The sequence below is a fragment of the Pleurodeles waltl genome, chromosome 6, assembly GCF_031143425.1.
Source record: "Pleurodeles waltl isolate 20211129_DDA chromosome 6, aPleWal1.hap1.20221129, whole genome shotgun sequence".
In the NCBI taxonomy this organism is placed as follows: domain Eukaryota; kingdom Metazoa; phylum Chordata; class Amphibia; order Caudata; family Salamandridae; genus Pleurodeles; species Pleurodeles waltl.
Genome location: NC_090445.1, coordinates 677,494,773 through 677,783,130, shown reverse-complemented (window position 1 = coordinate 677,783,130; position 288,358 = coordinate 677,494,773). Strand labels below are relative to the sequence as shown.

The following is a 288,358-nucleotide window of genomic DNA, read 5'->3' as shown; positions in this document are numbered from 1 at the left end:
GAGTCGCAGAGGTGTCGCCCGCAATTTGCAACCTCGCTAAAAGCGAGATCGCAATTTGCGAGAAGGATGTCGCAAATTGCGACTGACTCGCAAATTGCCTGCAGGTGCAGCACAACAGTTGGGAAAACCACTTCCTGGCTCTTGGTGATGACATCAGAACCAGGAAGCCATCAAATAGACCTGGGAAGAGGGAGGACCACACCCATTTCAAACTGCAGAGCCACACCCAAGGGAGAGGAGCTGCAGCAACCATGGAGGAGACAGGCAGTGCTGGCAGAAGGAGGAAGGTGAAAGTTTCTGACAAGGAGTTGGAGGTGCTGACAGAAGAATTCTGCCTGCATCATGATGAACGTTTTGGAAAGGCAGCAGTGAGTGTCCCAGACACTCAGAAGAAAAGGATATGGCAGCAGATTCAGGAGAAAATCAATGCCATAGGGGTGAGCCAGCACACCCTTGAGGAAATCCGCAAAAGGTGGTATGACCTGCGCTCCAGGACCAAGGAGAGGGTTGCGGAGCGCTTGAGGGAGATGAGGGGCATCGGTGGAGGCCTATCCACCGTTCCACCACCCACAGCCCTGGAAAGCATGGTGGAGCAGACACTGGAGTCAGAGGCCGTACTGGGAATGGGAGAACTGGACAGTTCAGCACCTGGGACATCAAAGAGTGAGTACCATGAGATATGCTTTGACACCCACAAATGCAATATACACAATCACAGTACACAGCAGCAGGCACCTCCAGACTAGCTCCATACCAGTCTAGCAACCTCTAGAATAGTGCATTATGGGCAATGTAGTACAGTAGTCCAAATATAGGCAAATGTTTATTATGAGGCATAAAACAGATGTGCGTGACTGACAGTGTACCCCCTATGTCCCACAGGTCTCCCACAAGACATCCCCAGCAACAGGCAGGGAGAGGAACATGGGCCAGACCCACTGCAGAAGGCTGCCGGTGACATTGCAGGACCCAGCAGAACATCACCAGGGTCCATTGAAGACCAAATGCAGGACATGGGGGCAGCAGAAATAACATCAGGGCCCAGCACCACAGAGAGGCGCACAGAGCCAGCAGCTGGACCAGTGCGCAGACGCCGGCGCAGAGTTCAGTTGGTGCCCCAGGAGAGGCAGAGTTTGTGGGCTTGGAGGCATCGCTCATTTAGGGTCAGCGCGAAACAGACAATTAAGGTCCATCACCAGAACCCTCAATAGACTGCAGACAACAATGATACATGGGATGGCAAATGTGGACAGTCAGTTCAACCGCATGAATCAACATCAGGGGGCCATTCAACATTTGGTGACTGAACTTGTGGCAGACAGAGCACATGCAAGGCGCAGGGAGCGCCACACTGCCGCACGCTTTGACCGACTGGCAGCATCTATTGGGCGTCTTGCCACAAATACAACATGCGTGTCAAGGCATCAGTCAGCCTCTAGGTGGAACTTGGCCACTTCGCAGGGGATGTGGCGCAAGGATTTGGCCCCATCAGCCATGCGGTGGATCTTATGGAGAGCAGGCAGGCTGCAAGGGGCACAGGGGAGACACCTCAGGACAGCGAGGAGGGGTCGACCATTAGTAGTGTGTCTGCCAGCGAGTCCCGTGTGCTATGGAGTAGCAGTTCATGGCAGGGATCAGGAGACCCACCAGGGATGAGCCATGGTGGCCGCACGAGGAGGAGGGTGTGAGCCATCCAGACTGTACTGTAAATAAGGCACATGATATTAATATGTCTTAAATGCAAATGGACAATTCCAGACTGTGACATTCAGCAATATTCTTTCTTTCACATAGTTTAGAAATAAAAAGGTTTTGTTTGTTTCACTACATAACTGGGTTATGTGTGTCTGACATTAGTGAGTGTGGTGACGGTTGCCACGTAACTGCCAAAGTATTGGGTTGCAATGTGGTTCCGTCTCTGTCTGCCCTCATTTGCGATGCTTCTATCCCCAGGCTGTCGGTGTGGTAGCTCTTCCTCCTCATCCTCTGTGTCTGTGTCTTCAGGGGTGAGATGTAGCCCACGTCTGGTGGCAATGTTGTGTAGGATGGCACAGGCGGCAACTATCTTGCATGCTGTTTCTGTTGCATACTGGAGTGCACCTCCACTTTTGTGGAGGCATCTGAATCTTGCATTTACCAAGCCAAAGGTCCTCTCCACAACAGTTCTGGTCCGCCGATGTGCACTGTTATATCGCCTCTCGTTCTGATTGCCAGGTGTTAGGTACGGGGTGAGTATCCATGGTCTCAGGGCATATGCACTGTCACCTGTTTGACAAAAAAGCCAAATTTAGCAGGGCATGAATGGTTTACACAGTGACCTGTATGTATGGCTTCAGGGTGTAGTCAGCAATACCTAATAGATATCCGTCTCCAAACTCCCCACGTTCTAGGCGTTGGTGTATCCCACTGTGCCTGAATATGTATGAGTCATATGTACTCCCTGAATATTTAGCTACAATGTCAGTAATGACATTATGGGCGTAACATACTACCTGGATGTTTAGTGAGTGGGTACATTTCCAATTGCGGAACACATATTCCAGATTAGCAGGAGGGCAAATTTGTATATGTGTACCATCCACACACCCTATTACATGGGGGAAGTTGGCAATTCTGAAGAAGTCCAACTTGATGCTGTTAATTTCTGCCTCATTCCTGGGAAGGTATATATATCTGGACATGTGTGTGAGTATGGCATCTAGGAAACATCTGAAGAATCGTCACAGTGCACTTTGGGATGCCCCACCTGCCACAGCAATCACCCCCTGATAGCTACCCAAGGCCAAGAGGTGGAGTTAGCATAGCACTTGCACATGTGTAGGGATGGCGCTGCCGCGCATTGTCTGTCATTCAAGCTGAGGATTCAGTAGTTCAATTAATTCTAAGATTGCTGCACTGCTCAGTCTATATTAGTCATATATCTCCTCCTCAGTTTGTTGAAATAGTGTCTGCCTGGTTCGGTATATCCTCTCCTGTCTCTGCCTCCTCCTCCTCTGCTGGGTGGCCTGGACTCTCCTCCTCCATGCTATCACGTACAGTTCAGCCATTTTGAGTAACCCAGATGCCTTCTGGGTCTCCTTTTATACTTTGGTTCTGGTTACCACCTGCTCTGAATCAGTGGTAATCTGGATGTGCAAAATGGGCTTTTTGCGACTAGTCGCAATTTGCGACTGGCTTTTGCAAATGGTTTGCGTCTCGCAATTTGCGACTTCCTATTTGTGGGTCGCAAAATCAGGTCGCAATTTTTGCGAGTCGATAATGGGTTGCATCGCTATTTGCATTTCAGAAATGGGATTTTTGCATCCCATTTCGGATTTTGCGATGTCACAAATAGCGAATCGGGCCATTAGCGACTCGCAAAACTTTGCTACATCTGGCCCTTAGTGGCAATATGGTAGTGTTATTCTTGTGTGTTACTCTCCTTGTCACAAGTTTAATCTTCTTGTGCTTTGTCATCCTAGTTATTGCAATACATGCCTTATTATCCAAGATGCAGTTACTTCAATAAAACCTTATTGAATTATACTCTGCCTCTGATTGTCCTTGCATACGTGAAGCCAATGTAACTGAGAGAAACAAATGTGATCTGAGTGACCATGATTTCCCTGAGGAGTCATTTATGTCATGCACCCAGTTGCCCATCATCTCTGCTCTTGGGTGGAGATGAGCTAGTTAGCCGGAAAAAAAAACAGATTAGGCCGACAGGTGTCACATGGTGTGGGATCAGACTCAGTCCCCTGCAGTACATGTGATTCTGCCACCCGAATCCAGTAGTCTCACTAGGATAATGAGAACCTACGCAACACTGTATATGACCTGTGCTACTGTCTGCCTTGTACCATGCTGCTACCTGGTGTCTGTAATCACTGTATGGATGGGGTGCAGCTCTGACTCTTGGTGGCTTGGGGGGGGGTTAACATGTGCCCATGAGTTGGTTCCTTACTGTGCACAGGTCAGTGCCATTCTGTACCTGCTGCTGTGTAGCTGCACCAGTGACATCTATGTGCATGACCATTGTTGCCTGCACTTGCAGATTCAGTGCTCCATTTGTTTTGCACTAGGTGGATTCCTCTGTATAACATCCTCTCCTGAAGATCGATATTGGAGGGCTGTGCAACATCACTGTGTGTGCCAGTGGGAACTGCCTCATGTCTGGATCTGTTTGGTGTGGGGGAGGGACCATTGAGGAGGTATGTTTTGGGAATGTGGATTTGCGATGAGTATATGTTTGGGGACTTGTGTCGCCATCTCAGCTTTGGCTTCTTGTACTTACAGTGCATGTGTGCAGACTAGGCATATGTGACTCCTGTAGTTATTGGTGTCCCTGTCTTCTTCTATTTACAGGGCACTTTGTGGTGCACTCTGGTCCCTGCCTCACCTGTTGCCTCCAGACAAATGTCTCCAGCCACTGGCTGCTCCCCTGTATTCGTTGCTGCAAGTTGTTCCCCTTTCTGTCACTTTCACATATGTTGACATCACAATGGGCTGCCTGTTGCACATGTAATGGCAGTATATTTCGCACTAATGACAAATATAGACATATACAGTAACTGTGCTCAATGGTGTTTATTTGGGAGGTACAAGTGCAGGGGGTGAAGAGTGGGGTCATGGCAGGTGGGTTCATCCAAGTATATAGGCCAGCAATGGGTAGTCGCAGTCCAGTATGGTGGCCTCGGGAGAACAGAGATATGACAGTGGACAGACAAAAGTGTCTCCGTGACACATAGGGGAGAATGATCAGGAGAGGGTCACTTCCTGTCGGTGGTCTTGGTCTTGGTCTTGGCATCAGTTCCGTCTGGATGTCTGGTTTGACGTCCTCTCTTGCATAGGGTCTCCTTAGCTGTAGGGGAGGGGCGCTGGTGTCCTGTAGGTCCTGGGGAAGGGCCTCCATGCCACTATCTCCCACTGACGTGGAGGGCTCAGATTGGTTTTGGCTATTGGAAGGGGTCTGCTGGTGGGAGGTGTACTGATACTGGGTTCCTTCAGCACCCCTGCTATGGAGGCCATGGTGGCATTGTGGGTCTGCCACTGCTGCATTGCCTTCTGATGGTGTGCAGTCTGCAGCCTCTGGGTCTCCTGCACGGTGGCGAGGAACTGCGCACTGGTGTCCTGGGTTTGGTGGTATGCACCCAGAACGTGGGTGAAGGCGTTCTGGACAATCTGCTGTTGTGCTGGCCTGTCCTTTGGACCAATATAAACCTCCCACTACCCTTAGCCTCCTGTGCCCCTGGCACATTGTGCCAACTCCCAGTGGCTCTATACACTTCATTGTCTGGGGTGTGTGCCCTAGACACTGGCCCCTCTGTTGTGGTGCACACTTTTGATTGAGAGGTCCCTGGGCCACAGGTTGTTGGTCTGCTGGGAGTGGACTGACCAGTCCCCCCATATGGCCCAGGCATGTCGACTCCATCCAGATGTCCGCTTGGGCCTTCATCCTGGTGAGGGCTGTCTGACCCTGGGCTTCTCTGCAGGGTGGCAGTGGTAGGGTCACCTGTGGATGGAAAGGTAAAGAGTTTTATGTGGATGTGTAGTAGTAATTTCCTTGGTGTGATGCATGCAGTGGCCCAGTTTGCTTCCCAGTGATGGAATTGAAAGCAGCAGCACTGCACACATTGATTTGGGAAGGGGATTGTTGCGATGGTTACCTGTGCCATGGTGGGTTGTGGATTGCTGTCATTGCTGTATGTTGGGACCAGTAGGAGTGGGCGGTGGTATGGTTGCCATGAAGCTATTCCACTTTGATGTAGGATTTTCTTTTTGCTGTGTGAGGATTAATGCATTGTGGGAGTTGTGGTTCTACACTTTGTGATTGTCATCTTAGCATGGAGATGGTGTGTGGGGATGGTGGGGGGTGGTTTGGCATGCAAGTGAAAAACATGGGGTGCATAGGAGGGGTTCTGTGATATGTGATGGAGTGGATAGGGAGTGGTGAGGAGGCAAGCTGGACAGGATTGTTTTGTGCCTTTGGGGGGAATTGAATGGCCTAACAGAGTTGAGACCTCCGCTGATACCAGTGAGGCCCTCCGGATGCATGATGTCCAAGACCTTCGCCTCCCAGGATGTCAACGCAAGCAGAGGAGGTGGGGGTCTACCACCAGTCTTGTTGAGGGCGTTCTGGTGTCTGACACCACAGAATGGACCTTCCCACTGAGGTAGTTCCACCTCTTCCAGATATCCTCCCTTGTGCGTGAATAGGTGCCAACTGAGTTGACACTGTCGACGATCCTCTGTATAACTCTGCTTTCCTGGCCAAAGATGTTCTCTGGACTTGGGCTCCCATCAGTTGTGGCTCTACTCTGATGATCTTGTCCACCATGACCTGCAGCTCATTGTCTATGAACCGTGGGTGCTTCTGGCATGACATGTTGAGGGAGGTGTGCTGAGGGGATTGGTGATGTGGTGGTTTGTGAAAGTGGGTGCAGGTTGGTGGTGGTGTTGGTGTGTGCTAAGTGTGCAATGTGAAGGTGTTTGTAGTGTATGGGATATGCTTTGTGGCTTGTGTATCTGTGGCTGGTCGTGGGAGTCGCAAGGGATTGTGGGTAGTGTTTTATAGTACCATAAGCAGGTGTGGGGTGTGTGTATGTGTTTCAGGTGTGGGGGATTTGAACTGTCAAATGTGGTATGCAATACTATTGGCGGTGCCTTTTTGTACCGCAGCGGTGTGAACCGCCAATGGTTTACCACCGTGCAAGTGCCGCTGTTCTGGGAACTGTCTTGTAATGGGGTGGTCCGAATGTTGTCAGCCTGGCGGGACCAGCGGTTGGTCAGTCACTCTTTCACCATAGGTCGGCCTGGCGGTGTTGGTTTTGTGGTTGGATTTGGGTGTTTACTTCTTTCTGACTCGTAATATGGCAGACACCGTACCTCCACCACTGGTGGCATGGAGGCAGCATTTTGCATGGCAGTGCCATGGCAGGCACCATAATGAGAGCCTTTGTTTCAATGGGAAATGGATATGCAGATCAAGTCGCAAGGATTTGCGCTTTGAATTGTATATCCTTCAAAGACAAATGGGAATTTTTACCCTAAACATTGAGCAGAAGTTGCACTGTAGTTACCACCCTGAAGCATCAGGACTTGTAGAGCAAATGAATGGTACCTTTAAGTCAAGACTTTCAAAGATGTGTGAATCCCCAAATTTTAAATGGACTGACGCACTACCGTTAGTTCTGATGAGTATGAGAAACGCACCCAACAGGAAGACTGGATTGTCACCGCATGAAATCCTCATGTGGCGAGCAATGAGGTTGGCAGCGGTTCCTGCCAATGCTCTTGTGAACATAACAGATGATATGGCTTTGGGCTACTGCAAGGGTCTGGCTGATGTAGTTCTCTCTTTCTCTCATCAGGTAGAGGCCGTCCCAAGATCAAAGCCACAACCTGAGAGCTGGAGACTGGGTTGTGATCAGAAAACGGTGGAAACGACTTTACCTAGTAGTACTGGTTACTACTACTGCTGTTAAGAGTGCAGGATTCCCGAACTGTATTCATCCAGCCAAACTCGAAAAATACCCTGTCCGTTGGACAATGAAGAAGAATTTTTGAGAGTACCAACAACATCTGGACAAACTCCAGCATCAGAAACGGAAGCTGGAGAATCAAAGACAGACTCTGAGCAGACCTAAGACAATCCAGACACTCCAGTCAGAGACGAAACGGAAGACCTACAGGAAGGTGACATCGAACTGACCTCAAGAGAGGTAGCAGGAGTCAGAGGAGGGCTCTCCCAGAAGCAGATGCGCTTGAAAGACAAGTAGAGCAACACACAAGGAGTTGAGTCAGATCAAAGTCAAGCCGACCTGATCCCTCTAAAGGAAATCACAGGTATATCAAGTTGAATACGACAGAAGAAGAAGCTGAAAGTCCAACACTTAAAAGAGCAATAACTAAGGGTTCACTGAAATGAGATAAGTGGCTGGAATCATAAGCTAAAAGAAAATAATCAATTACAGTGTCAACAATCGAAGAAGCAGACACCACAAGATTTGAGTGATAGAGAGTTAAATGGAGATAGAAGGCTGAAAAGAAAGAGAATTGCAAATCGAAGATACAGAGGTCCTGAATGGGCGTATGCCACAACTAGTGATTGGAAAAGTGAATTTTTGTCTTTTTGTTTTGATCGTGAAATCCCAGGTCAATATTTTGGCACATGAAGTTGGTCAATGCCACTGAAAGAAAGAAAAGAGACATTGAAAGTAACCTGAAAAGACTTTTGACAAGTTGCTAAACTGATTTTTACAGTTTGCCGATTTTTGTGACAGAATTTCTGGAAATGAGACTGAAAGCTGTAGGTAACTGCCACGAAGATTTTTGTTGTTTTGCTTCATAGTTACATATATATAGCAAATAATTCACAAGGAGATCGTTCATCTAATGTTTTCTATTGGTTAGTGCAGGAGTATGTTGAGACAATGGATGTGAGAGAATGTTGTTTGCACGCAAATTTCTTCATCGGTAGAAGAAGGGATTCTGTGTTTTCTTTTGTTCCTCTTATAAGATACCTGAGTCGAGTAGTGAGGAAAAATAACATAGAATTTGTGAGAGGTTTCTTTGAATCTACATTGAACTTTGGCACAGCTTAGGCTCACAGGAACAATCTCACATGCTTGCTTACACCAGTAGAAAATAATTTTCTAGACCAAACTGATGACAGGAGAAAGGCATTGAAGGAGAAGTTAGGTAAGGGCTTAGTGAAAAGGACATTTAGGAATGATTATGCATTTAGTGAAACTAAAACACAAGGGAATTTAGCATTGGATGCGCAACACATAGGGAAGCATTCTATATACTGGCCAAAGTCTAAAACTGATTGCACATAATATGTAGGGACGAGTAAATGCAGACATGTGTTTCTTTCCAGAGTAAATGGACGTTTATGTTAAATAGATCCAGCAGTTTACTACATATGTGGACCAAATGATTATTACAATCTTCCGAGAGGATGGTATTGTGACACCGCTCTCTACTGTGGTGTCCCTTGTTCGGGCTGCGGTCGGGACGCCGGCATCACCGCGGCCCACATTTTTGTATTTCAATTTTTGTGTTTCTATTTTTGTGGCACCGCCCAGAAAGCACATTTCGTGCTCCAGGTCGCTCCGCTGCCCCAGCCTGCCTCCCTGATATTTACCCTTACTTACCTGGGGAATATCCTCTTCTTCTTTCTTCCTTTTTTCTTCTTCTTTTCTTCCAACTTTGTTTCTTTCCTTATTCTGGTGTCCATTGAGGTACTGGGTTTTTCAGAACCGGTACTGATCCGGTAACCCAGCGGTGCCAGGGTACACCCAAAGACCTCGGGTAGTTTCCTGATTCAGACCACAGAAACTCAGAGTCTTCTAGGTGAAGTCAAAGATCGAATTTATTGGCTGCAGCCAAGTAACAAGCGTCCTAGAAGTACAACAGCACGGTTTGTATGTTCTCAGGAGACTGTGTTTCAATGCAAAGTCAGGTTTCCTTATATACAGTTTTTTAAGCTTCAGGCAAACATTCTTGACATTTTGGTTGGTCATTCACATGTTTTCACTACAAGGAAAAAAACAGTGTCATGATGAAACCTCATATTTCATGTCATCCAACCCATAATAAATTACCCGGCAAGGCCTAGTATTTTACATCAGATAAGTGTGGACCCCCAATAAAAACGGGCACCTCCCCCTCGTAAAGTAAGAAGAAGAAAAGAGCAGGTGCAGGTGTGAGCAAGATTAGGCAGGGTGTGTGAGCGATAATAAGGGTTTTATGGCATGATGTGCCTTGATGCTAACTGATTCGGCCACTGGGAGAGGGACTGACCAAACAGGTTTGGCCTGAGGCAATGGTTCCAGCTTGCCCAGGTCAGAGAAAAGTCAATCAAGGTGTACGTGTCCTTGGAATCAAATCTGACTGTATTATAAGCCTATGTGAGGGCAACTTTTAAAAATGTCTGCCGTGTATAAAATGGGTGCAGGACGAAAATGGCGATTTCGAGGTGAAAACGCTGCTGGAATTGAGCGAAAATGCTCATGCTTAGTGTACTAGTCATTATCGGTCTTTTGATACTAAAATCGTACTGCTGTGGCAAAGTAAATTACATAGGTCCAGAATTTTTAGAACCACACCATGTTGCCTTTCTTCTTGATGTTCTTTTTCCCAGCATGCCTTTTTCTTTTTCCTTTTCTACTGGTACTTTTTTCCTTTTCTTTTCTATTGGGCCTTTCCCAATCCAATATGGTGTCTCTCTTTCTTCCTGTTTGTCACTTCCTGTTTCTTGGTATATAAGCCCTTCAGTTCTTGTCTTCCTTGCGTTGCAAACACTTCTGCTTGGGGGTGATCCTCGCTCCTGTTTCTCTGTGTTTTCCCCCGTTCCTGTTGCTCTTTGCAAGAGATCATTCAATTTTTTCCTTTTTTCATTATTTTATTTTCCTGTTTTTCAGGAGTTACGGTGTAGACGTTTTTTCCCACATTTTGGGGTTTTTTCTCCGGAGGGTATGGTCTGCTTTGGCATGCCCAGTCAAGCAGCATCATGGCTACTAGAAAGGGACACCCCTATCTTGGTCTGTCCAGAACGAGTAGAAGACCGGGTGCTCCTTCAAGTTCTTCAGCCAACGGTGATAAGTGACGTGCAGACCATGACAGGTATGGCACATGTTATTTGGGAATACTTTTCCCAAAGATTTATCAACTTGAGAACTTAAATGAGACACCTAAACTGAATGAACTACACCTTGCTAGACCAAAGAGAGAATCCTACTCTTGCATAGTTAGAGATATATTTGGATCAATGATTCCCTCAGTGGGAGTTATCCTAAATTCTAGAAAATTCGAAAGTTGTCTACTATTGTGGATAACATGCTGACTAGTTTTTTCAGGAGCCAGGATCCTGATGGACACTGATGGGCTGTGGTACGATCTATGACTCTTCAGAGCCGTCTTGCGTTAGACATCCTTTTAACAAAGGAGGGCTGAGTTTGTAAAATGCTGAAACTGCAAGATTGTTGCACATTTATACCTAATAGTAGTAGAGAAAATAGGGGCTTTATTAACAATTTGACTGACACTAACTCTGAATTAGAAGTTCTGAAAGAACCAGGAGTTTGAGAAAAGGTGGGCAGAGGTTTTGCTTCTGTGGGAAATTGGCTGTCAACCTAGGGAAAGGTATAATTATGAAAATAATACAGATAATGTTGATTATTCTAATTAATGTTGTTGGATTATGGGGAAATTGTAAACTGTATACTATGATTAAAATACAATAGTTGAAAATTATCAGAGGAGGGAAGAAAGACACTTTAGGGAAAATCAGGGAAAGAAAAGAAATGTAAAAGATTATCTTGTGTCAAAAGTTTAGGTAAACAAAAATTGTCTTAGAGTGATGGAAGGTGTGATGACACATTTAGTCATCAGAGGAGGGATTGTGAAAGCTGAATTAATTTCTAATACATTTATACTGATTAATGTTAAGAATTTACATGAATTAGGCTAACGTGTGAAAAATAATGTGCCTTGGAGAATGCGCCCACTTGAGTGGCCACCATGACGCGACTAACAACTAAGGAAGAATTCATACTTGAGGTTTAACTAATGTGCATATGGAGAATAAAATATATTAGTGGGTCATAATAACGTATTTATATTACGTAATTGCAGATAATACTTGAGCATTGATTAACTATAGGAGTTTTGGGCCTAGTCAACCAAGGTTCATGTTAAGTTTCTGGGCATAATTAAATGCTTAGAATTGCTTTGTGAAAACAGAGAATTAATGTTGTCCATTTTTCACACAGTGCTGACCAAGCAAATTTGTAAATATCTTAAACTTTCTGATGAGAAATGCTTGCAGTAACACTCCGAACTAGATGTTGATACATTGTAATTTCGATGTGGGGGATGCAAAGGTTCTCAGGAGCTGACAAAGGGTGCACTTTAGCAGTAATGTGCAACAAAAGTAACCTGACAAAGTTGATGATGGGAACGGGAGAAGAGGAGACAATCATAGATGTGTGAAAGACTGTCTAGGTATATTTTAGATTTAGAATTTAGGGACTACTGGTCCTACTGCAAACGTACGGTCTCCTGACCAATGACAGCATGAGAAAATACTTTAGGGAATTTAGTATATCCAGACCATACGTTGCAGAGCAGTTGGCTGTTCTTTTTTATTCATGTCAGAGTCCTGTTCATGGAGAACTGCAGTTCCAGGTGTCTTTATCCCCTTATCCATCTTCATAGAGAGATTGCTTTAATGTCGTTGACGCTGTATACCTACTTCAAAGTTTCTAAAGTGGTTCCGTTAACTTAGAGCCCAACAGTGGCTGAGCCATTCCCCCTTACTGTACTCTTGCTGTAGCTGACCAGATGGATGTCCAGCTGACAAACAGAAATTGCAGCTTGCTGATCTATTGAAGAGAGGTATAATAAATGCTATTGCTTTTGCTAAATGTTTTATTCTTCTCCTAGGTACCGACTGCTATTTTGGTAGAACCCTAGTTATATGTTTTCTAAATTTACTTTTGACTAAATTACCTTCTGCATGAAGTCCAAACATGCCTTTCTAATTGGAGGGTTAGTTAGAGTGTCACACACTTACAAATGTCATTAACTAAGAATTGATTTTGTTCACCTGTCGAATCTAGATGTATCCTATCTCTGTTGTTCAGTTATTGATGCTATTACTTTGTACTGTAACTCTTGAGTGCCTAATTATCAATGCACTGGTAAATCAAATGCTACTAGTGGGCCTGCAGCACTGGTTGTAGCTATGTAATCATGTCTCAGACCTGCCATTGCAGTGTCTGTGTGTGCAGTTTTAACTGTAAATTCGACTTCCCTTTTCTTACATGTCAGACACCCCTAACATAGGCCCTCGGTAGCCCCAAGTGCAGGGTGCAGTGTATGGTTAAGGTAGGACATATAGGTGGTCATTACAACCCTGGCGGACGGTGTTAAAGCTGCGGAAATACCACAAACAGGGCGGCGGACAAAAAAAGGGAATTATGACCCTGACGGTAACCGCCAACAAAGACAGCCACTTTAACACAACGCCCGCCACGGCGGTACAGACAAGCAGCGCGGCGGTCACCGCCAACAGACAGGCGGGAGACAATGTACCGCCCACACTATTACAACTCGCCAATCCGCCACCTTTTCCGGGGCGGATTCTCAGTGGATAAAAACACAGCGGAAACAGCTTTTGCTATGGGAAAACGCTCACCTCAACATACTCCACGAGGAAGGAGGACACCATGGAGGCCGAATTACAAATCCTACCTGCCCTTGTCTTTCTGCTCCTGTACGACCAACAGCTACGTAGGCGCCGAAGACACCGGAAAGTACTGCATCTATGACACGGGGGAGGGGGGAGGCAAAAGTTAGGGGGACACCCACCAAACACCCCCATTCCCACCCTCGCATATTACAACATACACACCAATGCATTCACAAAAATCACAGTAACAACCCACAATCCCCCCGGAAGAATGAAAAGACAATGCAAAATTCGGTCAAACATTGTAATGTGCCAATATACATGTCATACAAAAATATACAGATATATATATATCTCAAAATCACTTTTATTTACACATACAATCCGAGAAGTAGTGCAGATATGTACACAACAATGTCCGTGCACCAACAGTCCAAAAATGCATGGGCGAGGCCCACAAACTATACCTGACCAAAATCGGAGAGAACACTGCCGGGGCATCAGATAGAAACACTACAGGCACCTCAGGGGGAAGGGAAGGGGGGGCACTTCAGCCAGATGAATGCGAAGCCAGATCCACGACGGGGCTCCATGCCCATTGATGTATCCTGGGGAGTGCAAAGCCACAGTCTCTCAAGTCTCTACAGTGGGTGGGTTGTCCACTGTGCCATCCTGGGGAGTGCAAAGCCACACTCTCAAGTCACTACAGTGGGTGGGTTGCCCACTGTGCCATCCTGGGGAGTGCAAAGCCACAGTATCTCAAGTCTCTACAGTGGGTGGTTTGCCCACTGTGCCATCCTGGGGAGTGCAAGGCCACAGTCTCTCAAGTCTCTAAAGTGGGTGGCTTGCCCACTGTGCCATCCTGGGGATTGCAAAGCCGCAGTCTCTCAAGTCTCTACAGTGGGTGGTTTGCCCACTGTGCCATCCTGGGGAGTGCAAAGCCACAGTCTCTCAAGTAGATGCAGTTCTCTACTGGTACTGGGGGGGACTGGTGCCCAGACTGGATGAGTCTCCCCATGAAAGTTCATGTCCGGTCACTGTCCCAGCTGCACATGGGAGAAGGATGCCTGATGTGGCGGCCTTTTCATTCCTACACGGTGCATGCCCTGTTCAGCGGTGCTTTGCCATAGCGGTCTTTGGCCCTGTTCAGCGGTGCTTTGCCATGGCGGTTCTGGACTGTTCAGCGGTGCTTTGCCATGGCGGTCTTTGCCCTGTTCAGCGGTGCTTTGCCATGGCGGTCTATGGACTGTTCAGCGGTGCTTTGCCATGGCGGTCTTTGCCCTGTTCAGCGGTGCTTTGCCATGGCGGTCTATGGACTGTTCAGCGGTGCATTGCCATGGCGGTCTTTGCCCTGTTCAGCGGTGCTTTGCCATGGCAGTCTTTGCCCTGTTCAGCGGTGTTTTGCCATGGCGGTTCTGGACTGTTCAGCGGTGCTTTGCCATGGCGGTCTTTGCCCTGTTCAGCGGTGGTTTGCCATGGCGGTCTATGGACTGTTCAGCGGTGCTTTGCCATGGCGGTTCTGATACAGACATTGGTGTGTGGCATGACGATCTCTACACTGGGCATTGGTGTGTGGCATGACGTTCTCTCCAGTGGGCATTGGTGGGTGGCATGACGTTCTCTACAATGAGCATTGGTGGGTGGCATAACGTTCCATCATTGCCCAGCTGGGCTGTGGCATCCGGGCCCCTCCTGGGCTTTGACTCCGGCGGTGGCGGTGGTCTCCTGACCAGTGACGATACTTGGGCCCTCCTGGGCTGTGACTCCGGCGGCGGAGGGGGTCTCCTGACCAGTGACGATACTTGGGCCCTCCTGGGCTCTGACTCTGGCGGTGGTCTCTAGACCAGTGACGATACTTGGGCCCTCCTGGGCTGTGACTCCGGTGGTGGGGGGGTCTCCTGACCAGTGACGATACTTGGGCCCTCCTGGGCTGTGACTCTGGCGGTGGTCTCTGGACCAGTGACGATACTTGGGCCCTCCTGGGCTGTGACTCTGGCGGTGGCGGGGGTCTCCTGACCAGTGACGATACTTGGGCCCTCCTGGGCTGTGACTCTGGCGGTGGTCTCTGGACCAGTGAAGATACTTGGGCCCTCCTGGGCTGTGACTCCGGCGGTGGCGGGGGTCTCCTGACCAGTGACGATACTTGGGCCCTCCTGGGCTGTGACTCTGGCGGTGGTCTATGGACCAGTGACGACGGTTCTGGCGGTTGTGTCTGGACCGCCGGAAATGATGGCGCACTTCTCCGCCGTGACACTCACAACAGGCTGGGCAGACTTCCTCTGGACCTTCTCCACCTTTGTTGGAGTTACAGCTGACTCACCAATCCCCTTCGAACCCATGTCACTTGTTGTCCCACCAGGAGTCTTAACACGGTCCCGTCGTCCACTCTCCAATTTTAGAGCCTTTACAGGGGGTGGGCTGCCAGTGCCTTGGCTTCGGGTCCTACTGCCTGCCCTGGTGGCCGGTGCACTCCACAAACCTTGAACAGGCACCACTGGTATTGGAGGCTTTTTGGCTGAGGCGCTACGACGGGACTGATGAATTGGAGGGGGGAGTGGGGGCAAAAAGGTAAATTTGACATAGGGACAGTTTCTGACGAACACTGGGATGGGTAGCTGGAGGGGGTCTGGGAGTGGAGGAATAGGAGGTGGTTGTAGGAGGTGTCACTTTAGGTGTTTTGGGTGCAGGTGCAGGTACTGGAGGCTGTCGTGAGGTGGATGGATGTTGGGTGAGTGATTGCCGGCGTTTGTGTACTTTGGGAGGGGGTGTCACAGACACACTGGGAGAGGACACAGGGGACGTGTAAGTGGCAGTGGAGGTGGTGAGTGCAGGTGAGCGACTTGTGGTGCTGGGTGTCCTGGTGCGAGTCCTAGTGCCTGTGATGTGGTGCATGCAGGTGTGTGTGTAGACGAGACTGGGAGGGAGGAGGGAGAAGAGGAGGAGGGGGACACAGTGGAGACAGTTGATGTTGCTGTGTCGGTATGTGGGTGAGGCTTGCGTGAGTGCCTGTGGTGTGTGTGGTGCCTATGTTTGCTTGAGCTACTTGTGTGTGTTGACTTGTGTGCATGCTGGTCTGTAGGTGTGCTTGGGATGGGCTGGGGTACAGGAGATTGGGTCTGGGTGGAGGAAGTTGGAGGGGGGAGGCTGGACACAGGGACAATGGCTGCCATCAGTGCTGAGGCCAGAGATTGCAGGGTTCGCTGAAGGACAGCCTGACCAGAATGAATGCCCTCCAGGAATGCATTACCATGTTGCAACTTTCGTTCTACACCCTGGATGGCATTCACAATGGTAGACTGCCCAACAGTAAGTGACCTCAGGAGGTCAATGGCCTCCTCACTGAGGGCAGCAGGGGTGACTGGGGCAGGGCCTGAGGTGCCTGGGGCGAAGGTGATGCCCACCCTCCTGGGTGAGCGGGCACGGGGCGAACGCTGAGGGGCTGCTGGGAGGGCGGTGCTGGTATGGGAGGTGGCGGCTGTAGAAGTGGGGCACACAGATGGTGCCGCCACCACAGGGGAGCTCTCATCAGCGAACGAGTCCGAGTCGCTGGTTGGTTATCCGGTGGCCGACGTGAAGCTCCCCTCGCCCTCCGTCCCACTGGTGCATTCAGAGTCTGTGTTGTGGCCCTCCATGGCCATGTGGGATGCAGCTCCCTCGTGCTCCGGTACCACTGTACCTCCGCCTGATGATGCTGATGTACAAAAGGACAGGGAGAGCAGGAAAAGGGGGGGAGACAGAAGAAAGAGAGTTTTAGTGCATGGTATTCCGCTACCGTTGGCGGACAAGACAGACGCAGCAGCCCTCTGAATTACGCCATGCTCCTGCCCTCTGCACATGCAATTTCTGGGATATGGCCAACATGGCAATGGTGGACATCTGCGCACATGGATGCCACAGGGGCAACTATACCTCAACTTGGCACTCAGGTGAGGTGGGGTAGAGTGCCACATGGCCTACATTACGGAGGGGCTTTGCCTACCAAATTCGCCCTGGCCTAGGGACACCCACAGCTCACCTCCCCCACCCAGACCCCTCCACGGCACGCAAAGTCCACAGAAAGAGGTTGTACTCACCCCCTTGTGTCTGCTGTGATGTCCTCAAGCGCCCATCCAACTCCGGGTAGGCCACCGCCAGGACCCGGAACATCAGGGGGGCTATGGTTCGACGGGCACCCCTCCCACGTTGGGAGGCCATCCCCAGCTGAGCCTCCGCCGTCTTCTTGCTGCAGCGGCGAATGTCCTCCCATCTCTTACGGCAGTGGGTGCCCCGTCTCTGGTGGGCCTCCAGGGTCCGGACCTCCTTGGCGATGGCACGCCAAATGTCCCTCTTCTGGTGTGCGCTGACCTACGTGACATGCACAAGGGAAGAGGTACAGTCATTACCAACTGCACCGTCAATGTGAGTGGCCCCCTCCCTACTCTGGCCATGTGGCCCATTCATTCCCATGCATAACTGTTCTATGTACTCTGCCCCCTTCCCTCTTCCACCCAGCCCTCTCCACCCAGGCCTAGCCCATACAACGTGCTCCCTGTGTACTAACCTGTTGGTCTGGAGGACCATAGAGTAACGTGTACTGGGGGAGGACCCCATCCACAAGTTTCTCCAACTCCTGTGCAGTGAAGACAGGGGCCCTTTCCCCAGACGCAGCAGCCATCGTCGCTTCCAGACCGAGGTCACAGCAGCGCTAGCAGTGTAGGTCCTCTCCTGTTGAAGGTCAGGTATCTAGTGAGTGAACAGATAGAAAATGGCGGTGACGACCGCGGCGGTGACGTCCGCGGCGGTGCGCATCATCACCGCCAGCGCACCTGTTCATTGGCTCCTGGGACCCATAGGGTCCAATGTTAACCAATGCAGCATTGCGCCGCGGTCTATGACCGCCTACCGCGACGGTGTGCAACGCCAGCGCAGTTACCCCACAATCCCATTGTCCCAGTTTAGAGGTCAGACAGCCGCCATTTCAGGGGCCCACATGGCTTCATTTACTACTGCGTCACACATAGCTAGGCCTACACTCAACACACATACAGGAAGGGTTTTGTGTCTGGTGTAGTCTTGTGTGTAACAGTGGGTACATACCTGGAGGATTAATGACTGGTTCTTCGCTGTTGTCCTTCGTAGGCACCGTCAGCTGGGACATATGAGAAGATGGCGGAATCCTCCAGTATACCGACCGCTGGTGGACCTGTTGACAATGGAAGGAAGACATGTCATCGTCACCTACAGGTTTGACCGTGCCACTATCCAGGAACTATGTACCCAGTTGGAGCCAGACCTGACGTCACCGATCCGCCATCCGACTGGAATCCCCCCTGACGTACAGGTGCTGTCAGTGCTCCATTTCCTTGCAAGTGGGTCATTTCAGACAACAGTGGCCATGGCATCAGGGACGTCCCAGCCTATGTTTTCCAACGTCTTGTCCAGAGTGTTGTCTGCCCTGCTGAAACACGTAAGGAGATACATCATATTCCCTCAGGTGGAGGATTTACCTACAGTGAAAGGTGACTTCTATGCCCTTGGACATATTCCCAACGTCATAGGTGCCATTGATGGGATCCATGTAGCTCTGGTCCCCCCCGCAGGAGTGAACAGGTGTACAGGAACAGGAAGAGTTATCATTCTATGAATGTCCAGATGGTCTGTTTGGCAGACCAGTACATCTCGCAGGTAAATGCTATGTTCTCTGGCTCAGTGCATGACGCCTACATCCTGCGCAATAGCAGCATCCCTGATATAATGGGTCAACTCCAGAGGCACCGTGTATGGCTATTGGGGAACTCTGGTTACCCCAACCTTTCCTGGCTATTGACCCCAGTAAGGAATCCCAGGACCAGGGCAGAGGAACGGTACAATGATGCCTATGGGCGGACTAGGAGGGTTATCAAACGCACCTCCTTAAGGCCAGGTTCAGGTGCCTCCATATGACAGATGGATTCCAATTCTACTCACCGAAGAAGGTGTGCAACATCATCGTCGCCTGCTCCATGCTCCATAATTTGGCATTGCGACACCAGGTGCCTTTTCTGCAGGAGGATGATCCAGATGATGGTGTTGTAGCAGCTGTGGAGCCTGTGGAGTCTGTGGACAGTGATGAGGATGAAGATGAGGAAGAAGAAAACGACAACAGGGATTCAGTCATACAGCAATATTTCCAGTGACACACAGGTGAGAACATTTTCTGGTTTAACATTACATTAACTTTCACACGTCTACCTCTATCCTGTACCTACATTTCACTCACTATTTGTTCATTGAGTTGTACCCTTCCATTTCAGTTTCACAAGTGTGGTAACCTACGTGTCAACTGCTTGCATCCTTCAAGGGCTTGTGATGTGTGACATAGGTATGTTAGCCTTACAATGGGTAACCCATTATGACACTGTGATTGATAATACAAAGTACCAAATCCTAGACTGACTCCAGATTTTTTGGTGTTTCAAGGGTGTTTATTTAAGTGCTCAAAAAATGAAGGGGGGTTGTAAAATGGTGATGGTGATGGTGGAGGAATGTCCATGGCAGAGTCCAGTCTATTAGTCTCACAGGTGCACTGCCCATCTTGGCATAGCAAGTGGAGCTGTGGCAGTTTGAATATGGACAGGGTAACAAAGTGGGACAGTGGGAGGACAATCAGGGTGGTCTTATTTCCTGGCGGGGGTCTTGCCATCTTGCTCTGTCCTGTTCCTGGATCTCAGGGACCGCTTGCGTGGTGGTTGTCCGTCTGCAGGGGGTGGGGTGCTGGTGTGGTGGTCCTGTGGCGGGGCGTTCTGTCCACTAGCGCCAGAGGAGGTGGTGGGCAGTTCATCGTACATGCTAGTGTCAGGGGCCTCTTGGAGTGCCACGGTGTCCCTCAAGGTCTTTTGAATGTCCGTCAGCACCCCTACGATGGTGCCCAGGGCGGAGCCGATGGTCCTGAGCTCCTCCCTGAACCGCAAATACTGCTCCTCCTGCAGGCGCAGGGTCTCCTGCAACTTGTCCAGGACCGTCGCCATCGTCTCCTAGGAGTGGTGGTATGCTCCCATGATGGAGGAGAGGGCCTCGTGGAGAGTTGGTTCCCTTGGCCTGTCCTCCCTCTGTCGCACAGCAGCCCTCCCAGTTCCCCGGTGTTCCTGTGCCTCCGTCCCCTGGACCGTGTGCCCACTACCACTGCCCCCAGGTCCCTGTTGTTGTTGGGGTGGTGGGTTAGCCTGGGTGCCCTGTAGTGGTGGACACACTGCTGATTGACCTGTCCTGGGTAGGGAGGTTTGTGCCCGCTGGGTGGGTGCTGTGCTGGTGTTACCAGAGGGTGGCAGCTCGGTGTTGGGCTGTGGCTGGGCAAGGGGAACCGACTGTCCGGAGGCCCACGATGGTCCGGGCTGGTCATCAAGATCCAGTGGGGCAGAGCTGCTGTTGTCACTGTGGGCCTCTTCTGGGGGTGGAGTGGTGTTGTCTGGACCCTCTGGTGTGGTGACGGTCCTTCGGGTTCCTGCAGGGGTATGAGAACATGAATATTGCATGTGTGTTTTTCATGGTGTGCAATGGGTGGGTGTTTGTGTACCCCAGTGCAAGCATTCCTGTATGGGGGCTTGTGTGATGATGGTTGGGGGGGGTGTTCTGGGTATGTGCAGTGAGCATGCTTTAGTGAGGGGTGCCCATGCTTAGTTGTGTCATGCAGGGCTTGGTGTTGGGATGGGTGGTTTGTGTTATGGGTACATTAGTGAGGATTTGGGGTGATAGGGGAGGGTGTGAGGATGGGGGTGTGTGATAGCATGCAGGTAGGGTGGGGGATGTGATAGTTAAGATTTGACTTACCAGTGTCCCATCCTCCACCGACTATTCCGAGGCCCTCAGGATGCAAGATGGTCAAGACTTGCTCCTCCCATGTTGTTAGTTGTGGGGGAGGAGGTGGGGGTCCGCCGCCAGTCCGCTGAACCGCGATGTTGTGCCTGGATACCGTGGAACGCACCTTCCCCCGTAGGTCGTTCCACCTCTTCCTGATGTCCTCCCTATTTCTTGGGTGCTGTCCCACGGCGTACACCCTGTCCACTATTCTGCGCCATAACTCCATCTTCCTGGCTATTGATATGTGCTGTACCTGTGAGCCAAATAGCTGTGGCTCTACCCGTACGATTTCCTCCACCATGATCCTGAGCTCCTCCTCGGAGAAGCAGGGGTGTCTTTGGCGTGACATGGGGTGGTGTGTGTGAGGTGTGGGGTGGTGTATGTGATGATGAGTGTGGTGAGTGTAGTGGTATGTGGTGTTTTGTGCATGGATGTTGTATGGGTGATGGTGTTGTGTGCCTCTGTGTGATGGGGTTGTCAATAGCTGTGCTCTCTCTCTGGCCTTCTCTCAGAATTTCTGATTGTAGGGGTTTGTGAGTGATGTGGATGTGTGTTTTATATTGTGTTGGGTGTGTGGGAGTGTTGTTTGTATGTGTATCAGGTGTGTATCACGACCCACGAATCCACGCGGCGGTCTTTCAACCGCGGTATTCCATTGGCGGTACACACCGACGTGCTCAAAATACACACACATCTCCAAAACACCGCTACATTGGACAATTCAAAATACACACACCTGATACACAAACACACACCACTCCCACACACCCAATACAATATAAAACACACACCCACATCACCCACAAACCCCTACGACCAAAAACTATAGACGAAGGCGACAGACAGAGAGCACAGCAATGGACAACCCCACCACACAGAGGCACACAACACCATCACCCATACAACATCCACGCACAAAACACCCCACACCACCACACATCACCACACTCATCAACACATACACCACCCCACACATCACCTACACCACTCCATGGCACGCCAAAGACACCCCAGGTTTTCCGAGGAGGAGCTCAGGGTCATGGTGGAGGAAATCGTCAGGGTAGAGCCACAGCTATTTGGATCACAGGCGCAGCACACCTCCATAGCCAGGAAGATGGAGCTATGGCGAAGAATAGTCGACAGGGTCAACGCTGTGGGACAGCATCCAAGAAATCGGGAGGACATCTGGAAGAGGTGGAACGACCTATGGGGGAAGGTGCGTTCAGTGGTCTCCAAGCACAACATCGCGATTCAGCGGACTGGCGGCGGACCCCCACCTCCTCCCCCACAACTAACAACATGAGAGGAGCAGGTCTTGACCATCATGCATCCAGAGGGCATCGGGGGAGTCGGTGGAGGAATGGACACTGGTAAGTCAAATCTTATCTATCATATCCCCCATCCTACCTGCATGCTATCACACCCCCCCACCCTCACCCCCTCCCCTATCACTCCAACTCCTCACTAATGTACTAATAACACAAACCACCCATCCAAACACCAAGCCCTGCATGACACAACAAAGCACGGACACCCATCACTAAAGCATGCCCACTGCACATACCCATTACACCCCCCCAACCATCATCACACAAGCCCCCACAGAGGAATGCTTGCACTGGGGTACACGCACACCCACCCATTGCACACCATGACACACACGCACATACAATAATCATGCTCTTATACCCCTGCAGTAGCACTACGTAACGTCACCACACAGGAGGGTCCAGACATCTCCACTCCACCCACAGAAGAGGCCCACAGTGAAGACAGCAGCTCTGGCCAACTGGATCCAGATGACCAGCCCGGACCATCGTGGGCCTCGGGACAGTCGGTTCCCCTTGCACAGGCACAGCCCAACACTGGCCTTCCACCCTCTGTTAACACCAGAACAGCACCCACCCAGCGGGCCCATACCTCCGTACCCAGGATATGTCAATCAGCTGTGTGTCCACCACTACAGGAAACCCAGGATAACCCACCACCCCAACAACAACAGGGACCTGGGGGCAGTGGTAGTGGGCACACGGTCCAGGGGATGAAGGCACAGGAACACAGGGGAACTGAGAGGGCTGCTGTGTGACAGGGGGCGGACAGGCCAAGGGAACCCACTCTCCACGAGGCCCTCTCCTCCATCATGGGGGCATACCACCACTCCCAGGAGACGATGGCTACGGTCCTGGCCAAGTTTCAGGAGACCCAGCGCCTGCAGGACGAACAGTATTTGGGGTTCAGGGAGGAGCTCAGAACCATCAGCTCCGCCCTGGGCACCATCGTAGGGGTGCTGAAGGACATACAAAAGACCATGAGGGACACTGTGGCACTCCAAGGGGCCCCAGACACTAGCCTGGACGATGAACTGCCCACCACCTTCGCCGGCACTAGAGAACAGAACGCCCCACCACAGGACCACCACACGAGCACCCCACCCCCTGCAGACGGAGAACCACCCCACAAGCGGTCCCTGAGATCCAGGAACAGGACAGAGCAAGATGGCAAGACCCCGCCAGGAAATGAGACCACCCTGATTGTCATCCCACTGTCCCACTTTGTTACCCTGTCCAGATTGGAACTGCCCCAGCTCCACTTCCTATGCCCATATGGGCAAAGCACCTGTGAGACTAATAGACTGGACTCTGCCATGGACATTCCTCCACCATCACCCATCACCATTTTGCCACCCCCTCCAATAATAGCACTTCAATAAACACCCTTGAACCACAAAACAATCTGGAGTCAGTCTGTGATTTTAAAAATGTGTATTAGCAATGACAGTGACAAAATGCGATTTTCAAATGTAATATCAACATACCTATGGCACACATCACAAGTCCATGAAGGATGCAAGCAGATGACACACATTGGTAACCACACCTATGAAACCGTAATGGAAATGTACAACTCACTGCTTCAAATTGACAGACAGGATAGAGGTAGAAGTGTGAAAGTGAATGTAATAGTAAAAAAATTGTTCTCACCTGTGTGTCACTGGAAATACTGCTGTATGACTGACTCCCTGTTGTCAATGTCTTCTTCCTCAGCTTCCTCCACATCACTGTCCACAGGCTCCACAGCTGCCACAACACCGTCATCTGGACCATCCTCCTGCAGAAAAGGCACCTGGCGTCGCAAAGCAAGATTGTGAAGCATCGAGCAGGCGATGATGATCTGGCACACCTTCCTTGGTGAGTAGAATAGGGAACTACCTGTCATATGGAGGCACCTGAACCTGGCCTTCAGGAGGCCGAAAGAACGTTCGATCACCCTCCTAGTCCGCCCATGGGCCTCATTGTAGCGTTCCTCTGCCCTGGTCCTGGGATTCCTCACTGGGGTCAGTAGCCATGACAGGTTGGGGTAACCAGAGTCCCCTAATAGCCACACACGGTGCCTCTGGAGTTGACCCATCACATACGGGATGCTGCTGTTCCGCAGGATGTAGGAGTCATGCACTGAGCCAGGGAACATAGCATTTACCTGCGAGATGTACTGGTCTGCCAAACATACCATCTGTACATTCATGGAATGATAACTCTTCCGATTCCTGTACACCTGTTCACTCCTGCAGGGGGACCAGAGCTACATGGGTCCCATCAATTGCACCTATGATGTTTGGGATATGTCCCAGGGCATAGAAGTCACCTTTAACTGTAGCCAAATCCTCCACCTGAGGGAAAATGATGTAGCTCTTTCAGCAGGGCAGATAACACTCTGGACAACACGTTGGAAAAAATAGGCTGGGACATCCCTGATGCCATGGCCACTGTTGTTTGAAATGACCCACTTGCAAGGAAATGGAGCACTGATAGCACCTGCACTTCAGGGGGTATTCCTGTGGGATGGCGGATTGGTGAGATCAGGTCTGGCTCCAACTGAGTACACAGTTCCTGGATTGTGGCACAGTCAAACCTGTAGGTGATGATTAAATGTCGCTCCTCCATTGTCAACAGGTCCACCAGTGGTCGGTACACCGGAGGATTCTGCCATCTCCTCAAATGTCCCAGCTGACGGTGCCTAAGAAGGACAACAGCGACCACAGAGTCAACAAATTCTCAGGTATGTACCCACAGCTACACAGAACACGACACCAAATCCAAAACTTCCTGTATGTGTGTTGAGTCCAGGCGTAGGTATGTGTGACGCAGTAGTAAATGAAGCCATGTGGGCCCCTGAAATGGCGGCTGCCTGACCTCTAAACTGGTACAATGGGATGTGAGGTAACTGCACTGGCGTTGTACACCATCGCGGTAGGCGGTCGTAGACCGCGGCGCAATGCTGTATTGGTTAACATTGGACCCTATTGGTTCCAGGAGCCAATTATGAAGTGCGCCGGCGGTGATGATACGCACCGCCGTGGACGTCACCGCCATTTTCTATCTGTTCAATCACTCGATACCTGATCTTCGACAGGAGTGGACCTACACTGCAAGTGCTGCTGTGACCTCGGTCTGGAAGAGACAATGGCTGCTGCGTCTGGGGAAAGGGCCCCTGCCTTCACTGCTCAGGAGTTGGAGAAGCTCGTGGACGGGGTCCTCCCCCAGTACACGCTACTCTAGGGTCCTCCAGACCAACAGGTAAGTACACAGGGAGCACGTTGTATGGGCTATGCCTGGGTGGAGAGGGCTGGATGCCAGTAGGAAGGAGGCAGAGTTCAGCGAGCATGAAGGACTGTGAATGCATGTGCCACATGGCAAGGGTAGGGATGGGGTCCACTCACTTCAACGGTGCAGTTGGTAATGACTTCTCTTCTTCCCCTGTACATGTCATGTAGGTCAGCGCCCACCAGAAGAAGGACATTTGGCGTGCCATCGCCAAGGACGTCCGGACCCTGGCGGTCCACCAGAGACGGAGCACCCACTGCCGGAAAAGATGGGAGGACATTCGCCATTGGAGCAAGAAGACGACGGAGGCTCAGCTGGGGCTGGCCTCCCCACGTGGGAGGGGTGCCCGTCGCACCATGACCCCACTGATGTTATGGATCCTGGTGGTGGCCTACCCTGAGTTGGATGGGCGCTTGAGGGCATCACAGCAGACACAAGGGGGTGAGTACACTCTCATTCTGCGGACTTTGCGTGCAGTGGAGAGGTCTGGGTGGGGGAGGAGGGCTGTGGGTTTCCCTAGGCCAGGGCGAGTTACGTAGGCTGGCCCCTCCAGAATGAAGGCCATGTGGCACTCCACCCCACCTCTGTAGAGTGCCAAGTACAGGTAGACATGCCCTTGTGTCATCTATGTGGACAGATGACACTCATAGCCATGTAGGCCATATATCAGGAATTGCATCTGTAGAGGCCAAGAGCACGGCGTAGTACAGGGGGCTGCTGTGTCTGTATTGTCCGCCAACGGTAGCGGTTAGCCATACCCTCAACCTGTCTTTCTTCTGTCGTCGCCCCCCCCCCCCCTTTTTGTGGTCTCTCTGTTTTTTTGTGCATCAGCATCATCAGTTGGAGGTACAGTGGCACCGGAGCATGAGGGAGCTGCATCCCACATGGCCATGGAGGGCCACACCACGGACTCTGAATACACCAGTGGGACAGAGGGCGATGGGAGCTTCACGTCGGTCACCGGATCAGCAAACAGCGACACAGACTCGTCTGCTGATGGGAGCTCCCTTGTGGTGGCGGCACCATCTGTGCCCCCCACTTCTACAGGTACAGCCGCCACCCCCCCTACAAGCACCGCCCTCCCAGCAGCCCCTCAGCCTTCACTCTGTGCCTGCTCACCCAGGAGGGTGGGCATCACCTTCGCCCCAGGCACCTCAGCCCCTGCCCCTGTCACCTCTGCTGCCCTCAGTGAGGAGGCCATTGACCTCCTCAGGTCACTCACTGTTGGGCAGTCTACCATTGTGAATGCCATCCAGGGTGTAGAAAGGGAGTTGCAACACACTAATGCATTCCTGGAGGGCATTCATTCTGGTCAGGCTGCCCATCATCACACCCTGCGATCTGTGGCCTCAGCACTGATGGCAGCCATTGTCCCTGTGTCTAGCCTCCCCCCTCCAACTTCCTCCACCCAGACCCAATCCCCTGTACCCCAGCCTATCCCAAGCACACCATGAGACAAGCATTCACACTTCAACACACAAAAGTAGCTCAGGCAAACATAGGCACCACACATCCCACAGGCACTCACACAAGCATCACCCACATACAGAAACAGCAACATCCACTGCCTCCACTGTGTCCCCCTCCTCATCATCTCCATCCTCCCTCCCAGTGTTGTCTACACTCTCACCTGCATGCACTACATCCACAGGCACTAGGACTCGCACCAGAACACCCAGCACCACACCCCGCTCACCTGCACTCACCACCCCCACTACCATTTAACGTCCCCTGTGTCCACTCCCAGTGTGTCTGTGACGCCCCCTCCCAAAGTACACAAACGCGGGCACTCACACACCCAACATCCATCCACCTCACGACAGCCTCCAGTACCTGCACCTGCACCCAAATCACCTAAAGTTACACCTCCTACAACCACCTCCTCTTCCTCCACTCCCAGACCCCCTCCAGCTACCCATCCCAGTGTTAGTCAGAAACCTTTCCTGAGCAACGTTGACCTCTGTGCCACCACCCCCACCCCTCCAATTCATAGGTCCCGTAGTAGCACCTCAGCCAAAAAAAGTCCGGTACCAGTGGTGCGTGTTAGAGGTCTGTGGAGTGCACCAGCCACCAGGGCAGCCAGTGTGACACGGAGCCAAAGCACTGCCAGTCCACCCCCTGTAAAGCACCTTAAGTTGGAAAGTGCCTGACGGGAGAGGGTGAAGACTCCTGCCGGCAAAACAGCTCACAAGGGTCCCGGGGGGAGTGCTGAGTCAGCTGTGACTCCTCCTAAGGTGGTGAAGGGGCAGAAGAAGTCTCCAAAGTCTGGTTAGAGCAGCACGGCGGAGAAGGCCGCCATCCTCCCCGCCGTCCGGGACGCCACTGCCAGCAATATCGTCACTGGTCCGGAGACCACCGCCAGAGTCAGTGCCCTGGAGGGCAGCACTATCGTCACTGGTCCGGAGACCAACACCAGAGTCAGTGCCCTGGAGGGCACCACTATCGTCACTGGTCCGGAGACCACCGCCAGCGTCAGTGCCCTGGAGGGCCCCGGCAGCCACAGCCCCACTGGGCACTGAGGGACCGTCATGCCACACACCGCTGCACAGGTCAGAGACAGCAAAGTCAAGCACCGCTGAACAGAGCAAAGCACCGCTGAAGAGGGCAAAGCACCGCTGAACAGGGCAAAGACCGCCAACTCAAGCATCGTTAGCCCATGTGCAGCTGGGACAGTGACGGAACTGGGACCGTCACGGGGAGTGTGATGCACTCTGGGCACCAGTCCCCCTCCAGAACCAGTGGAGAACAGCATCCACTCCGTCTGTCCTTCACAGGATGAAGCACTCTGGGCACCAGTCCCCCTCCAGAACCAGTGGAGACTGTTATCCACTTGAGAGACTGTGGCTTTGCACTCCCCAGGATGGTACAGTGGGCAAACCACCCACTGGAGTGACTTGAGAGACTGTGGCTTTGCACTCCCCAGGATGGTACAGTGGGCAACCCACCCACTGTAGAGACTTGAGAGACCTTGGCTTTGCACTCCCCAGGATGGTACAGTGGGCAACCCACCCACTGTAGAGACTTGAGAGACTGTGGCTTTGCACTCCCCAGGATACATCAATGGGCATGGAGCCCCGTCGTGGATCTGGCGTGGTGCTGTAATCCGGCTGAGGTGCCCCTCCCTTCCCTTCCCCCTGAGGTGCCTGTTGTGTTTCTATCTGATGCCCCTGCAATGTTCTCTCCGTTTGTGGACAGGTATCTAGTGTGGGCCTCGCCCATGCTTTGTGGGCCCAGTGGTCCACGGACATTGAATTGTGCATACCTGCACTAGTAATCGTGATGTATACATTTGGAATGTGTATATATTTCTGTATAGATGAGCTTACTGTATTTTTATTCATTACAATAGTTATATTGATTCCCTTTTGTCTTTGCATTCTTCCGGGGGGGTTGTGGGTTGTTACTGTGATGTTTGAAAATGCATTGCTGTGTGTGTTGTAGTGTGCGAGGGTGGGGGTGGGGGTGTTGCGTGTGTGTGTCCCTGACTTTTGCCTCCCCCCTCCCTTATGTCGTAGGTTCAGGACTCACCATTGTCTTCGGCGCCGCCGTTGCTGGTGTTCGTAGAGGAGCAGGAAGACAAGCGCAGGGAGTATTTGTAGTTCCGGCTCCATTTTGGCCTCCTTCCTCGTGGAGTGTGTTGAGGTTAGCGTTTTCCCATTGTAAGAGCTGTTTCCGCCGTGTTTTTATCCACGGTGAATATTCCCCGGAAAAGGTGGTGGGTTGGCGGGTTGTGATACTGTGGGCGGTACATTGTCTTCCACCTGTCTGTTGGAGGTGGCTGCCGCGCTGCTTGTCTGTACCGCTGTGGCGGTCGGAGTGTTAAGGTGGCTGTCTATGTTGGCGGTTTCCGCCACGGTCATAATTCCCTTTTTTTTCCGCTAGCCTGTTTGCGGTATTACCGCAGCTTTAACACCATCCGCCAGGGTTGTAATGACCCCCTAAATTCGGAAAAAAACAGAGATCCTCATTTTTAGAAAGGAATCCTCCTTTCTTTTGAGGGCCACTCACGGTGGCCCAAGCCTTGGGCTCCCCTCCAGAGCCTGTCCCCAATCAAGAAACCTTGGGGTAATTTTTGATGCCGATCTAGCCTTTTAAGAGCAAGTTATTTTTGTATTGCTTAGGTCCCTAAGGAAGGTGTTGCCTTTAATCCTTTCTAGCACCAACATCAGTAGCCATTGCTCTGGTTTTATCAAGGATTGATTAGTGTAATCCCCTCTATATGGGCATCTGATAATCTGTACTCACAGCTGCTTGCCTCCGAAAGAAACTTCCCTAATATAAGTTCTAACAGAACTTCAATGGCTTCCTGTAAAGAAAAAGGTAGCTTTTAAAGCACTTTGTATACCCCAAAAGGTCTTGTATAGTACTAGACCTATATGACTTGCAAGTAAAATCAGGTGGTACCAATCAAATAGAAATCTGAGATCAGCCGCATCTTTGTCAGTTTCTGTCCCTAGAATAAACAAAGTCTCCTGGGGCAGCCTCAGTTTTGTCTAAATCACCTGTCAGCTGTGGAATAAACTGCCACTAAACCTCAGAAACCAATCAAATATTGTTAGCTTCCATTAACAGCTGAAATCTTGGTTAGTTTCTTTATCGTTTTAACTTGCTGATCCTCCGATCAGTTTTCCCAGTATGTTTTTAGATTCTTAGCACCAAGGCACCCCAGGGTATTCACGTGCTTTAGAAATAAAATTTATTCAGAAATTAGATTTGTTAATCTTAGTGCTCTTGTGCGATCAAAACCTTACCTCAAAGTTCAGACAACCCAAATATTTAACTGAAACAAACCCCACACATTTATTACAACAGAGACAGTGTTACACCTCAATTTCATGAGGCACAGTGTCTCTGCATTAAGACAAGACAATTCCCCATAAATAAAAAAAAACATGAAAACACTTAATGAAGTAAAGGGGCTCATCCGGTACCTGAGATTTAGATCAGTGAAAAAACAAAGGGTGTTATTACAAAAAAAATCAACAATCAACACTAAGCGGTGCAGAATAAATGCCACAAAGGCTATCAACTGCAGAGGTATACAGAGTATGCCAAAGCTAGAAAAGTGCTAACATTTCCAATGACTAGCCAAATCAGAAACGGAATGGACAGCATTCCTAATAGAACAGGAAAGTCATCTCTAAAATCTGGCCCACCCCCAAAATCAAAGGTTATACATAATTTCTACATATTAAATCAATACCTGTGTATGTTTATTGTAATGTGAGCAAATGTATAATTTCTTCAGCAAATCAGAGCACATAGAAAATGAATGTCTTATTGCCTTACCACCTAAGGTCTAACCAATTTTTAGATTACCATTCAGCAACCTCTATGCTAATGTCATCCAGGGATGTTCAAACAAGATATGAAACATTGACAACCAGCCTTCCTTTCGTTGAATAGGTCGCGTGAAGAAACTGAAGCTGTAGTTATAAGTAACAATGTTACATGTGCACCAGGTAAAGTTCATTTTGAGCAAAAACCATCCAGCAATGAAAATGACTACTACGACCTCAGCTTGACTGTCTGCTGCAGGGACTGTGGGGGGAGGATGTGCCCAGGTGGGGAAGCCCGAGTGAGTGACAGAGACGGCTTTCATCTTGTTCAAAATAACGTTTGCACAGAAATGTGGCATAACTCAAACATATTATTAAATACAGCATTACACATCATAGGAAATTTAATTGAAAGACCAAGACACTATTTCAGTCTGTAGATGTAAAATCATGTGAAGGTGCACAATACACATTATTAATTCACACAAATATAAATCTTTAAAATAATTTTACATTCTGACAGTTTGATATGTGATTTTACTCAGCTTAAGCAATGGACCTGACCACCACTTTACTTAAAATTGTAAAAATATTTCTGTCCCTTCAACAGGAAGTTAACACAGGTTGGTTTGTAGTAGGACCTTCAGTACTACTCCAGTATAAATTGTTTTTTTTAATCTTGCCAGGATGACCTTAATTAAATATTGTTTATACGTTTCATCCTAGATAATTTTAGTTCCTTTCATCCCTACAATGAGATCTCAGACCTCTGGTTGAGTCCATCTTGATGTACAGGTGCTACTCCAGCACTAATTGCTTTTAATCATATCAGGACGACTATTATTAAAGAGTTCATGTGGTTAAACCCTAAATAATTTCAATTATTTCCATCCCTACAATATCAAAGAGCTCCCAAATTTCTAGTTGAGCCCACTCCATGCACAATTATTCTAGTGTGAGGATCCAATCATGAAACAAAGACAAATGTGTCTCCAAATTAATATGGTTTTCCACCCAGATGTCATTTTATACCTATTAATGATTTTGGACCTTAAAGTGGCTTTGCACCTACATTTGTTTGTGCATCCAAAATATGATTTTGTTCCTATACGTGTTTTCTCACTCCTTACCATGTTGCACCAATAGAATTTGTACTTAAATATGATTTTGCACCTAAATGTGTTTCTGCACCAATGTCTTTGCATCTCATATTGATGTTGTATCAATAGTGATGTTATACCTACATGTTTTTACTACTGACCTAAGAACAAAGGGTCTGATTTAGAGTTTGGAGGATGGGGTTACTCCGTCCCAAATGTGACGGATAACACACCTGCTGTACTACAAAGCCCTTATATCCTATGGGAATCAAAATATGGTGGTTAGGATATCCGCCACATTTGTGACAGAGTAACCCATTAGCCAAACTCTAAATCAGTCCATAATCTCTAATCCACTCTTCAAAATGAACTGTTCAACATAAATTTGAAGAGGGATCCCCTGCATAAGATGATGCACATTCTGCAAACCTTATCTCTACTAGAGGCATTCTACTTCCACGGACTACTTTATATCCCTAACTCACTCCACATAACCAAATATGCTGTGATCAGAGATTTGTCAGAATGTAGTACCAATCAATGTTGTACTTGATTGTGTATGACCACTTTACCAACAGCTACAGACACCTTTCCCTGAGAGAAGAATTCATCAAGGTTTGGGGGAGTGGTGGCTGTGGAGAACAGATGCTGCTTTTCAGTGTGTTCTTCATTCAGCTACAATGGAGGAAGATACACTGTTCTGTAGGGGAAATAGACAATTTAGGAAGCGAAACAGTGTGAAATAACACCATGAGTACAGTTATGTTATATGCATGCAAGCAATCATCTTTATTTGGTATATCTTGCATGGCAAACACTATGCTTTACCACACTGTGCATGGCTTTTGACTGTGGTGGTTGCCCTTGTGAGTTATGTTAGGCAGAGATGGTTTAAAGGTTCACATGGAAAACCACTCTTGCCTGGTAAAGTTATGAGTTGATGTGTTATCTTGCTTTCCCTATAATTTGAACTTGATCTTTGGGTTATGTATACCTTTCTTGTTTTGCCACTGCCTCAGTTTCCCTCTTTAGTGAGGTTGCTGTTGTCCATTGTGCTCTCTTTTTCCATTTTCTATTTCCTGTAGGGACCTGATTTAGCACTGAAGTCTTCAGAGCTCTTCCTCAGCCCACAGCAACCATTCGGCCTTTGGTAGGTGAGTTTATTGTTGGTTTCAATTGTAATGTGTTCCCAACCAATATGTGCAGATTTATTTATGTATTCCTTGTTTATACTTTCCAAGAGCTTAAAGTCATCTTTGTGACTTCCTCTGGACCCAGTCTATGCCTCTCTTTCCTTGTTTAGATTCCCTTTTTCCCAAGCACCCTGTGTATCAACGCAATAACTAATTCTTTGCTGGCCATTCAGGTCTAGGGGAGACTGTGGGCTGAGCAGCAGTTCTGGTTCACATAAACTCATTAATGCTTTCCCGAGAAGATCCCACAACATGTTCAGTTACAATTATCTCTAAAGATGGATGTCCTGAACAAAGTCATTGATCAATCTTACCAAACCTTAAGTGAATAACTGCCACTCACGATATGGAAACATTACCTATTTATCACATCAAAACTGCCTCCGATCTATAGATCGGCAGCCTCAAATACAAATTCCATTTCATTCCTCATCTTCTAATCAGATTGTTCTGGAAGATTTCAGTCTTCACTGAGAGAAAGACGAAGACACACAGTTACCCTCAATTTCTTGCTCAAGACAACAACATGCTACAACATTCCCTGCTTTACACCTTGCACGAATAGTTTTACCCTGAAATGAATTTTAAGAAAGAAATACCAGATACAAATCTCTAACTCTCTCCAACTATATTGCTGAAAACACGTCTTCATTGTTTTTTAAGAGCCACTTCTTAATGTACACTCCCCATGCTAACTAAAGGCAGGAATGACAAAATCTAGAGACGTCAAACACAACAAGAAGCATTGGCATTGTTAACAGGCCTGCCTTCAATATGCTAATGTAGGCATATGAAGGCATATCTGTGCAGTGCCCGTGTTGTTTTCTTTAGGCTGGTATTGCTTTTCAGGATCCTTTGTAGGTAATACAACAAACGCTGATAAGGAAAGCCACTGTGTCATTGTCGACGGAATGTTGAACTTGTGGATACACTATTAGTAAGGCACCAGTCCTTAGATTTGCTTTTGTGTGTTTTGGCATGGTCATCACATATGGCAGATTATAATAGTGGAGTGGTGTGATCAGTACAGGATCCTCAAGACTGGCTGACACCTTTGCGTTAGCGGATTGTTGGAGATTACGTAACCATGCTCATAGGGACTATTCATAATTATGGTAAGTACATACTTTTCATGTAAGCTTAGTTAAACTGTTCTTCAGTGAAGATTTAAATAAGTCTGTAAGATATGCAGAATATTCTTGTAAAAGCATTTCACATCACAGTTGTTGGACTTGGCCCTCTCTTTGGCATCACACTCAGTCCTTTTGCCCTCATCCATTCTATTGTGATGAATACATTTTGGCTTTGGGCTCTGTACATGTTACTGTTGTTAACAATGTTAAAATGCTTATGTTGACTCTCTAAAACATGGACAAATTGGCTTACACCTGATTTGGCTTTAGATTTCTTTTACTTATAAGTGACTTGTAAAGTGATATGCCATATACCCAGGGCTTGTAAATTAAATGTAACTAGTGGGCATGCAGCACTTATGGTGCCACCCACTTAAGCAGCCCCTTAAAACATGTCACAGGCCAGCTATTGCAGCCTGAATGCAATTCTAACTGACTTGGCAAAATAATCCCCTTGCCAAGCCTAAAACTCCCATTAGGAAAGGGTGCACTGTAACTAAAAGTTTGGACATGGAAGTGAAAAACCCGGAAGTGAAGAACTCCTCTCATAAGATAACATTGGGTTGCCTTATTTAATTTAATAAGTGCTAACATTTGACTGGGAAAAGTTGAACATTTGATGTTTGGTGTCTGAGAAGTTGTAATTTAAAACTCTCTTTAATGGTAAAGTTTGATTTTAAGTGATCATTTTGAACATGTCACTTTTAGAAAGTTGTCATTATCCTGCCCTATTTGGTGCCTGTAGCCTGTTCCTGGGTCATATGATTGGATGTAGTTGTCAGTTGGCCTTCGGTTATCCCCCCCCCCAAACAGCCACACAATAGAGGGATTTGGTGTGCATGGATGTGTCATCACTGGCAGGATATGGGGGCTGAGCTCAACACAGCTCCACATGCAACTGAAGAACCTATGCCTTGCAGAGGACTTGTCACCACTGCATTGTTCATGCAGCCATTTTGGAGACAGGACACGGCAGAAAGAAAACGTCAAGCACTTCAAAGGGAATTTTCTAGAAACACCTCCTACTTCAAAGAAGGCACTGTCAAGGGGTTGTTTTAGCATTTACACAGGCCCATTATTTTAGCAGTGGGCTTGCGGCCTGTGCCCTTTTACCTAGTTACATTTAATTTTATTCCTCTTATTATTTCAGCAAAGCTTCATTTCAGTGGAGATGTTTTATTATATTTATCTGTTGCCCTTTTGCGCAGAATTTGTTATTAATTTCTTGCACAACAATTTTTTCCTGTGCTCAATCCAAATCTGCAAACAATAGTTCACTGGGTATTGCTGGTACAAAAAGTACAATGTCTACGGTACACAGAAAAATATGTATTGTCTCATCTGGACAGTTCTTAGTACATGAGATGTTTTATTATAAAACACCAAACTGCCCCCATCACTGCAGAGAGGACACTCCAGCCAGCCTGTAATCCCACGTTGCACATTGTTGCAGTTTCTGCTGAAACTCTGTGCCATTTCTTCATTTATGTGGGAGGACTCCCAGCAGACCAACAGACCCCTTCTCTATCTGTAGCACAGGTATGGGGATAGGGTTTCCTTCCATGGACTAGATTGCCAGATTGAGGCTAACACTGCTATTGCACTCATGTCGAATCTTAGTAGTGCAGGCATGGATTTTACGATCACTATTGTGACAGTATTGTGGCACTTTTCCTTTCTTTCACTTTTCTAGTCACAGCTCTAATGGTGTTGTGTTTCATTATCCTAATAATCGCAATTCATGCCTTTTTACCTAGAATGCAGTTTCTTCAATAAATGTATTAAACCAAATCCTACTTCTGTTTGTCTTTGCATATATGAGAGGTGTATAACTGAAAGAAAGGGGTAAGATCTGTTCCACCACTACTTCCCTGATAAGTCTTAGAGCGACATGCAATAGGCTGCCACAAATCACCTTTAATCTTGGGTTCTGGTGAGGTACTGCTAGATAGCTGAAAGGGTTAGGCCGACAGCTGTGACATGGTGTGGCAGTCCCCCACGCTCATGGTGCTGCCACCCAAAATCCAGCAGTCTTGTTCCTACAAGAAGAGTCATTTGACAGCACTATGTATGAAAATAGGATCATCTGACCCAATTTTCAGTTCATTTTCTGGACCTGCAGAGAGAATCTCAGACAACTGCCTGCTGCTGTGGCCTGCTGGGCACTCCGCAAGACTACTTTGCTGCACCTTGAAGAACTGCTATGCTGCCTGGAACCTGCTTTGAACCCTCAGAAGCCTGCCCTGCTGCTTGAGCCCTGTTCCCCTGCTTGAACCCAGGACTACCAGAGTGCCTTCAAGGGCTAGTTAGCTGGCCTCCTGATCAGAGACTTAAGGATAGAAAGGGCTCTAACCATCTTGAACCTTAACCTGCCTGAACCAGCAGGAGTCAGTCCTAAATTCTCAAGTTCTGCCTCTCCATTCCCGGACCCTTGATTGTGGTGTTAAAGGTGACCCGATAGCCAAAGTTTGAAATCTGGGATAAACTGCTCCGAAAACTGCAAGTAGACCAGGACCAACCTCCTTGCCTATCTGCCCAATGTGCATCGCTGATCAGCCTAACTTTGGCAGCTCCCACTAAATATTTCTCTGCAGTAGCAAATCCTGAACCCCAGTCCTTCACCAAAGAGATATCCAGCCTTGTGGAACTCTCATCAGCTACAGCCTCATCCCTTGAGAGATTTTCAATTTCCAAAAGAGACTAAGGTGGTCATTACAACCCTGGCGGACGGTGTTAAAGCGGCGGTAAGACCGCCACCAGGCCGGCGGTAAAAAAATTGGAATTACGACTGTGGCGGATACCGCCAACAAAGACAGCAAGTTTAACACTCAGACCTCCACAGCGGTACAGACAAACAGCTTGGCAGTCACCGCCAACAGACAGGTGGAAGTCAATGTACCGCCCACAGTATCACAACCAACCAATCCGCCACCTTTTATGGGGCGGATTCACCGCGGACAAAAACACGGCGGAAACAGGACTTCGAAGGGAAAACGCTCACCTCAACACACCCCACGAGGAATCCGGACGCCATGGAACGAGAGCTGCACATTTTTCCAGCCCTCATCTTCTTGCTCGTCTACCAGGAGCAAGAACTCCGGCGGCGAAGACAATTGTGAATACTGCACCTATGACACAGGGGAGGGAGGAGGGAAAAAACGAGGACACACACACGCAACACCCCCACCCCCCGGAAGAATGCAAAGACAAAAGGAAATGAGTGTAAGCACTGTAATATATTAAAATCAAGCACACAAAAATATATATATATACACCATAAACAAAATATACACCAATCTTAGTAGTCCAGGTAGTGCTCCAATGAAGTCCGTTGAACACTGGGCCCACACGGTATGGGCGAGGCCCACACAAGATCCCCGACCATGACGGAGAGAACACTGCAGGGGCATCAGAGAGCAAGAAAACAGGCACCTCAGGGGGATTTAAAGGGGGGGCACCTCAGCCGGTTGAGTGCACGGCACCAAATCCACGAGGGGGCCACATGCCCACTGTTCAATCCTGGGGAGTGCAAAGCCACAGTCTCTCAAGTCTCTACAGTGGGTGGGTTGCCCACTGTACCATCCTGGGGAGTGCAAAGCCACAGTCTCTCAAGTCTCTACAGTTGGTGGGTTGCCCACTGCTTTATCCTGGGGAGTGCAAAGCCACAGTCTCTCAAGTCTCGACAGTGGGTGGGTTGCCCACTGCTTTATCCTGGGGAGTGCAATGCCACAGTCTCTCAAGTCTCTACAGTGGGTGGGTTGCCCACTGCTCTATCCTGGGGAGTGCAAAGCCACAGTCTCTCAAGTCTCTACAGTGGGTGGGTTGCCCACTGTTCCATCCTGGGGAGTGCAAAGCCACAGTCTCTCAAGTCTCTACAGTGGGTGGTTTGCCCACTGTTCCATCCTGGGGAGTGCAAAGCCACAGTCTCTCAAGTCTCTACAGTGGGTGGGTTGCCCACTGTTCCATCCTAGGGAGTGCAAAGCCACAGTCTCTCAAGTCTCTGCAGTGGGTGGGTTGCCCACTGCTGCATCCTGGGGAGTGCAAAGCCACAGTCTCTCAAGTGGATGACAGTCTCCACTGGTTCTGGAGGGGGCCTGGTGCCCAGAGTGCTTCATCCTGCTAAGGACAGAGGTAGTGGATGACAGTCTCCACTGGTTCTGGAGGGGGCCTGGTGCCCAGAGTGCTTCACCCTGCTTGTGACTGACTCAGTAGCGTCAGTGCCCTTGGCGCTCATGGGCCAGCAGTGCTTGGAGCGGCAGTGCCCTGTTCAGTGGTGCTTGAGGTGGTGGTTCACTGTTCAGCGGTGCTTAGAGCGGTGGTGCCCTGTTCAGCGGTGCTTGAGGCGGCGGTGCCCTGTTCAGCGGTGCTTGGAGTGGCGGTGCTCTGGTCAGTGGTGCTTGGAGCGGCGGTGCCCTGTTCAGCGGTGCTTGAGGCGGCGGTGCCCTGTTCAGCGGTGCTTGGAGCGGCGGTGCCCTGTTCAGCGGTGCTTGAAGCGGCGGTGCCCTGTTCAGCGGTGCTTGAGGCGGCGGTTCCCTGTTCAGCGGTGCTTGAGGCGGCGGGCTCCTTTGCAGCGACTCAGCTGCTGGCGGTCCTCTCTGTCCCAGCGGGGCTTGTGCTGGAGGTCCTCTCTAGCCCAGCGGGGCTTGTGCTGGCGGTTCTCTCTAGCCCAGCGGGGCTTGTGCTGGCGGTCCTCTCTGTCCCAGCGGGGCTTGTGCTGGCGGTCCTCTCTAGCCCAGCGGGGCTTGTGCTGGCAGTGGCCTCCTGGGCAGCGGGGATGATGGCGGTGGCCTCCTGGCCAGCGGGGATTATGGTGGTCTCCTCCACACTGCTGCTCTTCCCAGACTTGCCGGGTTTCTTGTGGCCCTTCCCCACCTTTGAAGGTGTCGCAGCTGACTCCTCTCCCGCCGAGCACTGGCCAACTTCTGATGCTTGACAGGTGGGGGAATGTCCGTGCTGTGGCTCCGTGCCACACTGGCTGCCCTGGTGGCGGTGCACTCCATATTCCGGTGACTACAGGCACCACTGGTCCCTGAGATGTTGTGGCTGAGGTGCTAGTTTGGGACCTGGAGAGTCGGGACCTAGAAGACGGACGGGGTGGGGGAGGTGTGGGAAAGAGGTCAAGGTTGGACAGGAAATTATTGGGGGAGACACTGGGACGGGTAGCTGGAGGGGGTTTGGGAGTGGAGGAAGAGGTTGTGGTTGTAGGAGGTGTTCGTTTGGTGACTTTGAGTGAAGGTGCATGTGCTGGAGGCTGTCGTGATGTGGATGGCTGTTGGGTGGGTGTGTGCCTGCGTTTGTGTATATTGGGAGGTGGCGTCACAGACACACTGGGAGAGGACACAGAGGACGTGTGGATGGTAGTGGGGGTGGTGACTGTACGTGAGCGGGGTGTGGTGGTGTGTGTGCTGGTGATGGCAGTAGTGGCTGTAGATGTAGTGCATGCAGGTGTGAGTGTAGACGAGACTGGGAGGGAGGAGGGAGACAAGGAGGAGGGGGACACAGTGGAGGCAGTGGATGTTGGTGTGTCTGCATGTGTGTGATGCTTGCGTGAGTGCCTGTGGGATGTGTGGTGTTTATGTTTGCCTGAGCTTCCCTTGTGTGTTGATGTGTGTGCATGCTGGTCTGAAGGTGTGCTTGGGATAGGCTGGGGTACAGGGGATTGGGTCTGGGTGGAGGAAGTTGAAGGGGGGAGGCTAGAGACGGGGACAATGGCTGCCATCAGTGCTGAGGCCAGAGTCTGAAAAGCTCGCTGAAGGGCCGCCTGACCAGAATGAATGTCCTCCAGGAATGCATTTGTTTGTTGCAACTGCCTTTCTACACCCTGGATGGCATTCAAAATGGTAGACTGCCCAACAGTGAGGGACCTGAGGAGGTCAATGGCCTCCTCACTGAGGGCAGCAGGGGTGACTGGGGCAGGGCCTGAGGTGCCTTGGGCAAAGGTGATGCCCACACTCCTGGGTGAGCGGGCACGGGGCAAAGGCTGAGGGGCTGCTGGGAGGGCGGTGCTGGTGGTAGGGGTGGCAGTTGTACCTGTAGATGCGGGGGGCACAGATGTTGTCGCCACCACAATGGAGCTCCCATCAGAGGACGAGTCCGTGTTGCTGGTGTCAGCTCCTGTCCCCGCCGTGGAGCTCCCCTCGCCCTCCGTCCCACTGGTGAACTCCGAGTCCGTAGGTTCGCCTTCCATGAACATGTGGGATGCAGCTCACTCGTGCTCCGGTGCCACTGCTCCTCCTCCTGATGATGCTAATGCACACAAGAACAGGGAGACCACAAAAAGGTGGGGGGGCGACAGAAGAAAAACATGTTGAGTGCATGCATTACCGCTACCGTTGGCGGACACGACAGACACAGAAGCCCCCTGCACTATGCCGCGCTCTTGGGCTCCACTTTTCAATCCCTGGGACATGGCCTACTAGGCTACAGACGACATCTGCACACATGGATGACACAGGGGCATGACTAGGTGTACTTGGCACTCTACAGAGGTGGGGTGGGGTGCCACATGGCCTGCCTTACGGAGGGACCTTTCCTTCTAAACTCGCCCTAGCCTAGGGAAACCCACAGCCCACCTCCCCCACCCAGACACCTCCACTGCACGCTAAATCAGCAGGATGAGAGTGTACTCACCCCCTTGTGGCTGCTGTGATGCCCTCAAGCGCCCATCCAACTCCGGGTACGCCACCGCCAGGATCCTGACCATCAGGGGGGTCATGGTGCGACGGGCACCCCTCCCACGTTGGGAGGCCATCCCCAGCTGAGCCTCCGCCGTCTTCTTGCTCCAGCGGCGAATGTCCTCCCATCTTTTCTGGCAGTGGGTGCTACGTCTCTGGTGGACCCCCAGGGTCCGGACGTCCTTGGCGATGGCACGCCAAATATCTTTTTTCTGGTGGGCGCTGACCTACATGATTTGTACAGGGAGAAGAGGAACTTATTAGCAACTGCACCGTCACAGCCATTGGCCAACATCCCTACCCTTGACATGTGCCACATGCACTCACCGTCGTTTCATGCACGCCGCACTCTCCCCCTTCCTTCTTACATCCACCCCTCTCCACAAAGGCATAGCCCATACAGCATGCTTGCAGTGTACTTACCTGTTTCTCTGGAGGACCGTAGAGTAGCTTGTACTGGGGGAGGACCCCATCCACGAGTTTCTCCAACTCCTCCGATGTGAAGGCAGGGGCCCTTTCCCCAGAGACTCGAGCCATTGTCACTTCCAGACCGAGGTCACAGCAGCACTTGCAGTGTAAGTCCTCTCCTGTCGAAGATCAGGTATCGAGTGATTGAACGGATAGAAAATGGCGGTCACGTCTGCGGTGGTGCGTACCGTCACCTCCGGCGTACATCGTCATTGGCTCCTGGGACCCATAGGGTCCAATGTTAACCAATGCTGCATTGCGTTGCGGTCTTCGACCGCCTATCGCAACGGTATACAACGCCAGCGCAGTTACCTCACATCCCATTGTCCCACTTTAGAGGTCAGGCAGCCACCATTTCAGGGGCCCACATGGCTTGATTTGTAACTGCGTCACACATACCTAGGACTAGACTCAACACACATACAGGCCACTTTTCGGATTATGATTTGTGTTCTGTGTAAGCTATGGGTATGTACCTCTGAGTTAGTTGACTCTGTGCTCGCTGTTCATAGGCACCGTCCGCTGGGACATGTGAGGAGATGGCGGCATCCTCCGGTGTACAGACCGCTGGTGGACCTATCGACAATGGAGAAAAGACATGTGATCATCACATACAGGCTTGACCATGCCACAATCCATGAACTGTGTACCCAGCTGGAGCCAGACCTGATGTCAGCTATCTGCCATCCCACAGGAATCCCCCCTCAAGTGCAGGTGCTGTCAGTGCTCCATTTCCTTGCAAGTGGGTCATTTCAAACAACAGTGGCCATAGCATCAGGGATGTCCCAGCCTATGTTTTCCAACGTGTTGTCCAGAGTGTTGTCTGCCCTGCTGAAACACATGCGGAGCTACATCGTTTTCCCTCAGGGGGAGGATTTGCCTACAGTGAAAGGTGATTTCTATGACCTGGGACATATCCCCAACATTATAGGTGCCATTGATGGGACACATGTGGCTTTGGTCACCCCGCAGGAGTGAACAGGTGTACAGAAACCGGAAGAGTTATCATTCCATGAATGTGCAGATGGTATGTTTGGCCGACCAGTACATCTCCCATGTGAATGCCAAGTTCCCTGGCTCAGTGCATGACGCCTACATCCTGCGGAATAGCAGCATCCCTTATGTGATGGGTCAACTCCAGAGGCACCTTGTGTGGCTATTAGGTGAGCACCTGTAAGCAAGTCAGTGGGAATGGTTGTCTGGGTCTGGGGATATCCCTACAAGTTAGTGTGTGTCTAACAGTTGTCCCTCGCCATTTACAGGTGACTCTGGTTACCCCAACCTGTCATGGCTGCTGACCCCAGTGAGGAATCGCAGGACAAGGGCAGAGGAACGCTACAATGAGGCCCAGGGGTGAACACAGCGGATAATTGAGCGGACCGTCGGCCTCCTGAAGGCCAGGTTCCATTGCCTCCATATGAGAGGTGGATCCCTAATCTACTCACCAAAGAAGGTGTGCCAGATCATCGTGGCCTGCTGTATGCTTCACAACTTAGCTTTGCGACGACAGGTGCCTTTTCTGCAGGGGGATGGTCCAGATGGCAGTGTTGTTGCAGCTCTGGAGCCTGTGGACAGTGAAGATGAGGAAGCAGAAGAAGAGGACATGGACACCAGGAACTCAGTGATCCTGCAATATTTCCAGTGAGACACAGGTAAGAGTACAGACCTGCCTACCACATGTACTTTAACACTACTACCTCTCTACTGACTGTTGTTTTCACCCAGTGTATGGTCACTGAGTTGTCACTTTCCCTTATGATTTCACAGATGTGGGTCCCACTGTGTGACATCTCCTTTGTTTCCTCATGGACTAGAGCTGTGTGACATAGGCATGTTGCCATTACAATTGAAAGAGCATTTTGTCACTGTAATTGTTAATACACAATTTCGAAATCACAGACTGACTCCAGATTGTTTTGTGCTTCAAGGGTGTTTATTTAAGTGGTCAATATTGGAGGGGGTTGTAAAATGGTGAGGGGTGATGGTGGAGGAATGTCCACAAGAGTGTCCAGTCTATTAGTCTCACAGGTGCATTGCCCAAATGGGCATAGGAAGTGGGCTGGGGGAGTTTAAGGATGGACAGGGTGACAAAGTGGGACAGAAAGATGACATTCAGGGTGGTCTCATTTCTTGGCGGGGGTATTGTTATCGTTCTCTGTCTTTGTCCTGGATCTCAGGGACCGTTTGCGGGTTGGTTCTCCCTCTGCAGGGGGTGGGGTGCTGGTGTGGTGGTCCTGTGGCGGGGCGTCCTGTCCACTAGCGCCAGCGGAGGTGGTGGGCAGTTCATCGTCCATGCTTGTGTCAGGGGCCCCTTGTTGTGCCACAGTGTCCCTCCTGGTGTTGAGGACTTCCTTCAGCACCCCTACGATGGTGCCCAGGGTGGAATTGATGGTTCTGAGTTCCTCCCTGAAGCCCAAATACTGTGCCTCCTGCAGGTGCTGGGTCTCCTGAAACTTGGCCAGTATCGTTGCCATCATCTCCTGGGAGTGGTGGTAGGCTCCCATGATGTGGGAGAGGGCCTCGTGGAGAGTGGGTTCCCTTGGCCTGTCCTCCCCCTGTCGCACAGCAGCCCTCCCAGTTCCCCTGTGTTCCTGGGCCTCCGTCCCCTGAACCGTGTGCCCACTGCCACTGCCCCCAGGTCCCTGTTGTTGCTGGGGTAGTAGGTCATCCTGGGTTCTCTGTAGTGGTGGACAGACTGCTGCTTGACGTGTCCTGGGGACAGAGGTATGGGCCCGGTGGGTGCTGTGCAGGTGTTTCCAGAGGGAGGAAGCTCTGTAGTGGCCTGTGACTGTGTGAGGGGAACTGACTGTCCAGGGGTCCCCAATGGGCAGGACTGGCCATCTAGATCCAGTTGGACAGAGGTGCTGTCATCACTGTGGGCCTCTTCTGTTGGTGGTGTGGACATGTGTGGACCCTCCTGTCCGGTGACGTTGGGTAGGGGTGCTGCAGGGGTATAAAAGGATGTTTATTGCATCTGTGTGTGGCATGGTGTGCAATGGGTGGGTGACCGTGTACCCCAGTGCTTGCATTCCTGTGTGGGGGCTTGTGTGATGATGGTTTAGGGGGGTTTATGGGTATGTGCAGTGGCCATGCTTTGGTGATGGGTGTCCATGCTTTGTTGTTGCATGCAGGGCTTGGTGTTGGGACGTGTGGTTTGTGATTTTGGGACATTTGTGAGGAGTTTGAGTAATGAGGGTGAGGGTGGGGGTATGTGATGGCATGCAGGTAGGGTGGGGATGTAATAGTAAAGCTTTGACTTACCAAAGTCCATTCCTCCATCTACTCCTGCGAGGCCCTCAGGATGCAGAATCGCCAAGACCTGCTCCTCTCATGTTGTTATTTGTGGGGGAGGAGGTGGGGGTCCACCGCCAGTCCGCTGAACCGCAAGGTGGTGTCTTGAGACCACGGAATGCACCTTCCCCCGTAGGTCGTTTCACCTCTTCCTGATGTCATCCAAATTTCTTGGGTGCTGTCCCACTGCGTTGACCCTGTCCACTATTCTTCGCCATAGCTCCATCTTCCTAGCTATGGAGGTGTGCTGCACCTGTGCTCCGAATAGCTGTGGCTCTACCCGGACGATTTCCTCCACCATGACCCTGAGCTCCTCCTCAGAGAACCTGGGGTGTTTTTGCCGTGCCATGGGGTGGTGTGGGTGATGTGTGGGGTGGTGTGTGCGGTGATAGGTGTGCTGAGATGTAGTGGTGTGTTGTGTGAGGTGCGTGGAAGTTCTGTTGGTGATGGTATTTGTGCCTGTGGATGCTAGTTTGTTGATGGTGGTGTCTCTCTCTGGCCTTCTCTCTGTGATTCTGGTCGTAGGGGTTTGTGGGTGATGTGGGTGTGTGTTTTATATGGTATTGGGTGCGTGGGAGTGGTGTGTGTATGTGTATCAGGTGTGTGTATTTTGATTTGTCCAATGTGGCAGTGTTTTGTAAAAGTGTGTGTATTTTGAGCGTGGCGGTGTGTACCGCCAATTGAATACCGCGGTTGAAAGACCGCCACGTGGATTCGTGTGTCATGATAGTGTGGGCGTATTTCTGTTGGCGTGACGGTGGAGGTTTTGTTTTCGCCAGTTTACCACTGACCTTTGGTGTGGCGGACTTGTGTGGGTGTCTGAATTTTGGCCGATTCCGTGCTGTGGGTCATAATAGCTGTGGCGGATTTCCGCGGGTGCGGCGGTGTGTTGGCGGTGTTCTGCAGGGCGGTAAGAGGCTTTTACCGCCAATGTTGTAATGACTGCCTAAGTCCGAATAAAAAGTTTCACTGCAACTTCTTCCAGCGGCTCCCTGATGATGAAGCGTCATCCTTCATCACTGCCTGCAGCCTTGCCCCCTGAACTCCTAACTTCTCTGGCACTTTTTTTCAAAATGTCTTTTAATTCTGGAGATAAGCACAGACTGGGCTCAATCCTCTTTTTCTATTGACTCGCACTTGAGCACGGTTGGCCATATTTTGTAGACTTTAACCCGCTTTCATGCAACTAGATGTATGCAGTTGGCACTTTGATCCTATCCTTTAGTTTTTACATTGAACTTTAAAAGTTCGTAACTCTTGTTCTACTGATTGGAGTTTTTCATTTTGGTGTCAAATCATTAATAAAAAATTACTTTATCTTTCTAGATGGGTGTGGGATTTTTCTTGGGTTGTGTTATTACGTGATTATTGTTGGTGTGCTGCATCAACACTTTACACATTGTTTCAAAGTTAAGCCTGACTGCTTTTGTGACAGGCTGTCAGAGTGTTAAACACAGATTAATTTAGTGACTTTTGTGATTCACCCTGACAGGGATTGTAGATGTTTCTTGAGGAGGCTTAGCAGTCCACTCAATCAACAACTCAATTTCTCAAAGCAATCCTTTGCTGCTAGGTGTTGGATGGCAAAGACACATATTAGCCTTCCCAATATGAAGACTATAGATTACTGTGCAGGAGAACCTCTCCTTTAGGGTTACAATATTACTGGAGAGGAAAAACAGAACTATTTCCTTAAAATCAGTGATGCAGTTACTAACTCCTAAGTAGAAAGGGAAGCTTTGAAGGCTCTTACCTGGATACCCTACATTAGAATGTTTGAGGTGAGAAAATAATTAGAGATGGAAATGATGAACCTGGGAATGCATATACAGGATGCAAGATGAATTCACTTGCAAGAGGAGTGAATATGCCTATCTGGTAGGACAGTCTGGATCATAAAACACACATGGTAAAAAGATATGATGAAAGCAATAAAGCTGGTATGCTCTTGGAATGGTTGATTAAGCCTTACTCCATTGAGCCCTGTTTTTTTTCTTATCAGTAACGAATGTGGGGAAGTTGAGTATACTCTATTAAAAGTAATTTTGTAGATAACTGCTGTAATTAATATTAAAACAAGAATGAAATTAATAAAGCAGAGGTGGAAGGATACCTAGATTTGGCATACCTGGATAGAGGTAATGCCACATAACAAACATTCTGCCTTATGAGTTTTACTCGACCTACACATATTCACTAGTATCAACATGTGAAGACGCCAATACCTGGGCTTCAGGGGCTACACTGCAGCAGTCCGAGTTGGGCTCTGGTCACCCAATACGTTACTCCACCAACATTCCTCAATATAAAGAAGACCCAGACTCTCATGGAATGCAATGCAAATTATTTGTTTATTGAAACAAGTTAGTCCTCAACCAACATGTTTTGGCCATAGCCTTGATCACGGTAGGGAGCGGAAAGTGACCAATTTTTTTCATACCCTAGTCAATGACCCAAAGGACAGTCACAGAGAAATCTGAAAAATAAATACCAAAAAGCAGCAGCCATCTTGGTATGTTCTGTGATCACAATAAATCAGGGAGTATAGGTCCTCATAGTTAACAGAGCTCATATAATTAACAGAGCTCATATTAACTTTGCACAGAAACAATATATAAATATGTAACATGATATGACATTCAGATGCTATCTGGTACCTCACATGGTGTGAATGGATATTCAAATGGTGCATTAAATGATAAAACCAGTGTTAGAAAACATTGCATGTATGAATTAATTAAACTACATCGCTCAGACTGTTTCAATACTAGATTCACACTGGACAACATAATAAGGTACATCTCGCTCCCTGTTCAATTGTTAGAAATTTTTCATAACACACGGACAGGAACATTTTGCATGTGCTATAACATCCAAACCAATGAATCATGGGTGCTGTAGCATCTTAAAAAGCTCAGTATCATGGATTGAAGTGATCACAACAATTTGAGTACAGCAGAAATATGGCCTCTGCATTAGAGGCCAGAAAGAAAGAAATGTAAAGAAGTTTATTTTCTGCACAGGGGGCCCCTGGTCACAATGCCCTCAATACTAATAGAAGTACTGACACACACATGAGTGTGCCCATATTTCAAGAGAAATTGGAAAGACTGCATAAGAAGGAAATAGCTAAATGGTGGGACGCTGAGCCTCTTCAGAAGTAGATAGATGCAGAATCCAAAGGGGCAAAAGAATGTACACATTACTGACTTACGAAGATCCAGATCCTGACATGTTGGATGAATGGGCTAATAATTTAAATGAATGCTCAATGACGATGATGAAGATTCTCATAAAATATGCCTTAGAAGATAGCAGTAAATTGTTGGAGGAAATTGCCAAATTGACTGATGAATTGCAGGGTCTAATGTCTAGAGAAGCACTTGACAAATGCTGTTCAAAATTACAAATTCGGTTGATGAAGCGTGAGGAGGAAATAACTAACAAAAAACATCACAAATTTTGTCGGGACGTCAAAGAGTACCAATCAGGCAGAACACTCAATTTCCACAAAAAACATGATTATTTGTTCACTGAAGGATACAAGGAACAACAACCTGTTCAAGGAAAGACAAGCAGGCAACCATTGACTGATCAAGAGGAAAGTGATATATCAGACAGTAATCTATCAGATGTATCAGAGTCACTACTTGCCGGCGGCCTTAATATCAGCATCAGTACCAACAGAAATAATTTTTTTAAGCAATTTCAGTTGCTAAACAAGAAAAGGACAGAACAATCAGAACAGAACCATCAGAGGGGCAGAGAAGGATGTGGATGAGGAAAAATAAGGGAAACAAACAGGCAAAAGCAAGACTCTAGAAAAGAAGAAATCACACCTGTGGGAATGACAAGGGTGAGATAACCTTAAAAATGAATGTGATCAACTTATCCACTAGTGAGTTATTTAGAGACGAAATTGACTTCTGTCACTAGAACTCTCTTTTTCTCATTCTGATAGATTGAATTATGTACAGAGCTGGATTGACCTCCTTTGTTTACTTAGAAAATTTAAGCAGAAGAAATGGTTTCACTTACGACCTCAGAAAATCTCTAAAAATGATTCAACAATGACACTGAGCAATTTATGTAGTCAGGACATTGACACCCCTCACACATGGGCCATACATGATGTGGCTACAGAGAGTCATGAAGATCCCCTTATTAACTTGCACAATTTGAATATAGAGGTTTATTGCTCGTGCTCTAGTCCTTTGCAAATCAAAATCTACATTCATACCATCAATACAGCGTAATACAGTTAAAGTTTTAAAAAAGAGTGTTTTAGGGAATTAAAATAAATGAGATATAGAGCTAAGAGTAACAGGAAAAACAATATTTCAAATGTTCGATATAAAGCCTTGGAAAATCTTTAAAATGGTTCCTCCATTGTCATTTGGCATTCAAACAAAGGGAGCAATGTTGTGATTCTCCTAAAATCTGACTGCTTAAATGGAGGGAAACATCAGTTAAGTCATCCTGAATATGATATCATGTCCAATACCACAGAGATTGCAGTTTTGAATCAAAAGTATTGGGAAATGTTTGGTGACTGAAAAGATAAGGGACTCCTTGAATGGGAGGAGTGCCATTTTCTCAAGGGTGACTATCCACGCACCCTGGTATTGTACTTGTTACCTAAGCTTCACAAAAATGCCCTAAACCACCAAGAAGACCTATAGTATTCTCTATAGGGGGCCTTCTTGAGAATACTTCAAAATATACAGACCATTACCTTAGACCTTTTGTCACTTGCCTGCCAGCTTATGTGAAAGACACCACACACTTCCTTACACTCATTGAGAACGTTCATTGGGAGGAGGATTTAATACTCTCACTCTGGATGTGTGCAGTCTCTATATTAGTATAAAGCTTGATTTGGGCATTTCAGATACTAGGCACTTTTTGAGAGCCAGATCCATTTCACTATTGCTCCACACTGTGATGCTCCTTGACATGATGTTGTATTACAATACCAACAATTTTATTCTCTTTGATTAAAAAGTGTATACGCAATAGCAGGGGACAGCGATGGACACCAGCTATGCCCCCAGCTACATGAACTTGTTCATGGGCTAGCGGGAAAAGCAGGTGTCCAACAAAGTGGTAAGTTTTGATGAACATGTGATAAGGTGGATGAGGTTCATAGATGATATATTTGTTATTTGGAAAGGAAATGAGGTGTCTGCCAATAATTGTATTTCCACCCTCAATAATGATCCCTATGATATTCAAAAGCTACATGCCACATTAAAAGCATTAAGGCAATATTCCTGAATGTGGAGACTGAGGTCAGCAATGGGCAACTTGATACTAGGTTACACTGCAAACCTACAGCATGCAACAGCCTACTCGGTGCTTCAAGTGCCCACCCACCTAACTTGATATATAGCATTCCTTATGGTGAATTGCTTCAGGCTAAATGTAACTGCAGCACCATTTGAGAGAGAGAAAGGAATCATGAGTGACAGGTGCAAAGAGAGAGGGTATAGTACAAAAGTGATAAAGCAGGCAAGTGCGAAGGTAGATCTTGTTTGCAGGATGCAACTGCTATGTCCAGTTAAAGAACTGAAGCTGGAGTCTGACCAAGTAAGATTCATTACCACATACTCACACCAAGCATATCAGATCAGGAAGGACTTTGGTAAAAAATTGGCATATTCTCAAAACTGACATGGTACTCAATAAATACCTCCATGAGACTCCTCAGATCACGTTCAGAAAATGCAGATCACTTTGTGATAGTTTAAGTCAGAATATGGTCACCCAGGTTAAGAACAGAAAGCAAGGTGGGGCAACTGTTGTTTTTTTTTTTGCTGAATGAAATGTAAAGCGTGCACCTATAGTTCCAGTTGTTCGAAGATTAAGATTCCAATCAGTATGCAGAATACACTTTCAAAGGGAATTTCACATGCAATACAGATTATTGTGTCATTGTCTGATTTGTCCTTGTGAGAAAGTAGCCTCTTTCTAGCCTTGTTACCCCCACTTTTGGCCTGTTTGTGAGTGTATGTCAGGGTGTTTTCACTGTCTCACTGGGATCCTGCTAGCCAGGGCCCAGTGCTCATAGTGAAAACCCTATGTTTTCAGTATGTTTGTTATGTGTCACTGGGACCCTGCTAGTCAGGACCCCAGTGCTCATAAGTTTGTGGCCTATATGTATGTGTTCCCTGTGTGGTGCCTAACTGTCTCACTGAGGCTCTGCTAATCAGAACCTCAGTGGTTATGCTCTCTCATTTCTTTCCAAATTGTCACTAACAGGCTAGTGACCATTTTTACCAATTTACATTGGCTTACTGGAACACCCTTATAATTCCCTAGTATATGGTACTGAGGTACCCAGGGTATTGGGGTTCCAGGAGATCCCTATGGGCTGCAGCATTTCTTTTGCCACCCATAGGGAGCTCTGACAATTCTTACACAGGCCTGCCACTGCAGCCTGAGTGAAATAATGTCCACGTTATTTCACAGCCATTTTACACTGCACTTAAGTAACTTATAAGTCACCTATATGTCTAACCTTTACCTGGTAAAGGTTAGGTGCAAAGTTACTTAGTGTGAGGGCACCCTGGCACTAGCCAAGGTGCCCCCACATTGTTCAGAGCCAATTCCCTGAACTTTGTGAGTGCGGGGACACCATTACACGCGTGCACTACATATAGGTCACTACCTATATGTAGCTTCACAATGGTAACTCCGAATATGGCCATGTAACATGTCTATGATCATGGAATTGCCCCCTCTATGCCATCCTGGCATTGTTGGTACAATTCCATGATCCCAGTGGTCTGTAGCACAGACCCTGGTACTGCCAAACTGCCCTTCCTGGGTTTTCACTGCAGCTGCTGCTGCTGCCAACCCCTCAGACAGGCATCTGCCCTCCTGGGGTCCAGCCAGGCCTGGCCCAGGATGGCAGAACAAAGAACTTCCTCTGAGAGAGGGTGTGACACCCTCTCCCTTTGGAAAATGGTGTGAAGGCAGGGGAGGAGTAGCCTCCCCCAGCCTCTGGAAATGCTTTGTTGGGCACAGAGGTGCCCAATTCTGCATAAGCCAGTCTACACCGGTTCAGGGGACCCCTTAGCCCTGCTCTGGCGCGAAACTGGACAAAGGAAAGGGGAGTGACCACTCCCCTGACCTGCACCTCCCCTGGGAGGTGTCCAGAGCTCCTCCAGTGTGCTCCAGACCTCTGCCATCTTGGAAACAGAGGTGCTGCTGGCACACTGGACTGCTCTGAGTGGCCAGTGCCACCAGGTGACGTCAGAGACTCCTTCTGATAGGCTCCTTCAGGTGTTAGTAGCCTATCCTCTCTCCTAGGTAGCCAAACCCTCTTTTCTGGCTATTTAGGGTCTCTGTCTCTGGGGAAACTTTAGATAACGAATGCATGAGCTCAGCCGAGTTCCTCTGCATCTCTCTCTTCACCTTCTGATAAGGAATCGACTGCTGACCGCGCTGGAAGCCTGCAAACCTGCAACATAGTAGCAAAGACGACTACTGCAACTCTGTAACGCTGATCCTGCCGCCTTCTCGACTGTTTTCCTGCTTGTGGATGCTGTGGGGGTAGTCTGCCTCCTCTCTGCACCAGAAGCTCCGAAGAAATCTCCAGTGGGTCGACGGAATCTTCCCCCTGCAACCGCAGGCACCAAAAAGCTGCATTACCAGTCCCTTGGGTCTCCTCTCAGCACAACGAGCGAGGTCCCTCGAATCCAGCGACTCTGTCCAAGTGACCCCCACAGTCCAGTGACTCTTCAGTCCAAGTTTGGTGGAGGTAAGTCCTTGCCTCACCTCGCTGGGCTGCAATGCTGGGAACCGCGACTTTTGCAGCTACTCCGGCCCCTGTGCACTTCCGGCGGAAATCCTTTGTGCACAACCAAGCCTGGTTCCACGGCACTCTAACCTGCATTGCACGACTTTCTAAGTTGGTCTCCGGCGACGTGGGACTCCTTTGTGCAACTTCGGCGAGCACTGTTTCACGCATCCTTGTAGTGCCTGTTTCTGGCACTTCTCCGGGAGCTACCGGCTTCAGAGAGGGCTCCTTGTCTTGCTCGACGTCTCCTCTCTCGGCTGGTCCAATTTGCGACCTCCTGGTCCCTCCTGAGCCTCAGCAGCGTCCAAAAACGCTAACCGCACGATTTGCAGCTAGCAAGGCTTGTTGGCGTTTTTTCGGCGGGAAAACACTTCTGCACGACTCTCCACGGTAAGTGGGATCCGTCCACCAAAGGGGAAGTCTCTAGCCCTTTTCGTTTCTGCAGAAACCTCAGCTTCTTCTGTCCAGTAGAAGCTTCTTTGCACCCGCAGCTGGCATTTCCTGGGCATTTGCCCATCTCCGACTTGCTTGTGACTTTTGGACTTGGTCCCCTTGTTCCACAGGTACCCTAGATTGGAAATCCACAGTTGTTGCATTGCTGGTTTGTGTCTTTCCTGCATTATTCTTCTAACACGACTTCTTTGTCCTTAGGGGAACTTTAGTGCACTTTGCACTCACTTTTCAGGGTCTTGGGAGGGTTATTTTTCTAACTCTCACTATTTTCTAATAGTCCCAGTGACCCTCTACAAGGTCACATAGGTTTGGGGTCCATTCGTGGTTCGCATTCCACTTTTGGAGTATATGGTTTGTGTTGCCCCTATCCCTATGTTTCCCCATTGCATCCTATTGTAACTATACATTGTTTGCACTGTTTTCTAAGACTATACTGCATATTTTTGCTATTGTGTATATATATCTTGTGTATATTTCCTATCCTCTCACTGAGGGTACACTCTAAGATACTTTGGCATATTGTCATAAAAATAAAGTACCTTTATTTTTAGTATAACTGTGCATTGTGTTTTCTTATGATATTGTACATATGACACTAAGTGGTACTGTAGTAGCTTCACACGTCTCCTAGTTCAGCCTAAGCTGCTCTGCTAAGCTACCATTATCTATCAGCCTAAGCTGCTAGACACCCTATACACTAATAAGGGATAACTGGGCCTGGTGCAAGGTGCAAGTACCCCTTGGTACTCACTACAAGCCAGTCCAGCCTCCTACATTGGTTGTGCAGTGGTGGGATAAGTGCTTTGAGACTACTTACCACTCTTGTCATTGTACTTTTCATAAGAGAAAAATATACAAAACAAGGTCAGTGTATATACACATAGCCAAAAAGTTTTGCATTTCCTCTTTTCACTCTTTTCTAAGTGCTGAAAAGTACTTCTAACTTTCTAAAAAGTTCTAAAAAGTTTTAAAAGTTTTTTTTTCTCTGTCTTTCTAAAAGCTCTGACAAACTTTTTATCTTTTAACTATCACTTTAACTCTCTCTAAAAATGTCTGGCACAGGCCAAAATGTTGATCTGTCCAAACTTGCATATGATCACCTTAGCTGGAAAGGAGCAAGGAATCTCTGCATAGAGAGAGGTTTGAGTGTAGGGAAGAATCCTTCCTTAGAACTGTTAATTAACATGCTTAGAGTACAGGATAAGGCCATAAGTGCCCCATCTGTTGAAAAAGTAGCTAATGGTTCTCAATCTGATCCAGGGACTCCCCCAGGAAAAGATTCAGGAAAGAAACTTCCTAGCCTGCCCATTACTAGACAGTCTAGCATAGTTGGTAATGATGATGAGCCACACCATATAAATAGTGTTGTCTCACATCATAGAAAAAGCATTTATTCTCACCATACTGGTAGTGATGTTTCTGTTAGCCAAGCTGTTAGGGTGGCTTCTGTAAGGGACAGGTCTCCTTCTGTCCATTCTCACCATACTTCTGTTTCAAGGCATGTCCCTCCCACCCACCCTGATGACAGATTGTTAGAAAGGGAGCTCAATAGATTGAGAGTGGAACAAACCAGACTGAAGCTTAAAAAGCAACAGCTGGATTTGGATAGACAGTCTTTAGAATTAGAGAAGGAAAGACAGAAGTTGGGTTTAGAAACCCATGGTGGCAGCAGCAGTATTCCCCATAGTCATCCTGTAAAAGAGCATGATTCCAGGAATCTGCACAAGATAGTTCCCCCTTATAAGGAGGGGGATGACATTAACAAGTGGTTTGCTGCACTTGAGAGGGCCTGTGTTGTACAGGATGTCCCTCAAAGGCAGTGGGCTGCTATCCTATGGCTATCATTTAGTGGAAAAGGTAGGGATAGGCTCCTTACTGTGAAAGAAAATGATGCTAATAATTTTACAGTTCTTAAGAAGGCACTCCTGGATGGTTATGGCTTACCCACTGAACAATACAGGATAAAGTTCAGAGAGACCAAAAAGGAGTCTTCACAAGACTGGGTTGATTTCATTGACCATTCAGTGAAGGCCTTGGAGGGGTGGTTACATGGCAGTAAAGTTACTGATTATGAAAGCCTGTATAACACAATCCTGAGAGAGCATATACTTAATAATTGTGTGTCTGATTTGTTGCACCAGTACCTGGTAGACTCTGATCTGACCTCTCCCCAAGAATTGGGAAAGAAGGCAGACAAATGGGTCAGAACAAGGGTGAACAGAAAAGTTCATACAGGGGGTGACAAAGATGGCAATAAGAAGAAAGATGGTGAAAAATCTCAAGATAAGCATGGGGATAAGGGTAAAACCAAAGATCCCACTTCAAATCTTAAACACTCTTCAGAGGGTGGGGATAAAACAAATTCTTCCTCTTCTTCCCAATCTGCACACATTAAAAAGCCTTGGTGCTTTGTGTGTAAAAATAGAGGCCATAGGCCAGGGGATAAGTCCTGTCCAGGTAAACCCCCTGAGCCTACCACCACTAATACATCAAGCTCTAGTGCCCCTAGCAGTAGTGGTACTAGTGGTGGGACTGCTGGCAACAGTCAAGTTAAGGGTGTAGTTGGGTTCACTTATGGGTCCATCATAGAAACTGGGGTAGTCAGTCCCAAGACAGTTTCTGTCTCACCTAGTGGCATTGGCCTTGCCACACTGGCTGCTTGTCCCCTTACAATGGATAAGTACAGGCAGACAGTTTAAATAAATGGTGTTGAGGCCTTGGCCTACAGGGACACAGGTGCCAGTATCACTTTGGTGACTGAAAACCTAGTGCACCCTGATCAACACATCATTGGACAACAGTATAAGATTATTGATGTCCATAACTCCACTAAGTTTCTTCCCTTAGCTATAATTCAGTTTAGTTGGGGTGGAGTTACTGGCCCTAAGCAGGTGGTGGTATCACCTAGCTTACCTGTAGACTGTCTCTTAGGTAATGACCTAGAGGCCTCAGGTTGGGCTGATGTAGAGTTTTATGCCCATGCAGCCATGCTGGGCATCCCTGAGGAATTGTTCCCTCTCATTTCTACTGAAATGAAAAAGCAAAGGAGAGAAGGCCTGAAAACTCAGGATCCCTCTCCATCAACAGGTAAAAAGGGTATCACAGTATCCCCTAACCACCCTACCATTCAGGATACCATTCCTGTGGTGGGAGAAACCTCTCCTGGGGTGGCACCTGTTCCAAGGGAATCATCAGTTGGCAAAACTGTACTCCCTGAGGTGGAAGTACCTCTCTGTGGGATAACTAACATTGGTGAGAAAAAGAGCACCATTTTAGTTAACATGGAGCATCCCTCCAACCCTCCCAGAGAAACTTTAGTGCAGAAACTCTGCACTGCCTCACAACACTTAGGACAGCATCCCTGCCCTAGTGTGGAGCTCATAGGACAGCATCCCTGCCCTGCTCCAACTCAAGAGAAACAGCATCCCTGTTCTCTCTTCCAGCCATATGGACAAAGGTTTTGCCCAGCTATGGCTTTTCTGAGACAGCATCCCTGTCTGGCATTTCCATCACTACAAATAGGTTCAGTGGACAATTCCCACTGCTCTAACCTAAAACTTACTGATAGAACCTCTGAAAATACATCTTCACATTGTTGCTTAGCTAAAAAACTTCAAACAGGGTGGTTTACATCCCCACAGGGCAGTAACCATATAGTGGATGATAAAGGGAGTAACCAGTCTATTGCAGAGCTACTCTCTACTTATCACCACTTAGACAATAAAGTCTCAACTGGCCAAGGTTAGCCTTATTGTCCTTCGTTTGGGGGGGGTTGTGTGAGAAAGTAGCCTCTTTCTAGCCTTGTTACCCCCACTTTTGGCCTGTTTGTGAGTGTATGTCAGGGTGTTTTCACTGTCTCACTGGGATCCTGCTAGCCAGGGCCCAGTGCTCATAGTGAAAACCCTATGTTTTCAGTATGTTTGTTATGTGTCACTGGGACCCTGCTAGTCAGGACCCCAGTTCTCATAAGTTTGTGGCCTATATGTATGTGTTCCCTGTGTGGTGCCTAACTGTCTCACTGAGGCTCTGCTAATCAGAACCTCAGTGGTTATGCTCTCTCATTTCTTTCCAAATTGTCACTAACAGGCTAGTGACCATTTTTACCAATTTACATTGGCTTACTGGAACACCCTTATAATTCCCTAGTATATGGTACTGAGGTACCCAGGGTATTGGGGTTCCAGGAGATCCCTATGGGCTGCAGCATTTCTTTTGCCACCCATAGGGAGCTCTGACAATTCTTACACAGGCCTGCCACTGCAGCCTGAGTGAAATAATGTCCACGTTATTTCACAGCCATTTTACACTGCACTTAAGTAACTTATAAGTCACCTATATGTCTAACCTTTACCTGGTAAAGGTTAGGTGCAAAGTTACTTAGTGTGAGGGCACCCTGGCACTAGCCAAGGTGCCCCCACATTGTTCAGAGCCAATTCCCTGAACTTTGTGAGTGCGGGGACACCATTACACGCGTGCACTACATATAGGTCACTACCTATATGTAGCTTCACAATGGTAACTCCGAATATGGCCATGTAACATGTCTATGATCATGGAATTGCCACATCTATGCCATCCTGGCATTGTTGGTACAATTCCATGATCCCAGTGGTCTGTAGCACAGACCCTGGTACTGCCAAACTGCCCTTCCTGGGTTTTCACTGCAGCTGCTGCTGCTGCCAACCCCTCAGACAGGCATCTGCCCTCCTGGGGTCCAGCCAGGCCTGGCCCAGGATGGCAGAACAAAGAACTTCCTCTGAGAGAGGGTGTGACACCCTCTCCCTTTGGAAAATGGTGTGAAGGCAGGGGAGGAGTAGCCTCCCCCAGCCTCTGGAAATGCTTTGTTGGGCACAGAGGTGCCCAATTCTGCATAAGCCAGTCTACACCGGTTCAGGGGACCCCTTAGCCCTGCTCTGGCGCGAAACTGGACAAAGGAAAGGGGAGTGACCACTCCCCTGACCTGCACCTCCCCTGGGAGGTGTCCAGAGCTCCTCCAGTGTGCTCCAGACCTCTGCCATCTTGGAAACAGAGGTGCTGCTGGCACACTGGACTGCTCTGAGTGGCCAGTGCCACCAGGTGACGTCAGAGACTCCTTCTGATAGGCTCCTTCAGGTGTTAGTAGCCTATCCTCTCTCCTAGGTAGCCAAACCCTCTTTTCTGGCTATTTAGGGTCTCTGTCTCTGGGGAAACTTTAGATAACGAATGCATGAGCTCAGCCGAGTTCCTCTGCATCTCTCTCTTCACCTTCTGATAAGGAATCGACTGCTGACCGCGCTGGAAGCCTGCAAACCTGCAACATAGTAGCAAAGACGACTACTGCAACTCTGTAACGCTGATCCTGCCGCCTTCTCGACTGTTTTCCTGCTTGTGGATGCTGTGGGGGTAGTCTGCCTCCTCTCTGCACCAGAAGCTCCGAAGAAATCTCCCGTGGGTCGACGGAATCTTCCCCCTGCAACCGCAGGCACCAAAAAGCTGCATTACCGGTCCCTTGGGTCTCCTCTCAGCACAACGAGCGAGGTCCCTCGAATGCAGCGACTCTGTCCAAGTGACCCTCACAGTCCAGTGACTCTTCAGTCCAAGTTTGGTGGAGGTAAGTCCTTGCCTCACCTCGCTGGGCTGCATTGCTGGGAACCGCGACTTTTGCAGCTACTCCGGCCCCTGTGCACTTCCGGCGGAAATCCTTTGTGCACAGCCAAGCCTGGGTCCACGGCACTCTAACCTGCATTGCACGACTTTCTAAGTTGGTCTCCGGCGACGTGGGACTCCTTTGTGCAACTTCGGCGAGCACCGTTTCACGCATCCTTGTAGTGCCTGTTTCTGGCACTTCTCCGGGTGCTACTGGCTTCAGAGAGGGCTCCTTGTCTTGCTCCACGTCCCATCTCTCGGCTGGTCCAATTTGCGACCTCCTGGTCCCTCCTGGGCCTCAGCAGCGTCCAAAAATGCTAACCGCACGATTTGCAGCTAGCAAGGCTTTTTGGCATTCTTTCGGCGGGAAAGCACTTCTGCACGACTCTCCACGGCGAGAGGGATCCGTCCACCAAAGGGGAAGTCTCTAGCCCTTTTCGTTCCTGCAGAAACCTCAGCTTCTTCTGTCCAGTAGAAGCTTCTTTGCACCCGCAGCTGGCATTTCCTGGGCATTTGCCCATCTCCGACTTGCTTGTGACTTTTGGACTTGGTCCCCTTGTTCCACAGGTACCCTAGATTGGAAATCCACAGTTGTTGCATTGCTGGTTTGTGTCTTTCCTGCATTATTCCTCTAACACGACTTCTTTGTCCTTAGGGGAACTTTAGTGCACTTTGCACTCACTTTTCAGGGTTTTGGGGAGGGTTATTTTTCTAACTCTCACTATTTTCTAATAGTCCCAGTGACCCTCTACAAGGTCACATAGGTTTGGGGTCCATTCGTGGTTCGCATTCCACTTTTGGAGTATATGGTTTGTGTTGCCCCTATCCCTATGTTTCCCCATTGCATCCTATTGTAACTATACATTGTTTGCACTGTTTTCTAAGACTATACTGCATATTTTTGCTATTGTGTATATATATCTTGTGTATATTTCCTATCCTCTCACTGAGGGTACACTCTAAGATACTTTGGCATATTGTCATAAAAATAAAGTACCTTTATTTTTAGTATAACTGTGTATTGTGTTTTCTTATGATATTGTGCATATGACACTAAGTGGTACTGTAGTAGCTTCACACGTCTCCTAGTTCAGCCTAAGCTGTTCTGCTAAGCTACCATTATCTATCAGCCTAAGCTGCTAGACACCCTATACACTAATAAGGGATAACTGGGCCTGGTGCAAGGTGCAAGTACCCCTTGGTACTCACTACAAGCCAGTCCAGCCTCCTACAGTCCTTGTGACAAACTATATACAGGCAGTACTATTCTTAAGGCCAAAAAATAGATACTGGAACATAGAAGAGCCATACGCACAATGATCACAATATCCTATAGCCAGAGACTTCACGGAGCTACATTTTCAAAATGAGAAGCTTCTGAAATTTGTGGTAATCAATGCTATCCAGCCTGATGTCAGAGGGGCCAACATAGAACATACACTGAATACTAGAACCCAAGTACATTTTAGATTTTGAGACTTTGATACCAAAGGGTCTGACATGAGTGAACAGTTGTCTGTGCATTTAAGTTACCTTTTTATAATTGTAATGTTTTCTCTCCTAACAGCTTCTTATGCGAAGTTATGGTACTGAACAATATTTAATATCACCTGTTGTATTTCTTTCTACATAGGTTTGCACATTGGGAGATTATGCAGGCAGGCAGTTCATCACTTCAGCTTTCTATTTCACTGTGTCTGAGATCAACACGTATGCAGCTAGGTGTGTCATGGAGTATGTTTCGTACAGTGGGTGCATGACTCATCGTCTCTGAACAAATTTAAGACATTTGCCCACTTGGGCAGGACTGTTTTCCTTTTAAGACATTGGTCATCGGCATGCATGGCAGTCATACACTATCATCAGTCTTACGTCTCTGAACCAATGTACGGCATTTAAGGCCACTTTGGCATGATTGTTTAACTATGAAACTGCTCTTTGGGATGCATGGAAATGTCCTATCACAATCAATGTCTAATCATCTGTATTCACTACCCCCGCTTTATAATGAGCGATATGACAATGATTGTCAAAAATACTTGTTATGATGTCTGCTCTATGCTGCTTATCACTCACGCAGTTTAATAATTGTGTGATCACTTTTCGTAAGAATTTTTGAGTTATATTTTTTATATAATGTATGCTTACAATGCTATTGTTACTTTATTGGGCAAATCCCTCATGTCACACATTTTATCAGCAGGATTAAGTTGCAGAGTGTTTTTAGGATACTACAGCACCCATAATTCATTAGTTTGGATGTAATAAAGCGTATGGAATGTTTTTGAATGAATGTGCGTTATAAATAATGTACAACGATCGCATGGGGAGCGAGATGTACCTTATTATGGTGTCCAGTATGAATCTAGTATTGAAACAGCCCGAGCGATGTAGTTTAATTGATTCGTACTTGGCAATGTTTTCATACACTGGTTTTATCATGTAAAGCACCATTTGAGTATTCGTGCACACCGTGGGAAGTACTGGGTAACATCTGAACGTCATATCATGTTACATTTGTACATATTGTTTCTGTGCAAAGTTAATATGAGCTCTGTTAATTATGAGAAGCTATACTCCATGATTTATTGTGATCGCAGAACATACCAAGATGGCTGCTGCGTTTTGCTTTTTGATATGTTTGTTTTACATTTCACTGTTATTGTCAATTGTTTGTGTCATTGACTATGGGTATGAAAAAGTTTAGTCAGTTTTTGCTCCCTACAGTGATCAAGTCTATGGCCCAAAAACGTTTTGCAAGGACTAACTTTGTTTCAATAAACAAAGACTTTGCATTACATTCCAGGATAGTCAAAGGGCAATATTTATTCTTTTTGATGCAAAACTGCGCCGACGAAGTTTAATACCGGCTAACGCCATTTCTTTGCACCGCTCGGGCGTCAAATTTATACTTTGATGTTCGGTGGCACAAACCACTGGTTAGAGTCATTTTTTTTACTCAAAGCAATGCGCCACGTCGTAAAGAAAACTATGTTAACGTGGTGAAAATGACTTTTATCCGGTTTACGAAGTCGCAAACCAGAAATGCGCTGTTTGTTGCCACAATTGCATCAAAAAGCGGCACAAACACAGCAAAATGTGCAATGGAGAGCCAAAATGGATCCCAGAAGCTATGAGAGACCCCAGGAAGGTGACAACCTACAAGGAACCATCCATGAGGACCCACACAAGACCCAGGAGAGGGAGAAGAAGAAAAGGAAGTGTCGGTTCAGTGCAGAGGAGCAGAAAATACTGGTGAAAGAGGTGGCGGAACACCAGCACCAACTTTTTGTCACCTCTAAATTGCCAATTGGGAGGAGAGAGGCATTTTGGCAACAAATTGTCGATAAGATCAACAGTGTGGCAGAAGTACGGAGAACAGTCACTGAGTGCAAGAAGCGCTGGCATTACTGCAAGCGCAGGACCAAGGAAAAGATGGCAAGGAACAGGAAGGCAGCACTGCAGACTGGAGGTGGAAGTCCAGCACCGCAGGAGGCCCTGGACCACATGGAGGAGGTGGTGGCAGCCGTCATCCCTGAGGAGATCATCACAGGAATTAAAGGACAGGACAGCGCAGACTACCAGGATACAACACAGATGCAGGGTAAGTGGCATGGGGAACTAAAATGCCTAATTGTTAACTGCAAGCAGGCCAGGGGACTTACCTACTACACAATGCATGTAAGCCATGATAATCAGGTAGTGAAAAGGGCAAAGGGGCACAGCCCGGGAGCATGGGCTGTGCAGGGCAAACCTGGGGCACAGCACAACACTACACCAACAACCTTTGCATTGGGGTATGCTGCTATGCCAAGGATGATGGAAAAGCAAAGCCAGTCCAGGTGGGTAGGGTACAACGTAAAACTTGCATGCTGTCACACAACAGCTGGTATTGACGCTACATGAACTAGGGCTCAATTAACAGTCTCAGGCCATATTCGCAAGTGGAATTTAACATTGACAACAGTTGCTACTACCACCTCTGCTGTGTGTGCAGGTCAAGTAGCTAATGGAAGTTACGTGCCCATGGATCAAACACACCCAAATTAGAGGGTTCAGGATGACAACGTTATCAATCCCCTGTAGTCAATAAAAAGGTGCTAATCCTGTCAAATGCTAATGTCCATAGTCGCTACAAACATCAGGCATTGTCATAAACGTTATGAGGTACACAGCAGTAATGTCATACCCATGCTGCACATGTCAGGGTCTACCCTGTGCCTTTGGTCACAATAGCTGCAATGCCACCATGCAACATCTCAAGTGTCATAGTGCCAAAACAACAGCATTGAGGGGTAGGACATATGTTTCCTGCTAGTGAAACACACCCGCACAGTCAGAAGAGGAAATGGAACACTGCTAGAACCATCAGTGCAATCCAATTTAGCACACATTCCCCAACATCAACATTACACACTACCAATGCTGACACCTGTATTGTGCCATGCCAATGCTATACATAGTATATGCTAGGTCTCAGCAACATATAGCTGGATGTGAAATATCAGATTCTGGGTCAGTTCCAGATTGTTAAGCGTGGTGCAAGTACCATCAGAACACCCACAGCCAGTGCAAGGCCACAACATGATAATGGAAGTAGATGAAGGGCTGGATAGGACAAGAAGGTGGCAACATACAATTTGGGCAGAACCTACACCTAGAGGATGAGACGCAGACATTTCCCCAAACTGTCCAAACTACATGTGACATGCAGGTGGGGCATAGGCCTGGGAGACTGCTAATCTTAATGACAGGAACAATGAACAGGAACCAAGATCACAATGTGCAACTACTAGGAAGTCAGGCACGTAACATTACAAATGCCACAACACAGACACACTAATTGTACAATATCTCATTGCAGGGGAGGATGGCTCTCCTGGGGATATGCCTGCCCTGGACTTCCCTGATGACATGGATGACGAGCTGACAAACATCAGCCAGCAGACCCCTCCAAGATGTCCTTGGAACCCTCCAGACCCCACCTTCAATCACAAGGAGGAGCACAGAAGTAGCAGCCATCACAGAGGACCCACCCACCACCCCAATGGTACAACCTGCCAGCTTCAACCCAGCTGAGGACTCTGACGACACTGGCACCAGCTTTGAGAGGACTGTAGTTGGCGTACAGCGGGAGCTGGCCAAGGAGGTGAGGGTGGGGATGCAAAATATGGCAGCCAGCCTAGAGGGGGTGCGTTCGTGCATGATGTCATCTGCAGAACAGGCAGCAGCCATGCAAGGGCGAACATGTATCTTGCAAGAACTTCAACAAAGTGTGAAAGAAATCAGCACAGAAGTAAGGGAGTTGCCACAACACCTCGCACACCAAACCTTTCACTGCGTGCACAAATGCAATATTGACCCCCCTCAGGGCCGAACTGGCTGCCTATCATAGTAATGTAGCTGATATACTTAAGAACCAGCAGCTCCTCCTTGCTGCAGTACTGCCCTTAATAGCCCCACAGTTGGCAGCTACCAGGATTTCTGACTTCACGTCTTCAAACACTGAAGTGTGTGTTTCCCCTTCAAACCCACCACCACCAAGGGCAGAGGAGACGACACACATATCAGAAGATGAAGATGTGGAACAGATCACCTTCACCTGTAAGAGTACCCGGTAGCACAAGTCCATGCCAAATGGGAACTTACATCCAAGGTCCTGTGCTTTGTAACATGCCAGTCTTGAAACAGCTGCTCACATGCACTGTTCTCCAGGCCCCCTGTTTACCTTGACAATATGCTCTGTGATTGTCTCTCACTACCTCATTGGCAATTCATGCTCCTCTGCACTGTATGACACCACCCAAGCATGTCCAATTACATGTCCTTTTGCACTAGTGTAGTATCCCAATAGAAGGCGTCACACTATTAGACTCACAGTCCCGGACTATGTAAATATAGCACTAAAGCACTTTAAAATAAATAGCAATTACACGACCACTTTGTCTCTGTGTAATGTGACACATCAACCATGTAGGAGATTAGTGATGTTTGCCTCATGTCAATGGGCATAGAATGTCAATACAACTGCCTTGAAAGATTTTGGGCTGATAACTACTCACTGGGGTCTCGATTGTACCATCATCTGCCCTTCCTGAGGGTTATTTCTAAAGTAAATAGAAAAAGTACAGTATAATGCTGTGTTGGACAGAATAAGTATGCTTAAAGGCAGAAAATCAATGTCTTCAAAATTTTCTTCTAGACAATCTTTAGATATGTGACATCTGTCTCTACAATTTTATCACACACACAACATACAGCAGGAATGGATGTGTACAAGTGTACGGACAAATATGTAACCTGGAAGTACAATGTAAGAAATGAAAGGTGTGAGTTATCTATACAATACTACATAAGATTATACTATCACTCACTATCAGGGTTCACATGAACATCAGGCTCCAGGCAGACATACCACAGTGCCCCAGAGACAAAATCTGGTCTCAAAGTATGACAGATTGAAAACATACATCCAAACATAACAACACGTTGTGAACCATAGTAACCTTGAGTAGTGGGTGCAATGGATGGCAGATGCATAGAGAAGTAGCTTTGGTGTAGCTGCCAATGCGACAGCTCAATTGGGATTTGGATGCAGGATAGAACACAAATGCAAATACTAAATTGACACTGTTCACTCATGCCAAGGCCCTGATCCCCAAGCATACTGTAAAGGAGAACCTAAATATTTATTCAACTGTAAAAAAAAAGATAATAAAACTAGGGGAAACACCTTAACTAACCTAACCTATCCTAACTACACATTGCCCACAACTGGCCCTAACTACTCTAAGCTAAACTCACTTATCACATTTAACTAAACACTCTAAACATCAACCCCCACCCCCCTTATATGACGGGACACATGGAGGACAACATATACACATAAACACATACTATCTTATCTTAAACATATATTTATATATATATATATATATATATATATATGTATCTATATATATATATTAATATATTTTTATTGTATTTTTTTATTTTTTAATACACAAAAACCCCAACATCATCGTCCACCCACCCACCCACAAAAAAACACATGTAAAAATATCATACCCTCCACCCCCCAACCCACTTATACTAACTAAACTAACAGCCTATTCTAACCTAACACTAAGCCCCCTAAACTCTCTAAATATAAGAACCAGGAAAGAGGAGGGAGGGGAGAGAATAATGGCTGAAGGTCTAACAGTTATAAGTTTGCCCTCGGCAGGATCTTTTTTATCCCACGCACTCTCCTGCTAATCTGGGACACCTCCTGCTGCATGCCGGTCCATTCTGCGCAACATCCGTTACATGTCACGTCGCATGTTCATAAATTCACCATTGTCAATGACTGCAGCAGGGGTGGTCTGTGTGCCACTTGAGAAGGGTTGTGCTGGTGCCGGTGCCATGCTTGGAGGGGGAGGCGCAGGGGCTGCTGTCAGTGGTCCAGGAGGGGATGATGTGCGTGGGACCTGCAGTGGTGGCTGTCATCCTTGGTGCCACTTGAGTCGGAGTGGTGGTGCTGGTGGTGGCGGCTGTTGTGGACAGGGATGGGCCCCCTTGGGCAAATGCCCTCCAGACCCCTGTGGCTCTCTCATGGCAATAACACCGTGCCATGTGGCGGAACCCAGACTCAACATCCAGATTGTGGCGGTAACGTATCGCCCTCCTCTGGAATTCTCGCATCTTCTTGGCATCCATATTGGCTCCTGTTAAAAAAGATAAAGCCAAACATTAGTTACATCATTGAGTGATAAAGCTACTGATGATATTCAAAAAAGTCCTCAAAATTAGCTTAAAAAGGCCAAATCACAGTACAGATCACAGATTGTCCCTGAGGAAGTACATGCCAACGCAGCCTACACATGTCCTATCTAACAGCACAGCAATGCTAAAAAAGATGTGTACCTACTTAAATGATCTAAGCATCATTGTTCTGTCATTAGTCACATAACAAATGCTGCAAGTCCTCCACAAGTGACAGGCCAGCTAATGACTATCTTCTGGATGACAATCAAGGGCCACAAGATCTGTGATTTGTAAATGGAATTGGCAGGATGGTATGCAGTTGCTAATCATGAGGGGGTATCCTGGGTTGGAACAAATGAATTTTTGAATTACATATCTGTGTTCTACACTGGGATCCTCACACCTAGTTACACATATCTCACAACCCTAAGCATGTGCCTCGGGGGGGGGATGGACATGCAACACATACTTTGAAACATCAAGGACAGCCAGGAAGCTTTGGACAGCTGTCTATGGTTTTAGTCAGTCCACCACAGATAAGGAGGATGTCCAACTAGGATAGACACAAACATTGTACAATCACATCCACAGTTATGTTCCTAATTGCGGACAATTGTCCACATCATTTGATATCACTAATACCTTTTCTACAACAAGCACATAGATGCAAGCACCCATCTGGGCTTGAGCTGCATGCACACCTATGACATTGTACCACATAAACGTAGCAGAACATGTGGAGCTAGATGCTGCTGGGAAGTCAAACATACAGTCCTACATGTTCATTAGTTAACAGGGAGGCTCAAGTCTGTGGGTAATACTTCGGCATCCCTGCTCTGTGTGATTCAGGGTATGACTTGCTGACTAAATCATGAAAATGGCTACCTCCAAATTTTTCATTACAATAAATGTAACAACAAATGTCACCCTGTTCACCTGCCCATGCCTACAGCGCTGCACTACAATCCCAAATTATGACTCAAACTCCAGTCAAGTCACATATCAGATCATGTGCCAGCACATCATACCTTGCTATGTGTCCAACACATAGGAGTCAGTCACACAACAGCTGCAAACACAACACAGAACTGAAATATCAACACTTACTGGATATGTCTGGGCCCGCAAATCGAGCCACTTCTCCAATTGTGTAGGGGGCAGGCCCACCTGTAAAACATGGAAGGGTGAAATGTGCTAAATGTCTGCACACTGTACACCACTTTGAAGAAAAAATTACTCTGTGTGACATTATGGGGGTCATTATGACCCTGGCGGAAGGCGGAGAAGCGGCGGTAAGACCGACCAACAGGCTGGCGGTCTTTTTTCTTGTATTATGACCATGGCGGTTACCGCCATGGTCATCCACCGGTCCTCCGTTCGGCCCGCCAGGAGATGACCGCCGGGCTGGAGACCTGGGTCTCCAGCCCGGCAGCCGTCACTATACCGCTGGCGGTATTTTGACCCAGCTTACCGCCGTGGATTTCCTGCGGTTGGAACCTCCATGAAATCCATGGCCGTAAGCACTATCAGTGCCAGGGAATTCTTCCCCTGGCACTGATAGGGGTCTCCCCCAACCACCACCCCCACCCTCCCCTACACCCCCCACCACCCCTGCCACCCCCCAAAGGTGACAGGGCCCACCTCCCCACCCCAACCCCCAACATCACAGAACTCACACACACACGACACGCACGCAGGCACCACCAACACACACATGCACACACACCGACATACATGCCTACATCCACACACACAGTCAGACACGCACACCCACATACAAACATACACGCACACATCCATACAGACATACCCACAGACATACATGCACTCATTCCCAAAACACGCAACACCCCCGCACTCACACACCCCCTCTACATACACAGACGCACACCCCCATGCACCCACACAACACACAACACCCCCTTCCCCTAACAGACGATCGACTTACCTGTTCCGTCGATCCTCTGGGAGGGGACAGGAGCCATGGGGGCTGCTCCGCTGACACCACACCGCCAACAGAACACCGCCACGCCGAATCACAGGACGTGATTCGGTGGGCGGTGTTCTGTTGGCGTGGTGGTGAAGGTGGAGCAACCTCCACTTCCCCGCCGCCCGCCAGTATGGCTGTTGGCGGCTCTCCGTCAGAAAAAGGACTGGTTCAAAGAGGGGAATGTTCCTCCTTACACATATGTTGTGCAGGATAGGCACATGTTAAAATGATCTTGCAGACCATTTCAGGTGAATATAAGAGGCTGCATCCGGTGATGTCGAGGCACCTGAATCGTGACTTCAGGATGCCAAAAGTCCTCTCTACTATAGTGCATGTCCTCCGATGTGCCTCATTATAGCCACGCTCTGATGCTGTGCTTGGGTTGGCAAATAGGGTCATGATACATGGCTGGATCCCATACCCGAGATCAGCTGAAAGAGAAAATGAGTGCAAAAATGTTGATGTTGCTTGCATCATGATTATCACTTTGCATGGCAGTTGTTATCTTGTGTCGTCTGTGACTCATCTGTGTTTGTGTTATTGTGTGGAATCCTAGGCTTCTAGGATGTACTATCAGCATTTGGTTGTTTAACTATCTAAACTGGTGTTTGGCTGATTTACCGGATATCAGCGGTATTTTTGTACACTTGCAGTACATTGTGTATCTCCCATGCATTATGTCATGTGAAAGAATTATCCATGTGTCTTCACTGGAGGTGACATGATACTTCCACACACAGAAACAATTCCACAGTGGTGGTAACACGGTTGCACTATGTGGCCTGAAAATCCCATCCAATTCAACATATGTAATAGCATGTGAAAAACAACAGTGAGGCCTTTTGATTTGGCTAGGTGGCAATGTACAACACATCTCCATAAGTTGGCAGCACTGAAGTGTTGACAATTGACAATGCACAAATATCTCATGTGTAACAAGTTTTCTGCAAACCTATTTTTTTGCCCTCACCGAGTTGACTCATGTGCAAACGTGTACCTACACTACTGAACCTGGTCCAGGTAAGGTGGCTAACTTGGTTCTGGGGGTGAAGGTTTAATTGTCAGAAGGTCCATATGCCTGTACATCTGTTGTGTATCTGTGTAATTGTCTCAATCCGTATGTGTAGCAATGTGCACTTTGTAATAATGTCACATCAATATGTGTTCTTAGCACAGTCCACTTCCTTATTGGTAGCAGGCAATGTCACCCCAGGAGTGATGTGAGATGTTGGTACTGCCTCAATGATTCCATGTCCCCTTCATTAGAGTCATCATCATCATGCTATGTGTCTCATGGTGTTTGACCTGCAGCGAAACACATTACACACCCCTTACACAGTACGTATTGCTTGGAAGGGTCCGTGATTGAGTGTTATTGATGTGATGTTGGAAGGTTCATCTCCCAAGCTGTACTGCCAGTTAAGGCCATGTCATTATCACTGTGTGGTTTTAAATTGGTCCCTTGTGGCTCTGGAGGGGCATCTGTTGTTATTTGCATCTGTCATTTGTCCATAGCTGTGAATCCCATTGGGTCAGGATATCAAACATGACTAGCAGTGTCACAACCTCAGTGTCTTCCTGGCCACGTGTCAATGTAGTGGGGTATATGTTTTATGTCCTACAGGGTTGCTGTGCTGTGTGTAAATTCCTAGGTTTCTGTACTTACCAACAAGTAGGCCATTTCCATATCGTCCATCCGGTAAGTGTTGATTGATGGTGCAGTGGCAGAAGATGAAGTGTGTGAAGTGTGTGAAACTGCACCCACAGGCCTTGCAATTGGTCAAGCTTCTGCCCAAATGACCTTCATGGGCAAGTATAATGATTTTGTGTCTCAAACTCACTGGAGGTATTAACTTATCATTTCTGAATACAAAGTTTCCATTTTCATTTATTTCGTACCTTACTTCCCAGTAGCTCTTGATGACCTCATCAAGATCTTTCCTTCTTTGGCTAACAATTTTAGTAAGGATAAAGATTTGTCTTGTTGATATGCAGAAATCCACTCTTCGTTATTGATCAAAGGTGTTGAAACTATCATAACAGGATACTCTGGGGTCTCGTAGTTCTCCCTTACGTCTATCGGAACCCTAGATAGGAAGTCAGCAGCAGTATTTTTATTGCCAGGAAGATAATCAACTTTAAGACAGAGGGGGTTATTACAACTTTGGAGGAGGTGTTAATCCGTCCCAAATGTGACGGATATACCACCAGCCGTATTACGAGTTCCATAGGATATAATGGACTCGTAATACGGCTGGTGGTATATCCGTCACTTTACCGGCACTTTTGGGACGGATTAACACCTCCTCCAAGGTTGTAATAACCCCCAGAAGCTTTCAAGTCCCAAGATCCATCTTGCAATCCTAGGAGTGCTGTTGTAAGACCCTTTTGTGGAGAATACAAAACTAATGGCTTATGGTCTGTGCATATGTCAAATTGCATACCCCAAAGAAAGAACTTAAAATGTTTAACTTCCAAGAAACATGCCAGGGCTTCTCTTTCTGCAACCAAGTAATTGGATTCTGCCTTGCTTAAGGCCCTCGAAGTAAAAGCCACTATTCTCTCCTTACCCTCAATGACTTGAGATAAGGTTGCCCCAAATCCCAACCTTTTGGCATCTGTAGTGGGGATTGTTTTCCTTTTATGATCAAAGTTGAATAGATAAGGTGCTGCCAATATGGCCTTTTTTATCTTTGGAATGCACAGTTGTGGTTTTCCATCCATTTGTAGGGGATGTGATTCTTCAGTAACTCTCTAAGATCGAATGTGATTTCTGAGAAGTTCCTGACACACTTTGCCATGAACTCAGCCAGACCCAGGAACGACTTAAGTTCTTCTTTATTCTTGGGTGCCTCCGCTTTTCTAACTGCTTCCACTAGGGACGTTTTGGGTTTAAACCCATCTTTGGAAATGGTGTGCCCCAAATACTCCACGGAACTTACCCTAATTTGACACTTTTCTTTCTTTAATGTAAGTCCAGCTGTTTTCAGTTTGCTTAGAACTTTCCTCAGATTTAAATTGTGTTCTTCTACCGTGGCTCCGTAAATTAAAATGTCATCTTGGAAGCAAAGAGTTTTGGAAGCACCACCTAAAATATGCTGCATGATCTTCTGGAATACCGCAGTGGCTGACGCAAGCCCAAAAGGCATCCTATTGAACATGAAGGACCCTAAGTGGGTGGTAAATGCAGTAAGCCATTTAGAATCACTGTGTAGTTCTACCTGGTGATATGCAATGGGAAGATCAAGAACAGAGAAACATACAGCTTCGCCCATGGTACTTAAAATATCATGAATTCTAGGAATAGGGTTTCTCTCAACCCAAATACTCCTGTTCAAGTCTCTTAAATCAATACGTACTCTGATGTCATTACAATTATTCGTTTTAGCAATAACAATGGGAGCTAACTATTCAGAACTTTCAATAGGTTGGATTATACCGAGGGACTCCAATCTCTCAAGTTGTTTTCTAAGAGCATCCTTAAGTAAATGGGGTATAGGTCTGGTCTTGTGTACTATGGGTCTAGAATTGGGTTTTCAATTTGATTTTATCTTGGAAGCCTTTCAGTAAACCCAATTTCTCACCAAAAACTTCTGGGAATTCCTGAAAAATTAGTTATTTCGAGTTGGGTGTGTCAATAATCAAAACTTGCTCTGGATTGTTTGGGTCCAACTTAATTCCTAGCTCCCTCTGGTGCTGCCAACCTAATAAACTGGAGCCCCCCTCTAACACATACATTTTTACGAAATAAAGGCTTTGAACATGCCTTTAATGGGGATGGGGTCCTTGTTGTAGCATTTGGGAATAATGTCTGGTTTTAATAACCTGGATACATTTCCATCACCAACTTTGTCAAAGTCCGAAGGATTTATGATAAGTGAAAGGCGAGCATGAATCAGCATACACTTTTATCAGATTATAATCAATGAATATCCTACACTCCGTGTATTGAGAGGTAACAAACCCTTCATTTTTAACTTGTAAGATGATCTTCTTAACTTCTTGAGGGTTCTCATCCAATTTCTTACTGTCAAAGGGACTATCAGATCTGGACAGATCCCTGCAAACCCTAGCAAAGTGGCCTTTTTTGTTGCACTGCCTACAAGTGACTGTTCTGGCTTGGCAAGAGATCGAATTTGCTAGATGGTTGCTGCTCCCTCAACTATAGCACTTCAGACCAGAACTTGAATTAGCGTTTTTAGAAGTAACTTATCTCCACTTCTAATCTTGAGTACATTCTCATCCCCCTTGTTATCTTTGATTTCCATAACCTGTTCGAAGGAAGGTGGTGATCTGATTTCTTGTAAGCAAATAGCAGTATGCTCAATGGATTTTGCAATCTTGATTGCTTCTTGCAAATTTGGTTGCTTTTGCAACAGTTTCTCTTGTATTTTATGTTATTAGTGCAGCGTACTAATTGGTCACGAATAAGAGAATCATTAAGATCCCCAAAATCACATAATGTGCTTAACCCTCTTGAAGCAGCAATATAATTAGTTACACTTTCTTGTTTCCCTTGAGTGCGACAGAAACATTTATGACACTCTAATACAATGTTAACTCTGTCTCCAAACTGTTTTTCTAATTTAATGTATGGAGTGACATATTCATGTTGCACCTGTCCCTCCGGTATATAAGGTTCAGGCAATGAATCATAAATTTTCCTACCATGTGTTCCTAGGTTGTGTAACAATATGTGTTGTTTCCTAACTGGTCTAAATTTGCCCCCTCCCCCGCCATAGCAATTAAATAAGATTTAAAAAAATTCACCCATTCTTTCCATGGAACATTAGGTTCCCCAACTTCATTTAAAAATGGAATTGGTTGGCACATTCTTGCAGCAGCCATCATGAATAAACCCACAATACAATATGCAATATTCCAGATATTAAACAAATTTAATAGACAAAAGGTTTAAGTTTAAGTTATTGCCCTGTTTAAATAAAATGTATCTAAAACAACATGGCATTGAAATTTAGTAACAAAATAATTAAGACACGGTCTAGTCTTTAGAGTATACTAGAGGAAAGAACTTAAAGACAGGCAATCTCCCACCATGCTGTGCCTGTCATTACCAGGTTGTAAACAAACTCAAGAAGGAAGCTGTGCCTGTCAGCGCTTTACGTTCACAGGCTATCTGGATTGCTTCTGAAAGCTGTGCTTGTCAGCGGGTGTTCCGTGCGTTTTGTAATTCATAAACAGGCAATGTGCTTGTAAACGAACTCAAGGAGGAAGCTGTGCCTGTCCTTGCTTTTCTTTAACAAGCTATCTGGATTGCTTCTGAAAGCTGTGCCTGTCAGTGAGTGTTCTGCGTGTTTTGCGATACATAAACAGGCAAGGTGCACTGCTTTCAAAATGCTGTGCCTCTCAGCGAGAGCTCCGCAAGCTGTCCCGATCCGGAAGGCCAGGGAATCGAGCGCTTCAGAGCTGTGAAGAAGTGTGAGGAAAAGGTTCCAACAGCCACGAAGCCTAAGTCAGGTAAACCGGTTAGTCACTAAAGGGGCTGTCCTGAGGGTATATTCCGCTTGGTCCGAACAGTAGGTTTTACTGAGAAGTATTGAAAGAAGGACGTTCTTGGTTATTATAATGCTTTATCTTTTGTACAAAAAAAAAGGAAAAAGGTTAACCGTAGCTGAATTCCTGATGTGTGCCTAGACAACTGCACTCAATGAAGGGTGTTCACTTTATGTCGGTATCGATTAGTATCGCTCTTTTTTTTTCGGAGCTGGGGAAAAGTAAACATTTGTTTAAAAAGTAAACATTCGATTCCTGACGTGTGCTAAAAAATTGCACCAGTAGTCATGAAGCCGTTCTGAAGTGGTTACTCTGTCAGAACACTTTGCGATATGTCCTGCGAAGTGCTTGCTTGTAAAACATGACGAAAAGTTCCCAACTTATAAATTAGCAGAGGAATAATCTTAAGGAAGCTTATGTAGAGCAAAGATTACAAAAATAACAGTACCTTTAGAATCAAGAGAGCAAGTGGACGATGAAGTACCAATAAGGGGTAGAGATGAAAGTGCCCCCTTACGCACTTAACTCATCACCAGTGTTATAAAGAAATCACGCCAACTCTTCAGTGCCAGACTTTATTTTTTATCTCTACTGCTCCATTTCCAAGCTCTCCACATGACCTTATCCTCATGACCATCCCTCACCAACATTCTACTGTCAACTCCTGTCCCTCTGTCAACTGTCGGAATGTTCCACTGTACAGGGGAAAGGGGAAGAAGAACATACTACATTCTATAATAAAACCTACTTATGGAACATACTACATTCTATAATAAAACCTACTAAACTATTCCCATAGACAAACATATTGACAGTGAAATATTCCCAGCATTATTTACACTTCCAAAAAATATGTATATTACAACAGTAGTCCATTTAACTAGGGACTTACAGGTAAATTAAATATGCCAATTGGGTAGAAACCAAGGTTACCAGGTTTAAGGGAGAGGGCATATGCACTTTAGCACTGGACAGCAGTGGTAAAGTCTGCAGAGTCCTGAAACCAGCAACAACAGGTTCAGAATAATAGAGGGAGGCAGGCAAAAAATTGGGCGATGACCACCCTAAGGCTATCACGTCTAACATACCCCATTTCTGCTTTGCCAGAATATAGTTTGTGCCTTTACAGCAAGCACTTCTGAGTACTTCTTTCATTATGCATCATATTTTTGAATTAGGTTAAATGCTAAATATAAGTAGGAACATGAAGATCAAAAGAAGCTTCTTAAGTCAGTGAGTCACATGTTTAAAAACTCTCCGTTTAAAAACCATTTAGGGCCAGATGTATCAAAGGTTTTTACCCACTGTATGTCTATGGGAAAATGTGTTCATACATATGGCCCTTAGAGAGGTGTGAGACATTACAAATGCAAATCTATTTGCAGTCCCTTGATGTCTGAAAAGTGTTAGAATCTTTATGCATCACGTTCTGTAGATTGAAAAATGGATGATGAACTATGAGAGGTCCTAGTGCAGCAGCCAATGCAAATACCTCATCTTCTTTAAGCACCATTCTACAGAAAAACATAGACATTGTTATACGGCCACTATTTTAAGATTGGCAAACTGATTGGTGGCCCTAGTCTCAAAGAAATCAATGAGCCTTATTTCACAAAGGTAAATTTGCAAGTTTAAAATTATTCATATGTAAATTTAGTATTGCATCTGGATATTGTTTATTATTTCTGAGTGTAAATTGACAATGAAGTATTGACTTACATGGTTTCAGGGGGCGGAGTCATCTAAGAGTAAGCTTATGAGTGTAAAGTTACTAAAAATAACTTTTCACACATACTTGGAGATTTCCCTACTGTGGTGGAACCCTCCCTATGGGAAAGTATAGGAACAATTATTAAAGGAACTATTCTTTAACAGCACGTTAACAACATGTTAACTCAATAAATGTTAACTCATTTAATTACATAAATTAAATGGTTTGTATATTAACATTATAATTTACACGTTTTCAATTTGTTAACAATATAATTAAAAAGATCTCAACCACCTTAAGATTTTTATTTTTATGTAATGTAATTTTACATGGTTGGGCTGAATTAATTTACATTAAAAAAAAAATGTTTAACAAAAGTTTAATTTTATTTTTGAATAAAGTTTATTAAATTTTAAAATAATGAAATAATTGTTTGTTTAATAATTATATAATTTTGTAACATTACAAATTAACAATAAACCATATATGCTAGATGGGTGTATGGAGGGATGTATAGATAGATAGATAGATAGATAGATAGATAGATAGATAGATAGATAGATAGATAGATAGATAGATAGATGAAATTCATCCTTTTTTAAACTATATTTCCTATGAGGTGTTATTTTAAGTCTCCACATCCTTTTATAGGAGTGTTTTGCAGTATCGGTAAGGGCCATCTATGATGCTTAACGTCCTCCAAAGACTAGGCTGGAGTGCATTTACTACTGGTTTGTCACCACTAGGAATGTCATAACTTTAGAAGTGTAGTCTATGTGCTTCTCCACCCCAAGCATCTTTCATCATTTGGAGCTTCATCCTCCAAAAATGTCATCATCTAATAAAAGAATTGTGTAATTGTTTATACTTTCTTTTTGTCATTCATATTGCCCTCAGAGCTTACAATTATACATAGAAAGTTCCAGACACTGGCATGTATGACGTTGCCATAAACCAGAGCCCCCCAGAAGCCTCAACCTAGTGCTGAAGAAAAAATGATGGATGAACCAACTGCAGGACCTTCCACAAAGAAATGTTCTTCACAAAATGATAAATCTGTTGTACTTTATGAAATGTAACATGAATAAATACCATATTGCAAACAATTCTTTTTTTCCTAAGAATTACAATTTCTGTTCATGAAGCAGGTTAATGAGACAACAATTATCAAACATGGCAACAGATTATCTAGCATTTTACTAAGTGTATGTTTTCTGGTTATTAAAACCGCAGTTTATTCCCATACACTCACTGATGGTGCAACTCTGTAAAAGAATTTGAAGCCATTGTTGAACTGAACGGGCCACACGGAAGGTCTCCCACAACCAACACAACTGTATTGAACCAATGAGCACAAGTCTGGGTCGAAAAAGTCTGTCTATTGACTCTAAAATTGTTATAGACCTCATATGCACTTTTCAACTCTTTGAAGATTCCTGTAATCGTGACCCCAAATCTAACCCCAATACCAAAATGGGTATAAAAACCCAGAAGCAGGCTTCTGACTTGTGTTGTGATGTAGACCTCAAGACTTAACCTATGCATAAAATCCAGCTCTAAATAACCTTCAATTAGGATTCTGAGCTTTGATGTAGGCCTCAAACCTTTTCCAGAACCAATTCCACTCGTAACCTGTGTGTTAAACCAGATGGTTCTAATCAATCTGTTGCTGTTGATGCTGTGTTTAGACGCAGGTTTTCTTGATGCTATGGGTGTGGTTGCAGCAATAGCTTGAGTTTTCTTGAGAAATCCCCATAGATCCAACTGTTGAAGTGCTTCTCAAAGATCTCCCAGAACCAGGCCCAGACCCAAAACTCTCTGATTCTTCTGCTTTTTTGGCTAAACAGATCATGTCTGCTGGCAGCAATAACGTTTTATGCCCCATGCATACTTCCCTATGATTTCAACTTCGGATGTAGATTTAAAGGCTTTTCTTGAACCATACATCAACATCTCAGTGATATCCCAGGGCAAAACCATATGAAATCATGTCAAACTATTTTACGTAAGGTTGAGGAGAAGATGTCTTGTCAACGGATGGGCCCCTGAACAATATTATCAAGGGGGTGAAGAGAGCAGCTGTCTGGTAGGTTGTAGTCCATATACACCAAACTCCTTTCCACAGTCACAATCTCCAATAAGGTACTAGTAAATATGTAAAAAATAAAAATTGTGGATGAAGTTTGCAATGTAGCAAACGTGTTTGCCTCTCATGTTTTAGCTTTCTGATTCTTAGAGGAATCAGAAAGCTAGAACCAAACTGCATATCTAAATTGTTACAACTGGAGAAGAAACATAATAATGAGAATTTCCCCTTTGACAAAAAGTCATGAAATTGATACAAGTTTACACAATAGCATAGATGGTGTTTTAAAAGCTGCCATATTAACTGCATCAGCTTTGAATGATATTTCAGACTGATGCCAAAAATACAGGTTCGTCTTAAAGTGGGGGCCAGGGATATAAAAAGACTGCTCATAAAGACGAAGCTGCGCCTTCACAACATGACCCACTAGGAACCGCTGCATCACCTCCTGACCCCCAGTCTCCAGATTTAGGAGCTGTTTCCTAGAGAGCATAAGAAGCTCCCAGAGAAATGTTGTGAGATTTTGCACAACAGATTTTATTAAAGAATTTTGGTTTGTCAACTTGGTGTGCATAGATCTACACATCACCTGCCTTATAAGTAAGTGTTCCTCAAGCCATACAGGGTTTTATTGAACATATTTATAGGATGCAGTGTAAAATGACTTTACCCAGATCCATTTCAACGTGCAGGGTCTTGACAGACCTTTGTTAAAAAGACGCTCCCCAAGAGACGTATTTGATGCTATGGATTTGTTGTTAAATCTTGCAAAACCTTTACAAATTAAAGTAGAAGTCTCTACAATGCCACTTTCAGAATAGCATCTATGAGACTAACACATGTCTGGCAGCAGGCATCACTGAGCTGGTTGCAAAATGTAGCACCACTTATGCCCTTGTAGTAGCCAGGGCATCCTAAACCCATGTCGATCTTGAAATACTCCCAACCAAGTAGTAGACTTTAGGGAATCAGATTTCTTTGAAAATGACTTTGATGTAGCCATTAAATTTCTGCACCACAGGATAGCCCTTCATAGAAGTATTTTCTATCTGGAGAAATTATAAGAATTAGTACTGTTACATTGTACACCATAACAATATTTTTTATGGCATCTTAAACCTAGAGGGATATTTAGGGGTGAAATCTGTGTGCCGCCATTGCGACAATTTTTTCAACACAAAGGCTGTTCATTAATCTGTTAGACAGAACAAGATTTGTAGGCCCTGACCACAAACTGGAACGTCTGTGCTGTATTCTCTCTAGTGTTCACAAACCTTGTTCAATAAAATAGGGACAGATTCCAGGCATGGGTCTGATTCAGTGCATCGCAAAAAACAGATTGTTAACAATGCGGCTGATAGAACAGTGTTGCCCACGACCGGAAAGAGATGAAATTACTACATCTACATCTTTGCCCATCATCTAAATTCTGATGAAAACCGGGAGTTTGCAGGAACTAACTTTAAGAACAATTTTCTTAACATCTTCTTACAGACACAAAATGTAACGGCTGTACAGTGTTGGCCCATAACTCTGAAGCTTATAACTCACTCTTCATCTTGCAAAAATGGAATCTTGAGGCTTAAAACGGACGACATTCACAATGGCTGCTTTGTTTTTCGGTGGTCTAAATGTTTTTTCCTACACTTCTTTAGGACCTTGCCAAATAAAAATTAAAAGGGCCTGTTCCTTCACCTGAACACCATGGCATTAATTATAAGTCCCTGCAGAGAAGGAGGTTTTTTTTTTAATGGTATTGTTAAAGCAATGACAAGACTTTGATTTTCAGGCAGAGTTGAAAAAACAAATTCTCCTAAGCAACATTTATAATCTTTTGAGAGACATTGTCATACAAAAGACAAAACGATAAATAGTTCTGCAGTTAGACACTGCTGGGATGATAAAACACATTGAGTACATAGACCCCTTTCAATATGTGATTTTAGCTTCAATGCATATGGGTACTCACAAGCATGTTTTTACAGCTTGAACGCATAGGATTAGTAATGGCTCATTTGTATTTTGGTAAGAAAAGCTTGCTATTTTACCCTTCCACTCAATGGAAAACATTTTTATTCAGCACTCCTTGCAGGATGATGAATTTCATTGAAATTAATGGTGTGCCAACTACCTTTGAATATAATTGTTGTTTTTCTCATGGCTGTACCCTGTGCTACACCTGTATGAGTTTAGTTTGTTGGGAACCAAACTTAAGCCACTGCACCACTGAACATTTAAAGGTTCATTATGGTGAGAACCACAGTATTGTTGTGAAATTCTTGCTGGAGCATGAGTGGTTAGGCATGGTAAAATCAAATTAAGAACTGCCATTCACTAGGAACAGGGATTCCCTGAGCCTCATGAGTCCCACAGTGCCCTAATCAAAAAGTACTATTTCTTTGAAGCTATACAAGATCCTGTGTCCAAATGCGAACACAATGAAAACATACCCTTATGACTACTGTGCAACGTTATAGGGATATTGTTAGAAATGGGGTTTTTGGTTGGCAGTCAGGTTGCCCTCTGTCCAAGCAAGAACCCTCACTCTAGTCAGGGTAAGTCACACACCATCCAAAATCAGCCTGTGCTCACCCTCCGGTAGCTTGGCACGAGCAGTCAGGCTTAACTTAGAAGGCAATGTGTAAAGCATTTGTGCAATAAATCATACAACACCATAGTATAACACCACAAAAATACACCACACAGTGTTTAGAAAAATATAGAATATTTATCTGGGTAATTGTAGGTCAAAACGATCAAAGTTGCAATACGAATTTGTAAAGATATCACTGAAAAGTGATATTAAGTGTCTTTAAGTCTTTAAAAAGCAATAAAGTGTCTTTCAAGCACAGAGTACCTGGTTTCTGGTGGGAAATCTCCTCAGAGGGCCACAGGAGAAGAGATGCGTGGAAAAAGGGGTGTGTGCGTCGATTTCCTCTCAGCACACACAGACTTGCGTCGTTCTTTTCCACGCGGGGAAGTCGGGCGTCGTTTTCCGGCGCGCAGAGAGTCTCTTTTTGTGGATCGCGGGGATTACCAGATGTCCCGGGTCTGTGCGTGGATTCTCCTGCTTATTTTCCGGCTGCGCGTCGTTCTGCGGGGCTGCGCGTCGAAGTTTCGATCTCACGGTAGGCGTCGCGTCGATTTCTCCTTGGAAGTCGGGCGGCGTTGTCCTTGCGAGGCCGTGCGTCGAAATTTTGGTCTCACGGCAGGCGTCGCGTCGATTTCTCCTTGGAAGTCGGGCGGCGTTGTCCTTGCGAGGCCGTGCGTCAAAGTTTCGCACTCACGGTAGGCGTCGCGTCGATTTCTCCTGGAAAGTCGGGCGGCTTTGTCCTTGCGAGGTTGTGCGTCGAAGTCTCGATCGTCCCGAGAGCGTCGCGGTGATCAGCGTCGGTGTGCGGCGTTTTTCTCGCCGCGAAACAAGCTGTGCGTCGAAATTTTCGTCGCACGGAGCGTCCAAGTGAAAGGAAGAAGTCTTTTTGGTCCTGAGACTTCAAGGAACAGGAGGCAAGCTCTATCCAAGCCCTTGGAGAGCACTTTCACAGCCAGACAAGAGTTCAGCAAGGCAGCAGGGCAACAGCAAGACAGCAGTCCTTTGTAGAAAGCAGACAGGTGAGTCCTTTGAGCAGCCAGGCAGTTCTTCTTGGCAGGATGTAGTTTCTGGTTCAGGTTTCTTCTCCAGCAAGTGTCTGATGAGGTAGGGCAGAGGCCCTGTTTTATACTAAGTTGTGCCTTTGAAGTGGGGGTGACTTCAAAGAGTCTCTAAGAAATGCACCAAGTTCCCTTTCAGCTCAATCCTGTCTGCCAGAGTCCCAGTAGGGGGTGTGGCAGTCCTTTGTGTGAGGGCAGGCCCTCCACCCTCCCAGCCCAGGAAGACCCATTCAAAATGCAGATGTATGCAAGTGAGGCTGAGTACCCTGTGTTTGGGGTGTGTCTGAGTGAATGCACAAGGAGCTGTCAACTAAACCTAGCCAGACGTGGATTGAAGGGCACAACAAGTTTTTAGTGCAAAGAAATGCTCACTTTCTAAAAGTGGCATTTCTAGAATAGTAATATTAAATCCGACTTCACCAGTCAGCAGGATTTTGTATTACCATTCTGGCCATACTAAATATGACCTTCCTGCTCCTTTAAGATCAGCAGCTGCCACTTCAACAGTGTATGAGGGCAGCCCCAATGTTAGCCTATGAAAGGAGCAGGCCTCACAGTAGTGTAAAAACGAATTTAGGAGTTTCACACTACCAGGACATATAACTACACAGGTACATGTCCTGCCTTTTACCTACACAGCACCCTGCTCTAGGGGTTACCTAGGGCACACATTAGGGATGACTTATATGTAGTAAAAGGGGAGTTCTAGGCTTGGCAAGTACTTTTAAATGCCAAGTCGAAGTGGCAGTGAAACTGCACACACAGGCCTTGCAATGGCAGGCCTGAGACAGGTTTAAGGGGCTACTGAGGTGGGTGGCACAACCAGTGCTGCAGGCCCACTAGTAGCATTTAATCTACCTGCCCTAGGCACATGTAGTGCACTCTACCAGGGACTTACAAGTAAATTAAATAGTCAATCATGGATAAACCAATCAGTAGTACAATTTACCCAGAGAGCATATGCACTTTAGCACTGGTTAGCAGTGGTAAAGTGCCCAGAGGTCAAAAGCCAACAACAACAGGTCAGAAAAAATAGGAGGAAGGAGGCAAAAAGTTTGGGGATGTCCCTGTCAAAAAGCCAGGTCCAACATGACCCCCCACCAGCCTAAAGCCAGGGGAGAACAATCACTATCCTGATGTACTTCCCTGTTTGAGGCGACAGAACAAGGACCCAGGCCCACAACAGCAGGGGCATGCTCCAGTTCTTCGCCTTCCTGACTCCAATTGGATCACTCTGTCCATACTCTCAGGGCCCACTAAGCCAACCCATGGGGAACCTTTCTCCTTACCTGCGGATCCCATCTGTGCAGCACCTAACCTTACTTTGCTCACAGATGTATCCCAGGAGCAGGATAGTACCACCATGACCAACACAGTGGTGTTGCCCACTCTACTCCTGGGGTGTGACACTTGTCCCCTCCCCAGGGATAACTCTGTCCACCCGGACAGCAAGCCACAGTGATTACTGACAGCTGCCAGGGATGAGAGCCAGGCCCCAGGTCTCTCAAAGCTCTCCAACCACTGTGGCTGTGGAGAGTGGGGGGCGGTAGCCCCAGGTGCTGGGCACCCTTTAACCACTCTCCCTTCCACCAGGTCAGGGATGACAGCCTGAACCTGGTCCTCCCCTCTGGGGCTTTGTACCCTCCCTCCTGGAGCGGTACCCCCAGAGTCCAACATGGTCAGGGGGCTTACAGAAGTCACCCTGTACCATTCCTCCACCAGTGCAGGGCTGTTAACCTGCAACTGGCCCTCCAACCTGGGGCCTGTACCTTCAGGTTGGACTAGGGCCCGGGGTGAGGCTTCCCTCCCCCTGCCCTCCCTTCTGGGGTCCAGCACCCTCCAACTAGGAGTGGCCTCCTCAGAAGACAACATGGTAGGGGCACTGATATCAGTAGCCCCTCCCTCCAGGTCCGGGGGGACACCCTGAACCTGGTCTTCCAGCCCAGGGTCTGTACCCTCAGACTGGATCACTGCCTGGCAAACCAGGACTTCCTGGGGGGCACACCTACCCCCCACCAGGTCAGAGTTTAACCTCTGCACCTGACCATTCAACTCAGAGTCACCACCCTGAAGTTGAACAATTGCCTGGCACGCCAGGACTTCCTGGAGGGCACACTGACCCTCCACCAGGTCAGAGTTTAACCTCTGCACCTGACCATTCAACTCAGAGTCACCACCCTGAAGTTGAACAATTGCCTGGCACGCCAGGACTTCCTGGAGGGCACACTGACCCTCCACCAGGTCAGAGTTTAACCTCTGAACTTGGCCATTCAACTCAGAGTCACCACCCCGAAGTTGAACAATTGCCTGGCACGCCAGGACTTCCTGGAGGGCACACTGACCCTCCACCAGGTCAGAGTTTAACCTCTGCACCTGACCATTCAACTCAGAGTCACCACCCTGAAGTTGAACAATTGCCTGGCACGCCAGGACTTCCTGGAGGGCACACTGACCCTCCACCAGGTCAGAGTTTAACCTCTGAACTTGGCCATTCAACTCAGAGTCACCACCCCGAAGTTGAACAATTGCCTGGCACGCCAGGACTTCCTGGAGGGCACACTGACCCTCCACCAGGTCAGAGTTTAACCTCCGAACTGGGCCATTCAACTCAGAGTCACCACCCTGAAGTTGAATAATTGCCTGGCGCACCAGGACTTTCTGGGAGGCACACCTACCTCCCACCAGGTCAGAGTTTAACCTCTGAGCCTGGTTCCCCAACCCAGGGTCACCACCCTGAGGTTGGGCAATTGCCTGGCACGCCAGGACTTTCTGGGGGGCACACCTACCCCCCACCAGGTCAGAGTTTAACCTCTGAACCTGGTCATCCAACCCAGAGTCAACACCCGGAGGTTGGACAATTGCCTGGCACAGCAGGGCTTCTTGGGAGGCACACCTACCTCCCACCAGGTCAGAGTTTAACCTCTGAACCTGGGTATCCAACCCAGAGTCACCACCCTGAGGTTGAACAATTGCCTGGCACGCCAGGACTTCCTGGGGGGCACACCTACCCCCCACCAGGTCAGAGTTTAACCTCTGAACCCGGTTATCCAACCCAGAGTCAGCACTCTGAGGTTGGACCACTGCCTGGTACACCAGGACTTTCTGGGGGGCACGCCTACCCCCCAACAGGTCAGAGCTTATCCCCTGAACCTGGTTAGCCAACCCAGAGTCACCACCCTGAGGTTGAACCATTGCCTGGCAGGCCAGGACTTCCAGGGAGGCACACCTACCTCCCACCAGGTCAGAGTTTAACCTCTGAGCCTGGTTCCCCAACCCAGGGTCACCACCCTGAGGTTGGGCAATTGCCTGGCACGCCAGGACTTTCTGGGGGGCACACCTACCCCCCACCAGGTCAGAGTTTAACCTCTGAACCTGGTTATCCAACCCAGAGTCAACACCCTGAGGTTGGACAATTGCCTGGCACGCCAGGACTTTCTGGGGGGCACACCTACCCCCCACCAGGTCAGAGTTTAACCTCTGAACCTGGTCATCCAACCCAGAGTCAACACCCTGAGGTTGGACAATTGCCTGGCACAGCAGGACTTCTTGGGAGGCACATCTACCTCCCACAAGGTCAGAGTTTAACCTCTGAACCTGGGTATCCAACCCAGAGTCACTACCCTGAGGTTGAATCTTTGCCTGGCATGCCAGGACTTCCTGGGGGGCACTCTCACCCCCCACAAGGGACACACCGTCCCCAAGGGCCACACAAGAGTCTGGTTGGCGCAGGTCTCCCGACCTCTGCCCATCCGGCAGAGTCTGGGTTTCCCCCAAACCAGAAACGGCTTCACCTGGGTCATTCCTGGGGGGCTCTGCTCTCAGAGCTGTCCCCTGACTCTCAAGGTCCTCCACTGGGGTCTGCAACCCCCTCTCAACCCTCTGTCTGGACTTCTGCACCCCCTCACTAGGAGGGGTACTGCCAGACACCAGAACTGTTGGGATGCTGGCTACAGTCACCCCCCCAAGTTCTTCTGACACTGCGGGGCTTCCCTCAAAAGGTGGCCCTACGGTACAGGCTAGGCTTCCCTCCTGGTGTTCCCTCATGGAACCCTCTAGGACCTGGGACCTACCTGGGACACTACAATCCTTTCCCACCACACTCGGTTGGGAACCACCTAGACCACTCCCTTCAGGAGCACCCCCAAATGCCTCTTCAGACTCTCTGGTACTCACCCAGAAGTCTGCCTCCATTGTAAGTTCCCTGGGGTCAGAGAACTCACACTCCACCTGGTGTTGGCGTAGCTCTGGAAAATAAGGACCAGACATATGCTCTCCAGCAATTACATCACTCTGCCCTTCACATGTATTAACCACAGTACCCTTCACCCAACCACCCAGTAACTCAACCTTGGAAAAGCACTCTACTTCACCCTCCTGAGACTGGTGAGACAGTATCTGTCTGTCCCTGACACTCAACCCAAACTCTTCTGGGATGTCTCTACACTCTATATCCAGGACGTCCACCAGGGGGGAACCCTTTTCTCTGTCACTCTCTGCTAGAGTCAGTAAAGTGTCCCTCCCCCCAGTAGGAATATGACTCCCTGTGCCAGTTCCCCAATCCTTCTCAGGGACCCTGTGCATAACGGGAACTACCTCATACCCTTGAACTGCCTGGGGTGTGTCAACTCCCTTCTTCAAGTTGGGCACCACATCTCTGGGCTTGTGCCCTTCTTCAGCAGTACTAGATGCAAGATTTTTGCTGCCACCATCTGAACTGGACTCAGCCCTTCCGGCCTCCAGTTTCAGCTCTTTACAGCTCAGCTCTTGAGCTGCAATCTTTTCTTCTTCCAGGGCTAAGAGTCTTTTTGCCTCAACCTCTGCAAGATACTCCTCTAATTGTTGCTCCTGTCGCCTTTGACTTCAGAGCCATTCATCTATTTCTGGGTCACTGTCCAACTCTGAGTAGCCTTCCTCCTCATCTGAGTAGTCTTCCTCCTCATCTGAGGGGTACTTAGTCATTTGGTTTCTTGCTGCCTCTCTCTCTGCCCATCTTTCCTCCCCCCAGACTATGTAGTGATGGAGCATCTCCGCTTTAGTAGATCTCCTTGCTACAGGAAGGCCCCATTGTCTGCAAAGCTTCCTTAGGTCAGCCTTAGTGAGGTGGTCAGTACGAACAAAGAATGAGTAGGTAAGCAATCCCATTCTGATAAGATCTTACTAGCAAAAACCAAAATCCAAAGTCCAAAATATCAATAGTATATCCAGGAGGACATCAGAGAACCAAAAGCCAAAAAAGATGAAAAATCAAGTTGACCTTCAACTGTGGGTAGGTAGTGAAATACTTAGCTACTGTATGTCACTGCACAAACACAAGTCCTATCCTCACCGCTGATCACCAATGTTAGAAATGGGGTTTTTGGTTGGCAGTCAGGTTGCCCTCTGTCCAAGCAAGAACCCTCACTCTAGTCAGGGTAAGTCACACACCATCCAAAATCAGCCTGTGCTCACCCTCCGGTAGCTTGGCACGAGCAGTCAGGCTTAACTTAGAAGGCAATGTGTAAAGCATTTGTGCAATAAATCATACAACACCATAGTATAACACCACAAAAATACACCACACAGTGTTTAGAAAAATATAGAATATTTATCTGGGTAATTGTAGGTCAAAACGATCAAAGTTGCAATACGAATTTGTAAAGATATCACTGAAAAGTGATATTAAGTGTCTTTAAGTCTTTAAAAAGCAATAAAGTGTCTTTCAAGCACAGAGTACCTGGTTTCTGGTGGGAAATCTCCTCAGAGGGCCACAGGAGAAGAGATGCGTGGAAAAAGGGGTGTGTGCGTCGATTTCCTCTCAGCACACACAGACTTGCGTCGTTCTTTTCCACGCGGGGAAGTCGGGCGTCGTTTTCCGGCGCGCAGACAGTCTCTTTTTGTGGATCGCGGGGATTACCAGATGTCCCGGGTCTGTGCGTGGATTCTCCTGCTTATTTTCCGGCTGCGCGTCGTTCTGCGGGGCTGCGCGTCGAAGTTTCGATCTCACGGTAGGCGTCGCGTCGATTTCTCCTTGGAAGTCGGGCGGCGTTGTCCTTGCGAGGCCGTGCGTCGAAATTTTGGTCTCACGGCAGGCGTCGCGTCGATTTCTCCTTGGAAGTCGGGCGGCGTTGTCCTTGCGAGGCCGTGCGTCAAAGTTTCGCACTCACGGTAGGCGTCGCGTCGATTTCTCCTGGAAAGTCGGGCGGCTTTGTCCTTGCGAGGTTGTGCGTCGAAGTCTCGATCGTCCCGAGAGCGTCGCGGTGATCAGCGTCGGTGTGCGGCGTTTTTCTCGCCGCGAAACAAGCTGTGCGTCGAAATTTTTCGGCGCACGGAGCGTCCAAGTGAAAGGAAGAAGTCTTTTTGGTCCTGAGACTTCAAGGAACAGGAGGCAAGCTCTATCCAAGCCCTTGGAGAGCACTTTCACAGCCAGACAAGAGTTCAGCAAGGCAGCAGGGCAACAGCAAGACAGCAGTCCTTTGTAGAAAGCAGACAGGTGAGTCCTTTGAGCAGCCAGGCAGTTCTTCTTGGCAGGATGTAGTTTCTGGTTCAGGTTTCTTCTCCAGCAAGTGTCTGATGAGGTAGGGCAGAGGCCCTGTTTTATACTAAGTTGTGCCTTTGAAGTGGGGGTGACTTCAAAGAGTCTCTAAGAAATGCACCAAGTTCCCTTTCAGCTCAATCCTGTCTGCCAGAGTCCCAGTAGGGGGTGTGGCAGTCCTTTGTGTGAGGGCAGGCCCTCCACCCTCCCAGCCCAGGAAGACCCATTCAAAATGCAGATGTATGCAAGTGAGGCTGAGTACCCTGTGTTTGGGGTGTGTCTGAGTGAATGCACAAGGAGCTGTCAACTAAACCTAGCCAGACGTGGATTGAAGGGCACAACAAGTTTTTAGTGCAAAGAAATGCTCACTTTCTAAAAGTGGCTTTTCTAGAATAGTAATATTAAATCCGACTTCACCAGTCAGCAGGATTTTGTATTACCATTCTGGCCATACTAAATATGACCTTCCTGCTCCTTTCAGATCAGCAGCTGCCACTTCAACAGTGTATGAGGGCAGCCCCAATGTTAGCCTATGAAAGGAGCAGGCCTCACAGTAGTGTAAAAACGAATTTAGGAGTTTCACACTACCAGGACATATAACTACACAGGTACATGTCCTGCCTTTTACCTACACAGCACCCTGCTCTAGGGGTTACCTAGGGCACACATTAGGGATGACTTATATGTAGTAAAAGGGGAGTTCTAGGCTTGGCAAGTACTTTTAAATGCCAAGTCGAAGTGGCAGTGAAACTGCACACACAGGCCTTGCAATGGCAGGCCTGAGACAGGTTTAAGGGGCTACTGAGGTGGGTGGCACAACCAGTGCTGCAGGCCCACTAGTAGCATTTAATCTACCTGCCCTAGGCACATGTAGTGCACTCTACCAGGGACTTACAAGTAAATTAAATAGTCAATCATGGATAAACCAATCAGTAGTACAATTTACCCAGAGAGCATATGCACTTTAGCACTGGTTAGCAGTGGTAAAGTGCCCAGAGGTCAAAAGCCAACAACAACAGGTCAGAAAAAATAGGAGGAAGGAGGCAAAAAGTTTGGGGATGTCCCTGTCAAAAAGCCAGGTCCAACAGATATTAAATACTTTAACAAATACTTGTGACTCATTAAATGTGAGGTCTATACTTTTAGGAGGCTTCGTTTTCATGGTTTTCTACACAGAGTTGAAGGGTGACTACTGTCCAGTTTATACCAAACCTGCACTGAAAGCAAACTGACTGACAAGTCCATACACATGATTAGGAAAGGCCAACCACTTGGTACATGGTGTACCATAGAGGTCCTGGCTACCCTGAAAAAGGCTCAAAACTTGAAAAGTCCATGAAAAGTGCCACTATCAGCCAAATATGCTTGAGTTATGTGTACAAAGGCATTCACCTGAAATCAGAATTCATCAAACACTAACTGACACTAAAATCATCACACATCTTGATGAGGTGTAGAACTAGATTTGGGGAGGAGTAAAGAGGGATGTAGGTATGTTTAGGCAGTGGTTTAGGGAGGGACATGCATCCACCCACAAGAGTAAGCCCATTCTTATTCACAACCTGAACAGCTAAAGTTTCTGCTTCGAAAAGGATCCCAGACAGTAGTAAATATAATCCATGTTAGAGATGGAGTAGGTCCACCACAACATGTCCAAATACTGGTATTTCAACACCATCCTACAACACCATCCTTTAGAACATAATGGAGCTTGGGTCTTAACACCCCATAGTAAATAATATTACATTCAATTGTTTAAAGTAGTTATAAAACTGAATAATACATTTCATTTTATGTTAAAATTTAATGGTAACAAAATTATCCAAATATAATTAATGTGCATTATTGTATTTTCAAATATTTTAATAACTTTTATTAATCTAAAAGTTGTAACTTCTTATTAAAACATAAATACATTAACTATACATTTCTCTTTTAATACGTTTAAAAATAATAATAAAATATAATATATTGACTTTTGGTGGGATTTTTTTTAGAATTCAGAAAAAAGAGTTTGAATTGAATTTAATAAATTCAAAAATATATATTTTACATCAAAATTAAGTTACTAGTGCTGCGGCTTTTTAAAAAAAATTGTTATACATTCAATATAAATATATAAAATGAAAGTCAAACATATTATCCTAAGTGTAATAACATAAAAGTAGCATGAATAATCTCAAGTATTATTATGATTTTCCATTAAGAGGTTTATCCAAATAGTCTCTTTTTTTATAGATAAACACCATTACTGACATTTCGCGGTATGCTTCATTATAGGGTTAGTATCTCATCTTAGATATTTTCAACTAGCATAATCACATTGGGGGAGCTCTTTATAGCATATACTGGGATTGAAAATCAGGAAAAAAAATAACGCCCCCTTGCATACATTATACCTGGCGCAGACATAATGTGGCGCATGGGGTTTCAAAGTGGCACAGTGCATGCATTGCGCCACTTTGTAAATATGGTGTGACGATTTTTGAAGCACGCCATATTAGCGTAAAAAATGACGCTAATGTGGCGCTAAAGCATCTTAAATATGGGCTATTCTATGATATAGGCTCTTAATATCTCCGAACTGCAAAGGTATGAGTTTATGCATCACAAAAACTTCTTGCTAAGAATCTTAGCAAGGAAGGTTGGGTTTAAAAGGAGACACGATAGAAGCTAGACCATCGCATTATGATATTGAAAATGTTCAAAATGGCTAGAATCGCTGTTGGAGCAAGAGGAGTTTGGAAATGTACCAGAAGGATTATAATCTTCAGACAAACTGATGATGTTTTTTTTCCACTACTGGTCTTCACTGGCAAGTTTTCATCTGAAGTAATGCGCTGCAGGTCTTTTCTTAAGTGTTAATGGTAAATCTAAAAGAATAAAGACAGACTGATACACTCCTCCGACGGCAAGAAAAAAGTAACAAGGTTTAATGTAGAATTAATTTAAAAAGAAATGCCAGGATGAAACTATTCATACAGTGGATGAACAGAGGTGTATACTGCATATAATAGAGACAGTCACATATATACTACAAGATGCAGGTGTTTTTTGGTGGCACAGAACTCCTGGACCGGTTGTTCCGTTTGAGACCGCAGGAGAAAACGCAGGGAAGCTGGATCCACACATTAGAAAATCTTTGCTCGCAAACAGTTACAGCGAATACACAGAACTGGTCCCCACGGAGAGTGGTAGACCAAATTATCTCTGAAGAAGTAAAGAAGTAGATGGAGAAGTGCTGTCTCCCCGTGTGCAGAATAGGCTTTTGGGTAGGCAGACCTGATGGGTATTTGCGTTTATAAGGACGCCCTTGTGATCATCTTGCTGAGCAGCCGTTTAAAGCAACTGTTGGATCTGCTCGAGCAGTAATTGGTGGGTGGACAGTGCTTATCTGCCTCTGTTGATGAGGCACGGAGACGACGCAAGCTTTAATGTCAGCGGAGGCATGTGGCATTGTGCCCAAGTTGACCCACCTGTCCGTTATGGGGTTATAGCAGTGTACCAAGTGGGAATCTCGGTAGGTATCATGAGAGTAGCCACCTAGGATATACAACTCATCATGTAACACAGCTGAAGCAGCAACAACATGAGCCTGTGTGAGACGTGCAAACTGGGTCCAGGAGTCTGTAGCAGGGCTGTAGACTTCACACACGTACTGATCTTCAAAACCGCACACACCGTGTCCAAGCCCCCCTGCCACATATAACTTCTCCCTGATCGTTTCCATTACGTGGCCAGCTCTGATTACATTCATTGATGAGAGGTATGCTGCATTCTTCACAGGGTCATAGAGGAAGAAGGAATTAAGGCATTGATAGCTGCTGTCGCAGCCCCCAGAAACATAAATCTTGCCATCACAAACGGCTGCAGCATGCCCACATAAAGGCTGGGGAAGTGGGTGTGAATACCTGCAATCATAAAAAAGTAGTTAGTGACAAGTGTCAAGTGTGAACAAACCATCCCACCACAGACTGTTGCAATGGTATGCTTCGGGCAGATTTAAGAAAAGAGGCACTGCACCTAGTGCAGCGCCACTTTTCTTGTGCCCCTCTACCGCCACCATGTGCGTGCCAATTTTAAATACAGTGCAACATGGCGTAGGGTAGGGGGCAATAGTATCACCATTTTTTTTATGCTATTGATGTACTGTTCAGGGGTCGCACCAACCCTGAGCAGTACATTGGGGCCCATTGTAACCAATGGTGTGTTCTCTTTTAATGCCTGCTCTGAGCAGGTGTTGAAAGTAGCCACAAAAAATGACACTGTGCAATCTCTTAGATTCCACTGCACCATTTTTGTGGCCCCACTAATGGAGAAATGACCCCTTTGCATACATTATGCATGGTGCTTGCATAATATGGCGCAAAGAGTTACAAAGTGGCCCAATGCAGGCATTGCACCACTTTATAAATATGGTGTGGCAATTTTTGAAGCCTAACACCACATTAGCGTCAAAACAATGATGCTACTGTGGCACTAGAGCTTCATAAATCTGGGCCTCGGCCTCAGATGGCCAGTAGTGGCACCAATTAAATTTGGTTCTGGTTGATATTTGAGTTTCTAATGCAAAAAGCCTTCCTTAACTAGAGTACAACTGCTTTCATCTATTATCAAGTTTAGGTTTGGCTTTAATCACAGCCCGTGCTACATTAAAGTGGTTGTAGGCAGATTGATTGCTATAAAAGTTCTACAAAATAACCTACTGCTGAGGTGGGACAGGGCCAAAACCTAACAATGTTACTTTGATAGGTGCTCCAAAAATTCTTGCACTGGACTGAGGTGCCAGGCAAATTCGTTCCCTTTGAAAAAAAACATACATGGTCCTTTCAGAAATGGAAACTGGATGCAATTCACTTCCAGTTCAGATGGTTTATTGCATTGTGACTTTTTGACTGGCAGGATTAGGTAATGCACATATAACTGACAGATATTTCTCATGCCTATGGGTTCACTAAATGAGGGGATATGTCTCCATAGCTTACTTCCATGTGTTATTGGCTGGGTTGTAGCACTCCACAGAATTCAGGCACTCTGCGTTAGTGATGTCTGTATTTCCCCCAAGAATGTATATCAGGCCATCTAGACACACCACAGGGAAGTAGCTGTGGCATTCTTTCATTTCAGCTAAAGTGTCCCATGTGTTCTCTTGGGGTCTGTACCTAGAGAGAGAAGAAAAAGACAACTTAAAGTCATGTAATACAGACAGTTCCAAGATCGTCAGCTCGCATGGTTCTGCTAATAATGCCCTTCTAGCACTGATGTCATGTAGATAACTGGTTATTCAGTAAACTTTCTAAAACGCTGAATTCCTGAGCTTAATGCAAAGATACTAGCTCACCTCTGATGAGGGTGAGAAACGCATTCCTAGAAATACAACAGCTTGGGGAGCTCTTGGTAACTGAAGGCCCTAGTCACAAAAGTAACCACATTTACCTCTTTTATGTCTACCAGGAATTCATAAAGAGATTCCTTGTCTGCAAAAGCCCAGTTACACGGGCGGATATCTCAGCCATGATTGAAGAGATCTCTGAACTTGTAATCTCACTCAAGGAGCAGGACATGGCCATTCCAGGAACGTGGCTTGCCAAGGAAGTTGGGAACACCTTCTCATGTATGTGTATGGGCATTCCTTTTCCTCCCCTTTCCACCCTAGAAAAGTTTGTAAATTTACTACATCACAAGGCTGGTGTAAATCCACTTCCAGGGAGGGAAAGGGGGCACAGGATTATATTTCCTCTGTTCAGAGTGCTCAGCATGGAGAAAACAACAAAGCAGGAATAGTATGCCGCTGGGAATGTCACACCACCTTCCCAAAAGAATGCCTGGAAACCAGCACTGGAAAGTTTGTGAAATCTAGAAAGTGGGAAAATTACGTACAGGAAGGGGCAGAGATCTCCACCAATAATTTTCTAACTTTCTTTGTGACTTGGATCCTGAGTGTCCGTCAACCTTCATGCTTCGCACCAAGGTTTCTTTCTATAGAACATTTGGTATTCAAAGCATGTCTGGTCTCTTCGTCTTGTAGCCAGTACGAAACCTGAGCTGAAACTGAGTCCTCATTCAGATGTAAAAACAGAAGTGCCCCCAGACAGAGGCACAAAAATCAAAATGTGTGGCTAATATAGAAAATACATGAATTACTATTTTTAGAAATTCAACTAGTGTTTGTGGATGTGCAGTACAGCACTATTTTGTGTGGAGTTTCAACTGCCAACAAACTCTGATACTTTCATTAAAACTTAATTAGTCACAAAAGAGGTACCTACTTTGACTGAATTCTACAGCTACCTCTGATGACGCAAGCAGTCACTAATCATTCTGGCACATTGCTAGACTGGACGGTTTATGCATGTGATTGTACAAAATGCCGTCTTTTGCTTCTTCTTCCCACGACCGGTTGTCATTTCCTCACTGTCCACTTTTCAGTCGTCACTGTAGTGATATCTGGTTTTATCCTGCCACTGCTGACGGCAGACAACCCCCACCCGTGGTGGAATAGGCCATGGCACTGCAATAACCAAAACCGAATGGGTCATCACAGCAACCTGCAGTTATATAAACTGTCCTTCCTCTAACGTTTTAGTAATTTCCTGTTCGCCTCAATCAGATATTACTTCAAAGAATCGTTGGGAAATCCAATAAATCAGGCTTTGCCTGAATTTGCGCTTGTTTTGTTATGTTTTGTTGGAGGAGTTGGTGGAGCCTTATCAGTAGAAAAAAAGAAAACATTGACTTAAACCAAAAATAGTTTTTGATTAAAAAAACACACATTAGCATAGTAGTCCTTAGCACTTAATGGAACAATTTTATGTAGGGTGGTGCTCCTTGTGAAAGAGTGGAATGCTATGTTTCACAGTGACTTTTTTAATGCAGGCTGACAGATTGCGCAATGCCTAATGCTGTTGTGAGTGAACAAAACAGATGGATGAAGAGGGTTGGCCGGAAGGCCCTCTATGTATGTAATGTACATATATAAAATCAAAAGGTCTTGACTAAAACCAGGCCTACTCATCATTTTGTAAATGGGGCTTGTATCAAGAGCGGGGAAAGAAATGTACATCTAGACTGTGTGGATTATCTTTCTATGTTACTATTTCACTGTATTTATGTTTGTCTTGTCAGAGGCTGACATAGCTGCCAATAGGACCCCATGTTATGTTTGAAATCTTTAACCGGGTCAGGCTTTTCATTCAACGCCACTTAATAATCTAGTTTTTTTTTTCTCAATACATACAATGTTAAGTGTTTGGTTACAATTCCAAAAATGCCATTCTTTTGCCTAAAAAAAAGAGGATTAGTTGATGGGAAAACGCAAAGGCTTTTGGCCAGCACATAAGTGCAACGGTGGCTATCATTTTGCCCCTATCACTTTGGGCTGCACCTCACTATAATAAAGTTATATGCCAAGCATCTGGCATAAGTAGAACTCCCTCTTTCCCTCGGCCCCAGTACTCACCCACACAAGGGTGCACCGTGGACAGAATATGTATTGAGGCCCGTATTTATACTTTTTGACGCTAAACTGCGCTAACGCAGTTTAGCGTCAAAATTTTTTGCGCCGGCTAACACCATTCTGAAGCGCCATGCGGGCGCCGTATTTATTGAATGGCGTTAGCCGGCGCTAGCAGACCGGCGCTGCCTGGTGTGCGTGGAAAAAAAACACGTACACCAGGCAGCGCCGGCGTAGGGAAAAATGGCGTTAGGGCGTCTTAAAAATTGTGCAAGTCAGGTTGACGCAAAAAAATCGCCTCCACCCGATTTGCGCCATTTTTAACGACGCCCAGACGCCATTTACATGACTCCTGTCTTAGTAAAGACAGGAGTCATGCCCCCTTGCCCAATGGCATTGTGGCATGTAGGGGGGCACAAATCAGGCCCCCCTATGCCAAAAAAAATATATAATTTTTTTTATTTTTTATACTTACCTGAACTTACCTGAATGTCCCTGGGGTGGGTCCCTCCATCCTTGGGTGTCCTCCTGGGGTGGGCAAGGGTGGCAGGGGGGGTCCCTGGGGGCATGGGAGGGCAGCTGTGGGCTCATTTTGAGCCCACAGGTCCCTTAACGCCTGCCCTGACCCAGGCGTTAAAAAGAGGCGCAAATGTGGGGTTTTTTGCCCCGCCCACTCCCGGGCGTGATTTTTGCCCGGGAGTATAAATACAACGCATTTGCGTTGCAGTCATTTTTTTGGACGGGAACGCCTACCTTGCATCTCATTAACGCAAGGAAGGCGTTCATGCAAAATAATGACGCTCTTTACTCATACTTTGGCGCTAGACGCGTCTAACGCCAAAGTATAAATATGGCGTTAGTTTTGCGCCGAATTTGCGTCAAAAAAAACGACGCAAATTTGGCGCAAACGGAGTATAAATATGCCCCTTAGTATATGTGATGTCAACGCAGACTGCTGACAGTAGTAGCAGTGACGGTGGATTTGTGGGTCCTGACAAATCTTCTTGAAGCTAATTTGAAAATCTGACTTGAGAGGTAAACGTCCAAAGATGTACCTGGATTTCCAGGTCTGATCTTCTTAAACCTCACCTTATCTAGAGTATGTCTTTGTTTGGCCCTTTTTTCAAATCCATTGCTTCTTCTATAGACACTTCTCTCACATCAGAAATGTCCGAAAAAATAAAGCATAGACAGCATGGAATGTTGGATGAATTCTTCTCTTCTGCCGGCCATCTTTAATCATATATTGCTAACATTTTTACAGAAATTTACAGTAGTGTCTCAACTCTCACATTTTCTACATAGTACTTCTTCACCAACAACTGATAATCGAACATATGATGTAATATGCTTGTAGTCTACACTAAGAATCAAGCGCTAATCACAAATGTAACAGAAATGTACTTCACACCCAATATATTGATAACAAACACTCTCTGAATGGATTACAACAGCTCTTGGAGAGAGCTGTAGCAAAACTTTAATTGTTGTGGTACCTCAAATGTGTGCATCACTCTACAAATCAATGAAAGCTAAGTTCCTGAGTGTGCTAAAACGATAAATATTTATATGTACCACTGCCTTAATAACAGCATATTAAGGAAAGTAAGCATAAGTATTTTTTCTCAAAGGCGACTCTAGAACCTGCCGTGCCTTAAAATTTGGGTAACATGAAACTTATACCACCTTACTGTTTCACCATCTACCTAATTTGCCATTTACAAAAAACGTGCCGGTTTCTTGAAACTGTGGCTAGTAAATGCTGTGTGATAGTAGGTAAAAAACACCTCTTTTTCTCAGGAGACAAACTGTAGGAAAATGCACTCTCCAGTAGAAATTGTATAATACTCTTGTGCATATTTACGTGTTTTTTCCATTAGCTACATGAATATATCTATGAAAGTTTGTTTATGTTAATAATAATAGTGGAGTATCTTCACAGCTAGCATCCTCTTTTTATCCACTTGGCTGCTATGTAATCCCTTGGCTGCTATGGCTCCTCAACCTCCTCCCTGGCACTCATGCTAAGTGTTACATAGTGCCTGCAGCACAGTGCCTCTGCTGCATCTGCCCCTGATTGCTGCCTCCTGTTAGCCTCCTTCGTGCCCTCCCACCCTGCCTGCACTCTTCCCACTTTTTCGTTTGCCCCTGCTCAGGCCCCCTGCTTCCTGCTGTCATTTTCACCACCTTGCTCCCCAACTGCCCCCTGTGCCACCCCCCCAGAACCTACTTAATGAGGGTCGCTGTGCAACCCCATTGAACAGGGCCTTCCAGTTTCTTCCTGGCACTGCTGCTAAGTGCTACATATCACCTGCAGCGCAGTGTCTCTGCCCCAATTTCTGCCTCTAGCTAACTTACTTCAGGCCCCTCGTCCTACCTGTATGCTTCCTGCTTTCTTGTTTGCCCTTGCCAGTTCATGGATTCCGCTGTTGTTTCCCCTGCCTTGCCCCCCTCCTGCCCCCGGGGCCCTGGCCCCCAGGACCTTCTGAATGGCAGTCGAAGTGTGATCCCATTGAGCAGGCCCCTCCAGCTCCTCCCTGGCACTGGTGCTAAGTGCTACTTAGCGCCTGCAGCACAGTGACTCTGCTGCTTCTGCCCCTGATTGCTGCCCCCTGCTAGCCTACTTCAGGCCCCCTGCCCTCCCTGCCCTCTTCCCACTTTTTTGTTTGCCCCCAGCACAGACCTCCCCATGTCCCACCATCCTTTTTTCCCACCTTGCTCCCCTCCTGCCCCCCCCCCCCACCGGTGCCCTGCCCCCCAGGACCTACTTAATTCCAGTCGCTGTGTGGCCATGTGCAGCGGGCGTGCCACTGGTGCACCAAAGGCAAACCCGTCTGTGCCTGTTAGTGTCTGGACCACATCCAGTGTCAGGGCCCCTGGATCTGCAACCCGCCACTGGTACTCCTCTGATGATATCAAGAACCTCAGGCCGAAGACCAAGAACTCCAGCTGCAGCACCTCATCCCCTCGATCCACCAAGGGCCCCTTCTCCTGCCACAACTGATGTTTCTCCTGCAACATTGGAACCGCGGCAGTCTCCTCCCAGCAGACCCCTAGCCACAAACTTCAGCTCCACTCAATTTGCAATCCCTCTGCAAGCATGCCCTTGAAATCTGGGACACTATTACCACCTGCGCACCTAACATTATGTTCGTCACTGAAACCTGGCTCACCTCCGCTTCTGCATCAGACATTACCACTGCCACACCCCCTGGATACAAGATGATCCACCACGACTGCCCCAACAGCCATGGCAGGGGCATCGCCATCATCTACAAGGAGTCCATCCACTGCACCGCTTCGGACAATGACACAACACCCAACATGGAACACCTCAACTTCCACATCAAACCCAATGCCAAAACCACCATCAGAAGAACCCTGGCCCACAAACTCCATGGCCCCCTCCATAGCTTCTGAAACTTCATCCCTGACTTCTTTGCCGCCCTGACAATTGGATCCAACCACTACATCTCCCTGGGGGATCTGAACTTCCACCTAGAAGATCCGGGTAATGCTAACTTTGCCTCACTCCTCGAAAACAAGAGCATCACCGGCCTCTCTCAGCAGGTCACTGCCACAACGCACAGTGCAGGACACACACTAGACCCCATTTTCTCCTCCAGAGACAAAGCCAAGTTTTCCCACACGTCCGAGGTAACATGGACCTATCACAACATCAGCCACTTCACCTAGAGAGACTACCTGGAGCGCCGAGGAAACCCTGCACCCTCCCCCAGTGCAACGGGAGCAAAGTCAATGAAAGTCCCTGGATCGCCCCTCTCAAAGAAGCTAGACCTGTCCCTTCAAAAACATTTGAATGCCGCGTGCAAAACTTCTCCAACTGGATCTCCTCAGCTGCCGACACCATCGCCCCACTGAAGAGAACTACCAGCAGCAAACCCACCAAGCAAGCCAAATGGTTCACCTGAGAACTTCTGACCCTCAAACAACATTGCAGGAAACTAGAGAGACACTAGTGCCCCAACAAGACCACCGCCAACCTCAACTCCTTCAAAAGATACCACCACCAACTCTGAAGAGACCAAGAAAGAAGCAGTCACCACCCGTATCGAGGCAAGCACCAACCACGCCAGAAAACTCTTCAGTATCATCTGAGAATTCTCCTGCCCCTCCGCCATAGAGAACACGATTCACCCCTCCCAAGCCCTCTGTGACCGACTATTGGACTACTTTCACCTCAAGATCACTAACATCTAAAGCAACTTCGACCCCAAACCCACTGACCTTGACCCCTCCGCACCCTATCCCTCCACTCCCCCATAGGATCACCGATAGGAAGCAGCTCTCTACTTAAGACACCATCTCCATCATGGTCTCCATCCACTCCGGATCCCCACAGACCCCTGCTTGAACTTCATCTACAATCTAGGAGGAGAAACAATTGGAGACTCCCTAACAGAACTCATCAATACCTCTATCTCCACAATCCCTGACACCTGGAAGCATGCCTGAGGTCAAGCCCCTCCTGAAGGAACCCTCAGCCAACCCCATCGAGCTCAAAAACTACTGTCCCATCTCGCTCCTCCCATTCATCAAAGTCTTGGAAAAGGCCATCAACCACCAGCTCACTGACTACCTCAAACATAACAACATGCTCGACCCATCCCAATCTGGCTTCTGGTCCAATCACAGCACCAAGACCACCTAGATCACAGCTACCGACGACATCAGGTGCCTCCTCGACCTAACGGCAACAGCAGCCCTCATCCTCCTTGACTTATTGGCAGCCTTGGACATCATCTCACACCACACTTCAATCACTAGACTCCACAGCATTGGCATCCAAGAAAATGAACTCAACTGGATCTCCTCTTTTCTCTCCGCCGAACACAGAAGATCTTCCTCCCTCCCTATGTCTCCACACCCAAAGACATATATGGTGTCCCTCAGGGCTCCTTCCTCAGCCTAAGCCTCGCACCCACAGACTAAACATTGTCTCCCATGCTGAAAACATCCCGCTTGTCCAATCCCTCACAGACGGCACCGCCACCACACAAACTAACTTCCAAACCCCTGTGACTGACATCGCTGCCTGGATGAGGACCAACTGCCTCAAGCTAACTTCAAACAAAATGGAGATCTTCATCTTTGGGAACAAGCCCTCCCCCTGGGAGGGCAAGTGGTGGCCTGCTGCCCTCTGTCCCCCACCCACACCCACCGGTCATGGACACAACCTCAGGATTATCCTAGACACCCAACTGCAACAGATTAACACTGTCTCTTCTGCCTGCTTCCACATCCTCCACATGCTCCACAAGATCTTCCAATGGATCCCCATCTCTAACTGGAAAGCAGTTACCCAGGCCCTCATCTCCAGCTGACTCAGCTTCAGCAGTGTGCTCTATGCCGGAACCACAAAACAGCTCATGAAGTGCCTCATGACCATCCAGAACGCAGCAGCAAGACTCTTCCTCGACCTCCCCAGAAGATCCAGAATCACCTCCCACCTAAGGGCCCTTAACTGGCTCCCCGTTCAGCAAAGATGCCTCTTCAAGTTTATCACACACACGTACAAGGCCCTACACAACGCCGGACCTGCCTACATCAACAACCGCCTCACTTTCCACCAACCAACCAGAGATCTCCGCTCAGCCTCCGTCACTCAGTCCCCTTCCACAGCATCTGCCGCTAATGCTACAGAGTTCGCTCCTTCTCCCACCTCACCGCCAGATCATGGAACAACTTCCCATCCACCTGTGCATCTCCCCTTCCCTGAAGGACTTCATAAAGCAGCTCAAGACTTGGCTCTTTGACTGCCAGGACCAGACAGACAAGGGCCCCCTTCCAGCCCCTAGAGACCCACTGGGGTGACGAGCTTGTGCTATATAAGAATGTGTGATTGATTGATTGTAAGGTCAGATTTCCTTTAGCTCTGGCGTAACAGTTTTCTTGTGTTTAATACACTAAAAGTGGCATTCAGGGCACCCTTCCTTCGAAACATTGTCTTGGTAGAGTGATCCCTCCCCACCCCTTCAGCTACTAGCTTGAGACATTGCAAACCACCTCTTGCACGAAGGCAAGACGTATTTAGTCTCCCTTTCAACCTTCTAGAGTATCTGGGTGTCTCCTTCCACCTCATAGGAAGTGCTTCTTCCTTTGTAATATATGAGAGACTATTTTGTAAATGAAAGGCACACTCAAGTCATCACGTTTTATTATCACATTCAGTTCTTTATCTCATGGATGCATTTTACACAATATGAATCCTTTATTGACATGTTTTCACTGAAGAAAACATTGACTTTACAGCAAACAAATGAATTTCGATGACTGTTTCAATAATTGTTTCCATTTGACGAACAAACTTTTTCGGTCCCTTGAAATCATTCAGCAATTAGGCCACTTTCAAGATTTAGCGTGCCCAGCATCTCCACTGCTTCTGCCTCCAGCCCGCTAGTGACATACAAATCTCGTGCGCCTAATGGCTTTGGAAAAACCTATATGTTTGACTAGTAACTGAAAATGCAAAACTGAGTTATTGGCTTTGCCAGTGATTTTCGGTTTGTATTGCATGTTGGCGTTAACAATGTCAGTGGTGCTAATGTAGAATTGCCTAAAACAGGTACAGACACAAAGCTTGACATTTGTTGCATAGTAACAGAGTGCGTCTTTTGTTACATATTATCTCACAGTTCATATTTGGTGTAAGAAAGGTGCACTGAATTGGGTAAAACAAATGCATTCATTGCATTATAAATGTAACTAGTTATGACATGAAAATGGTAACCAGACAAAAACATTTTTCATAAAGATAGGAATAAAAAAATAGAATTCTAACCGACACATAGAGTAGTGTGGGAGGGGAGCATATGATGCTGATCAGATAAATGCTTAAAGCATGCGTGTTTCTCATACAAGCTAACTTCTTTAATACAAAGCACCATGGGACCTACGGGAAGGTATGCACAGTCTAGAAATAGCCTCTAGGAAACATTATATCTTTGTATATTGTATCTTTGAGTGTATCACTAGTAGCTAATTACGTTTGGTTTAAACCACCTGGTTTGAACCCATTTGTGTCAAACTGTGAGTGGCTTTCATGTCTTTAGTATCACACAGGCAGGGTAGCTCCCTATTCCATTGGTAGCTCTGAAAACAATCTGTATGCTTTGTAATCATTTTCATTCCGTATTTAAACAGAGTGGAGGGGCGGAGTCAGGTCGGGCCGCAAGATGGCTGCTTCTTGAGAGGGATCTGCTGGCTGAATCTACAATCCTCCTACGATACTCCCATAAGTCAGCTCTCTCTGGCCACACTTCGCTGTGGCAGTCTCTCCCTGGTTTGGCGCTCCCCCGGCTGACTTTGGGGACCCGGTAGGCTACTCTTTGGCAACACACACACAGTGCTCTCAATGCAGCCTCCCTGTGTCTCACCCGGCCAGATCGGGTGCTGCTCGGACCTCTGGCCGTTGTGCTGGGGCTGGATCACTAGATGCAGGGTGCCAGGGAGTTTGTGACTCCAGTGCAGGGACCTCCCATTGATTTACTGTGGCGCCAGTGGCCCATCATGGGTCGGGTGGGCTGTGTGGCCCTAGGGCTCAACGCAGCTGTTGCTGCAAAAATCACGAGTGCTCGTGTCTCACGGCTGACACATGCTGCAGTGGCCTGCTGCCTTCTTCCCGACCCTGAAGGGTGGATCTTTATGGAGCTGCATACTGAGCCTACCTCGAGCTGCTCTGGGCTCAGGCCACTGTCCGCTTCCTACCAGACCCCAATTAATCTGGACCTAAGCTGCCTGATGATTGCTGGTTGCCTGCATACTTGACTTGAGGAATATTTACTTGCCCTGCAGCACCTGTTGCCCTTGCTGGTCTCCACGGCATCCCCTAACCCAGGGGGCTTTGACGATTTTACCAATAAAATGTCTGTGGGATGTCTCCACTCTACTCTGGAGGGCTACCCCGGCCCTGCCTCAAGTGAATCTGTGTTGTGTGTGATGTGGGGCTCCTTTTCTCAGCTAACTCACTGACTTGGCACCAACAGAAGGTGCTAGGACTGCCTCTCTTCCTCTGGGTTTCCACCCAGAGTAACCGGGCCTGCTAGTGCCCCCATGATCTAAGCCGGCTCTGAGAGTGGCGAGGCCTGAGGAAGGATGTCAGGGCATTGGGAACAGCTGGCCCACTACTAGCCCTGTGTTGCTGCACCCCCCTGCAATCCTCAATGGATCCCTCCATTGCAATTAATATTTGGGGTTGCTATTGGCCCACAACACGGGCTTCCCATTAAGTCAACATGGGGAAACATGATGTGCAGCAACATAAACTCTTCTTTGAAAGCAGGCTCCAAACTCGGCAAGCCGAACCGGACACATCTGTGGATGAAGTTTCCACCTACTCTGGGGGTGACACCCAAACTGATATCAACCACACAGCACTTCTGGTGAAGTTAAAGTTCAGCGTTAAGTCTACTGATGCAAAGCTAGACACGCACACCTCCGACCTAGACCACATGAACCAGTGCGCAGACACTCACGAGCATAGACTTAATCACCTAGAAACACATGTCTCCAATGTTGAAGTTGAAACCAAGGAGAGTCTGTTACAAATGAACAAGGTCCTCAACGTCATTAAGGCAAAAAAATGAGGATTTAGATGTGAGGTCCCGAAAGAGCAACCTCCGAATCATCCCAGAGTTTACTGCTATCAACAAGATGGAGGATTTCGTGGATGTCCTCCTTCGTCAGCACTTTTGGGAGGCCCTATCGCTGGTCTTCATAGTGGAATGGGCATATTGTTCACTGGGGCTGTCTCCTCCTTCGGGGGCCCCACTGCCCCCCCCTTGTTGGCAAACTGTTGAACTGTAGGGACTGTGACAATATCCTGTGAGTCTCATGTGACAAGAGGACCATCATCTTTCAAGGGATCAGGCTCTCTTTCTAACCTGACTTCACTCCCTCAGTACAGGGGGCATGGTGAGAGTTTCTTGCAACCAAAAGGATCACCCAAAAAGCTGACATATCTTACACTCTCCTGTACCCAGTGAAGCTCTGCATATCCTTTGAGGGGAAGCCACACTATTTCGCCGACGCCAGGTCAGCTTTAAAATTTGCTAAGTCCATCACTGTGGATCACCACAAGAACAAGTGGAAAGTTCCACCAGTGACAATGACTGATGATGAGGGCTCTGTAGATCATAAACGATGTACACAAGCGGCAGGCCAGGAGGGGCCCAGTTGTAAGCACTGCCCTACAACTTGCCAGGGTAACTGTGACCCAATGCTATTGGCTCCTGGGGTGGCGGCAGCAGCCCTCTACTTGATTATCAGCCATTATGGGCCACTTTTCTGACCCTGGGTCTCATCACCCATGTGGCCACCTTGTTTCCTTAACAAGGGTGTTCGCCCCACATCTCTTTGCTTCCAGGGAAGATTCCCAGAACTGATTATTGTTAATTCATTGGAGAGTTGGGATGTAGGGTGGGACTGTTTTTCTCAACCATGTTTTTGGGTTGAAGTAGGTTGCAGGAGACTCTGTGTTGTTGTTTTTTCTTGTTGTTGGCAGCTGTATAGTATCCACTCCACTAACCCACATGGGTCGATGCTACACTCTTCCCCTGTCACAGCAGCCACATATCATGATATTGCTACCCCCACTCACTGCACCCATCCACCACAGCATCATAAAGACCACCTCACTTGGAACACCTGTGGTCTAACCGACTGAAAGAAATCATGTTTTGAACATGTGTAGCTCAACTGGCAACTAGTGTACATTTGGTTCCTTCAGGAGCTCCATCCTACCCAGTCCTCTGCATCGGGTTTGTTTGCATGCTGGTGTGTGGCGATACACGCTTCCCTTTACTCCAGTTACACCAGAGGTGTTGCCATATTGATACAAAGGGGTCTGCAGTGGCAGGAGCGGCACATGCTCTGCAACAATGACAATAGACACATGCTGCTTGCTGGTACCCTGACCCCAAACCTGTTATATTAGCCGCCATTTATAGGCCTACCTCTAACAATCAGATTTTATTCTTCGTGATATGGAGGCTGATTCCCAGTTTGTGTCCAGAAGCCATTATATGGAGTGAGGGGATAATTTAACATCATTCTTGACAAGAAACTTGACAGATCTGGGTCATGCAGGTGCCCCCACCCTCACGCGGCACTGACACTAAACACAATTACAAATGATGAATCCTTGCTAGACGTCTAGCAGCACACACTCACTACAGTTAACAAAGGCACCTGTGTCACGGCCCATCACAACGCATGGTCCAGAATTTATTAATGGCTAGTATTGCAGGATGTTAAGACCTGGCTCACGTAGGTGTCACACCTGCCCCACACTCTCTCTGTCTATGCTCCCCCTGATGCTGGAGCTTCAGATCCTACGATCGCCCTCCCTGGCGTTTGCCTGGCTTCCGTCCCCAGAGGTGCTTCATAACACTGCATTCCCTAAAGAGGTCTGTACAGAGATTGCGGACTTCTTCAAGCAGAACGTGGAAACAGTCACTGCTCTGTTTAAACTCTGGGAGGCCTTCAAGATAGTCATATGTGTGGCATGCATTGCTTAGCAGTCTGGGGCACTCACAGCTATGCGAGGATGGCTCGCTATCCTGGATCGAGAAATCCAAGCCCTAGTAAAGGACTGTTTCCATTCTGGTGATACAAATGTTGTAGGGAAATGCCTCCTTGGCATGGTTACCCCCTGACTTTTTGCCTTTGCTGATGCTATGTTTTGAATTGAAAGTGTGCTGAGGCCTGCTAACCAAGCCCCAGCACCAGTGTTCTTTCCCTAACCTGTACTTTTGATTCCACAATTGGCACACCCTGGCATCCAGATAAGTCCCTTGTAAGTGGTACCCCTGGTACCAAGGGCCCTGATGCCAGGAAAGGTCTCTAAGGGCTGCAGCATGTCTTATGCCACCCTGGAGACCCCTCACTCAGCACAGACACACTGCTTGCCAGCTTGTGTGTGCTGGTGAGAACAAAACGAGTAAGTCGACATGGCACTCCCCTCAGGGTGCCATGCCAGCCTCTCACTGCCTATGCAGGTATAGATAAGTCACCCCTCTAGTAGGCCTTACAGCCCTAAGGCAGGGTGCACTATACCATAGGTGAGGGCACCAGTGCATGAGCACTGTGCCCCTACAGTGTTTAAGCAATACCTTAGACATTGTAAGTGCAGGGTAGCCATAAGAGTACATGGTCTGGGAGTCTATTTTACACGAACTCCACAGCACCATAATGGCTACACTGAAAACTGGGAAGCTTGGTATCAAACTTCTCAGCACAATAAATGCACACTGATGCCAGTGTACATTTTATTGTAAATTACACCCCAGAGGGCACCTTAGAGGTGCCCCCTGAAACCTTAACCGACTATCTGTGTAGGCTGACTGGTTCCAGCAGCCTGCCACACTAGAGACATGTTGCTGGCCCCATGGGGAGAGTGCCTTTGTCACTCTGAGGCCAGTAACAAAGCCTGCACTGGGTGGAGATGCTAACACCTCCCCCAGGCAGGAGCTGTAACACCTGGCGGTGAGCCTCAAAGGCTCACCCCTTTGTCACAGCACCGCAGGACACTCTAGCTTAGTGGAGTTGCCCGCCCCCTCCAGCCACGGCCCCCACTTTTGGCGGCAAGGCTGGAGGAAACAAAGAAAACAACAAGGAGGAGTCACTGGCCAGTCAGGACAGCCCCTAAGGTGTCCTGAGCTGAGGTGACTCTAACTTTTAGAAATCCTCCATCTTGCAGATGGAGGATTCCCCCAATAGGATTAGGGATGTGACCCCCCCCCCCTTGGGAGGAGGCACAAAGAGGGTGTACTCACCCTCAGGGCTAGTAGCCATTGGCTACTAACCCCCCAGACCTAAACACGCCCTTAAATTTAGTATTTAAGGGCTCCCCTGAACCTAAGAATTTAGATTCCTGCAACTTACCTGAAGAAGAAGGACTGCTGAGCTGAAAAACCCCTGCAGAGGAAGAACAGAAGACACCAACTGCTTTGGCTCCAGACTTACCGGCCTGTCTCCTGCCTTCCAAAGAGCCCTGCTCCAGCGACGCTTTCCAAGGGACCAGCGACCTCTGAATCCTCTGAGGACTGCCCTGCTTCAAGAAAGACAAGAAACTCCAGAGGACAGCGGCACTGCTCCACAAGAACTGCAACTTTGTTTCAAGGAGCAGATTTAAAGACCCCTGCAACTCCCCGCAAGAAGCGTGAGACTTGCAACACTGCACCCGGCGACCCCGACTCGACTAGTGGAGAAACAACGCTTCAGGGAGGACCCTCCGGCGACTCTATGACTGTGAGTAACCAAAGTTGTCCCCCCTGAGCCCCCACAGCGACGCCTGCAGAGGGAATCCCGATGCTCCCCCTGACCGCGACTGCCTGAACTCCATTTCCCGACGGCTGGAAAAGACCCTGCACCCGCAGCCCCCAGCACCTAAAGAAACGGAACTCCTGTGCAGGAGTGACCCCCAGGAGGCCCTCTCCCTTGCCCAGGTGGTGGCTACCCCGAGGAGCCCCCCCCTTGCCTGCCTGCAACGCTGAAGAGATCCCTTGATCTCTCATTGAAAACCATTACAAACCCGACGCGTGTTTGCACACTGCACCCGGCCGCCCCCGCGCTGCTGAGGGTGTACTTTTTGTGCTGACCTGTGTCCCCCCCGGTGCCCTACAAAACCCCCCTGGTCTGCCCTCCGAAGACGCGGGTACTTACCTGCTGGCAGACTGGAACCAGGGCACCCCCTTCTCTCCATTGAAGCCTATGTGTTTTGGGCACCTCTTTGACCTTTGCACCTGACCGGCCCTGAGTTGCTGGTGTGATAACTTTGGGGTTGCTCTGAACCCCCAACGGTGGGCTACCTTGGACCAAAAACTGAAACCTGTAAGTGCCTTACTTACCTGTTAAAACTAACATTACTTTACCTCCCCCAGGAACTGTGAAAATTGCAGTGTCCACTTTTAAAACAGCTTATTGTGTTTTATGTAAAAAGTATACATGCTAATGAAATGATTCAAAGTTCCTAAAGTACTTACCTGCAATACCTTTCAAATGAGATATTACATGTAGAATTTGAACCTGTGGTTCTTAAAATAAACTAAGAAAATATATTTTTCTATAACAAAACCTATTGGCTGGATTTGTCTCTGAGTGTGTGTTCCTCATTTATTGCCTGTGTGTATGTACAACAAATGCTTAACACTACTCCTTTGATAAGCCTACTGCTCGACCACACTACCACAAAATAGAGCATTAGTATTATCTCTTTTGCCACTATCTTACCTCTAAGGGGAACCCTTGGACTCTGTGCATGCTATTCTTTACTTTGAAATAGCACATACAGAGCCAACTTCCTACAAATGTGTTTGCCAAGATCATAGATATGGTGTCAGACTACTCACAGGAGGTCACTCATGAAACAAAATACCTAGCCAGGGAGGCACAGGCTCGACTGTATGGGGAGGGTGACTAGCTGGGCAAGACTGCAGTGGGTCTGCTACGCAAGCCTCAGGCCCCTACCTATGTGATCAAACCGCTGGACGAACAGCAGACCATTCAATCCACCCCAAACATTTTATTAGATATCAAGTCATCCTTTCACACTAAGCTCTACACTACCACAACTGCCTGTTTGGAGAGCGATTACACTACATACTTTGACAAACTACAACTTATCTGGTTGGACCACGTGCACCAGGAATACCTCAATTCCCCTATCATGGTGGAGGAAGTCATTCATGGTTTGATGGCCTGGACGGCCTGACAACCACCTTCTATAAAGAATTTGCCCCAATCCTAGCCCCCCATTTGCTGGCCACGTACGAAGAATCACTTGAGAGGGACATCTAACCCCATCTCTCAGAGAAGCAGTCATTGTAACAATCCTTAAACCAGATAAACTGGTGCAACATCGCAAATCCTACAGGCTGCTCCGTGATTAACGTGGATAGCAAGATTTTTGCCCATCTCCTGTCCAACCACCTCTCCTCCCTGCAGCCTAAAATTGTCTGACCAATGCACAGTTATTTCAGGCTACTCTGCTTCTCATAACCTGCACACCATCTTTGCCAGTATGCATTATTTAGATCCTCAGTTGTCGCTGCTCTCCTCAATGCCACAAAGGCATTTGACTCCCTCGAGTGGTCCTACTTATTTGCATTACTAGCACGCATGGGTCTGAGCTCCAGATTCCTCTGTCAAATTTGGTTTGCCCACTGTACACGTGCGTCTCAATGGCATGCTGTCAGAACCATTCTCGGTCTCTCGTGGAACACAACAGGGTTTCCCACTGTTGCCCATCCTGTTCACCATAGCGATGGAGCCCCTGGTGGCCCAGCTCAAGCAACATAATGCCCAATGTGGTATTGCCTTCACCTCCAGGGTGCTGGTGTTCTCAATGTATGACAATGATGTTACACTTTACATTCATAACCCACAGACGAACTTGACCCCAGAGAAACATGAGATTATCTGCTTTGGTGGCCACTCCGGTATTTTGATCAACTGGACCAAATTTAAAATATTTCCTATTACGGCTGGCACTCAGAGCTTCTCTACAGAATATCCATTCATGTGGACATCTGAGCCAGTCCACCATTTAGGGATTCCTTTAGCTGTTCTTAACCTTGCCCATCCCACAGACAGCCCAACATCTACATTTTCAGTGCTTCAACTTAATTGCATTAGCCTGGGCGGGCAAACAGCCCACCATCAAATGAGAGACCCTAACACTCCCGTTCAGCCGGGGAGTGGGGCCTTTATGTATGCTACATGATGTCTAGGCAACATGTTCATAGGCACAATAGTTACACCAATGGCTTTACCCACAGCCTTTTCAGCCACATCTCCCGATTGAAGTGGACCGTGAGGCACCATGGCCACTCACCACTGCTCTCTATGTACCATACAAGACTGGACAGGTGGAATTGGACAATGGCAGTTGCATGAGGTTGGCATGGGATGGCCTATTAAGGCATGACCTGGACTATCTTGCCTCTACACCCTGTCCATGTCACTGGGGTTTAACCCCCAGCTCCCACCCTTGCAAGACGCAGGCACCAGAATGCACACCAGAGACCTTGCCAAGTTCTTCGACTGATACCCAGAAGACCAGTTCCTGCCTCCTTGTGAGTGCCCTACTGCCCTGGAAGTACTGCTGTCCCATCAACTTCAGGCTGCATGTCATACTGTACACTTCATCTTTCCAGCACCCCTGACACTCCTGGCCCTGGAACATGTTCTTACTAATCCATCACCACATAAACTAGTGACTAGATTGTACTCCATCATGCAATCATCCGCCCCGATCACTGCGCCAGCAGCCCACACCGCATGGATACTTGACACAAATCCTACATCACAGACATCTGGCAGTCCTACTGCTGTGGCCAACATTATCTCCCAATTACATACTATGAATGATGCACTTTAAATGTTTACACCGCTTATACCGCACCCCAGCACACCTTCGCTGTATGGGGCTCACTGACAATGCACAATGTTTAAGATGTGCTTCTCCCCAGGCCACCTTCAGCCACCTGGCGAGGAGCTGTTTTAGATTAGCTCAGTTTTGGAAAAAGGCATTTTCATTTATCTACAATATCACTGCCAATGCCCAATCCTTTACTCCCATAGTGACGCTCCTCGGATATGTCAGGGACACCCCAGCTAGTAGCTGCTGCCTCTCCGCCATGCTTTTCCTCTTGGCTAAGTGCAGGGTGGCCATCCACTGGGGCTGAAGACCTAGCCCTACTGTGGCTGTCTGGCTGCATGACACAGCTTATTGCCAGGAGCAATTGTTGAACTTCTGGGACCTGATGCCTCTGCGTTCTCACCCCAAGGGCATCTGGGAACTCTTTCTTGCATATATGCGCCAAAGGACCTCATTGTCAACATCAGGGCAGTTTGCGCTCCGAGGGTGACTGGAATGCAAAAACCCAGCACTTACAAGATAAAGTACTTCATGCATTATGGAGATATGCTGTTGTTTAACCTTTTACATTGCAAGTTTAATCCTGAAGACTTATATTCAAGGTGCTTATTAATGCTGTTCATTTGCAATGTATTGTTGCAGGCTTTCAGAGTGTGTCAGGGTGTGGTCCCTTTCCAGGGCCTTCTAGAAGCTTTCTCTGCAGCATGACTGGGTGTGGTTTGTGGGCTGGGCCAAGACTCTATATAAGAGAGCCAGCCCAGCTCCATGTACTCACTATTCAGAGGTCCCGGTGCAGAGCAGCAGCAACTTCCTGAGCTCCTGTTCTGGAGGCCGACTTTGATCTTCCAGGCCTTGCCCTTCATTGTGCTTGTGATCCTTGATCAGGGCGGTAAGGCGGAGGTCGGGCTGGGCCCCCGATCCCGTTCTCGAAGGTTTTCGAGTTCTTAGGCCTAATTTTCATGATAAAGAATTTTACCTCGTGTGTGTGATTGTGCGCTACCATTTCATGGCATTTACAAGGTAGCATTCGAATCGGCAAGACGTGCGATTCATTTCTTGTGCTTAATCCATTTTATTATTTGCGCGCTACCGTTTCATGGCATTTAAAAGGTAGCATTTGAATCGGCAAGACGCATGATTCGTTTCTTGTGCTTAATCCATGTTATTCATTGTGCGCTACCGTTTCATGGCATTTACAAGGTAGCATTCGAATCGGCAAGACGCGCGATTCATTTCTTGTGCTTAATCCATGTTATTCATTGTGCGCTACCGTTTCATGGCATTTACAAGGTAGCATTCGAATCGACAAGACACGCGATTCATTTCTTGTGCTTAATCCATGTTATTCATTCTGCGCTACCATTTCATGGCATTTACAAGGTAGCATTCAAATCGGCAAGACGCGCGATTCATTTCTTGTGCTTAATCCATGTTATTCATTCTGCGCTACCATTTCATGGCATTTACAAGGTAGCATTCAAATCGGCAAGACGTGCGATTCATTTCTTCTGCTGAATCCATGTTATTCATTGTGCGCTACCATTTCATGGCATTTACAAGGTAGCATTCGAAATCGGCAAGACACGCAATTCATTTCTTGTGCTTAATTCATGTCATTCATTGTGCGCTACCAGTTCATGGCATTTACATGACAGCATTTGAATCGGCAAGACGTGCGATTCATTTCTTGTGCTTAACTCCCAGTATTCATTGTGTGCTACCATTTCATGGCATTTACATGGTGGCATTCGAATCAGCAAGACGCCCGATTCATTTCTTGTGCTTAACTCATGATATTCATTGTGTGCAACCATTTCATGGCATTTACATATTTTTGTGGAAATCAGCAATGTGTGCAATTCATGTTTCTGCATTTTAGAAAAACTAAGGGGGTCATTACAACGGTAGCCGCCCGCCAGGCGGTAACCGCCATGCGGCCGCCAATGCAGCCGCACTCAGGCAGCCCCCATTATGACATTCCCGCTGGGCCGGCGGGCGCAAACCAAGTTTGCACCCGCCAGCCCAGCAGGAATGAGGCTGCAACATAGGAGCCGGCTCCTAATGGAGCCGGCGGTGTTGCGGCCGTGCGACTGCTGCAGTTGCACCCGTCGCGCTTTTCACTGTCTGCTAGCAGACAGTGAAAAGCTGGCCGGGGCCCTGTTAGGGGCCCCTGCACTGGCCATGCCATTGGCATGGGCAGTGCAGGGGCCCCCAGGGACCCCAGGACACCCCTTACCGCCAGCCTCTTCCTGGCGGTGCAAACCGCCAGAAACAGGCTGGCGGTAGGGGGGTCGTAATCCCCAGGGCAGCGCTGGCGGATTACATCCGCCGGGGCCATTGTGGCGGTAAACCGCCGGCCTTGGCGGTGCGACCGCGGCGTTACCGCTGCGGTCAAAATACGCCGGGAGGCACCGCCAGCCTGTTGGCGGTGCTCCCGTCGTTTTGGCCCTGCGGTTATAATACCGCCAGGGTCATAATGACCACCTAAGTGTTAGAATTATAGATGTTACATTATAAGTGCAAAATAAGTCCCTTAATACAACTCCTTTGGTGTTCCAGAAAACGTTCAGAATATTTCCTTGTCCTCATGCAAAAAGACTATGCTTGATTTTGAAAACATAATTCTAGAGGATTCTTATGTTTCTAGTCAATGTGTAACATTTCATTAAGAGATTTATTGAGAAGTTTTATTAATCATTCTTAATTTCTTCCCAGGTAACCAGACGTCTTGAGTCCTAGTTAATTCATCCATGCTTAAGTTATCCATGGTTACGATATGACAATACTTAGAATCATAGTCTAGTAAAGATTAATATGATATAATCTTGATATTATGTGTTTTAACCTTTTGCTTCCCAGCTGTTCCCTACATAATCCCCTTTTCCCCACTTGGACTCTCTTAGACTCTGTGACATTCTAATCAGAGTATTGGAGCTGTCTTGTGGTGGACATGTTGGGAACGTGCGCAGACCCCGAGGATCTGGTGACTCTAACACTCATCTGCAGTTTCTCCCCAGGGGCCTGAACATGAGTATGCACCTCAGTCCCCTGACACATCAGACCATCCCCTGGTGGGGGTTACAAACAATTCTGTTCAGCAACTGGTATAATGTCTCCTCGCCACTCTGCTGCTGGCCCTGTGTGTCTGATCGAACAACACCAGTGAACTACTGTGGGCATGCACCTTTGTTTTGTCAATAGACGTTTGTGGCCACCTGTGCAGGGGGAACTATATTGCTACTGTTTATTATATGTCTCTCTGTGCTATGTGCTCATTCCCTCACACTGCACCCCTTCTCATCTCTTCTCTCCCCCTCCCTCTCTGTTTCTACTGTGATACTGTTGTGTTGGTATTTTCTATAAATGACAATAAAAGGGACTTAATAAACAAAGAATGGAACTGTTTTTCATACTTTCAAAGAGACATTGATTCCTAATACTGTAGCAATGTATATCCCACTCTGAGTCAATGCTGCACAGTGTGACAGACACAAGGCCTTGGAGGCTGGTGGCCATCTGTCACCTCATAGGCTTCGCTTACCTGATAGCGGTCTTCAGGACATCTTGCTTGCCATAGTAAAAATTGCCCCCAAAAATGTAGATATTGTTATCCAATGTAATCACCCCATGCCGAAAACGTGGCATGTCTGGAAGAGAATTCAGCTCACGCCACTCAATGTACTTCACAAGACCAATTCCTGTGATGAACTTGTGTGCAAACCACAATTCCTTCCTGGGTTTTCTGTTGGAGAGATCTTCATTGAGGCTATCCCCTCCAATAATGACCAGAACCTTGTCTGGGAACCGTACGCGGCAAGGAAGCTGGCTGATCAAAGAGGGCCCTGTGGGGACACTCAGAAGGGAGGCCTTCATGACTCCATAGCACTGTCCTGAGGGGGCCATAAAATCAACAGCTAGTATCTGCTTGAGCTCCCTGTTAGTCATTAGTGGAAACCTCACACACCTCATAACCCGTGCTGCTTGGGACAGGCGTTGCTTGCGGTCTGTGTTGATCCACTGGACGACTGATAAGAAGACCTCCAGCTCTGTAGTTGTGTAGAGAGCATCTTGACTCAGGAAGGACACAAGCTGGTCCGCTGTAAGGTCCTGGTATTTTGGCACTGCCACCACCTGTTTGAAGTTCCTCAGGATGAAATCCTCAGCAAAGCACTTGAGATCTTGCAAACCGTAGGCATCAGCCAGGGCCATCACATCCAAGCTAAACTCAGGACTCATCTCTTCGCGCAGGAATTGGAAGCACAGTGTCAGCATGCTTTGCATCTGGTATTTCATGGCAGCTTCTGTGATTTCGAAGACACTGTCCCAGCTGACCTGAATGATACCGGAATAGATAAAGTCAATGAACAGGTGAAGGTCTGCAACAGAGAGAGTCTTCAAATTGATTGTTTCCTGTTTTGCTTCTCGCATTCCACTGGTGAACATCCCATGGAAGAAGTCACTCCCAGCTGCTAGAGCGGCACGGTGCACTGCAAGAATATAGGAAAAGCATTATAAATATTTTTGATCAAACTAAAATGGTAGACGTGAAGTAAGGCTCATACAGCACTTGGATGGATTATGGTTATATGCTCGAGTTGGGGACTGTTCAGTCTGAGACAATGGAGTGAGAAGTGTAAGGGGATTTCATTGATGAATTACTTGACACTGGAGTGTGGTGTAACGGGGAAGGCTTGTTCAATAGTCTGACTTTAGGAAATCATTTACTAGCGTGCACATTTCACATCATTCACACTATAATCTTTAAATACAAGTGAATTAATAAACTTCGAATCGGAATATTTCTTGTGATATGATATGACTTTTTTAAATATTTATGGCTGAAATACAGCATGTTATGAGAGTGCAGTATACTGTTGTTGGAATTAGAGTGGCGTGTGCAGTAAGACTATGTGCACAACGCACCATTCTACTAGTACACTAATAGTTGAACGAAAGAGTGTTATCTTGATGTAATCCCGCCCTCTGGGTCAGATCTTCACTTCAACTTTTGACATCGGTGGAGCTCTGCGCAGCAGCACTGAGAGCATTGAGCATTGACAGGTTTGCCCCCCATTGAGAGCCAGGGAGAGATTCTTAAACGGACAAAGAAGTCTTGTTGTTGGGGTGACATGAAGAAAATGAGGGAGGCGGTCCTGTGTGCGAACGGCTTGTTTTAACTTATCTCAAGATGTGTAAACTAAGCAGCTCTCAACCTTACTATGATGACCAACGTGCCAAGTTCCATATTTTGCTGCTGCTGTGGAGCCTACACTAAAATTGTTTGTGCCAAGCTAGAGAATTCTTCTCTGATACCATTTTTTTCACTTTAGCTGCAAGAGAACAGCACCTGGTGTGTTGAAAAACTCAAATAGAGAAGAAAATGTTTGTCGACCTCTAGGGTAAACCAATTCCTTTTGGGGGGCTCCGTCAACGTTCTGTACTTCCTTTTTGGTCTGCTCCCCATTTTGTTTCAGCAGCTATTGTGTCCGTAGGTCGTGCAACACTGTGCAGTTGACACAGGCATTACTCAGTCTGACCAGGAAGATCTTATCACACCGCACCAGAATCCATACACCCCGGCCCTCCCCTGTTCATGTTTCAGCTGGCATGCAACCAGAGTTGCTAGGATTGTAACCATGCTTCAAAGCTGAAGCCCTTCCTACAACATCCATTCCTGCTCTGCAACGTCTTCCTGGTTCCAGTAATTCTTCCATCTGGCTTTCATAATGTGAGTGCCTGAAACATAGCAGCATGGCCACTGGGTCTCAAATAGCTAGTTGGCAAAAACAAAACGATGAACACAGTTAAAAGAGAATGCTGAGACCTAGGGCCAGATGTAGCAAAGGTTTTTACCCATTCTGTGTCTATGGGAAAAAGTGTTCGTACATATGGCCCCTAATCCCTACCTGATAAAGAGAAAGCAGAGCTATCAAGAATCTCTGAGCTATCACATCTTACTGAAATACTGCACTTTAAGTTTTTTTCTCAAAACTTTGTAATTAATTTTTGGGGGGTAACTAACTGCAAGTATAGGTCATTCTGATACTCATAGAAAACTCCTTCAATGTTCTGAATCTCTCCCTCTTCATTCAGTATATGTACTATGTTTTCCGGTGGGTCTCCCTCTTCAACAGCCGAACTGACGTTTTTACTGATGTATCACCCTCTGTATTGAGTCTTTGTCTGTATAACGTGCACAAATCCAGGGGCTGTACAAATTGCCTAGGTGACCTTTCAAGGCCATAACACTGACACTGTTTCATGGGTCCAAGCAAAGTAATGTGTATCTGTGTTTATTAGCTCACTCTGTAAGTTTTGCCTAATACAGCATCAGAACATTGAAACAATCCCATTCTTTCATACTGGTGTGAGTCGAGCCATAGTTCATGTCAAAACATGAATTTTGAGTTTCTTTAATGGATTTCTTGAACACCTCCCCCTGAATCACCAGGTGAGGACATAGGGAATACACCTATATGGGAAGTGATCCATGCTGGCTCCTAAGTTAATTGAATGGCCTTTCTATAAATTATAGGACTGACTACACATCCAACTCATTGCACAGTGTTGATGTGGTAACTATGTATTAGTTTCTAAACCCGAATCATCTTGCAAGATTAAGGAGGTCATTCCGACCCCGGCGGGCGGCAGTCGCCGCCCGCCTGGCGGGAACCGCCATATGGCCGCTCCACGGTCGAAAGATCGCTGGGGCCATTCTGACTTTCCCGCTGGGCCGGCGGGCGCTAGCCAATATAGCGCCAGCAGGCCCAGCGGGAAAGAGGCCTGCAACACTGAAGCCGGCTCCGAATGGAGCCGGCGGTGTTGCAGGTGTGCGACGGGTGCAGTTGCACCCGTCGCGCTTTTCACTGTCTGCTAGGCAGACAGTGAAAAGCATACTGGGGCCCTGTTAAGGGGCCCCTGCAATGCCCATGCCAGTGGCATGGGCAGTGCAGGGGCCCCCTGGGGCCCCAGGACACCCGTTCCCGCCAGCCTGTTCCTGGCGGTGAAAACCGCCAGAAACAGGCTGGCGGGAAGGAGGGTCAGAATCCCCATGCCGGCGCTGCTTGCAGCGCCGCAATGGAGGATTCGCCCACCCAGGGGAAAACCGGCGGGAAACCGCCGGCCCCGGTTTTCCGACCGCGGCTTTACCGCCGCGGTCGGAATGGGCAGGGAAGCACTGCCAGCCTGTTGGCGGTGCTTCCGTCATCCGTGGCCCTGGCGGTCTTGGACCGCCAGGGTCAGAATGACCCCCTAAGTGCCTTAGTTATAGTTTGAAGAGTGGGTTGCCAATCTGCCCACAGCCCGCTTAGCAAATCTACGAGTTGTAGCTATTGCTGGCAGCCTTCATTCATCAGAAGTGCTTTTTCTGACAATGCAGGGGCATTTTCGGTGAAATTACAAAGTGCTTTTTAGCTCAGCATGTCATGGCACCAAATATCAAAAGCAGGTTTTTTTTAATAACGTAAATCAATATGCTTATTTCTGTGGTAGTTTTGTTTTAGTGTTTGGCAGACATTGATCACATATTCCTGCCTTGCACCACCTGGTGGATAGTGATTCCAAAAGGAAAAATCTCTGCGAGTATTGTATAGGAATCACTGTTCTAATCAATGTGGGTAAGCAATGATGTGATGATTCAATGGAGATTGTAAATGATTTCACTAAGAGCCCTTAGATGGGCCTATGGGAGGAATCTAGGCCCATATTTATACTTTTTGACGCAAAACTGCATTAACGCAGTTTTCCATTTCATGGCCCCCAATGGCACTTTAAACATTAAACCAAATACTTACCTCTACTTACATCTACTTACCTCTACTTACCTGGGATGGGGTCTCCTATCCTCCGCTGTCTCTCTGGTGTGGGTGGGGGTATCCCTGGGGCCTTTGAAGGGCACCTGTGGGCTCTTTTTATGGTGTTCCACCATGGGAAAAGGCCCACAGGTCCCCTAACGCCTGACCTGACCCAGGCTTCAAATAATGGCACTAAGCAAGCTTAGTGCCATTATTTAGGCCCGCCTCCCTCCTGTGCACCATTTTTGCACGGGAGGATAAATAAGGCGCCCTGGCCATAGAGTCATTTTAGACCTGGAATGCCTACTTTGCATCTCATTGACGCAAGGTAGTTTTCTGCAGGCAAAAACTGACTTTAACTCCAATATTTTGACGCTGGACAGGTCTAGTGTCAAAATATAAATATGGAATTAAGTTTGCTCTGAAATAGCGTCAAGAAAATGACGCTATTTCAGCACAAACAGAGTATAAATATGCCCCCTAGTTCTAAGACCATTCAGGCCAAACTAATTTTGAGTCACCCAAAGTTGTATAAGCAGAAGGCAGTTGCCAGTCATCTCATGTGTAGGGCTGCAGATTCATATGAATGTGTTATAACTTTATCCATTTTACACTTGCATTTTTTCTTCTTTTCTTGCCCTCCTGCCCTCTTTTCCCACGCATAGGTTGACCCTCCTAACTAGAGTATAAGGTTAGAGAATGTTAAGTTGGTAGTATGTTAAGTTGGTAATTTTAGCAAACCAGTGCTTAATTTGTGCTTGTTGTTTCCGGTGCTTATTTTCGAGAGCCGGCACTTCTTTTTCTGTCTCAAGCATTTACTGTGAGCAAAAGACACACTTGGGAAATACGGAGGAAGAGAAAAACAAAAAAAGCCTCACAATATGAGAAAGCAGAAAGCTGCAAGAGTGAGCTAAAGGGGCAGGGAGTGCCTGTACATGGATTGAAGAGGCCCAAGATGGCTTCAGGATTACGCTGCCTCAGTGTTTTGTGCTCGCACATTTAATTGCAGCAGCTGCATGTTTCAGAGGAGAGCTCTGGGTACCCACGTTTTTATTTACAAATTAAGCACTGTGGTAAATCTTTCCAGCAAGGCACTTCGGAGCTATTTGTTTGTCATGAACTTCAACAGTGAAATAAAGAAGACTGTTTTACTTCATTTAAATGAGTGCCTTCTTAACATCAGAATGGTTGGTTATATTTGTCATCACAGATGAACACATACTTCTCCAGGACACACATGGTAGGCACAGGCACTGAAAGGAGATGGAAAGATGAACTGAGAAGCTTCAATGACTTTGACTTGATGTCCTTTGAGTGACCATACACGATGGAGTCTGGGAAATGTAGTGGAATTCTGTGACGAGCCAGTTTTTCTTCACAAGTTAACAGTCATGGAAGCTCTGCAGCACAGCAACTATCCTGGACAGCACAGCATAGAGACATGATTATCGTTAAAGATGTCAATAGCCAAGAATATGAACACTTACAGTGAAGCCCTGAAACAACAATGGAGTGGTCCCAAAGTCTTTATCGCAACTGGGCCTATCTAGCATTTTCCATAATAAAATAATAGTGAGACAATAGTCAGGTTGCCCCTGAAGAGGAAGGGTAGAACAATGGAAGGCACTATAAGTGATGGATTTATTGTCTGATTTTAACTCAGTTAAAAGCCAAAAGAAAAACGGTTAAGCACAGATTACCCTTCTCCATGTTTTTCAATCCTTTGTTAGAATGTGAAGAACAGTAATGAAACTACTGGTAGGGAATTACTACTGATGTGGTGACCACCCCAGTATCCCCAGTGCTGGAAAGTCATTCTAAAAGTGTACTGTGGTAGAGGCAAAACTTTGATTGTCCCATGTGCACATCAATAATGTCAAATTATAAAAAGTAGTGGTGTATTTCCTAATTACTTTGCATAGTCCAATACAAAAATAATATATGTACACCATAGAAAAAGCATTTTTTGACTTGCCTATGTCTTTGGCACCATTTGACGAATCTTCACAAACACTTCCTAAAAAAGGTGGCCCAGTGATTCTTGTTGCACACAGGAAGTTTCGGGGTGATCCGTCAAGTGGGGATAGAGAACAAGGGGGCTCAAAAAACATTGCATTTCCCATGGAAATTTCCATAGGAACTGTCAACACGTCTACAGCCCAAACCACTGAACGGAAATGCACCACATTTGGCAGAAAGCTAGCTGCCAGTATGCAGATTGTGCTTTTCATTATTTGGTGTAAATCTGTTCAGTGGTTTAGGAGATATTTAAGGGCAAATACATTTGTATATCTCTGGCTGAGAATCGTAAAATTAGTGAATTTTCATGAATACGCTTGCAAAAAGAAGTGTTGCAATTGGCTGACTGCAACCTGACTAGAAAGTTGTAACCGTCATTTTATTTCACAGGACACAGTCACCTGGGGTGAAAATTGAAATTGAAATTGAAAGTGCCATAGGAGGTCAGGCTGAAGGTACCCTGACCCCAGGGGTGTTTTATAAGTGTGTTTTAGAGGCAAATTTAAAGCATAATATAATTTTGCATCACGGCATGTGATATTTGGGAACATTTGTGAATTTTCATGTATTTCCGCAATTTATTTGCAAAATATTTGCAATTATGATAAAATTTGAAAGAAAAGCCACAGATTCATTCATACACTAATTCATTCACTCATACATGCACTCAAAGGCTCATGCCCCCACTCGCACACCCACCCAGACACTCATGCACCCACTCAGAACCACTCATAGACTCACACAAGCACTTGCAGACCCACTCAGACACTCACACACCCACTGACAGAGGCAGGCCCTGTGGTCAACCTGCGCTATGCATGGCCAAATGCCATGCACGACATGGGATTGGGTGGTTATAAGGGCTTGGATGCAAAGCCTGGCTTCAAAGCCAGGCCTTGGGATCAACCCCCGCCATGCACACCAAAAGGCCATGGACAGCGGGGTTGGAATAACAGATAGTAATTTAAATTACTTTACATTAAAAAAAACATGGAAATTCACTGAAAAAGACAAAGGTTACAGGTTCTGAACTTACTCGTACAAAACCATCGAAATTCAGCAGTTCAAGTAACTATTACTCACACACTAAGGTAACTATAACTCACACCTTCGCCATACACAGCTAATTACTCCACATATTATATCATTGATGATATCTTGTATGGCATATTTTTGTACAAGCAAATTCAGAACCTAACAATAACTTCCCTGGAACCTTTGTTTTTTCCAGTAAATATACATATACATATATATGTGTGTGTGTGTGTGAGTGTGTATATATATATATGTATATAAATATATATATATATATATGTGTATAAAACCTATTGGCAGTCAGCAGTAGGTAGTTAAAGTTAGGATCTAATTTCCATAGAAAGAACATTTTTTGTTTTGGCAATACATTTGGCGCCCCTTTGAGGAATCTTCACAAAATTTTCAAAACACATACTTCAGTCAGTTTAGATGCTGCCTTGAAAGTTCCGGAGTGATCCATAAAGTGGGAGCAGACAAAAAGGGATGAGGGGTCACTAAACATGTTTTCCCCATGCATTTTCTCATAGGGATTTTGAACAAGACTACAGCCCAAACTGCTGGATGGAATTACACCAATTTTGGCAGAAAGCTAGCTCTTGTGATTTGGTGTAAAACAGTTCACCAGTTTTGGAGTTATTAAAGGTAAAAAAAAATAGATATCTAGGGACGCGGGTCTTCTGCAGATCCAGCTGTCCCCATGCTGATATCTGACTGGCTGCAGCACCCAACAGCCATCCACCTCACAACAGCCTTCGGCCCATGCACCTTCACCCAAATTCAGCAAACGTACACCTCCTACAACCACTCCCTCTTCCTCCACTCCCAAACCCCCTCCATCTTCCCGTCCCAGTGTGTCTCAAAAACTTTTCCTTGCTAACTTTGACCTCTTCCCTACTCCTCCCCCGTCCTTCCCCTAGGGCCAGGCTTTCCAGGTCACAGTCCAGCACCTCAGCCACCAAATACCCAGGTACAGTGGTGCCAGCAACTGCGGTCTCATCGAGTGCGCCACCCATCAGGGCTGCCAGTGTGCCACCTAGCGAGGCCAAGGAGCTGGCCATTCAGCCACCTGCCAAGGTGAAGAAGGTGCCCAAATCCCAGAGGGAGAAGCCGCACCTACCACCAAGCAAGGGCTCCTCCAATCCAAAAGATGACAGTGGAAAGACACCAGCGGCAACTTCAAAGGTGGGGAAGTGACACAAGCCGAAAAGCAGGTCAGGACAGAGCAAGGTGGCTCTGACTGAGGGACTAGAGTCACCCCTTCTGACAACCACTACACCAACCTGTACAGCGGTGGACACCGCCACCTGCACCTGCACCGCCACTTCCACCACCACCAGCAATGTCACCTGCACGTCTGCTGCCTCAGCAACAGTCCCCAGCATCATCTCCAGTGGGCAGCCATCCGAGGCTGCAGGAGACGTCCTGCTGTGTCCCTCAACAGGTGCAGACACATGCACCACCGCCACAGACACCGCCGCATGCACCGCCACCAGCCCTGCGATGTGCTTAGACAGTGCCACCACAGCTGACATGGCTATCATCCCCAGTGGGCAGCCGTCCGAGGCTGGAGGAGACATCCTGGACCCTGCCCAGCTTCCATGAAGCATGACTCTCCTCACTGTTTGCACCTGCAGGTGGCAGGCAAAGCCGCAGCAGGGAGGGGTATGTCTCTGCCTCCATGGCGTATCTTGCTACCTGTTCCCAGGCAATCTCGTGGCACACACACCCATGTGAGGTAATGGGTCCAGCCACACTGCATGTGAAGCACTCTGGGCACCAAGCCCCCTCCAGAACCAGTGGAGATTCACATCCACTACTTCAGTCCTTGGCAGGATGAAGCACTCTGGACACCAAGCCCCCTCCAGAACCAGTGGATATTCACATCCTCTACCTTAGTCCTTGGCAGGATGAAGCACTCAGGGCACCAAGCCCCCTCCAGAACCAGTGGAGAAAAGCATCCACTACCTCAATCCTTGGCAGGATGAAGCACACTGGGCACAAAGCTCCTCCAGAACCAGTGGAGAAAAGCATCCACTACCTCAGTCCTTGGCAGGATGAAGCACTCTGGGCACCAAGCCCCCTCCAGAACCAGTGGAGAAAAACATCCACTTGAGAGACTGTGGCTTTGCACTCCCCAGGACCAATCAGTGGGCAAACTACCCACTGGAAAGATTTGAAAGACTGTGGCTTTGCACTCCCCACGACCAAGCAGTGGGCAAACTACCTACTGGAAAGACTTGAGAGACTGTGGCTTTGCACTCCCCAGGATAGAGCAGTGGGCAAACCACCCACTGGAAAGACTTGAGAGACTGTAGCTTTGCACTCCCCAGGATAGCAGTGGGCAAACCAGCCACTGGAATGACTTGAGAGACTGTGGCTTTGCACTCCCCAGGATAGAGCGGTGGGCAAACCACCCACTGGAAAGACTTGAGAGACTGTGGCTTTGCACTCCCCAGGACAAAGCAGTGGGCAAACCACCCACTAGAAAGACTTGAGAGACTGTGGCTTTGCACTCCCCAGGACCAAGCAGTGGGCAAACCACCCACTGGAAAGACTTGAGAGGCTGTGGCTTTGCACTCCCCAGGACCAAGCAGTGGGCATGGAGCCCCCTTGTGCTGCAGTGGTGTTGTGCATTCATCTGGCTGAGGTGCCCCACCTCCCCCTTCCCCTGAGGTGCCTGTTTCATTTTGATCTGATGCCCCTGCAGTGCTCTCTCTGTTTCGAGTCAGATATCTTGTGTGGCCTTCGCCCATGCATTTTGGGACCACTGGTCCACGGACAATGATTGGAACACTATCCAGACTTGTGTAGTTGGTGTACATATTTGTATCTACTGATTTTTTAAATTGCACTATCTGATTTTTATTGATTACACTCGTTACAATCATTTCCTTTTGTCCTTGCGTTCTTCCAGGGGGTGAGAGGGTGTATTTGTAAAGTTGCTTTATGTATTTGTGTGTATGGTGTTGTGGGTGAGGGTGGGGTGGGGGTATTACGGGTTGCGTGTGTGTGTCACTCTTTTAGCCTCCCACCCTACCCTGTGTTGTAGGTGCAGTACTCACTGTGGTCGTCGACGGCATCTGTCCTGTTCCTGATACAGAAGGAGGAAGACCAGCATGGGCAGGACGTGTATTTTGGGCTCCATGGCGTCCTGGTTCCTCGTTGGGTGTCGAGAGGTGAGTGGTATCCCTTCTGTGTACTGTTTCCGCCTTGCTTTTGATAGCGTTGGTTCCACCACGGAAAAGGTGGCAGATAGGTGTGTTGTAATACAGTGGGCGGAAAGTTGTGTTCTGCTTGTCTGTTGGCGGTTACCGCCGCAGTGTTTGTTTCTTCCGCCGTGGCGGTCGGAGTATTAAAGTGGCTGTCTATGTTGGCGGTTTCCGCCATGGTCGTGATTTCATTTCCCGCCGGCCTGTTGGTGGTATTACCGCTGCTTTAACACCAACCGCCAGGGTTGTAATGAGGGCCTATGAGGACACATCAAAATTATCAAATACTAAGCTACCTGTTTTTGGGAGGGTGGGGACCTGTGTTTTTGGTCCTAGGCTCAGCAGCCATCTAGGGAAAAACACCAAACCGAAACATTTCTGAAAGCTAGACACCCGAGGGAATCTAGGGAGGTGTGACTTTCATGGATCCACCAATGTTTTCTTATCCTGAATCCTGAGCACATTTCTGTGTGGGATCACCACACAGGGACAAATTTCCTACTACCCAACATTCCCCTCAGTCTCTGGGTAAAAATGATACCTCACTTTTGTAGGTGGGTCAAGTGTCTGTGACAGGGAAGAGCCAAAAATGTGTTGAAATTGAGGAGGAACCAAACCGGGTCCAAAAGGGCAGTTTAAAAAAAACATTTTTAGGCTGACAAGTGCAGCAGAATTTTAATTGGCATAGCTGAGACAATGCTGGGGGGCGTGGCCACGGGCTCATGGAGTGAGCTGTGCCGGGGAAGAGCTCCGACCGGGGGCTTACGCCAGCAGCCATCCTGAAGAGCCAGACCGACCCCCCTGGCATCTCCCCCCTAAGACTGGGGGCTGTGAGGCTAGGTGCAATCTAACTGGGACCGGGGGAGCCACCCCGAGCCCTCGGAGCAGACCGCCAAAAAACTCAGAGCAAGCCGTCTGACCTCAACTCGAGCGACGAGCCCCTGAGAATGAGAGCCTTGAGGGCAACCTGCTAGGGGACTCCCAGAGGCACAGACCAAGAGGTGAGAACAGGAGGCGACATCCCTCGCGCTGATCCCACCCTGGGACCTCTGAAGAGCCGACTGGGAGGGGAAGACCATACGGCCTGCCTGACCCTTAGATGGCGGTCACGCTCGTGATCATTGCAGTGAAACAAGCTCGTCCTGGTAATAGAGCAGACCGGAGGGCAGCCCAGACCACTGGATTGAACGTGTGCCCAGAGGAAGAGAACCTGGAGCGAGACACCATCCTACCCCCGCCTGTATCGCAGTTCATAACTTAGAGAGGGGTCGCTTGATCGGGCCCCTCGCTCTGCCCCACGCGGGGGCCCACAACTGGAGCTCAACAAGCAGCCTGGTGAGGTGGACCTGCGGAGTGGGTGTCACTGCCGGCCCCACCAACTATCGGATGCTCAAGGTGAGAGGAACGGGGGAGGAGAAGACGGAGAACCCCGCGGTCTGCGGGGAGGGAGGTCGTGCTCAGCCTGTGCTCTGTGGAGGCCCGGGGGAGAGCTGACTGCGCCCACTGGGGAACCCGCAGCTGACCCTGCAGCAACGGGAAAAACTACCAAGCTGAGAGAAACGGCCCAGGAGGCCGGGGGCTGTTCCAGCAGGACCAAGCAGTGGGCAAACTACCTACTGGAAAGACTTGAGAGACTGTGGCTTTGCACTCCCCAGGATAGAGCAGTGGGCAAACCACCCACTGGAAAGACTTGAGAGACTGTAGCTTTGCACTCCCCAGGATAGCAGTGGGCAAACCAGCCACTGGAATGACTTGAGAGACTGTGGCTTTGCACTCCCCAGGATAGAGCGGTGGGCAAACCACCCACTGGAAAGACTTGAGAGACTGTGGCTTTGCACTCCCCAGGACAAAGCAGTGGGCAAACCACCCACTAGAAGGACTTGAGAGACTGTGGCTTTGCACTCCCCAGGACCAAGCAGTGTGCAAACCACCCACTGGAAAGACTTGAGAGGCTGTGGCTTTGCACTCCCCAGGACCAAGCAGTGGGCATGGAGCCCCCTTGTGCTGCAGTGGTGTTGTGCATTCATCTGGCTGAGGTGCCCCACCTCCCCCTTCCCCTGAGGTGCCTGTTTCATTTTGATCTGATGCCCCTGCAGTGCTCTCTCTGTTTCGAGTCAGATATCTTGTGTGGCCTTCGCCCATGCATTTTGGGACCACTGGTCCACGGACAATGATTGGAACACTATCCAGACTTGTGTAGTTGGTGTACATATTTGTATCTACTGATTTTTTAAATTGCACTATCTGATTTTTATTGATTACACTCGTTACAATCATTTCCTTTTGTCCTTGCGTTCTTCCAGGGGGTGAGAGGGTGTATTTGTAAAGTTGCTTTATGTATTTGTGTGTATGGTGTTGTGGGTGAGGGTGGGGTGGGGGTATTACGGGTTGCGTGTGTGTGTCACTCTTTTAGCCTCCCACCCTACCCTGTGTTGTAGGTGCAGTACTCACTGTGGTCGTCGACGGCATCTGTCCTGTTCCTGATACAGAAGGAGGAAGACCAGCATGGGCAGGACGTGTATTTTGGGCTCCATGGCGTCCTGGTTCCTCGTTGGGTGTCGAGAGGTGAGTGGTATCCCTTCTGTGTACTGTTTCCGCCTTGCTTTTGATAGCGTTGGTTCCACCACGGAAAAGGTGGCAGATAGGTGTGTTGTAATACAGTGGGCGGAAAGTTGTGTTCTGCTTGTCTGTTGGCGGTTACCGCCGCAGTGTTTGTTTCTTCCGCCGTGGCGGTCGGAGTATTAAAGTGGCTGTCTATGTTGGCGGTTTCCGCCATGGTCGTGATTTCATTTCCCGCCGGCCTGTTGGTGGTATTACCGCTGCTTTAACACCAACCGCCAGGGTTGTAATGAGGGCCTATGAGGACACATCAAAATTATCAAATACTAAGCTACCTGTTTTTGGGAGGGTGGGGACCTGTGTTTTTGGTCCTAGGCTCAGCAGCCATCTAGGGAAAAACACCAAACCGAAACATTTCTGAAAGCTAGACACCCGAGGGAATCTAGGGAGGTGTGACTTTCATGGATCCACCAATGTTTTCTTATCCTGAATCCTGAGCACATTTCTGTGTGGGATCACCACACAGGGACAAATTTCCTACTACCCAACATTCCCCTCAGTCTCTGGGTAAAAATGATACCTCACTTTTGTAGGTGGGTCAAGTGTCTGTGACAGGGAAGAGCCAAAAATGTGTTGAAATTGAGGAGGAACCAAACCGGGTCCAAAAGGGCAGTTTAAAAAAAACATTTTTAGGCTGACAAGTGCAGCAGAATTTTAATTGGCATAGCTGAGACAATGCTGGGGGGCGTGGCCACGGGCTCATGGAGTGAGCTGTGCCGGGGAAGAGCTCCGACCGGGGGCTTACGCCAGCAGCCATCCTGAAGAGCCAGACCGACCCCCCTGGCATCTCCCCCCTAAGACTGGGGGCTGTGAGGCTAGGTGCAATCTAACTGGGACCGGGGGAGCCACCCCGAGCCCTCGGAGCAGACCGCCAAAAAAACTCAGAGCAAGCCGTCTGACCTCAACTCGAGCGACGAGCCCCTGAGAATGAGAGCCTTGAGGGCAACCTGCTAGGGGACTCCCAGAGGCACAGACCAAGAGGTGAGAACAGGAGGCGACATCCCTCGCGCTGATCCCACCCTGGGACCTCTGAAGAGCCGACTGGGAGGGGAAGACCATACGGCCTGCCTGACCCTTAGATGGCGGTCACGCTCGTGATCATTGCAGTGAAACAAGCTCGTCCTGGTAATAGAGCAGACCGGAGGGCAGCCCAGACCACTGGATTGAACGTGTGCCCAGAGGAAGAGAACCTGGAGCGAGACACCATCCTACCCCCGCCTGTATCGCAGTTCATAACTTAGAGAGGGGTCGCTTGATCGGGCCCCTCGCTCTGCCCCACGCGGGGGCCCACAACTGGAGCTCAACAAGCAGCCTGGTGAGGTGGACCTGCGGAGTGGGTGTCACTGCCGGCCCCACCAACTATCGGATGCTCAAGGTGAGAGGAACGGGGGAGGAGAAGACGGAGAACCCCGCGGTCTGCGGGGAGGGAGGTCGTGCTCAGCCTGTGCTCTGTGGAGGCCCGGGGGAGAGCTGACTGCGCCCACTGGGGAACCCGCAGCTGACCCTGCAGCAACGGGAAAAACTACCAAGCTGAGAGAAACGGCCCAGGAGGCCGGGGGCTGTTCCGTAGGATTCTGCCCCCTCTCACGAGGCAGCTGAACCATGGGAAGACGCTGGGAGCCCATCCTTGGAGGACATAATGCAGGCCATCACCTCCTCTAGGGAAAATTTGGAGCACAAGATAGACACTCTTGCGCTGGACCTGGGCCTACTCTGAGAGGACCAACGTCGCCTCGCTGAAAGAGTAACAACAACGGAAAAAACTGTAGCAGAAATAAGACCAGAGATGAAGTTGACCGATGACTGAGTGGCGGCCCTCGAGAAACAAGTGGGCACTTTAGTGGCCCGCGCTGAAGATGCTGAAAACAGATCCCAGAGAAATAACAACCGGATAGTTGGACTTCCTGAATCAATTGAACAGCAGAACCAACCAGAATATCTGGAAAAGTGGATTCAGGAGGAAGTAGCTCCAAAAGGCCTCACAAGATTCTACATGTTTGAAAGAGCTCACAGAGTACCGGCGAGGAGGCCCCCTCCGGGAACACCTCCTAGACCAATAGTAGCCAGGCTATTACACTTTAAAGACCGCAACCATATATTAGCCCAAGCCAGGAAAGCTGGAAAACTGAAAATAGAGAATGCACAGGTCCGAATATTCCCGGATTTCTAATGTGAGGTCCAGCGTCAAAGGATACATGGAAATCAAAAGACAACTACGCACCTTAAACATCCAGTACGCAATGCTATTTCCATCCAGCTCCGAGTAGCGGAGGACGGAGGAACTAGGGGCCAGATGTAGGTAGGCTTTTGCGCCTCGCAAACGGCGAAAAACGCCGTTTGCGAGGCGCAAAAGCCCTCACGCGATGCAGAAACACATTTTGTGAGTCGGTACCAACTTGCAAAATGTGTTTCCAACTCGCAAATAGGAAGTGGTATTCCCTTCCTATTTGCGAGTCGCACCGCGATGTAGAGTTGATTTGTGACCGCGAAAGCGGTCGCAAATCAACTCGCAGTTACCATCCACTTGAAGTGGATGGTAACTCATTCGCAAACAGGAAGGGGTCCCCATGGGACCCCTTCCCCTTTGTGAATGCTCACAAAATTATTTTTTCAGAGTAGGCAGTGGTCCTATGGACCACTGCCTACTCTGAAAAAAAATTAAACAAAAAGGTTTCGGTATTTTTTCTATTTGCAGCTCGTTTTCCTTTAAGGAAAACGGGCTGCAAAGAGAAAAAAAAAATCTGCTTTATTGAAAAGCAGTCACGGATATGGTGGTCTGCTGTCTCCAGCAGGCCACCATCCCCGTTAGTGCCTAGACTCGATATGGGGTCGCAAACTGCGACCTACCTCATAAATATTTATGAGGTGGGTCTTTGCGACCCCATAGCGAGTCGCAGAAGGTGTCTGAGACACCTTTCTGCATTCCCTTTTGCGAGTTGCAAATTGCGAGTCGGTGGGACTCGCAATTGGCAACTCGCAAAAGCGAACCTTCCCACATCTGGCCCTTGATTCTTCCGGATACCCCAGGAAGCCAGGGACTTGCTGGATCTTCGAGAAGGCTCGACACGTGGCCGGGCCCACTGGAGAGCAGGGCCCGGAGATGGGCGGCACCCACAGCGGATGAGATCAGAGCGGAAAGGCAGCGGGCAACAGTGGCAGTTGCTGCCCTGAGCAGAGGAGAGTCAAGCCCAAGACCCATGGGACCACGCGGGGAGGACCGAGGGTCCGACACCGATGCGGGATTGGAAGACTCAACGGCCCGAGCATTGAGATGCCAGTGGTGAAGCCAGGCACCTCCGAGGACATCATCTGAACTCACCTTAGGACTTAACCACAAGAACACGAATAAAGGCTCTGGGGAATGGCCCTATCACTCCCTGATACGATGTAAACTGGTAAGGTTAAAAATATTAAACTGGGGGCCCCCGGGATCGGCAGACCCAATTGATCGAAGCCGTTGAACTTTTCGAGTCACTGCCCCAGAGGCATTGACTCTCAGTTTTGATCAAGTTTGAATGAAAGATTGTATGGACACATGTCCTGGGAATGGGGAGTTGGGGAAGTTTTTAGTTTTGTTTCAGGTTTTGGGTCCCTGCCCTGTTCCTGATGATGAGAAGAGGCACACATCCACCCCCGTCTCCCTACGGTTCCATCACCCTTGGAAGGTGCACAGAGACAATTTGTTTCAACATTATCTCAATGGGTGACCACCAAGACTATAGGATGATTTCCTGGAATGTAAGGGGCATGCATAACATTGGCCAAACGCTATAAAGTTAATACATATTTATGTAGAAGAGGGGTGTACATAGCGCTATTACAGGAGACCCACCTTACAGCTGCGGGGAGGGCGGCACTGCAGAAAACGTGGAGAGGTCAAACTTATTATACAACCTACTCGCCATTGCTAGGGGCACCCTTGTTTGGATACGTGCAGGGATTCCATTTCAGATGTCTCACACACTGATAGCCCCGGAGGGGTGCTATGTGTTGGTTACTGGCAAGCTGGGAGGGCGCGATACCACCCTGATAAATGTATATTCACCTAATGTAGAACAGGGCACCTTCCTAGATCAATTAACAAACGCCTTGGCCCCTCACCTGACTGGATCTGTTCTAATATGGGGGGACTTTAATTGTATAGCTGTCCCGGACCCGGACAGACTGCATCCCCCGCTGAGAGACTCTGTGGTGAGCACTCTAGCTAATCAAGGTGGCAGTTATTGGACTTCTGGAGAACCCTCAACCCACCAGCCAGAGAATACTCCTACTACTCGGCAGTACACGATCTACACATAAGGCTCAACACTTTCTTAAGCACACCAGATATACATGTCCAAACACGTAGTATAGAATACCTAGGGAGGACCCTCTCGGATCATTGCCCTGTGCTGATGTACATAACATGGAGAAGGGCTATCACTAGCATCCCGACATGGCGACTTAAACCAGATTCACTCGAAGACCTGGCTTACCGCAACCAAATTAAAGAGCACATCATGCAATACTTTGAGAATAATGAGCCAACAGCACCATCCACCCATACACTTTGGGAGGCATTTAAGGTAGTGATACGCGGGCGTTGTATTGCTGAATCCATGGGGGTTAGGAAGACCCTGCTAAGGGAAGTAGAGAGGGTTGAGGACGAACTACGTAGCCTGGAAACACAGGGCCCGGAGACCCCAGATTATGGGATGCTAGTGGCTGAGAATACAGAGAAACTTTGTTGCTTCGATTACAAACGATATATGGCCAGGGCCCACGTGGAGAGAGACAAAGTAGGAGCCCTTTTGGCGTGGGTAATTAATCCGGCCCGCTGGGGCTCCCTTATTACAGAAATTAGAGAACAGGGAGACAATAGGCTCTACCGGCAAGATGATATTAACCGCCACTTTTTTGAGCACTACACCACTTTGTATGCTAGCACTCTAAGAGGAGAGGGGGAAGAGCTGGGGACCTTTCTGTATGCACTCCCATGCTCAACTGTAAGCGAAGAAGAGAGAGAGGAACTGGGGGGTGAAATAACAGCCCTGGAAATTAGTGCGGCCATAAGAGGTCTAGCCCAGGGGAAAGCGCCTGGGACAGATGGCCTACTGGCTGAGTTCTCTGCCACATATGAGCGAGAACTAACTCCCAGACTGGAGCGGCTATTTAACGCTGCGTGGGCAGCGGAGTGCATACCACAGTCCACGGGGAGGCTATGATCGTCCCACTGCTTAAGCCCGGCAAGACACCCACTGACAGCAGGGCATATAGACCCCTTTTTATGTTAAACACTGATTACAAGATACTGAGTAGAGTTCTAGCGGCCAGTTTGCTCCCATACATGACCCGCATAGTGCATCCCAATCAGGCGGGGTTTATCCCTTCCAGGAACACAGCTCAAAACATCAGGAAGGTCATACATATCATGGACACCGTCACCCTGCTGACGTCTGCAGTGTTGACCGCGGTTGAAAGGTCAACTGGCAGAAATCGTACCTGTTCCCCCTGACTGCAAGGGTCAATCCACCGGAGGGGCTGGGGAGGGTGCCGTGGGAGCCCCGATGTATGGCATACCTGGGGGTTAAAATATACCACTCCAAATCCGACCTTTTGGATGGCAACATCGGCAAAGCCATGGGAGCCCTACGATCCAATTTGGCTTTCTGGAGCACGCTCCTGATCTCGGTAGCTGGTAGGGTAGCAGTTATTAAGATGGTGGCGCTCCCCCGCCTCCTCTATTATTTTGCGTCCCTGCTGGTCTGGATCCAGGTGGCAATGTTCAGGGAGCTGGATTCCATGCTTACGGCATTTATCTGGGGGAAAGGAAGACGCAGAGTGGCGCTTGCTAAGCTTAAGAGACCCTGAGAGGAGGGCGGCCTGGCGCTACCTGATCTCGAATCCTCTTATCTCGCGGCCCAGCTGCAGTGGCTGGCCAGATGGATGGCAGCGAGAGGGGCTGAAGAGGGAGGAGAGGATAATACAGCGCCTCCTGAATCCTCGCTCGCGAGGATGTTTCTGGGTCTCACCACCTTGGGACTGGGGCTCTCCCCCGAGGCTGACGTGTTGGCTTGCTGCTGGAGACACTGTCTTAGGCGCTCCGGATCGGCAGTCCCATATGCGCTGGAGATTCTGATGACCTGGCTTCGCTGGCTGCCTAAAGCAGGGGATTGGAGAGGAATAATGGCATGGGAAGAGGCTGGGGCCCTGGAGATGGGGGACCATTATAGAGAGGGTATCCTGTTGCCCTTTGAAGACTTCCGTCAGGAGCACGAATTGTCGCGGGTCCAGTTCCTATTGCATAGGGCAATCACCCAAGGGGTTCGGGCATATTGGCGGATGGTAGTGACAGAGCCAGCTCTTCACAAGCCTGAGCACCTTCATAATAACATCGGATGATACACATAGAGCGATCTCTACCCTATATACTGCTTACTGCTGGGACACAGGGGCCTCTAACGGAACTAAAGCAAAAATGGGAGTCTGACCTCGATACCCAGATCTTAGAGGACGATTGGGAGCAGGTCCTGGGGAGGGTCCCAAAGATATCTAGGAACTCACGATTCCAACGTATTCAATTTTACATTATACACAGAGCGTACCTTACCCAAGAAGACTCCGTGACCACTTTCAGATCTTAGATGCGAGGTGCCCTCGCTGCGGGGCAGAGGCAGCTGAATTCCTCCACATGCTTTGGTCCTGCCCCAAACTGGAGACATACTGGAGCTCAGTGGTGAATGAAGTAGCAGTGGTCATTGACCGTGAGATCCCCGTCGACACCAAGCACTGCCTATTGCACTGGTTTGCCCACACCCCAAAAAATCGAGCAACAAGTAGGTTCCAAGATCTAGCATTCATTTTGGCCAAACGGGAATTGACAAAGAACTGGAAGAGCGGGGCCAGACCCAGCCTTCCTATCAGGAGGATAGAGCTTCAGAGGTGGTCAGAGAGTGAGAGCATGGCTATGCACATGGATCTCAGAAGGAAAGGGGGGTCCCCAGAATTGAAAGAGGCGTGGGATCGGCTTCTCAACAAACTACGGGAAGAGCTGGACTACGAGCTGGGAGTGGAGGCGAGACAAGCACACACACCCATTGATTGATAGGAAGTGGCCCACCAATGGACCTGGGAGGATCACTGAACATACAAGAGATACACCAGATCACCCTACCGCGGGGATGGATGGGACGGCGGGGAGGATAGAGGAAGAGTTACAGGCTGCACTTGGTCAGGCATGGGGAGGGGAAGACAGGGAGGTATAGGGGGGGTTAGATAAGGGACACGACAGCCATAACTAACACAAGGAAGCACCACACCACACTAGCTCGACATTTTTAGCCGATACCATTTGACAAACAGCACGTGAGAAAAAGAGGAGCACTGAGATCAGGGCTATTTCCGAGCTCTAAGATATGATGGGGGCCTATCTACACCAGGACTGCCAAATATTGGGAACCCTCGAAAAAAGTATGATTTAACTGACGTGGGGTTGTTAAGAAGTGTTAATTGAAATGTATCATAAACAAAACTAATAAAAATCTGTTTTAAAAATAAATAAATAGATGAGACAATGCTGGGTGGTTCGGAAGATTCGGGAAGGTTCCATCACAAAAATGTGGGGAAAATGTGTGATTTCCAGCAAAGTTGGAGGTTTGCAGGGCATTGGGAGTAAGAAAATGGTGCAGGGTGCATGTGAAGCACACCACCCTGGAGTCACCCAGATGTTTAGTTTTCAGATCTGTCTAGGCCTTGTGGATTTTTCCACATGGCAGCATCCCAAAGTCCAAAAAGTGAAGCCCTCACCATTCCAAGTGGGACGATTTTGAGGGTTAGCCAAGCTCTCATGGCCCAAATATAAAACCAAAACCCAAAATAATCAAATGTTCTCTTGCTTGCCGTGGGATAAGATGTTTTAGTGTGTGGGGGAGAGCTGAAAGACTGGTACCCCCTTCAGTTGGGGTGGGGGCATAACCAGGCCCATAAGGGTTGGTAGACTAATAGACTTTCTGCCCCCCCCATGGGTATGGATTGGGAGTAATTGCCCCATCTGCCCACTGGTGGGCAGAACAACTTTGGCCCCATTTATTTGGGGTGGGGGTATGGCCATACCCCCACCCTCTTATTTTGAAAAAACAAATCTCCCCTGGTCTCTGGTGGGCTTTCTGCCCCCTTGGGGGCATATGGGCCCTTAAAAAATAGGCCGATCATGGGACAGAGCTGGCCAACAGTAATGTGCCCCCATGTGGAGCGACCCTTCCCCAAGGGGCTGTACCCCAAACAAAACACACACATACACACACACCAATCCCTGGTGCCTAAGTGGTTTCTGCCCCCCTCCCCGGGGCAGATCGGCCTAATAGAGCAGCCCCTACTTGGACGTAACGGTTACATCCTGGGCACCCGAGCGTTACTGCCCAGTTCGTAACCATTATGTCCGAGGCACCAGAGGGGTTAAAATCTACCATTGTTATGGAATGCTGCAAGACTAGAAACATTTCAATGCACCAGCAAACAAACAGGTTTGTGGTATGGGAAGAGTGTAGGGTGATGATGGAGCATATTTGATTTAAAACCAGAAAATGAACATGAGAATGAATCAACTAAGGAATATGTTGCTGCACTAAGGTCCCTGACTGATATGTGCAACTCACTGTGCATTAACCTTTAGGAAATTTTAAGGGAACAGATCCTAATGAAATCTAAAACCAAAAGAATCCATAAGCATAAATGGGTGTGCACTGATTTCACATTTCGAGCTGTAGCTAATATACTCAAAGGGGAGGAAAAGTCTGCAAAATGTGTGCAGGAAATTATGGGTAGCATAGCAACGATGATGTAATGGTGAAGAAGAGTGATATAGAAAAGTGTAGGAAAGGTGGTGAATTACGTACAGACTGAAAAGGTGACATCCCTTTGTAAGAATGTATCACAGCAGTTGTCAGAGTGAACCGGCAAAATGAGTAAATTAACTCGAGCTCAACCCCTTTTGTAGCTAAGGCACAGACCAGGCAGGCTTAATTTAGAGCAGTGTGTAAAGTATGTATACAGTACCAAAACAGTAGTAGACTCTATATTCAAAACAATAAATATGTTAAATGAATTAAAAAAATAGGGTACATTTAATAAACATAATGACACAAATTTATAAAGGGAAACAGAAGATATACATTTTAAAAGTTTTAATTAGAAATAGCACCACAATTCACAAAGCTCCAATCATAGTCTAGGCTTGTGGTACACTGAGACCCAGACATTATTTGAGGCTGACCTTGATGGAGCACAGATCAGATACACAAACTACGTTTGTCCTGGTCTAAGGTTTTATCTTCTAACATAGGGCCTGATTTACTCAGTGGTGGAAAGGGTACTCCATCGCAATGCAAGAGATAACCCTTTCTGTCAACCTGAAGGTCCCCCTGCCTCATATAGAGTTGTGTTGACATTCGGTGTATAGATAGCAGATGTTACTCTGTCTTCACCACCTATACACACCTCTGATGGTCCGACAGAGTAAGGCCCGTTGCGTATTTGGGGCCATATGTACCAATGCATTTTCCCATAGACACAGAATGGGTAAAACCCTTTGATACATCTGGCCCTTGGTCATTTGTCTGGCTGCTGTATTAAAACTGGAAGAACACTTTGCCATTGTTCACTGCCTGTCACCACCGTCGAAAACATGCTAGTAAGGGCAGTGTAAACTGTTAAATGATCCCAATGCCATAGGGAGATGCTCCCATGATAAAGGGGGTTTACTGTTCTTATTATTTTCAAAAAGAAAAAGCCACTTTAGGATTTTCTTTATCAAAATAAAACAAGTTGTAAGTTTGATGTACGGCTCCGTCATGTTGACAGAGCCATGCCTCAAAGTTACAATGCATTTCCAGGTACTACTGTGTCTGTAGTTCTTGGAAATGCTAGATATCTGCAGGGACAGCAGATGTCTTTAAATATGGTGAACGGAGTACCCTCACCATGGCAGGAGTAAAATACTCCACCTTGGCTGCAGTAGGTACTCCATCTGCCAACTATTAATGCAGCCCCTCAGTCTTTTAAGTCCTAATCCACCACAGAAATACATATGTAAAGCCCCCCAGGACCTCAGGGGAGGGAATTAGAGACTCACAGATTATAAGACATAGGCGAGCAGCAGGGCTAGTCCAGGTCCAGCTGTCACTGGCCAGTTGAGGGAAAGGCCTCATGTAGCTTGTATCGGTGTAGATGAACAGGTGGTCAACTTTATGATCCTTGAAGTCCACTTATTTGTCCTGGGATGAGCAGGCCAAAAGAGAGCAGGAGGAGTCCTTAAGGGCTCTTTTCGGGTCACAGACTGCAGGCTCAGTCTTATTCTGATCTTCTTACTAGTCTTCTGAAGTGAGTGCCTAGAGGTGGGATATTTATGCCTGGCATGAGCTAGGGGGTAGGAATAATTCCTGGGTACCATTTAATCAATAGTTTAAAGGTTCCCAGTGCCAACCCAATTCAACTTTAAACTTCAAACTTGGGCCTGAGGGCATGGTGTGTGTGTGGGTTACACTGTTGTAATCCCCCATCTAATATTAAAGACCTGTTTGGGGCCTCCACTCTACCCACAATAAACCCAGAGACAGAGGTCTGATAGAAGAATGCAGGGGTTTCTATCAACCAGACAGTAAATAAGCAATAATTGTCTTGACATCCTGTTACCATCCTCTCAAGTGTGCAGACGGTGTTATATCTAAACCCAGCAAGCATGTCAAGTAGAATTTCACACTGTAAAGAGGAGGATGACCGCCCTCACTCTTCTCCTGAGTTAAAAATAGAAAAGTCACCCCTACCCATTCAGAGTGACCTGCCAATCATAATGACGCATTGTGTAGCTCCTGGGAGGAATGTCACACCTTGTTTGCACCTATTCAAAAGCTAATATTTGGGTGGGAGACATTGGAAAGCAAACAGACCATTGGTAATAGGCTCCTCTACCTTCTTGATATTCAAATCTGACATCTAAGCTACCTTCCATTTGTCTTCCAAATTACACTCTATTCTATGCTTGCCAATTTCGACTCTGTCTAAAACACTTCACTCCATGTCTTCATTCTCACACTCCACTACACAATACAAAAGCAGTCTTGACATGCAATCTGCAAGTACATTTTTATTACCAGGCACATACTCAATTGTAAAACACACAGGCGCTCACTACGGGTCTGATGGTCAATGTACTGCCGCGGTGGAGTTGGCAGCCGCACCACCGTGGACCCGCCATTGAAGACCTCCACATTACAAGTCCTGGAAAGGTACCCGCAGAACACAGGCAAGTTACCGTCTGGCCCACCGCAGTGGAAGTGCTGGCACGCTAGACAGCAGCCATCTCCAGCCTGGTGGTCAGGCAGCATCCCACGACCATATTACGAAGTTGCACACCGCCAGGATTTCTGGGGTGGAACCACTGCCACCAAAACCCTGGTGGAAACAAACAATATAAAAGGGAACACCCACCTTCAGGAACACAGGCACATCTGCAGGCGTCATGGCACGCGGAATGCAATTCCTTCCAATCCTATACCTGGTCCTGCAACTCCCGGACCAGCAACGGTGACCATAACATCAACCGTAAGTACACCAGCCTAGCGTACACTGGAGGGAACGACGTTAGTACATGCACACACAAAACACCTACATGACACGGGAAGCCATGCCCACATACACACGCAAACACCCGTACCAACACACACACCAATACCCACAACCACCACACATACATGGAGAATGGAAGCCAGGACTAGGTAGGTAACAACAACACCAACGGTGTAGTGCCGCATGAAAACTATATATTAAAAATCTGATAAAATATATGTACCTACAGGCCCAAAGGCCAGTCTAAACACCAAAGTGACCCGAGCACACTGGGCACAAGATGACCGCCCAACTTGATTCCTGACTGCAAAGTGCAGACCTCCACAGGGCAGGGGCATCAATGGGGAATGCAGGCACCTCAGGAGTGAGGGTGCGTTGGGGGTGGGGGGACCTTTGATTTAGAGGGGGGTCTTTCTGTCTGGAGCTGGAGGGGGCCCCTTAGGGGTGCCCTTAGATGGGAGATCCCTGGGCTTGCCCTTGGATGGCGGGGGCTTAGCAAGGGGGGTGGGCATGGGCTGGGATGAGGAGGGATTGGGCTTGGGTTTGGCAGCAGGAGCAGTGGACATCACAGGGGCAGAAGTGGCAGGTGGTGGAGGGGCATGGGCAGGGGCAGTCTGTTCGTGGATGTGCCATGGGTGCAGGTACGTGGGTGGATGAAATGTGTGTGCTGGGGACTGTTGGGTGGGTGAGTGTGTGCGTGTGGATGTACTTGTAGGAGGTGGGGAGGAGATGCAGGTAGATGGCAGGGGAGAAGTGTGAGTGTATTTTGGGGTGGTGTCTGCAGGTTGGGTGGATGTGCTGCATGTGGAGGTGTTGATAGTTGTGGTGTGTGCACCAGTGGTGTATGGGGTGCATGAATGGGGGTCAGTAGATGTGGTGATGGTGGCAGTGAGGGCACATGTGACAGGAACAGTGACTGATGTGAGGCTGACTACAGGTGTGAGTGTAGTGTTGACTGTGAGGAGGGAGGTGGTTGAGGAGTCGGTGCAGGGTGTGGATGTTGACATGTCTACATGGGTATGTTGAGTGTGTGCGTGGAGATGGTGGTGTCTATGGTGCCTATGTTTATCCTAGTACCGTGTCTGTTGATGTGGATGCATGTGGGTCAATAGGTGTGCCTTGGATGGGTGAAGTGAGAGGGATGTGGGATTGGGAACAGGTAGCTGGAGGAGGACGGAAGAAGGGACACTGGCTGCAGTCAACGAGGAGGCCAGAGCCTGAAACAATCTCTGTAGGCCAGACAAATCACAGTGAATGCCTTCCAGGAACGCATTAGTCTCTTGCATCTGGAATGCCAGTCCCTCAGTGGCATTTACAATAGTTGTTTACCCCACAGAGATGGAACTCAGGAGGTCAATAGCCTCCTCATTGAGGGCAGCAGGGCTGACTGGGGCAGAGGTGCCTGCGGCGAAAGAGATGCCCACCCTCTTGGGTGAGTGGGCACATGCAACTGGGTGGGGAGCTACAAGGTGGGCAGTGCTGGTATGGGGGTGGCGGAGAAGAATGTTGCTGGTGTGGTCCCAGATGGGTCCACCACTGCCAGAGAGCCACTATCAGAGGAGGAATCAGAAGATGTAGTGGTCAATCCAGTCTCCCCTGTGTCACTACCCTTGCTCTCCGTGCCACTGGTTCCCTCGGCTCCACTGGTGTCAGCCTCCTGGGTCCAGTGGGCCGCAGCTTCCCAACTCACCAGTGTCCCTTCTCCTTCACCACTGATGCTGATGCACACAAACATAGAGGAGGACAGGGAGGAAGAGAGAGAGAGAGAGGTAGGGTGCAATCGGTCAAGGCCAGTACAACTGTCACACAGGTAGTACATCTACATTTGATGGAATGGCGTGATACATTTTGCCCATCTATGAACATCCTACTGCTTGATGGCCCCATGGGGGAAACAACAACAATGCACATGCCAACTGCTGATGGTCTAAATGAGGCATATTTCGACATAATGAGTGTCATACCCTCCACACTTGTCAAGTACCTGTCTACCATGGCCGTCGTGACACGCATGCAAAGAACTGGACACCCAAGGAGATCCTGCACAACTAGTTGGATGGCCCCCTTATGAAATGTCAAGAATCACTGTCACCTCCAGGTGCAGCCACCCCACCATGCATGCAGTGCCTGCCAGCTGATTGAGGTCATTGATACACCCCTGGCACAATGGTTGGCCAAGACCTATCACAATGCACTGACACCTCAGCTCTGAAGATCCAGTTGCCATGTGCTGGCAGGCACATCCAGCAAGTAGGTGGCCACACAGTACTTCATTGAGGAGGCAGCCCTGCTACAACTGACTGCATGGCATTACTCACACCTGTGATTCCAATCCTACCCAGATGGACACAACCCATAGTGGAGATCAGTGTACCAAGCATCCATGCAACAGCTACCCAATGGTGCCCACCCAGAGCCACCCTGTCAACACATGTCACAAGTGTGAGTGAGTACTCACCCCCATGTGGCTGCTGTGCTGCCCTCAAACGCCCATCCACCTCAGGGTAGGCCACCGTCAAGATGTGGGCCATTAGGGGGGTCAGGGTCTGACGGGAACCTCTCACTCATTGGGAGGATGTCCCCAGCTGGGCCTCCGTGGTCTTCCGGGCCCAGCGTCTCAGGTCCTCCCACCACTTTCTGCAGTGGGTGATCCACCGGGCATGGACCCCAGGGTCCGCACTTGCTTGATGATGGCACGCCAAATCCCATTCTTCTGATGGGCGCTGACCTGCATGGATAACACAGATAGAAGAACACAGTCATGTAGGGTGGCATCCCTGGGACAGTAGTGGACAGCACACATCACACTTCCACACCCACACACCCCTCGGCCCCTCACCCATATCCATGCTCCATTCACAATGCCACATACAAAGGCCCCATCCCCATGCGTGCAACTCACATACATGACAATGACAAGGGGCTCACCTGCTGCTCTGGTGCCTCATATAACTGTCCATACAGGGGCAGGACCCCATCCACAAGCCGCACCAACTCTTCCTGAGTGAAGGCTGGGGCCCTGTCTCCTGCAGGATGCAGCACTATGGCTACTAGAGTCAGTACACAGCAGCATACGCAGTGGAGGTGTTCAGTGCATGAGGTTTAGGAGTCAAGTGAGCATGGGCACATGAGATGGCTGTCACAGGCGCCACGGACATCACCGTCACCGCCGGTGGCGATCACCATTGGCTCCTGCCTCCCGTGAGCAACAGTGTGAGCCAATGGTGAGTTGCAAATCGGTCGTGACCGCCTACCACCATGAAGTGCAATGCCGGCGGGATGATCTCACTTCTACCTGTCCCAGGCATGCAGACAGGTGGCAACCATTTTACAATTACAATGTGTGATGTTTGTGAAATTTAGTGCGTCGTATGTCTATGCTGTACGACATGTAACCACCTCTCTCCTGTTCTCAGGTACTATGAACAGTTAAGGATGAGGAATGCACTGGTGTACAGGTCCCTAGTCGACCTTGCTACCCTGGACGAGCATCACATCATCCAGACCTATCGCCTGAACTGTGTGACCATAATGGAACTAGTAGCCCAGTTGGAGGCAGATATGTTGCCTAACAAACGTAATCCCAATGCCATCCTTCCCATAGTGCAGGTGTTGTCATTCGTCCACTACCTTGCCTCTGGCTCCTTCCAGGTCACAGTGGGCCTCGCAAGTGTGATGTTGCAGCCCATGTTCAGCAAAGTCCTGAGGGATGTACTGTGTGTCCTGATATAACATATGCCCATCTACATCCAGTTCCCTGACTAGCAAATTTGCCCACTGTCCAAGCTGCATTCTTCGCTGTGGCACACATCCCACATGTCATTGGTGCTGTTGAGGGCACACACACAGCCCTGGTGCTACCCAGAAAGAAGGAACAGGTGTACAGAAACTGCAAGAACTTTAATTCGGTCAATGTGCAGGTGGTTTGTCTCACAGAGCAGTATATCTTCCAGGTGATGGCAAAGTACCCAGACTCTGTGCATGATTCCTACGTCCTCCAGAAACAGCTGCATCCCACACATGATGGCACCACTCCAGAGGGACCAGGCCTGGCTCAACGGTATGTACCCCTGCATATCTGTGCCCCTCAGCTCACTGGCACATTGCCCTCCCGGTCGTGACATGCCTCTTCCCTCTGTGCACACATGTGACTCTGGCTATCTCAACCTGCCCTGGCTCCTGGCACGTGTGAGGCATCCATCCTCAGCTGCAGAGCACTGTTACAATGAGGCCCAAGGTCGTATCAGACGGGTCATTGAGAGAAGCTTCGGTCTGCTGAAGGCCAGGTTCCGATGGTTGCATGTCTCTGGGTGTGCCCTGCTCTACAAGCAACAGAAGGTGTGCGAGATCACTGTGGCCTGCTGCATGCTGCACATTCTGGCCGTGAGCGTCACATCCCATTGCTGGATGCAGAGAGGGGAATGCTGTGCCAGTGGTTGATGAAGGGGACATGGGGAGTGATGAAAAGGACGATGATAAGGATGCAGCTGACTCCAGGGCAGAGCTCATTCAACATTACTTCGGCTGAGATGCAGGTATGTGCAAACTGTGAGGTATGTGTCCTCTGCAACTCTCTCCATGTCCCTGCTGCCACCTGTTGTGTATGACCACTGGCAGTATTGCTTGCAGCTCTGACTCAGGGTGGCTTTGGGGGGGTGTCCCATGTGGCCATGACTGAGGTGGTCAGAGTGTAGAGGTCAGGCCTATAGTCATGCAGGTGTTGCGCCAGTGCACTGGTGCCGTCTATGTTTATTTGGAATGTTCCCTGATTTGCCAGTTCATGTTCTATGCTTATGCCACACTGGGTGTGCAGCATCCATCCTCAGAGTTGACATTGGGTGGCAGTGCAACATTGTTGTTGGTGGCAGTGGGTGTGGAGCCAGGTCTGACCTTGGGCGATGTGAGGGTGGGACCATTGGGTTGGTATGTGTTGTGCATGTGTGCTGGTACTAGCCATATGGTTTTGGACCTGCCAGCCAGCCATGTCTGCCCTGGGTTCCTGTTCCTACAGTGCATTTGTGTGGGTTTGGCATCTGTGACTCCTAAAGTGATTATTGTCCCTGTCTTGGTCTCCTTTCAGGACAATATAGTGGTGTTCTGTGCTCTCTGTCTGGGCTGTTGTCTTCATTGACACATATGTCCTGCCACTGCCTGCTCCACGAATGACCTCCCAGCATTTTGCTCCCCTTGCTGTCACCCTCCCATGAGTGGGCCAGCCGTGGGTTGCCACTTACACACGTATTAGCTGTTTCATACATACTAATGGGAAATAAACACATAGACATGGACTATGTTCAGTTGTCGTTTATTTGTGATGTACAGGTGCAGGGGGTGATGAGTGGGGTCATGGCAGCAGAGAACATGAAAATAGTGAGGCCACCTGTAGGCAGTCCAGGTCCTGTCTGCTGTCCATGGATAGACTATGATATGGGAGTGGACAGTCGACAGGGTGTCACATACAATGGAGTATGTTCAGAATGGGGTCACTTCCTGGCGGTGGTCTTGGTCTGGGCATCATGTCAGCGGGATGTCTAGTTGGGTGTTCTCGCTTGTGTGGGGGTTCCTCTGCTACAGGGTTACGGGTGGTGGTGTCCTGCGAGACCTGTGGCAGGGCCTCCACACCACTGGCTGTCACTGACGTGGAGGGCTATGATGGGATGTGGCCAGCGCTAGGGAGGGGGACTGCTGGTGGGTGGTGGACTCACGTATGGCATGATATGACCTTCATCACCCCTATAATGGAAGTCATGGTGGAATTGTGGGCCTGCCACTGTTGCATGGCCTCCTGATGGTATTGCCCTTGCAGCCACTGGGTCTCTTGTACGGTGGCGAGGATATGGGCCACTGTGTCCTGGGTGTGCTGGTATACACCCAGGACTTGATTGAGGCTCTCCTGGGCAGTCAGTTGGTGTGGCTTTGCCGACCCTTGGGTCACGGTTCCCCCCCACTAGCTCTGGTCCCCTGTGCCTGTGCCCCTGGCACAGTGTGCCCACTCCCTGTTTCAGCAGGGTCATTATTGTCTGGGGTGGGTGCCCTTGACCCTGGCACACCTCTGATTGTTGGGTCCCTGGGGCACAGGTTTGGGGTTCAGGGTCTGGCTGTGGTGTTGTTGCCACATGGATAGGGTCTTCCGGTGTGTCCAAGGTGGGTGTGCCACTGGTGGACTGCCCAGTGGCTCCAAATGGGCCAGGCAAGATGTCCTCACCCAGATTTCCAGTGGGGCCTTCATCCTGGAGGGATTGTCTGAGCCTGGCATCCTCTGCAGGGTGTCAGTGCCAGGGGAACCTGTGGATGGAGACTGTAGATGTTAGTTGTGTAACTGTTGTTGTGTCCCTGTTTTGATACATGCAGTGGCTCAAATTGTTACCTAGTGATCGCAATGACAGCTGCTGCACTGTAGACATTGGTTTTGACTGGATTGGGGGAGCTGTGGTTCTTCCACATTGTTCTTGATATCCATGAATTTTGGGTGTGTGAGTAAGGATGGTAGGAGTGGGATGGTGTGTCATGCACAGGAGGGGTGTGGGGTGTTTGGCATGGGGTAAGTGGGGTCGGTTTCAGTGGTTTGGAGTGTGGTGCAGAGGCATGATGGGCATGGATGGTTGGTGCTTGGGTGGTAATGCTGACTTTCTGGTGTTGAGCCATCGGGATGCTTGATGTCCAGGACCTTCTCCTCCCAGGTTGTCAGCTGGATGGTAGGAGGTGGGGGCCCACCGCCGGTCTTATTACTGGCTATCCTCTGCCTGGACACCAAGGACCCGCCTTTCCCCCTGAGTTTGTTCCAAATCTTTCTGATATACTCCCTTGTGCATGGGTATGTGCTGACTGCATTGACCCTGTTGACAATCCTCTGCCATAACTTCGTCTTTTTGGCTATTGATGTTTGTTGCACCTGGACTCCCATGAGTTGTTGCTCTACTCTGATGATCTCGTCCACCATGACCTGCAACTCGTTGTCGATGAACTGTGGGTACTTCTGGCGTGACATGTCATGGGGTGGGTATGTGTAGTGCGTGTTGGGTGCAGTACCAGGTGTGTAGTGATGTGGGGGTCTTTGGCTGTGTGCTGGTGGGCTGTGGTGTTGATTTGTGCAATCTGTGCTGTGTGATGTTTGATAGCTGTGTTTGGGGTATGCTTCTTCTTGTCTTTGGCTGTGGCTGCTCGGATCTGATGAAAGGGATTGTAGGTGGGGGGAGTCATATGGTGGCATGGTCAGGTGTCCATGGTGTGTGTATGGTTATCAGGTGTGGGTTATTTGAACTGGCCAATGTGGTGTTGGGTACTTTCTGCAGTGCCTTTTTGTTACGCCGCGCTGCCGTTTTCCGCCATGCATGTTCCGCTGTGCAGTAGGTTGATTCATAATATGATGGTCAGAATGGTTTTGGCGTGACGGGCCAGCAGTTGTCCAGTACCTCTTTCACCATGGGTTGAACTGACAGTGTATTGTGTCTGTATTTGGGCAGTTTGTGTTTTGTGACTCGTAATACAGCACTCGCTTTACCACTGCTGGTATGGTGGCGGCATTTTGCATGGCGGTTTTGCCCAGAGACCGCCAGACTCGTATTGAGGGCCACAGTCTGGAGCTTCACATGTAACCTAGCCAAGCCCACCATCAAGGTACAACCCCCGCCATCAAAATCCTGATGAAGGGTTTAAAGGTCCTCCCTAAGTACACATTTTGTCTCCACATAACATTCTATAACGCTCTGTTTCCTCACTCATAACAATGCTGTAGCAAGTATGTGTTTTCTGTGTGGTCACTTGGTCTCCTTTTTATTTTACTAAACCTCATATTTTTGCTTTAGAACTATATGCACTTTAACCCTGCTAACCAGTGGTAATGTGTCTGTGGTCTACCTTTAAACTTGGTCAAATTGGCATAATCTTAATCAGTATAAGTCATTTACCTATATGTCGCTGGGATATGGCACAAAATGCACACAGGGCCTGTAAGTTAAACGTCACTAGTGGACTGTAGCACCCTTTTTTCCACCCACTATCCGGACAGTGTAAAACATACATTCAGACCTATCACTGTAGCCTGACTGTAGCGGTGTAAACACTGCAATTCGATCTGTGAAAATAAACCCTTTTGATAGGGAAAACCTATCTTTTAAATATGTAAAAGTAATTTCTTTGCAAATTAATATCTTACAAGGCAGGGGACATGGCATGTAAAAGCAGGACATGCAGAAATGTAATGTTAAAATAAATCTTAAAGTGATTTTTCACTGTGGCAGCCTATCTGTCCTGTGTAGAAATTCAGAGTAAAATCCTAATAGTCTATCTCAGGAATGAGATCAGATAGAAAAGCAAATAAACAGCAATCCAACGCAATGGCGATGTCAGATATTTAATAAATATTTGGTGAAGTAACTTTTCAAAAGTTACCTTTTTCCTGACTGAAGTTCCTGAAGGCTTATTTGCATTTGCTGTGAAGGGGGGGGGGAGTTTAAAGCATTTTTCAAAGTGCAAGATGAACTACTAGTATAAAATGGTGTGTTAATCAATGGGAATAAGGTTGTTCTACTATTAGATTTGAGTAAACAAATATTCAGCAATGTGACAATGGACTGATGGACATGTCTGCCACCACAATATATATCAAGGATGTATTTTGGTGGCCAGCAATCAACATGAGTATAGATGCATAGTTTAGAGAATGTATAATTTATTGGAATAGCAACAAGATGGTAAACCCTTGTAGAGTTGAAGCAATAACTTGAATCAGTCATCATTGTACCTTTAGTGGTGGTGCTAAGAAAGACAACAAAGGGGATTATCTATTTATCCAATTGGCAAGAGATAAACAATTGTTTGAGAAGGTAAAATAAGAGGTGATTATAAAACTTCTGAATGATTTATTAGCTAATGAACGTGTTAAAGAAAGTATTGCCTTGGATATTGGTCCTCACTTTACCTCCTTGTACTCGGTAAGGTATTTAAATCTATTAAGTATAACCCAAAAGAGAATACTATTTTCACTCTATAGCTAATGGCCAGGTTAAGAGGTACAACAAGGGCATAAATAATAGCATTCAGCTTACAGACAAGGGTGGTGTGAGCTTGAAAAAAGATTGCAAACTTTGCTTTGATCAGAACATTGATTCATTTGGTGAATGGTTGTTTACTCTTTCAGCTTCTATGTTCTGCGTTCCTGGTTCTAAACTCATTCTGTGGTGGTTGAAGGACACAGGTGAAATGTTCCAGTGAATGGGTCATAAGCAGCTTCATAAAAGAGTGGGCACTTACAAAAATAGGTACAGATGAATCTCAAATGTGGTAAAAACATTTCACTAATTTATTTAATATTGCACTCCTTCTTGCATGTAGTCCTGTCTCCTTTATGCATTCTGTGTGGCTGAAAGATATGGGATTTGAGTCATCTGATGCACAGGAACATTTACCAAGGATTACACAATTCATCTAACCCACATGTAAAGAAGATGAAAGTCACAACTAATTTCTGTACATGTCTTCTCTGTGAAACACACCTTAGAAAGTATAGAATTCGTGAGTTGTACGCCATATGTGGGTTAGAGAGAATATGGCCTCTTGGTCTTTGAACATCCATTTTGTATATTTAAAAGGAAATCTCTGGAAAAGATCCACAAACTCTACTTGTGAAGTGGTCTTTAAACTACATCAATTTTAAATACCATGTGATGGGACAATTGTACTTTAAGATGCAACTTTATCTCTGTGATGTGATAAGAACCATTAGATAACCATCATTCTCTTTTTTGTACTGAGAATTTGACATGTATGATGATCTAGAGAGGAATGTTAAAGATTTAATTTTGGCTCAGACCAAGCCTAAAAGTCGATATAAGAATGTGTCCTCCCGTTCTACTATTGTAAAAGTCTTGACATGTGCACAGTGATATTCCCTACACAAACAACAACCAAGAAAAACCTTAAGCATTCAGCTACGTTTAAACATGGGCCTAGAGTCACAGTATGAACTCCTTCCAACACAGATTATACTGCTGTTGGCAGAGGGTGTTTCATCTTTGCATGATTGTGTTGGTATACCAGACAAAATAAAATTTCCTGGGGAAGTAGCATAGAATCAGTTTCCAATCAAAAATCCAATCCACTCTGTTGGTTGGTTCTAATGTGACAACAAGTGCCAATACACAAACAATAGAGGACAGGTTTGCTTTCAGTACTATAGGCTATTCTTTTACCCACAACAATGCAGTGAGGGCAAGGAACCAGTTCAAAGACCATACAAGAGCCAATTGTACTAAAGGTGAGCATACAACCAGTACCTCCAGCTTTGGAAGGTTGAGTTTCCAAATTTCTACACTAGTGATGTCAGATTACAACAGATCCTTGGGTTCTACAAGCTGCATTGAGATATCAAATAGAATTATAGAATGATCCACTCCAGTTTTTTTTTAACTCCATACAATGTTCTTAAATAGATTCTCAGTTAATTTCTAGAAAATCCAATACTTGTTAACAGAAGGGGAGATAGGCACAATAGTCTTTGATCGTTCTAAATTTCTAAGCAATATATTCCTCCTGAAGAAGAAAAACAAAAAGTCAAGACTGGTAATAAACGTACATGATTTCAATAAGTTTGTTGTTTATGGACTCTTCAAGATGGAGTTTTCATCTAACCTTTTCATTTGACTGTTTATCTATCAGTTTTAATGTTTCCACTTTTTCAAATGTTGCTTCAGTTCCAGTGAGTGGACGACTTCTGTCAGATCATAGCTCTAACTTTCGAGGTCACTTGAGCTCCACATTGTTTCCCAAAACATTTGAAACCTCTAATGGCCCATCCCAGGACTTAAAACATATACCTAACAATCTACCTGAACAATATTTTGACAAGGGCCTAGGACATAATGTGTCTCTTGATCGAATTGCAAAATACCATCACTTAACTGGAAAGTTTTGGAATTGTTATAAATCAACTGAAACACCCCTTTGTCTTGAGTGCTATCAGTAGGATTCCTAGGTTTCCTGGTGAACTCAGGGTCCTATACTTTAAATCTGCTGGTAGAAAAACGTCTTGCTGTCAGAACAGAATTCTTTTTTTTAGATTGTTCTCACATATTTCTTTTCTTATTGGCGAGTATTATATGGCTATTGGCTTTTTTAATGTAAGCGGTTAATCCAGGGTCCGTCCATAATGGAACCATCCAGAGGTTAAAAATCTGTCATCTTAAGAAAGATCTAAATGATTCCAATTTTGTTCAGTGAGATGCAAAGCCAAAAGAAGAAGCAAGTTGATTGTTAGATTATCTCCAAGTGGATGAATTAATGAATGATCAAGGTTCAATTCTACTCCAGATATTCTATTAGAATGAGATGGAAGTTTGTGAGGATGATGTACTCAACGTGGACAATGCTTGAGAGGTGACACACAGCCTTTGAAGCAATTATCTATGCACATCAATATTTAGAATTTCTTGCAGGCTCGTTTGGAACTCAGACTTTAAAAAAAAAAATTATGCTCATTGTTTAGTTCTTCTCAGAATGGACAACCTTACAGCTCTGAGATACAGCAAACATTAGGGAGACATTAATTCAAAAATTCTAGACAATACAGTGAGACAATTTGAGGATTGTACATATAGAATCACATTTCAATCATAGCAGAATATCTCACCAATCACTTGAATTCAGTGTCAGATAGCGATTCTCGCCATCTCAGAGATTCCAGCAATTGGCATCTTAATACTCACATTTTTCACTTCTTCAGAAATCATGGGGACCATTCTTGATAGGCATGTTCATGTCCAGCCTGAATGTCCATCTTCCTTATTTTTATGGCTGAACAACAAGTCCTGCTGCACTGGCAACAGGTGCATTCCTGCATCCTTGTACTCGAGGCTTTCCCTACTCATTAACCCCATTCTCCTGTTTTCCCATTGTCAATCCAAAGTCAGAAGGAAATCAGTTCAGTTAGGTTTAATAGCTCCTTTCCCCACATCTGGTTCATGAGCTCCTTCCATCACAAATCTGGATTCCTGATCTCCTTCAGATATGAATTTCCCTCAGTTGGTACAAGACTCATTGAGTCATAGTCAAAATCTGGTGCACTCAAACAGCCAACAATTACAGACATGGGAAATTTGGGGACTCCCTTTGACAAGCCAACAGCTTTAATCAGAGTCACTCAGTCTTATCAATAGGGCCTCGTCCGTAGGGAAAAACAGCATATACAATCACCCTGGACAGCTTGAGTTTGCTGGTGGGTTTAATCATATACACAGATCCCAGTCTGACTATTGCTTCTGAAACAGCATTTTTTTACTTACTTGACATCTTGAGGAAAATCATATAGTACACTGAATCTACGAAAATATGCCATTTACTTACAACACTGATAGATAGGAAATAAACCTGTTGGTTAACATCCACTTATATGACTATTGCTTCTGAAATAGCATCGTTTTTTAATCTGCCATTTCCTTACAGCACTGATAGATATGAAGCAAACCTGTTGATTAACATCCACTTATGTGTAAACTACTAAGTGGCATGAAGACTGCTAAATATAATTTTTAATTGGGTTTTGAATTCATAAATTCATGGCCTGATAATTATTCTTTATCACTGAAAACACTATGCGCAACGTTAACAATGTAACAATGTTGTTATTCCTTGTTTCTTTTAGTATCAGATATAAAAAGCCTTTGATTTGTGGGCTGGATGGTTTACCCCTTCTGGGGTATCCTTCCTCATCTCCAAAAGAACAAAGATTACCCCTTAACAGCAGAAAATCCTGTTTTCCCTCTCCATCCAAATTTTTGCATTGAAAGTGATTTAAAGAATATTAATTGGGTACTTCTCTCACAATGTCTTCTGGCCAACTTCAAATTTATCTTTAAAAAAAAACATTCTCCAGGTTCTGCATCAACTTTTACATTGTGGGAGTAATGGATAATTTACCAACCTGGTATCAATATTTCTGTGCTAAGTTCTCAGATCTTCAAAGAGACTCTGGGGGTCATTCTGACCCTGGCGGTAAAATCCGCCAGGGCCAACGACCGCGGGAGCACCGCCAACAGGCTGGCGGTGCTCCCATGGGCATTCTGACCGGAAACGGAAAACCGGCGGTGTACCGCCGGTTTCCCACTGCCCTGGGGAATCCTCCATGGCGGCGCAGCTTGCTGCGCCGCCATGGGGATTCCGACCCCCATACCGCCATCCTGTTCCTGGCGGTTTTGGCTGCCAGGAACAGGATGGCGGTAAGGGGTGTCGTGGGGCCCCTGGGGGCCCCTGCAGTGCCCATGCCAATGGCATGGGCACTGCAGGGGCCCCCGTAACAGGGCCCCACCTTGATTTTCAGTGTCTGCCATGCAGACACTGAAAATCGCGACGGGTGCAACTGCACCCGTCGCACCCCTTCCACTCCGCCGGCTCCATTCGGAGCCGGCATCCTCATGGAAGGGGGTTTCCCGCTGGGCTGGCGGGCGGCCTTCTGGAGGTCGCCCGCCAGCCCAGCGGGAAAGCCAGAATAACCGCGGCGGTCTTTTGACCGCGCAGCGGTATTCTGGCGGCTCCTGCCGGCCCTGCGGTTACCGCGGCCGGCGGGAGTCAGAATGACCCCCTATGGCTTCAAATTTTACTTGCTGTTCAATCTCTGTATTAGAAAAAAATTTGTGAAAATCCATTTTCCATGTTTTTTTGCTTATTGTAAATCTCTTTAAACAAGCATAATATTAGACTTCAGTCTTAATATAAAATATAAAATATAAAATTTCTAAATGTTATTGTAGGAGGGTCACAGTTGTATTAAAGACATGCAGGTGTGTATTTTCCACCTCTAATGCATGATTTTTAAAGAATTAAGGGCCAGATGTAGGAAGGAAGCAATTTGCGAGTTGCAAATTGCGAGTCCTTCCGACTCGCAATTTGCAACTCGCAAATTGCTATGCAGTACGGTGTCTCAGACACCGACTGCAACTCGCTATGGGGTCGCAATGACCCACCTCATGAATATTCATGAGGTGGGTCGCAAATTGCGGCCCCATAGCGAGTATAGGCACTCGCTAACATGGAGGCCTGCTGTAGTCAGCAGGCCTCCATGTTAGCGTCCTGCTTTTCAATAAAGCAGTTTTTTTTTTTTTTTTAATGTAGCCCGTTTTCCCTAAGGTGAAAACGAGCTGCATTTCAAAAAATCCGAAACCTTTTGTTTCGGTTTTTTCAGGGCAGGGAGTGGTCCCTTGGACCACTATCTGCCCTGAAAAAATATTTTGGGGTCCATTCACAAAGGGGAAGGGGTCCCATGGGGACCCCTTCCCGTTTGCGAATGGGTTACCATCCACTTCAAGTGGATGGTAACTGCGACTCCATTTGCGACCGCATAAGCGGTCACAAATGGAATTGCATACCATTGCGAATCGCAAATAGGAAGGGAACACCCCTTCCTATTTGCGATTCGGAAATGCATTTTGCGAGTCGGTAACGACTCGCAAAATGCATTTCTGCATAGGAAACACGCATTTGCGAGTCGCAAACGGCAAATTTTGCCGTTTGCGACTCGCAAAGTGCTTCCTACATCTGGCCCTAAGTTTTATATTTGATATGTGTTTTTCATTCCTTTATGAGATTAAATACTACTATTTTGGTTCCTCAGTACCTTTCTGAATCACTCATAGTGCCTGTAAGAGGACTTTTCATTGAAGCCTGTGGGCACCGGAGATCTATCACAATTCACAAAGCAGCAGGAGGAACAGCCACAGCAGAGCCAATCAGCATCAGGCAGGCACATTTAAAATAAAGGCACACACTCCCACAGTGTGGAAACATTATTGAAGCCTGTGGGCCCTCGGGGACCGGTACAATCCACAAAGTGGTAGGAGGGGCAGCAGAGTCACTTATTGCCAGATAGGTGCGTGCCCAGGCACATGCCTAGGAGAGACTGGATCAAGGTGATGACCCTCTGTGCCCATCAGAGGCCTGAACTGACTGTGCTGGGCCAACCCCCACCCTCTCCCCCCTTGGCTGTTACTTTTACTTTTTTTTTAAGGTACTGTAGAGCTCTGTTGCCTGATTATTGTATTCCTGGTTGAATGGGGAAGCCCAAAACGCCTGTCCCTGCTTAGGAAAGTGTAAAACTCCTGTTCCTGCTAATTCTAGCTGCCCTTCTTCTTCCTTGGATGATTACATTAAATGTTTGGCTTTAAATAAGGAAATAGAGCATGCAGATTGACGCCTCTCTGGCACCTTGGCAGAAGAATTGGGCCTGGGCCCATTTCTTTGGGGGAGTCTGACACTCATTCTTTGTGTGAATCTGTTCAAGATTCTGCACATTAACTGGTCTCAGTGCCAGTATCTTCTAATGATGTTTCTTCTGCTGACCCCGGACCAATTGCTGGTAATGTTTCTATTTCACCCTATAACAACACCCCACACTAAGCAGAAAAGGCATCAGGGGCTAAGGAAACCCGACCCCCCGCCTTCTCCCAAATCAACAATGCTGTTGGCTTCACTCTGTCTGGTTCTGTGGATTTGGACTCTTTCCAAAATAGCACCTTGGACATTGTGAAGGGTATGTTTGAAAGTTGGCTTGCACCTGTTTATAATAGGCTGGGGAACATTGAAGAACTATTCAGTGTTAAGGCAAAATGTATTATTCCTATTGCCAATCAACCTACCAAACCCATTCAAATGCAGGCATTTAGAGGGCTGCAAATACACCCTGTGCTACACCCTTGTGATTGTAATTCCTCAGGATAGGCAAATGGACGATCCTCCCCCTGTTCCGCTCTGCTATCCTCCCCAATTCTATCCACCACAATCTGCCTCACGGCCCAAGATGAAAAGCAGCTTTTTTACACTCGGGGTTGTCTCAAGTTTGTGTAGGACCTTTAATTGCGGTATGGATGTGCAGCATTGTCCGCCTCAGTCAGCTGCAGTTAACAAAGTGGCTGGTCCTTCCAACGTTCTTTGCCCATGACAACCCTTACTAAAAGCTTGCCCCAGGGTAAGGGGAATGTAAGGAAGCCTAGTAGAGGGGATAGGTGTCCTAATTAGGGGTGGGTGGATCTCACTTAGCTTTACTCTGTGAAATTCTGCAGAGTTACATAAAAACTCTGTGAGATTCTAAAGAGTTTAGCCCACCCCTACTTATAACTTCTGTCAGTGGGTACCTTTATTGGAAATAATTTCTCGAACATCAGCATTTGAATAGATGACTATTAGGATTTCATGGGAAATACTTTCTAGGAAATACTTGACATAGGTTAGCTTGGAGTTTTTGTTTTTTTACATTAGTATATTTCTTTATTTTTTATGATTTATTAAAACTATTTCAATTTAAAAAGAGCAGTGAGCACACATTACAGCATTGACTGCATATAATTATAGCTATTAAAATGAATTTGGTTTATAAAAGAGAGCATAAATCCACTCTTAACTAGCCAGTGTAATATGCATTAAGAACGTAGTTGTAAAACCACACTGATAAGTTAAAGAGAGGCATTGATAGCAGCAAACTTGCTAAACGAATAGTTCAAACAAAATATTTGACGACAATTGGACAACAAAAATAGCTGCAAATTATTCCTCAATAATAGCGGCACAGTGATATATTTGAAGTGTTAATGCCTGGTTGGCTACAACGGAAATAGTCACTAGTTGTCTTTCAAAGATAACAGTGCAATAAGTTAATAAAGTGCTAGTACAACATTAAAACAACCATTTTGCAACACAGGAGGCAAAGGAATTTCCGTGGAGGCAAACACCACCCGGATTGCTTCACGCGAAGGTCCGTTATTACAGCATAGTATAGCATATATTCAGTTGTTTGAGCTAATATCCTGATCAGCCAATTGTACTGGAGTTCAGGGAAACTATACGATGCTGCCCTTTCACAATTGTTATGCAAAAGCAGGGTTTTAGTACTTTATGTTATGTTAGACTCTATCGCCTTATGTGACAAGAGACACCAGTCTGTCCACACCGCCAAGCAAACCACACATCCGGTGTCCACAGACATGATGTGCAACAGACAACTTAATCTGTCCCCACCAGATGCCAGCAGGTCTCCTGCTCCCTACCAGCTCTGCCCTCAATGGTGCTCAGCTCGAATGAGCCAGTGTAGAGACACTGCCCGACCTCTCGAGAAGACAAAATGCATTTAGGTGAAAGTGAAACATGAACCCAGTACCTTATACTGCAACGCACTGTGCATCCCTGATGAGCTCACATTACAAAGGCGCTGCTGGTTGGTTCCCTCTGCCTGCTCTCCTCCTCAGCAATGGTTTGAATCATGTCATCAATAATGTAGCTCTATCTAGATGCAGCTTTGCTGTATTCATAATCAACCCCTGAGAGGCACGCAGAGGAGGGGATTTAAAAGATTCCCTTTAAACCCTTTAAAACAAAATGCTATGAGAGACAGGGCACCAGCAGTGGCAAAGCATTACTGCAAAAGAATGCTGTTAAGTTTTTGCATTGTAAACAAATCCAGACAAGGAACTAGCTCTATTTACACCAAGAACACAATATAAAGTTGGTTGTGCTACTATTTGCATAACTATTTAAAGTTAATCTCTGGTGTCTGTAATGAGCAACTCACAGCTCATAGTTATAGATGCCACAGAGCGTTTTCTATGGATTATTAAAATGATTGCACAGCCTTGATGAAGAGAGAAGCAAGGCTTGGTGCACCGCCAATGGGTTGGTATGTGACTTGTGCTTCCCTTAGGCATCAATGCTAATATATAATATTTTTTTTTTTTTTGAGAAAACAGTGTTGGAAAAACCCAGTTTCAAGGCACATCAAAGCAATACATGTGAAGAAAAGATATACAACATCCACTTACAGTCATAATTAAAGTAAAAATACTGTGGGGCATATTTACAAGCAGCTTGCACTGCCAGTGCACCAGTTTTTGTAATTCATGGCGGCAAAGGCTGCAGACCCATACCTACTAGGCCACACAAAGCCATTTGCTTGGCTTTTCATGGTCTTGTAGATATGGAGTAAGGCCTTACTCTGCATCAAAGAGGCATTCCATGGGCATTGAGACGGGTATTCCCAAGCAACACCCATGAATTTTGACCCATTCCCAGATTTACAAGGTTTTGTATATCCGGGAATGCATTAAAAGCTTACGCCTCCTTTATTTCTCTTCATTTTATCCTCTGTGTGTACTGCATTATGCAGCAGATTTACAAGGAGGAAAACACCTCTACTGACGGTGTAATTCCTACACAAAACAATCCTTCCTACAATGCCTGCATTGGAGCAAGGCATCCAATTGTGCACCAGTGCAGTGGAAGAGGACAGGAATGTGTTGTATCTCATAGATACTGTGCAGTCCTGACCTCTTCTTTTGACACAGACTAGCACAGGAAAGTGACTTGCTACGCTGCCCTGCATCAAAATTTAGTAAATAAGCCCCTGAATACAGATCAACCTAACTATATATGTAAACATGTCTCTGTATACACTTATTGCTTTGTGTGTGGTTATAGTTCTCTCTCAACATGTGTTCCTAATATGAATGCGTTTGTAAATAATTTACATTAGTACACGTGTACATTAGTTTATGCATACTACGTATGTTGGAGTGTGTGTGAGATGTGCGTGTGTTAGCATTTGCCATTGTGCACTTATGGTGAGTAGGTGTGTGCATTTGTGTATTGATTGGCGAGACATCTTTTTGTGAGATTGAACAGTGTCACATGGGAGAGTTGTCTAGGTGTTTGGTGGGGTACGGGGACTGATTGCCCTCCTAGGTCACTTGATACAGTTATTATTGGGCCTCAATACAGGACAGTAAAGCACATACTATACTCAGTGTGATCTTTGTCAAATTGAAATATGTCACCTGGGGTTCTCTTGCATTCAGTACATATATGAGTAAAGAATACCTTTCATTTTTGGAAAATGAGCTAAATTGCGCTGGCTCAATGTATACATTTTCATTGCAGTAGCAAAGTGAAATTGTATATCGAATGTGCTGAATGCACTACAAATGAAGCAAAACAATCATTATACAAGAAAAAGGAATACATGGTAGAGGCACAAGAAAATAGCATAAAAATGCCACACGCCCGAAACGTAAAGGTGCTTCTGTGTCATGCATGCCAGTGCATCGGATTCATGCATCGTTCCTTGATGGGCGTAGGGCAGCCAATCATGTGAAACTTCCCTCCTCACCCGCCCTCTCTAAATCTGCTTCAACAGGCTTTAACGGATGGCTTCCCCCAGCTGGTCGCAGTAGCTTTCATGGAAGTCTCACCAGCAGTGCACAGTTACACCGCCCAGTCCTCTGCTCTCCCCCAGCCTGAATTTCCACCATCCACTGCTGTACTCCAGTTCTGAAAGCTAATACGAGCACAATCCCCACTGAAAACCACAGATCTAAACATGCGGAGGTCCTACCAAAAAAGCCCGTAGAAGTTCCTCATTTTGGCAATAGCAAAAATATGACTGAACTGGTGTGGATGCCAGTAAACTATTGGCTGTTGGTGGAGTTTTTGCTGAACTCTGCGCTCCTAGTGTAACGCAGAGTGGCAAAACTCTGCGAACTCCACTGGCAGAGTGGAGTTTACCACCGAACTCTAGTCCTAATATGGCTTGTTGTTCTGTATGTAGTAATAGTGGTTAATGTTCCACATTTGCCCCGGAATCACCAGACTAGCTAAGGGATAAAGTACTGCATTGGTTGCAGTCTAAGTCTATTTTCCTGATCACTGAAGCTGATCAAATTCTGATGACATGCAGGGTGGGCTGGATTCGTCCATCTAGAAAACCTTTTAAGGGGGACTGTATCATCATCAATTTAAGGCACCCCAGGTTTGCAGGGGAGAATTTGCATAAATCCTCACCGAATCTTTTAATTATGGTAATATTTTGCTTTATCCTTTGGGTTTATTCTATTGACGGTTATCTCAAGCACCTGCTGATTCTGATTGTCAACCCTTTGACCCTCCTAATCTAGGCAACTATTCCTTTTCCCTCACACTCTGAAATAGGTTTAATGCTTTGAATGGTTTGCAGATGGTAGACTGACTCCCAGAGTAGATATTTCTTTTCCATCTGCTAAAATGACCTTATAGCCCTTACCACTCTATCTCCTTGCCATATAAACGTATTTGCTGCTGATTGTAATGCATTTGTTTCTTGTATTTCTTCCTTGCCTGGTAATGGGACATTGGCAAGGCCTCCCAGATTGCCGGTCCTAGCCCTCCCCCAAGCTCAAGCTGGCTACAAAGGGTCCTGTGCTCCCATGGTTTATCTCTGGGGTTCGGAATATGATAACAGCTTTACATCACTTCTACTATACAAACAATTTGTATTCAGGAAAACTAGAGGGTGGGCCCCTTGCATGTTCATGCTTTTTCCTCCCTATTCACTGCAGTAATACCGTCACCGTGCTGTGCTAAAGTTAGTGTACAGATTTTGATTTCAAACTTGCTGCCTGTCACTATTAGAAGATCTGCTACAGTTTCTCCTTATTCTCAATTTGTGCTACTGACCTTTAAGGAAGGACTGACATTCTGTTAATTCATTTCTATATTAATGTGTTTGATTCCACTCTCTGTGATGTTGTTGTTGCATTTGAAGTGGACTTAGATGCAATTCTGCTGCTATACGATCTTACTTGTCCAACTGTAGGGGCCAGTGATATCAATATCCAAAGATATACACTTCTGGTGAGACTGGTGTGTGGCATTACCAACTAGGCAGAAGACAGCGCTCCACACATCCTTCATAGTGTTCATGCAAAGGCTTTAAGCACTTTGATGTTCAAATACAATCTTCTGTTGTTGAAAAACTGTAACACCTCATACAGTTTTCAAAGCCATACATTTGCTGGTAGAGGTGCACGTACTACAATTAACCACTTCTCAATTAGCTCTACTGCTAATCATCTAGTTTCCAATATTGGGGTAAAACAAACTACACTAAGGCCCTCATTACAACTTCGGCGGTCTTGCAAGTGCTGGCGGTATTGTTGGCTCCCTATTTTGATATTTCTGCTGGGCCAGCAGACGGAAACAGCGTTTCCGTCTGCTGGCCCAGCGGAAAAGTCACATCAACATTGCAGCCGTGCAGTGAAATGCTCAATGGGGCTTTGCATGGGGGCACCCCGAGTTCCCCTTACTGCCAGCCTTTCCATGGCAGTGTTTACCGCCATGGAAAGGCTGGCGGTTGGGGACTCATAATCCCCAGGGCAGCGCTGAAGCCTGGCAGTAAAGTGGAGGGGCCGACGGGCTGGCCGTGGCTAATGCACCACGATCATAATACACTTGTGGAACACCACCAGCCTGTTGGCGGTGTTACCGCCAGTGTTCCGCTGGCCGCCAGGGTCATTATAAGGCCCTAAGTGATCATAACCCAATTGTTCTATATATGACCTTTTACGCCCATTTCCCCTCAGTCCCTAACCGTGTAGAAAATATAGTTCTTGTTAGGCCGAATAGCTTTCATATTAGGTGATCATGCGTCAACCCTATGTGTGTACTGCAGAGGCTCTTAGCCATGAAAGTAACAGAGTTTGAGGTTTGCATAAGCCCTGAGGTGCATAATGATGGTCTGGTCCAAGCTTTTGATTCAATTACAAGGGCATTTAACATCCTTTTGACTCCCCCGGCTAGGATGGGGACCCCTAAGAGACATGTCTGGTTTGGCCACTTGTGTACGCAGGCTTCTAAGAAGTTGAGGGCTGATTTACATTGTGTCCCAAGAGGCCATTCTGTCATCAAGTCCCTAAGGAAGCAATACAATGAGGTGATAGCTTCTAGGAAAAATGAGTTCAGGGAAGAGACTTGGTCAAACTTGGTCCAGGGAGCTGAGTCTAATCACAATACTCTGTTCTGGAATATGGTAAATGCACTGTTTTTGAAAAATGACTCTGCCCCTGAACTAACATCACATGGTTTTCCGAAGGATCTTTGACCTTTCTATTAATAATAAATTAATGCATAACCACCCAGTCTTAGAGGAGACAGGCAACAGTATTTTTTGCAAAGAGTATAAGGCACCTTGATTTTACCCTGGATGCAGTTTTTGGAGCCTTGAAAAGGCTGCGCCAGGCGTAAATCTCCCAGGTCCGTCAAGGTTCTGGTTGATGCTTTTGAAGACATTAGTGAGCTATGGGGACCAAATCTGTCTCAAGTCTTTAATGTGGTGGCAAAGGGCACAGTACTCTATATGGGCTAATTCCAATATTGTTCCAATTTTCAAGAAGGGGGACAGCTGTGACCCAAAGTGTTAATGCACCATCTCTCTTATGGGTTAATCTGTGAAACTTCCAGGTGGATTCAGGAAGGGGGTGGGGACAGTGGAACAATGTCTAAATCTTATTAGAAAATATACTAAGGCTAAGTCAGGATCCCTTCACCTGTGCTTTGCTGACCTCAGTAGTGCTTTTGTTTTGGTGGATCATTTGATCCTGTGGCATACCATGCTTTCATATGGGGCCGCTGAATATATTGTTTGTCTCTTCTCCTGCCTGTACAAGAATCTTTCAGCCAAGGTATGATATGGCCTAATGGGGAATGTTCTCCATCTTTTTTGATTAGGCAGGCATTAAACAGGGTAGTGCGCTGGACTCATGTTTTTTTTTTCATTTTTTATTATTAATGGCATTGAGGATGCCCTTCAGTCCTTGCAGGTCAATGTACCAATTGTTGCTGGCTGCCCAGTCATGTTCGCTTGTAAGCTAACAATGCGGTCCTAATGTGTTGGACCACCATGGGCCTACAGAGAAAAATGGATACCTTTGCTAGATTCTTGGAGTCCAGGAAACTAAAGGTCAATAAATACAAGACCTTCACAATGTCTTGTAGGAAAACCAAACAGAAGGACAGGCCTATTTTATCAACTGTACACCTATATCAATGGTCAATTCCTTTTGTTATCTGGGCATTCTTTTTTCTAGCAATGGTTTATGGTCTCAAAATATACAGAATGCCCAGTCTAAAATAAAAAGAGTGTGTGAGGGTGTGTTTTGGTTTTCTTGTAAATTTGGATGCCGCCCCATAAGGGAAATTATTTCCATATGTAAAGTGAAAGCACTATCAGCTGCAGCGTATGGCGGGCATGTGTGGTGTTATTCTCCTAGTAGCCCTACAGAGTTTTAGGAAAATCCCTTTTCAAGGCATCTTTTGAGTACTCATTCTTCAAGATCATCCTCTATTATTCATAAGGAAGTGGGGAAAACCCACCATGAAGATCTGTTGTCAATTAAACCCATTCTATTACAGCGTTCAATAAGGGCTAAACCAGAGACAGAATTTATGAAGGGAAATATTCTGAACTACCTAGCATTAGATTATGCTTTTGACATCCTAAATCCTACATCAAATACACTCTTAGATGGGTGTTTGGCCTTCCTGGGTCCAGGATCCTTCGAGAATTCTTGTGCCCCAGAAGTCTGATGTCAAGGCCCTTTTACTCAGTGTCAGCAATATGTATCAGGAAAAGTATTGTTTATCAGCTGTAGTACTGTTTTATATCACAAGACCAGTGGTCTGAAGGTAGGGACCAATTGCATCAATATTTTTAAACACAGTGATCAATACTCTCTTTATGGACCAATTATTATCCAAAATTTATTGTAATTAATTATATGCAAGGTGAATATTGGTGAATATCAACATAGTACAGCAATTGTTTTACAACACAAAACATTACAAACATAATATCCAACACATGAACTTAAATTTACATTTCCATCTTAGTTCAACTCTGGTCAACATCTAGTTTCTCAAAGTCTTATAGCTGACCATGTCGTAAATAGAGGATTATGCCCAATAACCTTTCTTTGTATGAAAATGGTGGTCACAATTTCAAAATTCCAATTGTAATCCACTCTGTTGCGATGATTGGAGGTTCATGCACAAGCAACTGGCAAATACCTTTATGTCTATTGAGGTATTTTGTAGTGCATGTTAAGTGATTTTTTACCAAGCTGTTTCCAATTTTAAGAACGCAATCTCGCCAATCTGGCATCTGCCTAACTAGCTCTCTGGGGTTTTCACTGCAGCTATCGCTGCTGCCAACCCACAAACAGGCTTCTGCACTCCCGGGATCTGGGTAGCCCAGTCCCAGGAAGGCAGCACAAAGGACTTCCCCTGAGAGAGGGTGTTGCACCCTCTCCCTTTGGAAATAGGTGTTAAGGGCTGGGGAGGAGTAGCCTCCCCCAGCCTCTGGAAATGCTTTGAAGGGCACAAATGGTGCCATCCTTGCATAAGCCAGTCTACACCAGTTCAGGGATCCCCCAGCCCCTGCTCTGGCGGGAAACTGAACAAAGGAAAGGGGAGTGACCACTCCCCTGTCCATCACCACCCCGGGGGTGGTGCCCAGAGCTCCTCCAGTGTGTCCCAGATCTCTGCCATCTTGAATGTAGAAGTGTGAGTGCACAATAGAGGCCTCTGAGTGGCCAGTGCCAGCAGGTGACATCAGGGACCCCTCCTGAAAGGTGCTTACCTGGTTAGGTGGCCAATCCTCCTCTGAGGGCTATTTAGGGTCTCTCCTGTGGGTTTCTCTTCAGATAACAAATGCGAGAGCTCACCAGAGTTCCTCTGCATCTCTCTCTTCGACTTCTGCCAAGGATCGACCGTTGACTGCTCCAGGACACGAAGTAGCAAAACAACTACCAGCAGCATTGTAGTGCCTAATCCTGCCGGCTTTCTCGACTGCTTCCTGGTGGTGCATGCTCTGGGGGCTGTCTGCCTTCACCCTGCACTAGAAGCCAAAAAGAAATCTCCCGTGGGTCGACGGAATCTTCCCCCTGGTAATGCAGGCACCAAACTTCTGCATTACCAGTCCTCTGGGTCCCCTCTCATCTTGACAAGCGTGGTCCCTGGAACACAGGGTCTGGATCCAAGTGACCTCGACAGTCCAGAGGTCCTTCTGTCCAAATTTGGTGGAGGCAAGTCCTTGCTTCCCCATGCCAGACAGTAATCCTGTATACTGCGTGAACTGCAGCTACTAGGGCTTCTGTACACTTTTGCAAGGAATCCTTCATAGCCCAGGTCCCCAGCACTCCACCCTGCATTGCTCAACTTGCTGAGTTGACCACCAGCTTTCTGGGACCCTTCTTTGTAGTGTTGAGACGACCGCCATGCTCAGATTTCCTGGGCCTGGGCAACACCCATTTTCTTCAACCACAACCTTTGCAGCTAGCAAGGCTTGTTTGCGGTCTTTCTGTGTGGAAATATCTCTGCATCCTCCAGAACACCGTGGGACATCTTCTGTGCAAAGCAGAAGTTCCTGGCATCTTCCACCCAGAGGCAGCAATTTTGCACCTTCATTTGGGGTTTAGTGGGCTCCTGCCCCCCCGGACTCTTTTGTGACTCTTGGACTTGGTCCCCTTCCTATATAGGTCCTCAGGTCCAGGAATCCGTCTTCAGTGCTTTGCAGTCAGTTGTTGTCTTTGCAGAATTTCCTTTCACAACTTTAGTGTGCTTCTGGGGAAGTAGGGTCACTTTACTCCTACTTTTCAGGATCTTGGGGTGGGGTATCTTGGACACCCTTAGTGTTTTCTTACACTCCCAGTGACCCTCTACACACTACACTAGGCCTGGGGTCCCTAAAGGTGGTTTGCATTCCACTTTCTTAGTATATGGTTTATGTTGCCCCTAGGCCCATTGCATCCTATTGTATTCTACGGTGTTTGCACTACTTTTCTAACTGTTTTCTTACCTGATTTTTGTTTGTGTGTATATTTTGTGTATTTTACCTACCACCTAAGGGAGTATATCCTCTGAGATATTTCTGACACATTGTCACTAAGTACCTTTATTTTTAGTAACTCTGAGTATTGTGATTCTTATGATATAGTGCTATATGATATAACTGGTATATTAGGAGCTTTGCATGTCTCCTAGTTCAGCCTAAGCTGCTCTGCTATAGCTACCTCTATCAGCCTAAGCTGCTAGAACACTACTAATCTACTATTAAGGGATAACTGGAACTGGCACAAGGTGTAAGTACCATCAGGTACCCACTATAAGCCATGCCAGCCTCCTACATTTGCGGTGCAGCGGTGGGAAAGAACTTGTAACTGCTTTACCACTTTGTCATTGGTGCTTTTCATAAGAAAAACATACCAAATACTTCAGAATATACACAGTTAACTTAAACAGTTTAACTTTCTTTCTAAAAACTTTCTAAAAAGTTTCAGAAAAGTTTTCAAATGTTTTGAAAAGTTAGAAAACATTTTTCTCTTTTCTTTAAAAGTTTCTAAACTTTTTTCTCTCTGTCCTAAACCCTTTCTAACAATTATGTCTGCAGTAGAACTTACTCCCATAGTTGTCCAGGCAACCTATGGTAGTTTAAACTTTAAAAGTTTGAGGGGTCTATGCATAGAAAGAGGTTTAAGCATTGGTAAGAACCCTATCAAAGATCTTCTCCTTAGCCTTCTCCTAGAAAGTGATAAGAACGAGTCTGGCCCATCTCAGGATCAGGAGGTAGAGGAGGAGGGTACCCAGCAAGACTCAGAGGAGGCCCCTGAGGATGCTGGGGAGGGTTCATCCAAAGACCTGCCAGCTAACAGGCCTCCTAGTGACACTGGTAGTGAGAGAGGGTCACACACTAGTAGGGCACCTTTCACTCCAAAAGGCCAGGTTACTAGAGTCCAGCCAGTTAGAGACAGGTCCACTTCTGCCAATTCCCATATTTCTTCTGTGTCTCAGAATGTTCAATCCTCCCACCCTGAGGATAACACTATGGAAAGGGAATTCAGAAATCTGAGGTTGGAAGAGGCCAGGCTGAAGCTAAGACAGCAGCAGCTGGCCTTTGACAGGGAATCTCTCGATGTAGAGAGGGAAAGGCAGAGTTTGCGGTTAGTTACCCATGGTGGCAGCAGCAGTGTTTTTGATAGCAATCCTGTAAGAGAATAAGATTCTAGAAACCTGCATAAGATAGTCCCCCCTTACAAGGAGGGGGATGACATTAACAAGTGGTTTGCTGCACTTGAGAGGGCTTGTGTGGTACAGTTGGTCCCTCAAAGGTAGTGGTCTGCTATCTTGTGGCTATCTTTCACTGGTAAGGGTAGGGATAGGCTCCTTACTGTCAGAGAAAGTGATGCTAATAATTACAAAGCTTTGAATGATGTACTCTTGGATGGATTTGGCTTAACTACTGAACAATACAGGATAAAGGTCAGAGATACCAGAAAAGAGTCCTCTCAAGACTGGACAGACTTTGTAGACTGTTCAGTGAAGGCCTTGGAGGGTTGGTTACATGGCAGTAAGGTGACTGACTATGAAAACCTGTATAATCTAATCCTGAGAGAGCATATTTTGAACAATTGTGTGTCTGATTTGTTGAACCAGTACTTGGTAGACTCAAATCTGACCTCTCCCCAAGAATTGGGAAAGAAGGCAGACAAATGGGTCAGAACACAAGTGAACAGAAAAGTTCATACAGGTGGTGACAAGGGTGGCAAGAAGAAAGATGGTGAGAAATCTCAGGATAAGCATGGGGCTAAAGGTAAAAACAAATATCCTTCTTCACATCCTAAACACTCTTCAGGTGGTGGGGATAAATCATCTTCTTCCTCTTCTGCACAACCCACACACACTAAAAAGCCTTGGTGCTATGTGTGTAAAAATAAAGGCCATATGCCAGGGGATAAGTCCTGCCCGGGTTAACCCCTGAGCCTACCACCACTAATACATTAAATTCTAGTGCCGCTAGCAGTAGTGGTAATAGTGGTGGGACTGCTGCCAACAGTCAAAATAAGGGTGTAGTTGGGTTTACTTTTGGGTCCATCATAGAAACTGGGGTAGTCAGTCCCAAGACAGTTTCTGTCACACCTGGTGGCATTGACCTTGCCACACTGGCTGCTTGTCCCCTTACAATGGATAAGTACAGACAGTCAGTTTCAATAAATGGTGTCGAGGCTCAGGCCTACAGGGACACAGGTGCCATATCACTTTGGTGACTGAAAACCTAGTGGCTCCTGCACAACACATCATTGGACAACAGTACAAGATTATTGATGTCCATAACTCCACTCAGTTCCTCCCCTTAGCTATAGTTCTGCTTAGTTAGGGTGGAGTAACTGGCCCTAAGCAGGTGGTAGTATCACCTAGCTTACCTGTTGACTGTCTCTTAGGTAATGACCTAGAGACCTCAGGTTGGGCTGGGGTAGAGTTTAATAGCCATGCATCCATGCTGGGTATCCCTGAGGAATTGCTTCCTCTCATTTCAGCTGAAATGAAAAAGCAAAGGAGAGGAAAAGGCCTGAAATCTCAGGATCCTTCTCCAACAACAGGTAAAAAAGGCATCAAAGTATCCCCTACCCACCCTGCCATTAGGGATACAATTCCTGTGGAAGGAGAAACCTCTCCTGGGGTGGAACCTGTACCAAGGGAACCATCAGCTACCACAGCTGTACTCCCTGAGGTAGAAGTACCTTTCTGTGGGATAACTAATACTGGTGAGAAAAATTGCAATATTTTAGTTAACATGGAGCATCCCTCCAACCCTCCCAGAGAAACTTTAGTGCAGCAGCCCTGCACTGCCTCACAACACTTAGGACAGCAGCCCTGCCCTAGTGTGGAGCTTATAGGACAGCAGCCCTGCCCTGCTCCAACTCAAGAGAAACAGCAACCCTGTTACCTTTTATAGCCATATGGACAAACGTTTTGCCCAGCAATGGCTTTATTGAGACAGCATCCCTGTCTGGCATTCTCATCACTTGAAATAGGCCCAGTGGACAATTTCCACTGCTCTAAACTAAAACATACTAATAGGAACTCTGAGAATATAAATTCACATTGTTGGCTAACTAAAAAACTCCAAACAGGGTGGTTTACATCCCCACAGGGAAGTAACCATACAGTGGATGATAAAGGAAGTAACTAATCTATTGCAGAGCTACTCTCTACTTATCACCACTTAGACAATAAAGACTCCAATGGCCAAGGTTAGCCTTATTGTCCTTCGTTTGGGGGGGGGGGATTGTGTAGGAAGGTATCCTCTTTCTAGCCTTGTTACCCCCACTTTTAGCCAGTTTGTGAGTATATGTCAGGGTGTTTTTACTGTCTCATTGGGATCCTGCTAGCCAGGACCCCAGTGCTTATAGTAGAAACCCTATTTGTCAGTGTGTTTTATATGTCTCACTGGGACCCTGCTAGCCAGCACCCCAGTGCTCATAGTTTGTGGCCTGAATGTGTTCCCTGTGTGGTGCCTAACGGTGTCACTGAGGCTCTGCTAACCAGCACCTCAGTGCTTACGCTCTCTCTCTCTTTAAAATTGTCATTGCAGGCTAGTGACCATTTTTACCAATTCTGATTGGCACACTGGAACACCCTTATAATTCCCTAGTATATGGTACCTAGGTACCCAGGGTATTGGGGTTTCAGGAGATCCCTATGGGCTGCATCATTTCTTTTGCCACCAATAGGAAGCTCAGACAATTCTTACACAGGACTGCCACTGCAGCCTGAGTGAAATAATGTCCACATTATTTCACAGCCATTTCACACTGCACTTAAGTAACTTATAAGTCATCTATATGTCTAACCCTCACTTGGTGAAGGTTAGGTGCAAAGTTACTAAGTGTGAGGGCACCCTGGCACTAGCCAAGGTGCCCCCACATTGTTCAGGACAATTTCCCCAGACGTTGTGAATGCAGGGACACCATTACACGCATGCACTACATATAGGTTAATACCTATCTGTAGCTTCACAATGGTTACTCCGAATATGGCCATGTCTAAGATTATGGAATTGTCCCATCATGCAAAATCTGGTATTGGGGTGACAATCCCATGCATCCCCGGGGCTCCAGCACAGACCCCGGGTACTGCCAAACTAGCTCTCTGGGGTTTTCACTGCAGCTATCGCTGCTGCCAACCCACAGACAGGCTTCTGCCCTCCTGGGGTCTGGGCAGCCCGGTCCCAGGAAGGCAGAACAAAGGATTTCCTCTGAGAGAGGGTGTTACACCCTCTCCCTTTGGAAATAGGTGTTAAGGGCTGGGGAGGAGTAGCCTCCCCCAGCCTCTGGAAATGCTTTGAAGGGCACAGATGGTGCCCTCCTTGCATAAGCCATCTACACCGGTTCAGGGATTCCCCAGCCCCTGCTCTGGCGCGAAACTGGACAGAGGAAAGTGGAGTGACCACTCCCCTGTCCATCACCACCCCAGGGGTGGTGTCCTGAGCTCCTCCAGTGTGTCCCAAACCTCTGCCATCTTGAATGTAGAAGTGTCAGTGCACAATGGGGGCCTCTGAGTGGCCAGTGCCAGCAGGTGACGTCAGAGACCTCTCCTGATAGGTGCTTACCTGGTTAGGTGGCCAATCCTCCTCTGAGGGCTATTTAGGGTCTCTCCTGAGGGTTTCTCTTGTGATAAAGAATGCAAGAGCTCACCATAGTTCCTCTGCACCTTTCTCTTCGACTTCTGCCAAGGATCGACTGCTGACTGCTCCAGGACGCCTGCAAAAACGCAACAAAGTAGCAAGAAGACTACCAGCGACATTGTAGCACCGAATCATGCCGGCTTTCTCACTGTTTCCTGGTGGTGCATGCTCTGGGGGCTGTCTGCCTTCACCCTGCACTGGAAGCCAAGAAGAAATCTCTTGTGGGTCGAAAGAATCTTCCCCCTGCTAACGCAGGCACCAAACTTCTGCATCACCGGTCCTCTGGGTCCCCTCTCATCTTGACGAGCGTGGTCCCCAGAACACTGGAGCTGGATCCCAGTGACTCCGATAGTCCAGAGGTCCATCTGTCCAAATTTGGTGGAGGTAAGTCCTTGCCTCCCCATGCAAGACAGTAATCCTGTATACTGCGTGAACTGCAGCTGCTAGGGCTTCTTTACACTTTTGCAAGGAATCCTTCATGCACAGCATAGCCCAGGTCCCCAACATTATGTCCTGCATTAATCAATTCGCTGAGTTGGCCACTGGCTTCGTGGGACCCTCCTTTGTAGTGTTGAGACAACCGCGGTGCTCAGATTTCTTCAATGCCTGTTCAAGTGCTTCTGCGGGTGCTGCCTGCTTCTGAGTGGGTTCTCTGTACTGCTGGGCGCCCCCTCTGTCTCCTCCTTCAAGGGGCGACCTCCTGGTCCTCCCTGGGCCCGGGCAGCACCCATTTTGTTCAACCTTTGCAGCTAGCAAGGCTTGTTTGCGGTCTTTTTGCATGGAAACAAATCTGCGTCCTCCAGCACGCCGTGGGACATCTTCTGTGCAAAGGAGAAGTTCCTGGCATCTTCCGTTGTTTGCAGAATCTTCAGCTTCTTCGACCTTGAGTCAGCCATTTTGCACCTTCATCTGGGGTTTAGTGGGCTCCTGACCCCCGAATACTTTTGTGACTCTTGGACTTGGTCCCCTTCCTTAACAGGTCCACAGGTCCAGGAATCCATCTTCAGTGCTTTGCAGTCAGTTGTTGTCTTTGCAGAATTTCCTATCACGACTTTAGTGTGTTTCTGTAGGGTCGCTTTAGTCCTACTTTTCAGGGTCTTGGGGTGGGGTATCTTGGACATCCTTAGTGTTTTCTTACACTCCCAGTGACCCTCTATACACTACACTAGGCCTGGGGTCCCTAAGTGGTTTGCATTCCACTTTCTTAATATATGGTTTGTGTTGCCTCTGACCTGATTTTGGTCAGGAGACCGCTCCCCCACGCTCGCAGCACCACCAAGCTGTCCCCCTGCCCTTGACCCTGCACGCGCTGCCAGTCACGCGTTCGAGGCCCTCCTCCACCTGCAGGCATCCACCTGTGCCTAGTGGGCTCTGGTAAGCTTCACTAGACTTGTGCCGTCCTAAGTGTTTGTGACTCGCATTCTGTGCCTTGAATTTTGTGCCTTTGTTTATCTGTGACTCACGTTTTGTGCCTTGAATAATTGTGCCTTTCGCTTATTTGTGACTCGCGTTCTGTGCCGTGAATTATTGTGCCTCTCGTTCATTTGTGACTCACGTTCTGTGCCTTGTATTATTGTGCCTTTCGTTTATTTGTGACTCATGCTTTGTGCCCCTGAATTTCTGTGCCGTTCACTTTTGCAGTTTCCTTCGGCTCTTTGCTGCTTTTTGCCACTTTTTGCCCCTTGTGTTCTCCCCCGTCCCCTTGTCCGCTCTCAAGGTCTACGCCCACACCGACAACGCCCTCAAGACCGAACACCTACACTTCCGCATCCACACAGACCCCAACACCACTCTCAGGGGAACGCTCATCTACAGACCACGAGCACCCTTCAGCGAATCCATCGCCGATCCCACCAACACCCATGCACTCACCTCAACAGATTACATCCTCCTCGGGGACCTACATTTCCACCTGGAGAACAACACCACCAACTCCACCACTCTGATCGACAACCTCACAAACCACGGCCTCAGACAACTCGTAAACACACCAACCCACATCGCCGGCCACACGCTTGATCCCATCTTCTCCTCAAGTTCCCATGTCATCTTCAACCACACCACCGTACTCCACTGGACCGACTACCACTGCATACACTTCACCTACAAGAAACAAACCGAGCACCATCGTACCCAACAAACACCTCGCCGATGCTGGAGCAAAGTTACGGAAGACCAGCTTACCAGCACCCTCGCCCAGAACCCACTGTTCGACCCCACCGACACAGACACCGCCGCCCACAACCTCACTCTGTGGATCAACAACTGCGCCAACATCCTCGCGCCTCTCAAGAAACCCACTAACAACCAAGCCAGAAGAAATGCCACCTGGTTCACAGACGAGCTCCTAAACTCCAAGCGCGGCTGTCGAAAACTTAAAAAGGAATGGCTCCTCAAACGCCACCCGCAGACACCACCAACTTATCAGACAAGCCAAACGATCCCACTTCAAAGAGCACATAGACAACAACGCACATGACAGCAAAGAGCTCTTCAGCATCGTAAAAAAACTCTCCAACCCCAGCGCCAATGTCAACAACATCCCTCCATCCCAAGAACTCTGCAACGCACTGTCAACCTTCTTCCTCCGAAAGATCACCGACATCCACGACAGTTTCAACGCCACTCCCACGCCAGACCCCACCCCCGAAAGCTCCACCTGTGCAAACAACCTGACCTCCTGGGCCAGCGTCAACGACACAGAGACACGCAAGATCATGAACTCCAGCCGACTCGACCATCGCCCCCCAACTACGGAAGGTCATCAACATCTCCTTCGAAACAGCGACTTTCCCGGAAAGTTGGAAGCACGCTGAAATACGCACCCTCCTCAAGAAGCCCAACGCAGACCCCAACGACCTCAAGAACTTCCGACCGATCTCCCTACTCCCCTTTCCAGCGAAGGTGATTGAAAAAAATAGTCAACACACAACTAACCAGCCACCTCGAAGACAACAACATCCTGGCTCCCTCCCAATCCGGCTTCAGACAAAACCACAGCACTGAGACCGCCCTTTTCGCCGCCACAGACGACATCAGACGTCAAATGGACAACGGCGAAACAACAGCCCTCATCCTCCTGGACCTATCTGCCGCCTTTGACACAGTCTGCCACCGCACCCTGAAAACTCGCCTCCATGAAATCGGAATCCAAGGCAAAGCCCTCGACTGGATCATCTCATTCCTCTCCGGCAGAACCCAGAGAGTCCGCCTCCCCCCCTTGCGCTCCGAAGCCACCAACATCATCTGCGGCATCCCCCAAGGCTCATCCCTCAGCCCGACGCTGTTCAACATCTACATGGCCCCCCTCGCACAAGTAGCCCAACAACATAACCTCAACATTCTCACCTACGCCGACGACACCCAGCTCATCCTCTCGCTCACCAAAGACCCGCGCACAGCCAAATCCAACCTCCACGAGGGAATGGAATCCATTGCCGAATGGATGAAAAACAGTCATCTGAAACTCAATTCGGACAAGACGGAGGTCCTCACCCTAGGACCCACCCCCTCTGCCTGGGACGACTCCTGGTGGCCTACCGCTCTAGGAACCCCACCGACACCAACCAACCACGCACGCCACCTGGGCTTTGTCCTCGAATCCTCCCTCACCATGTCTAAACAGGTCAACGCAGTCTCCTCTTCTTGCTACAACACACTCCGCATGCTCCGTAGGATCTTCAAGTGGATCCCGATAGAAACAAGAAGAACAGTGACATAGGCCCTCGCCAGCAGCAGGCTAGACTACGGCAACGCACTCCTCACAGGCATCCAAGCAAAAGACCTACTACGCCTCCAACACATCCAAAACGCCTCCGCCAGGCTGATCCTCGACGTACCCCACAGCAACCACATCTACCACCACCTGAGAAACCTTCACTGGCTCCCCGTGGACAAGAGGATCACTTTCAAGCTTCTCACCCACGCTCACAAAGCACTCCACTACACCGGACCAACCTACCTGAACAACAGACTCAGCTTCTACACCCCCACCCGTCAGCTCCGCTCCGCAAACCTCACCCTCGCCGTCGTCCCCCACATCCAACGAAAAACCTCCGGCGGCAGATCCTACTCATACCTCACCGCCAAAACCTGGAACACGCTCCCTACCAGCCTACGACAGACCCAGGACCTACTCACCTTCAGAAGACTCCTCAAGACCTGGCTCTTTGATCAGTAACATCAGCTCAACCCGCCCCTCCCCAGCGCCTTGAAACCCTCACGGGTACGTAGAGCGCTCTACAAATTCAATGATTGATTGATTGATTGATTGCCTCTAGGCCTATTGCATCCTATTGTATTCTACAGTGTTTGCACTACTTTTCTAACTGTGTACTTACCTGATTTTGGTTTGTGTGTATATTTTGTGTATTTTACTTACCTCCTAAGGGAGTATATCCTCTGGGATATTTCTGACACATTGTCACTAAAATAAAGTACCTTTATTTGTAGTAACTCTGAGTATTGTGATTCTTATGATATAGTGCTATATGATATAAGTGGTATAGTAGGAGCTTTGCCTGTCTCCTAGTTCAGCCTAAGCTGCTCTGCTATAGCTACCTCTATCAGCCTAAGCTGCTAGAACACTACTAATCTACTATTAAGGGATAACTGGACCTGGCACAAGGTGTAAGTACCATCAGGTACCCACTATAAGCCAGGCCAGCCTCCTACATAGATGCCAAGGGAACATTGAATGTCCCATATCGTGACTTTCTTTGACTAGCAATGTTTGCAGTAGAAGCTGAATCCACCCATGTGTGTTCTGCTGTGACCTTAGGACACTTTCATATTTGCTTTGGACATTGGGCTTATTGTCTTTAGTAGACAAATTCCTGAGGACTTACCTGGTTGTGAAACGTCCAATTTTTCCCACACATAGCATCAGTGTCTTGTGGGAAACACATCCACCTGTTTCCTATATATTGGCCAGGCTTTTTTAGAAAAATGATTCCTTCTTTATTCTGCATGTAAGACACTTCTAATTAAGCTTCACAAGAGTACCTTTGTCTATGAGGAAGTCACTTTTCATTTTTCAGGCCATTAAACACTACCATCTGAACCTTAGCTATCTGAATGACTGAGCTACAGAATGCGCTCCTGTATGCATTTGCTGGACACTAGATGGCTATGGTTTATAGACAGAGTTTGCAAAGGGAAAAAACTCACCTACCCCAAAACATTATGCCGTTCACCTGAAGATGAACATCACAACCAATTCCCTTCTGGTAGAGGTCCTGTATGCCTCTCAAGGTCTCACATTTCTCATCAGCCTCTGCTGTGGTCATGTGCTGTGTCTTCGCAGTTGAAGGATTCTGAAACCTCTTGCAGGCAGCTACTAAGCGTGGCACTTGCAGAAACTCGGCTGCCAGAAGGATCTCATCAGTTGATGTCTTGTGGAGTTGGACAGTTCCATAGTAAGCAAAGTCTAGAATGGCTTCCCAGCCTCTCGCACTAATTTTTCCCTCTAAGTCCACTGTGCATAGTGGTTTCTTCTCTTCCATAATTGAGTAGAAGTATGAACTGACTGCTGCCAGGATGAAGCCATGGATATCATAGAATGTCCCCCCGACTGTCACAGACATATCAACTAGGAGCTCATCTTCTCTGAGCCTGGACATATTGCTGAAGAACACATCAAGGTATTCCTTGTTTTGCAGCTTCTTGTCTGCCTCATTGGAGTCCATCGCAGTCACCTTCAGTTTTTAAGTAATTACATTTGATCTGAAAGAAAATGTAAAAACACTTAGAAATGTGGCTAAAATAAAATAAGGCATACTATGGAAGCATGAACAAGATACAATTCTAACTAAGACACAAAAATGCACAAACATGACATGCAGGGAAAGAAAGAAACAGTTCAGTTTTAAAATAATTATATCTCAAAACATTCTGCATCAGTGTAACATTTGTGAAGAACAGTGTCTATGATTGAAATTTATTGCAGTATGAATATCTTCTGTAGTTTTTGAAATAGGCGTAGAGCTTGACGTAAACATGAGATAGATCACTTGATAAGCCTCTGTTTCTATGATAGCACATTATAAACAGAGCAGCTGCCTTTGCCAATGTGTGTTGTATTAACTATGCTGAGATCACTCATTACTCAAATCACTTATGAAACTCACACCACAATTGCCAGTGCTGTATGAAAATAAAATAAAAACAGTTGCATGTAATCACACCTCAACAATTATTGTTGCCTCAGAATAGCCACCAATGTAACCATAAAAATTCATGTGTGAATGCTCCAGTTCAAACAGAACATACACTCACCAAAACACCAGTAAGCTGTGAAGCTCCCAAAAATATAAATAAATATAAACACACACCAACAAATTATAGAGTAGTGTCTACGTATGTGGAGCTACTTCAAAGGCACAACCCCAAATTTAGATTCACAATGCAGTCACACAATCAATCAGGAATTTGTAAAGCACACTACTCACCCTTAAGGGCAAGGCGCTGAGGAGGAGGGGGGGGGAATCCTGCTACTGCTTGCCCAACCAGGTCTCGAGAAGTTTCCTGAAGGTAAGGCGCAGGTGGGTGGGAAGAGTGTTCCACATTTTGACGGCGAGATGCGAGAATGATCTACCACTGGTTGTAGTTCTGTGGACGTGTGGGACAGTTGGGAGGTTGGCGGAGAGCCGTCTGTTGAGGTATTCTGGTCGGGTGTTGTGCCGTGCTTTGTGAGCATGGGGGAGGAGTTTGAATGTGAGTCTCTTGTTGATTAGGAGCCAGTGCAGGTTTCTCAGGCGGTCTGTAATGTGGCAGTGGTGGGGGATGTCCAGGATGAGGCGTGCGGAGACGTTGTGGATGTATTGCAGCCTCTTCTAGAGTTTGGCCGTGGTTCCTGCATAGAGGGCATTGCCGTTAGTCCAGTTTGCTGCTTATGAGGGCTTGGGTGACTGTTCTGCTGGTTTCAGTGGGTATCCATTTGTAGATCTTTCGGAGCATGCGGAGGGTGTTGAAACAAGAGGAGGCGATGGCGTTGACTTGCTAGGTCATGGATAATGAGGAGTCCAAGATGAATCCTAGCTTGCCCGCATGGTCAGTGGGAGTCGCAGCGGCTCCATGAGTGGCAGGCCACCAGGAGTCATCCCATGCCGAGGGGGTGGAGCCGAAGAGGAGGACTTCCTTCTCGTCAGATTTGAGTTTGAGACAGCTGCTCTTCATCAATTCGGCGATGGCCTTCATTCCTTTGTGGAGGTTGGTCTTGGTGGAGGCCTTGGTGAAGGAGAGGATCAGCTGTGTGTTGTTGGCGTATGAGATGATGCTGAGGATGTGGAATCGGGCGATGTTAGCGAGCGGGGCCATGTAGATGTTGAAGAGGGCTGGGCTGAGGGACATACCCTGGGGTATGCTGCAGATGATTTTGGTGGCCTCCGAGCAGAATAGGGGGAGGCTGACTCTCTGGGTTCTGCCAGTGAGGTAGGAGGTGACCCAGTCCAGGGCTCAGTCATGGATTCTTGCATTGCTGGGGCGTGAGTATAGGGTGTGTGGTGGACGGTGTTGAACACGGCTGAGAGGTTAAGGAGGATGAGGGCCGCAGTTTACCCGTTGTCTAGTATGGCTCTGATGTCGTGAGTGGCAGCGATGAGGGCAGTTTCGGTACTGAGGTTGCTGCGGAATCTGGATTGGGAAGGGTCCAGGGTACAGTTCTCCTCAAGGAAGCAGGTTATTTGTCTGTTGACAGCCTTCTCGATTACTTTTGCCGGGAAGGGGAGCAGGGAGATAGGCCAGAAGTTCTTGAGGTCCTTTGGGTCCGCCATGGCTTTTTTGAGGAGGGCGTTGATCTCAGCATCTTTCCAGCTCTCCAGCAACAATGCCAGACAAAATCATCCTTCTCATTACATCTCTCAAGAGTTCCACTCTCATCACCAGATTTGCTCGAAACAGGCAGTTTTAAGACTCTGCAACAGACCAATAACAACCCCACTAGCTGGAATGTTTAAATTCTAGTTAAAGCCATGAATGTGTTCCTTGAAATGGGCTGCCTAAGTTTTCAGGTCAGACATGTTTATTGTTTCCTCTGGCAAGTGCATATAAGACCCTTAAATGTAGCCCAGGAACATAATTAGAACAATATCTTCTGAATTAATTGCTTCCTACCACTAGGGATGTATTACTCATAGTGTCCAGAGGGTCAGCTAGTGTTTCCTTACATTTTTTGCGACCATGGGGCATTTGGTGATACAGAAGAGCCTGAAGATGCTTGAGTGGCCCCTTCAGTTGTATGGATTGCACTAATACTAGCAGGCACATTTCTATACGTGGGAAAAGTCTGCACCTGCTCAGGGCCCCCACCTTCCAGGGTCCCCCCTGGGATGTGATTGGGACAGTCCCACAACAGTACTTTTATATGTAATATTTGAGACATGTGCATTTTCACACATTGCACTTTATTAGCAAAGCAATTAAAACGAAGTACTGTTGCTGAGCCTCGCTGACTGTTCTGTTGCAAGGGCATAAACTTTACAAGCGGCTACTTCCACTCATAAATGCACAGATAACACATGTTATTTATGGAAGTTACCGGCTACAGCTTTATTTACATTTTAAACACATTCCCAACATTTCTCACTCCCCAACTGAAGGCATACTGTACTGACAACAGGTCATAAATCAAGTCATAAATCATTTTGGCAGGTCCATTAGGCTATGATTCAATTTGCCACATTGACACATGACCATAAATCAAATCATAAATCACTCCAATGGGTCATTATGTTATAAATCAAATGATTAGACACTTTTATGATGATTAATAGTTAACTCAGAGCCTGTATCAGTCTGGCGTTTATTGCTGATGATTGGATTGTCAAGCTGGAACTTCACTGTTTGCGCTGGGGGAGAGGTATTGCACCATCTCTTTACTTTAAACCCAACTCAGTACCGTGGATTATCTGGTGTGTTCCGCCGACTGGCATGCCAGGCTGCGAGTGCCATGTTGTGCCCCCTTCCCCTCTCTGACCGCCTTATCCTGCCGTAAAGCATCCCAAGGTAGATGCCAGGTCTGCCACATCGCGGTGGCCTTTCACAACTCCATAGGCTCAATTAGCTGCCTCTTTCGCCTCCTGATGCTGCAATGATTCTTTGTTTGTTGGGTGTGGGTCTTTGTAGTCCAGCGGGGCTGTCTCAGCCCGAAGTAGTAGCTGATCCCAGTGTTTGCCCCACTTTATATGAGCATTATGCCCTGTGGGCACAATTTAAGGAAATGCTCAGCCTCCCCTAGGCCAGCAGTGTGTGCCACTTTGCTGCCTTGTAGCACCCTTGCCTTTCCCACATTCCCTTCCACCATTTGTCCCTTCATCCCTCTGGGCAATCCGTTGTCGGGCCTTGGCACGGTTTACTTTGGAGGCCCCTTACGCCTGCTCTGAGTGTGGGCCTCTGCAATAAACTTTGCATGTGGCTACTCCCGCTCATAAATGCACAGTTTACACCTGTTACTTATGGAAGTTACCGGCCATAGTTTTATTTCAAGTTCAAACACATTCCCAACATATCTTAGTGCCCAACTGAAGGCATACCGCACTGGCAGCAGGTCATAAATCAAGTAATAAATCATTTTGGCAAGTCCATTAGGCCATAAATACGCTTACCTTATTGACAAATTATAAATCAAGTCAGAAATCACTCTAACAGTCAACTAAGTTATGAATCAAATGACTAGACACCTTTATGATGATTAATAATCAACTAAGCACCTGTGTCAGTCTGGCGTTTATTGCTGATGATTGGGTCGTCGAGCTGGAGCTTCACTCTTTGTGCCAGGGGAGGGGTACTTGCACCATCTCTTCCCTTTAGGCCTAACTCGCTCCTTTGGAATATCTGGTGTGCTCCACTGAACCTAAAGGGCCGGGCTGCGAGTGCTGTGTTGTGGCTCCCTTCCCCTCTCTGACTGCCTTACACTCTTGTGAGGCATCCCAAGGTAAGTGTCAGGTCTGCAGCCCCACGGTGACCTTTCACAACTCCTTAAACTGGATTAGCTGCCTCTTTCACCACCATGCTGCATGTGGGCGTATGTCCCTGGTCAACTCCCCCATGAAAGACCGAGATCCCTCTTATGACAATTGGCTAGCACCATGGTTGCCCTTTGGTTAGACCACAATACTTACAGCCCTGTGTCTGTTAGGTGCACCCCAGTCTGTGCAAAATACTCAGGCATCTCAAGTTGATCAGGCCATGCCTGATGGCCTCTCAACTATTCGCCCTACAAAATGTTGCTACCGCCACATTGTGCTTCTTTCTGGATCTTTCAAAAGCGCGCGTAGACCAAAAACAAATGGATAGATTGGTGGACCCCTCTCCTCTTTGCTGAACACATTTCTATTCTTTTTCTCCTTTTTTTCTTTTATGTGTGGGGGGAATAGATGGTTTGGTTGTATCTGCTAAGCTTCACCTCCCTTTGAAAGCTTCACGTAATGCTGGTAGGCTGCTGAGCGCCACCTTACTATTCCTTTGATGCTGTTCTCTGACAGCCCCCACCTGGCCACTGTGGTAGCTGCTTCAGTGCCACAGCCATGGCAGTCCGATCACCACAGCGAGTCTGGCGTTCCTGAAACTGCCAGACTCGTAATCAGGCCTATAGTCCTCTAAAGCACAACATCAAGTACCTGGTTGATTATCACTTTGTGCCCCTTGCTGTTCATCACCCTGTACCCCCAGAACCACAACACTGATTGCTTCAGATTTACATCAGCATACACTTACCTGAACTGAAGCACATTATCCTGCTCTTCCTTCCTGGCAAACACCATGTAGTGCTTTGCCCCATAATATCGTTGAGCCTCATGCTGCACATCAACCTATCCCCCCCGATGCACATAACATTGTGTATGTTGCTGCATATCAACTGCACTTCGGTGCACCCATGCTGTACAATGCAATTAGTTGAGTAATTCAACCAGTTCTGTCCTTTTTTGGAATCTGGTACTTGTTGCAGTGCCATTTTAAGGCATGGGCAAAGTTAACAATAGCCTGGGTCCCCAAATCCAAAGGGCCCCCTGGAAAACTAATCAAGATAGTCAGAAGTACTGTCATAAAACCAATGTGTGTAAAACTCAAATTCTTTTTTTGGAGGTTGGGATTGATCACTTCACAGACTCTTAGGGCCTGATTTAAGAGGCCCTAGTGCCACTTTAGTGTCACTATCGCATCATTATTTTGACTCTAAGGCGATGCTAAAGTGGCTTTTTACATGCACCATATTTACAAAGTGGAGCAATGCATGCATTGTGCCACTGTGTAAACCCTTGTGCCACATCATGCTTGCGCCAGGCATAATGTATGCAAGCTGGCGTTCTCCTGTTAGGGGGAGCTAAAAAAATAGCACAAGGAAATCTCAGAGATTTCTTTGCGCCATATTTTTCTGCACTTTTAAAGTCTGCTCAGAGCAGGATTTAAAAGGGGGAATACCATTGAATACAATAGGCCCCTATCTACTGTGCATGAGTAGTGGCATCATTAATCCTGACACTATTTGCACCTACCCTGCGCCATGGTGCGCGTATTTTAAATACAGTGCACACATGGTGGCGGTAGGGGGGATGCTAAGAAGAGCAAGGAAAGTGGCGCTGCACTGCGTGCAGCGCCACTTTTCTTAAATCAATCCCTTAATGTTCATGCCTTAACCATTCCTAGCCATCATGCTCTCAGACATTACATGGCACTTAAAATAATGAATACATTTTCTATTCATATCGCTCTCCTTATTTTATCTCACCTCTTCTAACTCATAACTCTCAATTTATCTATCACTACAATTTTATGAACCTATACCAGTTCTCATTCTACTTCATCTCTCTCTCTTTCTCTCTCTCCCCACCTCACCTAGGAATTCCTCACTTTCCTACCAATACACGGTTTCTCACACCCACTTCTCTCTACCCATCCCTCTTGCTCGCTTTCTTTCTGTCTCCACCAATTTGTCTTCCACTATATCTCTACCTCGGTACACCCTCTAGTTTACTCAACTCTCTATCTTTCCTCTCTTTCTGTCCTTACTGTTCCTTTCTCATCTCATAACCTATGCCTCTACTCCCTCTACTTCAGCTTTTTCTCACACTTATCTCTTTTTTTATCTGACCCCTGTCAATCTCTTATTCTTTTTCTACCACACTTACCACCTCAACTCCTACCCCATTCCATCAGTACTTTACTCCTTTCTCTCTACATTTTTCTACACCGTTTTTCTCTCTTTTTACCTCCTCTCTCCCTGCCTTATCTCTGCTGTGCCTTTTTCTCTATTTCAGCTGACTCTGTTTACCTCACCTTTCTACTGCTACCTTTGTACTTCTGTCTAAATCACATTTCTGTTTTTACCTCTTTCTCTAACTATAACTGTCTCACCCTCTATCTCTCTTGCTTCCTCCCGTTATCACTGTATCGCCTTCACCTCTCCTTCTTTATATCACTTATGTCAACCTCCTTCAGATCTTTTATCTCAAACCTCTTTTCACTTTCTACCCTTTCCATTCTTCCATCCTGTCTCTCTCGCTCTTTCTACCTGCTCTTTTTAGCTGACCTGCCTTTTCATACTGCTTCTTAATTTGCCTCTCTCCCTTTTCTCACCACTTGCATTTCTCTACCTTCCTCTCACTACCTCATCTACCAGCCTACCTTTTTCACTATCTGCCTTTATGTCTAACTAACTTTTCTTTCTACCTTCAGACTCTCTCTATGTAACCCCACGATAAACACCACATCTCTGCCTCTCTACGTTTCCTCTTTCCTATCTCAAGCTCAAATCTATCTCTATTCTTAACACTAAAACTATACTCATAACTCTAATTCTCTTTTTCTACCTACCTCTTCTTATCTCTACCTGCATGTACCTGTCTGGTTACCTCTCTTTTTATCCAATATCCCTCTCTATCTCACACCTACTTGTCTACCCCATCCCTTCTCTATCTCACTTCTTCCTCTACTTTACCTCTGTTGCTGCATCATTCTCTCTACATCCCACATCAGATTTTATCCAGTGGAATGAGGAAAATCCTCAGAGCGGCGCTCTGATATAATCTATTGCAGTGAGAATGCCAGCTGCAAAGGAGGGTCTAATTGTCATTTTAAGCACCTGCATGCAGGCTACAATTTCAATCACTATGTGCATGTGTTGTATTTTAATAGGGTGCATTCGTCCCCTAAATATTCACCAGGTCAACATTTATTGTGTTCTCCCTTTAATGGGAGGAATAGGCTGATTTGATACTAAATCTAATTTAAAATGTTGTTGCGAGACAAAAAAAAATATAGGTCCAAGCTCAAAAAAAGAAATGTTATCACCGCTTGTTAAAGCTTTCCCCTGGTACCATTTGGATGGTGGAAGCCTTGCAGTTTGACTTTTTGCCTGTGTTTATGCACTTCCTTTCTGGAAAGTTAACATATAATTCAATAGTCTTTGGTATCACCAGGCCTTAAGTTAGCTGAATTGGGTTTTAAATTCAAATTTGTTCCAACAAGGGGCCAAAAAACGATCTTGCCGGTTGTACCAAAATTCTTTTAGAAGGCACTGGGTATGATTTCAAGGTGCATGTCCTCATTTGTGTCTTCATGCAAATTAAGAATCATTTGTGTCTTCATCCAAATTAAGGAATGCCTTGACCATGGTCTCAAGGCAAATTGCAGAAATGTGTGGTAAAGAATTTGTATAGAGGTGCACTGATTCTGCACAACATAGGAGATGGAGTAAAGTCAGTGCACCCCGAAGGTCCCTGAGAGCAACACTTGGGAGGGGGACTTGGAGACCTCCAGACTACTATACCCTCCCCACCACCTTCCATAGTCACAAACAGTCACCTGGCAGCAGCAGACCATTTATCCCCCCCTAAAATATACGCTTCTTCCACTGACAGTGAAAACAATATCTGCTATTTTAAACCAAGACTTTCTTCCATTGATGAGCTTTTCCCAGTGTTAGGCCAAACTGTCAGAGTTTATACCTCTGCTGAAGAAGGAACATTTTCTTCTGGTATTGGTTTCACTGTCCCTGTCTGTCCTTGGCTCAGGTGCAGGATTTAGTTAGTTAAAAAATGTAAAGTCGGACATAAAAATCAACGAGACACAATAGTCTGGGGACAGTACAGTGAGAATAACATACTGGGACAGAGATTTATGAGGCCAACACAGTGAGACAGAGAAGAATAAGATTTGCATGATGATAAAATAGGAGCGGTTGATCAACATACTGAAAAATAGGTTATTGAGACAGGAAAAGGAGCCTGGAGCAAACATAATAAGATAGCAAGCTATAGCAAGATAACAAGCACTGCCAAACTCAATAGGTTTGGCTAAAAAATTAAAGTGCCTCTTCTGTCATTGATGGCTTTATGCACTCAATATGTCATCATACATGCACTCTGTCATAGAAACATACACTAATAAATCCATTTATCCATCCTCCGACTCATTCTTGTATTCACCCTGTTGGAAATGACCCTTTTTGCAGGGTTATCCCCAAACGTTTTGCCTTCTTCCTCCTATTTTTTGGGGTCTGTTTTTGCTGGTTTATTGTCTCTGTGCACTTTACCACTGCTAATCAGTGCTGAAGTGCAAGTGATCCCCATATAAATTGTACTGTGGATTGGTTTATCCATGATTTACATATATGATTTACTAATAATTCCCTAGTAAAATGCATTAGAGGTGCCCAGGGCCTGTAATTCAAATGCTACTAGTGGGCGTGCGGCACTGGTTGTGCCACCCACATTAGTAGCCCTGTAAACATGACTCCGATCTGCAACTGCAGTGTCTGTGTGTGCAGTTTTAAACTGCCAATTTGACTTGGCAAGTATATCCACTTCACAGACCTAAACCTTCCCTTGTACTACATGTCAGGCACCCCCAAGGTAGGCCCTAGGTAGCCCCAAGGAGAAGTGTATGTTTAATGTAGGACATATACTAGTGTGTTTTATATGTTCTAACAGTGAAATACTGCCAAATTCAGTTTTCACTGTGCAAGGCCTATCTCTCGTAGGTTCACATGGCGTCTGCCTTTAAACATCCTTATAGCAAAGATTCCCTTTGAGGGAAGATAGACATATGGAGGTTGGGGTCTCTGAACTCACAATTTAAAATACATCTTTTAGTGAAGTTGGTTTTTAGATTGAGAGTTTGAAAATGTCACTTTTAGAAAGTATGCATTTTCTTTCTTAAACCATTCTGTGTCTCTGCCTGTTTGTGGATTCCCAGTCTGAGTCAGTTTGACAGTTGGGCTGTTCACATCTCTCCTCTAGACAGTGGCACAAAGGGAGCTGGGGTGTAGCCTACATAACTTGATGAGCCATCTGAACTAGAGAGGAGGGAGAAGTGGTCGCTTGCACCTGAAAGGACTGTGCCTGCCCTCACACAATGCATTCTCCAACCCCCAGGTGTGCATGTGGGGCCTGGCCTGGACAAGGAAGGATCTTGCAAACACTTGAGACTTTGCTTTAAATTTTTCCAACTTCAAAGGCAGAAAAGAATATAAGAAGAAGACCCAAAACACCAGACCTTTAGAATCTTTCTGGAATCAAGAGAAACGTCTGCCCAGGAGAAGAGCTGAAGAGTACTGTCCCTTTGCTGTGTTGCTTTGCTGGACTGGCCTGCAGTTGCTGCTTCTGCCTGAAGAGTGCAAAGTGTGAACTTTGCTGTGTGTCCTCCTAGAGAAAGTTCTCCAAGGGCTTGAAGTAGAGCTTGCCTCAGGTTGGAAGTCTCAGGGACACCAAAGACTTCAGTTTCCTTGACCTGCAGACCTTCAGACATCAAGAGGAGAAACCACTGTGACGCCGCCAACAGCACCCCTGGTCTGCACAGTGACCTGCCAACGCTGCATGGAGCCTCACTGCTCAGCTTCACACCACAGCCCTGGTTTCATCGACGCCGTCATCAGACGACTTCACCGAGCCGCTGCTTGCATCGTGACCTGTGGGCCCTGCACTCCAGCATCGCCTGCTCACACCCCAGCCTGGGCATCACCAATGACGCTGCTTCTGCTGACACTGGCACCGTGGCCTGTGGACACCTCTTGTGAGGTACACAAAGCACCGTCCTGTCCCGCACTGTAGCCCCGGTTCACTGACGCAAGTATCATCAACTCCAGTGTCGTCACCAGGCATCCCTGCCCACACCGTGGCCTGTGGACTCACGAAGCACCGTCCCATCCCGCTCTGCTGGCTTGGGCCTACCAATGACAGCGCTTCAGCAACAACAACAACGCTGCCTGCACCGTTTCATTTCAGAACAAGTCAGGCATTTAGGCCCTCATTACAACCCTGGTGGTAAATCCCGCTTTCCGCTATGCAGAAGACCACCAACATACCGTTGCGGCCTCGGAATTCCGCTACAGGTTTTACGACCCACAGCTCAGAATCTGCCACAATACAGACACCCACACAAGTCCGCAACACCAAAGATCAGTGATAAACTGGCGATACCAAAACCTACACCGTCACGCCAACAGGAATACGCCCACAGTATCATGACCCACGAATCAACGCAACAGTCTTTCAACCGCGGTAAACCATTGGTGGTACACACCGCAGCGCTCGAACTACACACACACTAACAAAACACAACCACATTGGACAATTCAAAATACACACACCTGATACACATACACACACCACACCCACACACCCAATCCAATAAAAAGCACACACCCACATCACCCACAAACACTTACAACCAGAACAAACAGATGGAGAACCACCTTCAAATGGTCCCTGAGAGCCAGGCACAAGACAGAGAACATTGCCAAGACCCCCGCCAGGAAATAGCACTCTCCTGATTGTCACCCTTTTGTCCCACTTTGACACCCTGTCCACCTTAAAATGCCATTGCTCCACTTCCTATGCCCCATTGGACAATGCACCTGTGAAACAAATAGACTGGACTCTGCCATGGGCATTCCTCCACCATCACCCCAGCCCATTTTACAGCCCCCTCCACTTATTTGCACAGAAATAAACACACTTGAATCACTAAACAATATGGAGTCAGTCTGTGCTTTCACAAATGTGTAATTGCAAAATCTCTGGAATATAGCAATGTCAATGTACTTGATCACATACCAATGCAACACAGCTGTAGGCCAGCAGTAAACATAGCAGAGGGCACAAAATGGGACCCAGATCTGGGAAATGGAAAGCCAAAGTAACAAGTCAGGGTCCATACACTGAGTGAAAATTACAGACTTATGCTAGCTCCAACAATAGTATGAGATGTGGGAAGCAGTTACATCTTCTTACCTGTGTCTCACTGGAAGTATTGCATGATGATGTTGTTTTGGTTGTCGACATCTTCTTCTTCTGCCTCCTCTTCTTCACTGTCCACCGGCTCCACAGCTGCCTCAAGACCACCATCTGGCCCATCCTCCTGCAGAAAAGGCACCTCACTTCGCAAAGCCAGGTTGTGCAGCATACAGCAGTCCACAATTATCTGGCACACCTTCTTCGGTGAGTAGTATAGGGAGCCACCTGTCAGATGGAGGCACTGGAATCTGGCCTTCAGGAGGCTGAAGGTGCGTTCTATAATCCTCCTAGTGCTCCCATGTGCATCATTGTAGCGTTCCTCTGCCCTTGTCCTGGGATTCCTCACAGGGGTCAGTAGCCATGACAGGTTGGGGTAACCAGAGTCACCTGCAAATGTCGAGGGACAAATGTTAGACACCCACTAACCCTTAGGGCCAATCCCATACCCAGACACCTATGTCAACTGTGTTGGGACCTTGGGTTCACCTATTAGCCACACACGGTGCCTCAGGAGTTGCCCCATCACATAACAGATGCTGCTATTCCTCAAAATGTAAGCGTCATGCACTGAGCCAGGATACTTGGCATTCACATGGGAGATGTACTGGTCTGCCAAACACACCATCTGCACATTCATCGAATGGTAGCTTTTCCGCTATCTGTATACCTGTTCATTCCTGCCGGGGGGGGGGGACAAATGCCACATGTGTCCCATCAATGGCACCAATGATGTTGGGGATATGTCCCAGGGCATAGAATCACGTTTCACTGTGGGCAAATCCTCCACCTGAGTGAAAACGATGTAGCTGTGCATGTCATTTAGCAGGGCAGATAACACTCTGGACAACACGTTAGAGAACATTGGCTGCGACATCCCTGATGCCATGGCCACTGTTGTTTGAAAAGACCCACTGGCCAGGAAATAGAGTACAACAGAACCTGCACTAGAGGGGGGATTCCTGTGGGATGGCGGATAGCTGAAATCAGGTCTGGCTCCAACTGGTCACACAGTTCCAGATTTGTTGCACAATCAAGTCTGTATGTGATTATGATGTGTCTCACTTCCATTGTCGACAGGTCCACCAGGGGTCTGTACACCAGTGGATGCCGCCATCTCATCACCTGCCCCAGCAGACGTGCCCTATGGAGAAGAACAGCGAGCAGAGGGTCATCCAACACTGAGGTATCAGAATGTGTAATTTGCTGAAACGTTGCTAATTCGCCATGTGCCGGGATATGTCTGTATTCCCGGCCTAGATAGGTGTGATGCAGTTTTTATCCATCCCATGTGGCCCCCTGAAATGGCAGCTGCCTGTCCTGTAAGGTGGGACAAGGGGAAATGAGGTAACTGCACTGGCGTTGTACACCATCGCGGTGGGTGGTCGAAAACCACAGCGCAATTCAGCATTGGTTAACATTGGGCCCTATGGGTACCAGAAGCCAATGACGATGTACACCGGCGGTGACGGTACACACCACCGCGGACGTGACCACCATTTTCTATCTCACTTGATACCTGACCTTCAACAGGAGAGGACCTACACTGCAACTGCTGCTGTGACCTGTGTCTGGAAGCAATAATGGCTACAGTGTCTGGGGAAAGGGCCCCTGCCTTCACTGCCTTCACTTTGGAGGAGTTGGAGAAATTGGTGGATGGGGTCCTCCCCCAGTACACGCAACTGTACGGTCCTCCAGACGAACAGGTGAGTACACTATGAGCATGCTGCGTGGGCAAAGCCTATTTTGAGTGGTGTGGATGGAAGATACATGGGGGGGGTGCTGAGGCCTGCATGTGAGGATGGTAAGTGTATGTGCGTCAGGGCATGGGTGGGAACTGGTGGGCAATGAGTGTGACGGTCCGGACGGGTGAGTAATTTCCTTTCCTCCTGTACCTTTCCTCTAGATCAGCGCCCACCAGAAGAAGGGTGTTTGGCGTGCCATCGTCAAGGACGTCCGGGCCCTGGGGGTCTACCACAGATGGAGCACCCACTGCCGTAAAAGATTGGAGGACCTGCGTCGCTCAAGCAAGAAGACGGCGGAGGCCCAGCTGGGGATGGCCTCCCAACATGGAAGGGGTGCCCGTCACACCATGACCCCCCTGATGTACCGGATCCTGGCAGTGGCCTATCCGGAGTTGGATGGGCGCTTGAGGGCATCACAGCAGCCACAAGGGGGTGAGTACACTCTCATTCAGCTGACTCTACGCGCTTTACGAGGTGTCTTCAGTGGGTTCCCCTAGGCCAGGGCGAACTTGGTAGGCAAGGTCACTTGTTAGGCAGGCTCTATGGCACCCTAACCCCACTAGTAGTAATAGCCATCTAAACCTAGTCAGGCTCCTGTGACTTTCAGGTGTGCAGCAATTGGGCTTAGGCCTCGTACTCCATCGGCATGTGAATTTGCTAGGAACTGTTAGTGCATGGCGTAGTGCAAAGGGCTGCTCCCTGTGTGTTGTGTCCGCCAACAGTAGTGGTGTTGCATGCACTAAACATGTTTTTCTTCTGTCTTCCCCCCCTTTTTGTTTTGTACCCCTGTTCTTGTGTGCAATAGCATCATCTGGCAGAGGAGCAGTGGCACCGGAGCAGGAGGGAGCAGGAGGGAGCTGCAACCCACTTGGAGGGTGAAGCAACGGAGTCTGAAGTCATCACTGGGATGGAGGGCGAGGGGAGCTCCACAACGGGGACAGGAGCATACACCAGTGACAACGACTCCTCCTCTGATGGGAGCTCCCTTGCGGTGGAGGGCACCTCTGTGCCCACAGCATCAACAGGTACTGCCGCCATCCCCCCTACCAACACTGCCCTCCAAGCAGCCCCTCAGGGTGTGAGCCGTGCCCACTCACCCAGGAGGGTCGTCATCTCCTTCGCCCCAGGCACCTCAGCTCCTGCCCCAGTCAGCCCTGCTGCCCTGAGTGAGGAGGTTATTGACCTCCTGAGATCCCTCACTGTTGGGCAATCTACCATTTTGAATGCCATCCAGGGTGATGAGAGGCATTTGCAACAAACAAATGCATACCTGGAGGGCATTCACTCTGGGCAGGCGGCCCAACAGAGATCATTTCAGGCTCTGGCCTCAGCACTGATGGCATCCATTGTCTCTGTGTCCAGCCTCACTCCTCCAACTTCCTCCACCCGACCCAATCCCCTGTACCTCAGCCTATCCCAAGCACACCATCAGACCAGCATGCACACTCATCAACACACAAGAGTGGACATGGCAAACATAAGCACCACACATCCCACAAGCACTCACCCAAGCACCATACCCAGGCAGACACACCAACATCCACTGCCTCCACTGTGTCCCACTCCTCCTCCTCCCTCCCTGTCTCATCTCCACTCACACCTGCATGCACTACATCCTCAGCAACTACCTCCATCACCAGCAAGCCCATCACCACACACCGCTCATGTGCAATCACTACTCCCACTACCATGCAAACATCCCCAGTATCCTCTCCCAGTGTGTCTGTGAGCCCTCCTCCCAAAGTACAGAAACACAGGCACACACCCACCCAGCAGCCATCCACCTCACAACAGCCTCCGGCCCATGCACCTTCACCCAAATTCAGCAAACGTATACCTCCTTGAACCACTACCTCTTCCTCCACTCCCAAACCCCCTCCATCTTCCCATTCCAGTAGGTCTAACAAACATTTCCTGGCAAACTTTGGCCTCTTCCCTTCACCTCCCGCCCTCATCCATCCCCTAGAGCCAGGCTTTCCAGGTCCCAGCCCAGCACCCTAGCCACCAAATCCCCAAGCACAGTGGTGCCAGTAACTGCAGGGTCATCGAGTGCGCCACCCATCAGGGCTGCCAGTGTGCCACGTAGCTAGGGCAAGGACATTCCGCCACCTGCCAAGGTGAAGAATGAGCCCACATCCCGGAGGGAGAAGCCGCACCTACCAGCCACCAAGGGCTCCGCCAAAAGATAAGGGGACAGTGGCAAGACACCTGCGGCACCATCAAAGGTGGGGAAGGGACAAAACAGAAGAGCAGTTCAGAACAGGGCACGGTGGCACCGACTGAGGGACTAGTGTCACCCCTTCTGTCCACGACTACACCAACCTGTACGGCGGAGAACACTGCAACCTGCCCCGCCACCATCACCACCACCAGCACAGCCACCAGCACCGCCACCTGCACAGCCACCTGCACTACCCCCAGCAAGTCTGCAGCAAGTCTCAGCAACAGTCCCCAGCATCTTCCCTAGTGGGCAGCCGTCTGAGGCTGCAGGAGACGTCCTGCTGTGTCCCTTAACAAGTGCTGACCCAGGCACCACCGCCAGCACCGCTGCCACAGACACAGCCGCAAGCACCGCCACCAGCCCCACGACGTGTTCGGACAGTGGCACCACCGCTGACATGGCTACCATCCCCAGTGGTCAGTTGTCCGAGGCTGGAGGAGACCTCCTGGACCCTGCCCAGCTTCCATAAGGCATGACTTCCATCAGTGTTTGCACCTGCAGGTGGCAGGCAAAGCAGCTGCAGTGTGGGGGTATGTCTCTGCCTCCATGGCATATCATGCTACCTGTTCCTAGGCAATCTCATGGCACACACACCCAGGTGAGGGAATGGGACGGGCCACACTGCATGTGAAGCACTCTGGGCACCATGCCCCCTCCAGAACCAGTGGAGAATCACATCCACTACCTCAGTCCTTGGAAGGATGAAGCACTCTGGGCACAAAGCCCCCTCCAGAACCAGTGGAGAAAAGCATCCACTACCTCAGTCCTTGGCAGGATGAAGCACTCTGGGCACAAAGCCCCCTCGAGAACAAGTGGAGAATCACATCCGCTACCTCAGTCCTTGGCAGGATGAAGCACTCTGGGCACCAGGCCCCCTCCAGAACCAGTGGAGAATGACATCCACTACCTCATTCCTTGGCAGGATGAAGAACTCTCGGCACAAAACCCCCTCCAGAACCAGTGGAGAATCACATCGACTACCTCAGTCCTTGGCAGGATGAAGCACTCTGGGCACCAGGCCACCTCCAGAACCAGTGGAGACTGTTATCCACTTGAGAGACTGTGGCTTTGCTCTCCCCAGGATAAAGCAGTGGGCAAACCACCCACTGAAAAGACTTGAGAGACTGTGGCTTTGCCCTCCCAGGATAAAGCAGTGGGAAAACCACCCACTGGAAAGACTTGCAAGACTGTGGCTTTGCCCTCCCAGGATAAAGCAGTGGGAAAACCACCCACTGGAAAGACTTCCAAGACTGTGGCTTTGCACTCCCCAGGATACAGCAAGGGGCATGGATCCCCCTCGTGCAGCAGTGGTGTTGCGCGTTCCTCCGGCTGAGGTGCCCCCTTCCCCCTGAGGTGCCTGTTTCATTTCTATGTGATGCCCCTGCAGTGTTCTCTCTGTTTTGAGTCAGGTATTTTGGGACCACTGGTCCACGGACAATGATTGGTGCACTATCCGGACTTGTGTATTTGGTGTACATATTTCTATATACTGATTTTTGAACTTTGACTATCAGATTTTTCATGATTATAATCGTTACAATCATTTAATTTTGTCCTTGCGTTCTTCCAAGGGGTGGGGGTGTATATGTAATGCTGCTGCATGTATTTGTGTGTATGTTGTTGTGGGTGGGGGTGTTGCGTGTGTGTGTCACTCTCTGTTCTCTCCCCCCTCCCCTGTGTTGTAGGTGTAGTACTGACTGTGGTCGTCGACAGCGTCTGTCCTGCTCCTGATAGAGCAGGAGGAAGACCAGCATGGGCAGGACCTGTAGTTCAGGCTCCATGGCGCCCTGGTTCCTCGTTGGGTGTTGAGAGGTGAGTGGTTTCCCCTCTGTGTACTGTTTCTCCCGTGCTTTTGATAGCGTTGGTTCCGCCCCGGAAAAGGTGGCGGATAGGCCTGTTGTGATACAGTGGGCGGTACTTTGTCCTCCGCCTGTCTGTTGACGGTTACCGCCGTGGCGGTCGGAGTGTTAAAGTGGCTGTCTATGTTGGCGGTTTCCGCCATGGTCGTGATTCAATTTTTTTCTGCCGGCCTGTTGGCGGTATTACTGCCGCTTTAACACCGACCGCCAGGGTTGTAATGAGGGCCTTAGTGGTCATAGTAACTTTTCATAATAAATAAATCAAGATCAGAGCTATAGCATCTGAGGTGCATATCGCACTTAACAGTCAGGGATATACCCTTTATCGTCTGTTTGTCACTCTAATCATCTTAGATCTTCTGTAATGAGCTTAAGCTTTCCCACAAGGCAAACATTAGTTGTACCATGATAAAAGTACAACTATGTTCAAAATGACAGTTACAATATGAAATCCCTCCTCAGATGACCTAATAAGGATTATTATAGTAGAAATCACTATCCCCATGTGTTGTTTAAGTAGATTCCAGTACCAACCCATAGCCTTCAATGGTAATCTGTGAGATTTGATACAGCAAACCACCTGCATACATGATTTAGCACTGTCATAAGAATCCATCCTTAAAAGCCTATTGCCTTTAACTCATGCTTTTTACAATAATAAACCTATGGACTCAATCATAACATTCGCCACTGAACCAACAAGGCCTATAGCCTTTTCTATTGGCTAGTTTTCATAATCAACATAGGCCTATATTTTGGCAACTGTCATGCATACAGTTATAAAATTACAAATATGCACACAATTACAGTAGGCAAAACAAGTTACAGCCACCCTCAAATGGCTGTAACATGGATTATCATAGTGCAAATTGTCTACCCTGATATAATATTTGTATTTTGCTATTTAGGTACTACCAATTGCATTTTATTTATTCATTTATTCAAATGCAGGTTATTTCCCCTACAAATTCACTGTAGACAGTACTGTTTAACGGTTGTTTCACTTGTGTGTGGTGCTTCAGCTTGTTCGAATATATTCTATATTGTTTGTTTCAGAATAATCTTTCACCTTTCACCTCTGCACCTGAAAGAATCATTTGCCCCAAGGTTTATCCCTCAGCTCCACTTTGCTCAATACCTACATGACCCCCCTGGCTGACATCATTAGATCCCATGGACTCAACATAATTTCCTATGCAGATGATACTCTACTGATAATCTTGCTTGCTGAAGATCCCTCCACCATCAGAACCAACTTCCGCAATGCCATGACCACCGTAGCCAACTGGATGAAAACTAACTGTCTGAAGCTCAACTCTAACACAGCTGACATCTTGATCTTTGGGGAAAACACCTCCATATGGGACCCTAGCTGGTGGCCCACTGAACTCGGAACCACTCCCGCGCCTACAGACCATGCTCACAACTTTGGCATCATCCTCAACAGTGAGCTGACCATGAAGCAGCATATCAATGCAGTCTCCTCCTCCTGCTTCTACACCCTCCTCGTGCTCCACAGAATCTTCAGATGGATCTCAGCCAACACCAGGAAAACAGTCACCCAGACCCTCATCACCAGCTGCATCAACTACGGTAAAGCTCTCTATGCAGGCATGTCCTCGTAGCTCCTAAAAAGACCCTAGACAATGCAGAACACCATTGATAGACTCATACTGGACCTTCCCAGGTGTACACACATCACCTTTCACCTCAGACACCTTCATGGCTCCCTGTCCAGAAGAGATGTAATTTCAAGCTCCTCAGGCACACCTACACAGCCCTACACGATCAAGGACCAGAGTACTTCAACCACTGTCTACACTTCCACCACCCCACCGGACTCCTGCGCTCTTCCTCCCAAGCCCTCGCACACACACCCAGAATCCGCCGCAGTTGCAGCCACAGCCGCTCTTTTTCCTACATCGCCGCAAGGGTCACAATTGACCAACCCCTCCCCCTCCAAACTGTACCCTCACTGGCAGACCTAAGGGAGAAACTCAAGACCTAGCTCTTTGACAGAGACATCGCACCCCAGCACCAACATACCCCCAGGGGTGACAGTGACATGCTCTACAAACTATAGATTGACTGACTGAGATAATCTGATATCCTGATTTCCCAGTTATTTTGTATAAACAGTAACCAAGGTTGCACTGGAACACAGGTAGGTGAAAGGGCATTAAGGCGCCTATGCTGATGTTTCCATAACACTGAATAATGGCTAAGTAGAGTATATAAGCTGTAATAGAACATTTCTAGAGGAGAGAGGAGTCTTCACTTTCACTGGAATAGAAGATAAAGGTCATGCAGATGTAAGCTGTAAACATCTTTCACTTTCTTAAGGTTAAGGGAAGGCATATTGTGTCTTCAGGCAAGTTTGTCAGCCTGCCTGGAGACACAATAGCTGATAGCTGCTGAGACCAGAGACCAAAAACTACAACTGAATTCTTCAGAACAAGGCCATCTAAGAAACGTCCACTAGCTCCTACTGTTCAGACCGGATACATGCTGCAAGATATACGCCACATGTGCCACACTTCACACTATCGAAATGAGGAAGGGTCTACACAACATCCCCATAGAGACTGAGTCTGACTCTGATGAGGACTTACCACCAATACAGATGCAGCAGGAGGGTATATGTGCAGCAGAGGACTGTGCTTGATGTACAGGGGTAACCAACAATTATTTAGGAGGTAAGAGATTTTGAAACCCTGAAAAATGAGACATCACACATAATGGTAGTGCTTGGTGCACAACTGAGAGCCCACCTTTTATTCAGATGGCTACCACATTGTTGCAAGCAAGGATCAACTGCATTGGTGTGGATGATACATTGTTAACATAAGAACAACAAAGTAAATAAGGTGAAAAAAAGGTGAACTAATCGCACTGAGTGTCTAGAGAGTCACTTCTTATGGTCCCTTGGGTAGGGTGCTTTGCCTGCAGCACTGGGTTGTGGGACTGATGATGAGTCCTTGCAAGGTGTATGGCAGCATGAACACCAAGTAATTCATGGCTCGGGAATGGATATGCCACTGATGCTAGAGTCCTCCTCGTTCTCAGGTAGGGCCGGAAAGTTGGGGGATGCAGAGGTCATGGAGCTGGACGTTCTCCAGTGCAATGGTGGCTTGCACCAGCCCACGTGTGACGTTGTGGCAGCAGTGCACCATGTCCATCAGGATAACAGTCAGCCTTGCCAGCGTTGATGTTGCGGCAGCCAGCCGGTTGATGGACCTGGTAAATGTGTCAAAGCGTGCCAGGTACTGCATGTGCCTCTGATGCTGCACCTGGGGCTCTGTCTTCATTGCTGCTAACCACTATTCCTGCCCTTTCTCCATGCTCTGCAGCAACTTGAACATGCATTGTAGTTTCCTACTGACTAGGCATATTTGCTTTGTCTGTAGGTGCTGTGTGGAGATTATTGGCCTCACTAGGCCCCCATGCTGAGCTTCGGCCACTGCACCTCCGCAGTGTCCTGGCCGTGGTTGTTGTGGGGTCCCTGCATTGCAACTGTCCCTCATCGCTGTCCTGAAACTCTGGAAGTGGTGAGATGGTGGCTCTCTGCCAGTTAGAGTTGGGGTGATAGGTTGCGGGGATGGGTGTGTCCTGACCACGAGGATCACCTCACTGTCAGTAGCCCCGGTGGCTGCCACAGGTACTCACATGTCCGCTCTGTGATCTGTGGAAAAGCATGAATACATTTAGGGTAAATAGATGTTTAATATTTGGTCATAATAATATTGTGACTGTGCTGCATTTGTTTGTGACATGTTTGTGTTGTACAGATATGTTTGGTGTGGACATCAGCACTCAGTACAGCATGGTAATTATGCGTACTACAACTCCCATGATGCATTGCCTGGGTTGCCAAGCACTCAATTGGAGTAATTCATGCTGTGACGTGTGATATGTGGATTTGCTGACATTATTTTATGTATGGTACATAAAGGGAAGATGACTTATCCTGGCTGGTGCCTGCTCAATTGAAGGTGTCAATGTCTTATTTTCCTGCTGTACTCTCAGGTTCCAGGGGTCCACTCCATGAGCCTTTCTGTGGGAGTCGGAGGGAGTGTTTTTCATTGCCACATCTCTCTGCCAATCTGCCGGCCACCTTCTCCTCTGCACAGGCACTCAGGACATACCATCTCTTGTGGATCTCTGGGATGGTCCTCTGGGTGACTTTTAGGGAGTTGACCATCTCTAGGATGCTAGTCCAGGTCTGCATTTTTTGTGCTCCTGATACTGTGAAGAAGACCGTCCTGAAGATTTGATCCATGTGGGAGACACATTCCTCAGTCAGGACCTCAAGCTCCCTTTCAGACAACTTTACCTTTCTCTTCCTGCTCCCTGCATCCTTGATTCCCTCTTTAGCAGCCATAGTCTTCTTTGGAGATGGTAAATTGAACTGGCGGCAGTGATGCAGGGGCACTGTTTGCTTGCAGTAGCTTCGAAGGCCTCTGCTTGAGGTGACACCCTGTAATTATATACTTGCTGATCTGCCGTCATCATTCTGCATTGAGAAAGCTCTGATTTCCTAATGTGTGATTTCCTATTAGGAAATCACAATTTTGCATTTTCCTAATTTGTGATTTTCTATTTGCAAATGTGAATCTATAGGAATTGCTGTTTGTGGAATCAGCAGTTACATACATACTGATTTGCAGTTCCCAGGAGCAATTTCTACAGATCTGCAATTTGGAAATCATAAATCCCAGAATTCAGACATTTGGGCTAAAGTCTTATTATAGTATTCTGACCAATGGCCTGATTTAGGGCTTGGCGGAGGGAATACTCCGCCACAAACATAATGAATATATTGTCCGTCTTATTACGATTTTTATATGATTTCATGGGATCGTAATGAGGTGGACGGGATATGTGTCACATTTGTGATAGAGTATTTCCCTCTGCCAAGACCTAAATCAGGCCCTAAATCTGAGCTCAAACAGTCAAGAGAATCAGAATCTTGGGCCATATTCTTGAGGGATTCCAGAGAAAGTATCTTCCCAAGAAATTGTCAGAGAGGGTGATCAACAGGAAAACCCATGGCTACTACAGTAATCTGTGAGATTTTGTGTCTATAATCTATAACACAAAGTTACAGCAATCCACTGTTAAAAGCCTATCATCTTTAACAATGCTTTTCAAATTAATAAATTAATAATCCAGGATTACTTCCTTGGTAATAGATTTTCATAATAAACAGATCAGACCTAGGGCAATTAAAACACTTGTTCACATTGGTCTTTATCATGGCTCGGATTGTTACCAACTCAGGCATATTGTATTGAACATAATCTTTCCCGTAAGGAACCATCAGGTATACAGACATGAAATGACAAATATATACACATTAGAGTTGGCAAAGCAAAATATTATCTCAGTGCAACTCTTTTATGCCCACGGCTTATCAGAAGGGGCAACCACCAGCAAATTTCTTGGCTTCCACTGTAACTGCAGGAATTCATATTACAAAATACCACTCTGCAGATTTTAATACAGAGTAATAACTTTCAGGAATCCCCAAGGTGCCTCTTGCGTTATCTGTCAGCATCTCCAGGGATTAGGGTTAAATCATGTCTCTGTTCTTGGTTAAACCTTCATGTTTCTAAGTAAACATAATGTGCTGTGCTACATAAGTGGTTTTATCAATGCTTGTTTTGCCAATGCTTGTTTGCTAATGTGAGCAGGTGTAGACATATGCTTCTAATTGGGTGTGGTGTAGAAATGTGCTTCTAATTGGGCATGGTGACACATCCACATGTGGAAACTCAACTGCTTTCCTGATTGGCTATAAATAGCAGAGTGAAGCATGCCTCTCTGCTTGGCTTTGCTTTGCTTCCTGACCTCAGCATCTGATTTGGCAGCCCAGCCCCTGCTGTCATAATCGTATTCAGGACTTTTGAGGCAATTCTTTTCTTCTTTCCTGTACCAGCTGACACCACACATTCCTCCAGCACACCGGAAAAGACTGCAGCTAAGTGACTAGTATTCTCCAGGGATTTTGTTCTTTGAGCACCGCACTTTCCTAGAACAGCTGGTGTAATTCAGACCTCGTATTGTTGCAGAGTGCTTATCTTGAAGACACAAATGCATTTCTGAACACTCTACATTATTATTGTAGTTACTTGGCTAAATGTGCTTCAGGAAATCTGCTTAAACTCAAGTACTACAAACAGTGATAGTGCAATTATAAAAAGAGCATTTACGTGACTTTTCTTTCTCTAATAGCATAGCTCTTGGATTTAAATTGTGTCATTCGTGCCTGTGTTTCAGGTTTGAGGAATTAGCTTCTCACGTCTGGTTTATAATGGCTCAGCTTGGAGTTTATTCTGTTTTTCTCCTCTCCTGTTTTTCTGCAGAAATCTATCACAACAATTATGCAATACAATTTAACCTCTAAAAATGTATTCACTATATGTAATACCTATTAATATCTATTTATATTCATAAATAAATATACGTAATATTCTAAAAATGAGGCTGAGTTTCTATAAGCGACACACACGCTTAAACCAAGAGACAAAGAGAGTGACATACACACGCAACACCCCCACCCCCAACGCCATACACACAAGCAGATGCAGCAACATAAGATATTTACCCCCATACCCCTCAGGAATAATGCAGGGACAAAAGAAATTGATGAAATTGAGTGTAATAAGATAAAATGTAGAAATATGTGCATCTAAATCAAAAAGTATATACATATTTACAAATGAAGGGGCCCTGCCCAGTCCTCAATATTTGTGGGCCACAGGGCCACAGTACAAAGTGCAAGGCCCTACTTTACTCCTGCAACAACTCGGAGAGAACACTGCAGGGGCATCAGGTCGAAATTAGGCAGGCACCTCAGGGGGGCGGGGAATGGGGGGGCACCGCAGCCGGCAGATGGTACAACGCCACTGGTCCTGGAGGGGGCAACATGCCCATTACTCTGTCCTGGGGAGTGCAAGGCCACAGTATCTCAAGTGGGTGACTTGCTCACATGCTCTGGAGGGGGTAACATGCCCATTGCTCTGTCCTGGGGAGTGCAAGGCCACAGTCTCTCAGGTGGGTGACTTCCTCACTGGTTCTGGAGGGGGCAACATGCCCTGTGCTTTGTCCTAGGGAGTGCAAAGCCACAGTCTCTCAGTGGGTGACTTCCCCACATGCTCTAGAGGGGGCAACATGCCCTGTGTGCTTGGTCATGGGGAGTGCAAGGCCACAGTCTCTCAAGTGGGTGACTTGCCCACTGGTTCTGGAGGGGGCATCGTGCCCTTTGAGCTTAATCCTGGGGAGGATGGGGTGATTGGATGGCATCTCCACTGGTTCTGGAGGGGGCATCGTACTCTGTGATGCAGATCTTGGGGAGTGCAAGGTCACAGTCTCTCAGGTGGGTGTCATACCCATTGGATTCTCAGGGGGCAGGCCGCAGAACAGCCCATGGACCCAGGTCTACAGAATGTCCGCCGGCGGTGACGGCTGTTCAGTGGTGGCTGTGGTGCTGCTGCTGCTGCTGCTGGTGGTGGGGGGGAACCTCCAGCCCATCCCCTGCAGCCTCGGATGGCTGTCCACTGGTGCTGCTGCTACTGGTGGTGGTGAGGGGAAGCTCCAGCCCATCCCCTGTAGCCTCGGATGGCTGCCCACTGGTGCTGCTGTTGCTGGTGGTGGTGGGGGAAAGCTCCAGCCCATCCCCTGCATCCTCGGACGGCTGCCCAATGGTGCTGGTGGTGGTGTTGCTGGCGGAGCTGGTAGTGGTTGGGGGAGGCTCTAGCCCTTCCCCTGCAGCCTCGGACGGCTGCCCACTGGTGCTGGTGGTGATGGGGGGAAGTTCCGGCCCATCTCCTGCAGCCTCAGACGGCTGCACCACCATGGTTGGTGGTGGGGTCTCCGACTGAGCACCAGGCACCTTGTCCTTACTGCCTGCTGGTGCAGGCCCCTTGCACTTCCTTCCTGCAGCACTTGGGGCTGGCTCCTTGCCCTTCCTTCCTGCAGCATTTGGGGCAGGCTCCTTGCCCTTCCTTCCTGCAGCATTTGGGGCAGGCTCCTTGCCCTTCCTTCCTGCAGCACTTGGGGCAGGCTCCTTGCCCTTCTTTTCTGCAGCACTTGGGGCTAGCTTCTTGCCCTTCCTTCCTGCAGCACTTGGGGCAGGCACCCTTTCCCTCTGGCTAGCTGGTGGCCGGGATCCTTTCACACCTGGAGTTGCTGGGGACACTACTGTGCCCATGATCTGGGTGGCTGAGGTGCTTGCCTGGGTTTTGACTACCCTGGCCTGACGTGAAGGACGGGGGGAGGGTGGGAAAGAGGTCAATGGTGGGGATGAAAAACTTCTTAGGGACATTGGGGCGGAAAGAGGGAGAAGGTTTGGGAGTGGAGGAAGAGGGAGTGGTTGTAGGAGGTGTCAGTCTGCGGTGTTTGGGTGAAGGTGCATGGGCTGGATGCTTTTGTGAGGTGGATGGCTGTTGGGTGTCTGAGTGCTTGCATCTGTGTACTTTGGGAGGAGGGGGCACAGACACAGTGGGAGAGGACACAGGGGATGTGGGGGTGGTGACTGCCAGTGAGGTATGTGATCTGATAGGTGTGCTGGTGATGGGGGTAGATGAGGATGTAGTGTATGCAGGTGTGAGTGTCGACGCAACTGGGAGTGAGGTGGAGGAGGAGGAGGAGGAGGAGCACACAGTGGAGGCAGTGGATATTGGTATGTATGCATCTGGATGGTGTTTGTGTGAGTGCCTGTGGGATGATTGTGTTTGCCATGTCCATGTGTTGTCCTGTGTGCATGCTCGTCTGCCTGTGTGCTTGGGATAGTTTGGGGTTGAGGAGAATGGGATTGGGAAGAGGAAGTTGGAGGGTGGAAATAGGGACAATGGCTGCCATCAGAGAGGAGGCCAGAGCCTGGATTGATCTCTGGTGGGCCGCCAAGCCAGTGTGAATGCCCTCCAGAAATGCATTGGACTGTTGCATTTGGGCTGCCAGCCTCTGGATGGCATTCACAATGGTTGACTGCCCAACAGAGATGGATCACAGGAGGTCAATAGCCTCTCACTCAGGGCAGCAGGGCTCACTGGGGTAGGGCCTGAGGTGCATGGGGCGAAGGAGATGCCCACCCTCCTGGGTGAGTGGGCATGGGCTACTCGCTGAGGGGCTGCTGGGAGGGCGGTGCTGGTATGGGGGGTGGCGACTGTACCTGTAGCTGGGGTGGGCACAGAGATGTCCACCACCACCAGGGAGCTTCCATCGGAGGAGGTATCCATGTTGAACTGTCCCCTCCAGTCTCTGCCGTGGTAATCCCCCGCCCTTCCTTCCACTCGTGCCCTCACCGTCATTGGATTCAGCCTCCTGGGTCCTGTGGGATACAGCTCCCTCTGTCACTGGTGCTCTGCTCCTCTGCCAGATGATGCTAATGCACATAAGGACAGGATGACAAAACAAAAAGGGGGGGAGAGGCAAAGGATACACTTGGTCAATGGCGGCACCAACACCACCGTTGGTGTACACAACACACTCACACACAGGGGGCTGCCCTACGCACTAGGTAATGCACTACCAGTTGCAATGCTAGGCACCAGTCCATGGGTAGGGACACATACCACCAACTGCACTGCACACACCCCTGCCCAGTCGTGGATGCCTACTAGCTAGGTTGGAGGAATATCACATCAGAACCATGCCCAACATGGGCCTACTCTGCAGTGTCAGGCCTGGCCTAGTGGCACCCACAGGCCCACATTCCCCGCCTGGAGACCACCCCACCAGGCGTAAGTTGTAATGAAGGGCACTGTACTCACCCCCTTGTTGCTGCTGTGATACCCCCAAGCGCCCATACAGCTCCGATTAGGGCACCACCAGTATGCCGGCCATCAGAAGAGTCAGGGTTCGACAGGCACCCCTTCCTTGTTGGGAGGCCATCCCCAGCTGGGCCTCCGCCATCTTCCGTGCCCAGCGTCTCAGGTCCTCCCACTGTTTCCAACAGTGGGTGCTCCACCTGCCGTAGACCCCCAGGGTCCGCACATCCTTTGCAATGGCACACCATATACCCTTCTTTTGATGTCCGCTGACCTGCAGAGAAATACACATAGGGAAAGGTATTAGTCAGACCGTCCTGCCTGTTACACTCATGGCCCACCATGTCCCTTCATATCCCCATTAGCACAGACATGGCCCTGCATACATGCTGCCCGCTACACATGGGACATCCACCAAACCCCACTACACGAGGCCTGCACACACACCACTCCACGTCTTCATGCCCCATGCATCATGCTCTCAGTGTACTCACCTGTTGGTCTGGAGGCCCATACAGCAGTCAGTACTGGGGTACGACCCCATCCACTAATTGCCCCAACTCCGCCAAGGTGAAGGTAGAGGCCCTTTCCCCAGTCACATAAGCCATGGTAGGTTCAAGACACAGGTCACAGCAGCACGTGCAGTGTAGGTCCTCCCCTGCTGAGGGTCAGGTAGCAAGTGAGTGAACAGATAGAAAATGGCGGTCACGTCCGCGGCGGTGCGTACCGTCACCGCCGGCCTACATCACCATTGGCCACTGTAACCCACGTCAGCGGAATTATCTCACTTCCACCTGTCCCTCCATACTGGAAAGGCGGATGCCATTTCGGGGGGGGGGAGCAGGCCATGGATAATAACTGCGTCACAGTTCACATTTTCACATTCTGGAGATATGCAACCATAATATTGTACAATTCACAATATGCATTGAACTGTAGTGGTTACAATGTACAGATAGTGACCAGTTGCTTAATCTTTTGCCCCATAGAATGCAACCGCTGTGGATGAATACTAGATGGAGACATACCCCCATGTACAGACCCCTGATCGACTTGGCAACATTGGAGGACAGGCACATCATCCTCAGCTATAGACGTGATAGGGCCACATTCACAGAGCTGTGTGCCCAATTGGAGCCTGACCTGATATCTGCTATCCGTCAACCCACTGGGATACCCCCTCTTGTGCAAGTTCTATCTGTGCTCCATTTGATGGCAACTGGATCTTTCCAAGTGACAGTGTGCTTGGCAGCAGGAATGTCACAGCCAATGTTCTCAATAGTGCTGACCAGAGTGTTGTCTGCCCTGAACAAACACATGTGCAGCTACATTGTTTTCCCCCAGGTGGAGGATTTGGCCACAGTGAAGGCTGACTTCTATGCAATGGGACACATCCCCAACATCATTGGTGCCATTGATGGGACACCTGTAGCATTTGTCCCCCCGCAGCAAAATGAACAGGTTTTAAGAAATAGAAAAAATGATCACTCTATGAATGTGCAGAGGGTGTATTTGGCGGACCAGTACATCTCCCATGTCAATGCTAAGTTTCCAGGCTCGGTGCATGAATCTCTTATCCTGGGGAATAGCAGCATCCCAAATGTGATAGGCGAACTCCAGATGCACAGGGTGTGGCTAATAGGTGAGCCCAGGTTCCCACCCAGTAGATGTTGGTGTATGGGTCTGGTGTAGGCCATAGGGTTACTGTGTCTCTAACAGTTGTCCCTCTGTATTTGCAGGTCACTCTGGTTACCACAACCTCTCATGGCTACTTACCCCTGTGAGGAATCCCAGGACAAGGGCAGAAGAACGTTACAATAAGGGAACATGGGCGAACCAGAAGGATAACAGAAAGGACCTTTGGCCTCCTGAAGGCCAGGTTTCGTTGCCTCCATCTAACAGGTGGATCCCTGTGCTACTCCCCCAAAAAGGTCTGACAGATCATCGTGACATGCTGTATGTTGCACAACCTTGCCTTGCAGTGCCATGTGCCTTTTCTGCAGGAGGAGGAAACTGGAGATGGCCGTGTGGCAGCTGTGTACCCTGTGGACAGTGAAGATGAGGAGGCAGAGGATGAGGAAAACAGAAGTTCAGTCATTCATCAATACTTCCAATGACACACAGGTAAGACAGTGTTATTTCACTTTTCATTGACAGTTTGGAGTGTGACATTGTCACAGGCAGGCTGTGAATTCCTTCTGCTATGCCCACTCACTGTACCCATTGGCATCTCTTTTTGCAGATGTTGATACCCCACTATTGCTCCTGGTGTGTTCAGTGCACCAACTACAGGTCTTTCCTATGTAAACATTACTGTCCAGTTGAATTGCAATGTTTGAACCTTGTTAGACAAATACATTTTGAAATCATTTGACATACTCCATGCTTGTATTTTTCCAAACTGTGTTTATTGCAGTGCTCTGAGGAAAAGGGGGAAGTGCAATGGGCTGGGGTGATGATGGAGGAAAGTCCATGTTAGAGTCCAGTCTATTTGTAGCACAGGTGCAATGTCCAAGACACTGCTGATTGACGTGTCCTGGGGACAGAGGTATGGGCCCACTGGGTGGGTGCTGCAGTGGTGTTTCCTGAGGGGGAGGCTCTGTGGTGGTGTGAGACTGTGCCTGGGTAACCAACTGTCTGGAGGTCCCTGATGGGCCAGGTTGGTCATCCAGATCCAAGCGACCAGAGCTGCTGTCATCACTGTGGGCATCTTCTGGGGGATACTGGATGTTGCTGGCACCTCTTCTCCGATGAAATTGGGTGGGGTACCTGTGGGGATGTAACTGCAGTGTTATTGTTTCTGTGTGTGACACATTGTGCATGGGTGTGTTGCCTTCTATGGTTGTTATTGCCCTGGCAGCTTTGCTGTGTGTGAGTTGTTATTTGGCGGGCTAGCTGATTGTCTCTAGTGTGCATGCTGTAGTGATAGGTGTCCATGCAGGTTTGTGAGTGGTGTCCATGCATTGATATGTCATGCAGGGCTTGGCATTGGGATGAGTGGGTTGTTTTCCACTTCTCTAGCTTTCCCCTTTTCTCTAGTTTCCAAGTTCTTCTCTTCCATCTCACTCCCATTCCCCTTTATTTCCCTCTCCTTCTAATATCCCCTCACTGCCACTCTGTCCTCTTCTCCATTTCTCAACTCCTTATCACTAATTCTCCTTTCCACCTGTCTCGCAACAAAATAACTAATATCAATTAAATAATTTCTTTCATTTGGCCATGTGGTCTGTGTTAGATGTGCAGTGTTCGCTGCTGTTATTATGTAAAACACTTTTATAACTTGGCACCATGTAAAGGTGCTACATAGCAAATAGAAAGGAGCACTCCAATATGAACAAACTGCAAAACAAGGGCCTAAACTTTACAAGCTAAGGAGATACTGTTTAAAGTCAACAAAAATAGGAATAGCCACTGATCAATACCTGTAAGTGCAGGAACCTCAGGCAATTTATGAGACCAAAATAAGTAACAGTATCCTGAGGTCTTGGCGCTGAGTAATAGAAGCATAGCAAAGCATACTGAGGAGTCTAATGTTAACCAATTGAGGATCAGGAACCTGGGACTAGAAAGACATTTGAGAAGAAATCTTCAATGACACATGATAAGTACAAATCTAAGACCTGAACTTTGAAATTCAAGAGCATTAGCCTAAAACATGGATAACCCAGAGCCTAGGAATACACAACTAATTGTGTAGCTGAGAGCATTGCACCAAGATCAAGAATCTTAAGACAGCCATGCTAAGCTTAAGCATAAAAAGAACATGTTGAGAGGTTGAAGCTGACATTACCTCACTGAGGAACATAAGCTTGACACCACACCAAAGAACTTTTGAACAACAGAGTGATGATTAGTTGCTAAAGGACTGAAGAGAAAGAGCTTAGGTCATTACACCAAGAAACAGGGACTGAGACATAACACATTGAGAAGCACTAGCCTAAGGCTAACGTCCTGAAGAGTAGGAATCTGAGATCATAAAACTAGCTCCCTTAGGGACCATCAACCTGGAGAAGGGACAAGGCTCCAGCCAAAATGGCCTCCTGTTGTGGAGCTCTCACTCCGCTGCTCTAACAATCCGGCATGGATGGACATGGGGGCTGCCCTGAATGGTGCACACCCACGTACTTCCCCAGAGTTACCAGTAAGGAGATCAGATCCACCTGACTTCCATGGAACATCAAACTACGAGGGGGCATACATGCACCACAGTGCTGATGGGAACATGGGACAGCGGCCTCAATCTACTAGCAATGAAGCACTGGTTATCACCAAGGACCGTAGGGACACCCTCTCTACCCATGGCCACTGACACACAGAGGGATTTGAAATACCCCACCCAGCACAACAAGCTAAGACAGAGCCCAAAACCTACCAAATCCTAATATAGCCAGTCAGACCTACAGTTAGCTCACAGTGGGCCCCACGTTTTGATGCCTTGGACCCGCTGGGGTTGCCTTTGAATACATGACCCTCCCCCTTGCTGACACCTTTCTGAACGACCTTACCATGAACTCTGCTAGGGTGCAGAGGACATTGCTACAGCCCTGTAAGGCCCATATTGCACAGGGGGAGCTTCCATTGCAGCATGGGCCTGGGTGGCATATCGAATCACTTCTGTACAAATGGGGGGCATGGACTCTGTACTGTTCTGGGTGGCTACTTAATTCTCAGCCTCACCTGCATTTGCAGGTACTGTGGAAACCGCCCCTTTCATACTACTGAACCTCCACTTGCCTGTTCATACTCAGGTGTGGAGCTGAGAGCGGGTCAACGGATACTGAACAAATACAATTGGATATTTGGATCGCAAGCAGAGTGAGCTCCGGTTTGAGCAGTGGTGCCAGACAAGATCATACTCTAGACCACACTAACACTCATCTGTGCCTGATCCACCATTGGAGATGCACCCGCAGTCAGAACCAGATATAAAATCAATCCTTTTAGACATGAAATTCAGCCTTAGTGAAACTAGTGTATCAATCGACCTTTAAATGCATGGAAGAATCTGATGAAGAATATACTGGATAGACATGGAACCCACCTTAGCAAAGCAGATACTAGGATTCTTGAAGAGGATGTATCAAAGGTGATGTCAAAGAATGAGGTCCTGAAATCACAATCACGTAGAAAACTATATCCACATAGTGAGTCTCCCAGAAAACACTAACATAGATAAGGCTGAATTATTCATTGGGTTGTTGTTGGTGAAATTGTTTGGCCAGGAAAATGTCTCTGACATACTAGTGGTAGCGAGAGCACACAGATCCTTAAGCACACAGATACTTAAGCCCCAAACCACCAATGCCCCGCCAGTCGATTACTGTAAGTCTATTGAACTATTGTGACCAAAACACTGTCCTACACCTAGTGAGACAGCAAGGTGGTCTGACATACCAGAGTTTAGCTATTTCCAACTATCCTGACTTTACTCAAGCTATACAGGAGATGTGCAGGGCATTTGCGGAAATACAGAAGATGCAAAAAATATAAAATACGCTATGCTCTACCTTACCCAGTTAAGGTCAAATTGCTCACATGGAACGTTTGCAGGATAGGAAACCGCAAAACCAAACACCGAATACTGGCATATACGGACAAACACAACATTGTGATTGGGTTCCTCCAAGAAACACATCTGGAATCCACTGACGCTAAAGTATTCTCACATATGTGATGGCTGAATAACTACTCTGCCTCCTAAAGCATATACACCATAGGAGTAGCTACCCCTATTAAAAAATCTTTTATCTTCTACCCTGCATTTCACTATGGAGACAACAAGGGCCAATACCTACACATAAAAGGCACATTTCACATCACATATGTTACTCTCATTAACTCCTATGCTCTTAATATTGACAACCCTGAGTTTTTTTAAGACATCCTGTTGCTGTGCATTAAAGTACTATTTTCGTATTCTTAGTGTCCCTACTGAGGAAGCATGTGGCATATAATATAATATGATTGGGAGGGGTTTTAACCTGACCCTAAAACCTGGCATTGACTGCATTATCTCCAATCATACTGACCACCCAAAGGCTGCTAGGCTACTGCAACAGATGATTGACATGGAAGGGCTGAGAGACATAACACACCAACCCCGCACACCGTCTGACCATTCCCCAATTACTCTTTAATTTGTCCTTTCTGGAGATGGGCCAACATACCACCCATCACATTTACCCAATGTGACACTCAACAGCACAGTCTTCCTCAAAGACTTTCGTGGGGCTATAGTGGAGATTTATGAAAAAAATCATGTAGTCTCAGTGACAGGTTTTACCACAGTATAGCAAGTCTTCAAGGCTTATATGCAAAGCTTCACCAGGTGAAGATATGTGGGAGTCCTAAATTTAATCCAAACACACCTGACACAGAAAGAGACCAAGTTGCAACAATTGGAAGTAACACATGAAGTGACTCGCAACCCATGGACACTGTCAAAGCTGCACAAGGCAGCCCAGGGTGTTAGGGAACTTATTGAAAGAGAAATAAGGGCCTGATGTATCAAAGACCCGGTTTGCATTTCTTCAATAGCAAATTTTAAGAATTCGCTATGTGCGAAATGCAAATTGGGATGTAAGAAAATAGTGAATCCCTAAAAGCCATTTCTTAAAATTTGCAATCGCTATTAGTGAATGAGACTCCATTCATCCCTATGGGCCTGAAGTTCCATAGGTGCTGTTCGGAATTCGCAAATTTGGTAATGCAAATCCAAAGGTGCTGTGGGCCTAAGGGCCCCTTTGATGTTCCCCTCCCCCAAAGAAATTGTGCACATATAAAGCGCACATATGATCTAGGGGCATGTGGGTGCTACATGCCACTTTTAAAAATTAATTTTCAAAATTGCACATGGTTACCACCAAATTTGAATTTGTGGTAATTCCATTTCCTAAATGCCCATTTCACATTTATGAAATGCACGATACATGTGCTGTGGAAATCGCAAAGAGGAATTCCCTATTTGTGATTTTTTTTTAGGGAATCGCAATTTGCTATTCCCTATTCAAAGTCACAATTTTAGGGAATCTTTAAAAAATTGTGATTCCTTAAAATTGCATGGCGCTGCCTTTCATACATCGTGAAAGGTGATTTTGCATTCACAAATGGTGGAATTTACCAATTCGCACCATTTGCGAATGCAAAATCCTTTGATACATCTGGTCCTAAGACACATAGCCAGGGATACTGAGGCCTTTATATATGGAGAAGGAGACTGCCTGAGTAAAACCCTTTCATGGTGTAGAAAGGTGGCTTTCTTCTAGCATACTTACCCCATTTTTGGCCTGTTTGTCAGTGTTTGTCAATGTGTTTTTACTGCCTCACGGGGATCCTGCTAGTCAGGACCCCAGTGCTCATAGTTTGTGGCCTATATGTCAGTATGTTTTACTGTTTTGTCAGTATGCTAACCAGAACTCCTGTGCTTATGCTCTCTCTGTTTTTAAATGTATCCTTACATACTGGTAATCCAGTTTTCCACTCCAAATCGGCATACTGGACCCACCTTATAAGTCCCTAGTACATGGTACTGAGGTACCCAGGGCATTGGGGATCCAGGAGATCCTCATGGGCTGCAGCATTTCTTTTGCCACCCATAAGGATCTTATACAAACACTTTGTGAGGAATGCCATTGCAGCCTGAGTGAAATAGTGTAAGCACTATTTCACAGCCATTTTCACTGCACCAGGTAACGTATAAGTCACTTATATGTCTAACCTTCAGTTCCTGAAGGGTAGGTGCAAAGTTCCTGTGTGTGAGGGCACCCCTGGACTAGCAGAGGGGCCCCCACGTTGTCCAATTTCCTAGACTTCGTGAGTGCGGGGACACCACTATAAGCGTGCACCACATGTAGATCAATGCATATATGTAGCTTCACAATGGTAACCCAGAATATGGCCATGTGAGGTGTCTAAGATTCAGAGATTGTACCCCCAATACGATTCTGGTATTGGGGGGCAATTCCATGCACCCTGGGGGCTCCACCATGGACCCCCAGTACAGTAAAACCAGCTCTCTGAGGTTTGCACTGCAGCCCCAGCTGCTGCCACATCACAGACTGGTTTCTACCCTCCTGGGGCTTGGGCAGCTCAATCCCAGGAAGGCAGAACAAAGCATTTCCTTTGGGACAAGGGTGTTACACCCTCTCCCTTTGGAAATAGTGTTACAGGCATGGGAGGGGTATCCTCCCAGAGCCTCTGGAAGTGCTTTAAAGGGCACAAACGGTACCCTCCTTACATAATCCAGTCTACACCAGTTCAGGGAACCCCAGTCCCTGCTCTATTCCAAAACTAGACAAAGGAAAGGGGAGTGACCACTATCCTGTCCATCACCACCCCAGGGCTGGTGCCTAGAACTCCTCCAGAGTGTCCCTGGGTTCTGCCATCTTGTTTTCAGGATGGTCAGGGAACTCTGGGAGCATATGAGCCGCCATTGCTAGCAGATGATGTCAGAGACCCCTCCTGATAGGTGCTTATCTGGTTAAGTGACCAATCCCCCTCTCAGGGCTATTAAGGGTCTCTCCTTTGGGTGTTTCCTCAGATTCGGTTTTGCAAGACTCCAGCAGGACTCCTCTGCAACCTCTGCTTCACCTTCTACCATCGGATCAACCGCAGAACTGCTCCAGGAACTCTACACCTGCCACAAAGTATCCAAGAAGGCTACTGCAACTCTGTAACTTCAGCTCCTGCCAGCAACTGCAACAGGTTCCAGGTTGTGCACATGCTGAGGACTGCCTGTATTCATCCTGCACCAGAAGAACTGAAGGAAACTCCCGTGGAGTGATGGAGTCACTTCCCTGCTTCAGCAGCCACCTCTCTGCAGTGACAACAAGTACTCGGTGACTCCTCTCCTGTCAACAACCATGATCCCTGGAACACAGGTAGTGGACGAAGTGATTCTGACTGTCCAAAGTTCTAGCTGTCCAAATTTGGTGGAGGTAAGGGCTTGCCTCCCCGAGCCAGACAGTACACCTGTTTACTGCGTGTTTTGCAGCTCCTAGGGATTCTGTGCGCTTCTTTCAAAAGTCCTTCATGCACAGAGTAGCCCAGGTCCCCAGCACTCTATCTTGCGATGCTCAGCTCTCTGAGTTGCTTTCCGGTGGCGTGGGATCCCTTTGTGTAGTGCTGCGATGACTGTGATTCACAACTCCTTTGTCCCCGTGCCCTGGGACTCCTGTGGGTGCCCATTAAAAAAGCAAAAATATGTATAGAGCTACTATCGGAAAACTCTAAGAGGATATATATAGAAAACTGCAAAGGCATAAATATAATCAATGTATATGTATAAAACGTATGTCAGACACTCATCATCTCACAAGTCCCAACTTAGGATGTGCAAGAGGGCACTATGTTTCTATGAGTTCTATGCATTAGGCAATATATCATTGAATCAATCTTATATTTCATCGGTATATTTATTATATATTATCACAAATGACATGAATAAATCAATCAATTAAACACAATGCTATACACGGAATAACTAAAGACAATACAAGACAGTATGAACCAATATAGCACCCCACATGAAATAATAACCAGCCAAGACACTTATACCTCATTCATACTCAGTTAAACCAGACTCAACCCTACAATCCTAAAAACCTATACATAATATAAATTCTAATATACAATTTATCCTTGAGTCAAATACATATAAAAAATATATTACAATGAATTCACAAATCTTATATGATAGAGAACACACAATATGATAGAGCGCTGTTAGTAAAGTCTATACAGCAGGCTATTAGAACCTATAGCCTCCGCACGTTTCGGTATTCCTCTCATTGGGAGGCCACCTTCTTCAGGGCGGTTCCAATCCAAAAGTTCATATAGGGAGAAAAGTACCACAGAAGGGACAGGCATACAGAGCAAATGCCAATTCTCTTAGGTACAAACGCATCTGAATATGATATCTAATTGATACAAAAAACACAAAAAGAGTCCTTAGAACAAGAGAGACCACACATCCTGGAATGCTAAATATATCTTAATATGACACCAATACGTGTTGAAAATGAGAATGAAGATGATAAAAGTTGAAAGTCAAAAATAACAAATAAAGCGTGGAAAAATAAAAAAATAATAATGACAAAGAACAAAAAAAGATCAATCAATCAATCATATTTATAAAGCGCGCTACTCACCCGTGAGGGTCTCAAGGCGCTAGGGGGTGGGGGTTACTGCTGCGGGTCTTGAGCTGTCTCCGGACCACCGAGGTGGTCCTGGGTGGTCCTGAGAGTGGCGGGGAGGGAGTTCCATGTCTTTGCCGCCAGGTAGGAGAAGGATTTCCCACCTGCCGTGGTGCGGCGGATGCGAGGGACGGCGGCGAGTGCGAGGCTGGTGGAGCGAAGTTGACGGGTGGGCGTGTAGAAACTGAGGTGACGGTTGAGGTATTCGGGTACCTTGTTGTGGAGGGCTTTGTGTGCGTGGGTGAGGAGCCTGAAGGTGATCCTTTTGTTGACGGGTAGCCAGTGCAGGTGTCTCAGGTGGGTGGAGATGTGGCTGTGGCGGGGTACGTCAAGGATGAGGCATGCGGAGGTGTTTTGTATTCGCTGAAGACGTTTCTGGAGTTTTGCGGTGATTCCTGTGTATAGGGTGTTTCCGTAGTCCAGGCGGCTTGTGACGAGGGCGTGGGTCACAGTTTTTCTGGTGTCGGCGGGGATCCAGCAGAAGATCTTACGGAGCATGCGGAGAGTGAGGAAGCAGGAAGACGAGACGGCGTTGACTTGTTTGGTCATGGTGAGAAGCGGGTCCAGGATGAATCCGAGGTTGCGTGTGTGGTCTGAGGGGGTTGGTGCGGTGCCCAGGGCCGTGGGCCACCAAGAATTGTCCCAGGCGGACGGGGTGTTTCCGAGGATGAGAACTTCCGTTTTGTCTGAGTTCAGCTTCAGGCAGCTGAGTTTCATCCATTCTGCGACGTCTTTCATTCCGTCCCGTAGGTTGGTCTTGGCGGTGGTAGGGTCCTTGGTGAGGGAAAGTATCAGCTGGGTGTCGTCGGCATAGGAGATGATGTTGATGTTGTGTTTGCGTGCGATGTCGGCGAGGGGGCTCATGTAGATATTGAAGAGAGTCGGGCTGAGCGAGGAGCCCTGTGGGACGCCGCAGATGATCTCGGTGGGATCCGAGCGGAACAGCGGGAGGTAGACTCTTTGGGAGCGGTTAGAGAGAAAAGAGGCGATCCAGTCCAGGGCCTGTCCTTGGATGCTGGTGGAGCGGAGGCGGGCTATTAGTGTGCGGTGGCAGACAGTGTCGAAGGCAGCCGAGAGGTCGAGGAGGATGAGGGCGGCTGTTTCTCCGTTGTCCAGCAGAGTTCTGATATCATCGGTGACTGCGATGAGGGCTCGTGATTGGCTCGGAATCCGGACTGGGAGGGGTCGAGCAGGTAGTTGTCTTCGAGAAATTTGATCAGTTGCTTGTTGATGGTCTTCTCAATGACTTTGGCCGGGAAGGGGAGGAGCGAGATGGAGCGGAAGTTCTTCAGGTCGCTGGGGTCCGCCGTAGGTTTCTCCAGGAGAGCGTTGACTTCTGCGTGTTTCCAGCTCTCGGGGAAGATGGCAGAAGCAAACGAGCTGTTGATGATGGTCTGGAGATGGGGGGCGATGATGTCGTCGGCTTTGTTGAAGATGAAATGGGGGCAGGGGTCGAGGGGGCACTGGAGTGGATGGTGTTCATGGTAGTTTTGGTCTCTTCCGCGCTGATGTGGGTCCAGGCGTTGAGGGTAATGGCTGAGGCTGTGGGTTCTGTGGTGTTTGGCTGGGTCTGTGGACCAAAGCTGTTGTCTAGGTCGGTGATCTTTCGATGGAAGAAGGTAGCGAGTGAGTTGCAGAGTTCTTGTGAGGGCGTGATGGAGTTGGAGCTAGCGTTGGGATTGGAGAGCTCTTTGACGATGTTGAAGAGTTCTTTGCTGTTGTGAGTGTTTTTGTCCAGTCTTTCTTTGAAGTATGTTCTTTTGGTGGCGCGGATCAGCTGATGGTGTTCACGGGTGGCGATTTTGAGGGCAGACATGTTTTCTACGGTGTGGTCTTTGAGCCAGGTTTTCTCGAGGGTACGGCAGTTTTTTTTGGATTCCTTGAGGGCGTCTGTGAACCATTGGGGTTTCCTGAGAGGAGGGGGAAGGGGAGAGAACTATAGATTTGAAAGTGAAAAATAAAATTAGTAACCACAAGTGGTTCTAGTAGACAGTACCTAAAATATGCAGCACCCAACTAGGTTCCACCATTTCGTCCCATGTAGGGTGTGAACTATTATGCTCATTCACCCACACATCCTATTTTTTGATCATTAGAGTGCCTTTACCTTCCAAACAAATATTAACAGAGCTCTCAGGGGGAGACAATTCTCAAAAGAAGTATATCCGAGTCCAACCCCTCTCTTGGCTCAAAGTCTATGATGCCCATTATCTATAAAACAATAATGCAGGGTAACTACATAGTAGCTCAAGCAAACATAGGCACCACACATCCCACAGGCACTCACAGAAGCATCACACCCATACAGACACAGAAACATCCACTGTCTCCACTGTGTCCCCCTCCTCCTCTTCTCCCTCCTCCCTCCCAGTCTCGTCTACACACACACCTGCATGCACCACATCCACAAGCACCAGGAATCGCACCAGGACACCCAGCACCACAAGCCATTCACCTGCACTCACCACCTCCACTGCCATTTACACGTCCCCTGTGTCCTCTCCCAGTGTGCCTGTGACGCCCCCTCCCAAAGTATACAAACGCCGGCAATCCCTGTGTCCAGCCTCCCCCCTCCAACTTCCTCCACCCAGACCCAATCCCCTGTACCCCAGCCCATCCCAAGCACACCTACAGACCAGCATGGACACAAGTCAACACACACAAGTAGCTCAAGCAAACATAGGCACCACACACACCACAGGCACTCACGCAAGCCTCACCCACACACAGACACAGCAACATCCACTGTCTCCACTGTGTCCCCCTCCTTCTCTTCTCCCTCCTCCCTCCCAGTCTCGTCTACACACACACCTGCATGCACCACATCTACAGGCACTAGGACTCGCACCAGGACACCCAGAACCACAAGCCGCTCACCTGCACTCACCACCTCCACTGCCATTTACACGTCCCCTGTGTCCTCTCCCAGTGTGCCTGTGACGCCCCCTCCCAAAGTATACAAACGCCGGCAATCACTCACCCAACATCCATCCACCTCACGACAGCCTCCAGTACCTGCACCTGCACCCAAAACAGCTAAAGTGACACCTCCTACAACCACCTCCTTTTCCTCCACTCCCAGACCCCCTCCAGCTACCCATCCCAGTGTTCGTCAGAAACTGTCCCTCTGTAAAATTTACCTTTTTGCCCCCACCCCGCCCTCCAATTCATCAGTCCCGTCGTAGCACCTCAGCCAAAAAGCCTCCAATACCAGTGCATGTGTTCAGGGATTGTGGAGTGCACCGGCCACTAGGGCAGGCAGTAGGACCCGGAGCCAAGGCACTTGCAGCCCACCCCCTGTAAAGGCTCTAAAATTGGAGAGTGGACGACGGGACTGTGTTAAGACTCCTGGTGGGACAACAACTGACCTGGGTTTGAAGGGGAATGGAGAGTCAGCTGTGGCTCCACCAAAGGTGGGGAAGGTCCAGAGGAAGTCTTGCCAGCCTGTTGTGAGTGTCATGGCGGAGAAGTGCGCCATCATTTCTGGCGGTCCAGACACAACCGCCAGCACCGTCGTCACTGGTCCAGAGTCCACCGCCGGAGTCACAGCCCAGGAGGGCCCAAGTATCGTCACTGGTCCAGAGACCACCGCTGGAGTGACAGCCCAGGAGGGCCCAAGTATCGTCACTGCTCCAGAGACCACCGCCAGAGTCACAGCCCAGGAGGGCATAAGTATCGTCACTGGTCCAGAGACCACTGGCGGAGTCACAGCCCAGGAGGGCCCAAGTATCGTCACTGGTCCAGAGACCACCGCCGGAGTCACAGCCCAGGAGGGCCCCGGCTGCCACAGCCCCACTGGGCAATGATGGAACGTCATGCCACACACCAATGCCCAGTGTAGAGATCGTCATGCCACACACCAATGCCCAGTGTAGAGATCGTCATGCCACACACCAATCCCCAGTGTAGGGAACATCATGCCACACACCACTGTCCGTACCAGAACCGCCATGTCAAAGCACCGCTGAACAGGGCAAAGACCGCCATGTCAAAGCACTGCTGAACAGGGCAAAGACCGCCATGTCAAATCACCGCTATACAGGCAAAGACCGCCATGTCAAAGCACCGCTGAACAGGGCAAACACCGCCACGGCAAAGCACTGCTGAACAGTCCAGAACCGCCATGGCAAAGCACCGCTGAACAGTCCAGAACCGCCGTGTCAAAGCACCGCTGAACAGGGCAAAGACCGCCATGTCAAAGCACCGCTGAACAGGGCAAAGACCGCCATGGCAAAGCACCGCTGAACAGTCCAGAACTGCCATGGCAAAGCACCGCTGAACAGGGCAAAGACCGCCATGTCAAAGCACCGCTGAACAGGGCAAAGACCGCCATGGCAAAGCACCGCTGAACAGTACAGAACCACCATGTCAAAGCGCCGCTGAACAGGGCAAAGACCCCCATGTCAAAGCACCGCTGAACAGGGCAAAGACCGCCATGGCAAAGCACCGCTGAACAGTCCAGAACCGCCATGGCAAGGCACCGCTGAACAGGGCAAAGACCGCCATGGCAAAGCACCGCTGAACAGGGCAAAGACTGCCATGGCAAAGCACCGCTTAACAGGGCAAAGACCGCCATGGCAAAGCACCGCTGAACAGGGCAAAGACCGCCATGGTGAAGACAGCTGAACAGGGCAAGCACTGTGTAGGAATGAAAAGGCCGCCACATCAGGCATCCTTATCCCATGTGCAGCTGGGACAGTGACAGGACATGAACTTTCAATGGCAGACTCATCCAGTATGGGCACCAGTCCCACCCAGTACCAGTAGAGAACTGCATCTACTTGAGAGACTGTAGCTTTGCACTCCCCAGGATGGCACAGTGAGGAAGCCACCCACTGTAAAGACTTGAGAGACTGTGGCGTTGCACTCCCCAGGATGGCACAGTGGGCAAGCCACCCACTGTAGAGACTGGAAAGACTGTGGCTTTGCACTCCCCAGGATGGCACAGTGGGCAACCCACCCACTGTAGAGACTTGACAAACTGTAGCTTTGCACTCCCCAGGATGGCACAGTGGGCAACCCACCCACTGTAGAGACTTGAGAGACTGTGGCTTTGCACTCCCCAGGATACATCAATGGGCATGGTGCCCCGTCGTGGATCTGGCTTCGCATTCATCTGGCTGAGGTGCCCCCCCTTCCCTTCCCCCTGAGGTGCCTGTAGTATTTCTATCTGATGCCCTGGCAGTGTTCTCTCCGATTGTGGTCAGGTGTCGTTTGTGGGCCTCGCCCATGCATTTTTGGACTGTTGGTGCACGGACATTGTTATGTACATATCTGCACTACTTCTCGTATTGTATATAATTATGACTGATTTTCAAATATATATCTGTATATTTTTGTATGACATGTATATTGGCACATTATAATGTTTGACTGAATTTCGCATTGTCTTTTCATTCTTCCAGGGGGATTGTGGGTTGTTACTGTTATTTTTGTGAATGCATTGGTGTGTATGTTGTGATATGCGAGGGTGGGGTGGGGGTGTTTGGTGGGTGTCCCCCTAACTTTCGCCTCCCCCGTGTCGTAGGTGCAGTACTCACCGGTGTCTTCTGTGCCTACGTAGCTGTTGTTCGTAGAGGAGCAGAAAGACAAGGGCAGGGAGTATTTGTAATTCCGGGTCCATGGAGTCGTCGTTCCTCGTGGGATGTGTTCAGGTGAGCGTTTTCCAATAGCAAAAGCTGTTTCCGCCGTGTTTTTATCCACGGAGAATCCGCCCCGGAAAAGGTGGCGGATTGGCGGGTTGTAATAGTGTGGGCGGTACATTGTCTCCCGCCTGTCTGTTGGCGGTAACCGCTGCGCTGCTTGTCTGTACCGCCGTGGCGGGCGGAGTGTTAAAGTGGCTGTCTTTGTTGGCGGTTTCCTCCAGGGTCATAATTCCCTTTTTTTGTCCGCCGGCCTGTTTGTGGTATTACCGCAGCTTTAACACCGTCCGCCAGGGTTGTAATGACCACCTATGTGACTTAATACATCCTGACTTTTCAAGAAGTTATTGGACAATCAAACACACTTGCATTCTTAGAGCATTGCAAGAAGACATTCTTGCAGCTAAACACTTACACACATGGGACAAAAAAACACATTTGGTCATCAGAGTAATTGCTGGTGCCAATGGTTTCACCTATGTAATGTTCAATGAGGGTGAGACCGTCCCAATTGCATACAAATAACATTCATACTCCACAGCAGAACAAGGCTTTACTCCCACAGAGAAAATTTTCACTGCTGTTCAGATGACTATCATTAAAGAGAGACCTCTGGTCCAGGGGAAACGCATCATTGTCGTATGTCCGATCCTGGCCTATGAGGCTGTCACCAAAGCCAGCGTTCCTAATGCTAAAGCTGTACATCCACATTGGATTCAATGGGCAACGTCTCTGAAAGCCACTGATGTTGACTATATTTTTGTCCCAAAATTACAAACTCAAGAATTTTTGCAATATGAACTTAAATACTATGTTCCTGCAAACACACTGCCTATTGAACAATATTGAATAAACTTGTACACTGATGGCTCAGCCCAACCTACAGTAGGCACAAAACATCAATACTCCACCGCTTGCGCAGTTGTGAGTGGCTACATGAAGGATGGTGAATTCCATTCACAACACACTTACATGCAAAACTTAGGGGACTGTCCTGCACAATTGGCAGAGCTCAAGGCTCTGGTGATGGCACTGGAACACACGTATCCAGAACAGTTAACATTAATCGTCTGTGATTTGTCCTATTGTGTCCAGTCCTTCAATGAATATCTGTATTACTGGCTCAAAAATGGGTTCAAAGAGTCAAAAGGTAACACCATCAATCACAGACTCCTGTAGGGGAAAGTAGAGGATCTGAAGGAAACGCTACTGCATGTCTAGGTTGTACATACACTGGGACATCAGCGTGTTGGAATACATGTTGCTGGAAATACCTTGGCTGATAAGGCAGCCAAGTCAGCAGTAGCTACAGCTTCTGTTGCTGCAGCAACTCATTTTAGAACAAAATTGGATGATGAAAGACTGTGAAATCTTCAGCTGAAAACAAGCCCAAGCGTGGGTGATCGTGTGATACCCAACCAAGATCAAAGACCGGAGTTGATGAAAGTAGACCAAGAGGGAGTTGCTTCTGCCCATGCTGGTGTGGTGGATACAATATAATTGTTATAAGCATGGTACTGATGGCCAGGTCTATACAAACAGACCAAGCAGTATGTCTTTTGTTGTGACATCTGCCAGCAAATAAAAGGGTCCACTGTCAAACGCCCACCACAGACATCCCTCCTAACTTCCAGCAAACCTTTACAAAGTGTGTACTTTGACCATTGTGGTCGCCTGACACGTTATAGTGCATGCAAATACATTTTAGTCACTGTTGACTCATGCTTCAGATTTATATGGGTTTGGCCACAGCGATCGGCTGACACTTGAACTTTTATTAAAGATTTGCACGTTTTTATTGGCACAAATGCAGTTGCGGCTTTCCATTCAGTCCAGAGCCCTACTTTCACCTCAACGGCTTTCAGGGATGCTGTGGCTTCGTTAGGGTTCCAGCTGTAGTATTCATCTCCATTTCATCCTGAGGGAAATTGTGTTGTGGAGCAAAGAAACCAGGATTTAAAACAACCCTCAACAGCTAGAGTATTAGGCACAGGTCAAAGTTGGCTTTATCACCTATAGGGAGTCCAGTGAGTACGTAATAATCTTCCCTTAAGGTCCCTGAGGGCCATGCCTCATATGAATGCCTGTTCGGATCTTGATGGTCCTTGCACGGAGGCGACAGATACACCTTTTGACCTAAATGAACGTGTCACTGTTTTACAGGACTTGCAACTGTTCGGTGACGACAAAGCATCTGCCAGTGCCGCTTCCTTGGGAATAAGGGATGCACTAATAACACCTACCGGCTGGATTCCTAAAGTTGGAGATCTAGTGTGTGAAATGATTACTGTGAAAAATAAATTTGTTCCTTCCTCACGTGCACCGGTTTCGGTCCTGGGAATACAAAGTACCTGAACTGTCATTCTACCATCACTGCCTGGTTCTAAAGAAAATTGCTTTTTCTCTATTGACAATGTCAAGATGCACCATATGGCAGATCTTGTACAGCAGACCTAGAGGACTCCTGGGTAGTATCCAAATCCCTTTCACTACAGACCAGGATGGTCCTCTACAGGTTTTAAGCACCTCTCTCGAGCGTGGGGAGGGTGGAAAATGATCTTTCACTAGTACCATTAACTTCTTCTGCAACAAGTAATGTCAACACTGTTGAGCGATTCTACTCAAATTCAACACAAACAGATGATATAGTGTACTATGAACCCCCAGGGGAGACTTCTGCCAGCTCTCCCCTTCCAAACACAGCACCATATTTTGCACAAACTGCTTCTGGATATTTTGCCGACATTAATGAAACTTTCACCGACTCATCTGCCTCTTCTGCTACAGCACTGTCAAGAGCACGTAAGCTGATTATTTGGCTCAAAATTAACTATTTTATTCTTCCATGGAACTATCTCTGGCTCTTATTAACTGTACTTGCCTTCCTCCTTTGGAGTGGGTTTGTCATTGTCTTCTTTTTACTGACACATGGTCATTACCTTCCTGAACGTTCTAGAGTTGAACTGGTGGATGAGGTCCTAAAACCACATTTTTCTTCCCATAAGGTCCCTAGAGACTTGTCCCTAGTGAACATTTCAGCCATAGCAATTCCTGATAGGATTGTTTGGGATAAAGTATAATTTCCATGAATGATGTGATAACACCCAGAGTTGTTTATGATGATTGGGATGTAAAAACAGCTGAGTCTATAATGTTTGATTTGCAATATTTCACTGTATTTGAAAGCGAGGATGTTTATCAATCAAGAGAAAATTATGGAGATATGTTCTAATTATTATGGACATCATTTCATTCACAGAGCAAGAACCCCAAAGACTATTTTTAGTCTGTCCAACTCCGCCAGTGGGCCGCTCCAAAATGTATACTGAAATGTTTGCATATTTTTCCGTGCACAATGTCCAAAATGCTGAGTCGTATTATTTTAAATTGCCAGTGATGGAAAGTCAACATATTTTATTAACAGATACAAAATTGATTTATTCTGATTCCTTTGTTTCCCGGTTGGCTATAGAAGGCTATAAATATTGTCTGAAGTTGATTGACTTAAAAAGTGTGGGGGAAATAAGAATTGGCAAACAAGGGGAAAGGAAGCTTAGTTTAGAGCATGCCTGATATATGTTCAAAATATATTTTTAAATAAAACTGTACAACAGACAAGTTGTTTAGGCTTGGCGAAAATTAAGGACTTGAAGGCGCCCTTCGTTTCTGCTGGTCAGCCCAGTGGGAAAGTTGTAAAGGGGCCGGTGGGGAGACAGCCAGCACCTTGGCATTCTCCTTGGTGGGAGTTTGATGGACGGATGTTTCCGTCCGCCAAACTCCTAATGACCCCCTTAGTATGCCCACTCCAGTATAAGTATAGGGAAGTGATGGTCATTGAGGAGTGTATATTTATTACCCACTCCTATATAAATTTCATGTGGTAAAGAGTTGCACTTTGAGAGGTTTAGATTTACTATACCCACTACAACCTAATTTACAGTGAGGAAAGCACTGGGCATTGAGAGGCTTGGATTTACTATTTCCACTCCATCCTAATCTATCCTGGAGAAAATGTTCAACACTGAGGGTTTAGAATTCTATTCCCGCTACAGCCTAACTTATATTGGAGAAAGTGTTTGACATTGAGGGGTTCACATTTACTATTACCACTTCAACCTAAGCTAAATTAGGGAAGGCGTTTGGTGGGTTTACATTTGCTCTTCCCACTCGTACCTAAGCTTCATTGAGGAAAATGTATGACATTGAGAGATCAAGATCTACTATTCTCACTAGAGCCTAAGCCTAATTGTAGAAAGCGGTTAACATTAAACCATTTTACTTTATTATTTCGACTCCACCTAAATAATTTTATATTTTAAAAGAAACATTAGGAACCCATTGACTAAATAAATCCAAAATAAATAAAAAAATACAATATATGAATAAATTCACTAATAATATTAAACTAAGTTAAATATAATATTAGATATCATAAATAACCTAAAATACGTTTAGTTTATTTCAAATAAAATATAAATTATGTATAACTGTGTATTCATTTTGTATGCGTTCACTACTTAATTTATAAAATAGTTCAAAATATGTAAAAATACATGTAAACAATATCACTTTAAAATAGAGCATTTTCTTTTGCTTTTTCTCATTTTTAGCAACATTATATATTACTTGATAAATTATTACATTATTACACTAATAAAAAGTCATACACAAACATTTAAATTATTTGAAAATATGTTTAAACAAAATTCAAATTATTTTTATTTAACGTTTTATTTTTTGTAATTTATAAAAAAGTATGAGTTATTTTCTTGTTTATAATATTTCATTACAAAGTGTAAATCACAAAACAATTCAATGTCTAATCAGACGAAAAATAATTAAAATAAAAGTTTTACCACCTATAAAAACATGTTTACTTATTTACAAACAATAAAATTATTTTGAAAATGTATTTTAAATTGTTAAAATAATAAATGAACATCCAACCTCAACCTGTATATCTCTCAGCAACCCGAGAAAGAAAACAACACAATGTAAACATCAATAAAAGTATTTTTTTTATTCTAATAATCTAAAGTAAATAATATTTTTTTTTTTAAAGCATTTTCAAAACAATTGTAAAGCACAGTAATTCCCAGCACCCCAATGTTATTCAAACATTCAGTATTGACATAACTAAGTTACAAACAATTCAAATAGACTCACTTTGCGGTTACAAATGCACTAAAACTTACAAATAAATAACAACTACAAACATAATAAAACATTACACCACAATTTTTTTTTTTTTAAACTATACTATAGCAAAAACACAAAAAAGCAAACAATACCATCAAACATATAAAAAGGCTATTAAAACAACAATCTTTCCAACTACAATATTTTAAACTTCGATATTATTGTAGAAACTAAAATAGAAATACCAACAATATTACTTAACTGGATGTAATCCTACTAATGACATTCTGACTTCAATATTTAGTACCATTGATATTCTATCTTTGATATTTAGGGTGCACACCATAGGAACACACTGAAGTGCAGGGGCCTGAAATCAGCATTATGAAAAATATCTGATTTAGGTAATACAAGGAGGAGCAGTAAACTGCAAACAGCACACGTAGGACCATGGGACAAAAAGAGTAGGTCGTAGCAACTGGCAAATGTCGAAGACAATCATTGAGCAGGAAGTTAATCCTCTCACTCAGAAAATGAGCAGTTTAACCCCCTTCGCTGCCAGGCCTTTTCCCCCTCAGGTGCCAAGCCTTTTTTTGGCTATTTGGGCCAGTTTGCACTTAGGCCCTCATAACTTTTTGTCCACATAAGCTACCCACACCAAATTTGAGTCCTTTTTTCCAACATCCTAGGGATTCTATAGGTACCAAAACTTTGTGGGTTCCCCTGAAGGAGACCAAGAAATTAGCCAAAATACAGTGAAAATTCAAACAAATGGGAAAAAAGAGCTACAGAAGAAGGCTTGTAGTTTTTTCCCTGAAAATGGCACAACAAAGGGTTTACTGTGCTAGAATCACCAGCTTTTAGGAACAGGCATACTTGAACCAGAAAACCCAATTTTTTAACACTACATTTTTATGATTTGTTGTGCTTTAAGCCTCCTTCCAGTCAGTGACAGAAATGGGTGTGAAACCAATGCTGGATCCCATAAACCTAAACATTTCTGAAATCTAGAGAATATTTTGAATTCAGCAATGGGTAATTTGTGTAGATCCTACAAGGGTTTTCTACAGAAAATAACAACTGAAATAACAAAATATTGAAATTGAGGAAAAAACAGCATTTTTTCTCTATGTTTTACTCTGTAACTTTGTCCTGCAATGTCAGATTTTTGAAAGCAATATACCGTTACGTCTGCTGGACTCTTCTGATTGCGGGGATTATAGGGCTTGTAGGTCCATCAAGAACCCTAGGTACCCAGAGCCAATAAATGAGCTGCACCTTGCAATGGGTTTTCATTCTATACCGGGTATACAGCAAATCATTTGCTGAAATATAAAGAGTGAAAAATTGGTATCAAGAAAACATTTGGATTTCCAAAATGGGCACAAGATAAGGTGTGGAGCAGCGATGGTTATTTGCACATCTCTGAATTCTGGGGTGCCCATACTGGCATGTGAATTACAGGGCATTTCTCAAATAGTCATCTTTTTTACACACTGTCTTATATTTGGAAGGGAAAAATGTAGAGAAAGACAAGGGGCAATAACACTTGTGTTGCTATTCTATGTTCCCCCAAGGCTCCCAATAAAAATGGTACCTCTCTTGTGTGGGTAGGCCTAGTGCCCGCGACAGGAAATGACCCAAAACAAAACGTGGACACATCACATTTTCCCAAAGAAAACAGAGCTGTTTTTTGCAAAGTGCCTACCTGTGGATTTTGGCCTCTAGCGCAGCTGGAACCTAGGGAACCCTACCAAACTTGTGCATTTCTGAAAACTATAGATGTAGGGGAATCCAAGATGGGGTGACTTGTTGGGCTCTTACCAGTTTCTGTTACCCAGAATCCTTTGCAAACCTCAAAATTTGGCTCAAAAACACTTTTTCCTCACATTTCGGTGACAGAAAGCTCTGGAATCTGAGAGGAGCCACACATTTCCTTCCACCCAGCGTTCCCCCAAGTCTCCGATAAAAATGGTACCTCTCTTGTATGGGTAGGCCTAGTGCCCACAACAAGAAATGCCCCAAAACACAACGGGCCACATCACATTTTTACACAGAATACAGAGGTGTTTTTTGCAAAGTGCCTACCTGTTGATTTTGGCCTCTAGCTCAGCTGGCAACAAGAAAATCTATCAAACCTGTGCATTTTCGAATACTAGAGACCTAGGGGAATCCAAGTTGGGGTGACTTGTGGGGCTCTCACCAGGTTCTGTTACCCAGAATCCTTTGCAAACCTCAAAATTTGGCAAAGAAAACACTTTTTCCTCATATTTCGGTGACAGAAATTCTGGAATCTGAGAGGAGCCACAAATTTCCTTCCACCCAGCGTTTCCCCAAGTCTCCCGATAACAATGGTACCTTACTTGTGTGGGTAGGCCCAGTGCCCGCAACAGGAAATGCCCCAAAACACAAAGTAGACACATCACATTTTCTCAAAGAAAACAGAGGTGTTTTTTGCAAAGTGCCTACCTGTGGATTTTGGCCTCTAGCTCAGCCGGCACCAAGGGAAACCTACCAAGCCTATGTACTTTTGAAAACAAGACACCTAGGGGAATACAAGATGGGGTGACTTGTGGGGCTCTCACCGGGTTCTGTTACCCAGAATCCTTTGCAAACCTCAAAATTTGGCTAAAAAAAAAAGATTCCTCACATTTCGGTGACAGAAAGTTCTGGAATCTGAGAGGAGCCACAAATTTCCTTCCATCCAGCGTTCCTCCAAGTCTCTAGATAAAAATGATACTTCACTTGTGTGGGCAAGCCTAGTGCCCTCGACAGGAAATGCCACAAAACGCAACGTGGACACATCACAATTTTCCAAAGAAAACAGAGGTGTTTTTTGCAAAGTGCCTACCTGTGGATTTTGGCCTCTAGCTTAGCCGGCACCTAGGGAAACCTACCAAACCTGTATATTTTTGAAAACTAGAGACCAAGGGAATCCAAGATGGTTTGACTTCTGGGGCTCTCACCAGGTTCTGTTACTCAGACTCCTTTGCAAACCTCTAAATTTGGCTACAAAAAACACTTTTTCCTCACATTTCAGTGACAGAAAGTTATGGAATCTGAGAGGAGCCACAAATGTCCTTCCACCCAGCGTGCCCCCAACTCTCCCGATAAAAATGATAGCTCACTTGTGTAGGTGGACCAAGTGCCTGTGACAGGGAACAACCAAAAACATGTCAAAATTGAGGGAGAACCAAAGCGGGTCCAAAAGGGTAGTTTGAAAAAAATCATTTTTAGGCGGATAAGTGCAGCAGAATTTTTATCGGTATAAATAGGACAATGTTGGGTGTTAGGAATTTTGTGGATTCCTGCAAATTCTGGAAGGTTCTATCATAAAAATGTGGGAAAAATGTGTGATTTTCAGTAAAGTTGGAGGTTTGCAGGGCATTGTGGGTAAGAAAATGGTGTGGGGTGCATGTGAAGCACACCACCCTGGAATCAACCAGATGTTTAGTTTTCAGATGTGTCTGGGTCTTGTGGATTTTTCTACATGGCAGCGTCCCAAACTCAAAAAAGTGCAGCCCTCACCATTCAAAGTTGGATGATTTTGAGAGTTACAAAGCTCTCATAGCCCAAATGTAAAACCAAAACCCAAAATAATCAAATGTCTTTTTGCTTGTCATGGACTAAAATGTTTTACTGTGCGGGGAGAGCTGAAAGACTGTTACCCCCTTCAGTTGGGATGGGGGCATAACCAGGCCCATACTGGTTGATAGCTACCACCCCACTATTTCTTTTTTTAAAATTCCTTGCCATCTAGTAGACTTTCTGCCCCCCTGGGGTGTGGATCGGTGGTAATTGCCCCATCTGCCCACTGGTAGGCAGAAAAACGTTGGGCCCATTTATTTGGGGTGGGGGTATGGCCAACCCCCCACCCTCTTATTTTGAAAAAAAATCTTCCCTGGTCTCTGTTGGGCTTTTTGCCCCCCTTGGGGGCAGATGGGCCTTCCACAAATAGGCTGATCTGCCCCCAATGGGGGCAGATAAAGCCAACAGTAATGTGCTCCCATGGGGAGCGACCCTTGCCCAAGTGGCAGCCCCCCAAACAAAACACACACATACACACACACTCCAATCCCTGGTGTCTAGTGATTTCTGCACCCTTTGGGGGCAGATTGGCCTACCACAAGTAGGCTGATCTGCCCCCAAGGGGGCAGAAATGGCCTAAATACAAGTTACCCCCTAGGGGAGTGACCCTTGACTAGGGGTTCGCTTTCCATACATAAAAACATAAAGTAAATAAAAATATATATATCCCTGGTGTCTAGAGGGGGGGCAGAAAAGGCCTAAAAAGTATTTGCCCCCCTGGGGAGCAGCCCTTACCCAAGGGGCTGCTCCCCTTATACGTATGTATATGATTTAAAAAAATCTCTGATGTCTAGTGGTTTGTGCCCCCCTTGGGGGCAGATTGGCCTAATTATATTAGACCGATCTGCCCCAGGGGGAGCAGAAATGGCCTAAAAACAATTTAGCCCCCTAGGGAGCGATCCTTGCTGAAGGGGTCGCTCCCTAAACATAAAAGACAAAAAAAACAACAACAAAAAACAATCTAGTGTCTAGTGGGCATTTCTGCTGCCCAATCGCATCGTGATCGGGCAGCAGAAATGCTTGCAGAGACAAGAAAGGAAAGGAAAGTCCTCTCCTTTCCTTTCCTGTCTCTGCTGACCCCCTCCTCCTGAGCGGAAGAGAAATGCTCAGCATTCCTCTTCCGCAATCGACGGGAGGTGACCTCTGAGGTCATCAGACGTCGCTGGGGGCTCAGGGGGGTCGGGTGGAAGGAGAAGCGATTCCCCTTCCAGCCCTGACCTGGGGGGGTCAGGGTGGCGGCCCTCGAGGGGAGTGCTAGCGCTTCCCCGAGGGCCGGTATATGGATGTAAAGGTTACGTCCATGGCGCCACACAGGTGCAGCCATGGACGTAACCATTACGTCCATGGCGTGTAAGGAGTTAAGATGTACGGAAAACTGAGCTAAAGCTTCAAAAAATGACAAACTGTAGACTAAGTTCAAAACACACTAAGAAATCCTCAAGCCTTGGACCAACTCATTGAGAGAAAGAAGACAGGACATAGAAACATTGGAGCCTGAAAGCAAGTGATAGAGGGGCAGACATTTAGTGAGCGAGGAGTGTCTAAAACTAACATAATGACACTGGTGAGCACTTCAGAGAAGCACATTAATGGGCATAAGCCTGAGGATAACCCAGTGAGAGCCAGATGTGTAATACAGACCTACTGAAGGTCGAGGCTTGAGACAATTTAAGTAAAGAACATAACTTTTCTGTTCACATATGGATTGACAAGTACCTGAGTACATCTACTGCTAAGAAAGGTCAAAACATTTAGATGGTCAATAGGAGTTTGGCGGACAGAAACATCCCTCCACCAAACTCCCGACGAGGAGACTGCTGCGGTGCTGGTGGTCTCCACAGTGGCCCAATTACAACTTTCCAACTGGGCTGACCGGTGGAAACCTTGCAGCCCAGTGTGAAAGGTGCGACAGCATTGTTCCTAGCTCATAATTGAGCCGGCGGCAATGATGACACATGCAGGGTGCACCAGCACACTTGAAATGCGCACTGTCCACCCAGCAGACAGTGTGCATTTCACAGTGCACATTTCAAGGGTCCTGGGCAGGAGGACCCCTGCACTTGTTCTCAGCCAGCCTTTCCATGGGGGTGGAACCTCCCTGAAAAGGCTGTCGGAGAGCAAGGTTGTAATCAACATGGCGGCGCTGAGTTCAGTGATGCCTTGGCTGATTACAACCAGGACATCCGTAAGCCTGTTGGGATCTTGGATCCTGGCGGGAATGGCGGTTGATTGGCAGGTCTGTTCACCAACCTCGTAATGTGGCAGTCAGACCACCACAGCAACAGCAGTCCAACTGCCAACATGAGTCTAGACTCGTAATCGGCCCCTTAATAATAAGAGTTTGAGCTAACACACTGAAAACCTGAGCTTTCCATATTGAGAAGCCTGAACACAAATTATTGGGAGGCACGAGTCTGACACCAACAGTGATGAGTAAGACACTGAGGTGGTCATTCCGACCTTAGCTGTCCGAAGACCGCCAGGGCTGCTGTGGCAATCTAACCGGCGACGGGACGTTGGTGAAGACTGCAACATTATGAGTGTGGCAGTTTGGCCTGTGCCAAACCCCCTCCTTCCCATGCTTACCGCCTGGGCGGTCAGACCAGCCAGCCTGAGATAAGCATCTCTGACCTGGCGGTCCACCCAATACAGCCAGCGGTATCATGAGTCCCCTTTCTGCCAGAGATTTTGTGGCGGTAGAACACCACGAAATCCCTGGCGGAAAGGCTACCGGCAACAAGAATTTGCATTCCTGTCGCCGGTAGATGACTCCCCACCCCCCATCTACACAAAAGCCCCCATTCCCCCTTCCCTTACAACATTCTCACTGCCTCAAATCCCCAGTAACCTCCCCACCAGCTGCTCCCAGTAGTGACCCCACCATTCACGTACTTTCTCCCCACCCCTAACCCCGTACTTAACCCCTGCATACATGCATGCACCCACATGCACCCACAGACATGCACACCCTGACACTCACTCACTCACAACACCCTTACACTCACGCGCACACGCAGCAACCTTCAAATCCATACACACGTACGCGCACAACACCCCCACTCACACACGCATTCACTACATTCACCCCCATTGAAATGCATACACACTCCATCCCCCACCCCTTCCTTTCCTCAACATACATACACACACAACCCCCACCCCTGTCTACATGCAAGCACACACGCACCCGGACCCAGCATTCACATTCACCCACACATGCATCGCCATCGCTACATTTACTCACAGACACACATGCCCGCACAAACATTCCCACTCCTTCTGCCCCATTCATGACACTCATACACACACTCACACACATCCATTCACACACCCCCCTTCCCTTGTGGAGGACACTTACCTCGTCCGACAAGGTGCTCCTCCCTGAGGGGACGGGACCGACCCAGCGCTTCACCACCGGCAGAGTGTCGCCATCAGGACACTGCCAGGCCATATAACAGGTCGTAATACAGCTGGCAGAGTCCTTTTGGTGGGGCAGGGCCAGCGGTGGAACCACCTCTGCACCCCCAACCGCCAGCACGACTACTGGAGAATTTCTGCTGAAATTGTGGTGGAAATCCTTCAGTACTTGTAATTTGGCAGTCAGACTTCTGGCGCCCGTGGCTTCGGTGATCTTAGGAAAAGACCACCGAAGTCAGAATTACCACCTGAATCTTAAAGACGCCTGAGTCTAATTGACTGTAACGTGTGATTTAGACCACTGGGATAATACAAAATCAAAAACGCTATAAAAGGTGCTGCAGCATAACAAAACTGTCAAAACTGAGTCGTCCAAAATACTGTCACTTACCTAGGCCAAAGCAAACCACCCCTAACCCTGACAACAGCAGAGGGCTGCGGGGACATAGATTATGCCCCAGAAACCAGCACATTAAGGACCATACGGGCACATTAGTATAGAGAGGAGCCGGGCTAGCACACTTGTGATCAGGAATTTATGAACAGTACACTGATAGGTCGAAACCTGACATCAACACACTGAGAAACATGAGTCTCGGGCCACAAAACTATTCAGCAATAGACTGAGGTGAATACACACTACAGCAAAAACATGAGAGAGCAGCAGTAAATAAAGCTGTAACTCAAAGCTGCAGCTTGATATAGAAGTCTGGGAGCAACTCTCACGGGAGCATGAGACTGAGGCCATCACAAGGAGGGCATGATGCTGCCTCTTGTGAGACATTCAATCAGGGCTCTAGAGTTGTTTTTGAAATGTTGCCTGTAACTGGAGGGTTGTCATTCACTTACTGATTCTTGCTCGTTTTGCCCATCCAGGTGGTCTTTGGTGTTACATATGCGCTGTTAAATCATTCTCTCTCTTTTCTCTCTCTTTTATTCTCGTGGCTGCTCCGCTGACTCAAAGGACAATCAGAACGAGCGTGACGTCTTACGTCTGAACCTCTTACAATTCGTAAACACGCTCGGCAGAGGTGGTCAAAGATTTGCCCTTCACTTGTAAACTCGCATATTTCCCTGTGGTATCTGCCAGCCAGCGCACAGAGCTGCCCGTCTAACTCGTAGAGCCACGTTTGAACTGCGTGAATCGGGCCACTAAATCTGCTGCTTTGCCATCGCCAGACCTTCTTGCTAGTGACTTGCGAGAAGTGGCCTGCAGCTGCAACTGCTGGATGTCACTCACCTGCGACAGGTGGCCTCCGGATTGCGACTCACTGACACGTGTGCCACTTACCTGTGGCAGGTTCGTTGTGTCTGCTGTAACGTAACGTCTGTCCTGTCTCTCTTAAAACCCAGCTGTGTCATCGTTATTCATTGCTGTCTGCTCTGACAAAGGATTTTGGCACCCACGCCCTGCATGCAGTTAATTTTAGCGATGGCCCTGAATGCTCCGAGTAATGCGAACTTTTAATGTTCTGAAATTACAGATGTATAACCCTGGCTGCAACAGTGCCCTTCATAACTTCTGCAAGCCAATAAACAACAACTTGATTTGCAACAAGAGTCAGGGAACAACACAGCGCACAAATCCAGGGATGCAGCCTCTAGGCAGCAAGAAAGAGTTACAAATGCATACAAACGTTTTATGTTGTTGTCTGCCCTACCATTTCCTTTCACGGACCTGTGTCTCTTTGCGTGATTAAAGAGTAGCTGAGTGCATGACGTGCTCAGTGCGTTATCCTTGCACTGTATCGTGCTTTCACGTCAAGGAGACAGTCGCGCAGCTTCATTCATGCGTGTACTTGTGGGTGTATGATTTCACCTTCAAATGTTTAGAACTATTGCAACATATATTCGAGCGTAGAAACAGAGACTAGGGGACCATACTAACGTCCCCGTTTGCACACAAGGTCAAGGGCGTGCGGTAAAGGGGGCTGCATCCCTTTAAGGGGTACCGACTCACTTTAAACCCTATGAATATCTGTGCGATATGGAGGTATCGGGGGTCTCTCGTCACTTTTTGCAGAAAGGGGACCATCATTTTGCGTTAAACCACTGCCCTGAGCGACAGACAGGGTCATGCTGGGGACTCTTCTGAATCACACCATCCGCTCTACAGAGTCAACTCTACCAATCACGGTACCCAGTCAAGAGTGATTGGTTCATTGGTACTAACATTGTTCGCTTTTGTGAAAGACCTCAAATGTATATTAGGATTGCTTTGTGTGTGTGACATGCTTGGTAACACTTATAAGTATGTCAGGGCGATTAATATAAGGTAGTGACAATGTACCCCATGTTGAACAACGCCCATATCTGTTGGTCTTGTATGCCCCCTCAATATAGTGACATCATATGTTCTCTTAGATACCAAGTCCCAAAAGGAGCCTTTGTGCACAGGGTCTGGCTGGGACAGAAGATATGACTCGGCACAAAATAAAAGTGGTTCCCATTAAGGAATCAGATAGCTTAAAAAATAAAATAAAAAAAAACGCCCTACAGTCTGCAAAGGATGAGGCCTCCTGTGGTTGACCCAAATATTGCATTAGCAATTTCATATGAAAGAGAATTACAGTTACTTTCGAAGAATTAAAACAATTATTTGATCCATTGAAAAGTAACCAGACATCATGTTGTCTTACTGTTACAACAGCTTCGAATGTGCTCCCAGCTTTCAGTGCTGCCTGAAAAATTAAATCAGAGACGGATGTAAAACCTACTTCTTCTCATTTCCTGATTGCACAAGTTTTGATATTAAGACCCAGATTTAGGCATATGAGTAAATAATTGAATTGATTGATCTCAGTCATATTAGAGTACATGACAAACACTATCTTCTGTAATAATATAATTCGATTTGTTTTATAGCTATTTTTGGGGTAATTTGAAGATTTGATCAACAAGACTAAATCAATTGTTATTTCTATAAACATTACATTTGTGATTATGTTATCATAGTGCTATTCCAATAATCTAAACATTGATGAAGACAGAAAATTAGTATGTTCTACAGTTTGGCACATCTAGTCACCAATCTTCCTTATCTACCTGTATCGTAGATAGATTTAAACAGGGGCGGCTCCTCCGATTGGTTGGAGGAGCGTCGCCCCCCGCCAGCAGCAGCTGTCAAATGTCTACAACACGACAATAATAAACTGTGTTTATTATCGTTGTATTGTAGAAGGGGCGGGGTCACTGGCTGTGACAAGCCCAGAGGGGGAGTGCTCGGGCCGGGCCAAACATATGACGCGCAATAAACTATGTCCAACCCGGCTACGCAGTGCTGGGTTAGAGAGAGCAGGTAGACTCTCACAGTCTGCCTAGGAGAACCCTGGCGTGGCGCTCCGACCAATCCAAATGCTGCTGTCATGCTGCCAGCATGCGTTCAGATTGTCCGCAGGGCAGGCTGGGAGCCTGTGCCTTCAGCAAAAGAAAGAGGAGCTGCGCGTGGTGGTGGGCGGCGCATTCAGGTACTTTTAAAAAAAAATTATTAATTTTTCTTCACCCCATTGCCCCCGCGTGCCGTAACTTCCATACAAAATTCCAATTTGCCAATTATTGGAAGAAATAATTTGTGGTTTACAATTTTTATTTATAAAAAATGGAATGTACATGTTGATTAGTACAATAAGACATGCTATTGGGGAAACTTGCCATCTTTTGAATTAGATTAGCATCAGAAAATAGTTTAATTTGTAAAAACCAGCATAACGTACTGTAGTAAAAATTCCAGTTTTGAACATAGCTGTCTCATAAACGTGATTGCATACTATCAGTCAAAATATTGATCAGAATGTTTTTTGTTTGTAAATTGTCTAGACAGCTATATTAGAAAATCCCTGAATCAGGTGTAAAAGATATAGGTCCTCATTTATGAAGCAATGGCGCAGTGTGGTGCTGCAAACCAGCTTGCTGTACTGCGCTGCATCATTTTGAAAGTGCAGGGATGCATCGTATTTACAGAAATACAACTCACCCTTGTACTTTCCTCAGTGCTGGTGCACAAACTTCAGCCTAGCTCCAATGCATGCACCCTTGCACCATGGTGCAAGGGTGTCTGCTTTTTAAGGATGTTTTTTTTATGTGCAGGAAGGACACCTTCCTCCACATAAACAATCATTCATGGTGATTTCCTCTTTCTATGTGTGCTGCATTATCCACTGTAGGAAAGTACCATCTTGCCTGGCATGTTACCCCTATTTTCACATGTATGTAAGTTTGTTTTTGCCAGTCTCACTGGGATCCTGCTAGCCAGGACCCCAGTGCTCATAGTTGTGGCCTGAATGTGTATACCTGTGTAGTGACTAACTGGGTCACTGAGGCTCTGCTAACCAGAACCTCAGTGCTTATGCTCTCTCTGCCTTTAAATTTGTCACTATAGGCTAGTGACTACTTTTACCAATTTCAATTGGCACACTGGAACATCCTTATAATTCCCTAGTAGATGGTACCTAGGTACCCAGGTTATTGGGGTTCCAGGAGATCCCTATGGGCTGCAGCATTTCTTTTGCCACCCATAGAGAGCTCAGACAAACCCTTACACAGGAATGCCATTGCAGCCTGAGTGAAATAACCCGCACGTTATTTCACAGCCATTTTCACTGCACTTAAGTAACTCACAAGTCACCTATATGTATAACCTTCACTTGCTGAAGGTTAGGTGCAAAGTTACCAAGTGTGAGGGCACCCTTACGCTAGAAAAGATGTCCCCATATCATTCAGGGCCATTTCCCCAGACTTTGTGATTGCGGAGATGCCATTACACGCGTGTACTACATATCGGTCAATACCTATACGTAGCTTTACAATGGTAACTCAGAATATGGCCATGTAACATGTCTAAGATCATGAAATTGTCCCCCATGCCAACTCTGGAATTGGGGAGCTAATTCCATGCATCCCCAGGGCTCCACTATGGACCCGGGTACTGCCAAACCAGCTCTCTGGGGTTCTCTCTGCAGCTACCGCTGCTGCCACCCCACAGACAGGGTTCTGCACTCCTGCAGTGTGGGCAGCCGAATCCCAGGAAGGAAGAACAAAGAATTTCCTCTGAGAGAGGGTGTTACACCCTCTCCTCTTGGAAATAGGTGTTGAAGGCTGGGGAGGGGTAGCCTCCCCCAGCCTCTGGAAATGCTTTGAAGGGCACAGATGGTGCCCTCCTTGCATAAGCCAGTCTATACCAGTTCAGGGAACCCCCAGTCCCTGCTCTGGCATGAAACTGGACAAAGGAAAGGGGAGTGACAACTCCCCTGTCCATCACCATCCCAATGGTGGTGCCCAGAGCTCCTCCAGTGTGTCCCAGACCTTGCCATCTTGGATCCAGAGGTGTGAGGGCACTCTGGAGGCCTCTGAGTGGCCAGTGCCAGCAGGTGTCGTCAGAGACCCCTCTTGATAGTGCTTACCTGACTAGGTGGTCAATCCTCCTCTGAGGGCTATTTAGGGTCTCTCCTGTGGGCTTTTCCTCAGATAACGACTTGCAAGAATTCACCAGAGTTCCTCTACACCTCTCACTTCGACTTCTGCCAAGGATCGACCGCTGACTGCTCCAGGACGCCTGCAAAACTGCAACAAAGTAGCAAGAAGACTACCAGCGACATTGCAGTGCCTAATCCTGCCAGCTTTCTTGACAGTTTCCTGGTGGTGCATGCTTTGGGGGCTGCCTGCCTTCATCCTGCAGTGGAAGCCACAAAGAAATCTCCTGTGGGTCGACGGAATCTTCCCCCTGCTCCAGCAAGAACACCAAACTTCAGCGTCACTGGTACTCTGGACCCCTCTCATCCTGACGAGCGTGGCCCCTGGAACACAGGTGGTGGACCCAAGTGACCCAAAGTGTCTAGTAGTCCAACTATCCAAATTTGGAGGAGGTAAGTCCTTGCCTCCCCTCTCCAGACAGTAATCTTGTGCACAGTGAGAACTGCAGCTACAAGAGCTTCTGTGCACATTTCTACAAAATCCTTCATGCACAGCCAAGCCTAGGTCCCCAGCACTCTGTCCTGCAATGCTCAGCTCCCTGAGTTGATCTCCAGCTTCGTGGGACCCTCTTTTGCAGTGTTGAGACGACTGCAGTGTTCAGACTTCTTGAACCCTTGTTCAAGTACTTCTGTGGGTGTTACCTTCTTGTGCATGAATTCTCTACGTTGCTGAGGGCCCCTTCTGTCTCCTCTCCCAAGTAGCGACATCCTGGTCCTTCCTGGGCCCGGGTAGCACCCTTTTTCTTCAACCACGACTCTTGCAGCTAGTAAGATTGTTTGCTGTACCTTTCCAAGGAAACAACTTTGCATCCTCCAGCACTCTGTAGGACATCTTCTGCATGAAGGTGAGGTTTCTAGTACCTTTCTTTGTTGCAGAATCTTCAGCTTCTTCCATCCAGAGGCAGCCATTTTGCACCTTCATCTGGGGTTTAGTGGGCTCCTGCCCCCCTGGACAAGTTTGCGACTCTTGGACTTGGTCCCCTTCCTTTGCAGGTCCTCAGGTCCAGGAATCCGTCTTCAGTGCTTTGCAGTCTGTTGTGGTCTTTGAAAATCCTCTATCACGACTTTAGTTTGTTTCTGGGGAAATAGTAGTACTTTACTCCTACTTTCCAGGGTCTTGGGGTGGGGTATCTTGGACACCCTTAGTGTTTTCTTACACTCCCAGCAACCCTCTAAACACTACACTAGCCTAGGGATCCACTCGTGGTTCACATTCCACTTTCTTAGTATATGGTGTGTGTGCCCCCTAGGCCTATTTTATCCTATTGTATTCTACAGTGTTTGCACTACTTTCTGACTGTTTTACTTACCTGATTTTGGTTTGTGTGTATATTTTGTGTATTTTACTTACCTCCCAAGGAAGTATATCCTCTGAGATATTTTTGGCACATTGTCACTAAAATAAAGTACCTTTATTTTTAGTAACCCTTCGTATTGTCTTTCTTATGATATAGTACCTATATGATATAAGTGGTATAGTAGGAGCTTTGCATGTCTCCTAGTTCAGCCTCAGCTCCTCTGCTATAGCTTCCTCTATCAGCCTAAGCTGCTAGAACACTACCAATGTACTAATAAGGGATAACTGGACCTGGCACAAGGTGTAAGTCCCATCAGGTACCCACTATAAGCAAGGCCAGCCTCCCACATCCACGCAATAATTTCTCCCTGTTGCACCACTTTAATGCCACCCCTGAGGTGGCATAGGAATCTGATGTATTCCTGGCCTTGTAAATATGGGAATGCATCAGATTCCATCAGGTCCCACTGGTGTTGCATGGGAACACCACAGCAGCAGCCATGGAACACCCCTTTCACAAAGGGTTATGCAGACAAGGGAGGCATATTTACAAGGCCATGAAAAGCCACACAAGGTGGCTCTGTGTAGCCTTGCAAATATGTTCCAGCACACTGCACCACCAGAGCATTAAAATAAATGACACTCCTGTGATGCAGTTTGGTGATGGGGCCCCATAAATGAGGCCCTCAGTTTCTGATAAAGAAACCTATAATTTGCAAGTAGTTTTACTTTAGCCATTAGCGGAATGGGTGGCTGAATTTTAATATCTGACTATATTTTTATCTCCAAAGGTTCAATAAATAAAAGCAAATAGTACCAGGGAAATGGGGATCCCTGATGAGTTCTCCTGGCAACTGGAATTTTACCAGAATGCGTAGAGTTAATTATTATGGTGACTGTGGCTTTCAAGTATAGTTGCCGTGAGATCTACGTAAATTCTGTCTGCCAAACTTCTTTGCTTAGTGACTTTGAAATCTACTAGCACAATGGAGGAATTTCTCTGTTTTGCTCCTTTCCCTAGATTTCTCCTTGATGGCTTTGCTGTTCACTATTCTAATGGGTTCATCCCTAAAGCTCTTTCTGACTTTCAACTTCACGAGGGCATTCTTCTTTCTAACTTATGTTCTTTCTCTCTTTGTCTAACGAACGAGCTCACATCCATGTTGATCAAACTTCCGATTTCCAGACTTCTAATAGCCTTATGATAACTTTTTGTCAAACTCTTTTTATTGAAGTTTTTTAAGGGCACATTACCATATTAAAGTAGTACAGCTGAAGTAGGTCAATGAATGCTCATGATGCTAATAATAAAGTCACTCACCATCGAAACATGAGTTTGCTAGTATAAAAACCGTAGTCCAATATATCATTGTCAATAGATTAGCATTATACAGAATAATTTTAGTGCCCAACATCTCCCTCCAAAAAGAACTGAACAATAATCCATGAGAGATTAGTGAAATTGTACAGTGTGTTATAAGTGAGGAGTGGTTAACGACGCCAGAGCTTCTCAGGAGTACACATAAGTCACAGGGGAGTGACATTCTAATCATCTTGGAGGATCAAAAGAGAGGTGTAGTGCTCTTGTATGAGTATGGCAGGAAGTGAGTGGGAGTCCCTTCGAGAGATAGGCAACTAGGGGCCCCATTGGTATTCAACGTTTTTATATTTATCCTATAGATTGTCTGATATTCTTTCCATTGTTAGTGCTTGCCAACGTCTGGCATGCCATTGCGTAAATGAGGGTGCTGTAGGTTACTTCCAGGCTGCTGCTAGGGCTGTTTTAGCAGCTCCTAAGCACAGCTACATAATTAAGCAATCCCTTGAGGTCTGGCCTTTTAAAGTATCGTCCCGGATACCTAACAGGGCAAAGTTGAGTGTGGAAGAGAGGCAGTACCCCAGTATCAATTTAATTTGTGCCAGGAATTCCACCCAAAAGGGCTGAATAACCAGGCAGTCCCACCAAATATACTGCAACCCCTCCAGCACAAATCAGATGTGTTAGGGTAGATTTCTTTCAATTTGGTGAGGTATAGGTAGCAATCGAACATAATTTTGTAGTGGGCTTCTCTAAGGCCCAAGGAATGATTTAATATGGGCATATTGTTCCATAATTTCTGCCATTGTTTCTCCGATATTGTGTCATCAAGGATGCTAACCCAGAATTGAACATGGTGAGGTGTGGCTGAGGAAGGTAGGTCTTGATCAGATGAGCATAAAATAAGGATAGGGAACCTTTGGTGTCCCTTGCCCATTTCACAAATTTGTTTCAAAAGTAAGAATATCCCACCAATGAAAAAGGTCAGAGATGGTGAGGCAGCCTCCATCCCACCATAGGTTAAAGGGGCCCAGTTTGAGGGGTTGGGAATAGGCAGGGTTGAAATTAGTGGGGATGTAGTGGGAGGAAAAGTGGTCCATTCCAGAAGCTGAGTCATTGCATCCCACACCTTTAGGGTCATTTTGGTTGGAGTGCTCAGATATGCATTGCAGGATCAATCAGATTTTGGCTTCCATAAGACATCCCACAGATATTGCCCAATGACTACTCTATCCTTATCGTAAATTACTCGCAATTCTGTGGCTCTATGGTATAGCAGAAAGTCCGGCAGGGCTGGGCCCCCTTGACTTCTTGGGAGTCTTAGCTCTTTATAAGGTAGCTGAATCTTATGGTCTTGACAAATGAAGCGTATTAGCTATGTGGGAAGCTCTGAGAAGAACTCTCGGGCAGTTCACTTGGGAGGCCCTGAAAGAGGTATAGTATTCGTAGCAGGACTGTCATCTTCACTGCATTAATGCAACCCAGCATTTAAAGTCTAGTTTGAATTGATGGAGGCGTAGGGGCAGTGGTATAAAGAAACTTTGGGGGGCCCTGTAAAGTACATGCAAGGGCCCCGGTTCAGACTCACCCAGGAGTTTCAGGCCAGGGTACTGCGCTGAGGGGGCCCCCTGGTGTTCCCTTCCTATTTGCGACTCGCATCGCAATTCGCAGTTACCACCAGTGTCACACTGGTGATAACTCATTCGCAAAAGGGAAGGGGTCCCCATGGGACCCCTTCCCCTTTGTGAATGTTGCCAAAAGGTTTTTTTTAGAGCAAGCAGTGGTCCAATGGACCACTGCCTACACTGAAAAAACTAAACCAAATGATTTCGGTATTTTTTTTATTTTGCAACTCGCTTTCCTTTAAGGAAAACGGGCTGCAAATATTTTTTTTAAACTGCTTTATTAAAAAAGCAGTAACAGACATGGAGGTCTGCTGTCTTCAGCAGGCCACCATCCCTGTGAGTGCAGGGAATTGCTGTGGGGTCGCAAAATGCGACCCAACTCATTAATATTAATGAGGTGGGTCTTTGCAACCCCATAGCGATTCGCAGAAGGTGTCTGAGACACCATTCTGCATCCGATTTTGCGACTTGCAAATTGCGAGTCGCTCAGACTCGCAATTTGCAAGTCGCAAAATCGGATTTTGCTACATCTGGCCCCATGTTTCCCAGCATTTGGGTAACAAATGAGTAAATCGCATCAATGTACCTGTGCAAATCCTGTGCCACATAAGACATTTAAGTTAAAGTTGCTATTGATCAAGGTAACAAAATATATAAGCAAAAGACAACTGGTAAATCCTTAGAGTGCAATAATTTCCATAAGTACCCATATTGGGGGTCAAAGCAGTATAAATTGATAAGTAGATTCCTCTTAGCCGGGCCTACTGTACAAGTGGACAACAACCAGTGACAGAGTCATAAAGGCATAAAGAATGAGGTCATCTGCCCATAATAGTCATCTTTCTGAAGCTAAAGCATAAATTTCCGCCTCAAGTAGGCGATCCACATTTCCCCTGTTGCCGGTGATGACATTGTGGGAGACACTGTCTGTGTTCTGGACCAGTCTTGGAGTTCGTGGATGGGTCGGCCGTATGTCTTTCAGGTTGTTTTGAATCAGAAAATCTTCACTCCAAGCAGGGTTGGTGCCTCTGGAAGGTCAGTGACGTGGCACATCTTGTTGTGGTAGGTAAATGCAGGGCCAAACAGATAGGCCCATCTGTATTTAACATTTCCTTGTTGCAGTTTGTCGGTGACTGGTCAGAATTGTAGTCTCCAGGCCAGGGTTGCTGGAGCGATGTCTTGGAGTCCCAAGCATGACACCCCTTGAAAAGTCACCTCCTCCATCTTCCTTGCTGCCTGCAGGATTACCTCTTTAACTTTGAAGGAGCGCAAATTTGCTAGTACATCTCTATGTTTCCTCACCCTGATTTAGTGTGCTGACTCTGTGAACATGATCTGACTTGACCTTGAAGTCTCCCTCGTCTTGAAGCTATGGAAACAAACCTGCAATGAAGGTGTTGAGGTCTGAGTCCTCTTCCCCTTTCTCCATCCTCCTCTTCCCCTTTCTCCATCCCCCATAGACTGAGCAGTTCTCCAGCTCTTTGCACTTCAGAAGCTCAGCATGTAGCTGTGCTTTAAGGCAATTGGACAAGCTCTCCAGGTGTTCTACTGGCTGTGTGTGGGTTTGACACATAGGGGGTGATTCCAACCCTGGCGGTCGGTGATAAAGCGGCGGCCAACCCTCCAACAGGCAGGCGGTCCAAAAAATGGAATTCTGACCCTGGCGGGAACCGCCAACACAGCCCGCCACCTTAAAACTCCGACCGCCACGGCGGGACACACAAACAGCGCTGCGGTCACCGCCAACAGGCAGGCGGCAGACAATGTACCTCCCACACTATCACAACTCACCAATCCGCCACCTTTTCCGGGGCGGGAGCCCCGCCCATAAAAACACGGGAGAAACAGACTACGAACGGGAAAACACTCACCTATACACACTCCACGAGGACGGAGAACAGCATGGAACCCGAATTAAACATCCTACCAGCTATTGTCTACCTGCTCATCTACCACGAGTACGAACGCCGGCGCAGACGACAACGGTGAGTACTGCACCTACGACACAGGGGAGGGGGGAGGAGGAAAGCTTACGGGCACACACTTATGCGACCCCCCCCAACTATCTACACACCAATGCAGAGCACCAAGTCACAGTGACACCACCCAAACCCCCCAGAATAATGCAAAGACATAATTAAAGTGAGAAACAAAATTTATGTATAAAATAGGTTCTTTGAAGTCATGGTAAAATAGCAATATGAATTGTAAAAAATCAAGTAAGAACATTGCGAAACCGATAAACATAGGCAATAACTCCTGCACAGTCACTTAAATTTCCACTGTCCGTGGGCCAAAGTGTATCAACACATGGGCAAAGCCCACACAGGAGACCTGAGTCCGTTGGAGAGAACACTGCTGGGGCATCAGATGACAAAACTACAGGCACCTCAGGGGGAAGGGAAGGGGGGGCACCTCAGCCACATGAGTCCACGACGCCAGATCCACAAAGGGTCCACCATGCCCACTGTGCCATCCTGGGGAGTGCAAAGCCACAGTCTCACAAGTCTCTACAGTGGGTGGTCTGCCCACTGTGCCATCCTGGGGAGTGCAAAGCCACAGTCTCACAAGTTTCTACAGTGGGTGGTCTGCCCACTGTGCCATCCTGGGGAGTGCAGAGACACAGGCCATCAGGTGGATTACAGACTCCACAGGTAATGGAGGAGGCAGGGTGCCCCGAGTGCAGCGTGAACACTAGCTCGACACAGAACCGGCACTCTCAATGGGCCAGCGGTGCTTGACAGGAAGGGCCCAGCGGAGCGGTGCTTGAGACGGCGGGGCCCAGCGGAGCGGTGCTTGACAGGAAGGGCCCAGCGGAGCGGTGCTTGAGACGGCGGGGCCCAGCGGAGCGGTGCTTGAGACGGCGGGGCCCAGTGGAGCGGTGCTTGACAGGAAGGGCCCAGCAGAGCGGTGCTTGAGGCGGCGGGGACCAGCGGAGCGGTGCTTGACAGGAAGGGCCCAGCGGAGCGATGCTTGAGACGGCGGGGCCCAGCGGAGCGGTGCTTGACAGGAAGGGCCCAGCAGAGCGGTTCTTGACAGGAAGGGCCCAGCGGAGCAGTGCTTGAGACGGCGGGGCCCAGCAGAGCGGTGCTTGAGACGGCGGGGCCCTCTTCAGCGGTGCCTTTCTTCACGGCGGGGCCCTCTTCAGCGGTGCCTTTCTTCACGGCGGGGCCCTCTTCAGCGGTGCCTTTCTGCACGGCGGGGCCCTATTCAGCGGTGCCTTTCTGCACAGCGGGCCCTATTCAGCGGTGCCTTTCTTCACGGCGGGGCCATCTTCAGCGGTGCCTTTCTGCACGGCGGGGCCCTCTTCAGCGGTGCCTTTCTTCACGGCGGTGCCCTCTTCAGCGGTGCCTTTCTGCATGGCGGGGCCCTCTTCAGCGGTGCCTTTCTGCACGACGGGGCCCTCTTCAGCGGTGCCTTTCTGCACGGCGGGGCCCTCTTCAGCGGTGCCTTTCTTCGCGGCGGGGCCCTCTTCAGCGGTGCCTTTCTGCACGGCGGGGCCCTCTTCAGCGGTGCCTTTCTGCACGGCGGGGCCCTCTTCAGCGGTGCCTTTCTGCACGGCGGGGCCCTATTCAGCGGTGCCTTTCTGCACGGCGGGGCCCTATTCAGCGGTGCCTTTCTGCACGGCGGGGCCCTCTTCAGCGGTGCCTTTCTGCACGGTGGGGCCCTATTCAGCGGTGCCTTTCTGCACGGCGGGCCCTATTCAGCGGTGCCTTTCTTCACGGCGGGGCCCTCTTCAGCGGTGCCTTTCTGCACGGCGGGGCCCTCTTCAGCGGTGCTTGTCCAGTCATTCAAGGGAGCCAGACCTGGCCAGGACTCCCTGCTTAGTCGCCCTCCGACCGTGCAGTTGCTGGACCCTTCTGTGACGGAGTCCTGGGCCCGTGGGTGTCCTCCCTTACACCCAGGATGGGGCTTGTGGGGCCCTCCTGGTCCGCGCCCCTGCTGGCTGACTTCTCCGCCCTGCTGCCCTTGCCCTCCTTCGATGAGGCTCTCTGGCCCTTGCCTCCCCTGGGTGTTGTGGCAGGTGACGGCCCAGGACTTTGCTCCTTGGGGGCAGCCGTGTCAGTCTTCTCGCGGCGGCCCTTGATTTTACGGGTCCTCTTTCCAGGGGGGGGGCTGGCTGTCCCCTTGCTGCTGGACGATGTATCAGTGCTGGGAAAGGGTGGACTCCAAAACCCGTGCACAATGGTGACACTTGAAGCAGGGCTGGTGGTGGCTGAGGTGCTCTTGGGACTCTTAGCAGATGGAGGGGGTGGGTCAGGTGGGTCAAAGAGGTTAAGTTTGGAGAGGTAAAGTTTTTTAGGACCAATGTAAAGGGTAGGTGTAGTGGGTATGGGAGTGGAGGAAGAGGATGTGGTTGTGGGAGAGTCAGGTGTGCTGTCTTTGGGTGCAGGTGCTTGTGATGTAGGCTGTCGTGAGGTGGTTGGCTGTTGGGTGGGTGGCTGCCTGCGTTTGTGTGTCTTGGAAGAGGGGGTGACAGACACAGTGGGAGAGGACACAGGGGACGTGTAAATGGCAGTGGGGGTGGTGACTGCACGTGTGCGGACTGTACTGGAGGGTGTGCTGGTGATGGAAGTACTGGCTGATGGTGGTGTGCATGCAGGTGTGAGTGGAGACGTCACAGGGAGGGAGGAGGGAGACGAGGAGGAGGGGGACACAGAGGTGGTAGTGACTGTTGGCATGTCTGCATCTGGGTGTTGCTTGGGTGAATGCTTGTGTGATCTGTGGTGCTTATGTCTGGATGAGCTGCCCTTGGGTGTTGAGGTGTGTGCAGGCTGGTCTGATGGTGTGGATGGGATAGGCTGAGGAACAGGAGACAGAGACAGGGTGGAGGCAGTTAGAAGAGGGAGGCTGGAAACAGGGACAATGGCTGCCGTCAGTGCTGAGGCCAGAGCATTGAACGATCGTTGATGGGCAGCCTGACCCGAATGAATGCCCTCCAGGTATGCATTGCTCCGATGCACCTCCCTCTCTACCCCCTGGATGGCATTCAAAAGGGTAGACTGCCCAACAATGATGGTCTGTAGGAGGTCAATGACCTCCTCACTGAGGGCAGCCGGGGTAACAGGGGCAGGGCCTGAGGTGCCTGGGGCGAAGGAGATGCCCGCCTTCTTGGGCGAGCGGGCACGGAGCCAAGGCTGAGGGGCTGCTGGGAGGGCGGAGCTGGTGCGCTGGGTGACGGCTGTACCTGTAGAGGCGGGGGGCCCTGATGTTGCTGCCACCGCTAGGGAGCTCCCTTCCGAGGACGTGTCGGTGTCGCTGGTGTCACCACGGGTCCCCGTTGTGGTGCTCCCCTCGCCCACCGTATCACTGGTGACCTCGGTGTCTGTACCATGGCCCACCGGGGCCTTGTGAGTTGCAGCTCCCTCGTGCTCCGATGCCAATTCTCCTCCGCCTGATGATGCTAATGCACACATGCACAAGAAAATAAAGAAAAAGGGTGGGGGGAGAAATAAAAACAGGTTGAGTGCATGCATTGTCAACACCGTTGGCGGAGAGGACAGACACAGGAGCCTCATGCACTACGCCGTGCAATCGGGGTACACTACTCAGTACTTGTGACTAGGCCAACAGGTCTATGGACAACAAATGCGCACATGGGTGATGCTGGACCATCGATTGCTGTACTTGGCACCCTACAGAGGTGGGGGGTGGGGGCACAGGGCCATGCCTAAAGGAGGGGACTACACTACAGAAAGCGCCCTGGCCTAATGTCACCCACAGCCCTCCTCCCCCACCCAGACGCCTCCACTGCGTGTAAAGATAGCAGAATGTGCTGGTACTCACCCCCTTGTGTCTGCTGTGATGTCCTCACGCGCCCATCCAAATCGGGTAGGCCACCGCCAGGATCCGGGACATCAGGGGGGTCAAGGTACGACTGGCACCCCTCCTACGTTGGGAGGCCATCCCCAGCAGTGACTCGGCGGTCTTCCTGGTCCCGCGGCGGATGTCCTCCCACCTCTTTCGGCAGTGGGTGCCCCATCTGTTGTGGACCCCCAGGGCCCGGACTTCCTTGGCGATGGCACGCCAAATGTCGACTTTCTGATGGGCGCTGACCTATTTGACATGTACAGGGTGGAATAGGAAATTTCATCATTTTTCTGCATGTTAGATGTGATCGCCCCCCCCCTCCCCAACCTTGCCATGTGGCACATGCTCTCATCTGTCGTGCCTTGCAATACTCATTCTCTCCCCACCCCACCATCTTACATCCACCATACACAACCCAGGCATAGCCCATTCAACGTGCACCCAGTGTACTTACCTGTTGGTCTGGAGGACCGTAGAGTAGCGCATACTGGGGGAGGACCCCATCCACAAGTTTCTCCAACTCTTCAGAAGTGAAGGCAGGGGCCCTTTCCCCAGTCGCAGCAGCCATTGTCTCTTCCAGTCCGAGGTCACAGCAGCACTTGCAGTATAGGTCCTCTCCTGTGGATGATCAGGTCTCAAGTGATTAATCAGATAGAAAATGGCGGTCACGCCCGCGGCGGTGCGTGCCGCCACGGTGCGTACCGCGACCGCCGGCGCACCTCGTCATTGGCTCCTGAAACCCATAGGGTTCAATGTTAACCAATGCGGCTTCGCACAGCGGTCTTCGACCGCCTACCGCCACGGTGTGCCACGCCAGCGCATTGACCTCACATCCCTCTGTCACACTTCTCAGGTCAGGCAGCCGCCATTTCAAGGGCCCACATGGCTTAATTTCTACTGCGTCACACAGGCCTAGGCCTTGCATTGCCACTCATACAAGCCACTCAATGCATAGCGATTCGTGTACTGTGCAAGCTGTGGTTACGTACCTGTGGGTTGCTTGACTCTGTACTCCATGTTGTCCTTCCTAGGCACCGTCCGCTGGGACTTGCGAGGAGAAGGAGGAATCCTCCCGTGTACCGACCGCTGGTGGACCTGTCGACAATGGAAGAACGACATATTATACTTCGATACCGACTTGACCGAGCCACTATACATGAACTGTGTGCCCAGCTGGAGCCAGCCCTGATGTCCCCCATCCGCCAACCCACAGGAATTCCCCCTCTGGTGCAGGTTCTGTCAGTCCTCCATTTTTTGGCAAGTGGGTCTTTTCAGACAACAGTGGCCATGTCATCAGGGATGTCTCAGCCTATGTTTTCTAAGATTTTGTCCAGAGTGTTGTCTGCCCTGATGAAATACATGCGGAGCTACATTGTTTTCCCTGAGGAGGGTGATTTGGCCACTGTGAAGGGTGATTTCTATGCCCTTGGACATATCCCCAACATCATTGGTGCCATTGATGGGACCCATGTGGCTTTAGTACCCCCAAAAGACAATGAGCAGGTGTACAGAAACAGACAAAATTACCATTCGATGAATGTGCAGGTGGTCTGTTTGGCTGACCAGTACATCTCCCATGTAAATGCCAAGTTCCCTGAGTCAGTGCATGACGCGTATGTTATGCGAAATAGCAGCATCCCTTATGTGATGGAACAGCTACAGAGACAACGTGTGTGGCTAATAGGTGACTCTGGTTACCCCAACCTGCCTTGGCTATTGACCCCAGTGAGGAATCCCCGGACCAGGGCAGAGGAACGGTACAATGAGGCCCATGGGCGAACTAGGAGGATCATAGAAAGGACCTTCGGGGTCCTGAAGGCCAGGTTCAGGTGCCTGCATATGACAGGTGGATCCCTAATGTACTCACCAAAGAAGGTGTGCCATATCATCGTGGCCTGCTGTATGCTTCACAATCTTGCATTGCGACGCCAGGTGCCTTTCCTGCAGGAGGATGCTCCAGATGGTGGTGTTGTAGCAGCTGTGGAGCCTGTGGAGAGTGAAGAGGAGGAAGACGACGGGGACGACACGGACAACAGGGACACAGTTATACAACAGTACTTTCAGTAGCACACAGGTAAGAATCACCCACGCCATTTTACATTTACTTCAGGCCTCCTGCATCTCTACTTTCTGTGTTTCCCCCCAGTTCCTTTTAACAGATTTTTGACTTTCCCTTCCCTTTTCAGAGCTGTATGACCCACTGCGTGACTTCTGCTTTGTTTGCCCATGGACTAAAGCTCATTGACATTGGTATGTTGTCATCACAATGTAACTGAACATTATTGAACCGTTATGTGTATTACATTTGTTAAGAATACAAGCAGACTCCAGATTTTTGAAGTGCAATTAGTGATTTATTTTTAGTGCTACATATAGGTCCATGATAGTAAAACGGTGATGGGTGGGGGTGGAGTAATGTCCATGGCAGAGTCCAGTTCTCAGTTTCACAGGTGCATTGTCATATGCCTGTGGAAGGATGGAGCAGGGGCTGTTTAAGGTTGGACAGGGTGACAATGTGGGACAGTGGGATGACATCAGGGGGTATCTTATCCTGGCGGGGGTCTTGGCATCCTACTCTGTCTTCTTTTGTGATCTCAGGTTCCTCTTGCGGGGTGGTTGTTCTTCAGCAGGAGGTGGGGTTCCGGTGGCCTGTCGTTGTGTGGGGGCCTCCTGTCCACTAGCGCCGGTGGAGGTGGTAGGATGTTCTTGGTCCAGGCTAGTGACAGGGGCCCTTTGGGGTGCCACATGGTCCCGCAATGTGGTGACTATCTGGTTGAGGGCCAGGACTATGGTCCCCATTGCGGAACCGATGTTCCTGAGTTCGTCTCTGAACCCCATGTACCGTTCCTCCTGCTGTGCCTGGATCTCCTGGAACCTGGCCAGTACCATCGCCATCGTCTCCTGGGAGTGGTGGTATGCTCCCATGATGGTGGTGAGGGCCTCTTGGAGAGTGGGTTCCCTGGGCCTGTCCTCCCCCCCCTGTTGCACTGCAGCCCTCCCAGTTCCCCTGCTTCCCCGGGCCTCTGTCCCCTGGACGGTGTGCCCACTACCACTGCCCCCAGGTCCCTGTTGTTGTTGGGGTGGTGGGTCAGCCTGGGTGCCCTGTAGTGGCGGACACACCGCTGATTGACGCGTCCTGGAGACAGAGGCTTGGGCCCGCTGGGTGGGAGCTGTGCTGATATTCCCAGAGGGGGTTAGGTCTGCTGTGGCCTGTGCCTGTGTGTGGGGAACCGACTGTCCAGAGGTCCCCGATGGTCCGGGCTGGTCATCAGGTTCTAGGTCGACAGAGCTGCTGTCATCACTGGGGGCCTGTTCTGGGGGTGGGATGGACAAATCTGGACCCTCCTGGCGGGTGTGTTGGCGTTCGGGCCCTGCAGGGGTAAAAGAGTATGGTTATTGCTTCTGTGTGTGCCATGGCGTGCGATTTGTGGGTGCCCTTGTCCCCCAGTGCTGGCATTCCCTTGTGGGAGGAGTTGTGAGGGTGGTTTGTGGGGGGGGATGGGTATGTGCAGTGGTCATGCATAGGTGATGGGTGTCCATGGTTTGTGTTGGCATTCAGGGTTTGGTGTTGGGTTGGGTGGGTTGTGCTGGTGAGACATTGGCAGGGAGGATGTGTGCTGGGGGGTTGGGGGTGAGGGTGGGGGTGTGGGTTGGCATGCTGGTGGTTGGGTGGTTGGGGGGGGTGAAGTAGTTGAGATTAGACTTACCAGAGTCCATTCCTCCGGCTACTCCAGCGAGCCCTTCAGGATGCAGGATGTTAAAGACCTCTTGCTCCCATGCTGTGAATTCGGGTGGAGTGGGTGGGGGTCCACCGCCAGTCTTCTGCACAGCGATGTTGTGTCTTGACACCATCGAGCGCACCTTCCCCCGTAGGTCATTCCAGCGCTTTCGGATGTCTTCCCGATTTCTGGGATGCTGTCCCACAGCGTTGACCCTGTCGACGATCCTTTGCCATAGCTCCGCCTTCCTGGCTATTGTGGTGTGCTGCACCTGTGTGCCGAAGAGCTGGGGCTCTACCCTTATTATTTCCTCCACCATGACCCTGAGTTCTTGCTCCGAGAACCTGGGGTGTCTTTGGGGTGCCATGGGGTGGTGTGGATGAGGTGTGGGGTGCTGTTTGTGGTGATGTGAGTGGTGGTGTGTGGTGATGTGTACGTAGATGTGGTGTGGGTGATGATGTTGGGTTCCTGTGTGTGTTGTGGTTTGCGTTCCCTGTGCTCTCTCTCTGTGTATTGCGCCTTGTCTCTGAATTTCGATTTGTGGGGGTTTGTGGGTGATGTGGGTGTGTGTTTTATATGGTGATGGGTGTGTGGGAGTGGTGTGTGTATGTGTATCAGGTGTGTGTATTTTGAATTGTCCAATGTGGCTGTGTTTGTATGTGTGTGTGTATTTTGACCGCGGCGGTGTGTACCGCCAATGGAATACCGCGGTTGAAAGACCGCCGCGTGGATTCATGGGTCGTAATGGCATGGGCGTGTTTGTGTTGGCGTGACGGTGGAGGTTTGGTCATTTCCAGTTTATCGCTGCCCGCTGATGAGGCGGCCTTCCGTGGATGTCAGGTTTTTGGCGGTTTGCCAGTTGGAGGTCAGAATGACCGTGGCGGTTTACCGCGGCCGCAGCGGTATAATGGCGGACTTCTGACCGGCGGTAAGGGCCTTTTACCGCCGAGGTCAGAATGACCCCCATAGTATCGAGGTCAAGTTTCTGTGTCCTAAAATAGAGTCCACATCTTGTTGTAGAGGGGTTGATTTTGAGGTGAGATCTGAGCGGAGAGCCTCCAAAAGGGTGGCAAGACTAGCCTTGAGTTCTGTGCACAGCTCCTTTTTGAAATTCTGAAGGGAGGAAATGAGATCGTCCTTAATTAAATCCATACTTCCCACTGTGTTAGTAGGTAGGAGTGAGTCCAAGGCTTTAGTTAGATGGAAGTAGATTGACACTATGTTTGAGATTTGGCCAGATCTTTGCACCTCGTGGTCTTCATAAAAACATGTTGACTTTATTTAGGGACCCAACATTTTCACCTCTCATTAGAGAACCCAGTAGGCAAAAGCAGGTGTGTGTGGGAAACACGCAGGAGGTCACTGAAGGTTCCTGTTCCTCCACAGAACATGTGCCGTCTAGTTGGTTGTAGGCCTCTGATTCTGCTGAGGAGAGTGCATATTAAGGCTTGGGGCCACCTGGGGGGGATAGTGCGGCACTTAATTTGATTGTCTTTGACGCTGGCCCCAATCCGCAGTCTGTAGGTACAGAGGCAGTGCGCTGATGGGACATTTAATTCAGGTAGACTGCTATGTCTCTCCAGGCTGCACGGTGGCAGTGCTCTTAATCGTCTGCACTGCAGCCACTGGACTCTGCAATGTTGCATGACAAATTGTACGACAGACTTCTGGGAGGGGGGGAATGGTCCATGTTCAATTAGTTGTCTGTCTCTGACTATCTCTGATGGCCGCAGCTCTGTGGGGTGTACATCGCTAATGTGTTTTGGGCATAGTTGCGTGGCGAGTGTGATTGGGTCCTCCTCTACCGCATTCGCTATGCCCAATCTCGCTGTGGTAAGCCCAAAGTTGTAAGGTCACTAGGGGGGAGCACAGCCTCCACCTGGATATTCTTCAGTCTTTGGGCACCTCCACAGTTTGTGGTTGGGCAGAGAGAAGTCCGCAAATATGTTCACTTGAGGTAGGCTGCCACACTCCACCCAGGCCTTGAAATGGCCAGCAGCTCTGCTGGAGTTGATGCTGCCATGGTTTCACTCGTGTTGGTTGGGAGGGTCAATCCACACCAATCTTGTCACCCCCTCACTCATTGTGGTTGTTGCTTCATAGGGGGAGCAAATGGGGTGGTTGAAGATGCCTGTTACCTTGTTTTTTCAGGCGAATGCAGAGGAGCTCGTATTGATCATGCCCGTTTGGCCATAATGGTTGGACACGCTATAGGAGGCTGGCCTGGCTTATAGTGGGTACCTGATGGTACTTACACCTTGTGCCAGGTCCATTTATCCCTTATTAGTAGATTAGTAGTGTTCTAGCAGCTTAGGCTGATAGAGGTAGCTATGGCAGAGCAGCTTAAGCTGAACTAGGAGACATGCAAAGCTCCTATTATACCACTTATATCATATAGGTACTATATCATAAGAAACACAATACTCAGGGTTAATAAAAATAAAGGTCCTTTATTTTAGTGACAATGTGCCAAAAATATCTCAGAGGATATACTCCCTTAGAAGGTAAGTAAAATACACAAAATATACAAACAAGCCAAAATCAGTTAAGTAAAACAGTCAGAAAGTAGTGCAAAAACTGTAGAATACAATAGGATGCAATAGGCCCATGGGCAACACAAACCATACACTAAGAAAGTGGAATGCGAACCACGAGTGGACTCCTAGGCTAGTGTAGTGTGTAGAGGGTAGCTGAGAGTGTAAGAAAACACTAAGGGTGTCCAAGTTGCAGTTGAAGAAAAAGGGTGCTGCCCGGGTCCAGGAAGGACCAGAATGTTGCCCTTGGGAGAGGAGACAGAGGGGGCCCTCAGCAGCGTAGAGAGCCCATGAACAAGAAGGTAGCACCCGCAGAAGTCCATGAACATGGGTTCAAAAAGTCTGAACACAGCGGTCGTCTCAACACTGCAAAAGAGGGACCCACGAAGCCGGAGATCAGCTCAGCGAGTTGAGCAATGCAGGACAGAGTGCTGGGGACCTAGGCTTGGCTGTGCACAAAGGATTTCATGGAAATGTGCACAGAAGCCCTAGTAGCTGCAGTTCATGCATTGCATAGGATTACTGTCTAGAGAGGGGAGGCAAGGACTTACCTCCTCCAAATTTGGACAGTTGGACCACTGGACACTATGGGTCACTTTGGTCCATCACCTGTGTTCCAGGGGCCACGCTTGTCAGGATGAGAGGGGTCCCAGAGTACCAGTGACGCTAAAGTTTGGTGCCTGCTGAAGCAGGGGGAAGATTCCGTCGACCCACAGGAGATTTCTTCATGGCTTCCAGTGCAGGATGAAGACAGGCAGACCCCAAAGCATGCACCACCAGGAAACAGTCGAGAAAGCCGTCAGGATTAGGTGCTACAATGTCACTGGTAGTCTTTTTGCTACTTTGTTGCAGTTTTGCAGGCGTCCTGGAGCAGTCAGCAGTCGATCCTTGGCAGAAGTCGAAGAGAGAGGTGCAGAGGAACTCTGGTGAATTTTTGCAAGTCTTTATCTGAGGAAAAAGCCCACAGGAGAGACCCTAAATAGCCCTCAGAGGAGGCTTGGCCACCTAGTCAGGTAAGCACCTATCAGGAGGGGTCTCTGACGTCACCTGCTGGCACTGGCCACTCAGAGGCCTCCAGAGTGCCCTCACACCTCTGGATCCAAGATGGCGAGGTCTGGGACACACTGGAGGAGCTCTGGGCACCACCCCTGGGGTGGTGATGGACAGGGGAGTGGTCACTCCCCTTTCCATTGTTCAGTTTCATACCAGAGCAGGGACTGGGGCTTCCCTGAACCGGTGTAGACTGGTTTATGCAAGGAGGGCACCCTTCAAAGCATTTCTAGAGGCTTGGAGAAGGCTACCCCTCCCCAGCCTTTAACACCTATTTCCAAAGGGAGAGGGTGTAACACCCTCTCTCAGAGGAAATTCTTTGTTCTGCCTTCTTGGGATTGGCACCCCAATACAAGATTTGACATGGGGGGACAATTACATGATCTTAGACATTTTACATGGCCATATTCGGAGTTACCATTGTGAAGTTACATATAGGTATCGACCTATATATAGTACACGTATGTCACGGCGTCTCTGCACTCACAAAGTCCAGGGAAATGGCTCTGAACTATGTGGGGGTACCTGTGCTAGTGCAAGGGTGCCCTCACACTTGGTAACTTTGCACCTAACCTTCAGAAAGTGAAGGTTAGACATATAGGTGACTTATGAGCTACTAAAGTGCAGTGAAAATGGCTGTGAAATAACATGTGCATTATTTCACTCAGGCTGCAGTGGCAGCCCTGTGTAAAGGTTTGTCTGAGCTCCCGATGGGTGGCAAAAGAAATGCTGCAGCCCATAGGAATATCCTGGAACCCCAATAACCTGAATACAAAGGTACAATATACTAGGGAATTATAAGGGTGTTCCAGTATGCCAATTGAAATTGGTAAAAGTGGTGACTAGGCTATAGTGACAAATTTAAAGGCAGAGAGAGCATAAGCACTGAGGTTCTGATTAGCAGAGCCTCAGTGACACAGTTAGGCACTACACAGGTATACACATTTAGGCAACAAACTATGAGCACTTGGGTCCTGGCTAGCAGGATCCCAGTGAGACAGGCAAAACGCACTGACAAATAGGGTTTTCACTATGAGCACTGGGTCCTGGCTATCAGGATCCCAATGAGACAGTAAAAACACAATAACATATACTCACAAACAGGCCAAAAGTGGGGGTAGCAATGCTAGAAAGAGGCTACCTTTTCACACATGCCTCCTTATGGTAACTTTTTCGTAGCCTCACCACATCTATAAGCCTTCTGTTGCCACTCTAGGTTATTGACTATGGGATGTCATTTTTATGGCTTTTAAGCAGTCCAGGGTTTGTTTGCCCCTCTCAGTTCAAGGTCTCTCCATCAGGTATGGTGGCTTTCCAGGGTGAAGCCAGGGCAGAGTCCAATGGAAATGTTGCCCATACTAGCACCGGGGATTCACTTAGTACTGTCAATGAGGACTATAAAGTAGTTTTGTAGAGCTCTGCAATATCTTTACATGGCCAGAGGCATAACTACCATTGGTGTAGTGGTACTGTTGCCCAGAGCTCTGAAAGGCCTACTGAACCCTGATAATTGCTGTGTGCTATTACACCTACAGTAGGCTTGAACCAGACCCTTGCTTCTACTGAAAATGATGTCCTGGCTCTAAACCAAGTTTGCAGGAAGAAGTCAGGCAAAGACATCATAAAAACATTGAAGAAAAAATGAATTGTGAGTGATTGGCTGAATAACAGAAAGAGTACAGAAACAAGTTCCAGGGTATCAAAATATGGCCAGGTATTGCTGAGGCCTCCTCCCACCGATAACCACTCACCCACCCAAAGGTAGCCCAACACATCCTAGCTTGCTTTATAATTAGCCACTCTTATTTTGGGTTTTGGGGTTGTGAACCCCCGGCCGAATTTTTATTGTCAACAGCACACTAATTAATCACAATCATTAAAAATGATACGCAGTAACCACATCATATTTACATATTTACAGTGTTTCCGATAGATGCCTTGCCTTAACAGACTATGCTAATACATCTGAATTCCTAACACTGACTAAAACAGTTCATTCCTTCGTACCCCAATGTTGGTGGTTGTTAATCAGATCATGATGTTTGGCTAGTACCCCCAGTCCGTGCCCCTCCTCCCGCTATGAGTCCCAGGGGTAGGATCTCCATAAAGGAATTTGTATCCCTTCCCCAAAACAGTCTCATGGGTACACACTGTGTAGGGGGCCAACCTGCCCACCAGGGTACCTACCTCAGGCACCCCCTCCACCCTAAGGGTCCATCCCCCCCAAGGGCCAGTGCTCGCTTAAGGCCTTTGCGCATGTGTGGGTGGTTAGCTGTAAGGGCCAGATGCCAGTGACCGCTCGGAACCCCTGTGTCACTGGATGTCGTCCTCACATACCCTGTCTGTGTGTTGTTTAAATGCCCTACAAACTGAGGATTACTGTTAAATAATCAGGGCATTCACTGAATTGAGCTGCTCGGGAAAGGCGTGGGATGGGCTCACCCACCATGCATGCTGCCTGCAGACATCATGCATGCTGCCTGCAGAATAGCAATTTTTGAAGACCATGGGCATCACTAAAAGCATGTCCAGGACGAGCCATGCTTGACAAAGGACACTTTCTGGACCCCCGAGGCAAAGTCTGTTCCCTACAACCTAACGCAGTGGCATTCACTGGACCTACTGTACCTGGCAGACAACCAGACTACGCATTCCATGAACAAAGGCCAGGACAGGAAGGCACTCTCTGTATTATCCAAATGCCTTCCCATTAGAATCTCACACCTATTTGTCCTTTAATACTCAGAGGATCAAGCCGGCTTCGGTGAGATGAGATTATAAATGGACAGAAGGCCACTACACGGAAAGAATTTCACACCATGGCTACTGGCTCTCCTAAAATACAATGTCTGTTATCACAAGTCCCCATCGAGGAACTAACCATACCAGAGCAACAAGGCAGTAAGAGGGGAAATGGGAGCGTGCAAAATGGGGCATGTATTGACAAGAATCCCAAAAAGGGGGTGAAGGCAAGATGAGTTTGATGGAATGCGACGGTGAAGGCGAAAGTGAAAGAAAAACACCCATGAAGTAGCGACAAGACGCGCCAATAAGTAATGGAGAAATTGAATAATTATAAAAAATAGGAAAGAATGAGTGCAAAATGTACAACAGAATGTGAGTGAAACAGGAAGGTAATGATGACAGAAAACTGAGTGAAAAGGGCAGTTCGTCGGAAGAAGAAAGGCAGACAAGCAAAAAAAAAAAAAAAAAAAGAAAACAAACGATGGAAAGAATTGTAAACAGGTGTGGCTCGTCTTTAGGGAGGAGGGGCTTCGCACCCCCCACCTTTGCCCCTCATGAAGAATGTCTGTCAGACTGAACAAAGGCCAGCCTGACAGACTCTCTTCATTTTCAGCTCAGACAGCAGGAGTGAGACATGCGCGATTTGCGCAGACTCCTGGCTGACTGAGCTGAACTTTGCTGGGCTGAGGAGGTCACAGCTCCTATGGGCGTGACCTCCTCGGGTCAGCAAAGGTGCCTCGAGGCCCTCCCCTGGGTGACGAGGAAAGCGTCACCCACTGACTTTGACCTGGGCGCTTCAGGTTTAAGCCCTGAAGCGCCCAGGGCGAGTGTCAATCAGTGACACTTTGACACAGAGTAGGGTGGGGTCAGCAGTCTCACTGACCCCTTTGTCACGGGGTGGGGTGGGGTCAGCAGTCTCACTGACGAGGCTGGGACTGCTGCCTTCCCTCAAGGCAGCAGTCCCAACCCTCCTGGGACCTCGAAGCTGAAGGTAAATGTGTTTGTGTGTGTGATGTTTTAAAATTAATGTTTGGTGCATACATGCATGTTTGAATGTTATGAGTGTTTTAATGGATGTGCGTGCATGCGTGCATTTGTGTGTGAAAGAATGAGTGTGTGTGATCTTTTAAAATGAATGTTTGGTGCGTGCGTGCATGTTTGAATGTTATGAGTGTTAATGGATGTGCGTACGTGTAAGAATGAGTGTGTGTGTGATGTTTTCAAATGAACGTTTGGTGCGTGCGTGCATGTTTGAATGGTATGAGTATTGTTAATGGATGTGCGTGCGTGCATGTGAGTGTGAAAGAGTGAGTGTGCTAGCACTTTTCAAATGAATGGTGCGTGCGTGCATGTTTGAATGTTATGAGTGTTGTTAATAGATGTGCGTCCGTGCCTGCGTGTCTGTGTGTGAAAGAATTAGTGTGTGTGTGTGTGTGTTTGTGCTTCCCAACTGCCCCCTCCCTCCTAAAGCTGTTGGCCGCCACTGATCGGCAAGGAGGCGGGGGAAGGGTATGGGAATTTGTAATGCACCTAGGGTGGAGGTTTTCGACTGTATGTTAAAAGGAATGGGGGAGCGAGAGGGGAGTAAGGAAAGGACAGTGGGAGAGAGAAGGGGTATAAGATGGAGTGAGACAGAGTTGGGCGCGGAAAAGGTGATAATGGAATACAGGAAGACAAAGGTAGCAAGAGAATAATTAAAAAAGCGGAGTGTGAGGAAGTCGTGCACCGACGGTATTTGCAGAAACGGAATTGGAGTGAGTTTGAGAGGACGTGTGTAAAAGGTAACTGGGTAGCGTTCAGGAGCGAGGGACTAAAACGCTGAGCGAGAAAAGTACTGTCCAAGAGAAAGGGCAAGCGAGGGTCACCACAGGGACACAACAGGTCTTTTCATAGGCTCATGTTTGACTCCTGGCATCTCCAGCGCGCTCACAACTTTCAGCTGGCATTCTGCCGGCATCGATGGACGCAGATGCCGCATTTATTTTTGGCGGCTAGTGACGCGCGTGTGTGCTGGTGGTCTAGCATACAGCATACGTCAGGGAGCTAGAAACAGCTGCGCGTTACTCTCTACATTGTTCTTTAGGCAGACAGAGAGGGAGCGAGGGAGACGAGGAGAAATAAGAGGAAGTCGAAGAGAAAGAGACAAAGATGGCCGAGAGAGTTTAGTGCAAAGAGGGACAGCGACGATACCGGCAACCTAGATACAATGACGCATAGAACATACTACAAAAAGAAATTCAGGGAGATAGAGAGGTAGAGAGAAACCGCGATCGAGAGGTGTATGCAAGCATAGGGAGCCAAATTTACTGGGTGCGGAGAACTGGAAAGAGAAAGAGAAGGAGACACAGAGAGAGAAGCAGAGAAAGGCCGACATAGAGAGGAATACAAAAAGAGAGAAAGAAGCAAAAAAAGGAGAGAGAGATAATGGTAAATGTGTGCATTTTACAGCACTTTTAATCAAGTTTGTTTTGGGCAGTAATTTACAAGAATTGAATACAACAAAAGGGCAGGTTTTATTCAGGGCTTTCAGTGGGATTAAAAAATGTGGCCCGGCGGGTCCCTAACATAGGCCTGGTTTAAACATGTAAATGAAAATTTCCACAAAGTGCCACCTTACCCACACATTTTCATACATCACAATTGCAAAATAGGTGCCCACTGCTCTGTGCACTTTGCGAGAGGCTAACGATTGTACGAGGATGTATTCTGAATATCTTTTTGACCCTAAGAGGCACTGAGAGAAACTCGCATTGCCTTCAGCCACAACTTTGCTGTGGTCCATGTAAGCACCTGCATGGGATTCAGTTTAAATTGTGCACTATACAAGAGTAATATGCTGCCTGAAAAATACATACCGTAAGACAACTTCCTGGAAATAGCTAACACTGTTATTGACTGGAAGCTTGAGTAAAGCATGCACGGTATAAACAGCAATAACATGGTTTACCTTAACATTTTTTACACTTATTATTCCGAAATTGTTCATCATTTTTGTCTATAAAGTTAGGGATATGAATATAGGGCCAGGAGGGAATCCGTTTCAATGTCATATTCTAATTACTACGGGTGTATTACCAGGAGCGACTCAGCTCAAGGAAAAAACCTTGGATTTATTAAAAGAAAATTGTGGATTTTGTGTGCATGTGTTAGCGTGTCAGATCTTAAGTAAACTGACATGGGAGATGCGAATAGGTCGATGAACCTTTTGACTCGCTTTGAGGTTTTCCCACCATATCCCGTACATGCAGATCAATAATCAATAACAATCAATAACATTAGTAATCATTAAGAGTCAGTAATTGTCACACACCATGACCTTGCAGTCAGGAATAACCACACCTTTATGTAAAAGTTAGAATATTTATTTCCCTATATTAACAATGCCAATGTAATATAGGGTAATCTCAAAATCAATTGACAAACATACAGAAACACCACTGGCTGTCCAAAGCGACGAAATAAACACAATCTAATCACAGCTTAAGCTACTACACATTCTAAAATTACAGTGCAAATTAATAGCAAAAATAACTGCTCAAACAATATCACATACATTTAGTTTCAGCAAAGAAAAGACATCAGTTGTTATTTCATATAGCGGACTTCATCAGTGAGAACCCTAAATAACACCAGATTAGCATTGCATGTTTGGGCTTCATGCAAAACAATTTAGTCAACACAAATTTGGAAAAACATCTCACTATGGCTCTATCAAAATAGCGGTTGGTACCTAGAAACAAAACGAAATAGACATAGCAAATCATAGTCTATATACCTATCCTCAGTAAGGATCAGCAAGTTGTGACAGTCTTCGTCATCAGGACATCAGTCTGGTCAGCAAGGCATTAGGATTCAGCATCAAAGTTCAGAAAAGGAAAAGTCTAATTTAAGCAGTAAATTTAGGTATGTCTCTTCTTAAGACGGAAATTGGGCAAAAATGGGCTGTTTCCTGTCTGTGCAGTCCGGCTAAGTTAGATTTCCTAAAACTACTTCCCACATCCTAATTGGTTCACGAATCACATGTTCACACTTTCTCCAATAAAACTAAAACTTCAAATCTACATGTCTACTAGTACATGGTTTACATGTCGCAGATTGGCTCCTCTTGTGCCGCTCCCGTCATTCGGCTCGTCAGGTAACAATATTGTTGCAGTTTATAGTCCAGTCAGTATTGTCTTTGTCTTCTCCTGGGAAAGTGAGTCGTACACACATTACATCAACATTGTTGCATTAGCAAGTACAGCATCTTCTAGCAAGCAGTTCTCATGAGAAAGGTTTTTAGCTACAAGCATTTGGACAGTCCAGTGGAAAATCACAATTTAATTCTTTAAGCAGACATTTTATAAAAACGCCTAAGAAATGTAGCATGACATGAGATCATGCAACTAGGCTAAGACCTCCCTAAGTTAAGGCCTTCAAGTTATAAGGCTAATACATAATGCATAACTGTTAGACCTGACAGCCTTAGGGTGGTCACCCCTAACTTTTTGCCTGCCTCCCTCCACTTTTTGGACACTGTTTTTGCTGGCTTTTAGACTCTGCACACTTTACCACCGCTAACCAGTGCTAAAGTGCATATGCTCTCTCCCTTAAAACATAGTAACCTTGAATCATACCTGATTGGACTATTTAATTTACTTATAAGCCCCTAGAAATGTGCACTCTATGTGCCTAGGGCCTGTAGATTAAATGCTACTAGTGGGCCTACAGCACTGGTTGTGCCAACCACTTAAGTAGCCCCTTTTCCTTGTCTCAGGCCTGCCACTGCAAGGCCTGTGTGTGCAGTTTCACTGTCACCTCGACTTGGCATTTAAAAGTACTTGCCAAGCCCAAACATCCTCTTTCTCCACATATAAGTCACCTCTAATGTGTGCCCTAGGTAACCCCTAGGGCAGGGTGCTGTGTCGGTGAAAGGCAGGACATGTACCTGTGTAGTTTACATGTCCTGGTAGTGTAAAACTCTTAAATTCGTTTTTGCACTACTGTGAGGCCTGCTCCCTTCATAGGCTAACGTTGGGGCTGCACTCATACAGTATTGAAGTGGTAGCCACTGATCTGAAAGGAGTAGGACAGTCATATTTAGTATGGCCAGAATGGTAATATAAAATCCTGCTGACTGGTGAAGTTGGATTTAATATTACTATTCTAGAAATGCCACTTTTAGAAAGTGAGCATTTCTTTGCACTTAAATCTTTCTGTGCCTTACAATCCACGTCTGGCTGGGCTTAGTTGACAGCTCCTTGTGCATTCACTCAGACACACCCCAAACACAGGGTACTCAGCCTCACTTGCATACATATGCATTTTGAATGGGTCTTCCTGGGCTGAGAGGGTGGAGGGCCTGCTCTCACACAAAGGACTGCCACACCCCCTACTGGGACCCTGGCAGACAGGATTGAACTGAAAGGGGACCTGGTGCACTTCTTAGCCACTCTTTGAAGTCTCCCCCACTTCAAAGGCACATTTGGGTATAAAACAGGGCCTCTGCCCTACCTCATCAGACACTTGCTGGAGAAGAAACCTGAACCAGAACCTGCATCCTGCCAAGAAGAACTGCCTGGATGCCTAAAGGACTCACCTGACTGCTTTCTACAAAGGACTGCTGCCTTGCTGTTGCCCTGCTGCCTTGCTGAACTCTTGTCTGTCTGTAAAAGTGCTCTCCAAGGGCTTGGATAGAGCTTGCCTCCTGTTCCCTGAAGTCTCAGGACCAAAAAGACTTCTCTTTTTCACTTGGACGCTTCGTGCGCCAAAAGTTTCGACGCACAGCTTGTTCCGCGCCGAGAAAAACGCCGCACACCGACGCTGATCGATGCGACGCCTTCGGGACGACCGGAACTTCGACGCACGGCCTAGCAAGGACAACGGCGCCCGACCTCCAGAGGAGAAATCGACGCGACGCCTGCCGTGAGAGCGAAATTTCGACGCACAGCCCCGCAGAATGACGCGCAGCCGGTAAACAAGCAGGAGAATCCATGCACAGACCCAGGACATCTGGTAATCCCCGCGATCCACAGAAAGAGACTGTCTGCGCGCCGGAAAACGACACACGACTTTCCCGCGTGAAAAATAAAGACGCAATTCCGTGTGTGCTGTGGAGAAATCGATGCACACACCCTTTTTCCACGTATATCTTCTTCTGTGGCCCTCTGAGGAGATTTTCCACTCCAAACCAGGTACTTTGTGTTTGAAAGAAACTTTGTTTGCTTTTTAAAGACTTAAGACACTTTGGGGGTCATTCTAACCTAAAATGACGGGGGCACCGCCAACAGGCTGGCGGTGCCCCGCTGGGCATTCTGACCGCGGCGGTTTGACCGCGGTCAGAAGTGGAAAACCGGCAGTCTCCCGTCGGTTTTCCGCTGCCCATTTGAATCCTCCATGGCGGCGCAGCTCGCTGCGCCACCATGGGGATTCTGACAGCCCATACCGCCATCCTGTTCCTGGCGGTTCGCCCGCCAGGAACAGGATGGCGGTATGGGTTGTCGTGGGGCCCCTGGGGGCCCCTGCAGTGCCCATGCCAATGGCATGGGCACTGCAGGGGCCCCCGTAAGAGGGCCCCACAAAGAATTTCACTGTCTGCATTGCAGACAGTGAAATTCGCGACGGGTGCCACTGCACCCGTCGCACCTTCCCGCTCCGCCGGCTCCATTCGGAGCCGGCGTCCTCGTGGGAAGGTAGTTTTGCACTGGGCTGGCGGGCGGCCTTTTGGCGGTCGCCCGCCAGCCCAGTGCAAAACCCAGAATACCCTCAGCGGTCTTCCGACCGCGGAGCGGTATTTTGGAGGGGGAAGTCTGGTGGGCGGCCTCCGCCGCCCGCCAGACTTAGAATCACCCCCTTTATATCACTTTTCAGTGATATCTCTACAAATTCACATTGTAACTTTATTCGTTTTGACCTACAATTATCCTGATAAATATTATATATTTTTCTAAAACTGTGTGGTGTATTTTTGTGGTGCTATATGGTGGTATTGTATGATTTATTGCACAAATACTTTACACATTGCCTTCTAAGTTAAGCCTGACTGCTCGTGCCAAGCTACCAGAGGGTGGGCACAGGATAATCTTGGATTGTGTGTGACTTACCCTGACTAGAGTGAGGGCTTTTGCTTGGACAGGGGGTAACCTGACTGCCAACCAAAAACCCCATTTCTAACAATAACCCTCAATATGACATATTACTACATTTATCAAACAAAAGCTCATCATTTCATATTAATTAGCCATTAATAAGTACACTTTGTGAACACTGGCGGCCACACTGGTGTGCGTACCTTCAAATGCGTGCATTATTTTCCACTAAGTTAATACAATTTCTATACAAATTTAACACTCAGAATACACAAATAATCATTAATAAAATCAGCATTATCACATGTAAGGCAGCAGCAGCTCCTTAATTTTGATGGAGGAGCATTGCCTCACCTGCTGAGACCCAGCAGAGGGAAAAGTGAAAAATAAAATAATAAAACCATTCTATTATCACATTATTTTTCTTATGGCTAGAGCCAGCCAAGTTTAGTATAGGGTGGGCCATGATGGCAGCAGGGGGAGGAGTGGTGCACACAATAAGTGCACATGTCGGTTTTATCAGTTGTTCAAGGACGGCCAAACCAACATGCGCCCTTAAATCTCTCCACCCGTCTCTGCTGGACAGCTGGGTAGAGAAGAGGCACAGGCTCCCAGGCCCTGAGTGAGCGTTAAACCAGCCTGCTCAGGCCAATCCTGGCACTGCTTTAATGCTGGTGAAAAGTATTAGCAGCATGAGAGCGGTGTCTTGATTGCCGTCTCGGAGCCCGCACAGTGTGTACCAGCCCTCGGGGAATCGGGTGTCAGACCAGAGCAGATGAAGACAGACAACAGCCGGCAGCGGTAGGTAAGTACTTTTTTATTATTATTTTTGGGGGTATTTTCCCTCCCCCCCACATTCCCATGCCCCACCACTTATCATCAATATCAGCAGCCGCCGATGTAAGGGATTCTATTAATTTATGATTAGTTAATTAAAATTACAGCTTGATTTAGGCTTCAAATATGTTTAACAAAATATGATCTCATAAATGTGGTGCATATCATTCTGTACTGCCCATTGTGACACAATGTCTACCAGTATAACACAATGCTGTGCTGCATTACACAACTGTACTTCATAGGACACTTGACAGATGAACTGCTGCTCAGTTTGAAGCAGTGCTGCCCAATGCCACAGTGCTACTTAACATTGCACAATGCTGCCTGATTTGACATTGTAATGTGGAAACTCTCAAACTACTACCCCATCACTTTCAGTTGCAGAGACAGCATGGCAAATTCAAGGATGAGATTGATGGTGTTTCCCACTAGCTAGGATACTGGGCACAGTGTTTAGTCAGAATATTGGAACCAAAAATTTAATGAGACTAAGGGGGTCATTCTGACCCTGGCGGCCGGTGACCGCCAGGGTCACCGACCACGGGAGCACCGCCAACAGGCTGGCGGTACTCCCGAGGGCATTCTGACCGCGGCGGTTCAGCCGCGGTCAGAAAAGGTAAACCGGCGGTCTCCCGCCGGTTTACCACTGCCCTACAGAATCCTCCATGGCTGCGGAGCGCGCTCCGCAGCCATGGGGATTCTGACACCCCCTACCGCCATCCTGTTCCTGGCGGGTCTCCCGCCAGGAACAGGATGGCGGTAGGGGGTGCCGCGGGGCCCCCGTAAGAGGGCCCCGCAAAGTATTTCAGTGTCTGCTAAGCAGACACTGAAATACACGACGGGTGCAAACTGCACCCGTCGCACCCCTGCAACTCCGCCGGCTCAATTCTGAGCCGGCGTCCTCGTTGCAGGGGCATTTCCTCTGGGCCGGCGGGCGCTCTTTTGGAGAGCGCCCGCCGGCCCAGCGGAAATGGCCGCCGCGGTCTTTTGACCGCGGTGCAGTCATTCAGCGGCGGTACCTTGGCGGACGGCCTCCGCCGTCCGCCAGGGTCATAATCAGGCCCTAAATATGGTGTAAAAATATTGAGAATAAACATATTGTGAAGGTAGGTCTTTATACGTAAGCAACGTTTTAATGTATATAAGTCCACATATAAGTACCTTGACAAAAGATATATCTTCAAGGTACATGGATGTAGAGTCAGGAATAGTGAATCTATAATAACCTACTTGCACTTACCTTCTCAATATTTTTGTCTGCAATACTTTTGACACAATATTCTGTCCGCATAATACTTTTGGTTCTAATATTCTGTCACTGATTCCTTGGGCAATGAACAGCCTACCTATGTCTTTTTTTTAGGGAACCAGGCTCTCAAGGTCTAGTGTAAGGGAGATGGTAATAAGATTGAATTGAGGTACGGTGAAACCCAATTATACGAGTTGCAATAAAGTTGAATATGTCAAGCAAGCACTGTAACTTTGCAAAAGAACAGTAATTTCATAATATATCAATGTATGTAGAGTACAAATAGCTAAAAATTTACCAAAATGTCACACATCAAGTAACAAAACTAACACAAAGAAATTCATTTGGAACACTGGGTATCCATGTTACAAATTGGGCTCATTGTTTGTAATCACTAACAGAATGCTGTTGTTCTTAGATCAGAGAGTCAAAGGAAGATCGTAAACTTCCCACAAAATTGCAATTAATCTCTACACACAGTATATCATCATTAACTGATCGCAAACACCCAAAATATTAGAAAAATGCACAAAACAACTGTGGCAAACGGTAAGGGACCAGGATACCAGCACTCTAAAATCCACTGTTTGAGAGTTTGGCAGCATGAGTTATGGAACTATGACAATATGTTTATCTACAAGATTAGGGTTAAGTACTCTTGAAAAACTGATATCTGAGGACCAGCCCAGGGGTCATTACAACTCTAGATCAACTCCTCTGCAACCAGGAATATAGATCTAAGCTGTGAATGGGAGTAGAATGTTGTCTGACCCACAGAGATGGTCTAAGTAGCTACAAGAGCAGGGCTGCTCACATGAGGACATTGTAGTCACTTTCCAGGCTGTGTAGAACTGGCCATTTGCAAGTCAACAGTGCCGTAGATATCTGCACTGCAAAGCAGGGTCACCAAACACAAACATGTGCTCTGAAATGCCTTCTAGCAATAAGGCCCTTGTAAGCTAGTAACGGCCCCCGTTCACACCACTCCAAGGGGAAACTAGTCAGCACTCAGACAGGATAAGTAGGTCATTGCTATAAGGATGAACAAAATAAAACATGCAAATGTTGTCACAATGAGCAGTATGCTTTATAGGCACACACTTCTTAGGCAAATCTGTGCATGTCAATGGTAATGTCTTGGAGTGATTCTTGATGCTGTGTATCCTTGGACTCCTTTGAATGGCTTGAGACTACCATACAGGCAATGTTGGCACAGGGTAGGTAAGACAACCTTGCCTGTGTAGTTAATCAGGGCATCATACTCAGTCACAGCCTTGAGGAAGCAATCAGCATGGAGCTCCATGTCCAGAAAGCACCACAGCAGGATCCACACAGATCTAAGGTATGTAGGTCATCAATAGTAGGAGGAGAGCTCCAATTTCCCTCCCAGTCTTTGGCAATTGGGCAGCAATCAATGCTAAGCAGTGCCATTATGTTAATAGAGGCCAATACTGTTAGAAGTTGGGTCTCTACTTGGCAGAAGTTTGCATTCTGTTCAAGTAGGGATCACAATCCTAGTCAGGGCAAGTAAGATACACACCAAAAGTTTACCTTTGCTCACTCTCTGTTAGCTTGGCACAGAACAGTCAGCCTAAACTAAAGAGGCAATGTGTAAAGTATTTGTGCACACATACAGTAACACAGTGAAAACACCACAAAAGGACCCCATGCCAGTTTAGAAAAAAAGCCAATATTTATCTGAGTCAAACAACACCAAAATGACAAAAATCCAATACACACAAGTCAAGTTATGAATTTTCTAAAGGTCAGATCCAACTGAAGTGCATAGAAGACAATAGGTCCAACCGGAACTATCTGGTCGCGCTGGAACAGGGCAAATTTGAAAGTGCAGTCCAACGGCCAGGAGCGCGGGCTGGGTACTGGGGTCACACAGACCCGCTGACGGTACCTTTGTTGCAGCGATGCGGTGACAATGCATTGATTCAGAGAAGGGTATGTGTTGAGCTTGTAAGTGATGCCTCGTTTCCTGATTTGCAAATGTTGTTGATGTGATGAGTACTGGTTCTGATACTTCATTGCTTCTTCGGGCTGCGTTGTTAGTAGGAGTCATTGCATCACTCAGTCGGTGAGCAGTGTCCACAGCTTCAGCGTGCCAGTGTGGTTGCGTCAGTTCTTGGGTTGCAGCACCACAAACTCCCACAAGGGCATGGGACTGGATTTGGCACCACTTGGCAGAGCAGGACACACAGCTGGTAGCAAGATGCAGTTGAAGTCTTTGATATCCCTGAGACTTCAGAAACAGGAGGCAAGCTCAGACATGCCCCTGGAGAAACTTTAGATTGCAGGATGTAGAGAATTAGATCCAGTCCTCTCACTCTGAGGCAAGAAGTAGCAGGCAGCAGGCCAACACAGCAGAGCCAGCAGTCATTCCTCATGGTAGAATGTCCTCAGTCCAGAAGTGTTCTGAGTATATGGTGTCAGAGACCCATTACTTATACCCAAAATGGCCTCTGATGTAGGGGTAGCTTCAAAATAATTCTCTAAAGTGCATAAGGTTCCCTTTCAACCCAGCCCTGACTTCGGACTACCAGTATGGGGTAATCAACCCTTAGTGTAATGGCAGGACACAGTCTATTCAGATGTAAGTTTCAACTGCCTTTCCCTCTCCCTGCCCAGGACGACTATCAGTATGCCGATAAATGCAGATGTTTGTGGCTGTCTGGAGAGAATGCACAAATGTAGCTGTCACCTAAACCCAGATGTGTATTCAGAGGATGCCTAAGGCACAGAATGGTTAAAATAGGAAAATGCCATGTTTCTCAAAGTGGAATTTTCAGATCTGCAATTGAAAAAACATTACCAAAAGATGTATTTTTTAAATTGTGAGTCCAGAGACACCATACTCCATTTTTCTATATTTTCCCAATTGGAAACTACAATGAGTAGATTTTCCAAGGTAACCCCAACCTTAGCCCATGGGAGAGATAGTCCTTGCAGTAGTGAAAAACACATTTAAGAGTTTTTCACTACCTGGACATGTTGAACTCCAGAGAATATGTCCAACTTTATAAATACACTGCACCCTGCTCATGGGGCTAACCAGGGCTTACCTTAACGGTGACTTATATGTAATAAAAAGGAAGGGTTGGGACTGGCAAGTGGGTGCACTTGCCAGGTCAAAATGACAGTTTAAACTGTGCACACAGACCTTGCAAAGGCACTCTCGAGACATGTTTGAAAGGCTACCATAGTGGATGGCACAACCAGTGCTGCAGGCCCTGGGCACAGATGCAGCACTTTACTAGGGACTTGCTAGTAAATCGAATATGCCAACTATGGAGAAGCCAATGTTACCATGTTTTAGACACAGAGCGCAGGTACTTTAGCACTGGATAGCAATGGTAAAGTGTGCAGAGTCCTAAAGCCAGCAAGTACGAAGTTCAGCACACAGTCAAAACAGGAAGTCAGAAAGCAAAAAAGTCAGAGGAAACCATGGCAAAAGATGCAAGGTCTAACAAATACCATAACAAACAACCAACAAGGTTGACACACAGTTTCACACCTCAAAGGGGCTACTGTGAAGGCTGTTACATGGCAGTATGCACACACAATCTCTATGAGTCTGCTCTGGTGGGAAACCTCGTGTCTTCCCTCAGACAAGGTGCCAGGACAATTCCTTGGACCTCTGCAACTCAGGGTCAGGGAGTTCATCCTTGTGACCCATATTGATGCTGTCCTGGATATGTAGAGACCAGATAATAATGAAAGTCTCTAAAATGAAAAGGGCTTTTTATTTTAGATTTTGACCTTCAAACAGGCAAAAGTTCAAGCAGAGTGTCACTCACAATACATTGTTAATGGAGTGGTATTGACTTGGAAAAATATTAAAAACTTTTATTATTGTTAGGAAAATATGACTAACAGCTCTATTAAACTGTATAGTTTCACAGGGCAATCAGAATGTAAATCTGAAGCTCCTCTGTAAACTTACAATTTAACCACAATTTGCAGACAAAGGGACTATTCCCTAGTGGCTAGTCAAGTGTACGGTCAGCTCTCTAGTATTCTGGTTTATAACAATTCACTGCCTGATAGACCTTATTGTGCTTTGGTAGGGACACTTTTGACCACAGGCCTCAAACACTCAACCACCACTTGAAGAAATAATGTGCACAGTGATTAAGGCACATGTACCATACATGAACCTTAGTTGAATGAAGAAATTATGTGATGCAAAAAGGTTGGGGTGCCTGGGCCACGTATAGCTATCTGTCTTTTGAAGAAGGATGTGATGATGCAGGAGTTTGGAATGTAAGCCTTCTCATGATCAGTTAGAACAAAACAGGGTCCAAAAGTGTGAGTTATAGGCCATACAGTCCTCCTGCGGTCATTCAATGTAAAAGGGTGATGCAAAATTATTTGAAGTGGCAAAGTGGTAATATTATTTATAACCCACTTAATCAAAGTTACAAAAGGACATGGCTGGGGCAAAAGTACTTTTATGAAACCTAAAACCTTCTAAAACCACAATGAACATTTCTCTGCTCTATTCTACTGACCTAATAGCCATGGGGTTTTCGTCGGGAACACAATGAATAGCACCACATGGCCTACTTCTCAATCTCTGTTCTGGTTGTTGTGCCATGTGACACTAAAACTTGTTAGGCAAGGGATTATGGGATGGTCACGAACCTGGAATATATTTCCAGTGTTAAGCTTGATAGTAAAACCCATGACTCAGGAGGAATGTTTGGTAACTCATTCCTGATTTAACACAAGGTTTTCTGTCTTTGTGTGACATGTATAGGGACACATAGTTAGACCTGCCAGCCTTAGGGTGGTCACGCCTAACTTTTTGCCTGCCTCCCTCAACTTTTTGGATTCACTGTTTGCTGCTTTTAAGACTCTGCACACTTTACCACTGCTAACCAGTGCTAAAGTGCATATGCTCTCTCACTTTAAACATGATACCATTGGATCATACCCAATTGGATTATTTAATTTACTTATAAATCCCTAGTGCACTATATGTGCCCGGGCCTGTAGATTAAATGCTACTAGTGGGCCTGCAGCGGTGATTGTGCCACCCTATTAAGTAGCTCCTTACCCATGTCTCAGGACTGCCATTGCAAGGCCTGTGTGTGCAGTTTTACTGCCAATTCGACTTGGCATTTAAAAGAACTTGCCAAACCTAAAACTCCCCTTTTGCTACATATAAGCCACCCCTAAGGTAGACCCTAGGTAACCCATTGGGCAGGGTGCTGTGTAGGCAAAAGGCAGGGCTTGTACCTGTGTAGTTCACATGTTCTGTTAGTGTAAAACTCCTAAATTCGTTTTTGCACTGCTGTGAGGCCTGCTCCTTTTATAGGCTAACACCAGGGCTACCCTCATATACTGTTTGAGTGGTAGCTGATGATCTGAAAGGAGTAGGAAGGTCATATTTAGTATGGCCAGAATGGTAATACACAATCCTGCTGACTGGTGAAGTTGGATTTAATATTACTATTTTAGAAATGCCACTTTGAGGAAGTGAACATTTCTCTGCACTTAAATCCTTCTGTGCCTTACAATCCATGTCTGGCTAGGTTCGGTGACAGCTCCCTTGTGCAGTCACTCAGACAAACCCCAAACACAGGATGCTCATCCTCACTTGCATACATCTGCATTTTGAATGAGTCTTCCTGGGCTGGGAGGGTGGAGGGCCTGACACTTATATGTCAAAGGACAGTAGCCTGCCCTCACGCAAAGGACTGTCGCACCCCCTACTGGGACCCTGGCAGACAGGATTTAACTGAAAGGGGACCATGTGCACTTCTAAGCCACTCTTTGAAGTCTCCCCCACTTCAAAGGCACATTTGGGTATTTAAACAGGGCTTCTGCCCCTACTAACTCAGACACATCCTGGAGAAGAGAACCTGAACCAGAACCTGCAACCTGCCAAGAAGAACTGCCTGGCTGCCCAAAGGACTCACCTGACTGCTTTCTGTGAAGGACTGCTGCCTTGCTGTTGTCCTGCTGCCTTGCTGTTCTCTGGGTGTGCTGAGAAGTGCTCTCCAAGGGCTTGGATAGAGCTTTCCTCCTGTTCCCTGAAGCCTCAGGACCAAGAAGAATTCAGGACCGCAGCCCGCCACCCAAAAATAGCAGACCGACAGCATCGTGGATGCCCCGAAATTGGTGGTCTGACCTCCAGCCCTGATAGCACAGTGACCAACCACTGACCGAATTACAAGTCCAAAGTTGCAGTGGCGGGCACCCATGGCAGTCAGCCAATAGCGGTAATGCACAGCGGCACATTGGATATATTTGAAAACAACACAGCCGATGCACTTTGCCACACTGGACAAACCAGCAAAGGGCACTGTAAAACACACTCCTTCACACACCACAATCCTCTGCATTTTCACAGCAAGAGCCGGCAAGACAGAGTGACGTTTTCCCACAATACACAGATTCTAAGCACCATTTTATTTTCACCATCCCATACAACACTATGCACACAATTTCATCTACTCACACCCCTTTGCACTTCCCCTATTTAGTAAATCACTGTCACTCTTCCTTAATTTTTTTCCCACCATATCACTTTCCAAGAATCCCCATTTTTCAGAAGATGAGTTAAGAGTCATGATGGATGAAATCAGAAGGGTAGAGCCACAATTGTTTGGAGCTCAAGTCCAACAAACTCCTCTCAGAAGGAAAATGGAAATGTGTGACAGGATTGTCGACAGAGTGAATGCTGTAGGCACCACCCTGTGCATAAAGAAGGACATCAGGAAGAGGTGGAACGATCTCAGGGGCAAGGTCCGTTCCCTGGTCTCCAGGCACCAGTTTCAGGCCAAGAACACTGGCGGTGGCCCTCCCAGTCCCCCATTATATCTCTGTCCCTGGGAGGGGAAGGTCTTGGCCATTCTGCATCCTGAGGGCTAGAAAGGAATACCTGGGAGAGTGGAGTCTGGTAAGTCACAACACTAATAATGTCACCAATTGCCATGTCATGCATGCTCACTGCTCACCTTTTGCCACTTTTACTGTCATGCCACTCACCAGCCCTGTGTAATCTTCTCCAAAGACCCCTTGTTGCTAACTCACACATGAAGTGTACTCACCTGGGGGAATAACATTTGTATAGTGTGTATACTAGAGAGAGCGACATGACTGCAACTCCCAGAAGGCACTGTTTTACAACGTTAAACACCAGACCAGTGTTTTGTACTCCAAAGACCCTTGTTTTGAACTCCCAATTTAATTTTACCCACCTGGGAGGATAACATTTGTCAAGTATGTGTAGTACAGAGACTGACAAGACTACAACTCCCAGCAGGCATTGTTACTGTTACTCAAATCACCAGCACAGTGTTTCATACTCTAAATTAAAGTGTACTCACCTGGGAGGATACTGTATGAATAGGTTGTGTAGTACTGAGACTGAGACTGACATGACTGCTTAGTCAAGAAGTCACTTTTACTGTTATTCCACTCAGCCAGCCCAGTGTCCTTTTCTCCAAAGACCCCTGTTTGGTAACTCATGCATGAAGTGTACTCACCTGGGGTAATACTATTTGTATAGTGTGTGTAGAACAGGGAGTTACATGACTGCAACTCTCAGGAGGCTCTACTATTGTTACTCCAAACACCAGTCTAGTCTTCTGTTTTCAGAATAACCTTGCTTGGAAACTCACAAATGAAGTGTGCTCTCCTGGGGGGATAACATTTGTCAAATGTGTGAAGTAAAGGGAGTGATATGACTGCTAAGGCCAGGAGGCAATGTTTCAGTAACTCCAAACGCCAACACAGTGTTTTCTTGTCCAGAGACTCAATGTTGTCAACTCACAAATGACGTTTACTCACCTGGCGGGATACCATTTGTTAAGTATTAGGGGCAGTGAGTGTGGCAGGACTGCAAATCCCAGCAGGCACTGTTTCTATAAGTCCAAACACCAGACCAGTGTTTCCTTCTCCAAAGACCCTTGTTTGTTAACTTCAGATTTAAGTGTACCCACCTGGGAGGATAACATTTGTCAAGTGTGTGTAGTACAGTAACTGACATGACTACAACTCACAGTAGGCATTATTGTTGTTACTCAAATCACCAGCACAGTGTTTCCTTCTCCAAATGCCCTTGTTTGGGAACTCCCAATTCAAGTATACTCACCTGGGAGAATAACATTTGTATAGTGTGTGAACTAGAGAGAGTGACATGACTGCAACTCACAGCAGGTCCTTTATCACAACACCAGCACAGTGTTCTCTTGTCCAAAGATCACTGTTTGTCAATTCCCAAATTAAGTTTACTTACTGGGGGGGGTAACATTTTTCAGGTATTGGAGAGTAGTGAGAGTGACAGGACTGCAACTCCCAGGAGGCACTGTTGAATAGACTCCAAACACCAGAGCAGTGTTCTCTTCTCCAAAGACCCCTGTGCCTTAACTCTATCGATGTGTACTCACCTGAGAGGAAACCATTTGTATAGTATGTGTAGCACATGGAGTTATATGACTGCTACTCACATGAGGCTCTCTTACTGTCACTCCAACCACAAGTCCAGTGTCCTCTTCTCACAAAAACATGTTTGGGAACTCCACAGGACATGTACTCACCGGGGGGGAGGGGATGTTTCTCAAGTTTATGATGTATAGGGAGTGACGTAACTGCCAAGGCCAGGAGGCTCTGTCTCTTCAACTACAAACACAAGCCCAATGTTTATTTCTCCAAATAACCTTCTTTGTTAATTCTCAGTTGAAGTGTACTCACCTGGGAGGATAATATTTGTATAGTGTGTATAGTAGAGAGAGTGACATGACTGCAACTCCCAGGAGGGGCGTTTCCTGCCACTCCAACCACCAGCCCAGTGTACACTTGCCCCAATGCATCTGTTAGTGTACTCTCAAATGAAGTTGACTCACCTGGGAGGACACCAACTGTCAAGTGCTGGTAAGTAGAGGGAGTATCTTGACTGTAACTCCCAGGAGTCAGCTTAAGTGACTCCAAACACCAGAGCAGTAGTCACTGGACCGAAATCCCTTGCCTATAAACTCTCAATTGAAGTTTACTCACCTGGGAGTTACCAAAATATAGATCATGCTCAACATAGAGATCTGTCTTGCTATCTCGCGCTATCTTGACATGCTGACCCAAGATGAAACTAGGACATCTTACCCTGTGTGCAAAACAAGGATCCCAAAGGTCTCAAGATGCATTACCAGAATGGTATTGGCAGCAGAAACATTCACAAAGCACTGACTACATGATGACTCAAATCACGAATCCAACAACGTTCTTGTCTGCCTGCATAACAATCAACTTGGCCTCAAAATAGTCAAAGCCACTTCTTGCCTTGCTATTGTTTTGCCTGTACTGTTGGCAGGATGTAGTTCTCAGCCCATCCTCTCAAGTGCAAATGACCTGCACATTTCAACAGCTGCTGCACATTTCAACAGCTGCTTTACTAAAATGGAATTGGCATGCTTCATTAATGTCAGGTCAATACAACCAATAGCATGGGTACCTGTCACAATACAAGCACTTTGCAAAATGTCACTGTAAACGTTTGGAGGTAGATGTTACAATGCAACCAGTAACATTGTATGTTTCATATCAACAGGTTGACCTGCTCCTGGGCACACACAGGCCACAGACGAGTATGCCACTACCCCACTGGATGAAGCCCTCAGTGAAGAAGATACTCCTGGATGTCTGGACATGGAGGATGATTCCGGACCATCTGGAAAACTTGACCAGACCCCAACACCTCCCAGCCTGGTTGCCTCTACATCACAGGCAGCCCATCGTCCCCCAACCTGTGTCCCTAGGACAGCGTCTACCATCTCATATCCCAGTCCAGGATCCTGAGTTGCAGCACAGTACCTCGGACAATGATGTTCCTGGAACTAGTGGGAGGGGGCACCCTGTGGAAAGGGCACAGGCTTATGGGGGTAGGGTGTGTGGGAAGATGATGTGGGCCATCGGGGTGAGGCCACTGGGAATGCCCATGGCCAGGACGCCATCAGCCACATCTTGGGCGTCTATCAGGAGTCCCAAGGTGTGATGGGACAGGTATTTGCAGAACTCCTGGAGATCAAGCAACTGCAGGGGGACATCCATAGGAATATGCATGAGCACTGGAAGGCCTACAATACCAACAAGGCCTCCCTAACAGAGGTGTTGAGGGACATTAACAGTACCCTGATCAGGGATCGTCAACAATATTCTACCACTTCCTTTGGTGCCGCAACACCGGCCCTTCATCAGTGCCAGCCACTGGAAGGGAAGCCCTGTCAGGTGAAGAACACTCCCAAGACACCCCTGCCTCAGTAACAGCAGATCCCCCGCAAGCGGGGACATCCAACAAAGACTCCAGGAGGTGCACATATTAAGACACCCAACACTGCCAGCAAGGGACCTCTTCCTAAAGGACCTTCTTGGGGTGCCACATATTCACTCTGTTGACTATTCTTCAGCCACTTTCCATTTCCAATGGGAGGAGTATACTGGACTTTGGACTTCCAGTGGTGTGGCATCTGCTCCAATTATTTCATTCACCATGACGGACCACTTCACTATGCATTTTTGTTTCTTTCAGTCCCATATTTATTTTCTGTATTCAATCAATCAATCAATCAAAAAATGTATAGAGCATGCTACTCACCCGTAAGTGTCTCAAGGCGCTGGGGGGTGCGGGGAGATTGGGGGGTGGGCTGCCATTTTACTGTTCGAAAAGCCATGTCATGAGGTGTTTTCTGAAAGACAGGAGGTCCTGGGTCTTGCAGAGGTTGGTGGGGAGGGAGTTCCAGGTTTTGGGGGTGAGGTAGGAGAAGGACCTGCCTCTGGAGTTGGTGCGTTGGATGCGAGGAACTGTGGTGAGGGCGAGGTCGGTGGAGTGGAGGTAGTGAGTGGGAATGTGGAAGTTCACTCTTTCATTGAGGTAGGCTGGTCCAGTGTTGTGGAGGGATTTGTGTGTGTGGATGAGGACTTTGAAGATGAGCCTTTTGTCGATAGGAAGCCAGTAGAGGGATCTGAGGTGGGCGGAGATGTGTTCATGGCGTGGGAGGTTCAGGATGAGGCGTGCAGCTGTGTTTTGGATCCTCTGGAGTTTCTGCTGAAGCTTGACTGTGGTGCCAGCGTAGAGGGTGTTTCCGTAGTCTAGCCTGCTGCTGATGAGTACATGGGTGATGGCCTTTCTGGTTTCTATGGGTATCCATTTGAAGGTTTTTCGCAGCATGCAGAGGGTGTTGAAGCAGGAGGAGGTGATCGAGTTGATTTGCTGGGTCATGGAGAGAGAAGAATCTAAGATGACGCCGAAGTTGCGTGCGTGGTGGACGGGTGTTGGCGGTGATCCTAGGGTGGTGGGCCACCAGGAGTCATCCCATATTATTTTGTTGGGGCCGAAGATGATGATTTCGGTTTTGTTGGAGTTTAGTTTGAGGTGGTTTGCTGTCATCCATTTGGCGGTGTTTAGGAGTCCGGCGTGGAGGTTGGTCTTGGTGGTGGTGGGGTTCCTGGTGAGGAAGATGACAAGCTGGGTGTCGTCTGCGTAGGATATGATGGTGATTCCGTGTGGGCGGAGGATGTTGGCGAGGGGGCCATGTAAATGTTGAAGAGGGTGGGGCTGAGGGAGGACCCTTGGGGAACTCCACAGATGATCTTGGTTGCTGGGGATTGGAAGGGAGGGAGGCAGACTTTCTGGGTCCTTTCAGCAAGGAAGGAGGCAAGCCAGTCCAGGGCCTTGTGTCGGATTCCTGCGTTGTATAGGCGTGTGCAGAGTATTTGGTGGCATACAGTGTCGAAGGCTGCGGAGAGGTCCAGGAGGATGAGTGCGACGGTCTCACCTTTGTCGACTCTGGTTCTGATGTCGTCAGTACAGGCGATGAGGGCGGTCTCAGTGCTGTGGTTCTTGTGAAATCCAGACTGGGAGGTGTTGAGTGCATTGTTTTCCTCTAGGAAGTGAGACAGGTGGGCGCTCACTAACTTTTCAGCGACCTTGACGGGGAAGGGGAGAAGAGAAATTGGGCGGTAATTCATGAGTTCATCAGGGTTTGCTTTGGGTTTTTTCAGGAGTGCGGTTACTTCTGCGTGCTTCCAGTAGTCTGGGAAGGTGGCGGCATTGAAGGAGCTGTTGATTACGGCACAAAGCTTGGGAGCGATGGTTGGGCTGGCCTTGTTGAAGATGCGGTGGGGGTCTAAGGGAGAGCCTGAGTGGATGGAATTCATGGTTACTTTGGTTTCTTCGTCGTTGGTAGGGGCCAAGGTGTGTAGTAGGTTGGGGAGGGGGGTGCTGTTGTTGGTCATGTTGGTGGTGGAGGTGGTGGGTGCTGGTGGTGTGAAGCTGTTGTGTATGTCTAAGATTTTGAGGTGGAAGTTGTTGGAGAGGGGGTTGCAGAGGTTCTGCGTGTGAGTGGGGTCGATGTTGCAGGATTTGGGTTTGCTGAGCTCTTTGATGATGGTAAAGAGTTCATTGCTGTTATGTGAGTTACTGTCTATGCGTTCCTTGTAGTAAGCCCTTTTGGTGGTCCTTATGAGTTGGTGATGTTTGCATATGGTGGTTTTGAGGGTGGAGAAGTTGGTCATTGAGGGTTCCTGGCACCAAGCTTTTTCTGTTTTGCGACATTCCCACTTGGAGGCTTGGAGTTCAGTGGTGAACCAAGGGGCGTTCTTGATGTTACGGGTGGTGATGTTTCTTCTAAGAGGGCGAGTCAGTCTGTGCAGGTTGTAATCCATTGTTTGAGGTTATGGACAGCAATGTTGGGGTCGTTGGTGTTGGGGGGTTTTGTGCGAGGTGGACATTCTGGTGTTCTGCGGGGACGTTGTCCCACATGCGGTAGGGTGTGGTGTGTTGGTGGTGGTGTGTGGGGGGTTTCGAGAAGGAGAAATGGACTCAGTGGTGTGTGTGAAGGTTATATGGTTGCTGGAGGTGAAAATCGCATCTAGCTTGTGTCCTGCTGAGTGGGTGGGTGATGTGACTAGTTGTTTGATTTTTAGGTTCGTGAGGTTGTCTAGTAGGGATGTGGAGTTGTGGTTGTGGTGGTTCTCCAGGTGAAAGTTGATGTCACCAAGGAGGATGTAGTCTGTGGAAGTGATGGCGTGGGGGCTGATAGTGTCAGTGATGGCGTCACAGAAGGGAGGGTGAGGTCCTGGTGGTCTGCAATGGAGGGTTCCTCTGAGGGTGGTGTTGGCGTTTATGTGAATTAGGAAGTGCAGGTGTTCTGCGCTGTCTAGGGTGTCGAGTGTGTTGGTGGTGATCTTAATGGTGTTTTAATGTACAATGGCAATGCAAACTCCTGGTTTGTTTAGACAATCTCTACAATGGATTTTGTAGCCTTCTGGGATGGCTATGGCTATGTCGGGCTCAGATGAGGGATTCATCCAAGTTTCCGTGAGGAAGACAATGTCCAGGGAGTGTGACGTGATCAGGTCCCAGAGTTCGATGGCATGTTTGTGTATGGAGTGAGTGTTTAGGAGTATGCAGTTAAGGTGATTGCGGGGGCTGTTGTTATTGTGGTGCGTGATGGTGTTGTTGAGAGGAGTGTTGGTGTTGTGGTAGTGTTGTTGTAGAGCTTGCTAGCGTTGTTGTGGGGCTTGTTGTGGTTGAAGTTGGGCATGTGGGTGTTTTTGGTGTTGTTGTGGTGCGTGATGGTGTTGCTGTGGGGGGTGCAAGTGTTGTTGTGCGTGTGTGTATTGTTGTTGTTGTAGAGTGTGCTAGAGTTGTTGTGGGGCGTGTCGGGGTTGGCGTGGGGCGTGTGGGTGTTTATGGTGTTTGTGAGGGTGCTGGAGAACCAACATGCATGGCATGTAAAGGGTCCATGTGTGTGCTTGGGGTTGGCTTGGGCGCAGGCAGGGTGTAGACCTGGGTTGAGGGCGTGTAGTGTGGTGGCTGAGTAGTGTTGTCTAGGGGGTTTAGGGTTGAGAGGACCAGGGGGACTGGCGCTGGGTGCAGTCCAGGCGCGGACTGGCACAGACGGGCTTGCCTCTGGTGCACCAGCAGCGCAGCCGTGCAGTGGCCGCCATTAAGAGGGGGAGGTGGGAGCGAGGAGCAGCTGGGATGGGGCGGGCCTGAGGGGACGCAGGGGAGGGAGAGCGGAGAGAGCCGGCTGAGCTGGGCGGGCTCGAAAACAGGCACAGAAAAACTAAGCCACTAGGCAGCAGGGATGAGGCGCAGGCGGGTGCCTGTGGGTGGTGGAGGGCCTCGATCTTAATTCCAGGCAGCAGACGGGGATCAGGGGCATGGAGGCGGATGGTGGAGTCAAGTGAACACCTGGCCAGGAACAGGTCAGGGGGTCATTATTGTAATAAATTCACCCATCACAAACTCTTTGTCTGCTTGCTTAATTTGCTACTTAAAGATGTAAGACCATGTGAAGCAAATGTGGAAGACACACAATATTTACAGGTACAGGAATATGTTTCAGGTAAAGTGTACTGCTAAGGACTACTACAAACACACACAAATACATTACTACAAGTGGCTGGTCACCAAACCAAACATTTTATTCAAGTGTACAGTACATAGGCTGTTCATACATCTGGACTGTCATAGCCAAAGAATGTCTGCCTCATATTGTGTCAAGGTACACATACCAAGGTACAGCCCCCCACACCACGGAAGGAAGGGCCTTGTCATTCACTGTCTTGTGGAATAGGCAAACAGAAAATTGAATGGTGTCACCAGCTTGGGCCTTATTGCATACCCAACCAAACAAATCCAACATGACATAAATCAAGCTCCAGGGCAGTACAAAAGTCTCTGATCACAGGTCCATCATAAACCAATGACCATGCATCTGGTGATATGACACAAACATATTTCAGTGTTGTGGCACAGGCACTGTGGCCTGCAATGATGAAACACATCTACAGCTACATACAGGTCATTGAACAAGAGTGTTTATCCTATCTGAAGGATGAATGCCTTGCTTGCACTTGATGACAAGATATTTCATGGCCATATGATTACACACATGATGCAATCAGCCCACCATAGCACATGATACAAGTACAATGTGCTCTTCTAACCTTCCCCCCAACACTGTTCAAGCTGCCTTGACACAATTCTTATCCACCCCAAATCTTTAACCTACATTACCTGGAACAATCCATGTCCACTTTGTATGTTGCCACTGCATCAGATACCTGCCAGTGTCACAACTCTTAAATGCCCATATGAGGATGTCATGGTGAAGATACCTCTACAAAGACAAAACAAGGAGTATACTCTTGAAAAAATACCTATTACACAAATCATATGGAAAGCCTCTGGAAAGGAAGTTACATTGCAAGGAGACTGACACAAACAAAGTAGCTACATCAAAGTGGGGATATGTCAAAGGCTAACCCTTCAAGCACCCTTTGGGGGAATACTGTAGAATATTAGCTCCCCAATTGTTGCCAAAACAACTACAGTCCTCTATACAATCACTGTTGTTACATCACATGACATGAAAAGTAGCTTTTGGTGAGATTTTCCCACAAGTCAGCTGCTTCTTCTTCACCGCTGTCATCCTCACTTGGCATTTCATGAGTCTCACCCGGCAGCACTGCAAGCTCCCCCTCCTCTGGGATGTATGGGATATTCCTTCGCAGGGCAATGTTGTAGAGCATGCAGCATGCCACAGTGATCTGACACACTTTTCCAGGTGATTATAGGAGGGCTCCACCTGTCTAGTCCAGTCACCCTAATCTGGCCTTCAGGAGCCCAAAAGCCCACTCTACTATGCGCTGTTTTCTCCCTTGGGCCTCATTGAAATAAAATTCCCCTGGGGTAGTTGGATTCCTTAATGGCGTCAGCATCCAAGGACAATTTGAATATGCAGAGTCTCCTGTTAGAGAATGGGACATAAGTGTAACAATGAGTCCCTCTTTTCAGGATTGTGGTACCAAACATTGCACAGACACAAAAGGAACACATGTGATTTACCATCCAGTCAGGACCTCTCCAGGTACAGATGTGACATCAGCTGGGGTATAGTGCTGTTCCACATTATGAAGGAATCATGGGCTGAATCCAGATAACTGGCACAGACCTGTGAAATGTAGAGATCCACTAAACAGACAATTTGCATGTTGATGGAATGGAAGTTCATTCTGTTGCGGTACATTTGTTAATCGGCATGCAGTGGGGCCAAGCCAACATGTGTGCCATCAATGGCCCCCACCACATGTGGGATACATGCAAAACCATAAAAGTCCGCCTTGACATGGGCTAAATCGTGATGTCGGTAAACTGGACATAGCTGTCTGGGTGTTTCAACCTTGCTCTAGAGAGCATCCTTCAACACCAAACTGAACATAGATTGGTACATGCCAGCTGACAGGGCCATTGTATGTTGGAAGGACCCTGTGGCTAGAAAGTGCAATACTGACATGACTTGTACAATGGGTGGTGTGCTGTTTGGATAACTAATGGCTGGCATCAGATCTGGCCCCAACTGACAACATAAGCCCACTATTGTTTGCTGATTCAGATGATACAGGAGGAAGATATATCATTCTTCCTCTGACTGAAGGTCTGGCACTGGAGGGTAGACAGGTGGGTGTTGCATCCTCCTCTCCCTGGGTACCTATGTATGACAGGAAATGAGTTCTAACATTAGTCATTGTGTGCCCAGCAACGTACATGATGCATGGCAATGATATAATGTGACAAGACATTTTAGAAGGGATAGACATGGCAACCAGTACATATCACAGCTGTTAATAAAACAAGGGACATATGTGACCCTAATGGTCTTGCACACATGTGTTCAAATCATGTATCTGGACCAAACTCAAAAATGTGCATCACAATTGCCCCTTGAAATGTCACGGGATAGCCGGACTGTAAAAATTACCCCAGAGGGAGGGGTAGATTGTGCCCCACTGTTAAATGCCATCTGTGCCCTGCACCATGCTACAATGGTGTTTGAGTAGTGGGACCTACATGACAAGACAGGATAAGCATATTTCTGAGCTCAAAACAACATTTTCAGAGGTGTGACAAAGTTTTAAAGCCCAATACTGCACTTTAGGCCTCTAAAATGGCGGCTGCCTGACCTACTCTACTGGACATTAGGAACCGCCGGCAGAAGTCATCATGGTGGTAGGTGGTTGCAAAAGACGTGGACACAGCCATAGGGTAATGTTGGTGCCAGTGCCGATTGTTGGCCAATGGCTGTGTACACTGGCAATGATGACCGCATATGTGGGGAACATGACCTCCATGTTCTGCAGATTCACTCATTTGACTCCTGCCACTGCTGCCAGCAAGACCTCCACAAACTGAGCTGCTGTGGACCGCCTCTGGGAGCAATCATGCCATGTCCAGCAGGTGATAGAGCCCCAACCTGCTCTCCAGAGGAGCTGGAGAGGCTAGCAGATGAGGTCCTACATCTGCATGAACAGCTCTATGGTGCACCAGAGGAACAGGTAAGTACCTCATGTGCACATTTTTCTTTGCACTTGACCATCCTCTCCCTCCTCACAGGCTAGAATGTGGCCATGTGTGCCAGGTTGACAACTCATGTGCCTATTGTTGCAGTCTGTGTGGCATCAATAGGATGTACAATGTGCAGATATTGGTGGCCAGTGCCACATATCAAGTTCAATCATACTGTGTTGTGTGATGTTCTTGGGTTCCTGCATCCTCTTTGTGTTGGATGCACATAAGTATGCAAGGAGAAACTACTGCCATCCACTGAAATCTCCTTCTTTATGATTGTTGTAAATGTCAGTCAACATGTATGAGCAGTGTTAGAAATGGGGTCTTTGGTTAGCAGTCAGGTTACCCCCTGTCCAAGCAAGAACCCTCACTCTAGTCAGGATAAGTCACACACAATACAAATTATCCAATGCCCACCGTCTGGTAGCTTGGCACTGAGCAGTCAGGCTTAACTTAGAAGGCAATGTGTAAAGTATTTGTGCAATAAATCATACAATAACACAATATAGCACCACAAAAATACACCACACAGCGTTTAGAAAAATATATCATATTTATCTGGATATTTGCAGGTAAAAATGATCAAAGATGCAATAAGTAAATATGGAGATATCACTGAAAAGTGATATAAAGTGTCAAGTATTTTTCAAGCAAACAAAGGTGGTCATTACAACCCTGGCGGACGGTGTTAAAGCTGCGGAAATACCGCAAACAGGCCGGCGGACAAAAAAAGGGAATTACGACCCTGGCGGAAACCGCCAACAAAGACAGCCACTTTAACACACCGCCCGCCACGGCGGTACAGACAAGCAGCGCGGCGGTTACCACCAACAGACAGGCGGGAGATGTTGCCCAATGGACCATCGTGGGGTGAATGTACCGCCCACACTATTACAACCTGCCAATCTGCCACCTTTTCCGGGGCAGATTCACCGTGGATAAAAACACGGCGGAAACAGCTTTTCCTGTGGGAAAACGCTCACCTGAACACATCCCACGAGGAAGGAGGCCACCATGGAGCCGGAATTACAAATACTCCCTGCCCTTGTCTTTCTGCTCCTCTACGACCAACAGCTACGTAGGCGCCGAAGACACCGGTGAGTACTGCACCTACGGGGGAGGGGGAGGCAAAAGTTAGGGGGACACCCACCAAACACCCCCACCCTCGCATATTACAACATACACAACAATGCATTCACAAAATATCACAGTAACAACCCACAATCCCCCCGAAAGAATGACTAGACAATGCGAAATTCAGTCAAACATTATAATGTGCCAATATACATGTCATACAATATATACAGATATATATCTCAAAATCACTCATAATTATGTATACAATACGAGAAGTAGTGCATCTATGTACACAGCAATGTCCGTGCACCAACAGTCCAAAAATGCATGGGCGAGGCCCACAAACGATACCTGACCACTATCGGAGAGAACACTGCCGGGGCATCAGATCGAAATACTACAGGCACCTCAGGGGGAAGGGAAGGGGGGGCACCTCAGCCAGATGAATGCGAAGCCAGATCCACGACGGGGCTCCATGCCCATTGATGTATCCTGGGGAGTGCAAAGCCACAGTCTCACAAGTCTCTACAGTGGGTGGGTTGCCCACTGTGCCATCCTGGGGAGTGCAAAGCCACAGTCTCACAAGTCTCTACAGTGGGTGGGTTGCCCACTGGACCATCCTGGGGAGTGCAAAGCCACAGTCTCACAAGTCTCTACAGTGGGTGGGTTGCCCACTGGACCATCCTGGGGAGTGCAAAGCCACAGTCTCTCAAGTAGATGCAGTTCTCTACTGGTACTGGGTGGGACTGGTGCCCAGACTGGATGAGTCTCCCCGTGAAAGTTCATGTCCTGTCACTGTCCCAGCTGCACATGGGATAAGGATGCCTGATGTGGCAGCCTTTTCATTCCTACACGGTGCTTGCCCTGTTCAGCGGTTTTCACCATGGCGGTCTTTGCCCTGTTCAGCGGTCTTCACCATGGCGGTCTTTGCCCTGTTCAGTGCTGCTTTGCCATGGCGGTTCAGGACTGTTCAGCGGTCTTCACCATGGCGGTCTTTGCCCTGTTCAGCGGTCTTCACCATGGCGGTCTTTGCCCTGTTCAGCGCTGCTTTGCCATGGCGGTTCAGGACTGTTCAGCGGTCTTCACCATGGCGGTCTTTGCCATGTTCAGCGGTCTTTGCCCTGTTCAGCGGTGCTTTGCCATGGCGGTCTTTGCCCTGTTCAGCGGTCTTCACCATGGCGGTCTTTGCCCTGTTCAGCGCTGCTTTGCCATGGTGGTTCTGGACTGTTCAGCGGTCTTCACCATGGCGGTCTTTGCCATGTTCAACGGTCTTTGCCCTGTTCAGCGCTGCTTTGCCATGGCGGTTCAGGACTGCTCAGCGGTCTTCACCATGGCGGTCTTTGCCATTTTCAGCGCTGCTTTGCCATGGCGGTCTTTGCCCTGTTCAGCGGTCTTTGCCCTGTTCAGCGGTGCTTTGCCATGGCGATCTTTGCCCTGTTCAGCGGTGCTTTGCCCTGTTCAGCGGTGCCTTGCCATGGCAGTTCTGATACGGACATTGGTGTGTGGCATGACGATCTCTACACTGGGCATTGGTGTGTGGCATGACGATCTCTACACTGGGCATTGGTGTGTGGCATGACGTTCTCTACACTGGGCATTGGTGTGTGGCATGACGTTCTCTACAGTGGGCATTGGTGTGTGGCATGACGTTCCATCATTGCCCAGCGGGGCTGTGGCAGCCGGGGCCCTCCTGGGCTCTGACTCTGGCGGTGGTCTCTGGACCAGTGAGGATACTTGTGCCCTCCTGGGCTGTGACTCCGGCGGTGGTCTCCTGACCAGTGACGATACTTGGGCCCTCCTGGGCTGTGACTCTGGCGGTGGTCTCCTGACCAGTGACGATACTTGGGCCCTCCTGGGCTGTGACTCTGGCGGTGGTCTCCTGACCAGTGACGATACTTGGGCCCTCCTGGGCTGTGACTCCGGCGGTGGTCTCCTGACCAGTGAAGATACTTGGGCCCTCCTGGGCTGTGACTCCGGCGGTGGTCTCCTGACCAGTGACGATACTTGGGCCCTCCTGGGCTGTGACTCCGGCGGTGGTCTCCTGACCAGTGACGATACTTGGGCCCTCCTGGGCTGTGACTCCGGCTGTGGCCTCCTGACTAGTGACAATACTTGGGTCCTCCTGGGCTGTGACTCCGGCAGTGGTCTCCTGACCAGTGACGACGGTGCTAGCGGTTGTGTCTGGACCGCCGAAAATGATGGCGCACTTCTCTGCCGTGACACTCACAAGAGGCTGGGCAGACTTCCTCTGGACCTTCCCCACCTTTGTTGGAGTCACAGCTGACTTACCAATCCCCTTCGAACCCATGTCAGTTGTTGTCCCACCAGGAGTCTTAACACGGTCCTGTCGTCCACTCTCCAATTTTAGAGCCTTTACAGGAGGTGGGCTGCCAGTGCCTTGGCTCCGGGTCCTACTGCCTGCCCTAGTGGCCGGTGCACTCCACAAGCCTTGAACAGCCACCACTGGTATTGGAGGCTTTTTGGCTGAGGCGCTACGATGGGACTGATGAATTGGAGGGGGGGTGGGGGCAAAAAGGTCAATTTTACAGAGGGACAGTTTCTGACGAACACTGGGATGGGTAGCTGGAGGGGGTCTGGGAGTGGAGGAAGAGGGGGCGGTTGTAGGAGGTGTCCCTTTAGCTGTTTTGGGTGCAGGTGCAGGTACTGGAGGCTGTTGTGAGGTGTATGGATGTTGGGTCAGTGATTGCCGGCATTTGTGTACTTTGGGAGGGGGCGTCACAGACACACTGGGAGAGGACACAGGGGACGTGTAAATGGCAGTGGAGGAGGTGAGTGCAGGTGAGCGGCATGGGGTGCTGGGTCTCCTTGTGCGACTCATGGTGTCTGTAGATGTGGTGCATGCAGGTGTGTGTGTAGACGAGACTGGGAGGGAGGAGGGAGAAGAGGAGGAGGGGGACACAGTGGAGACAGTGGATGTTGCTGTGTCTGTATGGGTGTGATGCTTCTGTGAGTGCCTGTGGGATGTGTGGTGCCTATGTTTGCTTGAGCTACTTTTGTGTGTTGACTTGTGTGCATGCTGGTCTGTAGGTGTGCTTGGGATGGGCTGGGGTACAGGGGATTGGGTCTGGGTGGAGGAAGTTGGAGGGGGAGGCTAGACACAGGGACAATGGCTGCCATCAGTGCTGAGGCCAGAGATTGCAGGGTTCGCTGAAGGACAGCCTGACCAGAATGAATGCCCTCCAGGAATGCATTACCGTGTTGCAACTCTCGTTCTACACCCTGGATGGCATTCACAATGGTAGACTGCCCAACATTGAGTGACCTGAGGAGGTCAATGGCTTCCTCACTGAGGGCAGCAGGGGTGACTGGGGCAGGGCCTGAGGTGCCTGGGGCGAAGGTGATGCCAACCCTCCTGGGTGAGCGGGCTCGGGCGAACGCTGAGGGGCTGCTGGGAGGGCGGTGCTGGTAGGGGAGGTGGCGGCTGTACCTGTTGAAGTGGGGGGCACAGATGGTGCCGCCACCACAGGGGAGCTCCCATCGGCGGACGAGCCCGTGTCGCTGGTTGGTGATCCGGTGGCCGATGTGAAGCTCCCCTCGCCCTCCGTCCCACTGGTGCATTCAGAGTCCGTGGTGTGGCCCTCCATGGCCATGTGGGATGCAGCTCCCTCGTGCTCCGTTGCCACTGTACCTCCGCCTGTTGATGCTGATGTACAAAAGGACAGGGAGAGCAGGAAAAGGGGGGGAGACAGAAGAAAGAGAGTTTTAGTGCATGGCATTCCGCTACCGTTGGTGGACAAGACAGACGCAGCAGCCCCATGCATAACGCCGTGCTCCTGCACTCTGCACATGCAATTTCTGGGTTATGGCCTAAATGGCAATGGTGGACATCTGCGCACATGGATGCCACAGGGGCAACTATACCTCGACTTGGCACTTTGCTGAGGTGGGGTTGAGTGCCACATGGGGGTCTTGCCTACCTAACTCGCCCTGGCCTAGGGACACCCACAGCCCACCTCCCCCACCCAGACACCTCCACTGCACGCAAAGTCTGCAGAATGAGGTTGTACTCACCCCCTTGTGTCTGCTGTGATGTCCTCAAGCGCCCATCCAACTCCGTGTAGGCCACCACCAGGATCCGGAACATCAGGGGGGGTCATGGTGCGACGGGCACCCCTCCCACATTGGGAGGCCATCCCCAGCTGAGCCTCCGCCGTTTTCTTGCTGCAGCGGCGAATGTCCTCCCATCTCTTCCGGCAGTGAGTGCCCCCTCTCTGGTGGGCCCCCAGGGTCCGGACCTCCTTGGCGATGCCACGCCAAATGTCCCTCTTCTGGTGGGCGCTGACCTACATGACATGCACAAGGGAACAGGAACAGTCATTACCAACTTCACTGTCAATGTGAGTGACCCCCTCCCTACTCTGGCCATGTGGCCATTCATTCCCATGCATTAATGTTCTATGAACTCTGCCCCCTTCCGTCTTCCGCCCAGTCCTTTCCACCCAGGCCTAGCCCATCCAACGTGCTCCCTGTGTACTAACCTGTTGGTCTGGAGGACCGTAGAGTAGCGTGTACTGGGGGAGGACCCCATCCACAAGTTTCTCAACTCCTGTGCAGTGAAGGCAGGGGCCCTTCCCCAGACGCAGCAGCCTTCGTCGCTTCCAGACCGAGGTCACAGCAGCACTAGCTGTGTAGGTCCTCTCCTGTCGAAGGTCAGGTATCTAGTGATTGAACAGATAGAAAATGGCGGTGACGTCCACGGCGGTGCGCACCTGTTCATTGGCTCCTGGGACCCATAGGGTCCATTGTTAACCAATGCAGCATTGCGCCGCGGTCTACGACCGCCTACCGCGACGGTGTGCAACGCCAGCGCAGTTACCACACAATCCCATTGTCCCAGTTTAGAGGTCAGGCACCCGCCATTTCAGTGGCCCACATGGCTTCATTCATGACTGCGTCACACATAGCTATGCCTACACTCAACACACATACAGGAAGGGTTTTGTGTCTGGTGTAGTCTTGTGTGTAACTGTGGGTACATACCTGGAGGAATAGTGACTGGTTCTTCGCTGTTGTCCTTCGTAGGCACCGTCAGCTGGGACATATGAGAAGATGGCGGAATCCTCTGGTGTACCGACCGCTGGTGGACCTGTTGACAATGGAAGAAAGACATGTCAT

General features: G+C 47.8%; 1 protein-coding gene across 2 annotated transcripts; it reads right to left on the bottom strand.

Moving 5' to 3' along the window:
* Positions 1 to 89,981: 89,981 nt before the first annotated feature.
* On the bottom strand, positions 89,982 to 231,425 carry KLHL33 (kelch like family member 33). 2 transcript variants are annotated; one of them, XM_069239100.1, is made up of 5 exons: positions 231,346 to 231,425; positions 174,426 to 174,976; positions 114,217 to 115,162; positions 92,808 to 92,984; positions 89,982 to 91,733 (listed from the first exon to the last, which is right to left on the bottom strand). In XM_069239100.1, the coding sequence occupies exons 2-5, from the start codon at positions 174,937 to 174,939 to the stop codon at positions 91,142 to 91,144; spliced, it is 2,229 nt and encodes a 742-aa protein (XP_069095201.1). In that variant the 5' UTR covers positions 174,940 to 174,976; positions 231,346 to 231,425; the 3' UTR covers positions 89,982 to 91,141. The 2 variants fall into 2 exon arrangements, with proteins under 2 accessions (XP_069095201.1, XP_069095202.1); XM_069239101.1 differs by having other exon boundaries at positions 231,295 to 231,362.
* Between the last annotated feature and the right edge of the window lie 56,933 nt (positions 231,426 to 288,358).

Excerpts from the sequence above, each read along its gene's own strand:
- KLHL33 (XM_069239100.1), bottom strand. The coding sequence starts at position 174,939 with ATGGACTCCAATGAGGCAGACAAGAAGCTGCAAAACAAGGAATACCTT. Across the intron at positions 115,163-174,425 it reads GAACGGCATAATGTTTTGGG|TGCACCGTGCCGCTCTAGCA; the intron begins GTAGGTGAGTTT and ends ATATTCTTGCAG. Across the intron at positions 91,734-92,807 it reads CCAGCCAATAACACATGGAA|GTATTCACACCCACTTCCCC; the intron begins GTAAGCTATGGA and ends TTATGATTGCAG.